Below are 288,358 nucleotides of genomic sequence, written 5' to 3'. Positions count from 1 at the left end.
GCTATTGTTGCTTCGACCATGAGTGAAGATTTTCCTACGCAAGTTCTAATATCGAAAGAACCGAATGCATTTTGACCGAACTAGCTTAACTCTTCTACTTCCAACGACCTATTGTTGCCTCGACCAAGAGTTAAGAGTTCTATATGCAAGTTCTTATTCTGAAGGAACCCGATGCATTCTGACCCAACCGTCTTAACTCCCCTACTTTCTACGGGCTATTGTGGCTTCGACAAAGAGTGAAGAGTTCTCTAAGCAAGTTCTGATCCTAAAGGAACCCGACGCATTCTGACCTAACCGATTTAACTCTCCTACTTTCTACGGGCTATTGTGGGTTTAGTCGAGAGTGAAGAGTTGTTGATGAAAGTACTGATCTCGAGGGAACTAGATGCATTTTAACCTATTCGGCTTAACTCTCCTACTTTCTATGGTCTATTGTGGCTTCAACCGAGGGTGAAAAGTTCCCAACACAAGTTCTGATCTGGAAGGAGCCCGACGCATTTTAGCCTATTTTGCTTAGCTCTCATACTTTCTATGGGCTATTGTGGCTTCAGCTAAGAGGGAAGAGTTCCTGACACAAGTTATGATACCAAAGGAACTCGATGCATTCTAACCTAACCAGCTTAACTCTATTACTTTCTACGAGCTATTATTGCTTTCACCATGAGTGAAGATTTTCCTATGCAAGTTCTGATATCGAAAGAACCAATTGCATTCTGACCCAACTGGCTTAACTTTTCTTCTTCCAACGAGCTATTGTTGCTTCGGCCAATAGTAAAGAGTTCCCTACGAAAATTCTGATTTCAAAGGAACTCGATGCATTCTGACCTAACCGTCTTAATTCTCTTACTTTCTACAGGCTATTTTTGCTTCCACCAAGAGTTAAGAGTTCCCTACGAAAGTATTGGTCCGATGGAACCCAATGAATTATGATTTAACCACTTTAACTCTCCTACTTTCTATAGTATTGCTTCGGCCAAGAGGGAAGAGTTCCCTATGGAAATTCTGATATTGAAGGAACCTGACACATTTTGACCTAACCAGCTTAACTCTCCTACTTTCTACAAGTTATTGTTGCTTCGGCCAAGAAAGCATTCCCTACGCAAATTTTGATCTTGAAGGAACCCGACGCATTCCGACCTAACCGGCTTAACTCTCAACCTTTTTATGGGCTATTGTTGCTTCGACCAAGAGTTAAGAGTTCCTATGCAAGTTCTAATATCGAAGGAACCAAATGCATTTTGACCTAACTGGCTTAACTCTCCTACTTTCTACGAGCTATTGTGGCTTCAATCGAGAGTGAAGAGTTCCCGACACAAGTTCTGATCCCAAAGAAAGCCAACACATTCTGACCTAACCAGCTTAACTCTCCTACTTTCTACAGGTTATTGTTGCTTCGACCATGAGTGAAGATTTCCCTGTGCAAGTTCGGATATCTAAAGAACCAAACATGCATTCTGACCTAACTGGCTTAACTCTTCTACTTTCAACCGGCCATTGTTGCTTCGACCAAGAGTGAAGAGTTCCCTACGAAAATTTTGAACCCGAAGGAACTCGACACATTCTAAACTAATTGGCTTAAATCTTCGACTTTCTACGGGCTATTTTTGCTTCCACCAAGAGTTAAGAGTTCCCTACGCAAGTATTGATCCCGAAGGAACCCATCGCATTATGATCTAATCGCTTCAACTCACCTTCTTTCTACAGGAAATTGTTGCTTTCACCAAGAGTGAAGAGTTCCCTACGCAAATACTAATACGGAAGGAACCCAACGCATTTTGACCTGACCAACTTATCTTTCCTACTTTCTACAAGTTATTGTGGCTTCGGTGAGAGTGAAGAGTTTCCTACGAAAGTTTGATCCTGAAAGAACCCAATGCATTATGACTTAATAGGCTTACCTCTCCTACTTTCTACCAGCTATTGTAGCTTCGACCGTGAGTGAAGAGTTCTGATGCAAGTTTTGATCCCAAACGAACCCGACGCATTCTAACCTAACAAGCTTAACTCTCCTACTTTCTACGGGCTATTGTAGCTTCAGGCAAGAGTGAAAAGTTCTCTACTTTCTATGGGCTTTTTATTATAAGTGTAAAGAAATAGGTGTATGAATTGGATTGGTGAACATATTTTTGAATTTTTTTAAGCTTAAAAGGATATTTATGGAACTTTCAATAATTCATCAATATTTTTTAAACAGAACTTTTCAATAGTTGATGATTATTTTTTAAACAAAACTTTAGCGACTTTCATCTAAAACCAAAGACAATGGTATTTTTGAACCGTTTTCGAAAGTTTAAGGGCATCTTTCAACTTTTAAAAGGAGACTTTTTTGACACAAACCACTAGGGGTATTCTAACACTGACAACACTAACAACCCAGACTACCCATCCCAAATTTCGAGTATTATTACAAAATATGTTTTTTAACTTATGGATATGTTGAATTTTGATATTATGAAATTTTAGTAATTGATATGTGTGGTAAAAAAATTTAAGTGTTTAAGTTAATCAAGAATACACTCCATTTACAAAGAGTACAATGAGTCCAAGTAGATATTAGTTGTGTTTGAAAAATTATGAAAAAAATGTCCTATTTTAAAAAAAAGTACAATCAAGTGAAATGTTACATAAACTTCACAACATAGTTAATAAGATAACACAATATTACAAGATTTTGTTTACACGTATACATACATTCTCACCTAACTGGCTTAACTCTTTTACTTCCAACGGGTTATTGAAGATTCAGCCAAGAGTGAAGAGTTCCCTACGAAAATTTTGATCCTGAAGGAAATCGACGCATTTCTGACCTAATTGGCTTAACTATCCGACTTTGTACAGGCTCTTTTTGCTTCAGCCAAGAGTTAAGGGTTCCTTAAGCAAGTATGGATCCCGAAGGAACCCGACACATTCTGATCTAACCGCTTTAACTCTCCTACTTTCTATATGAAATTATTTCTTTGGCCAGGAGGGAAGAGTTCCCTACGAAAATTTTGATACCAAGTGAACCCGACGCATTCCGACCTAACCAGCTTAACTCTCCTACTTTCTACGGGCTATTGTTGCTTCAGCCAAAAGTGAAGAGTTCCCTAAGCAAATTTTGATTCCGAAGAAACCGATGCATACCGACCTAACCGGCTTAACTCCCCGACTTTCTATGCGTTATTGTTGCTTTGACTAAGAGTTAAGAGTTTCCTACGCAAGTTCTGATTCTCGAGGAACCCAATGCATTCTAACATAAATGGCTTAACTCCCGTACTTTCTACGGGCTATTGTGGCTTCGGCCGAGAGTGAAGAGTTGTCGAAGAAGTTATGATCCCAAAGAACCCGATGCATTTTAACCTAACCGGCTTAATTCTCCTACTTTCTACGAGCTATTGTGGCTTCAATCGAGAGTCAAGAGTTCCCGACACAAGTTCTGATCCCAAAGATTTCCTTGTGCAAGTTCGGATATCTAAAGAACCAAACATGCATTCTGACCTAACTGGCTTAACTCTTCTACTTTCAACCGGCCATTGTTGCTTCGACCAAGAGTGAAGAGTTCCCTACAAAAATTTTGAACCCGAAGGAACTTGACACATTCTAAACTAATTGGCTTAAATCTTCGACTTTCTACGGGCTATTTTTGCTTCCACCAAGAGTTAAGAGTTCCCTACGCAAGTATTGATCCCGAAGGAACCCATCGCATTATGATTTAGTCGCTTCAACTCACCTTCTTTCTATAGGAAATTGTTGCTTTCACCAAGAGTGAAGAGTTCCCTACGCAAATACTAATACAGAAGGAACCCAACGCATTTCGACCTGACCAACTTATCTTTCCTACTTTCTACAAGTTATTGTGGCTTCGGTCGAGAGTGAAGAGTTTCCTACGAAAGTTTGATCCTGAAAGAACCCAATGCATTATGACTTAATAGGCTTACCTCTCCTACTTTCTACCAGCTATTGTAGCTTCGACCGTGAGTGAAGAGTTCTGATGCAAGTTTTGATCCCAAACGAACCGACGCATTCTAACCTAACAAGCTTAACTCTCCTACTTTCTACGGGCTATTGTAGCTTCAGGCAAAGTGAAAAGTTCTCTACACAAGTTCTCTACTTTCTATGGGCTTTTTATTATAAGTGTAAAGAAATAGGTGTATGAATTGGATTGATGAACATTTTTTTGAATTTTTTTTAAGCTTAAAAGGATATTTATGGAACTTTCAATAATTCATCAATATTTTTTAAACAGAACTTTTCAATAGTTGATGATTATTTTTTAAACAAAACTTTAGCGACTTTCATCTAAAACCAAAGACAATGGTATTTTTGAACCGTTTTCGAAAGTTTAAGGGCATCTTTCAACTTTTAAAAGGAGACATTTTTGACACAAACCACTAGGGGTATTCTAACACTGACAACACTAACAACACTAACAACCCAGACTACCCATCCCAAATTTCGAGTATTATTACAAAATATGTTTTTTAACTTATGGATATGTTGAATTTTGATATTATGAAATTTTAGTAATTGATATGTGTGGTAAAAAAATTTAAGTGTTTAAGTTAATCAAGAATACACTCCGTTTACAAGGAGTACAAGGAGTCCAAGTAGATATTAGTTGTGTTTGAAAAATTATGAAAAAAAAGTCCTATTTTAAAAAAAAGTACAATCAAGTGAAATGTTACATAAACTTCACAACATAGTTAATAAGATAACACAATATTACAAGATTTTGTTTACACGTATACATATATATACCTCATTTTTCCCTCCTCCCAAAATACATCATGGAAAGAATAAAACAAACACAAAATCAATAACATGAGGCAAACCACAGTTTGAACCATGCACAATGCTCTCTCTTTCTAGACTTTTAATGCACGGTCATTCTGTTTTCCGGCACTGGTTGTAAAGCAGTTCTCACTTTCACGCCACCTCCAACAACTTTTGTGTTGATGTTATTATTTTCCATCTTCTTATGGTTAAGTTGGAGTTTTTCCTTGAACAACTTCCTCAGCTGCCTTAGGCTAGTATTATCATTCTCTCACCACTAACTGAATGAACTTTGCTTTGTTCTGTTCTTTTTCAGCTTCTTCTTCCTCAGCATCTGGGTTGTCCATTAGCAAACTAATGGTTTGTTCTTCAACGGGAGATTTGGCTTCTATTGTTGGCCTAGGGAATTGGTTTGCCAATGATTGAACTGCATTGTTGTTGGAGGATGTGATAGTGATTTCCACCAAAGCTTCCTCACATTGAACAATGGCATTTGGGATTTCTGGTTGTGAGTCGATAGCTTCGACAATTATGTCTTTAGGAAGAGTTTCTTCTTCCATTTTCCATTGGATCTTGACATCAACCAAATCATCAGAAACATTCTCGAGGAACTCCTCCGTGGACTTATTGATAATTGTATCATCTTCTTCAGCTTGAACGAACTTTTCTCCATTTTTGTTTCCTTCTTGTCTCCTTCAATGTCAGCATCTGATGCTACATTTCCGGTTGTGGGATCTGATCATTTTCATCTTGATCGTCTTTCACTTCCAAAGATTCTTCATCACTGCTCAAGGCATCATCTCCATCAACTTCAGTTTCTTCTTCCACATTTTCGTGGGGAAGAGACAGTTCTTCAGCAGAGTTATTCACGTGTGTTTTCTTCTTCAACATCTTCTTCAATTTTATGTTCCAATTCACAGGTAGACTCATTTTGTTGAGATTCAAATTCCATACCAAATTCTTCTGCAATGCTCGATTTGTGAACTTCAGTAACATCCAAGTCTTCAGTAGGCAGAGAAGATTTGTCAGATTCATTGATTTCCTCAGCAGAAATCTCCACAAAATCATCATCTTTCGAAACTTCATTTACTTTTTCATCTTCAGAGAAGCATTGCACATCCGAGTTAGCATGAGGTGCCTCTGTTTTAGAATCATCAACGCTCTTTGCACTAATTACATTTTCATCAAAAGATTTTAACAGATCATCAAGAACCATTTCTGGTTCCTTCTCTGAGAGTGCAGTAAGTGTATTGTTAGCAATGTAGTAGGCATAAGGTAGGAACATGATGCATTTTGTGTTTTATCCATCTAAGTTTTTGGTTTATGCAACAAAACCTTAGCTTGAATTACAACTTCATATCATTTTTCCTACTGCATTCAGGACATAATCAGAAGATACACTGAATGTTCTTGCATTGGGAAGAAGCATGCTGCTTTGGCTTGTTCTTTGGGTTCCTTCACATGGGAAAAGCCTTCACATTCAGAGTTTGAGCAATTAGCAAGGCTATTATTCTCCCATGACTCTGAAACTTATGTTATTTAGTTCACCATATTATCGTCGATAATGAACCAAATTTCATTTCTGAATTGCGATTTGACCAAGAATTTGAAAACAAAAATGCATATTGTTTTCTTTTTTATTCTTTTCTATTGCGTATCATTTTCTATTGGTCATTTGTTGTGCAATGTCTTCTTCTTAAGTCATTGGTTACTTTGTAAAGAGAAAAACAAAGTGATTTATTTCATCGTTCTACTCTTTCTACAACATTTCCGTACAAAAACAAGAACACTGCTAACAGGTAGATCAAACTTCGCTAAAATTCGTTTCCCTTCTTGGAAGATATTCGTCCATGCCTAAACCTGCAGCTGGAAACTGATTGTTCTCGATCATGTCCAGTGTTGAACCCCCAAATGGATTGGAAGGATCAAGGGTGAAGGTTTATTTTCTTCTTATCGTTGGTTAGAGTTTTTCTTTCGTTTTCTTCTGCTTTGAGTCAATTCCATTGTTATTTAAGAATTTAAAGTTATGGGTGTGATGATCCTTTGTTAGGAACGTTTTGGCAAGACTGGAGACTGCTTATCTGAGTCGGAATCCCACTGCAAAATCATTTTGGAGCTTATTTGATCAGTTCATGTTGATACAAATTTCTCTTGATCGTAATGCATTTGGAACTTTTGGAGTATTTTTCTTCCTTCCGTTTATTTTCAACTTTCAATTTCATTTTCAATTTCTGCGTATTTTTTATTCTTTCTTATGTATATTGTTTTCTAATGGTCATTTGTGGTGCAAATTTTTCCTTTTAAGTCAATGGTTATTTTGTAAATAGAAAAAACAAAGTGAACCATGTCATCGTTCTACTCTTTCTACAACATTTCCATAAAGAAGCAAGAAAACAATAGTCTTTTGTGATTTAACATTTTGCCATTCGTGGCGATACCCTTAAATCTCCTCACAATCTCTTTGTTCTTCCAACAATCATCATTAAGAAAAATCCCTCGAATCTGAACCCCATGTCTTTTCTTTTCTCCTCACCAGCTAGAATTTTGCCCACTCTCCAAACAAAATCTTTTCAACCTTATTTTTCTTTACTACCCATTTCCAAAAATTTGATTTCCCTCCTCGAAAAATCATCGTCCATGCAGAAACCTGCGGCTGGGAGCTGATTGTTCTCGATCAAGTCCAGTGCTGAACCCCCAAATGGATTGCAAGGATCAAAGGTTAAGGTTTATTTTTTTGTTATCGTTGGTTAGAGTTTTTGTCTTTTTTTTTCTGCTTTGAGTTAATTTCATTGTTTTTGAAGAATTTAAAGTTGTGGGTTGTGCTGATTCTTTCTTAGGAACGTTTTGGAAAACCTGGAGACTGCAAATCTGAGACGAAATTCTACTCAAAATCCGTTTTGGAGCTTGTTCTATCTGTTCATGGTGAATCAAGTCCGTTTTGTTCTGCTTGCACTTTCATTTTGAATTTTTGCATATTTTTTATTCTTTTCGATGTATATTGTTTTCTAATGGGCATTTAGTGTGCAATGTCTTTCTTTTAAGTCATTGGTTACTTTGTAAAGAGAAAAAAAAGTGAATTATGTCCTTGTTCTACTCTTTCTACAACATTTACATAAAAAAGCAAAAAAACTGCTAAAACAGGCAAATCAAACTTCCTTAAGCATTCAATTGGCCATTTAGTCTTTTGGGATTTAACATTCTTCCATTCTTTTTGTTACCCTTAAATCTCTTTGTTCTTCCAACAATCATTAAGAAAAATCATTGTAAACCGAACCCCATGTGTTTCATTTTTCTCCTCATCGGCCAGGATTTTGTTTGGGGAGTTGACAAAATTCTGGCCGATGAGGAGAAAAATGAAACACATGGGGTTCGGTTTACAATTTTGTCAACTCCCCAAACAAAATTCTTTCAACCTTATTTTTCTTCACTACCAATTTCCAAAATCTTCATTTCCCTCGGAGAATCTTTGTCGATGCCGAAACTTGCGGCTGGGAACCAATAGTCTCAATCATGTCCAAATGTTGAACCTCCCATTGGACGACAATGATTAAGGGTTAAGGTGGATTTTTTTGTTATCGTTGGTTAGAATTCTTGTTGTGTTTTTTTCTGCCTTGATTTAATTCCATTGCTTTTGAAGAATTTAAAGTTATAGGTTTGTGATGCATGTTGATGGGAAGCTGAATCCTTTGTTCGGAAAGTTTTGGTCAACATGGATGCAATTTGTTGGAGTCAGAATCCCATTGCAAAATCTGTTTTGGGGATTGTTCAATTTGTTCATGATGATACAACTTGTTATGTTCACATTGCATTTATAACTGTTGGGGTATTTTTCTTCCTTCCATTTTTTTTCTACTTCCAATTTCATTTTCAATTTCTGGATTGAGCATTCAATTTCAAGAAACCCATTGCATATTTGTCAAAAGAAAATTTCAGTTGGCAAGTGTTTTGGAACATCAGGAAAAAATAATTGTATAGTTTATAAGTTCGGGTAATTTTGAGGTAGTTGTCCGGTAATGAATTTTTCTAAATTACCTTGACTCTACCTTAATATAGGACGTGTGTGTCTTCTAATTTCACTTTAGTTGGGCCTTTCTTTTTACTGGATCTTATTTTGTATTGGTCATTCGTTGTGCAAGCCTGGAGCCGGCTTCTATGAGTCGGAATCCCACTACAAAATTCGTTATAGAGCTTGTTCGATTTGTTCACAGTGAGACATGTTTGTTATGATCGTATTGCATTTAGAACTTTTGGGGTATTTTTCTTCCTTCCATTTTTTTCCTACTTCCAATTATATTTTTAATTTCTGCATTTTTTTTATTGTTTCTTGAGTATATTGTTTTCTATTGGTCATTTGTTGTTCAATGTCTTTCTTTTAAGTCATTGGTTACTTTGTAAAGAGAGAAACAAAGTGAACCATGTCATCGTTCTACTCTTTGTACAACATATCCATAAAGAAGCAAGAAAATTGCATATAGCCATACCAAACGTACAATTCAATTCCCATTCCTCTGTCTTTTCCCTAGCTTGAAAGAGAATTTCTTTCTTCCTTCTTCCTCTCAATTGGCCATTTAGTCTTTTCGGGGATTTAACATTCTGCCATTGTCGTTGCCGTTAAACCTTCTCACAATCTCTTTGTTCTTCCAACAATCATTAAGAAAAATCTGTGTAAACTAAACCCCATTTCTTCCATTCTCTTTCCACTGGCTAGAGTTTTTCCCACTCACCAAACAAAATCCTCTCAACCTTATTTTTCTTCACTACCCATTTCCAAAATTTTCATTTACTTGGAAATTCATTGTCGATGTCGAAACCTGCAGCTCGGAATCGATTGTTCTCGATCATGTCCCGTTCTGAACCTCCCAATGGACTGCAAGGATCAAGGCTTAAGGTTTATTTTTTTGTTATTGTTGGTTAGATTTCTTGTTTTGTTTTGTTCTGCTTTAAGTTAATTGCATTGTGTTTGAAGAACTTAAAGTTATGGTGAGATGATCCTTTCTTAGGAACGTTTTGGTATGGATTGATGTGGCAATATGGATTGATGTATCTTTTTCAAGTAAAAAATAATTAAAAGCGGATAAATACACAACATAAATTAATTACAACGTAGAAACAAAATAATTACAGTTGAAGAATGTGGATATTTTGGTATTTTATAAAATACCGTGCACGTGCAAAAAATACTATTTGCTAAAATTCAAAAGAAAAAGTAGTTTGTCATTTTTCAAAATGATCCATAAAAATGTTGTTATATCTCTTATGACAAAGAGTGTGAATCTACTAGTCCATATTCGACTTGTTTTTTTGTTGGTAAAATTGGATAAGACCGCATTATATTGAAATAAATACACTAATGACATTTTAAAACCAATAGTGATAGAAATTATAATTTAATTAATGTTCTTAAGTCAAATAAACATGGTTTAAAAGTCTTTATAAACACAATTAGTGTAATTGTTTTTAATTTTAATTCATTTACACATCTTTGTGCGTGTGTGAGTTTGTGTGGGTGCGTGCGCATGCGCATGTGCGTGTATGTGTGTGCGTTTGTGCGTATGTTCGTGTGTGGCTGTCGCGCGTGTGTACGTGTGTGTACACGTGCGTACATGTGTGTGTGCACATGTGTGTGTGCACATGTGTGCGTACATGTTTGCGTGTATGCACATTTTGTGCGTGTGCATGTGTGGGTGGGTGTGCACATGTGCTTGTGTGCAAACAAGTTGATATTTTTTAATGTAGACTTTCTCCTAGTTTTAAAATAATAATTTAGTTATCTTTATATTCAAACTATTAATGTTATTTTGAGATAAAGATGGTGAACAAGTTGATACTTTTTAGTTTTGAAATTCAATTAAGATTATTTCAATACAAAATCTATCGTTGCGATTTTAAAATTCTGAAAAATAATAATTTTGTTATTTTGAAATTCAATTTGGTTATTTTAAAATTCAAATTCAATTAGGTTATTTTGAAAATAGTAAGATTGTATAAAGTTATAAAAACTTGAACCAATTAGTTGAGTCTCGAGATATTAAGAAAAAAGTTATGACATGGGTTGATGTATCTTTTTCAGGTAAAAAATAATTAAAAGCTGATAAATGCATAACATAAATATATTACAACGTAGAAACGGAATAATTACAGTTGGAGAAAGTGGATATTTTGATATTTTATAAAATACCATGCACGTGCAATAAGGCTATATGTTAAAATTTAAAAAAAAAATAGTTTTGCCATTTTTTAAATTGACCCATAAAAACGTTGTTATATCTCTTATGAATAGTGTGAATCTACTAGTCCATATTCGACTTGTTTTTTTTTTTTTTTGTAAAATTGGATAAAATCGCATTAAATTGAAATAATCACACTAATGACACTTTTCAACCAATATTGATAAAAATTATAATTTAATTAATGTTATTAAGTCAAATGAACATGGTTTAAAAGTCTTTTTAAACACAAGTAATGTAATTGTTTCTTATCTTTAATTCATTTACGCAGTTTTGTGCATTTGTGCGTGTGTGTATGTGCGTGCGTGTCGGTGTGTGGGTATGCGTGTGGGTGTGAGTGTGCGTTCGTGCGTGTGTGTATGCGTGCGAGTGTGTGTGCGTGCAAGTGTACGTTTGTGCACATTTGTGCATGTGGGTGGGTGTGTGTATGCGTGTGTGCATTCGTGTTTGTGTGCTGATGTGCACACGTGTGTGTGTGTGCTTATGTGTGTCTGTGTGTGTGCGGACGCGTATGTGCTTGTGCGCGTGGGTGTGTCGGTGTGTGTGCACTCATACGTGCGTGTGTACGTGTGTGCGCGTTTGCCCGTGTCCGTGTGTGCTTGTGTGTGAACAAGTTGATATATTTTAATGTTGAGTTTCTCTCAAATTTAAAATAATAATTTTATTATCTTGATATTCAAGTCATTAATGTTATTTTGAGATAAAAGATAGCGAACAAGTTGATATTTTTTAATTTTGAAATTCAATTTAGGTTATTTTAATACAAAATCTATCTGAAATTTTGAAATTTTGAAAAATAATAATTCTGTTATTTTGAAATTCAATTTGGTTGTTTTGAAATTTCAATTCCATTAGGTTATTTTGAAAATTGTAAGATTGAGTAAATTTATGAAAATCTTGAATCAATTACTTGAGTCTCGAGATATTAAGAAAAAATTTATGATATAGGTTTATGTATCTTTTTCAGATAAAAAAATAATTAAAAGTTGATAAATGCATAACATAAACTAATTACAAAGTAGAAACAAAATAATTACAGTTGGAGAAGATGAATATTTTGGTATTTTAGAAAATACCATGCACGTGATAGAATGCTATTTGCTAAAATTCAAAAGAAAAAGTAGTTTTGTCATTTTTAAAATGACCCATAAAAACGTTGCTATATCTCTTATGACAAAGAGTGTGGATCTACGGGTCCATATTCGACTTGTTTTTTGTTGTTAAAATTGGATAAAACTCCATTATATTAAAATAATTACACTAATGACACTTTTCAACCAATATTGATAAAAATTGTTATTTAATTAATGTTATTAAGTCAAATGAATATGGTTTAAAAGTTTTTCTATGCTTTATGTGTGCGTTCGTGCGTGTGTGCGTGTGCGAACATGTTGACATTTTTTAGTGATGAGATTCTTCCAATTTTAAAATAATAATTTCGTTATCTTGATGTTTAAGCCATTAATGTTATTTTGAGATAAAAATAGCGAACAAGTTGATATTTTTTAATTTTGAATTCAATTAAGGTTATTTTGATACAAAATCTATGTTGAGATTCTCAAATTCTGAAAAATAATAATTTTGTTATTTTGAAATTCAAATTCAATTGGGTTATTTTGAAATTAGTAAGATTGAATAAAGTTATTAAAATATTGAATCAATTAGTTGAGTCCCAAGATATTAAAAAAAAAGTTGCAATATGGATTGATGTATATTTTTCAAGTAAAAATTAATTAAAAGCTGATAAATGACATAAATTAATTACAACGTAGAAACTAAATAATTACAGTTGGGAAGGTGGATATTTTGTAAAATACCATGCACGTGCAAAAAATGTTATTTGCTAAAATTCAAAAGAAAAAATAGTTTTTCCATTTTTAAAATAACCCATAGAAAAGTTGTTATATCTCTTAGGACAAAGAGTGTGGATCTACAGGTCCATATTCGACTTATTTTTTGTTGGTAAAATTGCATAAAACCGCATTATATTGAAATAATGACACTCTTAAACCAATATTGATAGAAATTATAATTTAATTAATGTTTTTAAGTCAAATGAACATGATTTTTACTCCTAAACATAATTATTGTAATTGTTTTTTAATCTTAATTCATTTACACATCTTTGTGCATATGTGTGCGTGCGCGTGGGCGTGTGGGTGAGTGTGCGTGTACGCTAGCGTGTCCGTGTGTGCGCATGTGCACGTGTGTGTGAGACGTGTGTGCTCGTGTGCGCGTGTGCTTGTGGGTGTTCGTGTGTGCGAACAAGTTGATATTTTTTAATGTTGAGATTCTCTCAATTTTAAAATAATAATTTAGTTTTCTTGATATTCAAGCCATTAATATTATTTTGAGATAAAGATATCGAACAAGTTGATATTTTTTACTTTTGAAATTCAATTAAGGTTATTTTGATACAAAATCTATCGTTGAGATTCTCAAATACTATTAAATTATAATTTTGTTATTTTGAAATTCAAATTCAATTTGGTTATTTTGAAGTTAGTAAGATTGAATAAAATTATTAAAATGTTGATTCTCAAATTATATAAATTTGGTTACACTAGAAGAAATTTGCCATTCAATATCGGTTTAAAATCGACATTAATGATATTTGGTGTCAGTTCGGAACGACATTAATGATCTTTGGTGTCAGTTCGGAACTGACATCTATGCTAACGTTATTAAAGGCCTTTAATGTCGTTTTTGCTTTGATGTCGGTTTAAAAACGATATCAAATGCATCAGTAATGTCGGTATGGTCATTGATGTTGGTTTAAAACCGACATTTTTTATGGTGCTATTTTTGACCTTTAGTGTCAGTTTGCCTTTGATATCGTTTTTAAACCGACATTAAAGTCTTGTTTTTGGATCTATTTTTACAAAAAAATATATAATTATTGCATTATTGTTCATTTTTTATAAACTGACATTAGATACGTGTAAATAAATATTTTTTTCTCACACCAACAAATCAATAAAATTAATATTATTTTAGGAACTACAATATTTTTCTTTTACATTTGTATATAGAAAATGAAATCTTAATATTGCGTTTGTATATACATTCTATAATAATACATGAAACTAGATCCTAATACAAGACTTAAATAAGAAATCTTAAACGCTTTCACAATCTTCAACTTCAACAATTGCTTCCATCTACTTAGCTTAGCTTGGCTGGCTATCTAAGACCAAAATATACTTTACAACCTGGGGAAGATTAAATCTAGAATTTGCAAAATTAGTACATATTATTTAAAATCAAACTAAACAGACTGCAATCTAAATGTGGAAAATTAAAAATTACCACAAAGTTTCAGTAGAGTAAATAATGTAGCAGCAACAAAGAAGACAATTGAAATGGCAACCCAAAAGTGCTGCAAAAATAAAGAAGAAAATAAGCTTTGATAAAACAACTCATTAAGAAGAAGAAAATAACCTAATTTGGTTCTTCAAAGATCTATAAGAAAAAGAGGAATACAACTAAAGAATAATTATACCATCCTCGACTCTTACTTCAAAGCAAATTTTGAATGTTCAATTTAGCAATGCTAGTCTATAGGCTTCTTACTCTTAATTGTATAAATTTACCCATCAATAGCAACATTGTTTTTATAGAGAAAGTTAAACAATGGAGATGATAAATAATCTTACAAACTCCTATTGGATCGTTTTTCTTTTCAAATGAAAATAGTTAATTTATTTCATTTATGGAAGGTGAAAATCTCAAATATATAGTAAAAGAACATGGAATATAAGGAAGCCCATAAAAAGAAGAGACTCCACTAGCTAGGTATTGATCAAAGATAAATATATGGATAAATAGATGCAACCTACAAATATATCAAAACAGACTAATACTCAAACTAAACTAAAGAAAACAAAAACATTTACTACTAAAAGATAAAATAAAACACAATTCAAAACAATTAATTACCAAGATTGATCTCAATCGAAAACCAAAACGCATCACATTATGAAGATATTGTGCTTCACATAACACTCCAAATAGCTATACCAAAATTACTTACTCTACATTTTCCATTTTGGCAAATCCACCTACAAGAATGCTAGTTACCAAGCTCATTTCTATGTCTTCTCTTCTTTCATTTTTCTAACAAAAGATAGTATGAATAAGGCTGCACATTTGAAAAAATAAAGACAATTAATAATCAATAATGCTACCTAGCAGTCACAAGTTAACAATCAAATGAAGAAACCCAAGGATTTTTGCGGCGGAAGCACGATGAAGATTGGTTGCCGTTCGCGATCTAGGGTCACAGATTGAGAAGAGAACAAAATTAGAAACCAACTTGGAGAGAAATAAAAGAAAAATTGATAGGGAAAGAGTAGAGTAAGAAAGAGAAAAGTAAGAAAGAGAGGAAAAATTTACTTTTTAAAACCTAACAATTTTTTAAAAAGAAATTAAAAATGGGGGCCATTAATGTCAGTTTTTACAAAATACAAAAAATTAAAAAAAAAATAAAACTGGCTGATCATTAATGTCGATTTAAAAACGACATTAAACCCTTATCATTAATGTCGGTTTGATCCACCTTTTCAAAAACGACAATAAAGACAATTTTTCATTTTTTTCACCTGACACTACAACCCAGATTTGTTGTAGTGTTATTATGGGTTGATGTATCTTTTTCAGATAAAAAATGCTATTTGCTAAAATTCAAAAGAAAAAGTTGTTTTGTCATTTTTTAAAATGACCCATAAAAACGTTATTATATCTCTTATGACAAAGAGTGTGGATTTACTAGTCCATATTTGACTTGTTTTTTGTTGGTAAAATTGGATAAGATCGCATTATATTGATATAATTACACTAATGACACTCTTAAATCAATATTAATAGAAATTATAATTTAATTAATGTTATTAAGTTAAATGAATATAGTTTAAAATTATAATTGATTTTGTAATATTGAAGCACAAACCAATTCAATAATTACAAATCGAAAGCATCCATTCATTCTTTGGATACACAAGCGTAAAAAAAACTTTTTCAAAATCTTAAAGATAATACAAATAAATAAAAATACGGATTTAATTTTCAAGGAGTATGAATCATTACCTCTCCTTACCCTTCTTTAAGAATCACTTAAGCAACTTCTTCCTAGCAATTGGAAGATATGTTAGAAAACAATACAAATTAGCATAGAACATCACAGTAAACAAAAGCGTTCAGAGTAACGTACACAAAAGTATAAGAGTTTATCTTTTTTAAAGCTACAAACTAATGGGTTCACCAGATATCTCATCAAATAGGTTCACCGGTGACTGCTGAAACGTGTGGGTTGTGACTGTTGAATCAGAATCAGTCCGATTTTAGGTGGGTATCTAACCGAATGGGTTCAGAGTTGGAGATTTGTGGGTGGTGAATGCTGAATCTGGCTATCTCACAAACACGATTCACTGGAGAGAAAAATATTTTGATGGTGGTCGTGAGAGCTGGGCACAAACGTAGATGAAGGTGGATGAAGGAAATGATTGATTTCAATATAACATCCCAAAACTAGTAAGTTAACTTTAATGTGTGTTATATTGAAATTTTTTAGGTGTTATGTGTGAAATTATTTGATTTGTGGAAGTTAAGTACGTTGGAGTGATATGTGGTTAATTCTGAAATTTGAAATCCTATTGTTAAAGTGGTGATTTTTGGATTGATTGGTTGGTAAATTAAATTTGTAAAGTTTGAAGTATTATGAGTAATTATTGTTTATCAGTATAAGCAAAGTTATAGAGGAATAAGAATAATTATATTATGGGATAATATAATTATTCATAATATAATTATTCATAATATAATTATTCATAATATAATTATTATGGAAAAGAGAGAAGTTATTGATGATATATTGAGTCGGTAATGAAGAAAGAGAAAAATTATTTGAAATAGAAAAAAATGAGTTCGTTGGGGAAATTAAATAATGATAATAATGATACCATGGGCACGAGATTGGACTCCAGTACAACTTTTCATCCTCAGACTGATGGTCAGATAGAGCGTTTGAATTAGATTCTGGAGGATATGTTGCGAGCTTGTGTGTTGGAGTTCTTAGGGAGTTGGGACTCCCACTTGAACTTGATGGAGTTCGCCTATAATAGCTACCATTGGCATGGCACCGTTTGAAGCTTTGTATGGTAAAAGTTGTAGATCCCCGTTTGTTGGGGTGAGGTTGGTGAGTAGAGAATGTTAGGCCTTGAACTAGTTCAGCCCACCAACGAAGCCACACAGAAAATTAGAGCTCGCATATTGACAACACAGAGCAGACAGAGGAACTATGCTGATGAACGACGTAGGGATCTTGAGTTTGACGTAGGAGACATGATTTTTCTGAAGGTAGCACCTATAAAGGGTGTTCTAAGATTCGAGAAGAAAGGGAAGTTGAGTCCACGTTTTGTAGGGTCGTTTGAGATTCTTGAAAGGATTGGCCCTGTAGCTTATCATTTGGCCTTGCCTCCGCAATTATCTGCAGTTCATGATGTGTTTCATGTCTCCATGCTGAGGAAGTATGTGGCAGATCCCTCACATATAGTCGACTACAAACCGTTGCAAATTAACGACAACTTAAGCTATGAGGAGCGGCCAGTTGAGATTTTGGCTAAGGAAGTTAAACTGCTTTGTAACAGCGGAATTACATTGGTCAAGGTTTTGTGGCGAAACCACGAGGTTGAGGAAGCTACTTGAGAGAAAGAGGACAACATGAGTTATATTTTCATAGGTTTATTTCAGAACTCTGGTTCAATTACTTTAAGTATTTCTTCTATTTTTGGGCCCAAACTGGTATTTTGATCAGTTATTTTAACTACTTATTATTTAAAGTTTTTCCTCAAATTTTAATTTATTTTCTTGTATATTAAAAAAATCTATATTTACTTAAATAGTAATGACCTCAACCTTCTAGAAAAGTTGGGGCGTTACAATTAAAACTAAGTTACCTAGGTCATCCTAATGAATAGAAACCTGACTAGTAAACAGAGTTTCATCTAGTAGTTATTATTTTGCCGTCTGATCTTATGTAAACTTATTGCATAAGATACCGTCACTCGTATGTCAACTACACAAACGCGTTGAATCATTGTGTTTGTATCAAATACAAAGTGAGCCATATTCATAGTGTTACCAGGATTAGGTATTCAGCCTTATCCTTGTACTATAGAACCTTTAAGCTGATCTTGAACCTTTATCCCTGTATGTCTCTACATACTGTTTAAGATTCATTAAACAACTTAGGATGTTAGTTTGTTTGATTTGAGTTATTAAGACAACTAATATTATAACCAATAACAATTATTACAATAATAACATGTTATTAACAACGATTAATGGATTATATTTACAATCTACGAGTTTTAGGACATAAATCCCAACATAAACGATCTTTTATTTAGTCTAAACAATATTGTACCAAATCTAAACGATCCATTAGTAACAGTGGTCTATGTCTGTTTATCTGGGATAGACAACTGATGATTTAGATATTGATACATTATCATTTAAATCATGTACTAATATCATTTAGATCTTGTACCAAGAAGCAAAAAAAAAGATGAGAGATGAAGAAGGAAGAAATTTTGAAAAAGGAAATGAAGAAATCAAAGACAAGAAGAAGTGAGAATATGAAAGAGAAGTAATAATATGAAGAAATTAATAATACGAAGAAGAGAAGAATAAATTGCAAAGAAGAAGAAAAGAAGTGAAGTGAAGAATGGTTTCACAATGCGCAAAAATAATGACAAAGGGAAAATCTGAAATTTATAAAAAAAATAATGGTGGCTTCATGTGCTTTAATTTTTTGTTACATGCGACGTAAATATTTTTGGGTTTTGCTACATTTATGTGTATTATTCATGATTTAATTTAATTAATTACTTTTCCAATTAATTAATTACTAAGTTAAGCATCACATATTTAACTTAATCTAGAATTTGAATTATCTTCAATTGTATCTCGTGTACGATCGGTATGGGAATCCTCAAGAGGGTGAATAGGATTTTACAAATTAATGAAACAAGTGGGCCAAATTAAATAAATTAACAAACTTTTTGCTAATAAATAATGTAATCAATAATCTCATACAAATGCATGCACATCAAAATAACTTATAAGGTGACGTTAACAAATTCAAACATCCATTTTAATGTTTATAACAAGAAAATTGGTAACACAAATATGCAAAGATAAACTTAAACCAACCTAAATAGAGAAGTGAGCAATTAATCTCAAGAACAAAAGTTGCAATTAATTTCAAACACTAAAATTTGATAACAAATTAATTGCAAAATTAAATAGTTGAGAGATAAAGAAATTAACATCGGGAATTTTATAGTGGCTCGGCACAACCGACCTACATCCACTTTTCAAGCTCCTCTTGGTTATTTCACTCAAAGTTGACTCTTTCGATGGCTTAGAGTAGATCCATACAACGTTCCTTTTTTCAAGTGTAAGAACAAGCTCAATCATTTCCATGGTTTAGGATCAAACCATTACGACCACTCTTTTTAGAGATCAAGATAAATCCTTTAAAATGAATTAGAAATGAAGCACGATATGAGAAAATCCTCTAAATTAGTAGATTTACAAATTTGTAGTACTCAACAATTAAATCCCCAATACAATAAACTAGGACATCCCCATACCCATTACACATCTCCCACTTGTCCTAGATTACCTAATGTACAAAACTCGCAGATCTAGACTCTCTAGATGAGCCTCGAACACTTTAGCCGTGAGAGTCTTTGTAAATGGATCAGCAATGTTATGCTCCAAAGCAATCTTGGTGACGATCACTTCACTTCGTTGCACAATCTCTTGTATCAGATGATATTTTCTCTCTATATGTTTTCCTCATTTGTGGCTTTGAGGTTCCTTATAATTGGTCACTGCCCAATTGATATCAAAATATAAAGTGATGGGCATGTTCATATTTGGAACAACTTCCAAATCTTGCAGAAACTTCCTTAGCCAAATTGCTTCTATTGTTGCTTCACAAGCAACGACGTACTCAACCTTTATAGTAGAGTCTACAATGCATCCTTGCTTGATGCTATGACATGCTACTGTTCTCCCGTTTAGGGTGAACACTAATCCCACTAGATTTCCTAGAATCCTTATCTGTTTAGAAATCGGATTAAATCCCTAGCTTCATACACAAGCATGTAGTTTCTCATTCTCCTAAGATACTTAAGAATAATTTTAACCGTCGTCTAGTGGTCTAACCCTAAGTTGGACTGATATCTACTGACTATTCCCACTACATAATAAATGTCTAACCTAGTGCAGAACATAACATAAATTAAGCTACCCACAACTAAGGCATATGGAATATGTCTCATATCTTCTCAACTTCTTGAGGTGTCTTAGGACATTGTTCCTTAGACAAGTAAACCTCGTGCTTGAAAGGTAATAAATCCTTCTTAGAGTTTGCATCGAATATCGAACCAATATTTTGTCGATATAGGTTGCCTGAGACAGTGCTAGCATTTTGTTCTTACGATCCCTTATGATTTGGATCCCAAGAACAAATTGTGCCTCTCCCAAATCTTTCATTTAGAATTGGACTGGTAGCCAAGTTTTAACGTTAGTTAGGTATCCTACATCATTTCCAGTGAGAAGGATATCGTCCACATAAAGTACTAAGAAAGCTACTTTATCTTTGTTGATTTTCTTGTATACACAAGGCTCATCAACATTTTGGTCAAAACCGTAAGATTTGATCGCAATATCAAATCTAATGTTCCAAGATCTAGATGTTTATTTCAACCCATAAATGGATCGATTCAGCTTGTAAACTTTTTGTTTCTAACCTTGGGTTATGAACCCCTTAGGCTGAGACATAAAGATACTCTCTTCAAGATTGCCACTTAGAAAAGCAGTATTAACATCCATTTGTCATATTTCATAATCATAAAAAGTGACTATGGACAAGAGAATCCTTATAGACTTTAACATAGCAACAGAGAAAAAGTTTCCTCGTAGTCAATCCCTTCCCTTTGGGTATACCCATTTGCTAAGAGTCTAGCTTTGAAGGTTTGTACCTTCCCAGCTGAATCTCTCTTTCTCTTATAGATCCATTTGCACCCTATGGGTTTCACCCCTTCAGGTAGATCTACAAGCTCTCATACTGAATTGAAGTACATAGATTCCATGGTTTTAACCTATTAGTCCTTGTCTACATCAGTCATTGCCTATTTATAGAACAATGGATCCTCAACGACATCATCTGGTATGACAACCTGAGTTTCAGTTAAACCGAAGTAACGATTAGGTTGTGATATAACTCTCCCACTGCATCGAGGCATTCTCAACAATTGAGAAGGATGAGACTAATCGGATGTGTTGGTTTCCTCAACTCTTGATGAGGGACCAACTTCATCAACAACCCTTGTTGATTCATTAGTAGCTTCACTTAATTTTGATTTGCTTCATGGTTTATGATCTCTCATGTTGTTTTCTTCCAAGAAAGTAGCCTTTGTCAATATAAACACTTTGTTTTCTTGTGGATCGAAGAATAGACCACCTCTCGTTTCTTTAGGATAACAAAAAATTGACATAACCTTGAACGAGAGTCCAACTTCTTAGAATTTGACACTAAAACGTGTGCTGGACAACCCCAAATTATGGAGTGACTTAACTAGGTTTACATCCTCTACATAACTCGAAAGTGTAACGACCCAACTCTTTATACTAAGTTGAGGTCATTACTACTAAAACAAATAAAGACTTTTTATTTAAATCAAAGAAAATACTAAGTTTTAAAACAAACACTTCAAATATTTATTCATAAAATATAAGTAAAGTATGTAAAGAAAACAATAAATAAAATATTAGTTTGGGCCCTATTTAAAATAAAAATATATATCTAAAAGTAAATATGGGTTCTGAAATAAGTTTATGAAAATTTAATATTGAAAATATAAATGCTAAATAAAACATAAATTGTCCCCTATGGAGAACCATGGTCACTTCTTGTCATTCGCCAACTTGCCTTTACCTCTATCTTTGCCTGAAAAATTAAATCTAGAAAGGAGTTAGTTTAAATTTATACTTAGTAAGGGATCCACTATTAGTCCCACTACGTGTTTGTTAATTTTACGTTAAAGTCCTCCTATAAGAAAGTACCGCATATCTATTATTCTACTGAAATCACCCTATCCAGTGATCTCGTAGGGACATATATGGGCTCTTGGTGAAGCAGAAGGAATCACCCTAAAGAAGAGTCAAGTTGTAAGTGATCTTGTCGAATCACACATCAAACCTAACCACAAATACATAAATAGGTGGTGATCCGAGGGACACCTACATGGTACGACTCTAACAAGTAAAGCTAACAGAACATCATAGCATATACATATAGCATAACATAAATATCATATCTTAATCGTAATATATCTCAACCATAGTATATCTCATTCATAACATATCATGGTCATCACATATCTCAGTCATACATAACGATTTTCTATGTTGCTATCATTATCTAACATCCTTAACAGTCACATCACATGCATCATAACTATGTTAATGCATACTAAGGTAAAACATAATGTAAGAGGCTAGTAGTAGAATCTTTTACCTGGAGATTAATTAGTTGAAAATATAGTGAAAATATAGTCCCTTCCTGACAGTCAATTCTCAATTAAGTCAGGCCTAAACATAAACAAAATTAAAATTGTTAATTTTGTCAACCATCATCCAACTATTTAATTAAGCATCCAAACTTACCCCAAGACTAAGGTTGAATCCAACACAACCTTGAATGAAAAAATTTGCAGTTTCAAATCCTCAAATTAACACTTGAACCTTCGAGCAAAAGTAATTCAACTCATTCTCTTGTAAACTTATTTAAGATCCAAAGAATATTCATTTGGACGTACCAAACCCAACACAAATTCACCCAAAAGGCTCAAGAGATACCAAAAAGTAACTTGGCTTGGACTAAGGTAGAAATGGCTCACACAACTTGACAGAAGGAGAATCGGCTCGACGGTTAGCTTGGGCGCACTACTCGCAAAGAGAGGAAAAATCAGCAGAGTTGAGGGCAACTTGTGAAGAAGTGGAGAATCGGCTCGGTGATGCACATATCGGCTTGGTCAGGCAAAAGGTTCGTTCGACTGCTGCCTGCGATGAGATTTTGGTGGCACGAGACAGAACTTGCCGACAATGAGGCTTGACAAAAACGTGCGAAAAATAAATAAAAAGAGAGAGACACCTCAACTTCACCTGTACGCGAACAGAGGAGGAATGATAGTGTCCACAAACGACGAGTGATGATCCTTGCAATGGGTTTAGTGACGACTAGGGTTTGTGAAGAAGGAAGAAGATGATGAATAGTTCTCTCTTTTCTTTGCACGTTTCACGAGGGTTAATTATATATAATAATAATGATGATACTTATTATTATTATCATTATTCCTTTTCCATTTCCAATTAACAAGTTAACTCAATTAAATTATACTCTGTCTCCTCATCAAACCAAACTTTTTATTTTTTCCAAGAATACAATATCTTTCAAAATAATTATATTTTCCACAATATAATTATTTTCTCGCTCAAAAATATCTTTCCTAAAAAAGTCAATAATAAATTATTCTTACCCTTCCATGACTTAGTTTATTATATTTACTTATATAATTAGCCAATAATCTTAAATCTCACCAAAATTTCCAATAATACAATTAATTAAATAATCTTCCATTGAACATTTAATTAATCACAATTTCCACAAAACAAACAATTCTAAAAAATTATAACACTAGACTAAATCCATCATAAATTAAATTAAATTAAGATAATTTAAAAATAAGATTACGTCCCTCCTTTGAGAAACTTTCGTCCTTGAAAGTTCTAATCCTTGTATAGCTCGGGATAATGAGCTCTCATGTTGTCCTCTCTCTCCCAAGTAGCTTTTTCAACCTCGTGGTTTTGATAAAGAACATTAATTAATTCCCCTGTTATGAAGCAACTTAACTTCTTTTGCCAAAATCTCAACTGGTTGCTCCTCATAGCTCAAGTTCTCATTGATTTGCAATGACTCATAATCAACTATATGTGTTGGATCTGTTACACACTTCCTCAGCATGGATACATCGTATACATCATGAACTGCAGACAATGACAGAGGCAATGCCAAATGATGAGTTACGAAACGTGGACTCAGGTTTCCCTTCTTCTCAAACCTCATAACACCCTTCATAGGTGCTACCTTTACAAAAACCATGTCCCCTACATCGAACTCAAGATCCCTACGTTGTTCATTGGCGTAACTCTTCTGTATGCTCTGCGCTGTCAACATGCGGGCTCTAATCTTCTGTATGGCCTCATTGGTGGTCTGAACTAGCTTGGGACATAACATCCTATGCTCAGTCAACATGCGGGCTCTAATCTTCTGTATGGCCTCATTGGTGGTCTGAACTAGCTTTGGACATAACATCCTCTGCACCAACCTCACCCCAACATACAGAGAATCTACAACACTTACCATGCAGAGCTTCAAATGATGCCATGTCAATGGTAGCCTGCTAACTGTTATTATAAGCGAACTCCATCAAATGCAAATAGGAGTCCCAACTTCCTGAAAACTCTAGCACACATGTTCGGAACATATCCTCCAAAATTTGGCTCAAACACTCTGTCTAACCATCAGTCTGAGGGTGAACAGTTATACTAAAGTCCAATCTCGTGCCCATGGCAGCCTAAGTCCTTTCCAAAACTTGGAAGTAAAATAGGCATCTCTATCAGAAACAATTGACACGAGCACTCCATGCAGTCTCACTATCTCGGTCATATACAACTGTGCCCACTTACTGACAGTACAAGTGGACTTCTCTAAGATGACACTACTAGAAAAATAGGCTTTCTTGACGGTTGCTGTTTTCCTTTCTTGACGTTTTTTTCGAAAAACGTCAAGAAAGATTTCATTTTTAATAAAAAACGTCAAGAATTTTTCTGAAACATCATTCTTAACGTTTATTAAACGTCAAGAAAAAATAAATTTTTTCTTGACGTTTTTAAAACATCAAGAAATATCTATTAATTTTTGGACGTTCTTAAAACGTTAAGAAGCGTATGAATTCGACATGCTTGACGTTTCTTAAACGTCAAGAATTTAAAATTTTACTTGACGTTTTAAAAACGTCAAGAAATTTATAAAATATTCTTGACGGTTTTAAAACGTCAAGACTATTGTAAAAATTGCTTGACGTTTTTAAAACGTCAAGAAATTTATAAAAATTCTTGACGTTTTTAAAACGCCAAGAACCTCTGCTTGTAATGCCCCAAAGGTATATATATATATATTTTTTGTTTTTATTATATATATATATATATATATATATATATATATATATATATTTATTTATTATTTATATTTAATTTAAATAAAAAGAAAAGAAAAAGAAATATATATATTGTTTTTTCTTTTTTCCTTTTCTTTTCTTTTTCCTTTTTCTTTCTTTTCCCTATTTCCTTCTTCCTCCCCGTGCGTCCTTCCCCTTCTCCCAGCCGCAATCGCCGCCCCTCTTCTCCTTCCTCCCGTGCGCCGCGACGACCCACCGTCTCCTTCCCTTCTCTTCCGTTCGCAGCAGCCGTCGGCCGCCACGTCTCCCCTACTGAAGTCGAGCGCCGCGACCTCCATTCCGATCTGCTGTCTCCATCTCCGTTCGCGAAGCAAGACCGCGTCGCTGCCAGTCCAGATCTGCGTTGCAGTCGTCCCGCGCGCCGATCTGCCGTCTCCATCTCCGTTCGCGAAGCAAAACCCCGCCGCTCGCCGAACCCAACCGCGCCGCTCGCCGAACCCAACCGCCACCCTCTCTTTTCTCCTTCGGATCGAAACCGCGCGCCCATCCACCTGTAACTGCCGCAACCTTCATTCCACTGCTGCACTGCCGCGCGATTCTCCGACCACGTCTCCTTTAGCCGACCGCTGACCGACCCACACTTAGGATTTTGCTGCGAGTTCGACAGTCGTGCGTTGAGGTGTTGGGAGTAACCTTGGGCTCCCTTAAATTCACAACCAATTTGTGAATTGTTGAGGGTTCAGTTCGCCAGTATTTCGGTAAGTTGTGGAATTTACATATGGACTAATTTGAAAGGTTGAAACTATTTAGAACGATGTTGATTTTATGATTGATTATGTTTAGGATTTGATTCATTGGATTTAGTAGATTGAAGAATTTGCATAGAAATCGAGGTAAGAGATTTTCTACTGGACTCAATTGTGATTGTGAATTGTGATTGTGAACTGTATGTGTGTTGAATGTATACTGTGGGTTGACTGAAAATATATATGAATGTATATGAATTGAAGTAGACTTGATGTCGAATGTATATCGTGATTGTCATGGAATCTATATATAAATGTGTGTATGTGGACAAGACGGAGATTGTAGATGGTGTTTGTATGAGATGCAGATGTGAATCTTGTGATTTTCGTTTAGATTGGGTGTGAGAGAATAAATGCTTCTTAGTACTTTCTTTATTATTCTTATTTATGGGTTTTCTAATTTTAGGCTATAAAAAGCTTTCATTGTATAGTGGATTTTGTTTTGGGATTTGGGAATATAAAGTCAAGTCCTCTTCCTGTTGCTTCCCAAAACCCTCCCCTACTCTCTCCCTTTTACTTCCTTTTCTTTTCTTTCTTCCTATGCCATGTTGCTTTCACATGTGAACTTCAATTATCTCAATTTTGGGTATGTATCCATTTAAATGTTTTATTATGTTTTACTTCCACGGTCATAAAATTTAAATTGATGCATACATAAAAAGTTAAATTGATGCTATCCAAAGTTCGGAGGTATAAATCGATATTTGTCCTTTTTTTTATTTCAACTTCTATTGGTTGAGTCTCTTTTATAATATAAAATGTTGTTGATTAATAAACAATAACTTTATTTCTCATTAGATTTACAATGATGGATAAATCTTGGATGCACAAGAGTAGATTGTCTAAAGATTATGAGTTGGGTGTGGAAAACTTCATCAAATTTGGATTTTCTAATACAAGTAACTCCTATATTCGTTGTCCTTGTTTGAAATGTGGGAATTGTGAAATTTGTTGCTTTTATATAGTGTCCACTACATCAAAGGATTACTTTGTTATTCAAATTTGTTGCTTTTATATAGTGTCCACTACAAGTCGGGAGTACTGAGTGTGGATACTACGTCATGAGGTATTTGAGAGAAATTGTGACTAGGGGAAGCATTGTCATATCCGATGCGGTATGTTATATATCAAACTATATTAATTTTGTGAGTTAATTGGTTTATTTGTATAGTCAGTTAATTCATTTAATTTATTTTGCATGTTTATATATAGATTGATACACGAAGATCATACTCACAGGCAGAACTAGACGAGGTGCGAGTTGAGTTAGCTGACTTTTTGGGTTCTTACATATGACTATGACTAATATTTTGTGATTCTGATCAGTGTTTGACGGTTTGTTTTTTTGTTAAAGTTTAAGGTCATAAACTTACATGAAGTAGGAAGTTTTTTGTTGTGCCGCTTCTTTATGACCTTAAACTTTATGTATAGAGGGGGGGGGGGGGGTTGTTCATTCGTATATACTTTTGATTATTGTTGTAGCTGGCATGTTTTGTGACTTTGTAAGTTGATTTGAATTCATGCCAATGTAATGCCATATGAAATCTAATGTAAAGCCTATTTCATTATGTATATGTAAAGTCTTGGAATTGAATATTATATATGGTGAATGGTTTTATTTATATATTTTTGAGATTTGAAACTATATTGGATGAATATCAAATATCTATGAAACTGTTTCTGGACAATTACAGGACAATTACAGGACAATCATCGTTCCATTACAGCATAATTCAATTACAAATTATTTTTTTAAAAAAAAAAAAAAATGCTTGACGGTTTTAAAATGTCATGAACAATTGCAAGCTTGACGATTTTAAACTATCATGAACAATTGCATTTTTGACGGTTTACAAATGTCAAGAACAATTACATTCTTGACAGTTTTAAAATGTCATGAATATTAAAATTCTTGACGGTTTTAAAATGTCATAAATCAGTTCATCCTTGACGGTTTTAAAATGTCATAAATAATACCATTCTTGACGGTTCTAAAACGTCATGAACATAAGTATACTTGACGTTTCTAAAACGTCAACGTTCACTATTCTTGACGTTTAATCAACCGTCAAGAACTTTGCCTTTCTTGACGCTGGCTTCAACGACGGTTTTAAAAACGGTCAAGAAAGCCTTCTCTGACAGTTTAAAAACGTCAAGAGAGCCTGTTTTTGTAGTAGTGTGAAATGGGCTGACTTCGTGAGCTTGTCAACAATAAACCAAATTACTTTATAACCCTTCAGAGACCTTGGCAGTTCTAAAATGAAATCTATCACTAGAAGAAAACTACCCTACAATGACAGTTATATATCTCAAAAAATGAATGGAAGAAAAAAAAACTGTCACGAAATATAAAATTTCGCGTTTTTGGCGGGAAAAGACGGAATTTTTTGGAAAACACTTTCGTGACAGTTATTAACTGTCATGTTAGGGTTAAAATTTTTTTCTTTTTTCCTTTTCTTTTCTTTTTCCTTTTTTTTCTTTTCCCTATTTCCTTCTTCCTCCCCGTGCGTCCTTCCCCTTCTCCCAGCCGCAACCGCCGCGCCTCTTCTCCTTCCTCCCGTATGTCGCGCGACGACTCCACCGTCTCCTTCTCCTTTCCTTCTCTTTTCTCTTTTCCTTCCGCGCGTTCCCTTCCGTCTTTCTTTCCGCCGCAGCCCAGCCGCCCCATCCTTCCCTTCTCTCCGTTCGCGAAGCAAAACCGCCACCGCTCCGCCGGTAAGCTTCTCTTCCTTATCTCTTTCTCTCTCTCTCTCTCTATGAAGTTCTTCATTGTCTCCATTGGATTGTTTCTTGATTTCAGTTTATCCCAATTTCATTGGATTGTTTCGCCGGTAAGATCTTATCCTCATTTCCAAAAGAGATGTCATGGCTAGTGTCGATTTCTTTGCAATCTTTAAAATTATTTTCTTTGTTTTCAAGAATTTGTGTAGGTTGGTGATGAAACATTTTGGTAGCTTACAATGTGTTTGATGAAATGCCTCAATGAAGCATTTGGTTGATTTTTGATTGATTTTTGTTCGTTCGAATTAGGAAATCAAGGCCAAAGGATAACAACTATATAAACTTTTGTTTGTTGTCTAATAATTAAGTTGTGGCATTGTGAATCTATCGAATGTGCTTTTTGAAGTTTATATCTAAAGTGATTTTAAATTTTAAATTTTGTTATGTCAAGAACGTATACGATATATATATCTTGTTTGTAGTTTGTAGTCATGAAAGTACCACCTTATTTTGTCAAAGGTGTCTATATATATATCTTGTTATATTTTTTGCTAGTGTACATAAGGAGAAAAAAAAAGAAAACGAAAAAGGATGGTAGTTAGTTTGGTGAAGGCTTGTGAAGGCTTGTGGAGGAAGAAAGTGTTTGGGTAAAGAAAGCTTTCCAAAATTTTGTTCTCGGCTTTAAATTCCATAGTGTATTTTGCTATGACTTTATTGGTGTTTTTTTTTCATCCAGAGGATGTAATTCTTTGAATTTGTGATCATGGATGTTTTAAATTTGAACATGATTGTGGGTTTGAAGAGATCTATCATTTGAATGGTGTGAAATTTGTTTTAAATTCTTTGGTTTATGATTTAGGCCAAAGAGATTGGAACGGTATAAATGAATCTCAACGGCCTAGGTATTGAGAAGGTTAGATCTCTTTCAACTCTTGATTTAGTACGCTTTCTCAATTTACTTGCTGCAACTTTGTTTCTTCGTTCTTTTATTCTTCATCTTCATTTCAAATAGGGGACGTCCCGGCTTTACCTTTTTACCTTAGATGAATGCTTGTGAATTCTTCTTTTCTTTATACACATATGTGCAGAACCTTCATCGTATGAATATGTAAAAACAATAGTTATGAGTTGGTCTTATGGTAAATAGAGAGTATGGCATTGTTTTGTCTCATAATTTTATTGAATTGTGTTTTCTAACTTCGTTCTTTTAACTTTATAATTTTAAATGCAATGTTGATAATTTGTGATTTCAGAGAAGGCTTGATGACATATACACCATTTATTGCAAGAACTTGAAGAAGATGAGATATTGGTTGTTGAAGTTGAGAGCATGTATGTTGATCTTTTTAGTTATGTGGAACTTCATTTTTTATTTTAGATATCAAGAATACAAGTCAAAGTATATTACAACACATAAACAAGCCTTTTCTCACAAGGATGAAGAATGGTACTTCTTGTTTTTTACTTCCAGATTTTCTTTCCTTTTGTTATTCCCCTAATTCAATCTCTTTTGCCTAATTAGGTTGGGAGACAAATATGATCCAACCAAGGGTTGCACAGTTATAGTTGTTTGATTTTGTAGGAATGTAATTTCTGGATGTAACTTCATACTTAGAACCGATTGATTCTTACAATTTAGTATTTTTTTTTCTCCATATTTATGTTATGAAATTTATTGGTTGTGGTATAGAGAGTTAAGTAGTAGTTCCCCAATATTTTGGGTTTCTACTTTGAGTTGGCTAGTTTATGGTCCTAGATCCTAGTAAAAATTTTATCTTTCTTTTGCCTTTATAAAAACATGTTTATATTTGTATAGATACTACTTTATTTTGTAATTTGGAATTGATATAGAGTATAGTTAGATTTTGGTTTGTTAATGGAGGAAGAAAATAAAGAATTAAAAGCTTGGAACTTCATGCATCTTTTTCTCTCACTCTTTTCTTGGTGAATGTATTCAAGTCTTGAAGATTATGTAGCAGAGTACTACCAGCAGCAGGTAGAAAGGCTTGTTCCGTACTTGTATGTTTTTTTATGATTAAGACATTCTTCACTGCTCAAACCCAAAATTTGTTTTCTTCTCTATCACTAAAAGCAATTTTGTTTTCGGTCTAAAGCGAAATATGTTTTCTTTTTGCTTAGCAATATTAATTCTAGGCAAGTTGAGAATACATATTTTGATCTTGATTTCTGTTATACTGTGAAAAAGTTTCTATAATGCTTGTTGATTTCTTCAATTTGATCTGAGTAACTTTATTTTTTTAAGAACAAACGATCAGAGTTCACCACATGGTTGGTTGAAATAAATAAAAAGGTAAATTAACATTGGTAAATGTGTGAAATAGTTTTATGCAATGCTTGAATTTCCTTCATTTTTTACACATTTCATGCTTTCATTACGATGGAGCCTAGGAATGGAAGAAGAAAAAGAGACTTCAAGTTTCTATTTTGTTTCTATTTCAAGGACATGATTCCTAGACTTAAAAGTTAAAGTTCTTAGTTTTAATGTTATTCTCATTTTGTTTGTAGATTTTAAAGAGTTGAAGATAACAATCGATGAGACATTGAGCTTTGAGTTATGTGAGAGTTCTTTTTTAACTGAGGTAACTCTCTCTCCCTTGTTTCTTAATTCTCTCCCTTTGCTTTCCAAATTGCCTCCCAGGCCATCTTGCCATTGTGAAATACTATTGGAATGTGAGTGAGTTTATTGGAAGTTTAATAGGTAACTGCTTAGATTCTTCTGCTAAAGTTCAAAATGTCCACACCTCCCAAGGAATAACTCACGGTAACACTCTTATCTCCATTTCTATATATGAATCTTTGACCCTTTTCTTTTCTTCTCTTATCATTTATGTTTTTCCTCTCTTTTGGCCTTATGGTTTCTGAGTTTTCCTTGGATTTTTCATTGCTTTGATCTTCTGCTTGGTTTGGTTATTTGGAATTGTTGGTTGATCCTACTGTTTTCTGTTGTTTTCTTTTTCCCCTCTTTTGTTTCTGGTTTTAGCAAATTTGAACTCAGGCTGCTAGTTTTTATGATGTGTATCGGTTGAAGTTTCAAGTTGTTTATTCTGTTTGGAAATAAAAAAAAGATCTAGAGAATGGACGTTCTTCTTCTCCTTGATCTCTTTCTCCTCTTCTTAGGAACTTCATTTTCATTATCAGATTTGAAGAGGGACCACCATGAGTGGGGTAGTAAAATGAATAGAGAATGGGAGAGTGAGCTGGGTATGTTTTTGGTATGTGTATTCTAGAGAGAAAGAGTAGCAGTATGTTTTTGTTTACTGTGTTTGCCTAATATAGTCCTCATGGTCTTCTCTTTTCATTTCATGGAATCAAGTGTTGAAGTTCTTGTTTGTGTTCTGTATTTTGTTGAGACGTTGATTTAGTTATTCATTGACTGTACGTATGTGTTATGGATTCTTTGTAGGTTCAACTGGAGTCGACAAGTTCATGAGTTTTGTTTCAAATATCATTTCCAGAAACGAACATTCTCGGTTGGTCCAGTCAAATATATTCGAATGTTATTTAAGATATTTTTTGATTAAGGGCTAGTATTTCGTACATGTGGATTACTGAAACTTGTATTAAGATGTACAAATATTATAAATCGTATTATAGTGTATATATATTAAAGTGTTGGCTATTTTCTTGTACATTGGTGTGAAACTTGTATAATTTCAAATTTGTCATTCTCAGCTACATTATTGTCATTCTAATGGTTCGTGTAATGGTGGAGCTGCATGGAGAACAGGATAAAACTATAGGAAATTGAGAAATGTGATAGTTAATAGTTGTTGTAAATTCGCTAATGATGACAGTTATTTAATGAAATAAATTGTCACGATTGCTCTATATGTGACAGGAATAACATGTCGTCATAAGATAAACAATGACAATTTTTTTTCAAAAAAAACTGTCACGATTACATTATATTTGACTGGAAAAAAATGTCGTCAATGACAAAACAATGACATTTAATGTTATCGAAAAACTGTCACGATTGCACAATCGTTGACTGGAAAAAAATGTCGTCAATAACTAAACAATGACATTTTTACAAAAAAAAACTGTCGCGAAAAAAATATTCATGACAATTAATACATGTCACGATAATAGAATTCGTGACAATTATTTAACTGTCGTTAATAAAGAAATGATGATAGTTATTGAATGTCATAAAATAAATTATGACAGTTATTGAATGTCATTGAATGTTGATTAACGACATTTATTTCATGTCATAAAATAACCTATTGCGACAGTTTTCAAAAACTGTCGTCGAAGGCCTTTCCATGACTCCCGCTTCTATGACTGAAAATAACTGTCGCGAAATCCGTTCGCGACAGTAAATAACTGTCGTCGTAGACCACTTTTGTACTAGTGTATAGACACATTCTCCCACTTCCATTCTGGCACACTCAAGGGTTGCAAAAAACCTGTTGGCTTCTGTTTTAGTGTCTTCACCTGTTAGCAAACTAGAGACTTATTGACAAAGTCTGGCACTTCTCTCTTCATATTTTTCCACCAGTAAACTTGTTTTAAATATTTATACATCTTTGTACTATTTGGATGCATAGAAAGGGAGAATTATGGGCCTCAACCAACAACTCTGTCTTAACTACACTGTCTGTTGGCACACATAACCGTCTCTCGAACATGAGTCCATCATCAGAGGATAAAGAGAACTCCTCAGCTTACCCTACTTCTGTTAAGCATCGCTTATCAACCAAATAAGGATCAGTGAGCTGAGCAATAATAATTCTCTGCCTCAAAGTTGGTTGTACTGACACCTGAGCTAACTGTGAGGTGACTTCTCCTACTAAAAATGCAATCTTAGCTTCTCAAGATCTATGTGCAAAGGAACCTGACTAGTAACGAGTGCTACAGAGTATGATACCTTCCTACTAACTCACGATCTCATGATCGTAGTCCTTGACCAACTCGAGCCATCCGCGCTATCTCATATTTATCTCATATTTAAGTCCTTAACCAATTCAAGCTCTTATGGTCAATGAAGATCTGAATCTTCTCACCATATAAATAATGTCCAAATCTTAAGTGCAAAACCTATTGCTGCCAAATTCTAAATCATGTGTAGGGTAGTTCTGCTCATGGCTCTTCAACTGAGGAGAGGCATAAACAACCACCTTACCTTATTGCAGCAATACACAACTCAATCCTTTCTAGAGGCATCGCTGTAAATCACATAACTCCCAGATCCATCTGGCACTATAAGGACTGGTGTAGTAACAAGTTTCTGTTTAAGATCCTGGAAACTGCTCTCACATGCTGGGCTCCAAACAAAAGGATTCCCCTTCCTGGTTAGCTAGGTCAAAGGACTAGCTATACGAGAGAAGCCTTCCACGAACCTTCTGTAATAACCTATTAAACCCAAAAAACTTTAAACTTCACTGACTGTACAAGGTCGAGGCCAAATGGTAACAACTTTAATCTTTGCTGGGTCTATAATAACTCCTTCACTGGACACTACATGGCCAAGGAACAAAACTTGCTTCAGTCAAAACTCACACTTGGAAAACTTGGCATATAGCCTATTGGCTCGAAGAGTCTCTAATACCTTATGCAAATACTCCTCATGCTCAGCCTCTGTCTTGGAGTAAACCAAGATGTGATCAATAAAAAATATCACAGAAGTGTCTAAGAAATCCTTAAGCACCACCTTATTCATCAAATCCATAAATACACCAGGAGCATTTGTCGAGCCAAAGGACATCACAATAAACTCGTAATGTCCATATCTGGAAAGGCAGTCTTGGAATATCACTGTCTCTAATCCTCAACTGGTGATATCCTGATCGTAAATTGATCTTAGAGAACACAGTGGCTCCTAAAACTGATCAAACAAGCCATCAATCCTGGGCAATGAATATTTGTTCTTGACTATCACCTATTAAGCTTTTTATAGTAAATGCAAAGACACATCAACCCATCTTTCTTCTTCACAAATAATTGTGGTGCTCCCCAAGGTGACATACTAGATCGAATAAAGCCCTTGTCCTATAATTCTAGCAACTAGACCTTCAACTCTTCAGCTCAGCTGGAGCCATTCTGTATGGAGCTCTCGATATGGGACCAGTGCCTGGTTTCAGTTCAATAGCAAAATCAACCTCTTTGTGAGGAGAAAGTCTTGAAAGCTCTTCTAAAAAACATCGGGGTATTTCCTTACCATTCATTCAGATGATAAGGATACATCGGGCTCTCTGGTATCTACAACACTAGCCAAGATACTCTAAGTACCTTGGTTGAACAACTTACTGGCCTTCATGGTTGAGATAACTTTGGGTAGGCCACAGTCCCCGCCCCCTTATACTTTAAAACTAGTCGCCTCATGAGGGTTAAAAACTACCTCCTTGCGAGAATAATCTATGTTTGCATGGTTAGCAGATAGCCAATTCATGCCCCATATTACATCAAAGTCTTGCATGTGTAATACTAATAAAGTTACATCTAAAACATGATATGCTATTTCTATTTAACATGTTTTTATCTTTCCTTTCGACAACATAATTTCTCCAGATGGAGTAGAGACAAATAACATATAACTCAAGGGTTCTACTTGTAAACTCATATGTTGAACAAAAATTGGCGATATAAAAGAATGAGAGGACCCCGAGTCAAATAATAATAAAGCAAAGTGCTCCAAGATTAGGAGTGTACCTATCACCACTGTGTAAGCTTTCTCAGCTCCTGTTGATTAGTGGCAAAACTCACCCCTATCGAGATGTAGAAGTCTAGTTCGAGATAGGTTCAAACTATTTCTGAGGGTAATTATCAGCTATATATATGTCAGGTTGCCTACACTTGTAGCATATACTACTTCCTATTAGGCAATGACCTGAATGAGACCTTTCACAATTAGAACACATGTATACTTCCTTCAAGGTTTTGCCTGCCTCAACAACCTACTGTCTAAGCTGCTGGAACAAACCACCTAATCTCAAATTCCTTTGTGGTGCTACTGTAGGCTACTGCTAAGCCTTCCTTTTCTACCTACAATTGGACCATTCTCTACAGCCTTGGCCATCTTTATCCTCTCATGCAAACTCAAATCCACTGTCATGTGTACTGCATCATCTTAGGTAGCTAGTCTAAAGACTCTAACGAAACCTGGATCTCCTACTTAATGCCTTTGACAAACTTGTCAACTCTCTCAGTCTCAGTTCTCACTAACTCAGGTGCAAATCGGGATAACACATCGAATTCTTGATCATACTCCTCTATGGCCATATTGCCTTGCTCCAACTTTAAGAACTCTTGACACGAAGAAGAATTTGGCATGAAAATTCTCCTTAAACTACTTTTAGGTGATCTGACTCATATCTCCACCCAACATCCTCTATGTGGACTTCCACTAGCCTCTGTCTCTATCAGTCAGTAAGAACATGACGCACTAAACTTTCTGGTCATTGGAGCACTTCATGTAACAAAAGATAGTCTTCACCGAACTCAACCACATCTGCGCCTTGGTGGAGTTTGCCAAGGATCCATCGAAAGTCCGAGGGTTATACTTCCTGAAATCCCTCAGGTGTTTGGCTTCTGCTGAAAGCATATCAAGTAGGTTATATGCTACAATTGGGGCCTAAACTCCCGCAACTGGGATCTAAACACTTGCAGCCGGTGTCCGTACATGAGTTGTTTGGATATCCTAGGTAGGTTGTCACTGTGCCAATACTTTGAACAATAAGTCTATGTACATTTGCTCCATGGCAGCAAGGTATGCATGAGTGACAGGTGCAGTAGGGTCGATAACTTGTACAACATGCTGTCCTTAAGGCTGGTTACGTCTAAAAATTATTTAAATTCAAAAACTGTAACACCCAAAAATGAAGGTAATTTTATTTTTTTTAATTATCTTAGTTTAATTTAATTTATGATGGATTTAATTGGGTGTTATAATTTTTTTAGTATTGTGGAAATTGTGATTAATTGAATGTTCAGTGGAAGATTATTTAATTAATTATACTATTGAAAATTTTGGTGAGATTTAAGTTTATTGGTTAATTATATATGTATATAATTAATTAAGTTATGGAAGGGTAGAATAATATATTATTGATTTTTTTTAGGAAAGATATTTTTTAGAGAGAAAATAATTATATTGTGGAAAATCTAATTATTTGGAAAGATATTGTATTTTTGGGGAAAGTAAAAAGTTTGGTTTGATGGGTATTTAACGAGGAGAGAAAGTATGATTTGATTTTGGTTAATTTGTTAATTAGCAAAAGAAAAGGAATAATGATAATAATAATAAATATCATTATTATTATTATATATAATTAACCCTTGTGAAACGTGCAAAAAAGGGAACTTCATCATCTTCTTAATTCTTCACAAACCCCAGCCGCCATCGTGCTCTGTTGCAAGGATCACCGCTCGTCGTTTGTTGACACCGTCATTCCTCCTTTGTTCCTTAGTGACGAAGTCGCACAAGCCGACTATGCACCCCCACCTCCTACGTTTGCATGTAGGTGAAGCCGAGGAATCTCTCTCTTTTCATTTCATCAATCATCTAGTTTTTGAACGTTTTCATTAAGCCATACCGTCGTTAAGTTCTGTCTCGTGCCACCCAGATCTCATTGCCGGCAATCGTTAAACGAACCCTTGCTTGAGCAAGTCGATCTGTGCATCACAGAGCCACTTATCTACTCCTTCGTAAATCGCGCTTGTCACAGCCGATTTCTTTCTCCTTTTATGAGTTGTGCACCCGAGCTGACTGCCAAGTCGATTCTCCTCCTGCAGAGCCGCGTGGGCCATTTCTGCCTTAGTTTAAGCCAAGTTGCTTTTTGGTATCTCTTGAGCTGTGTTGGTTTAGTATGCCCAAATGAATATTTTTTGGATCTTAAATAAGTTTACAATGGAATGAGTTAAATTATTTTTGTTTGAAGGTTCAAGTGTTAATTTGAGGATTTGAGACTCCGAAATTTTCCATTCAAGGTTTTGTTTGATTCAACCTTAATCTTGGGGGTCAGTTTGGATGCTTAATTAAATAGTTGGAAGTTTTGATGCTTAATTAAATAGTTGGGTGATGGTTGACAAAATTAATAATTTTAATTTTGTTTATGTTTATGACTGAATTAGTTGATAATTAATCTCCAGGTAAGAAGTTTTATTATTAGATCCTTACATTATGTTTTCCCTTAGAATGCATTAACGTAGCCATGATGCATGTGATGTGACTGTGAAGAATGTTAGATAATGATAGCTACATAAAAAATCGTTATGTATGTCTAAGATATGTGATGACCACGATATGTTATGAATGAGATATACTATGGTTGAGATACATCATGTTTGAGATATGTTATTTATGTTATGTTATATGTATAGACTATGATGTTGTGTTAGCTTTACCTGTTAGAGTCGTATCATATGGGTGTCCCTCGGGATCACCACCTATTTATGTTTGTGTGGCTTAGCTTTTATATGTGAATCAATAGGATCACTTACACTTCTTTAGGGTGACTCCTTCGGGTTCACCAAGAGTCTAGATGTGTTCCTACAAGATCACTGGATAGCGTACGTTTGGGAGCACAATAGATATTCGATATTTCCTTACAGGACTATAACGAGAGGTTAACAGACACGTAGCAGGAGTAGTAGTGGGTCTCTTACTTAGTATAAATTTATACTCACCCTTTTCTATGTTTAATTTTTCAGGTAAAGGAGCAGGTAAAGGCAAGCTCGCGAATGGCAAGAAGTGACCGTGGATCGTCATAGGGAACATCTTATGTTTTCTTCCATTTGTTTTGAGTATTAAATTTATTTCAGAACCCATGTTTACTTTTAGATATATTTTTTTTATTTTTAAATAGGTTCCGAACTAATATTTTATTATATACTTTACTTATATTTTATGAGTGTTTCTTTTTAAAACTTAGTATTTTCTTTGATTTAAAAAAAAAGTCTTTATTTGTTTTAGTGGTAATGATCTCACCTTAGTATAAAGTGTTGGATCGTTACAGAAAGGTATTTTAGAAACACTTTTCGAGGAACATTGTTCAATCTGCATACCCCCAAAACGAGCAAGGCAATTGAGCATGACTCATCATTAAACGAACCATGTCTAACAAGGTTTTATTTCTCATTTCTAATATACCATTTTGTTGAGGTGTACCAGGTGCTGAAAGTTGTAATTAGATTCCATGTTCTATCATCTCAAATCCATATACTCTCCACCTCGATCAGATAAAAGTATTTTAATTTTTTTACTTGATAGATTTTTAACTTCAGCCTTATACTTCTTGAACTTTCCAAGAGCTTCAGACTTACGTTTCATCAAGTATAAATAATCATACCTTGAATAATCATCTATAAAAGAGATGAAGTATTCAAAACCTTCTCTAGCTTTTACATTCATTGGACCATAGTAGTTTGAATGTATAAGTTCTATGGGCTCTTTGGCTCCATAGCATTTTCTAGTAAAAGGTCTCTTTAGTCAACTTTTCTTCAACACAAGATTCACATGGAGGCAATGAATCATCTTCTAACTCATTTAGAAGTCCATTCTTTACCAATCTCCCGATCCTATCGAGATTAATATGACCTAATCTTGAATGCCAAAGATAGGTATTATTTTGAGTATTAGCAGTTTTAAACATCTCATGATTTAAAATTGCTTTCGCTTTGTTAGGTCTTAATACATACAAAAGTTGTCTTCAAGCTTAGCTGAACAAATGTGTACACCATTCTTAGAAATGAACACTTCATTTAAAGAAAAATGTTACATTATATGATTGTTCAATAAGACAAGAAATAAATATAAGATTCCTTTTAATCTTAGGAACTATATACAAGTTTTTTAAAAACAAGAATCTATTTTAAAAATAAAATTTAACATCTCCCATTACACGAGCTGAAATGGCATCTCTCGTTTTAACTTTGAGTGTATCTCATCCTCCTCGAGCTGCTTAAAGGAACTAGTTTTATGTAAAGAAGAGCAAACATGACTAGTGGCTCCTAAATCAAGTATCTAGACATTTTGGTCATTTTCCACTAAACATGTTTCTAAGGCAAGTAAATTATATTTACTTTCTTTTTAATTCTTCTTAAATATCTCTTGAAGCGAATCCTTGATCTGACGTCTAATGACCATGGTTTTGTGTTTCTTGCTTAGTATGTCAGACATACTAGACAAGAGATACACACAGGCCTTGTCATTGGCCTTTGTCCAATGATTATATGCATCCCTAAAATTTTTAGATGCATTTCGAGCAGAGGAAGTAGCAAAATGGTGTAGTTGAAAGGAAAAATCGTACTTTGCAAGAATTTGCTAGATCAATGTTGAATGAGTATGGTTTACCTAAATATTTTTGGACGGAAGCCGTTCACACCGCTTGCTATGTTTCAAATAGAGTTTTAGTTAGACCCTCTTTAGATAAAACTCCTTATGAACTTTGGCATGGTAAAATTCCAAATATTGGGTATTTCAAAGTTTTCGGTTGTAAATGTTTTATTTTGAATAACAAATTGGAAAATTTGATTCTAAGACGGATGTTGGTATTTTTCTAGGATATTCCTCTACTAGTAAAGCTTGACAAAGATGAAAAAGGTAAGTGTGTGGATATAAAGACTTATCGAGGTATGATCGGATCTTTACTTTATTTGACCGCTAGTAGACCCGATATCATGTTTAGTATATGTCTTTGTGCTAGATTTCAATCTTGTCCTAAAGAATCACATTTCCAAGTCGTTAAAAGGATACTTAAATATTTGCTTGGAACTATTGATGTTGGATTATGGTATCCTAGAAATGTTGAGTTTAATTTGGTAGGATATTCCGATGCGGACTTTGCCGGTAGTTTACTTGACCGTAAAAGTACTAGTGGGACTTGTCAATTTCTTGGTAGTTCCTTAGTATCTTGGTTTAGTAAAAAGCAAAATTCGGTTGCCTTATCCACTACCGAAGCGGAATATATTGCAGTTGCTAGTTGTTGTGCACAAATTCTTTGGATGAAACAAGCTCTTTGTGATTTTGGATTAAAATTTGATAATGTGCCTATATTTTGTGATAATACTAGTGCCATAAATTTGACTAAAAATCCTATTCATCATTCTAGAACTAAGCATATAGATATTAGGCATCACTTTATTAGAGAGCATGTACAAAATGGTCATATTACTCTTGAGTTTGTAAGCTCCAATAATCAATTAGCGGATATATTTACCAAGCCTTTGAGTGAAGAAAGCTTTTGTAAAAATAGGCTTGAGCTTGGAATTATTCGTTGGGATGCATCTTGATAATAGAATTACTTGTTGATCATGTGTGTTTCAAGTTATTTTTCTTCAATGATTTGTCATCATCAAAAAGGGGGAGATTGTTGGCTTTTTGGCCCTTAATCTCAAATTTATTTATTTTAATTATTCAATTAATTTATGTTTTGATGATAACAAATCTAAATTTTTTATTGACAATTTTATTAATTTGAATAGCCATATCGTAGAGCTTGGAAAAATGATTCTAACGCCTCTTGAATCACCCAAATCGAAGTTCAAATGAAGAAAATATTGCTAAAAGAAGGTTAACAAAAAAATACCCGAGATGGTGACGTGGCGACCAAGCATTCAATTTGAACCAATTAGAGAAAGCCACTTGGAGCAATGAAGGAGTAACAAATGTGGCTTTTTGTTATGTTTTATTGGCTTTTATAAGGAAAATGAATTTAAAAAGAAAATGATTTTAATATTATTATTTTTTCTTGTGTCTAACGGCTAGTTGTTTTAAAAGATGGTGAAGTTGCTTTATTGATTTCTTTTTAAACAAAGTATTTTGAAAAGACATATTATTATATTATTATTTGTATTGTGTCTAACGACTAATTAAGTTTAAATCTCAACCATTCATTTTTCTTTTACTTATATCTAATGACCCAAACGATTTTGAATTTATCTTTCCTCTCTTTTTAAATACTTCACATTTACACAAGATCACAACATCTTTACAATCCTCAAGCAAAAAGCCAACATTGTTATTCTCTCTAAAGCTTCCAATTTTTATTCTTTTCATCTTATTCTTGAGAGCTTCTTATTGTATTGTGAGGATTAAATTTGTGAGCTTCAAATTATATACTCACTCTTTTAGAGAGTTTTCTTTTGTATGATTTAAAAACTTCAACATATTGTAACGGTTGGATCCTAACCCGTGGAAAGGATCGGGTTTGCTCTTGAACCCGAAAAAGGAGCAAGAATCGGTTCGGCTCAAATCCGTGGAAAGAGTCCAAAGAAGATTTTCAATCAAAATCCCAAGAGGTGCTTGGGAAAGTGGATGTAGGTTGAGTTTAACCGAACCACTATAAAATTACGGTGTCTTCTTCTCTAACTCTTTTCTAATTATTTTTTAATTTAATTTTAGTTACATACTCTTATTGGTTGAGTTTGATTGCATACTTCCATTCATATATTTTTATCAATCTTGTTATTTAACAAAGTTTACAAAGTTCTTTATTTAAATTTAAAAAGTATCTAATTAGTTGATTTTACTTTTTTTGTCAAAAAAGTTTTATTTAAACCCTATTCACCCCCCTCTAGGGTTGCCATACCGATCCAAAAATTGGTATCAGAGCAAGGTTGCTCATCTCGAAATTTTAATTTCTTGATAAACTTTATTGTTAGAGCATTATGGCAAACCTATTGGCAAATGGTATTGTTGAAGGTCAATCTACTTGTTGCTCATCACTGTAGCATGATAATTGAAATGACCTTAGGGTGGGGATTGAAATCAAGAGCTACAACAAACATCCCTGTGGAGGAAGAACTACAAAAAACATCGTTGAAGAAGCAGTCCATTCTCTTCTTCTATGTAATCCATAAGCATGAATCATATGTGTCCACATAATCCCTTTTTATTCATTGAAAAGGATATGTTAGAGTGAGTAGGCCCAAATATCATTGGGAATAGGAGTAGACCATCCAAAGGAGAAGACAGTACACCATGAATCTGTACAAAGGAATATATTCCTCCCATTACCAAGCTTAAACTTTGCAACTTGAAATGCTGATCCATGGACTTTTCAAACCTAAACCAAGCTTACCCGAAGTGCACCAAAGATTTGGATCAACTCCATGAATACTTCTAACAATTTTGCACCATAAAGAGTCCTGCTCCTTAAGGATTCTCCAACTCCATTTAAACAATAAAGCTGTATTTCTGTTTTCATTTCCAATCCCTAGACCACCATCTTTTAGAGCTTTCGAAGCTAACTCCTGTTTAACCAAAGGATTCAGCTTGTTGTCTTTTTGACCTTCCCAAAAGAAGTTACATAAAAGTCTCCAATTCTTGTATCACCAAGAAAGGCATTTGGAATAAGGACATATTATAAGTTGGTAGGTTGGCCAAAACTGAATTACATAAAGTTTAACGGGTCATTGATTCCTCTGCTTCTTTTACTGTTAAATCCCTAATTGATGATTTAACTTGTTCAATAGGTCCTCTACCAGAAATCTTTATTCTATTATTCGGTCTGATCACTACCCAAAGAAAATTAAATTATTCTGGGAACTTAGTCACGGTGCCATTAATACTGCTGATTGCCTCCAACGCCAAATGTCGTATATGTCTTTTTCTCCTACTTGGTATGTTGTGTGTCAAACTGCTGCGGAATCTGCCTCTCACCAATTTGCGCACCGTTCCTTTGCTACTCAGTTTTGGCACATCATCTGGGATGCTTTTTGGTTGGTCGATCTCTCTTTCCAATAAAAACTTCTTGGTGGGTCACCTTTTTGTGGGATGTAAAAAGACAATTTGGTTGGCTATTGTTCGTGCCTTCTCCTAGACTTTATGGACTGAGCACAATAGGAGGCTGTTTCAGGACTCTACTGCCTCTTGTACTTCTTTTTTGGACACCATTTTATCTACTGCTTTTTATTGGTACAAAAATGGGCACCCTTTTAAGAACTATAGTCTCTCCTTTCTCTTTTCTAATTGGCTATATTTTTTTAATCACCTTTAGGAGTTTGGGTTTCCCCTGTTTCATTTTATCAATGAAATGTTTCTTATCTTAAAAAAAAAAAAAGTTAAACGGCCCCTCTGGACAAGTTATACCCTTTTCCATTTATCGAGTTTCAAATGGACTTTATCTATAACAGGCTGCCAAAAAGACTGCTGTTTAGAATAACCACCAAGAGGTAAGCCAAGATATATAAAGGCAATTACCAGCCTCCCAATTCAGCCTTGAAGAAGTAGAGATCAATGTAGCCTCATCAATATTGCCTCCATATAATGCTTACTTCTCCCAATTAACTTGCTGCCCTGAGCACAATTCGAAGAGAATATCTAACATGGCTTCTATTTTTTATTCTAAAATCTTTCAATCCTGCAATCATAGACGATACCTTTCTTTTTGTAAATAAGGATAAGTAGGACGTGGGGAGTTTGAAAGGGTTGCTTGTAGAAGAGTTAGATGAACCCCCCCCCCTCCCCCGAGTGGTTCCATGATTGTAAACATCTCTCAACTTTCACAATCATAGGAGTTCAAAAGGATAACATACGAGGCTTGTACTTTTTGTGAGATTGTGGAGTGCATAATGAATCTAAAGAATATTTAAGGTAACAGATAGCCTCCTAACAATGAAATGCATTGAAAGAAAATGTTGCACTAAGAAAAATAAATAACGAATTCTGCTCAATATAATAAAAATCAAACAAATCAACATAATGGACTTACTGTATTGCCTTTCTCTATGTACCAATGAAGCCTATCAACAATCTGCATTGCAGAAGACATTTTAGTATTTACAAGGACTATGAAATGGAAAAAATAATGAGAGCGAGAAAAAATTAAACAGGAAAAATAATGGAGAAAACACGTCCATATGTCTGGACAGCAAAAAAGACCGGCTGCTAACAATTTCCATCACACTCACACATTGATGTTTTATAAGAGACATCATCAGACAAAAGCGAAGTAGAAACAGCTTAGGGACGGTGAAAAGTGAACCCCATCCCAAAAAAACTAATTGCAGAAAATTTGACCAATTGTTGTGATGCAAAGAAATTGGATAATTGCAAAAGAATTGGCTATAACTATGAGCCCACCACAAGGAGATGAGTTGTAAATTTCCACCAAAAGAAGTTATATCAGAAAGTTTAAAGTTACTTTCAAGCCAACGCAACTAAAGGAATGCCCCGACAGCATACCCCAAAGGACTTCAACTTCACTTGAGAAAGCCAGTCATCAATATGATTAGAATTAGAAAGACAAGCGGAAATCTGAAGGTACTAAGCAGAAAGCTTCTTCCCTTGGAAGCAAAGAAGCAATGAGGAAAAAGGTGATAAATATTGTCCTCCTTTTCCATATACAAACTGCATATGAACAGGCAAAAAGGTTAAACCTCATCAAATTCTGAAGCCTATCCTGATTATTAAGACTCTTATAATCTCAGGACCATATAAACACTTCCATGTTCTTTGCGATCTGAAAATTCAATACACTTTTAATAAGTCAGGACATCAAAGAAGTATTCACTTTAGAAATATTCATAAATGCCTCCTCCCACTTTGTGAAGAGGGATAATGTGAAGAAACTAATTTTGCAAGGGGGTTCGGGTGATACCCAGTACAGAAGAGAAGTCCAATTGTAAAAAAAACATTTCATTTATAAATGAAATCTGGGGAAAACCCCAAACACCTAAAGGAACTTATAGAAGAGAAGGATGTCCAATTGTTAACTAAAATAGATTATCTATAGAGAGAGGGGGGCTTAGCTTTACACCAAGGAAAAGAAATAGACAGAACAAATTCCATAAAATATTTGAACAAGGAAGAAGAATCATGAAAAAGCCACTTATTCCTTTCACCCCACAGATACCAAAAGAACGCCGCATGTCAACCAAAGTGTCATCTTTGTACCACCAAAGGGTTGACCCACCAGAAGAGAAGCCAATGTGTCCAAAATGTTATTAAGACACGTATAAGACCATCAAAAAGCCTAAAAAGAATATCCCAAAAATTGGCAGCAAGAGGAAAATGGAAAAACAAATGGATCGAAGATTCAGCGTAGCAGCAACACATGTGACACCAAGAAGGAGAAATAGACATATAAAGCATGCAACGTGGAAGACAATCAGCAGTATTGATGGCACCCCAACTAAGATCTTAAAGAAAAATTTTCATCGTTTTAGGAAAATCTATCTTTCCAAATCACAGAACAAAAATCAGACAATAATGGATCAACCGTGCCCACTAAGTCAGCTATAAGGGATCTAACAGTAAAACCAGAAGTAGGATCAAGAGGCCACAACCAAGAATCCAAATAGCAGTGCAAGCTAACAGCAGCCAGGTGGAGAGATACTAAGGCCCTTTTGACCAAGTGGATTCAAAGATATTACAAGCAAAAGTTCTCTGTTGGGTGGAAGGTGCTCACAGCTTATTATAGCTCCTCACATTTCCAACCAAAAGCCTATTCTCAGTGTCAAGTCTTCCTCATATATCCCACGGAAAAGGATTATAAGCTACTGCCTATTGTCATCTTCCTTTTTCCCATATTTCTTTCAAGATTGGAATGGGTCAATACTTTGTTTTCAATCCACTTGGAGATCAAAAGGAACTGGATGGATCTTTCTTGAAGCTCATGGAAAATCAGGAAGAATGTTAACCAAGTGAGATGAAAGTAAATTTTCTTTTATTGAAGTATTGAAAGGGGCCACTCACTGTCAGTTAAATGCAGAACAATGTGCAATAAGTTGTGTTGGGTAACCAATATTTATGGACCTACTGATTACAGAGAGAAAATTCATTTGGTCAGAGCTGCTCTCCCTCATTGGTTATTGTATAGAAGCTTGGTGTTTGGGAGGGGATTTTAATATGACCAAATCAAAGGGGAGCGATTTCCAGCAAGTAGAATGACTTGTGGCATGAATGAGGAAATTCAATAAATTCATTGAAGAATGGAAACTCATTGAAGTTATTTTACTGAACAGAAAATTAACATGGTCAAGAGAAGGAAGAGTAGTTTTGAGATCATTGCTTGACAGATTTTTAGTTACTTTTGACCGGGACAAGGCTTTTGCGAACACACGTGTAACTCGTCAAGTAAGGATCTCCTCAAACCACTTCCCTTTTTATTAGAAGCAGGGGCATTCGAGTGGGAGCCTTCCCCTTTTCGATTTTGCAACAGCTGGTTGCTAGACAAGCATTGCTGCCAATTTATTGAAAATTCATTAACCACAAGCACTCCTCCGGGCTGGATGGGCTTTGCCTTATCAACTCAACTCCAAAACATTAAGGGTCAACTCAAATCATGGCATTCAGATTATGAAAGAAAACAGAAAAGTCATGAAGAAACCTTATTAAAAGCCATCGCACTAGAAGAGAAAAAATATGATCAACCGGATACGTGCACAGTGGATCACTTATTGTTAATAAGAGAGTGGATCTTCTAGCTCTTTGTAGAAGGGAGGAAAGAGATATAATCCAGAAAACTAAGTTGACTTGGCTGAAATTGGGGAACAAAAATATGAGTTTCTTCCATCGTTCTCATCGGGGGAAAAAAAAAAAAAAGAAGTCTAATTCCGAAGCTTGTTAATAATCAAGGAAACCCAACCACTTTATTCTTTGAAATTGAGCATTTAATACTTGATTTCTACAGCACCCTCTATGAGAAATCTCCTCACACCTCCGTTTTTTATTGGTCTGTAGTTTCAGCAGATCAAAATAAAAGGCTTATTTCAAAATTTAGTTTGGTGGAGATCAGGGCAGCATTAAAATCAATGGGAAGAAACAGAGGCTCCAGGTCCGGATAGCTTCACAGTAGAATTCTTCATCAAATTTTGGGATCTCCTCAAGGAAAATCTTTGTAAATTATTCAATGAGTTCTATGGGACTGGGAAACTAAATGCATGTAAAGGAGAAATTTATTTGCTTGATCAAGAAAAAGGAAGATGCAGTAAAGGTAATTGATTTCCGGCCCATAAGTTTCACTACTTTGCTGTACAAATTGATTGCAAAAGTGCTTGCTGAAAGAATGAAGATAATTATGCCCAGTATTAGAGCTCTCACTCAAAGTGCCTTTTTGGATGGCCGCCAAATTCTGGATCCTGTACTTATTGCAAATAAAGTTGTGGAGTATTATAGGTCCAAAAAAAGCAAGGATGGATTACAAACTGGACCTTGGAGAGGCATTTGATCGAGTTGATTGGGGTTTCTTGGAAAGAATTTTGAAGCAGAAAAATTTCAATCATTGATGGATCATCTCTTCGATCATGGATTGTGTTGTTTTTTTTTTAAGAGACACAAGGCAAACTCTATTATAGAAATAATATAAAAACTGAAATAATATACCCCAACACCTCTGTTTCAATTTAGGCATTAACAGTTCTAATTATGCACTATTTTAAGGCTGTTGAAGAAGAAATATGTAAGTTTCAAATTAGAACTTGCCCAGGTACCAACAAGCTACAAAATCTTTTGGCATGTCACTTGTTTAAGTCAGAAAAGTAAAAATCCTCCATCTCATGAACTCCCCCAAATCAAAAGTCAAGTCTCCCAACAACAGTAGCTTACGCTTCATAGCTCATTGCAAGACCAACAACTGAAATGAGTTTCTAAAACCCATTCTCTTTTTCTATTACTGCATTCCACACCTGTCCGACCACGGTGCTGCCATGATTGATCCAAATTTTCCCAAGTAACTGAATGCCTTTGCATTGCAATTACTCATCCCCCCATGTTGATATTCCGTCCATTCCAATTTCAACTATTGGGGATATTTGTAACCTTCCAACTCGATCTTGGCTTTTAGATTCCTTTCTATTAGCTGAAAATGATGCCAAGTTAGGCTTTAAATTCATCTCCTCTACTTCTTTCTCACCAACCTTTTGGAGAACAGCATCCATGTCTTCAATAAGATCATCTCCGAAAAGCTGTTCAAATGGCACTTCAGCGTCGTCAATAACACCAATCTGCCTTTCCCCTTCCTTCTTTGCTTTCTTCTTATGGTTTTCAATCTTGGTAAGTGTCTCCTTGTGTATTGGCAAAGATGGCTCCTTATTGCTTTTTGTTCTTTTCTGCTTTGAAGTCTTCTTTTCCTTATCAATATCATTGGTACCGAGATTTATCTTATTGTCAAGAGATGGAATTACTTTCTCCTCCCTGGTGACCTTATCCATCTTACGTTTTTTGCGTTCCAACTTCCTGTCCACATCAGCACCATTAGTATGATCAAGTTTGCCATCAGTGCCTTGAACAGACGGGTGTGTTTCAACATTCCCATTCAGTTTTCTATCCTTTTTCTCTTTTTGACGATCTAGGCTCCTGATTGGAGTGTCGTCTTCTTTATCACTCCCATTATCATTCTCATTCTGAATGCATTTATCAATTGATCTCGCATTCAATACACGCAAGCCTGGAACCAGTCGACAAATCTTTTTATCTAACTTAGCACTTTCAGCAATAGGATTCCCTCGAACATAAATATTCCTCAGATAGCCTAATGAACTCAATACCTTTAAATCTGACCATCTCATGATGACATTATTTCCCAAATCCAAATTCAACAACTTCTTGTTATGAGCCAAAGCATTGGGGAGCATCCTGATTTCATTGTGAGCAAGTCTAAGCTCTTTAAGTTCGATACAAAACTTGAGGGATTCAATAGATTGATGTTTGCAGTTAGAAAGGGATAGCTTTTTCATTGAATTCACTTTCAACAGAGAATCTCCAATACTGTGGATTGGATTTCTAGAAAGAACCAGAGTATTCAGGTTCTTCATCTGATCAAGCTTGCAAATAGAAGCAATCTCATTGTCATTCAAAATCAAAGCACAAAAGCCAACAAGGGGTCTAATTTCGTCCATTGACCGAAGCTTATTCTTTCCCGCATTTAATACATTAAGTCTAGAAAGCCCTTCAATTCCTTTTAAGTTATCAAGTTTGTTTTGTACAACTGAGAGCCACTTCAAATTGGTGCATGACTCCAACCCCTGAAGCGATGTGAGATTGTTGAATGTCAAATCAAGCTTCTCCAAGTTTTTGAAAAGGGACAAACCATTTATATCAGAAAGAGCCTTTTGATTGAGCTTGAGAGTAGTGATGGTGAGTGGGTCTTTGGTTTTGTAATCATTGAGAACTTGCTGTATATCCAAGCAAGACATAGTCGTGAAAACCCTAGTTTTCTCTGTTAGGAACAGACACTGCCTCCGAAAACGCCTTCAAACTCCGCTGTCTCTGCTGCTTGTGTGCTGGATTGATCATGGATTGTGTTAAAAACCCTAAGTATTCAGAATTCGTCAATGGGAGGCCCAGAGGAAGAATTCAAGCCTCAAGAGGGTTAAAGCAAGGGGATCCCCTTTCCCTCTTTCTTTTCTTCTGGTTAGCGAAGTGCTTAGTAGTTTCATCTCAAATCTACACTTGAACGGTTTGTATGAAGGTTTCATGGTAGGAAAGAACAATGTTCATGTTCCCCTCCTTCAATTTGCAGACAACACCTTAATATTTTCCAAGTTTGATGAAGTTATTCATGAAAACGTTAAAAAGACGCTTGAAATATTTTAGTGTTATGGGCAAAAGATAAATTGGGAAAAGTCATCTATATGCGGAATTAATATTGGGGAAAGTAAGATCTCCTTAGCGGCATCCATGAGGAATTGCTAAACATTCCTCATGCCAAAAAAATCTCTAATTCCATTGAAAGAACCATGGAGGAACTTCTTTTGAGAAGGGAACAACGGTAGCAAGTTGAACCACCTAGTGAAATGGGAATTAGTTTCCAAACCCCAAGGAGATGGGGGCCTTGGGCTGGACAAGCTGAAATTTAGAAACATTACTCTTCTTGCCAAGTGGAGGTGGAGGTTCATGGCAGAACAAAACTCTCTATGGTATAAGGTGGTTTGTAGTATTCACGGGAGTAGCCTCTTCCAGTGGCACACAAGTGGCAAAGAAAATTCAAGTTTAAGAAGCCCTTGGATAAATATTTCTAGATAGTGTGGCAGCTTTTAAAGTTGGAAAGGGTGACAAAATTTTGTTTTGGTTGGATCCATGAATGGATAGAATTGCTTTGAAGACCACACTCCCAAGCTGTACAGAATTGCCCTTAATCCAAAAGGCTCGGTTGTAGAACATTGGAACGCCTCCACTTCCTCTGGGTTTCTTGATTTCAGAAGATTGTTAGGAGCTTGAAATCTCTAATTTTCAACTTCTCCTGGGCTCCTTGGAAAGGACAAGATTATCCAATATTGAGAATAAAAGAATCTGGTTAATGGAAACTAATGGGGTTTTTTCAGTAAAGTCATTATCGAAGCACTTGTCTCCTGCCACTCCGATGGACCTACAGTTGGAAAAAAGCCTTCAGAAATCTAAAAGCCCGAGGGTAAGTATAACTCTATCGATTATGTTGTTCAGGAGTTCAATTTGTGCATCCATTATGCAAAAGAAGTTACCCACTCATTATATTTCGCCACATATATGCCCATTCTATCTCAAATTTCATGCGGAACTCCAGCACTTGTTTGAATGTGTATATGCTGCCAAGTGTAGGAGTAAACTCTTTCACACCTTTAATCTCAGCTGAGACCTTGATAAAGAATGCAAGAATAATGTTAGACAGTTACTTCTTGGTCCGGTTATGATGAAAAAATGCCTCCTTGCTTTGGTGCAATACCGTCAAGGAAATTTTGTTGGAACTGTGGTTTGAGAGAAATCTGCGAGTCTTCCACAATAAAGCCTCCTCTTGGTTCAATAGATACGAGTGCGCACGTCTGAATGCCTCTTTGTGATGCTCTCTACGAAAACAATTTAAAGACTTCTCTATGCAATATATCTTACTAAACTGGCAGCCTTTTAACTTTCCTCCTTGTTGATGATTCAGATTTGGCTCACAGCCTCTGGTGTTTCCAACCGTTTCAGAATCTTTCTTTGTCTGGCTGTATTTTTAATTCCTAGTCTGGTTAGAAGTTGTTTCTTATGTCCTTTTTGAGTTGTATTGGTTGTGGTTAGTCCTGCACTTGGACGTTATTAGTTGTTCTATCTTTTTATTATGTAGGATATGATAAGGATACTAAGAGGGTGTCAACTTAGCTGGGATGCTCAAATGCACATCCTTATCCTTGGTTTGAATGCTCATCGTATAATCCTCTTATACTATAAGATTTAGTTTCATTGTTCATTATTAATAAATGAGGTTTGTTTCCTTTTCAAAAAAATCTAAAGGATCAACTTGATCCAATCTCTTTAAATCATATCGACGAGAGTAATGAATGGTTGGTCGAAACATTGGAGAAGAAAATGATGAAGCTGAAGTTGACAATGAGCTAGTTTTTTATGACAACGACCTCACATAGGGAGATGTAGCTCGTGCTAGCGGCGTTAGAGAACCCTCATGTACACTAGATCAAAAGGAAAGTCAACTACCTCTCCCTCCACTTCTAGAGTTCAAAGCAAGCACCAATTATACAAGTAGTTAGTAATGAAGATGAGGACGACGATGAAGAGGAATTAGACATCAAGGAGAACAATGGCGAGGAGCAATGGACGAAACCATAGAGTTAGATGGGGATGTTGATGATTTGATATTTGATGGTGTTTTAAACTTGTACTTACAGAGTTCTGTTCATTTTTATTTTTTATTTTTTGAAATGGAGACAAACTTCTTTATTAAATAGAACTCAAACTGAAAGTACAAGAGAATTATACAATCGATTTTGTTCATTTTTCTTGATTACAGAACTATTATTAATCTTTGAGGCTTTGACATTTGTCTATAAACTTATGTTCTACCTCATATATTATTTATTTATTTATTCATTCATTGCACCTCGCTTCGCTCAGGCATTGCCTTTATGTCGCCTCTCACCTTGAGGTGCCCTTGCGCTTTGAAAACACTGCTGAGAGAGAGCAGTTTCATGTTTTTTTGAAACGAGACAAAACTTCTTTATTAATAAGAACCCTAAGTACAAGAAAATTATACAAAGAGAGCAAATAAAGAAGAAATAGAAAGGGACATATCAACTAGGTCGACACCCCACAGCGTCAATCATCTATCCCGAAAAAGTGATGATAGACACCAATTATTTTACAATATAGCAGGAGGAAAAAGGAGGCAGTTGCACGTGAACAAGAGAAGGGAAATGGAGAAAGAAGTGGAAACCACCTTGGTGGGGACCATGGTTAATTACATGGGAGAGAGTTAAAAGGGAAAGAAGGAAGGGAAGAGAGGGGTGGTTAGTCAGTTTCTGGAAGTGGAGGGCTGTATTTCCTGGAGAGCAGGGAATGCAGAAAGTGTTCAGTTTCTGTAGTCTGTAGCAAGTTATTTCCATTATCGTGAACTCCTTTACTGTTTGTTGTTTTATGTTGAACTTTGTATTAGTTCTTGTGTTGTACTTTGTTTTCAAGACTCTGTGTTAGTTCTGTTTTCTGTAAAAGTTTGGCTGATAAATAAACTAGTAGAACACACTACTTGGTGTTCTATCACGTAAATATCAAAGCAAAACAAAACAAACAAACAGCCAATTACCAGTCCAGAAAAAAAAACAGAAAATTAAAAGAAACCCCAAAAAACAATTACAATCTCAAAATAAAATTAAACAAGGTCAAGACTTCAAAGCTTCAAACTTCAGACAGTAAGAACTGCAAATGGAGAGAAAATGAACCGGCAATGGTTAGGCTCGATTAAGAAAGGCATTCCAATTGAGGTAAATATCTTGAATGGAAAAATTAGCAGATTCATTTTCTAATGAACACAAGCTGCAACACTAAGATCTACTGCACACATAATTTCTGCTCTTTGACTTTGCTTTATCATGGAAGAAATGTTGATTCCGCTCAAACCATAATTCTGAAAATAAAGCTTTTAACAAAGTTATCCAAATGATGCGAGATTTTTGGGAAAAATCAGACTCGACAGCAGCTGAACCACATTAGCGCCTAGAGAGCGATCAAAAGTCAAACTAAATTGAACAAGGACAAAATCCTTTCCTAGCCAAAATAAGAGACGGGACAAAACAAAAAAAATGTGATAAAAGGGTCTCACTAGAAAGAAAATCCTTTCCCAGCAAGAAATGTGACAAGAATGGCGCAACAGATGTTCTAGCCTAACCTTGGACCTCCACAGTGATTTTATGAAAACAGAATACAAACTATCTTTTAGACTCTTGAATCATGAACACATCTGGATTGCAGATTATGATGAATTTTTTAGTGCTGCACATTAAGAGGAATCATTTAAGCCCCTAGTGACCCATGAGACAATCTTCATTATGGCGGAGAGAAGGATAGGGATGGCTGCACTTCTAAATTAGACCAGAATAATTCCACAATCACTGACTATTGACATCAACTCTTTAGGCAAATCTGGAGGAAAATTATTTGTGACAAAACCCTCCTCATTAAACAAAACATTTAAGTCCGTCCCTTCAATTTTTTAATCTAATTTAGGGTCAACTTCACTAAGAGCAACTTATTCTTCACTACTAACACTGATAGGTGAGAAAATTTTCGGCTGGTCTTTAGGAGTTAATTCAGCTTTGCATGGGGAGCCTTGCTGACAAGATGTTTTTGCAGTGGAGGTGGAGGAATTTGAAATGTTGAGACACTTTGAAGGAGAAGTGCTATTTACTGACCTGTAAAAACTCTCAGGGACCTGGATTTTAAAGCTGTAAACTTCCAAAAGATCTGGGTTATTGGCAGAAACTGAATGCTTGATGGTGTATATTCCGAAAACGGATAGAGAGATGCTTCTGCCGGTTCTACATCTTCATGATGAAGCAACAATCTCCTTCATGTCAAATGCAATAGTGTGACTGGTCAATTTCCAGCTAACCACCTCCATGTGATCTCTGAGACTTAACAGAGAGGACTGCTTAAAAAACCTGGCTGTCGGAGAGGGGAGATCGGAAGGAGGGGTGGAGGAGGGGAGAGGAGAGGAGGAAGAAGAGAACTTAGAGCAGTTTATGTTTATTTAATGAACTACATAAAGAGAGAAGTTTGGATTTCTCATATGTCTTAAATCTCAAGTTCAATTAAGGTTGTACTACTTGAATTCTGGCTTATCGTTGGGAGTCCGATGTGCAGTAGTACACATCATGCTTCGACAATGGATTTTTGATACTTTGCCCCAATACAATCTTGTTGTCACCAAACAAGTTCCTTGAAGTACCCAGTATAAACATATCATGACCATGCTTCCATAATTAAAAAGATAAGACAACCAAAGTACTCTTAAATCGAAGAAAACATTGCTGCAAAAACAAGTATACCTCCACAAGTTTCTCAACTTTTGTAAAATGACGACCAAAGGAGGAGTAGTGCATGCCATACAGAAATGGTGCAAGATATACTCTGAGTTTGTTCTACAGTAAAGGAATTCACAAAGTCAGTTAAAAGTGATTGTTCAAAGAAAACAAAGAATTCAACAATGCTAACACATTTAATTCAAATACACAAAAATTCATTGAAGACCAAGAAAAAAGAACAAGACTTACATTGAGAAAAAAATAATTATATAAGGAAAGACCAAAAAAATCAAAGCTCACACAAGTGAATCCAATTAAAGAAAGAAACTCCAGTCAAATAAATTACAACCTAGAGGACAGATGAAGAAGAAACTCCTCAATCATCTCCGTGATCTCTGTGTCTAATGTTTTTCAATGCTCAAGGCATAATAAAGCACAAATAGTCTTTTAGGGCTTAAGTGCAAGGCGGAAAAAAAATGTGGGTTTTTTTTTTAAGGTGCAGTCTCTCTATATTAATACAAGATAATATAAAAATACAAGATAAAAAAGAGGATAGTTGAATTGGGAATATAAAAGAAAAAAAATAAAAGTAACCATAGGAAAAAAAATATTCCATTTAGGCCAAGCAAATTTTATTATTTATAATTAATATGGAAGGAAAAAACCCTAATAATTACTTTTTTAAAATAATGAAAAAAAACCCAATGCCTAGGACATTGGGCCGTAGGGCTTCACTGAAAGCACCACATCTGATGCACTTGTGTGCAAGGCGAGGCACTATGCATGCGCCTAGGAGGCTTTCTAAAACACAGGATATGTCTAGCAAAAGGAAAGTCAAACACCTCATAGAAACAACTCCAAACTAACCAAACAAAGTCATGATTCAAAAAGATATGATTGAAGTCTTTTTTCTGCCCACCAATACAGAATGTGAAAAAGCAGCCCTACAAAAAGGATCATCTTTCTAAAAACCAATCTAATCTGTAAAAGTCTTCCTCTTTTCAGCCTCCTCATAGTGTTCTTCTCCTATGATCTCGAGTTTGTCTTGGTGCAAGTTTTTGGTCGCCTTTTATCTAGAAGGATGTTTAGTCTTGTATTTGTATTTGTATTTCCCTGTACTTCTTTTGTGTTTGTTTTGCCTTTAGCCATTACTCCTTTATTACGGTTTTAGCTTGGTTGGATATGATGAGGGTGTTAAGGGGGTGTCAACCTAGTTGAGATGTCCAGGTGCACCCCCGATCCATGCTTACATGCTCATTGTATAATTCTTTTTGTATTATGAGCTTTTGTCTCATTATTATTATATTAATATTTGTTGGAATTCTTTCCTTTTTTTCTAGGCTTTTTCCTTGTTAGAATCCTAGAATAATTATGGAAAGATTATGGGAATGTATTCCTTATTTTCCTAAATCTTTTCCTTTTTTATTCCATTGTGTACTCTATTTATTCTCCTTGTACCTATTTCTTTATTCATTAGAAAATAATAACAACACAAACAATCGTGGTTTTTCTCCCGGTACTCGGGTTTCCACGTAAATTGGTGTGAACTCGTTGTCTCTCTTTTCAATATGGTATCAGAGCGGGACAATGAAAACACCCTAGAAACCCAACAAAACCAAACCACTTATGAAAATCAAACAGAAGGGACAACCATCAATTTTAGTGCTGCCGTAGCTGCTGCCATTGATGCTCGGATGAGTGCTGCCATGGACGAATTATTAAGCCGGCTACAGAAAACGTCCGAAATAATTTTTCGTCATTACCGCAGTCGTCCGCGCCGTCACCGGACCACCACGCGCCGTCACCGGACCACCACGCGCCGCCACCAGAACACCACGCGCCGCCGCCGGACCACCACGCGCCGCCGCCGGACCACCACGCGCCTGGTTTTCTTCCTCAGACGGCGCCGACCATCCCATCTGTCCAACCCTTTTCTTCGTCCGCGGCCTATATTGCTCCCCACGCCCCGATTTATGTTCTGCCATCTAATTCCAATCGGCTACCACCGCTTCTGTCGTCAAATCTGTATGGCCAGCCACCCAATGATCCTAGCTACCATCCCGATGTTAAAAACTCTCAAATTCACTCAACATTTGAGGTTGGTGAATCTTCGGCATATTCCAACCGTAACGTGCAAGCTTCCTCGGGAATAGTTCATCAACAATTGGAAGGGCTTCGACAACAGATAGCAGCACTTGAGGCTACCTTAGGGACGACATCCACTCTACCGATGTATTCTGAGAATCCGGTAAACTCGTTCCCTAATGTATCCTCTCCTTATGTGACTAATACGGTGACTCAGTCTTCCATGTATCATCTTTCAGGAGAAAATTTGAATAGCAACAACTATTTCTCATGGTCTCAGTCAGTAAAGATGGTCCTCGAAGGACGACAAAAATTTAGTTTTCTGACAGTGGAAATACCTCGCCCCCTACCGGGCGACCCACATGAACGATATTGCAAGGCAGAAGACTCTATTCTTCGATCCATATTGATCAATAGTATGGAACCTCAAATTGGCAAGCCGTTATTGTTTGCTGCAACAGCCAAGGATATTTGGACACAGCTCAGACACTTTACTCAAAACGTCAGAATGCCTCTCGTCTATACACGCTGAGAAAGCAAGTTCATGAATGCAAGCAAGGAACCATGGATGTCACATCCTTTTTCAATAAGCTTTCTCTTATATGGCAAGAAATGGACCTATGCAGAGAACTAGTCTGGCGTGATCCCACTGATGGTGTACAGTACTCGAGAATTGAAGAGAATGACAGGATTTATGACTTTCTTGCTGGTCTTAATCCTAAGTTTGATGTAGTTCGAGGGCGTATACTAGGTCAAAGACCGATTCCCTCCCTGATGGAAGTTTGCTCTGAAATCCGCCTCGAGGAAGATCGCACAAGTGCTATGAATATTTCCGCAACCCCTACTATTGACTCTGCTGCTTTTAGTGCAAGATCTTCTAACAGTAGCAGTGACAAGCATAATGGAAAACCAATTCCTGTCTGCGATCATTGCAAAAAACAATGGCATACCAAAGAACAATGTTGGAAGTTACATGGTCGTCCCCCAGGAAGTAAGAAACGCCCTTCCAACGACAAACAGAACACAGGGCGGGCGTATGTGAGTGAGTCTGCTGAACCTCCTCAACAATCCGAACCACACAAAAACCAAACTGATCTCAGTCTTGCCACTTTAGGTGCCATTGTCCAATCACAGGTATACCTCATTCCTTCGGTCTTGTTAGTATTGATGGGAAGAACCCCTGGATTCTAGATTCTGGTGCCACAGATCATTTGACTGGGTCCTCTGAACATTTTGTATCTTACATTCCTTGTGCTGGGAACGAGACAATTAGAATTGCAGATGGCTCCTTGGCCCCCATTGCTGGAAAGGGAAGGTTTCTCCTTGTGCAAGGCTCTCCTTACATAATGTTTTGCATGTGCCCAAACTATCTTATAATTTGCTTTCGATAAGCAAGATCACTCATGAGTTAAACTGCAAAGCAATATTTTTACCTGATTCTGTCTCTTTTCAGGACTTGAGCTCGGGGAGGATGATTGGCACTGCCCGGCATAGTAGGGGACTCTACCTCCTTGATGACGATACCTCTTCTAGTAGCATTCCTAGGACTAGTCTCTTATCTTCCTATTTCACTACTTCTGAACAAGATTGCATGTTGTGGCATTTTCGTTTAGGCCACCCTAATTTTCAATATATGAAACATTTATTTCCACATCTCTTCTCTAAAGTTGAGATGACTACCTTATCTTGTGATGTGTGTATTCAGGCCAAACAACATCGAGTCTCTTTTCCCTCACAACCATACAAACCAACCCAACCCTTCACTCTTGTTCATAGTGATGTCTGGGGACCATCCAAGATAACAACCTCATCTGGAAAACGGTGGTTCGTAACCTTCATTGATGATCATACCCGTCTTACCTGGGTCTACCTTATCACTGATAAATCTGAGGTTTCCTCTATGTTTCAAAATTTCTATCACACCATTGAAACACAATTCCATCAAAAAATTGTTATTCTTCGAAGTGATAATGGTCGGGAATTCCAAAACCATAACCTTAGTGAATTTCTTGCTTCAAAGGGGATTGTTCATCAAAACTCGTGCGCCTACACTCCTCAACAAAATGGAGTGGCCGAGCGAAAAAACCGTCACCTTCTGGAAGTAGCCCGTTCCCTTATGCTTTCTACTTCCCTTCCTTCATACTTGTGGGGAGATGCTATTCTTACAGCAGCTCATTTAATCAATAGAATGCCTTCTCGTATTCTTCATCTTCAAACTCCCTTAGATTGTCTTAAGGAGTCCTACCCATCGACTAGTCATGTTTCTGAGGTTCCTCTTCGTGTGTTTGGGTGTACCGCTTATGTCCATAATTTTGGCCCTAATCAAACCAAATTTACCCCTCGGGCTCAGGCATGTGTGTTTGTTGGGTATCCCCCTCACTAGCGTGGTTATAAATGTTTTCACCCACCATCCAGAAAATACTTTGTCACTATGGATGTTACTTTCTGTGAGGATCGACCCTACTTTCCCGTTAGCCATCTTCAGGGGAGAGTGTGAGTGAAGAGTCTAACAACACCTTTGAATTCATCGAACCCACTCCTAGTGTTGTGTCTAACATCATTCCTCATTCCATAGTCCTACCCACAAACCAAGTCCCCTGGAAAACGTACTACAGGAGGAATCACAAAAAGGAAGTCGGTTCCCCTACTAGTCAGCCACCGGCTCCAGTCCAAGACTCTGAACCTCCTCGAGATCAAGGTATGGAAAACCCTACTGAACCCTGTACTAAGAATATGATAAGTGAGAATGACAGGTCTAATGTTGTTGTTCTTGAAAACGTTGAAGAAAAGGACAGTGATGATGAGATTGAGGTCAGAATAGAAACCCGTAATAATGAAGCGGAACAGGGTCATACAGGAAAATCAGATGAGTATGATTCCTCTCTTGACATTCCCATTGCTCTGAGAAAAGGCACCAGGTCTTGTACTAAACACCCCATTTGCAATTATGTTTCCTACGATAGTCTCTCTCCTCAGTTCAGAGCTTTTACAGCAAGCCTTGACTCTACCATAATACCAAAAGATATCTACATTGCTTTAAAGTATCCTGAATGGAAGAATGCTGTCATGAAAGAGATGAAAGCTCTTGAAAAGAATAGTACTTGGGACATTTGTACTCTACCTAAGGACACAAAACTGTGGGATGCAAATGGGTGTTCTCTCTGAAATACAAAGCTGATGGTACTCTTGACAGACACAAGGCAAGGTTAGTTGCGAAGGGATTTACTCAAACCTATGGTATTGACTATTCAGAAACTTTTTCTCCAGTTGCTAAGTTGAATACTATTAGAGTTCTGTTATCTGTTGCTGTGAACAAAGATTGGCCTTTATATCAGCTGGATGTTAAGAATGCCTTTTTTAATGGAGCCCTCGTAGAGGAAGTCTACATGAGCCATCCGCCTGATTTGAAGCTCAGTTTGGTCAGCATGTGTGTAAACTCCAGAAATCTATATATGGTCTGAAACAGTCTCCCAGAGCATGGTTTGACAGAATCACTACCTTTGTCAAGTCCCAAGGGTACAGGCAGGGACACTCTGATCATACTTTATTTACAAAGGTTTCCAAAACAGGAAAGATTGCTGTTCTAATAGTTTATGTGGATGACATTGTTTTGACTGGAGATGATCAGGCAGAAATCAGTCAACTAAAGCAGAGAATGGGCGATGAATTTGAAATCAAGGATTGGGAAATTTGAAATATTTCCTTGGAATGGAGGTGGCCAGATCTAAAGAAGGTATCTCTGTATCTCAAAGAAAATACATCCTTGATTTGTTAACCGAGACAGGTATGTTAGGATCGTCCCACTGACACTCCTATTGAATTCAACTGCAAACTAGGAAACTCTGATAATCAAGTTCCAGTTGATAAAGAACAATATCAACGCCTCGTGGGTAAATTAATTTACTTATCTCATACTCGTCCTGATATTTCCTTTGCTGTGAGTGTTGTCAGCCAGTTTATGCAGACCCCTAATGAGGAACACATGAAAGCTGTCAACAGAATCTTGAGATACTTAAAATCAACACCTGGTAAAGGGCTGATGTTTAGAAAAACAGACAGAAAGACCATTGAGGCATACACTGACTCGGATTGGGCAGGATCTGTTGTTGACAGAAAATCTACCTCTGGTTATTGTACCTTTGTTTGGGCAATCTTGTAACTTGGAGGAGTAAAAAGCAAAGTGTTGTGGCCAGGAGCAGCGCTGAGGCTGAATATAGAGTTATGAGTTTAGGAATATGTGAGGAAATTTGGCTTCAGAAAGTTTTGACAGATCTTCATCAGGAATGTGAGACACCATTGAAGCTTTTCTGTGATAATAAAGCCGCTATTAGTATTGCTAACAACCCTGTTCAACATGATAGAACTAAACATGTTGAGATTGACCGACATTTTATCAAAGAAAAACTTGACAGTGGGAGCATATGCATTCCGTACATCCCTTCGAGTCAACAGGTTGCTGATGTTCTTACCAAAGGGCTTCTCAGACCAAACTTCGACTTCTGCGTTAGCAAGTTGGGCCTCATTGATATTTACGTCCCAACTTAAGGGGAGTGTTGGAATTCTTTCCTTTTTTTCTAGGCTTTTTTCTTGTTAGAATCCTAGAATAATTATGGAAAGATTATGGGAATGTATTCCTTATTTTCCTAAATCTTTTCCTTTTTTGTTCCATTGTGTACTCTATTTATTCTCCCTTGTACCTATTGCTTTATTCATTAGAAAATAATAACAACACAAACAATCGTGGTTTTTCTCCCGGTACTCGGGTTTCCACGTAAATTGGTGTGAACTCGTTGTCTCTCTTTTCAATAATATTAATAAAGAGGCTGTCTCCTTTTTAAAAGAAATATCTGTAGAAGTCTTCCATGATTGACTTACCACAAACAGAAGTGCTAAGTCTTCTAGAAAAATTTTACAAAATCTCTAAAGAGGGAACTACATTCTTAAAATTTTCACAAAAGCTCCAAAAGAGGGAACTACAAGAAATACTTTTAGAAGGATTCAAGCTCCAAAGAGAAACAATCCTTCTCCTTCGTATTAATATCAAATGTCTCGTTCGAGGATACAAGAGCCACTATGTCAGTTGCTTCTCTATCAAACAACAAATGACAGAATCCCAACAATATCCTAGAGCTACTAAAACGAGAAAAGGCATCTGCCACCAAATGATTCAGCATAAGGAAAAAGATGTAAACAGGAAAATAGAGAGCAGGGGCCGAATGTCTAAGATGAAAGCACAAAATAGTTCAAAACTTCGAAAACACAAAATATTAGTCAGTATAAGACCATGCTTTGTCAAAAATTTCGTCAAAGCAGCTGAGCAAATAAAAGCCTAAGAAATTTCTTTAGAACAGTGCAATAAGAAATTGTAAGCACCTTCCACTTAAATATGTGGTTAAGAACTTCAGGCTCACAAACAGCTTCTGCATCCTCAATGCAACATCCTTCCTCAAGCTTGCGCAGAGCAGCTCGAACAGCCTAACAACCAAAACAGTAGACCATTAAGGGATAAGAAACCACGAGATCACTTTAAGGATACAAAAGTTAATAATTTTCTTACCACAACTGACCCTTCCAACTTCCCCATCTTAATTGTCTTGTCCACTACATGTTTTAAAGAATATGCATGAGTAGATGGGACTTTGTGCTTCTTAATTACGTCTTCCAAAGTAATTGACGATGCAACATTTTTCATCATGTCCATTAACCTAGGTTAAAAGAAAGAATATTTTAGAAACAAATCCACTTTACCAAACATGCAAGCGTGCACTTTAGGGAAGTTTATAACTGTTGTCATTCCTTAATTCATTTTTTAAGGGTGAGGGCATCAAAACCAAATGTGAAGTACAAATGGCAGTTACCTCCTCTCCGAATTGGCATCTAATAGGAGCATCCCACTTCTATCCTCCTTGTAAATCTTACTTGGATCAAATCTCTTGGTTGGTATGGCAGACTTGCCAACTAAGGAGGATTTTTTCACTTTGATCGTCTTATCAATGTCCATGAGGACAGATTCTCCTTTTTGATTCAAAGAGTTTCTTGAAATGTTACCCAATTTCACATTTTTAGACTCAGAACTCCACAATGATTTCGCAGTCACTTTACCAAGAAGCTTCCCATCAGATGAGGACCTCTCAAATGATTTGGATACTTTTGCAGCAGATTTTCCCTGAAGGTCATCTGGCATAGATCCCTTCTTTGATACAACATTCTCCCTACTCCCACGAAAAACTATCGTCTTCCCTCGTCTTGTATCACTGATAGGAAGTTTCCTTTTCTGAATGGGAAGCCTACTCTCTTCAAGACCAGGAAATTTTATATGGTCTCTAGCAGGAGTCTCAATTTCTTCATCAATCTCGTGGTCCCTGGTCAAATTAAATGAAAAAAAAACATTAATAGGCCAATACTGATTAAAGGAAATAGTAGTAACAGCTGACACAGCAATCTTACAAGCAATATATCAAAATGCGATTAGGTAATAGCTTTTCCCATGCCCTGGTCGGGGTTTCACCATCCTCAGAACCTTCAAAAGTGATTTTCCTAACAAAAACAATGCATTCTTTAACCAATTAAGCACCAGAACTTAAAAAATTACACTCTGATTCACTATATAGAAATTCAAAGGATACCTTGGTAAGCATTTCCTGTGGTATGATTTTGGACACCGTCGACAAACAGCAAACTGTAGTTCCCATATTTTCTTATTTTCGCCGAGCGCACAAACAGAGCACTTATGCACAGGGCATGAGAAAGATTCTCCAGATGCAATCTTCTTCTCAAGGTCTCCAGCGGCAACTTTATTCTCCGGATGAAGCAATCTTGAAATACATTTAGGATGATAAAAATAACCACAAGTTGCATTTACGCATTGGAAGACCTAAAGAGCAATAGTAACTCATATTAGGTAATAATCAGAGACTGATGTCTAAAATCATAAGTAAATCTCTTTTTCTAATAAGAAAAGCATATGTATATTCAACAAAAAAAGCCAAGAAGGACCATCTAAGAGGAAAGGGTTGAGGAAACCCCACCCACAAAACTAATAAAGAAGAGCCTAGCAATTATTAATACTCATTAAAAGATCTAATTACAAAGGGAGATATGAGCTATTGGCAAAATTAACAATGTGTTAGAAAGTTGCTAACAAGAACAAGATATTAATTTATTATAATGAACTATAAGAAAATACAAGATAAACCCAAGTATAAGGCACTTGGAACCTCCCTCTTGAGTACTCTCACCCAAGCCCTAAATCACTCCACATAATAACCTCTCTCTCTCACTTACCCTCCCTCCATTTATAACAAGATGTAACCACCCTAGTAACCACACATAATAGCTACTAGTAACCACACTTACACAATAACTACTAGTAACTTCCTAAGTATCTAATTACCCTTATACCCCTAACCCTATACTAATCTAATTACCCTTATACAATATAAACCCATGTATACAAATGTAGGTATCTAACACAATGCTAATAAATAAATTACATTAAAACTACAAAGATTCCAAACCTACAAACAAGAAACTAGCAAAAAAAGTCAAACAACTCAAACCCAATCAAAGGGTCGACAAAATTATGAACCAAAAGATTGTGAAAAAACTCTAGTGTAAATGTAAAGATGGAAAGATATTAGGGTTCACCTAAGTTCATTATGATTATAATAAACAAAAACAAATTAATAAAACAAAAAAAAAAAGGAGCCAATGTCTATATTGCGCAGGATTCATATAGTAAATATTCATACAATACGTGAAGGATAGCCATTTTAGTAGTGAAGTGTATGGTCAATCGATTTTATACCTACAATGAGTTATTTTTAGAGGAGTTTCATTGAATCTTTAACAACTTTCCAAATATAAGCAGAGTACAAATAAACTTGACTTTGTATTACTCTCTTTGTATAACTCTCTTGTACTTTGAGTGCATATTAATAAAAAAGATTTGTCTCCGTTTCAAAATAAATAAATAAACTTGACTTTGAGGGTGAGTATTTTTTGTTTATATGATGATAAAACCAATTTCAATGAGGAAAAAAAAAGAGAGAATAGGAGGCTAACCAAAAGCCAGCCCACTAAAAGGAAGGGAACCCTCTAGAAAAAGGGACCCAACTATGCAAAATAACACCTATAGAATAATTACAAAATTCCTTCGAATTCAAGGCCCACAAAGAAACATGATAACGTACAAGGGACCAAATCTCACTGGGGACCCTCTCCCCACCCCTAAAAACCCCATTGTTCTGCTCACCCCACACCACCCATAAAATAGAACACACCCCATGACCCAAAGGAAGTGCCCTTCTCACTGGTCAGGGTTGAGAAGGAACTCCTCAAGCAACGCACACACATCTCTATGTCAAGTCCCCCCTAACGCCAAATGTCTAAAACAAAGAGTTCCAAACCAAGCTGGAAAACTCACAATGCCCAGAATGTGGTCCAGATCTCCCTCCCTTTTCTACAAAGAATGCAACAAGAAAGGACCTACAAGCGAGAGCATCTTCCTCTTAAGCCTATCCATCCTGTTTTTTTTTCTTTTTACGGTCGTGTAAAACTTGCCAACTAAAGAACTTAACTTTCCTAGGAATCTCAATCCTCCACAGCACAAGAAAACAGATAGACCTAGGGGAGAACCACTTCACCCACGTCTAAACGAGTGGCCCTCAAGTACCTCTATTGTTTCCCTATAGGAAAAAGCACAACAGAACCCAAAAGAGAGGGAATACGAGCTCCTAGACCACACGAGAATATCAGCAACAAAACAGTGTTTGTGATCAAGAAAATGATACGAAAGAGGGAATAAGAAACAGAGAGGTCTCTCCCCCATCCAATGGTCTTCCCAAAAGTAAGTATCTCTCCCCCATCCAATGGTCTTCCCAAAAGGAAGTATCTCTCCCCTTCCCCACCACACAATGAATGAATTGAACAAAAGCAAGGAGATCTTTCTAGAAAATCTACGAGAATTCTTCGAACAAAAGATAATTCAGTATTTGTCCATACATGAGGGGAAGACTTCCACTTATAGAGTTTTAATACAAGTGGTGGTAAAAAATGGAATTAACCTAAGACTATGACCCAGCTAACCACATTCTTCTTACATCACCACTTTCCCCTTCTCCCTCCTGATTCAATTGATGCAATCAAGCTCTCTTTCAACCCTAACATCATTTCCAATTAAATCAACTCAGTTGACATCAATTTCATGAGGATCGAGCTCGTGCCATTTCTTCGAACTCAAAGAAAAGCCTCATGGGTTGGCAAACCACCATCTGAAGTGATTCTTTAGACTCTATCACTTTTGAGTTGGTAGCAAAAACATATTCAGGGGAATTGATGTAGAGTGTAGAATAATGGGGGCCAAGGCTTCTGCTGATTATTCAAGTCAAGATATTAGTTTAAACTGGAGTGCTCTCATCTCCATGTAATTGTTGATGGCAACCGTGGATAAGATGGCTCTCTTCCTCTACTACACTTCATAGTCTTGTTTTGCTATTTTTGAATATTCTTGGCGATGGAACAAAGATCAAGAACTTTTCTATTGATGTAGTGAGAAGAAACAACAAATGTTCAAATGAAACAGAAAATCTGGAAGTTGCTAAAAGGTAAGTTCTCTTTGTTATCCCTCCTCCCCCCTCCCTCCTGCTCCCTTTTCGGTTCTCTCTTTTTCCAGTAGCCTCACAACGACTACTTTTCAGTCTAACAACGTTAGCCTCCTGGTGAAGTCTACCCACAGACCAATCACTAAAGGTCTGGTGGTTGAGTTTCGTTTTAATTGCACAGGGAAGCTTAGAAGTGAGACTGCAATGGAAGTGGTAAGTTACGAAGTTCTTCAATCGTATTATCGCATTTGGTCAGAAGACGATAGCTTCCTTGTCAAAGATGTGAGCTGGTGCCTGAAAGCATTATCAGTGTTATTAAGAGGCCCAGCAGATTGTTTCTTCCAGAAATGGGGGAGTTAAACCAAGGAAGGTTGAAGTTGTCAAAGTTCAAGGCAAAAAAGGGTTGGGTGTTATGTTGTGTGACCTATGGCCATTTTCAGGTGGACACTCCTTCATTCGAGTGTGTTAGGGAGAAGACAAACAGGGGTGGGTGGCATTTCACAAAATGCTGGAGAATTTCCTTTTCAAAACCAGAGTATATAAGTTGGTATTCACATAAAATTGCCACATCTTTTAATCCAGCCCAGGCTAAGAGTACAAGCTTCACAGATAAAGTTAAATCGGATGGTAACTTAACCCATGATGAAAAGAAAAAAAAGAGAGTGCCATTAAAGTTGATTATCAGGCTGTGACCAAAGATGAAGGAGAAAGCTCTCAAGTTTCCTCTATTTTGAAGAGAGCAAAACAGAGTCAGGGGGTGACAAATAACTCGGAAGTTATTCAAACAAAGTTTGAAAATGATGTAAGAAGACTAAGAGTTAATTGGGTAATTAGGTAATATTCTAGATTAATTCCCTTTTTAGCCCCATTTGTAATAGAAGTCTTCTCCTCTTGTATGAAGCACATTATTCATTCTAATAAAAGATTCTCAATCTTGGTTCTTGGAGGATTTCTCCTTGAGATTACTTAGGCTACATCAGAATAGTTGTGGATAGTTACAATACTCTTTGCGTTGATTATTGGAGAGAAATTCGAAAACTGCTGGAAATCTTTTTCCAAACAAGAATTATCATCAACCCACTATTGGATGAAAATGCTCTTATTAGTTTGGATCAAGGCCTGGTTGAAGATTTCATCAATGAACCTGAGAGATGGCAGGAGATGGGGCCATTTCACCTAAAGTTCGAAAAATGGGATAGATTAAAAAACAGCCAGCCGTTGGTAATGAAAGGCTGCAGCAGATGGTTAAGAATTGGAAACCTTCCTCTGGACTACTAGTGTAGAAAAACCTTCGAAGCCACCAGAGAGAATTTTGAGGGTTTAGAAAGCATTGCCACAGAAACGCTTAATCTAACCAATTGCAACGAAGCAAGAATTCAAGTTAAACCGAATTTATGTGGTATTATACCTACTACCACTGAAATTACAGACTTTAATAGAAGTAATTTTTTCTTGAATTTTGATGATATTGAGCCTATGGATCCCCCATGTATTTTCAAGGGAAGTCTTATTGTTAAGGATTTTCAAAAACCCTATTGATTAACTAAGGGTTAGGCAAGCTTTGGAAGATGAAGATGTTAATGTTTTGTTCTTCCCTCAAGAACTTGATGTGTTTAAATCCACTAAAACAGCTCCCTCCTTTTCAAGAAATCCATTAGAAGCTTTGAATCAAATTCATGTTTCCTCACCGGCGCCGGAGGCCGACAATCTGATTGGAAATGAAATATGTCCGTTAGAAATTAATAGGCTGTATCCAAGGAAGAGAGAGAATTCAGCAGAAGATATCTATGCATTTAATTCATTGGGCTTTGGTCTAACCTCAAATGGTGGAAAGCTCAAATGGGGCTACTTTCCAGCCTAGTATGAACACGAAAAAAGCTTTAACAAGGAAAGAGAATGTGAATGGAAATGATTCTCTGCAAAGTAATTGTTCTGCTTCCATCCGTAAGGGCACGAAAAAGAAATTTAAAAGAGAGCCTGTTGTAGTTCCTCCGTTATTCCTCCCAAAAGACAGCTCAGCAGCATTAACTAATCACTCAAGAACCCTTCCACCTTCCAGCCGTGTTCTCATATCTTCCTCTGCCTTGGAATCCAACTCTTCCTTGCCTTTTTCCAACCAATCAAACAGTACAGTGAATATAGCATTCCAATTGTCCAAGGATAACTCGAATAATGATCTTCTTCAGTCTCCATCTCACAATACGAGTGAGTTCGAAATACCTCAGAAATTTCCGGCTAACATTTGCTTGCATCAACGAATGAAGAGAAACAAGAAGTGCAAGATTCCTAAAATGTCTCAAGGAAGTTCTTATTTGGTTAAGCCTTTCCGAAAACACTTGACCAAGAAAAGGACTTCTTTTAGCAATTCTTGGACAAAAATCACAAACCCTGACTTGCTTGAGGCTGTTGTGTCAAGATCCAAGTCCCTGGCCTAAATCAAAACAGGTCAGCTTCTTTACCTTTTTTGAATAAACCTGGTTCCCATTTCGGATGTAATTCCCAAGAGTCTTTCAATCCTCCTTCTGTGCGAGGATTACATAGCAATTTTCAGACTTCTCATAAAGGTACGAAAGACTTTGATGAAGAGTCATTGGCAAGTGTAAGCAGTGAAGAACAGGAAAGAGGACAATGAGGAGATAGAAATTACAATAAAATGCCAGTTGATATGAACAAGGCTTTAAGTATTTTATTCCAATCTGAAGAGGTTCAATTACTTTCCATTAAGAAAAGCTTTCCTTTACTCCACTGTAAAAGAAAAATACATACCTAAAAATTGCATTCCATAGTGGATACCTGTGAAATCTCTTTAGCCTAATCCAAAGGAAAACAGGTCATTCGGTGGATATCCTCAGGGTTGAAAATTGAAGATTAGCTATTGAATTGCATGATGATTTGGACAAAAACATGGTGGCTGATTCTTAGAAGTTTTCAAAAGAAATTAGTCCAGACATACTACTAATTCAAGATTCTAGAATGGACAGCTTCGTTAAAGAAGTCATAGAAAGCATATAGAGCTCAAAAGATGTCGGCCAGATTTTAGTTGGAAGCTTTAAAGATTTTCAGGGACTTTCTTACAAGGTGGGTTGAAGGTTTTTTCAGAAAACTGACATTGCTAAAGCTGACTTCTCTTTGATAACTGGAGTAATGAGTTGAAGGCAGTGCTGGCAAGTTTATGTGGATTGGAAGAAGACTACTTCCAGATCCTCTGGACTTTGGATTGTGTTGGCAAGTTAGCTTTGAGGCAGCTGTTTGCATCTTCTTGGCTTTCATTTTCTCCTATCATCTTGAAGATTTGGATGTGCAGTACTTTTTATACGAGTGGAGTGGGCTAATTTTGAGAGAGTGTTTAAGTATTGCTTTTTACTTAGCTTTCTACTGATGTACTGTATTGTGTGGCTTTGATTAGCTCGTTTATTTTCTGATTCGGACTCGTATTTAAGTTTCCATCATATTTATGTTGCCCGATTATAGTCTTTGTTTATGTTTTAGCTTGTTTTTTCCCTTAGTTCTTTTGGTTTTGGTATAATACTCTTGTACTTTGAGCTTTAGTCTCATTATCCTTCATAAAGAGGCTTATTTTCGTTTCAAAAAAAAAATCTTGGCAATGATTGTAATTTTTAAGTTATTAAGTTATTTGCAAGTTTCTTTTCAAGGTGTTGATGGTACTAATGGGGTGTCAACCTAGTTGAGATGCCCGGGTGCACCTCCTGATCCACAGCTTTATGCTTGTTGTTTCCATTGTACTTTGAGCATAGTCTCATATCATTATTTTAATGAAAAAGCTTGTTTCTTGTCAAAAAAGGGTGCTGGTGCTGGTGCTGGTGGTTTCAAAGGGTACATAATGGTGTACAAGTTCGATGCCCTCTCACTGATGAAGGCAAGGCGAGGGCTTTTTTTCTCAAAGAAGAAAGGAGTGGGGAGTGGGGTGTGGGTTTTTTTTGCTTATGAAGCATGAATACTCCATGTGAAGCAAAAAATCGTATCAAATACGTATCAAATATCAATACTCCTAAATACTTCCCATATACATATCGGATAAGTGATTTGACATATTTGCTTTTAATAAAAAACAAATATCAAATGCACTTCTGAAGTGGACACGTTGGACCTTCTAAAAAGAAGGCATCTAATCTTTCCCAATCCAAACTAGGTAGCATATTTAAAAAGCCCATTGCCCCCACCCAAAACTAAAAGGAAAAATATTTAAAAAGACCAAACTAGAATCATCTAATCTTCATCCATCCCGCCTAAGTCACACAAAATAACCCACTTAAATATCTTTAACAATTCAATGAAGAAGTTTTTCATTTATCCTCGTACTTCTCTCTCTAATCTTCTTCTCCTCTGTCATTCTAACTCTGGTGCGCCAACCTTTTCTATTCTATTCCATTGCAATTGTATTTCAATATTTTTTAAGAGAAATTGTATTTCAATACCTTTGATAGTACTTCTGGTAAAGTATTTTGTAGTATTGTCATCAACTAGACCAGTGTTTTAAAAAGCGCACTAAGCCGCGCGCCTAGGCTCAAGGCGCCCACTTGGAGCTTATTTGTGAGGAAGTGCGGAGAATTCTAAAAAGCCCAGATTAGGCGCGCGCCTCAAAGGCGCAAGTCGAATTAGGAGTGGGCTATTTTTATAACTTATGGGCTGGGCTTTAATTATAAAAAACTATTATTATCTAAATTTTTTAAACCTATTACGTGAAAGTGAAGAAACAACCCTTCACCCTTCTCCTCCCGCGCATGAATTTTCTTCAACACGACTCTTCATCTACTTTTTCGGTTCTTCCGTTCTGCTTCTACTTCAAAACTTTTTGCTTCCTTTTCCACCCTTCTTCTTCACACAAAACGTCAACAAATCTATTTGGTGCTGCGGCTGCCATTACTCTGTTTTTTGGTGCAAAAACAGAGGAAAAGAGAAGACAATAATATTCTGCTTCAGTTTTCACCTCCTCCATTTCAGCTTTATCGCGGGTGAGTATCTCAATCGTACGTTGTAAACTTTTTGCCTCCTCTTGGATTAGATTTAAATTCACATCAAGTGAATCTCTTTGTTCAGTTAACATCTGCATTGCTTTCTCCTTCTTCTGTAACTCTTTGACAAGAACATCAAACTCCATCAGCATCCCACTTTCTTTCACCACAGCTTATTCAATTCTCATTTGAAGCTCAGAAATTCTCTTCCCGTTCTCTTCCTTTTCCTGTTTGAAACAGAATGTACTCTGTTTTAATTGAGCAACTTCCTTCTCTAACTTCTCAAATCTCAACCTCCATTTCCAGCCCATTTTTTTCCTTTTCAATCTCACCTTTCTCCTTCATTTTCACATCCACTTTCCTCTCTAAATCTTCAATTACCCTGCCTGATTCCTCCAACAACTTCTTAATCAATTCATTGTCTTTCGTCAGATTCACATTCAAAATCTCACATTCCTTTTTTTCACTCAACAACTTCTTCCATTTCGTACATGCTTTTCAAAGGATTATTAGTTTTTATCCTTTTACTTTCATTTAACATATTGATTGCTCAGAATGGTGAAAAGAACAAATATGGATGAACGAACTTGAAATGTTTTCTATCTATTGCATCTTTTGGCTCTATTGTCATTTCCTCTAATTTGGTTGCTAAGAGAATGGAAGGTGGATCCTCTCTTTCATTTTCGAGAACTAAGTTTCCACCTACAATTCCAATGAAACTCGAGAGGAATGAGATGAAATATAGCAGAGGATTGAGATAACTACAATCAAGTTTTGACCAAAAGTCTATATTTCATGCTAAGCATAGTGGGCTATTTTTTTAGATGTCGAATTCTGAGTATCTCTCCTTTGTTGATTTGACATCTTGCATTAAATTTCATACTCTACTGTGACACTTTGTTGTGTCACAGATTCATTTGGTTCTAGTATGTTTTGGTCTAAGTTAGCTATCAATTTGCTGATTTGACGGCTACGAACTACATATGTCGTTTTGTGTTTTCATAGCGTGGTATACCCATTGAGTGACTATTGGTTTTGTCTCTTGACTTATTTATTGTGTGCAAGTTTTGGACATCTTCTTCTTCTTATACTTCTCGACCACAACTTCCTTCAATAACCCATCAAACTCAACCTTCATCCCATCCCTCTCACAACACACTCCCCTCCAATCCTCCATTTATAACAGCTTCATCCCATCCATAGATAGCTTCTGTTTTTTTATCTTTTTATAACAGCTTCTGTTTTAAATAGCTTCTGTTTTTTTTTTTTTTTTATAACTTAGATCATAGATGGCTGATAAAAGTTCAAAAAAATCCGGCATGGAAATATGGTCAATTGCAAAATGACCAAGATAAAAATACGTTTGTCTGTGGATTTTGTTCGAAAGTAACAAAAGGAGGGGTATATAGAATGAAACAACACCTCGCTGGTGGTTACAGAAATGTCACCGCCTGTACAAAATGTTCGGATCACGTGAAGGAAGAAATTAAAGAGTACATGTCCAAAAAAAAAGAGATTAAAGAACAAAGAAATCTGATTGTGGACATTGATGTAGAAGATTACGGTATCGAGGATGAAGATGAAGGGAGTGTTAGTGTAAACAACATAACAACACCAAGGGGCCCGAGCTTGAAGAAGCCAAGGCAAAAGGGTCCAATGGATGCATTTTTTACTCCTAACCCAGAAACTGTGGTTCAAAATAGAAAGGACAAAGGAAAACAAACTTCATTGAATGGGGCATACAAGAAGGAAATGAGAGAGCACACCATCCAAAGAATTGCTCGATGGTTTTATGATGCAGGAGTGCCTCTGAATGCCTGCACATATGATAGTTTTGCCCCTATGATTGAGTCAATTGGGCAATTCGGTCCTAGATTGAAACCACCATCTTATCATGAGTTAAGAGTTCCATGTTTGAAAAAGGAATTAGAAGCAACAAATGAGTTGATGAGTAACCATATGGCAGAGTGGGCCAAGGTTGGATGCACTGTTATGGCTGATGGATGGACCGATAGAAGAAATAGGACATTAATTAACTTTTTAGTTAACAGTCCTAAAGGCACCATGTTTATTGAGTCCATCGATGCTTCATCTTATGTGAAAGATGGAAAGAAGATGTTCGAGTTATTTGATAATTTTGTAGACCGAATTGGAGAAGCGAATGTTGGACAAGTAGTTACCGATAGTGCCTCAGCAAATGTGATGGCAGGTAAGAATGTAGACTACTTACAAGTTATAACTTTAATTTGTTAGATTTAGTTGAGTTCTACGTTAAATGTGTACTTATTTTCTTTGTTAATAGGGAGATTGTTAGAAGCAAAGCGCCCACAGTTAATATGGTCTCCGTGTACCGCTCATTGCTTAGATTTGATGTTGGAGGATGTATACAAGATCTCGAATATTCGAAAAGCATTGAAAAGAGGCATGGAGATTAGCAATTTCATATATGTTCATCCTGGATTGTTAAACATGATGCGATGTTTTACTAACCAAAAGGAGTTAGTTAGACTAGCTAAGACTCGTTTTGCTACTGCCTGCATTACATTATCGAGTATACATCGTCAAAAGAATAATCTGAGGAAGATGTTTACTTCAGATGAATGGAAGAATAGCAAATGGAGTAAGGAGCAACAAGCGAAACGAGTAGTTCAGACTATTTTGTTGGCTAGTTTTTGGACTACAATTGTTTTCACTCTTAAAGTATCTGGCCCACTAGTCCGAGTTCTTAGATTGGTTGATGGCGAGAAGAAGCCACCTAGGATATATTTATGAGGCCATGGATAGAGCTAAGAAGCTATTGCTAAATCCTTTAATAATAATGAAGAAAAATACAAGGACATTTTCACCATAATTGATAAAAGATGGGAGCTTCAGTTGCATCGTCCCCTGCATGCAGCGGGGTATTATTTAAACCTGTCATTCTATTATCTGAATCCTAATATCCAGAAGGATGATGAAATAGTTAATGGACTCTCTCCTTTTCACCATAATTGATAAAAGATGGGAGCTTCAGTTGCATCGTCCCCTGCATGCAGCGGGGTATTATTTAAACCTGTCATTCTATTATCTGAATCCTAATATCCAGAAGGATGATGAAATAGTTAATGGACTCTACTCATGCATAACAAAAATGGTTGCTTCATTGGAAGTACAAGACAAAATACTTGCAGAACTAAGCAAGTATAAAGAGCTGAAGCATTATTCGGACAACCTTTAGCAATCAGACAAAGGGACAAAATATCTCCAGGTAAATTTCAACTAAACGATTACTCAACGATACTAGCAACAAGTTCTTCTATTAATATATATTTTTTTGTTTGTGCCTATAGTGGAATGGTGGGATAATTTTGGACAATCAACTCCAAGCTTGCAAAAGTTTGATGTGAGAATTTTAGGTCTTACTTGTAGCGCTTCTGGATGCGAGCGTAATTGGAGTGTGTTTGAACAAGTTACCTTTTCTCTCCTTAAGTACATTGAGAATGAGAATCAAAATTTGTTGATTCACTGATAATGAAACTTTCTAATTTTTCAGCTTCATAGCAAGAAACGAAATAGGCTTGCTCAAAGTCGTTTGAATGATCTAGTGTTCATCAAATACAACACAGCATTAAAACGTCGATACAACCTACAAGATATTGTCGATCCCATCTCCTTAAAAGATATTGATGATAGTAACGAATGGTTGATTGGAAGATTGGATGACGATTCTGAGGAGGATGATGAGTTGGTATTTGACGATGATTCTTTAACGTGGGGTGATGTTTCTAGAGCTGTCGGAGCAAAAGAACCATCATTCTATTCTAGAGCTAGTACCTCTAGAGCAAAGACTAATGTTTCATGTTCATCCTCGTCTACCACGCAACGCAAACAAGTAAATTTAGATGACTTCGATTTGGAAGAAGAAGATACTGATGGCAATAAGTCTAACGAAGGAGTGAATGAAGACGAGGATCAATTTAGTGATGATGAGTTTGATCTTTAGGGATGAACTTTTATTTTGATTGTTGACTTGTTGTTGAATACTGGGTAGTTTTCTGTTGTGTTTTGTTGTTTAGGCTACTTATATTGGGTACTTATATTTTATACATTGTTGCTCTGCTACGAGTGTGTATATATATATTTTCTTTTCTTTTTATATATAGTGCGTCTTATCAAAAAAAGCTCACGCCTTTTTTTGCGCCTTGTGCCTAGGCTCCAGAGGACCAATGCGCCTTAGTGCGCCTTGAGCCTTTAAAAACACTGAACTTGACACTTCATGTCTATTAGTGCATTACATTTAGCATCTTTATGTTAAATCTGCATATATTTGATATTCTCTTAATTAAAATAATATATCTTCAACGTATCCATATCCTAGTTTTTCAAAAATTGGCATATCATTTGTATCCTATTGAATTATCCTATATTTGTATTTGTGTTCATATTTCCTACATTTTTTGTTGGAAGAGGAAGAAAAAGGGAGCTGGTGGGCTTTTCCTTTAATAGCAACAACGGTGAGCGGCACAACAATGATGGAGAGGGGTTGAAGGAGGAGAGGAGAGAGAGAATTCAATAAAATTAAAATTAGTATTTTATTCAACTTATTTATATTAATTAATAATATTTTTATTCATAGTAATTACCACATGTAGATCCTGTTAATAAAGGGAGCAAAATCAAGCATTTTTCAAATGTAGGAGACTCGATTGTTCAATTTTCAAACTTAGACAACAATTCAAAACAAACCTCAAGGATCAAAAGTGTAATTTTCACTTTGATATCTTGTTCAAATTGGATTTATGACCCATTTTATTCCCGCAAAGACACCTTCCTCTCTCATTCGTGTTTCTCTCTAAGAAAAACATACCCCGCAAAAACAGTGTATATTGAAAGTAAAAAAAATCAAAAACATCCAGTAAACATTATTAATCCCATACCTCAGCACCAGAAGACTGATCAGATGAACCTAAATTCCCGCAAGCATAGCACTGGTGCTGTTTGTACTCGCAATTCTTGCAAATAAAGGTTTCAATTGCCTGCCAGCAAGCCCATAGATATTGAAGAAAATTAACAAAGGGAGTTTGCAAGCATAGAAAACATACATGAATATTATCATACATCTACTTCTTCTTTAGAGAGACCGAGCGAGAAACAATCACCATCCTCTTCAGTTGCATGAAAGGACCTCATGCACCTCCCATCACAGCTATAAGAAAATCAAAATAGCTTATTAGGCTTAGCTTGATGCTTCTACTTGGGAGAAAATTTCCAATGACTTCTGTAATTATTCATTAGATCATATTATTTTGAACTAGAAACACTTTTGTGTGTGATTTCCTGGTCGAGCTGTCATTTCTATGTCATTCTGAGAAGAAGGCTAAAGGGAAGGAAATTCCATCGAACTATGATTTTAAGAAACAAACAATTTTGCAAAGCCAGTAACCAACCTCGATAATTTAAAGTAGGGGAAAAAAACAATATGTGTATTGTGAAAAAAAGGCAGAAGGTATATTAAAAAATAACAGGAGAACAGGTATTGGCAGTTGAGATATGAAATATACTCTCTCCACAAGAAAAAAAAACCTTATCATTTAGTTAAAATCGGACACAAGATCCATAAAATGAATTATCAAATATCAATGGATCACTTTAAACAAAACAGAAAGGAATGCACTACAGAAAATGAATACTTCAACATTTCATCAAAAATAATGAAATATACAAAAAGGAAACCCTAAAACCAAAGAAGATACTGAAAACTATAGAGAGAGAATAGGTACAAAAAATTTAGAAAGAACACTCCAAGATGATGCTACAAAACTATGTACCACCATGTATTTTCTTGGCCTTTTCTCTAACAGGATGCCATCTAAATGAGAGAGAAGAGAACTTCCATGACTACTGGAATAACTGTGTGAATTTGAAAGATGATGATTCTATGTTTTTAACCACCTCAAAAATTCACAAAACATATATTTCAAAAGTTTTGTTTTTTTATAGGGATAGTTGCAAATTTAGCAATTAAATTCAAAATAATTAAGTATATAGCAACATTTTTAAAAAATTGCAAATATAGCAAAATGTGTCAAATTCTATCAATGATAGAATCTATCACTGATAGACCATGTTATAAAAATTGGTCTATCACCGATAAATCATACGAGTCTATCAGTGATACAAGTCTATCAGCGATAGTTTTGCTATATTTGCAATTTTTTTAAAATGTTGCTATATCCTTAATTACTATTCCTCAAATGGTCATCCATTACGATTACCCTTTTTTATATTTATGAGTGTCCAAGCTAACCTACGTGCACCTCAACTTATTTCACAAGGAAACCATATGGGCTCACAACCTTCTTTTGTCAAAATTTTGTAGGATTAGATATGGTAGGCAGCATACATGAGGGTTTGAACATATTCGTCATAGCACCTTTTAACTTTTTTCGCAGGTCCCAATAACCACGCCCAATGTTGTTTACAAGTATTTCAAAATATGAACCTAGAATCGATGTTCCAAAAAGCTATTGAGGCTCACACCTTGAGGCTCATCCTGAGGCAAAATTCTAAGTTTTAGCCTTGAGATTTACGACGACCATAAGAGGCTTACACCTCTCATAGAAGAAGCTAACAGCTTTGTAAAAATGCATCAAGGCTTAAAATCTATGTGCCTCATCTAGTGATAAAAAAAATAGTCATTTGCCTAGCTTCTTCAAAAATATCAAGGTTTAAGTTGTGTCAATATGAATTAGGATTACTTTTGTTGTTGTGACTTTAAAAACACTGAAGGCAAAATTTATACTATAAATCAATCCTATTACATATTAGTAGTTGTAGTAATGATAAAGATATCCTTTAGAATTTTTTGATCAAGTGAAAATTGCAGGGGTGAATTTTCTCTTAGCACTTTTACATGACAATCATGTTTAGCACTACTTGGCTATTTATACCAATTTAGGATTTTCAAGATGTTTTTATTCACTTTTTGAGGCTTACTCCTCGGCCTCTCCAAGAGGAAAAGCCTCAAGGCCACCTCCAGCATTTTAAAGCATTACCAAAATGTTCATCTGATAACAAGGAACAGAAACAAATACCATATAATGTTGCCACCATTATCACAAAATGCACAGACAGAATCAAAGACATCATCATCACTTTCCTCTTCAACAGCATCATCACTTTCCTCTTCAACAGCATCATCAACCATGTCTTCATCATCTGAATCATCAACTATAAAACTTGGCTGCATATTACGTTGAGCATCCTGAAAGAACAACTGTCCAAGCTGAAAATGAGAAAACAGGAGAGTCCTTGTAGGCATGCACTTGACAGCAAAAATGAATTACCTCATGACATGACATTCTCTTAACAGGCTTCTCTTCAAGGAATGCAAGTAAGAACTGTTCAGATTACAAACCATCAAGGTAAGAAGATCATCTAATTCAGTACAAAAGAATTCTATTAAAATATGGCTCAAGAAAAATTGACTCATGCCACTGTAGACTGCTTTATTATATTGAAAAGTTTTCATTGAGAACACTCTATTGTCAAAAGGTCTTTGAAACCAAAGCCCAAAGAGAAACACAGAACCTCACCAAGGACCAAACCGCACAAGGGTCTCCATTCGCACCTCGAAACACTCTACTGTACCTCTCCCACAACCAAACACACACCTACGAATCACAAAAAAACAGCCTCACTTTAAAAGACAAATGGAGGAGGAACTCCCCAATCATTGAACGAATATCCCTCTGGCGAGCAATCGCAATATCAAACTCCTAAAAGAAAAACAATTCACGCTGATCTCACAAACTGACACCCTCGGAGAATGTGGTCCATGTTTTCCTCCACCTTTCGACAAAGGATACAATAGAAAGGACCCATTAACGAAGGCATTTACAACATATAAGCAGCAGTGATGTGGGGGAAGGTTGGGGATCCAAAAGCCAAACCCTCCAAATGGAGTTTTCAAATAGGTCATCTATTTAGCAAAATCTGGTTCTTTAGCACAATGTTAATTGAAGATACCCAAAATTTAAAAGAATTCCTACTTAAAGGTTTTATTCATCTATCTCCTGCCCATTATAAGCTTAAATATTTCTTTCCAAACATAACTCCATACAAATTGCAAAATGAAGCACATCCGTAGATAATCTTCCCTATCCTTTGACTATAAGCCTAAAAGATTGGAAATCCAATGTTGACAACAAAGAGCAATCCTTCAATCATCTCTTACACCCCTTACTTTTGTGGCCCTGGTAGAACATTGTTTCTCCTTACACAGTTACAGCCAGTTGGATAACTTTTTTGTAACCTCCTTCAGCATCGGGCTTGCTTTCCTCCCCCCTCTTCTACAATATTATCATCTATGAAAGTGTTTCTAATTCAAACAAAATGACAAAGTATACCACTGAAATAACTATCATTTGAACAGTAACTATACTTTTTCCAAAATTATTCAAATTATAATAAATGCATGTTCCACATGCAAAATTTCCTTGTTACTATCTCTTGAATTAACAAGTGGCAAAGACTCGTATTCTGTAGAATTAATTCAATTCAATAGCCCAGCGACTAAGTTGTGCAAAACCAGATCTCTTCTTTGTTGACATTTTTCTAAGTACCTCAACTAGTTAAACATTGTACCCTCTACCACTATTTTCAAGATTTTAAGGTCATCTAAAGTCCCAAACGTAACAGAATCTTCATTAGAGTTTTTGGAGTCTTTGTACTCTTTTATGCCATGAAATCAACACTTGTGAGATGATATGAAACATATATCCTACTTGGCTACTGCACTCTGTGCTTGCAAGCTGACCGCAAGGAGATTAACCGTGTGTACTTTCACAATCATTACCCACAGAAAATCAGGGCCTTGCATTCCACCAACTGATCAGGACAGCTCCCTCTAAAATTGAGGACTTGGATCTCAGATTGTATGTGTTATGAAAGATGCAAAGCAGAAGAAGGATTGGCTTCGTGATGATGCCCGTTTATATCTTCAGATCAAGAATTCAATTGAGAGTGAGATAATTGGATTGGTTGATCACTGTGAGTCTGTTAAAGAACTTTTGGAATTTTTGGATTTTCTATACTCAGGTAAAGAGCAAGTGCATAGAATGTTTGAAGTTTGTATGCAATTTTTCGTGCGGAACAGAAAGCTGAGTCTGTCACCAGCTACTTTATGCGGCTTAAGAAGATCATTGCCGAGCTTGGCTTGTTGTTACCTTTAGTCCTGATGTAAAGTTCAACAAGTTCAACGAGAGAAGATGGCTGTTATGATTTTTCTGAATGGACTCTTACCTGAATTGGAATGGCAAAGACACAGATTCTCTCTGACTCCAAGATTCCATCATTAGATGATGCCTTCACTCGAGTCCTTCGCATTGAAAGCTCTCCGACTAGTGTGTCTATTCCCTCAACCCAGTAGTGCTCTCTTTAGCAAGAACAATAACCCTCGGGCACCTCAGAGGAATAGTACTGATCATCGAAAACCAGAGTCTGTAGAGATTGTTTGTAACTACTGTCGTAAGCCAGGCCATATGAAACGTGATTGTCGGAAATTGCTATATAAGAATAGTCAACGATCTCAACATGCTCAGATAGCCTCCACATGCGATATACCAGAGGCGTCAGTTACTATTTCTGCAGATGAGTTTGCTAAGTTTCAGAATTACCAAGAGTCATTACAAGCGTCATCTTCCTCTACTCGATTGCATCCACTGTTGCCCCAGGTAATATAAAGTGTCTTCTTACATCATCTACCAAATGGGTCATAGACTCTGGTGCCACAGCTCATATGACAGGTAATTCTCACCTATTTTCTAGACCGTTGTCCCCTGCCCCTTTCCCATCTGTTACATTGGCCGATGGCCCACATCTTCTGTTCTTGGCTCTGGCACTATTCACCTTACCCCATCCTTTTCTCTCTCTTCTGTGTTACATTTGCCTAACTTATCCTTTAATTTAATTTCTACTAGTCAACTTACTCATGACCTAAATTGTGTTGTCATGTTCTTTTCTGGTTATTGCTTGTTTCAGGATCGTGTGACGAAGAAGATTATTGGTAGAGGATATGAGTCAGGAGGCCTTTATCTCTTTGATCATCAAGTATCGCAAGCTGTGGCGTGTCCTGTCGTTCCCTCTCCTTTTGAAGTCCATTGTCGTTTAGGTCATCCATCTTTGTTGTGTTGAAGAAACTTTATCCAGAATTTAGGTCTTTGTCCTCTTTAAATTGTGATTCGTGTCAATTTGCGAAATTTCATCGTCTTAGTTCGAGTCCTCGAGTCGATAAACGAGCAATTGCTCCATTTGAGTTAGTTCATTCTGATATTTGGGGTCCGTGTCCAGTTGTATCTCAAACAGGCTTTCGTTATTTTGTTACTTTGTTTGACGATCATTCTCGTCAACTTGGTTATATTAATGAAAAATCGTTCTGAGTTATTATCTCATTTTTGTGCCTTTCATACTGAAATAAAAAACCAATTTAATGTCTCTATCAAAACTTTGCGTACTGATAATGCGGATTATGCGTGAATATTTTTTCTCATTCTCTTGGTTCTTACTTGTGTGAAAATGGCATTATTCATCAATCTTCCTGTGCTGACACTCCATCTCAAAATGGTGTTGCCAGAGCGAAAAAATAGGCATTTACTTGAAACTGCCAGTGCTTTATCGTTTCAAATGCATGTTTCAAAAAATCTTTTGGCTGATGCTGTTTCTACAGCTTGTTTTTTGATTAATAGAATGCCTTCCTCTGTTCTTAATGGTGAGATTCCCTATCGTGTTCTTTTCCTACAAGCATTTGTTTCCTATTGCTCCTAAGATATTTGTGTTGTGTCTGTTTTGTTCGTGACGTTCGTCCTCATCATACTAAGTTAGATCCCAAATCCTTGAAGTGTATCTTCTTGGGTTATTCACGTGTTCAAAAGGGTTATCGTTGTTATTGTCCTACCCTTAAAAGGTATCTGGTTTCGCCTGATGTTTGTCTTTTTTGAAGATACACCCTTTACTTCATCACCATCGAGTTTTGTGTCAGGGGGAGGATGACAATCTTTTATATATGAGGTTACCTCTCCCACACCATCCTTGTCTACTGATGCCGCTCCTTCCCGCCCGTTGATTTCTCAAGTCTACTCCCGACGACCTCCACCACAACCTTCAGACTCATGTCCTCCATCAATGCTTCCTTCATCATGTGATCCAGCGCCAAGTGATGATCTTCCCATTGCTCTTCGCAAAGGTAAACGCAAGTGTACTTACCCCGTTTCTTCCTTTATTTCCTATCACCAGTTATCTCCCTCCACATATGCGTTTATTACGTCTCTTGAATCCACATCTATTCCTAACTCTTTCATGAAGCTTTGTCTCATCCTGGCGGCAAAATGCAAATGATTGAGGAGATGACTGCTTTAGATGATAATGGTACTTGGATTTGGTATCTCGTCCTGCCAGGAAAGAAGGCCATTGGTTGTAAATGGGTGTTTGCTGTCAAGATGAATCCTGAGAACAGTGGCTCGCTTAAAGGCTCGCCTTGTTGCCAAAGGTTATGCTCAAATCTATGGCACTGATTATTCAGATACATTCTCTCCGGTTTGCCAAGTTAACTTCCATTCGCCTATTTCTTTCCATGGCTGCTACCAATAAATGGTCGTTGCATCAACTTGACATTAAGAATGCTTTTCTTCACGGCTGATCTTCAAGAGGAAGTTTATATGGAACAACCACCAGGTTTGTTGCTCAGGGGAGAGTGATAAAGTATGTCGCCTTCGAAAATCTCTGTATGGTTTGAAACAGAGTCCTCTCGTGCGTGGTTTGGTAATTTAGTCAAGCCCTTGTATGCTTTGGTATGAAGAAGAGTACATCTGATCATTCAGTTTTCTATCGCCGATCTGAGAAGGTATAGTTCTACTAGTTGTATATGTTGATGATATTGTTATACTGGAAATGATGCATTGGTATTTCGTCTCTCAAAACTTTCCTTCAGGGTCAGTTTTATACAAAAGATTTGGGCCAATTGAAATATTTTTTGGCATTGAAGTGATGAGAAGCAAGAAAGGTATTATTTGTCTCAACGAAAATATGTACTTGATTGTTGTCTGAAACAGAAAATTAGGCGCCAAACAAGTGGCACTCCAATGATGCCAAATCAGCAACTTGTTAAAGAAGGAGAATTATGTAAAGATCCTGAGAGATATAGGAGATTAGTTGAAAGTTGAACTACTTAACAGTGACTCGACCAGACATTGCATATTCTGTAAGTGTTGTAAGTCAATTCATGTCTTCCCTACAGTGGATCATTGGTTTGCAGTAGAGCAGATTTTGTGTTATCTAAAAGCTGCTCCTGGAACGTGGGATCCTATACAAAGATCATGGACATACGAGAGTTGAATGTTTTTCTGATGCTGATTGGGCGGGGTCTCGTGAGGATAGGAGATCGACTTCTGGATATTGTGTTTTTGTAGGTGGAAAATTAGTTTCATGGAAGAGTAAGAAACAAAATGTTGTTTCTCGTCGGTGCTGAGTCAGAATATAGAGCTATGGCACAATCTGTGTGTGAAATAGTATGGATTACCAAACTTATTAATCTGAGATAGGCTTTAGTATTACCGTGCCAGCTAAATTATGGTGTGATAATCAAGCTGCACTTCATATTGCATTAATCCAGTATTTCATGAAAGAACTAAACATATTGAGGTGATTGTCACTTCATTCGTGAGAAAATCAAGATGGGTTGGTGTCCACAGGATATGTGAAGACCGGAGAACAATTGGAGATATTCTAACTAAAGCTTTAAATGGAACAAGAATAAGCTATCTGTGCAACAAGCTGGGCATGATCGACATATTTGCTCCAGCTTGAGGGGAGTTGTTATGATTATATATATATAATATGTTTTATTGTAATTTTACATAGTCTCTAGGGTTTAGTTTATTCTCTTTATAAATATGTAACATTGCTTTGACTCAAGAGGAATAAGACATACGTTTCTGAATTCTAGATTACAGTATGGGAATATCTTTATAGAAAATGAAAAGCCTACGGGGATAAATATGGTTCCAGAAGTCCTGTAGGAAATTTCTGAAAAGAGGGTATAAAAAATATTTTGAGGATGGAAGTCAACATAACCTAGAACTGTGGAATGGTTGAGTCAAAAATTTTATTTATCTTGCACTAATTGAAACTCTATTGCCTGTGGGCGTGGCTTTGAGACTTAGGAATGTATCACGAACTCCTTCTCCCTCCCCCTGCCCTTTTGTTTCTTCTTCACATCCATATAAAAAATTTATTCAACAAAACAAATGAACATAATCTTTTCATTGTCTGCACAAGAATGAAAGAGAACCTGGGACTTGGCCAATATATCATCCCTTTTAACTGCTTCTCCGATTAATGACATGTGATCCACCAAATCATTCTGGGAAGGCCTCACTTCATACAAGCTGCAAAAATGAATGGCTTAAAAACAACAAATACAAAAGCATGAAAGTAAAAGATGAAATGAATTCATGTTACCTAAAGGTTTTAGCTAATAGATCCCACAAAGATTTGCTAGATGTATCTGGATTCCTCTTCAAAGCATGAAGGCAGTGCACTGTGATCAAGATGGTTCTAAATGGTATCCTCAAAGCTCTTTCTAGCTTCTGAAGTGTAATCCACACATTCTCTTTGGAAAGCACCGATATCTCTGGCTTTGAACCAGAAATATTAAATCTCCATGCGGTAACCTGTTTATAAACCTTTTGAAGTCCATTATCAACTGTACCATGGAGGAAAACAGGTTCTTGACTGCCCTCCAATCTCTCCCCTTCATCCATTTAATCGGCAAAATAGAGAATGAAATAGGTTCTTCCTTGTGATCCACAAAGTGATAATTTGAGACAGGTGGTACTGGTAAGGTCTCAGCCTCATCATCTGAAGACGCCATTACTCTATTGTAGTTCCAGTCCTGCTACTTAAAACTAAATTCAATGAGTGGAATAACAAAATAAAAAATGACTAAAAATCCGACCTACAATGAAAGAGAATAATTTGAGACAGGTGGTACTGGTAAGGTCTCAGCCTCATCATCTGAAGACGCCATTACTCTATTGTAGTTCCAGTCCTGCTACTTAACAACTAAATTCAATGAGTGGAATAACAAAATAAAAAATGACTAAAAATCCGACCTACAATGAAAGAGAATACTTCACTTTCCTTAAGACTAGAACAAACACCCGTTCTTGAAACAGGAATAGGATTGATCATAGTGACATATCCATACGAAGTACTCCCTAAAATGCAAATACAAAAAGGGTAATTGAGAGGGACGAAGAAGGTACCTGAATGGCCTTCGGTTGAGAGCCAATCCCTACAAGAAGCTATTCAAACTCGGGAAATGGCAATACCGAACAATTTCAACAATGTTAGCAGCGAAGATAGCAAAGGAAGAATGGGAACAGATTGTAAACAAGAATCGGATACCAAGCCCTACGGAAGAAAGTCAGGCAGAAGTTGGGGAGGTGAAAATTAGTTGCGACGGAACCGCGAAGAAGAGAGCAATATTCTTTGGGGAAAAAAGTTACCAAAAAATTGTGAAAACTGAAAGCCACATAATCGGTAAATTATAAAAAAGATACGAAGAGGATGTTTTGGAGGCAAGAGGGAGGGGATGTTCGGGGTAAGGGTAGAATAGAGATACTACGGGTCGTTTTGGACTAAAATTATGGCCCTTATTTGTAAACATTATTTCAATAAAAGCAGTACTCTAAACACTTAAGTAAAATAAACTAGAATAATCATCACGGTTGGGTTGGATTAAATTAGGAAAAAAAAATACTGATCTGGTTCACCAACCCTATTATGCATATAATATATATAATTGAATGTAAGAAGGGGTAGAATTCAAAAACAAAACTTTGTAACTCACGTTCTACTATTAAAATTACCATTTTATTCATCATTTTCTTCCCAACACTTGAAGTTGCATCATTTCTTTCATCTTTATTATTTCTTCTCTATTTGTGTTCTTTATGTACTCTTTGCTCTAAAAGACCATATTCAATTTTCTTTAACATCTCAAGTTATTGGTATTCAAAATTTTAGGGACATACATTAGACAGGTTGATATAATGACCCCTCATGGACACCCATTATGTCCATTTTTTCTAAGCTTTTCTCTTTGTTTATGTTGTCCTTTTTAAGCTTAAGGAAGTCTTTGTGCTAGGGTTGCTGCATATATCTTGATTTCTCTTTACCATTTGGGCTAAGAAGAGTCGATATTCAAAGGATTCATTCCTATGTGCGTGTGGCTGTTGTTCGTGTGAATGCTTGGCTAAAGATTAATTTGAAACCAATCTAATGACATTGCTTTAGGAGATCCTAAAGTTGGCTCTATCGAGAAGGGAGATCTCATCAACTTAGGGGGAGTCTAAGTTTATTCGTGAAGGGAGTTCACAAGTAAAGAGGAATGATTAATCAAGAATTTCTATTATTTAGGGGAGTTTGAGTAGTTATTCACTAATAGTAGCATACTTAAGGGGAGCCTAAGTATTAAAGAGAATGTTTCCCAAGTGTCCAGTGAATTAGTTCTACGATTGTCTTTGTGAGCGGAAGAGTGTTTATATAAGTACAACTTTATAATTGCTTGACTTATTGATTTCCGTGGATTAACTTTCCCGGACACAATTCTCGTGTGTTTTTTCGTTTACTTCTTGTTGTTTTGTTATTATCTCTCATCTTGGTTATTGTTTGACAATATATTTCGTAGTAAAGAACAGTCATTACAGTTTTTCATGTTTACAAGTTTATGTTTCTATTGTTGAGAAAAGTAAAACATGTGTAATTTTGTCTCATAATTTTTTCAATTAATTGTAAATAATTAACGTTAATGAAATATAAAATAAAGAAGTAAACACATTCTTTAAAGGAATCTAAAGAGTTGGAATGTAAAAGAATTTCTCATTTCGTATTCTCAAAAAGTTTAACAATTTTGTTTTAATAATAATCAGCTTATCTTTCCATTTAAAAAAAATATGAAAAGTTTAGTATTTCAAAACACAAAAGGAAAGAAAAGCACAGTCCAAAGCGAATTAAGGAGAATATTAGTAGACTACTTCGTCCATATAAAAATAAAATAAAAGTTCATGCCATTGTTATTTTTTCACAAGTTCCATGATTTCGTGGTTGGTTTTGAATTTTTTTGGACGAGTATTGAATTCCGACATATCTTCCTCATATTCTCACTTCTTCTTGTTTGCGATTTCTTCATCTCTTGTTCCATAATTTCTTCCTTGTACGTCATCTTTCATCTTCTTTATTTTTCTTCTTCTTTTTTACTAAATGACTGTGTTCCAAAATCTAAACAATCAGTCATCTATCTCATATAGATCACTATCACTATCTATCCTAAATAGATAAGTAATAGATTCAAACGGATCACTTACCAACATCTAAACGATTGTGTACCAATATCTAAACGATATTTTGGACTATATTATACAACGTTTAAATTAGAAGCTTTTTTTTTGTATGTTTGTGGTCAATTAATTCCGAGTATTTTTTTATTTTACGTTATGGACTTGTGGGCTCTTTCTTTTTTCAAAATTGTTCTATACGGTGTAAATAATTTTGCATTTTGTTCTACTTTTGGGGAAAAAAACCAACAAATTATCTTAAATTTATCTGACGTTGTTTTATACTTTAAAGACAAACTTAAATTATCCTTATTAATTTATTTTACATAAATGATAATTCAAAGAAAAAAACACCCATTATGTTTGTTATGGATTTTAATACTATAAAATAAGAATAAAGAAAATACGTCGTAACAATGAAACAACACAAAAGAGATAATAGAGAGGGAGAAAACATGGAAAGCAATTGAACTCAATTGTGGTATATCTAAGAAAGACATCACATACCTCTATTTATAAGACATGTCATGTCATGGTACAAATTACAATATGAATCTTAGTAGGATGAATGTTACAACATGGAATTGAATGAGAGTTATATGACAATTGATAACCTATGTAGGTTATGGATAGATGTACATTTACAATATATAACTATATTTGCAATACTCTCTTTTAGATTTCTATCTATAGTATATATAAAAGCTTGAATGAGAAGAAAATTTTTTCTTCCATTTTTGACTTTCCTTTAGAAGTAGCTTCTATAATTAGGTAGATGACAATGTTGTCCTTTTCTATTTTTATGTTAATTGAAAAAAAAAAGCGGTCCTCAATAGTTGGCCAACAACGGACATTGATACTTGCCAGCAACAGTCATAAAAAACAGTTGACAAAAGTTTACCGACAATGGTTGAGGAAAGTTAACCAGTAATGGGTCATCGAAAATGGTCGACGAAAGCTGGCCGACAATGCTAGTCGATCAACAATAAACAAAAGTTGTCTAGCAATAGTCGCTGAAAAATGGTCGACGATTTCAGAGGTTGACCAGCAGCGATTACGGGAAAAAATGGTACAAGGAAGTTACTGCCAGTGATAAAAAAAAAATAGTTGCCATAAAAAAGTTCATCAGAAGTTGATCGACGATGGTTGTTAGAAAAAGATTGTCGGGTTCGATCAACAATGGTTGTCAAAAAAACAGTAGATGAAAGTTGACCGTCGAAGGTTGCTAAAAAATAGTAGCCAGAAAAGCAGTAACCACAGGTTCGCCGACGACTGTTAATGGTGGTCAATATTTTCTTGTGACTATTGCCATAAAACAAGCATTCAAAGTTTGATCAACTACAATTGTCAAAAAGTAGTCATCGGAGGTTGGTCGGAAGCGATTAATGGTGGTCAACTTACTCTAACTCGATAACACTTATACTCAAATGAACTCCCTTTTTTCAACAATGCTCTTTTTCAATAGGACTTACCTTTTGGATCTAGGTCTTATATACATACGTACACACACACACACACACATATATATATATTTATATTATTAGTTTAGTAAATGGAAAAGAAGTAGCTCACTTCACATCACTCTCCTTATCTCTCTGACTCACTCTCTCCCTCTCGTTTGGATCTCTCATCTCTAGTGTTCACAATCTCCAACGTTCGCCATCTTCTTCTCAACTCGACAACCCAACCCAACTTAATCCATAATTTAAGGGTTTGATTGGGTTGGTTAAAAATACTATTTGGGTTATTCATATTGTCAATCCAACCAACCTAAAAATATGGGTTGGGTTAGGAATGTCCTCCAACCCAACTCAATCCGTTTACAGTCCTCCACTCTTTCATGTAGTTGTTATGATATAATGTACACCCTTTCTAACTTTTCTTTCATCCAATTCGTAAAAATGGTAAATATGATGAAGATTTGGTAAATTGTGAAGCCTTAAATTTGTGACACACTTTCAAGTAATATGTCAATATGTCTTTTTTGATTTCAAATTGAATCATTCGAAAATATCTCCAATCATAATGAAGTTCGAATTCACTTTCTATTTCTTTGTCTTCTATGTAGTGACCAATTGAATAGTTTTTTTTTTTCTATTGATAAAATCATTGTAATATCGTGTCAATTACAATAAAAAACAATAAAAACAATAAAAAAAAACAAATTATTTAAACTTCATAAAAACAAACTATTAAAAGACAAAAATAAAATCAATTACAGTTTCTTTTCTATGAAATACAAAAATTTTGTATGAAAATGTAAATATTTTATTGAGGGTAAATTGTTTACTCTTTTTGAAAATTCTCCATTTTCTATATGTGTGTGTATATATTTATAAAGGGGCTGTGGGAGAAACATCATCTGCCCTTTTAGTGAATGATTATAGGGATATTTTACCTAATTTCACCTTTAAAAAAAATTTAAAATCTCACCTACTTTTCAAAGTAAAATTTCTTTTTTAAAAAATAGATTTTATCCTTAAAATCTAAAATTCACCCTAAAAGAAGGAAGAAAAAATCTTCCATATTTTTGTGCATATACACGTTTAAAGTTGATTTTTTTTTTAAAAAAAATGAAATCTCTCCTATTTTGTGGATACAACTATAAAAAGAATCGGTGATCTCTAAAGTTTTATTTATCATTAAACAAAAACTAAAATTTTATTAAAAAATAGTATTCACTTAAAAAATTAAAATTATGAGTAGTTTAAAATTTGGTTTATTTTAATACATGATTTAAGACCCAAATTTAACCGTAAAAATAATTGACTAAGTGTCAAAGGTTTAAGGACAAAGCGTTTAGAGGTTATAGGGTGATGTGTAGGCAGCCAAAAGAAGGAAATATAACCTCTAAAGTGGTTATTTAGGCGTTTGGACAAGGTAGGTAGCTAAGCTTGAGTGTGTGTTTGGCTAGGCGACAAGGCTTGTCCGTAGAGGTTATTGGGTGGTGAAGAGTGTCCCTAGGCGATTGAGAGCAAAAGAGGTTAGCAAGGCTATGCGAGAAAGATTTTTAGGGCGAGGAAAGCTTGTCATTTAGAGGTTATTAAGCGTTAAGATGCTAGGCGAGAAAGCTAGACAACATGATGTTGGGCGAGTAGACTTGCACGCGAGGAAGGAGTGCTTGCGGCCATGTTTGAAGTTAGTTAGGTGTTTATCTTGATGTTCCACACTTACGTGTTTTGGTTAGACAAGATAATGAAGAGGTGGAGTCCATGGGTACTTTACAAGTGTTCTCTACATACTTAAGTTAAATTTCGGCAAGTAGGTCGTGTCAATAAAGGCTCATGTAAGACTCAATATAAATAGGAAACTTTAGAATGACATTTCTCCTATCATACTTGTGCGTTTTGGTTGAAATTACTCTCAATAGTTCACAAATTGACTCTAGTTTCTAGAGTAGGGCTACCGGATAAATTTGAGTAAAGGAGGTCTGAGTTTGAGTCGACGAAAGGGAGAATTATCAGCTTTCAGAGGAATCTGACACTAGAAGAAATTTACCATTTAATGTCGGTTTTTAAACGACATTAATGACCTTTGGTGTCGTTCGGAACGACATCTATGCTAGCCTTATTAAAGGCCTTTAATGTCGTTTTTACTTTGATATCGATTTAAAAACGACATCAAAGACATCATTAATGTCGGTTTAAAGCGACATTAATGACCATTGATGTCAGTTTTAAACTGACAATTTTTATGGTGTTATTGTTGACCTTTCGTGTCGGTTTGCCTTTTATGTCGTTTTTAAACTGACATTAAAATCTTGTTTTTGGATCTATTTTTATAAAATTTATTTTTATTAATTGTTGCATTGTTGTCTATTTTTATAAACTGACATTAGATACGTGTAAATAAATATTTTTTGCTCACTCCAACAAATCAATAAAATTAATATTATTTTAGAAACTAGAATATTTTTCTTTTACATTTGTATACAGAAAATGAAATCTTAATATTGCGTTTGTATATACATTCTACAATAATACATGAAACTAGATCCTAATACAAGACTTAAATAAGAAATCTTAAACGCCTTCACAATCTTCAACTTTCAAATCGCTTCCATCTACACTTAGCTTAGCTTAGTGGCTGGCTATCTAAGACCAAAATATACTTTACAACCTGAGGAAGATTAAATCTAGAATCTGCAAAATTAGTACATATTATTTAAAATCAAACTAAACAGACTGCAATCTAAATGTGGAAAATTAAAAATTACTACAAAGTTTTCGTAAAGTAAATAATGTAGCAACAACAAAGAAGACGATTGAAATGACAACCCAAAAGTACTGCAGAAAATAAAGAAGAAAATTAGCTTTTATCAAACAACTCGTTAACCTGATTTGGTTCTTCAAAGATCAACAACAAAAAGAGGAATACAACTAAAGAATAATTATACTATCCTCGACTCTGACTTCAAAGCAAATTTTAAATGTTCAATTTAGCAATGTTAGTCTACAGGCTTCTTACTCTTAATTGTATAAATTTACCCATCAATAACAACATTGTTTTTATAGAGAAAGTTGAATAATGGAGATGATAAATAATCTTACAAACTCCTATTGGATCGTTTTTCCTTTCAAATGAAAATAGTTAATGAATTTCATATATCGAAGGTGAAAATCCCAAATAGTAAAAGAACATGGAATATAAGGAAGTCCATACTCCACTAGCTAGGTATTGATCAAAGATAAATATATGGAAAAATAGATGCAACCTACAAATATATCAAAACAGACTAATACTCAAACTAAACTAAAGAAAACAAAAACATTACTACTAAAATTAACTAAAAGATAAAATAAAACACAATTGAAAACAATTAATTACCAAGACTAATCTCAATCGAAAACCAAAACGCATCACATTCTAAAGATATTTTGCTTCACATAACACTCCAAATAGCTATACCAAAAAAAAAAAAAAACATAAATATCTACAAAATAAATTTGATCCTAGCATAAAAAGCATCATATGCATCAATTTACAAGTAATAGGATGTGCGAGTTAGAAATTAATATATGATGAGCATTGACAGATAGCATGTGAAATGAAGTGCTACATCTTTATTAAAAGGAACAAGATTTCAATAATTAATATATGATGAGCATTGACAGATAGCATGTGAAGTGAAGTGCTACATCTTTATTAAAAGGAACAAGATTTCAATAAAATCGAATCTTTAATGCATCACCATTCTCATAAAATGCTAAACAAATCTTCATAATCGCTTAGCTTGGCTGGCTATGTAAGACCAAAATATATACTTTACAACATGAGGAAGATTAAATCCATAATCTACAAAATTATGTTGACAGAGGCCAACATTTGCTCCATCCACAATAGCATCACAATGATTATGTACTTCTATGAGTGCAACACGCCCGTGGCCATATTTTATAACGTTATATATGCAAAAGAAATATATGTATATATATAACGAAAATTTTATGAACCTACGCATGCACACATTTAATAATAATTACTTACTCTGCATTTTTCATTTTGGCAAATCCACCAACAAGAATGGTGTAAGTTACCAAGCTCATTTCTATGCCTCCTTCTCTTCTTTCATTTTCTAACAAAAGATGGTATGAATAATGTTGCACATCATTAAAGCTTACTATTATCGCAAAACGACACACTTGAAAAATATTTAGATTGAATTAATATAGTAAATATACTTTTGCAACGACATATCTACCATCAAATATATATTTCAAGCATAAAATACTTAATTGGCCTTCTATACAAATCAATCAAACTTTAACCATATTCAAAACTAGAATGGTGACCTTTATGTCAATAAATGAAGCAAAAATATTAAGCTAACGTTGAGATCAAATTAACATATGACGAAAGAAAGGGAGAAAATAGGAGTAGTTATTACTTTGTGTAGACATGAGACCATGGTTCTATTTCCCTAGCTCGCATATTTTCAAAGATTTCACGTGCACCGTTCATATCACCTCTCCTTGTGTAGTAATTCACCATCAAACCATACTCTTTCCTAGAAGGATTAATGATAATAGATTTCATCCTAAAAAAAAAAAAAAGATCAAACCAATTAATATGAAAATGCTCAAATTTAGGCTTTTCACTTTTTATGTATAAAATTCAGCAAAAGGTGAATGTGAGATGTCTCAAAGCTTGCTTACATTCATGCTCATGAACAGATCATTGTTGGTGCAAGTTTGAATGAATGAACTCGAACACGCACGATCAAAGCAATACAATTGAGATTCTTACCTTGTTGTATGATGTTGCACAGTTATATTACATTGTCCAGTAGATACGTCCCAAATTTTGATTTGCTTATCAAGAATTTGAAATAAAATAACTCCAAGATGCAAGTGGGTCAACAATTTTAAGTGAAATGATTAAAATGGGAAATTGAATGAGCCTTAACAAGAAAACTAGCAGCTTACAATTCTACACAATAACAAAGACTATATTCAAACTTCTTAAAGAAACCACAGTGCTTCTAAGTCCACAAAGGAAGATGTAGTTATCAATTTACTAAAAATACAATATCTGGTCTTGTATTATTAACAAGATACATAAGTGTAACAATTGCACTAAGATATGGTACTTATAGGTCAAGAAGTTCTTCATTATCAACTCGGGGTTGAAATATATATTGCTTTACATCTAGTAAACGAACTTGCATTGGAATGTTCAATGGATGTGCTTTATCCATATAAAGTCTTTTAAAAAAATTTCCAATATAAGTTGATTGATAAACAAATATCTCATATGCCAAATGCTCAAATTGCAAACTGAGGCAAAAATTTGTATTTCCGAGGTCTTTCATCTTGAATTCTTTCTTAAGATATTTTATTGTCTTTGAAAGCTCTTCAAGAGTTCAGACTATATTTAAATCATCAACATATAGAGTTATAATAGCAAATCTTGGCTATGATTTATTTATAAAAATGCATGGACATATTTGAATATTTTGATATCCTTCTTTCAACAAATATTCACTCAGATGATTATATACCACATTAGTATTGATTGTTTTAATCCATATAATGATCTCTGTAACTTTATTGAATATAGTTCTCGAAAACTTGATTTATATATTTCAAGTATCTTAAATCCTTCTAGAACTTTTATTTAAATATCATTATCAAGAGATCCATATAAATATGTTATGACTACATCCATAAGATGCATGTCCAAATTTTTATACACAACCAAGCCAATAAAAAATCTTAATGTGATTTCATCCACCATCAGAGAATATGTCTCCTCATGGTCAATACCAGGTCTTTGTGAAAAACCTTGTGCAACTAATCTTCCTTCATCTCTTGTAATCTCATTATCTTCATTTCTTTTTCTCACAAATATCCATTTATATTCCACAGGTTTGACACCTTTTGCTGTTTGGACTACTGATTCAAAAACTTGACATTTTGAAAGTGAATTTAATTTTGCCTCAATTGATTCTTTCCACAAAGACCAATCTTTTCTCTGTCGACATTCTTCAACGAATTTTGGTTATGGATCTTCATTTTTTAATATAGTATCAAGTGCAAACTATTATCAACAACTGCATTAATTATATTCCATCTCTTTCCTGTCTTAGTTGTTTTATCTTCTTCGATATTTTGTGTCATAGGATTTCTTCTGGAACATCCATATCCTTAATCGAGTTATTGACTCAATTTCTATTTCAAGGATTTTTATCTTTAATGACAAGTTGTTATGTTGGGATATCAATTTTTTATGAGACATTTGCAACTCTCATATGTGTTTTAGTTACTTTCTTTGCATCTACAAATGCATCTAGTAACTGATTTGCTATATATATTTTGCAAATGAATTATTTTATGAACTTCAAGTTCACATTGATCTGTACGAGGATCCAAATGAGACAATAATGATACATTTCATGTAATTTCTTTTTCCAATTTTTTAATTTCTCCTTATAACGTTGAAAATTTGTCTAATTAAAATGATAATCAATAAATCATGTAGACCCGTAAGAGGTTCAAGATTTCAAGATATTTAATAATTTATGGAGATCGAATCCAACATATATTTCTAGCCTTCTTTGAGGATCCATCTTAGTACGTTGTAATAGAGCAATTGGAACATATATGACACATCCAAAAATTCTCAAATCCCTAGAAGAAATTTTGCCTTTAATGTCAGTTGTCAACTGACGTCTTTGCAAGCATTATAAAAGGCCTTTAATGTCGATTTGACTTTAATGTTGGTTTAGAAACGACATTAAAGGCCTCTTTAATGTCGGTTTAAAACCGACATCAAAGGCCTTTAATGTCAATTTAAAATCAATATCTTTGATGGTTTTATTGAAGGTCTTGAATGTCCTTGGCCTTTGATTTTGATTTTAAACCGACATTAAAGAGGCCTTTGATGTCATTTCTAAACTGACATTAAAGACACCTTTAATGTCATGTTTAAAACGACATCAAAACCTTGTTTTTGGCCCATTTTTAAATTTATTTTTATTATATTGTTGCATTATTGTCCATTTTTATGACATCAAAACCGATATTATTTGTCTCGAATTATGAGAGGAAATGTTCATCATCGTATATTGTGAAAAATGTAAAAAAATTGTTGGCACGCTTGCTAGCTATAGAATGCTAGAGCTACTACTCCATGGCAAACCTTATACACATCAAATACACTTTTCCACACTTCTTCCATATAGAATTAAACAAATACATATAATCCAACACCTATATATATTCACATATCAAATAAATGCATGTTGTCCTCTATGACAAACCAATAGGATTCCTATTTCACCGCAATGAATAAGATCCAACACATAATATACCACACACTTTTTCACACTTCCATAAAGTACTACAACAAATACACATCATCCAACACACACACACACACACACACATATATATATTCACATATCAAATAAACACACTATATCCGATGACTATAAGTGAAAACTCAAAATCTAAAAATAATAACATCACGAAAGGGGCGTACATTTGCATAAGAGAGTTCTTTCCTAAACAAGGAACAATCATTTCTACATTTATGTATCTTCTCGTACTTCATTCCAAGAGTACACAAAATCTTTTTGCTTCATAAGTAGAAGTAGGGATTTCATTAGGAGTAGGTAAGATGTCACCAATTAATTTTAACAACTCCGTGATACTCTTTTCACTCCATCCAAATTTAACTTTCAAATTATATAATTTTATCAATGTAGATATTTTGGTAAAAATTTTACAATTAGGATATAATGGTTTCTTGGCATCATCTAGTAGTTTCTCAAAATTTTCTAACTTGGTCATTAAAATAATTGTGTGCACCCTCAAACATCCCAATTATGTCACCAACATCAAACATCCCAATTATGTCATCAACATCATCCACGTTAATTTCTTCTCTTGCACTACTAAAGACACTTTCATTGTTTCTCTTCATTGGTAGTGATTCACCATGAAAATTCATACTTGATAACTCTTATCGATGCCGTTAAAAAATAATAAGTGATCTCTAATTGTATTCACATGTAAAGTCTTTGCATTTACGCACTTTAAACGAGAACAAGTCATGATGTTCGATGTCTTCGAATGTTTCAACCCATTTTTAATAAACATCTCAACCAACAACATAATCAGTTAACATTCTATTATTTTTCATCCATGGCTTATCCATATATATAGGATGCAATTTAATCTACAAAAAAATGTCAAAAAAACAATAAGGAATATTTAAGTAATCTTACACTTGTGAACTCAACTATAATCGACAATAATACCTAAAAAGTTCAAGACTAAATATAATTAATGTAAATTTCTATATACACCCAACAACCAAACAATTAGATTCTTATCCACATTCCAAAAACGTACTAACAAGTTCTATATAAACCCAAACAACCAAAAAGTTCTATATACACTCAAACAACTACAAAACTCGTAATCGTATCACTCAATCAACTAACAAGCAAATCTCAAATTAAAACCATCGACGAAGACCAAACACAAACTTCTAACCATCATTATGACATTATAATTCCAAATGAATGGAAGTAATTAGTTTGATTTTCTTTTACTAACAATTTGAGGTGTGTTAAAAAGCCCTCCGACACGCTTAAATACTGACAACATATACCAAGTACCAAATATATCTACAAAAGACCGATGAGCAACTTAAAAAAAAAGAAGAGAAACTTCAATTAAATACAAAAAGTGCATGTGCACTCGTGTGCATGAGTATATTATCATCGCACAATCAATTAAAATATACATGCATGCATGCTCCAAGATTTTGTAATATTGAAGCACAAACCAATTCAATAATTACAAATCGAAAGCATCCATTCATTCTTTGGATACACAAGCGTAAAAAAAACTTTTCAAAATCTTAAAGATAATACAAATAAATAAAAATACGGATTTAATTTTCAAGGAGTATGAATCATTACCTCTCCTTACCCTTCTTTAAGAATCACTTAAGCAACTTCTTCCTAGCAATTGGAAGATATGTTAGAAAACAATACAAATTAGCATAGAACATCACAGTAAACAAAAGCGTTCAGAGTAACGTACACAAAAGTATAAGAGTTTATCTTTTTTAAAGCTACAAACTAATGGGTTCACCAGATATCTCATCAAATAGGTTCACCGGTGACTGCTGAAACGTGTGGGTTGTGACTGCTGAATCAGAATCAGTCCGATTTTAGGTGGGTATCTAACCGAATGGGTTCAGAGTTGGAGATTTGTGGGTGGTGAATGCTGAATCTGGCTATCTCACAAACACGATTCACTGGAGAGAAAAATATTTTGATGGTGGTCGTGAGAGCTGGGCACAAACGTAGATGAAGGTGGATGAAGGAAATGATTGATTTCAATATAACACCCCAAAACTAGTAAGTTAACTTTAATGTGTGTTATATTGAAATTTTTTAGGTGTTATGTGTGAAATTATTTGATTTGTGGAAGTTAAGTACGTTGGAGTGATATGTGGTTAATTCTGAAATTTGAAATCCTATTGTTAAAGTGGTGATTTTTGGATTGATTGGTTGGTAAATTAAATTTGTAAAGTTTGAAGTATTATGAGTAATTATTGTTTATCAGTATAAGCAAAGTTATAGAGGAATAAGAATAATATTATGGGATAATATAATTATTCATAATATAATTATTATGGAAAAGAGAGAAGTTATTGATGATATATTGAGTCGGTAATGAAGAAAGAGAAAAATTATTTGAAATAGAAAAAAATGAGTTCGTTGGGGAAATTAAATAATGATAATAAAGATAATGACAATAGTAATGATAATAATACTGTATTATTATTATTATTGTATATATTAAATAAGCCTCTTTCATTTTTCATGTCCATCTTCTCCACCCCTCTTTCTTCTTCACCATTCAACCCTAGAGCAGTCGCCGCCCCACTTCAGCCATCGTCGCGCACAACACTCCAGTGAGAGAGTCCTCGTCACGGTCGCATAGTCGAAGCATCACGGTCACGAAGCACAACCGTTCGTTTCTCTCCAGCCGTGTCGACTCGTGTTGCATCGGACAGTCGAACGACCCCTATCTTCCGCCGTGCGCTCCTCCTTCGCGTCGTCGATCGTAACCCTCTCTTTTGTCGAAACCATCATCGGTCGTAGCCTCCACTTGCACAGCACCGCCGGACATCATCGCGCTTGACAGTCAAGGATGCAAGCCATGACAATTTTCTTTTCGCAAGCCACACGTCCAAGCCGCGTCAGTTCAAGCCGTGTCCCTTCACCGAGCCGCGTGAGTCATCTCTGTTGATCCAAGCCGTTCCATGTAAGTCGTACGCGAGCCATACACAACTGAGTCGATCCTGTGTGAGCCGTATGCGAGCCGTGAGTCTCAAGACCCGAGCCGAAGCCTTGCTAGCCGAGCCACCTTCAGTTTTAGCCGTCTGCAACATATTTAAGCCCTTGGTGAGTTTTTGCTTAGTTCTTGTTGGGTTTGGTACGCCCAAATAATTATTGTTTTGGGTCTTAAATAAGTTAGCACTGGAATGAGTTGTATTATGTTTTTTGAAGGTTAAGGTGTGGTTGAGGAATTGAATTGTGCAAATTTCAATTTAAGGTTGTATTGAGATCAACTTTAAATCTTTGGGGTAAGTTTGATTGAATTGGTTGCCTAATTAAACAGTAAAGTGATAGATTGACAAAATTATTAAGTTTAATTTTGTTCATGTTTAGGACTGAGTTTATTGTGAGGATTTGACTCTCAATCAGAGGAGTACTATTTCTTTTGTGAATCTCCAGGTAAGAGATTTTTCGTACTAAACCCTACTTGGAAGTTGCATGTATGTTATGTATTGTTTAGTAGTGTAAGTAAGAGATGTATAATATGTCTATTTGAGATGGCCGTATAAATAGTTACTTAGTAAACCATATTATGATTTAGATATAATATTCTTTGTTGAGGCATGCTATGATCAAATATGTGACTTTTGAGTTATGTGTAACTGAGCTAAGATGTTGATGCTATGATAAGCATGTATAGGCTATAGTGTTCTGTTAGTTTTGCCTGTTAGAGTCATACCATATGAGGGTCCCTCGGGTTCACCACCTATGTATGCCTATGTGGCTGGTTTGAGATGTGATTCGATGGGATCACTTACAACCCGACTCTTCTATAGGGTTATTCCTTCGGGTTCACCAAGAGCCCAAATGTGTCCCTACGGGACCATTGGATAGTATGCATTCGGAGCGCAATAGTATGCAGTACCATGTTACATGACTCTAGGTTAACAGACACATACTGAGACCAATATGGGTCTCTTACTAAGTATAAATTTATACTCACTCTTTTAAATGTTTAGTTTTCAGGTAAGGGTAGAGGCAAGGGAAAACTGGCGAATGATAAGAAGTGACCGTGGATCGCCATAGGGAACCGTTCAGTTTTCTTTCACATTTATATTTCAGTAGTTATATTTTCATAGATTTATTTCAGAACTCCAGTTCAATTACTTTAAGTATATTTCCTCTATTTTTGGGCCGAAAGTAGTATTTAGATTAGTTATTTTAACTATTTATTTATTTTTATTATTTAAAGTTTTTCCTCAAATTTTAATTTATTTTCTTGTATATTAAAAAAAAAATCTATATTTACTTAAATAGTAATGACCTAAACCTTCTAGAAAAGTTGGGCGTTACAGTTGGTATCAGAGTCAAAGTTTTAGATTTTGTAGACTGACTTACGATGTAAGTCTTTGATTTTATCCCTATGGTTAATACGGTCTTTCGTCACTCGCCAGGTACATTTTTATGATATAATTTAAGATTGTGCATATGACCTTGCATGAATTAAACTAGATAAGTAAGCATGTTATGAATGAACTCGTAGTAAAAGACTTTTAATGGTGGAAATTAGGAAAAAAATGCTGCCATGTAGAAGTGTTCATAGAGGTGGTATTGGAGGTAGAGGAGCTGGACGTAACCATCTGCGGGACAACCTGAAGCACAACCTGGAGGACAGCCCGGGGAACAACCAACTGTACAAGCTGTCAACCCTACTGCACCTGTTACTCAAGCAGACCTTGCTGCTATGGAGCAAAGGTACAGAGACTTATTGTTTGAAGTGATGGCACAACGACAGCCTGCCTCACAGACCTAGACAGCTCTTGTTCAGGCATCGGCTGTAGGTGATCAGATTCCAGCTACAGGAGTTCAGGCCCCAATTGTAGCCCAACACTTACCAGGCATGCTTTTAGCCGAAGCCAAGCACTTGAGGGACTTGAGGAAGTATAACCCTTAAACTTTTGATGGATCTTTAGCAGATCCCACCAAAGCACAAATGTGGTTGAGTTTGGTGGAGACCATCTTTCGTTATATGAAGTGCCCTAATGACCAGAAGATTCAGTACGCTGTGTACTTACTGATTGATAGAAGCAGAGGTTGGTGGGAGTCCACAGAGAGGATGTTGAGTGGAGATATAAGTAAGATCACCTGGGAGCCGCTCAAGGAGAACTTTTATGCCAAATTCTTCTCTGCCACAGTGAGAGAGGCCAAGTGCCAGAGTTCCTAAAACTAGAGCAAGGTAACATGACCATGGAAGAGTATGATCAGAAGTTCGATGTGTTATCCCAGTTTGCACCCGATTTAGTGAGAACCGAGGTTGAGAGAGCTAACAAGTTCGTCAAAGGTCTCAAGTCAGAGATCTAGGGTTTCGTTCGCGTCCTTAGACCAACCACCCAAGCTGATGCGCTGCGCATGGCAGTAGACCTGAGTTTGTATGAGAGGACGATGTTGGCCAAGGCTGTAGAGAAGGGGCCAACTTCGGGACATAAACGGAAGACTGAGCAGCAGCCTATAGTAGCACCACAAAGGAATTTGAGATCAATGGTTTGTTCCAACGGCACTGACAACAAGCTACTCAGACAGGCCAAACCTTGAAGGTACTATTCATGACTCTTAATTATGGAAGACCTCACTCGGGTCGTTACCTAGCAGGAAGTGGAGTATGTTACAAATGCAGACAACTTAGGCATCTAGCTGATAAGTGCCCTCAGAAGTCATTCGGAGTTGTTGCGAACAGACTTCCCCACCCCCATCAAGGGAGAGTTTTTGTCACTAATAGGCAGGAGGCCGAGAAGTTGGGCACAATGGTGACAGGTACACTCCAATCTTGGAACACCTGCTTTAGTATTATTTGACTCGGGGTCCTCTCATTCTTTTATATCCTCTGTGTTTGTATAGCATATGAATTTAGAAGTAGAACCCCTGAGTTACCTGTTGTCTGTTTCTACTCCATCTGGAGAAATTATGTTGTCGAGAGAAAAGATAAAAGCATGTTAGATAAAAGTAGCAGAGCATGTTTTAGATGTAACTTTATTAGTATTGGACATGCAAGATTTTGATGTAATATTAGGCATGGATTGGCTATCCGCTAACCATGCAAACATAGATTGTTCCCGCAAGGAGGTAGTTTTTAACCCTCTTGAGGTAACTAGTTTTAAGTATAAGGGGGCAGGGACTGTGGTTCTACCTAAAGTTATCTCAGCCATGAAGGTTAGTAAGCTGCTCGACCAGGGTACTTGGAGTATCTTGGCTAGTGTTATGGACACTAGAGGGCCTAAAGTATCTTTATCATCTGAGCTAGTGGTAGGGAAATATCTCGATATTTTTCCAGAGGAGCTTCTAGGACTTCCGCCGCCGCAAGAGGTTGACTTCGCCATAGAGCTCGAACCAGGTACTGGTCTCATATCGAGAGCCTCATACAGAATGACGCCAGCAGAACTGAAGGAGCTGAAGGTCGAGTTGCAGGAATTGCTGGACAAGGGTTTTATTCGACCTAGTGTGTTACCTTGGAGAGCACCAATGTTGTTTGTGAAGAAGAAAGATGGGTCGATGCGTCTTTGCATTGACTATAGAGAGCTTAATAAGGTGACAATCAAGAACAAATATCCATTGCCTAGAAATGAGGAGCTATTTGATCAGCTACAGAGAGCCACGATGTTCTCTATAAGATCGGTTTACGTTTGGGATATCACCAGTTGAGGATTAGGCACAATGATATCTAAGACGACCTTTCGTTCTCGTTATGGACATTATGAGTTTATTGTAATGTCCTTTGGCTTGACAAATGCTCTTGCTGCATTTATGGAATTGATGAACATGGTGTTTAAGGATTTCTTAGACATTTATGCGATAGTTTTTATTGATGACATCTTGGTTTACTCCAAGGCAGAGGCTGAGCATGAGGAGCATTTGCATCAGGTGTTCGAGACCCTTCGAGCCAATAGGTTGTATGCCAAGTTTTCCAAGTGCGAGTTCTGGATGAAGCAGGTGTCATTCCTTGGTCATGTAGTATCCAGTGAGGGACTTTCTGTGGACCCAGCAAAGATCGAAGTCGTTACCAATTGGCCTCGACCTTCTACAATTAGTGAAGTTCGAAGTTTTCTAGGTTTAGTAGGTTATTACAGGAGGTTTGTGGAAGGGTTCTCTCATATAGCTAGTCCTTTGACCCAACTAAGCAGGAAGGGGACTCCTTTTGTTTGGAGTCCAGCGTGTGAGAGCAGTTTCTAGAATCTCAAGCAAAAACTCGTTACTGCATCGGTCCTTACATGCCTAATGGATCTGGTAATTATGTGATATACAATGATGCCTCTAAGAAAGGACTGGGTTGCTTTTTGATGCAACAAGATATGATGGTTACTTATGCTTCTCGTCAGTTGAAAAGTCATGAGCAAAACTATCCTACACATGATTTAGAGTTGGCTGCAGTAGTTTTTTGCACTAAAGATTTGGAGGCACTATTTATACGGTGAGAAGATTCAGATCTTCACCGACCATAAGAGCTTGAAGTACTTCTTCACTCAGAAGGAGTTGAATTTGAGGCAGCGAAGATGGCTCGAGTAGGTTAAAGACTATGACTATGAGATTTTATACCACCCAGGTAAGGCGGATGTGGTAGTTGATGCTCTTAGTAGGAAGATATCACATTCTGCAGCACTCATTATTAGGCAGGTTCATTTGCATAGAGACCTTGAGAGAGCTGAGCTTGTAATTTTAGTAGGGGAAGTTACCTCACAGTTAGCTCAATTGTCAGTACAGCCAACTTTGAGGCAGAGAATTATTATTGCCCAGCTCACTAACCCTTATTTGGTGGATAAGCGCCGCTTAGTAGAAGGAGGGCAAGTTGAGGAGTTCTCTATATCCACTGATGAGGGACTCGTGTTTGACAAACGATTATGTGTGCCAGCAGACAATACAGTTAAGACCGAGTTGTTGACTGAGGCCCATAGTTCCCCATTTTCTATGCATCCAGGCAGTACAAAGATGTACTAGGATTTGAAGCGAGTTTACTAGTGGAGAAATATGAAGAGAGAGGTGGCAGATTTTGTTAGTAAATGTCTGGTGTGCCAGAAGGTGAAGGCACCAAGACAAAAGCCAGCAGGGTTGTTACAACCCTTGGGTGTGCCAGAGTGGAAGTGGAAGAATGTATCTATGGACTTCATTTCTGGACTACCTAGGACCCTGAAGAGTTATACAGTGATATGGGTTGTTGTTGACAGACTCACGAAGTCAGCACACTTCATTCCAGGGAAGTCCACTTATACTGCCAGTAAGTGGGCACAAGTTCTGGGTTTGAGTCCCGGGCAACCCATATAATTGTATATAACTGAAGTAGTGAGGTTGCATAGGGTATCGGTATCCATTGTTTTTGATAGAGATGCCCGTTTTACTTTCAAGTTCTGGAAAGGACTTCAGGCTACCATGGGCACGAGATTGGACTTCAGTACAACTTTTCATCCTCAGACTGATGGTCAGATAGAGCGTTTGAATTAGATTCTGGAGGATATGTTGCGAGCTTGTGTGTTGGAGTTCTTAGGGAGTTGGGACTCCCACTTGAACTTGATGGAGTTCGCCTATAATAGCTACCATTGGCATGGCACCGTTTGAAGCTTTGTATGGTAAAAGTTGTAGATCCCCGGTTTGTTGGGGTGAGGTTGGTGAGCAGAGAATGTTAGGCCTTGAACTAGTTCAGCCCACCAACGAAGCCACACAGAAAATTAGAGCTCGCATATTGACAACATAGAGCAGACAGAGGAACTATGCTGATGAACGACGTAGGGATCTTGAGTTTGACGTAGGAGACATGATTTTTCTGAAGGTAGGGTGTTCTAAGATTCGAGAAGAAAGGGAAGTTGAGTCCACGTTTTGTAGGGTCGTTTGAGATTCTTGAAAGGATTGGCCCTGTAGCTTATCATTTGGCCTTGCCTCCGCAATTATTTGCAGTTCATGATGTGTTTCATGTCTCCATGCTGAGGAAGTATGTGGCAGATCCCTCACATATAGTCGACTACAAACCGTTGCAAATTAACGACAACTTAAGCTATGAGGAGCGGCCAGTTGAGATTTTGGCTAAGGAAGTTAAACTGCTTTGTAACAGAGGAATTACATTGGTCAAGGTTTTGTGGCGAAACCACGAGGTTGAGGAAGCTACTTGAGAGAAAGAGGACAACATGAGAGCGCATTATCCCGAGCTATTCGAGGATTAGATCTTTCAAGGACGAAAGTTTCTCAAAGGAGGAAAGATTACAACACCCCAAAACTAGTAAGTTAACTTTAATGTGGGTTATATTAAAAAAAATTGGGTGTTATGTGTGAAATTATTTGATTTGTGGAAGTTAAGTGCGTTGGAATGATATGTGGTTAATTCTGAATTTGAAATCATTTTGTTAAAGTGGTCATTTTTGGATTGATTGGTTGGTAAATTAAATTTGTAAAGTTGAAAGTATTATGAGTAATTATTGTTTATGGGTATAAGCAAAGTTATAGACGAATAAGAATAATTATATTATGGATAATATAATTATTAAGGAAACGAGAGAAGTTATTGATGATGGATTGAGTTAGTAATGAAGAAAGAGAAAAATTAATTGAAATAGAAAAAAATGAGTTCGTTGGGGAAATTAAATAATGATAATAAAGATAATGACAATAATAATAATAATACTTATTATTATTGTATATATTAAATAAGTCTCTCGTATTTCGTGCTCATCTTCTCCACCCACTCTTTCTTCTTCACCATATAACCCTAAGTAGCTGTCGCCCGCTCCTCCAGCCATCATCGAATGCAGCACTCCGGTGAGAGAGTCCCTGTCAAAGTCGCATAGTCGAAGCGTCACGGTCACGAAGCACAACCGTTCATTTCTCTCCAGCCGTGTCGACGCGTGTTGCATCGAACCGTCGAACGACCCCTGTCTTCCTCTGTACGTTCCTCCTACACATCATCGGTCAGAACCCTCTCTTCCGTCGAAACCATCATCCGTCGTTGCCTCCACTCGCACAGCACCGCCGGACATCATCGTGCTTGACAGTGAAGGATGCAAGCTGTGAAAGTTTTCTTTTTGCGAGCCACATGTCCAAGTCGTGTTAGTTCGAGTCGTATTCCTTCACCGAGCCTCGTGAGTCATCTCTGTGGATCCGAGCCGTTTCGTGTAAGCCATACGTGAGCCACGCGCAACGAGCCATTCCTGTGTGAGTCGTATGCCAGCGTGAGTCTCAAGGCTCGAGCTGAAGCGTTGTTAGTCGAGCCACCTTCAGTTTTAGCCGTCTGCAACATATTTAAGCCCTTGGTGAGTTTTTGCTTAATTCTCGTTGGGTTTGGTACACCCAAATAATTATTGTTTTGGGTCTAAAATGAGTTAGCACTGGAATGAGTTGAATTATGTTGTTTGAGATGGTCGTATAAATAGTTACTTTGAAAACCATATTATGATTTAGATATAGTATTATTTGTTGAGGCATGCTATAATCAAATATGTTACTTTTGAGTTATGTGTAATTGAGCTAAGATGTTGATCTTATGATAAACATGTATAGGCTATAGTGTTCTGTTAGTTTTGCCTATTAGAGTTGTACCGTATGGGGGTCCATCAGGGTCACCACCTATGTATGCATGTGTGACTTGTTTGAGATGTGATTCGACGGGATCACTTACAGCCTGACTCTCCTATAGGATGATTCCTTCGGGTTCACCGAGAGCCTAGATGTGTCCCTATGGAACCACTTGATAGTATGCGTTCGGGAGCGCAATAGTATGCGGTACATGTTACAGGACTCTAACGAAAGGTTAACAGACACATAGTGAGACCACTATGGGTCTCTTACTAAGTATAAATTTATACTCACTCTTTTAAATGTTTAATTTCAGGTAAGGGTAGAGGCAAGGGCATAATAGCGAATGATAAGAAGTGATCATAGATCGCCATAGGGAACAATTCAGTTTTCTTCCGCATTTATATTTCAATAGTTATATTTTCATAGGTTTATTTCAGAACTCTGGTTCAATTACTTTAAGTATTTCTTTTATTTTTGGGCCCAAACTGGTATTTTGATCAGTTATTTTAACTACTTATTATTTAAAGTTTTTCCTCAAATTTTAATTTATTTTCTTGTATATTAAAAAAAATATATATTTACTTAAATAGTAATGACCTCAACCTTCTAGAAAAGTTGGGGCGTTACAATTAAAACTAAGTTACCTAGGTCATCCTAATGAATAGAAACCTGACTAGTAACAGAGTTTCATTTAGTAGTTATTATTTTGCCGTCTGATCTTATGTAAACTTATTGCATAAGATACCGTCACTCGTATGTCAACTACACAAACGCGTTGAATCATTGTGTTTGTATCAAATACAAAGTGAGCCATATTCATAGTGTTACCAGGATTAGGTATTCAGCCTTATCCTTGTACTATAGAACCTTTAAGCTGATCTTGAACCTTTATCCCTATATGTCTCTACATACTGTTTAAGATTCATTAAACAACTTAGGATGTTAGTTTGTTTGATTTGAGTTATTAAGACAACTAATATTATAACCAATAACAATTATTACAATAATAACATGTTATTAACAACGATTAATAGATTATATTTACAATCTACGAGTTTTAGGACATAAATCCAACATAAACGATCTTTTATTTAGTCTAAACAATATTGTACCAAATCTAAACGATCCATTAGTAACAGTGGTCTATGTCTGTTTATCTGGGATAGACAACTGGTGATTTAGATATTGATACATTATCATTTAAATCATGTACTAATATCATTTAGATCTTGTACCAAGAAGCAAAAAAAGAAGATGAGAGATGAAGAAGGAAGAAATTTTGAAAAAGGAAATGAAGAAATCACAGACAAGAAGAAGTGAGAATATGAAAGAGAAGTAATAATATGAAGAAATTAATAATACGAAGAAGAAAAGAATAAATTGCAAAGAAGAAGAAAAAGAAGTGAAGTGAAGAATGGTTTCACAATGCACAAAAATAATGACAAAGGGAAAATCTGAAATTTATAAAAAAGAATAATGGTGGCTTCATGTGCTTTAATTTTTTGTTACATGCGACGTAAATATTTTTGGGTTTTGCTACATTTATGTGTATTATTCATGATTTAATTTAATTAATTACTTTTCCAATTAATTAATTACTAGGTTGCCTGAGAGGATGTGTTGGTTTCCTCAACTCTTGATGAGGGACCAACTTCATCAACAACCCTTGTTGATTCATTAGTAGCTTCACTTAATTTTGATTTGCTTCATGGTTTATGATCTCTCATGTTGTTTTCTTCCAAGAAAGTAGCCTTTGTCAATATAAACACTTTGTTTTCTTGTGGATCGAAGAATAGACCACCTCTCGTTTCTTTAGGATAACCAAAAAATTGACATAACCTTGAACGAGAGTCCAACTTCTTAGAATTTGACACTAAAACGTGTGCTGGACAACCCCAAATTATGGAGTGACTTAACTAGGTTTACATCCTCTACATAACTCGAAAGTGTAACGACCCAACTCTTTATACTAAGTTGAGGTCATTACTACTAAAACAATAAAGACTTTTTATTTAAATCAAAGAAAATACTAAGTTTTAAAACAAACACTTCAAATATTTATTCATAAAATATAAGTAAAGTATGTAAAGAAAACAATAAATAAAATATTAGTTTGGGCCCTATTTAAAATAAAAATATATATCTAAAAGTAAATATGGGTTCTGAAATAAGTTTATGAAAATTTAATATTGAAAATATAAATGCTAAATAAAACATAAATTGTCCCCTATGGAGAACCATGGTCACTTCTTGTTATTCGCCAACTTGCCTTTACCTCTATCTTTGCCTGAAAAATTAAATCTAGAAAGGAGTTAGTCTAAATTTATACTTAGTAAGGGATCCACTATTAGTCCCACTACGTGTTTGTTAATTTTACGTTAAAGTCCTCCTATAAGAAAGTACCGCATATCTATTATTCTACTGAATCACCCTATCCAGTGATCTCGTAGGGACATATATGGGCTCTTGGTGAAGCAGAAGGAATCACCTAAAGAAGAGTCAAGTTGTAAGTGATCTTGTCGAATCACACATCAAACCTAACCACAAATACATAAATAGGTGGTGATCCCGATGGACACCTACATGGTACGACTCTAACAAGTAAAGCTAACAGAACATCATAGCATATACATATAGCATAACATAAATATCATATCTTAATCGTAATATATCTCAACCATAGTATATCTCATTCATAACATATCATGGTCATCACATATCTCAGTCATACATAACGATTTTCTATGTTGCTATCATTATCTAACATCCTTAACAGTCACATCACATGCATCATAACTATGTTAATGCATACTAAGGTAAAACATAATGTAAAGGCTAGTAGTAGAATCTTTTACCTGGAGATTAATTAGTTGAAAATATAGTGAAAATATAGTCCCTTCCTGATAGTCAATTCTCAATTAAGTCAGGCCTAAACATAAACAAAATTAAAATTGTTAATTTTGTCAACCATCATCCAACTATTTAATTAAGCATCCAAACTCACCCCAAGACTAAGGTTGAATCCAACACAACCTTGAATGAAAAAATTTGCAGTTTCAAATCCTCAAATTAACACTTGAACCTTCGAGCAAAAGTAATTCAACTCATTCTCTTGTAAACTTATTTAAGATCCAAAGAATATTCATTTGGACGTACCAAACCCAACACAAATTCACCCAAAAGGCTCAAGAGATACAAAAAGTAACTTGGCTTGGACTAAGGTAGAAATGGCTCACACAACTTGACAGAAGGAAATCGGCTCGACGGTTAGCTTGGGCGCACTACTCGCAAAGAGAGGAAAAATCAGCAGAGTTGAGGGCAACTTGTGAAGAAGTGGAGAATCGGCTCGGTGATGTATATCGGCTTGGTCAGGCAAAAGGTTCGTTCGACCGCTGCTGCGATGAGATTTTGGTGGCACGAGACAGAACTTGCCGACAATGAGGCTTGACAAAAACGTGCGAAAAATAAATAAAAAGAGAGAGACACCTCAACTTCACCTGTACACGAACGGAGGAGGAATGACAGTGTCCACAAACGACGAGTAATGATCCTTGCAATGGGTTCAGTGTCGACTAGGGTTTGTGAAGAAGGAAGAAGATGATGAATAGTTCTCTCTTTTCTTTGCACGTTTCACGAGGGTTAATTATATATAATAATAATGATGATATTTATTATTATTATCATTATTCCTTTTCCATTTCCAATTAACAAGTTAACTCAATTAAATTATACTCTGTCTCCTCATCAAACCAAACTTTTTTATTTTTCCCAAGAATACAATATCTTTCAAAATAATTATATTTTCCACAATATAATTATTTTCTCTCGCTCAAAAATATCTTTCCTAAAAAAGTCAATAATAAATTACTCTTACCCTTCCATGACTTAGTTTATTATATTTACTTTATATAATTAGCCAATAATCTTAAATCTCACCAAAATTTCCAATAATACAATTAATTAAATAATCTTCCATTGAACATTTAATTAATCACATTTCCACAAAACAAACAATTCTAAAAATTATAACACTAGACTAAATCCATCATAAATTAAATTAAATTAAGATACTTTAAAAATAAGATTACGTCCCTCTTCATATTTTTCCACCAGTAAACTTGTCTTCACCTGTTAGCAAACTAGAGACTTATTGACAAAGTCTGGCACTTCCCTCTTCATATTTTTCCACCAGTAAACTTGTTTTAAATATTTATACATCTTTGTACTATTTGGATGCATAGAAAGTGGAGAATTATGGGCCTCAACCAACAACTCTGTCTTAACTACACTGTCTGCTGGCACACATAACCGTCTCTCGAACATGAGTCCATCATCAGAGGATAAAGAGAACTCCTCAGCTTACCCTACTTCTGTTAAGCATCGCTTATCAACCAAATAAGGATCAGTGAGCTGAGCAATAATAATTCTCTGCCTCAAAGTTGGTTGTACTGACACCTGAGCTAACTGTGAGGTGACTTCTCCTACTAAAAATGCAATCTTAGCTCTCTCAAGATCTCTGTGCAAAGGAACCTGACTAGTAATGAGTGCTACAGAGTATGATACCTTCCTACTAACTCACGATCTCATGATCGTAGTCCTTGACAACTCGAGCCATCCGCGCTATCTCATATTTATCTCATATTTAAGTCCTTGACCAATTCAAGCTCTTATGGTCAATGAAGATCTGAATCTTCTCACCATATAAATAATGCCTCCAAATCTTAAGTGCAAAAACTATTGCTGCCAAACTCTAAATCATGTGTAGGGTAGTTCTGCTCATGGCTCTTCAACTGAGGAGAGGCATAAACAACCACCTTACCTTATTGCATCAATACACAACTCAATCCTTTCTAAGAGGCATCGCTGTAAATCACATAACTCCCAGATCCATCTGGCACTATAAGGACTGGTGTAGTAACAAGTTTCTGTTTAAGATCCTGGAAACTGCTCTCACATGCTGGGCTCCAAACAAAAGGATTCCCCTTCCTGGTTAGCTAGGTCAAAGGACTAGCTATACGAGAGAAGCCTTCCACAACCTTCTGTAATAACCTATTAAACCCAAAAAACTTTAAACTTCACTGACTGTACAAGGTCGAGGCCAAATGGTAACAACTTTAATCTTTGCTGGGTCTATAATAACTCCTTCACTGGACACTACATGGCCAAGGAACAAAACTTGCTTCAGTCAAAACTCACACTTGGAAAACTTGGCATATAGCCTATTGGCTCGAAGAGTCTCTAATACCTTATGCAAATACTCCTCATGCTCAGCCTCTGTCTTGGAGTAAACCAAGATGTGATCAATAAAAAATATCACAGAAGTGTCTAAGAAATCCTTAAGCACCTTATTCATCAAATCCATAAATACACCAGGAGCATTTGTCGAGCCAAAGGACATCACAATAAACTCGTAATGTCCATATCTGGAAAGGCAGTCTTGGAATATCACTGTCTCTAATCCTCAACTGGTGATATCCTGATCGTAAATTGATCTTAGAGAACACAGTGGCTCCCTAAAACTGATCAAACAAGCCATCAATCCTGGGCAATGAATATTTGTTCTTGACTATCACCTTATTAAGCTTTTTATAGTAAATGCAAAGACACATCAACCCATCTTTCTTCTTCACAAATAATGCGGTGCTCCCCAAGGTGACATACTAGATCGAATAAAGCCCTTGTCCTATAATTCTTGCAACTAGACCTTCAACTCCTTCAGCTCAGCTGGAGCCATTCTGTATGGAGCTCTCGATATGGGACCAGTGCCTGGTTTCAGTTCAATAGCAAAATCAACCTCTTTGTGAGGAGAAAGTCTTGAAAGCTCTTCTAAAAAAACATCGGGGTATTTCCTTACCATTCATTCAGATGATAAGGATACATCGGGCTCTCTGGTATCTACAACACTAGCCAAGATACTCTAAGTACCTTGGTTGAACAACTTACTGGCCTTCATGGTTGAGATAACTTTGGGTAGGCCACAGTCCCCGCCCCCTTATACTTTAAACTAGTCGCCTCATGAGGGTTAAAAACTACCTCCTTGCGAGAATAATCTATGTTTGCATGGTTAGCAGATAGCCAATTCATGCCCGATATTACATCAAAGTCTTGCATGTGTAATACTAATAAAGTTACATCTAAAACATGATATGCTATTTCTATTTAACATGTTTTTATCTTTCCTTTCGACAACATAATTTCTCCAGATGGAGTAGAGACAAATAACATATAACTCAAGGGTTCTACTTGTAAACTCATATGTTGAACAAAAATTGGCGATATAAAAGAATGAGAGGACCCCGAGTCAAATAATAATAAAGCAAAGTGCTCCAAGATTAGGAGTGTACCTATCACCACTGTGTAAGCTTTCTCAGCCTCCTGTTGATTAGTGGCAAAAACTCACCCCTATCGAGATGTAGAAGTCTAGTTCGAGATAGGTTCAAACTATTTCTGAGGGTAATTATCAGCTATATATATGTCAGGTTGCCTACACTTGTAGCATATACTACTTCCTATTAGGCAATGACCTGAATGAGACCTTTCACAATTAGAACACATGTATACTTCCTTCAAGGTTTTGCCTGCCTCAACAACCTACTGTCTAAGCTGCTGGAACAAACCACCTAATCTCAAATTCCTTTGTGGTGCTACTGTAGGCTACTGCTAAGCCTTCCTTTTCTACCCTACAATTGGACCATTCTCTACAGCCTTGGCCATCTTTATCCTCTCATGCAAACTCAAATCCACTGTCATGTGTAGTGCATCATCTTAGGTAGCTAGTCTAAAGACTCTAACGAAACCCTGGATCTCCTACTTAATGCCTTTGACAAACTTGTCAACTCTCTCAGTCTCAGTTCTCACTAACTCAGGTGCAAATCGGGATAACACATCGAATTCTTGATCATACTCCTCTATGGCCATATTGCCTTGCTCCAACTTTAAGAACTCTTGACACGAAGAAGAATTTGGCATGAAAATTCTCCTTAAACTACTTTTAGGTGATCTGACTCATATCTCCACCCAACATCCTCTATGTGGACTTCCACTAGCCTCTGTCTCTATCAGTCAGTAAGAACATGACGCACTAAACTTTCTGGTCATTGGAGCACTTCATGTAACGAAAGATAGTCTTCACCGAACTCAACCACATCTGCGCCTTGGTGGAGTTTGCCAAGGATCCATCGAAAGTCCGAGGGTTATACTTCCTGAAATCCCTCAGGTGTTTGGCTTCTGCTGAAAGCATATCAAGTAGGTTATATGCTACAATTGGGGCCTAAACTCCCGCAACTGGGATCTAAACACTTGCAGCCGGTGTCCGTACATGAGTTGTTTGGATATCCTAGGTAGGTTGTCACTGTGCCAATACTTTGAACAATAAGTCTATGTACATTTGCTCCATGGCAGCAAGGTATGCATGAGTGACAGGTGCAGTAGGGTCGATAACTTGTACAACATGCTGTCCTTAAGGCTGGTTACGTCTAAAAATTATTTAAATTCAAAAAACTGTAACACCCAAAAATTAAGGTAATTTTATTTTTTAATTATCTTAGTTTAATTTAATTTATGATGGATTTAATTGGGTGTTATAATTTTTTTAGTATTGTGGAAATTGTGATTAATTGAATGTTCAGTGGAAGATTATTTAATTAATTATACTATTGAAAATTTTGGTGAGATTTAAGTTTATTGGTTAATTATATATGTATATAATTAATTAAGTTATGGAAGGGTAGAATAATATATTATTGATTTTTTTTAGGAAAGATATTTTTTAGAGAGAAAATAATTATATTGTAAAATCTAATTATTTGGAAAGATATTGTATTTTTGGGGAAAGTAAAAAGTTTGGTTTGATGGGTATTTAACGAGGAGAGAAAGTATGATTTGATTTTGGTTAATTTGTTAATTAGCAAAAGAAAAGGAATAATGATAATAATAATAAATATCATTATTATTATTATATATAATTAACCCTTGTGAAACGTGCAAAAAAGGGAACTATTCATCATCTTCTTAATTCTTCACAAACCCCAGCCGCCATCGTGCTCCGTTGCAAGGATCACCGCTCGTCGTTTGTTGACACCGTCATTCCTCCTTTGTTCCTTAGTGACGAAGTCGTACAAGCCGACTATGCACCCCACCTCCTACGTTTGCATGTAGGTGAAGCCGAGGAATCTCTCTCTTTTCATTTCATCAATCATCTAGTTTTTGAACGTTTTCGTTAAGCCTTACCGTCGTTAAGTTTTGTCTCGTGCCACCCAGATCTCATTGCCGGCAATTGTTAAACGAACCCTTGCTTGAGCAAGTCGATCTGTGCATCACAGAGCACTTATCTACTCCTTCGAATCGCGCTTGTCACAGCCGATTCTTTCTCCTTTTGTGAGTTGTGCACCGAGCTGACTGCCAAGTCGATTCTCCTGCCCCAGAGCCGCGTGCCATTTCTACCTTAGTTTAAGCCACAGTTTGCTTTTTGGTATCTCTTGACTGTGTTGGTTTGGTATGCCCAAATGAATATTTTTTGGATCTAAATAAGTTTACAATGGAATGAGTTAAATTATTTTTGTTTGAAGGTTCAAGTGTTAATTTGAGGATTGAGACTCCGAAATTTTCCATTCAAGGTTTTGTTGATTCAACCTTAATCTTGGGGGTCCGTTTGGATGCTTAATTTAATTTCTTTGGTTTTTGTGTGATTCAACTTTATGCAACCCTCATGTATCCTCTTTTTGTGATGAAGTTCTTATTTTTCACAAAGAGAAGAATCAAACTTGTATACGTTCCTGTTGCCTGGTATTTTCTGTGAATGTGAATTTTCTGTGAACTACTATGGTCAAATTCACAGAAAATACCAGGCAATAGGAACGTATACAAGTTTGATTCTTCTCTTTTGTGAAAAATAAGAACTTTCATCAACAAAAAGAGAGATACATGAGGGTTGCATAAAGTTGAATCACACAAAAACCAAAGAAATTAAATAGGAATATAGGTAAATAGACAATTCAAGAGGTCTATAACGATGAATATAAATACAAACGAGCTGATTATTGTTTGGGCATCATAGCTACAAAGGACACAGTTCAGTGTCACTTCTTACATATCTTTAAAGAAAAAAATGGTCATAGGATAAAGAAACTTTTTATAGCACATATTTGTACCATTATATTTGGATGTACCCAATGGAGAGATGACACTTTTTAAGGTTTCAAACAAGTAGGATTTTTCTAACAAGAAACCATTTTACCCAGAGTAGAAAATGTTGTACAGATTTTATTTATCAATGAAATGTTTCTTATCTTAAAAAAAAAAAAAAGTTAAACGGCCCCTCTGGACAAGTTATACCCTTTTCCATTTATCGAGTTTCAAATGGACTTTATCTATAACAGGCTGCCAAAAAGACTGCTGTTTAGAATAACCACCAGAGGTAAGCCAAGATATATAAAGGCAATTACCAGCCTCCCAATTCAGCCTTGAAGAAGTAGAGATCAATGTAGCCTCATCAATATTGCCTCCATATAATGCTTACTTCTCCCAATTAACTTGCTGCCCTGAGCACAATTCGAAGAGAATATCTAACATGGCTTCTATTTTTTATTCTAAAATCTTTCAATCCTGCAATCATAGACGATACCTTTCTTTTTGTAAATAAGGATAAGTAGGACGTGGGGAGTTTGAAAGGGTTGCTTGTAGAAGAGTTAGATGAACCCCCCCCCCCCCCCCTCCCCGAGTGGTTCCATGATTGTAAACATCTCTCAACTTTCACAATCATAGGAGTTCAAAAGGATAACATACGAGGCTTGTACTTTTTGTGAGATTGTGGAGTGCATAATGAATCTAAAGAATATTTAAGGTAACAGATAGCCTCCTAACAATGAAATGCATTGAAAGAAAATGTTGCACTAAGAAAAATAAATAACGAATTCTGCTCAATATAATAAAAATCAAACAAATCAACATAATGGACTTACTGTATTGCCTTTCTCTATGTACCAATGAAGCCTATCAACAATCTGCATTGCAGAAGACATTTTAGTATTTACAAGGACTATGAAATGGAAAAAATAATGAGAGCGAGAAAAAATTAAACAGGAAAAATAATGGAGAAAACACGTCCATATGTCTGGACAGCAAAAAAGACCGGCTGCTAACAATTTCCTTCTGCTATCACACATTGATGTTTTATAAGAGACATCATCAGACAAAAGCGAAGTAGAAACAGCTTAGGGACGGTGAAAAGTGAACCCCATCCCAAAAAAACTAATTGCAGAAAATTTGACCAATTGTTGTGATGCAAAGAAATTGGATAATTGCAAAAGAATTGGCTATAACTATGAGCCCACCACAAGGAGATGAGTTGTAAATTTCCACCAAAAGAAGTTATATCAGAAGACTTAGCTTCAAAAAGTTTAAAGTTACTTTCAAGCCAACGCAACTAAAGGAATGCCCCGACAGCATACCCCAAAGGACTTCAACTTCACTTGAGAAAGCCAGTCATCAATATGATTAGAATTAGAAAGACAAGCGGAAATCTGAAGGTACTAAGCAGAAAGCTTCTTCCCTTGGAAGCAAAGAAGCAATGAGGAAAAAGGTGATAAATATTGTCCTCCTTTTCCATATACAAACTGCATATGAACAGGCAAAAAGGTTAAACCTCATCAAATTCTGAAGCCTATCCTGATTATTAAGACTCTTATAATCTCAGGACCATATAAACACTTCCATGTTCTTTGCGATCTGAAAATTCAATACACTTTTAATAAGTCAGGACATCAAAGAAGTATTCACTTTAAAAATATTCATAAATGCCTCCTCCCACTTTGTGAAGAGGGATAATGTGAAGAAACTAATTTTGCAAGGGGGTTCGGGTGATACCCAGTACAGAAGAGAAGTCCAATTGTAAAAAAAACCATTTCATTTATAAATGAAATCTGGGGAAAACCCCAAACACCTAAAGGAACTTATAGAAGAGAAGGATGTCCAATTGTTAACTAAAATAGATTATCTATAGAGAGAGGGGGGCTTAGCTTTACACCAAGGAAAAGAAATAGACAGAACAAATTCCATAAAATATTTGAACAAGAAGAATCATGAAAAAGCCACTTATTCCTTTCACCCCACAGATACCAAAAGAACGCCGCATGTCAACCAAAGTGTCATCTTTGTACCACCAAAGGGTTGACCCACCAGAAGAGAAGCCAATGTGTCCAAAATGTTATTAAGACACGTATAAGACCATCAAAAAGCCTAAAAAGAATATCCCAAAAATTGGCAGCAAGAGGAAAATGGAAAAACAAATGGATCGAAGATTCAGCGTAGCAGCAACACATGTGACACCAAGAAGGAGAAATAGACATATAAAGCATGCAACGTGGAAGACAATCAGCAGTATTGATGGCACCCCAACTAAGATCTTAAAGAAAAATTTTCATCGTTTTAGGAAAATCTATCTTTCCAAATCACAGAACAAAAATCAGACAATAATGGATCAACCGTGCCCACTAAGTCAGCTATAAGGGATCTAACAGTAAAACCAGAAGTAGGATCAAGAGGCCACAACCAAGAATCCAAATAGCAGTGCAAGCTAACAGCAGCCAGGTGGAGAGATACTAAGGCCCTTTTGACCAAGTGGATTCAAAGATATTACAAGCAAAAGTTTTCTGTTGGGTGGAAGGTGCTCACAGCTTATTATAGCTCCTCACATTTCCAACCAAAAGCCTATTCTCAGTGTCAAGTCTTCCTCATATATCCCACGGAAAAGGATTATAAGCTACTGCCTATTGTCATCTTCCTTTTTCCCATATTTCTTTCAAGATTGGAATGGGTCAATACTTTGTTTTCAATCCACTTGGAGATCAAAAAACTGGAATCTTTCTTGAAGCTCATGGAAAATCAGGAAGAATGTTAACCAAGTGAGATGAAAGTAAATTTTCTTTTATTGAAGTATTGAAAGGGGCCACTCACTGTCAGTTAAATGCAGAACAATGTGCAATAAGTTGTGTTGGGTAACCAATATTTATGGACCTACTGATTACAGAGGGAAAATTCATTTGGTCAGAGCTGCTCTCCCTCATTGGTTATTGTATAGAAGCTTGGTGTTTGGGGGGGATTTTAATATGACCAAATCAAAGGGAGCGATTTCCAGCAAGTAGAATGACTTGTGGCATGAATGAGGAAATTCAATAAATTCATTGAAGAATGGAAACTCATTGAAGTTATTTTACTGAACAGAAAATTAACATGGTCAAGAGAAGGAAGAGTAGTTTTGAGATCATTGCTTGACAGATTTTTAGTTACTTTTGACCGGGACAAGGCTTTTGCGAACACACGTGTAACTCGTCAAGTAAGGATCTCCTTAAACCACTTCCCTTTTTTATTAGAAGCAGGGGCATTCGAGTGGGAGCCTTCCCCTTTTCGATTTTGCAACAGCTGGTTGCTAGACAAGCATTGCTGCCAATTTATTGAAAATTCATTAACCACAAGCACTCCTCCGGGCTGGATGGGCTTTGCCTTATCAACTCAACTCCAAAACATTAAGGGTCAACTCAAATCATGGCATTCAGATTATGAAAGAAAACAGAAAAGTCATGAAGAAACCTTATTAAAAGCCATCGCACTAGAAGAGAAAAAATATGATCAACCGGATACGTGCACAGGGGATCACTTATTGTTAATAAGAGAGTGGATCTTCTAGCTCTTTGTAGAAGGGAGGAAAGAGATATAATCCAGAAAACTAAGTTGACTTGGCTGAAATTGGGGAACAAAAATATGAGTTTCTTCCATCGTTCTCATGGTGGAAAAAAAAAAAAAAAAAAGAAGTCTAATTCCGAAGCTTGTTAATAATCAAGGAAACCCAACCACTTTATTCTTTGAAATTGAACATTTAATACTTGATTTCTACAGCACCCTCTATGAGAAATCTCCTCACACCTCCTTTTTTATTGGTTTGTAGTTTCGCAGATCAAAATAAAAGGCTTATTTCAAAATTTAGTTTGGTGGAGATCAGGGCAGCATTAAAATCAATGGGAAGAAACAGAGGCTCCAGGTCCGGATAGCTTCACAGTAGAATTCTTCATCAAATTTTGGGATCTCCTCAAGGACAATCTTTGTAAATTATTCAATGAGTTCTATGGGACTGGGAAACTAAATGCATGTAAAGGAGAAATTTATTTGCTTGATCAAGAAAAAGGAAGATGCAGTAAAGGTAATTAATTTCCGGCCCATAAGTTTCACTACTTTGCTGTACAAATTGATTGCAAAAGTGCTTGCTGAAAAATGAAGATAATTATGCCCAGTATTAGAGCTCTCACTCAAAGTGCCTTTTTGGATGGCCGCCAAATTCTGGATCCTGTACTTATTGCAAATAAAGTTGTGGAGTATTATAGGTCCAAAAAAGCAAGGATGGATTACAAACTGGACCTTGGAGAGGCATTTGATCGAGTTGATTGGGGTTTCTTGGAAAGAATTTTGAAGCAGAAAAATTTCAATCATTGATGGATCATCTCTTCGATCATGGATTGTTGTTGTTTTTTTTTTAAGAGACACAAGGCAAACTCTATTATAGAAATAATATAAAAACTGAAATAATATACCCCCAAACACCTCTGTTTCAATTTAGGCATTAACAGTTCTAATTATGCACTATTTTAAGGCTGTGAAGAAGAAATATGTAAGTTTCAAATTAGAACTTGCTCAGGTACCAACAAGCTACAAAATCTTTTGGCATGTCACTTGTTTAAGTCAGAAAAGTAAAAATCCTCCATCTCATGAACTCCCCCAAATCAAAAGTCAAGTCTCCCAACAACAGTAGCTTACGCTTCATAGCTCATTGCAAGACAAACAACTGAAATGAGTTTCTAAAACCCATTCTCTTTTTCTATTACTGCATTCCACACCTGTCCGACCACGGTGCTGCCATGATTGATCCAAATTTTCCCAAGTAACTGAATGCCTTTGCATTGCAATTACTCATCCCCCCATGTTGATATTCCGTCCATTCCAATTTCAACTATTGGGGATATTTGTAACCTTCCAACTCGATCTTGGCTTTTAGATTCCTTTCTATTAGCTGAAAATGATGCCAAGTTAGGCTTTAAAATCATCTCCTCTACTTCTTTCTCACCAACCTTTTGGAGAACAGCATCCATGTCTTCAATAAGATCATCTCCGAAAAGCTGTTCAAATGGCACTTCAGCGTCGTCAATAACACCAATCTGCCTTTCCCTTCCTTCTTTGCTTTCTTCTTATGGTTTTCAATCTTGGTAAGTGTCTCCTTGTGTATTGGCAAAGATGGCTCCTTATTGCTTTTTGTTCTTTTCTGCTTTGAAGTCTTCTTTTCCTTATCAATATCATTGGTACCGAGATTTATCTTATTGTCAAGAGATGGAATTACTTTCTCCTCCCTGGTGACCTTATCCATCTTACGTTTTTTGCGTTCCAACTGTCCACATCAGCACCATTAGTATGATCAAGTTTGCCATCAGTGCCTTGAACAGACGGGTGTGTTTCAACATTCCCATTCAGTTTTCTATCCTTTTTCTTTTTTGACGATCTAGGCTCCTGATTGGAGTGTCGTCTTCTTTATCACTCCCATTATCATTCTCATTCTTAATGCATTTATCAATTGATCTCGCATTCAATACACGCAAGCCTGGAACCAGTCGACAAATCTTTTTATCCAATAGGATTCCCTCGAACATAAATATTCCTCAGATAGCCTAATGAACTCAATACCTTTAAATCTGACCATCTCATGATGACATTATTTCCCAAATCCAAATTCAACAACTTCTTGTTATGAGCCAAAGCATTGGGAGCATCCTGATTTCATTGTGAGCAAGTCTAAGCTCTTTAAGTTCGATACAAAACTTGAGGATTCAATAGATTGATGTTTGCAGTTAGAAAGGGATAGCTTTTTCATTGATTTCACTTTCAACAGAGAATCTCCAATACTGTGGATTGGATTTCTAGAAAGAACCAGAGTATTCAGGTTCTTCATCTGATCAAGCTTGCAAATAGAAGCAATCTCATTGTCATTCAAAATCAAAGCACAAAAGCCAACAAGGGGTCTAATTTCGTCCATTGACCGAAGCTTATTCTTTCCCGCATTTAATACATTAAGTCTAGAAAGCCCTTCAATTCCTTTTAAGTTATCAAGTTTGTTTTGTACAACTGAGAGCCACTTCAAATTGGTGCATGACTCCAACCCCTGAAGCGATGTGAGATTGTTGAATGTCAAATCAAGCTTCTCCAAGTTTTTGAAAAGGGACAAACCATTTATATCAGAAAGAGCCTTTTGATTGAGCTTGAGAGTAGTGATGGTGAGTGGGTCTTTGGTTTTGTAATCATTGAGAACTTGCTGTATATCCAAGCAAGACATAGTCGTGAAAACCCTAGTTTTCTCTGTTAGGAACAGACACTGCCTCCGAAAACGCCTTCAAACTCCGCTGTCTCTGCTGCTTGTGTGCTGGATTGATCATGGATTGTGTTAAAAACCCTAAGTATTCAGAATTCGTCAATGGGAGGCCCAGAGGAAGAATTCAAGCCTCAAGAGGGTTAAAGCAAGGGGATCCCCTTTCCCTCTTTCTTTTCTTCTGGTTAGCGAAGTGCTTAGTAGTTTCATCTCAAATCTACACTTGAACGGTTTGTATGAAGGTTTCATGGTAGGAAAGAACAATGTTCATGTTCCCCTCCTTCAATTTGCAGACAACACCTTAATATTTTCCAAGTTTGATGAAGTTATTCATGAAAACGTTAAAAAGACGCTTGAAATATTTTAGTGTTATGGGCAAAAGATAAATTGGGAAAAGTCATCTATATGCGGAATTAATATTGGGGAAAGTAAGATCTCCTTAGCGGCATCCATGAGGAATTGCTAAACATTCCTCATGCCAAAAAATCTCTAATTCCATTGAAAGAACCATGGAGGAACTTCTTTTGAGAAGGGAACAACGGTAGCAAGTTGAACCACCTAGTGAAATGGGAATTAGTTTCCAAACCCCAAGGAGATGGGGGCCTTGGGCTGGACAAGCTGAAATTTAGAAACATTACTCTTCTTGCCAAGTGGAGGTGGAGGTTCATGGCAGAACAAAACTCTCTATGGTATAAGGTGGTTTGTAGTATTCACGGGAGTAGCCTCTTCCAGTGGCACACAAGTGGCAAAGAAAATTCAAGTTTAAGAAGCCCTTGGATAAATATTTCTAGATAGTGTGGCAGCTTTTAAAGTTGGAAAGGGTGACAAAATTTTGTTTTGGTTGGATCCATGAATGGATAGAATTGCTTTGAAGACCACACTCCCAAGCTGTACAGAATTGCCCTTAAACCAAAAGGCTCGGTTGTAGAACATTGGAACGCCTCCACTTCCTCTGGGTTTCTTGATTTCAGAAGATTGTTAGGAGCTTGAAATCTCTAATTTTCAACTTCTCCTGGGCTCCTTGGAAAGGACAAGATTATCCAATATTGAGAATAAAAGAATCTGGTTAATGGAAACTAATGGGGTTTTTTCAGTAAAGTCATTATCGAAGCACTTGTCTCTTGCCACTCCGATGGACCTACAGTTGGAAAAAAGCCTTCAGAAATCTAAAAGCCCGAGGTAAGTATAACTCTATCGATTATGTTGTTCAGGAGTTCAATTTGTGCATCCATTATGCAAAGAAGTTACCCACTCATTATATTTCGCCACATATATGCCCATTCTATCTCAAATTTCATGCGGAACTCCAGCACTTGTTTGAATGTGTATATGCTGCCAAGTGTAGGAGTAAACTCTTTCACACCTTTAATCTCAGCTGAGACCTTGATAAAGAATGCAAGAATAATGTTAGACAGTTACTTCTTGGTCCGGTTATGATGAAAAAATGCCTCCTTGCTTTGGTGCAATACCGTCAAGGAAATTTTGTTGGAACTGTGGTTTGAGAGAAATCTGCGAGTCTTCCACAATAAAGCCTCCTCTTGGTTCAATAGATACGAGTGCGCACGTCTGAGTGCCTCTTTGTGATGCTCTCTACGAAAACAATTTAAAGACTTCTCTATGCAATATATCTTACTAAACTGGCAGGCCTTTTAACTTTCCTCCTTGTTGATGATTCAGATTTGGCTCACAGCCTCTGGTGTTTCCAACCGTTTCAGAATCTTTCTTTGTCTGGCTGTATTTTTAATTCCTAGTCTGGTTAGAAGTTGTTTCTTATGTCCTTTTTGAGTTGTATTGGTTGTGGTTAGTCCTGCACTTGGACGTTATTAGTTGTTCTATCTTTTTATTATGTAGGATATGATAAGGATACTAAGAGGGTGTCAACTTAGCTGGGATGCTCAAATGCACATCCTTATCCTTGGTTTGAATGCTCATCGTATAATCCTCTTATACTATAAGATTTAGTTTCATTGTTCATTTATTAATAAATGAGGTTGTTTCCTTTTCAAAAAAAATCTAAAGGATCAACTTGTTTTTCAATCTAAAAAAGAAAAATCAAAGCTCACACAAGTGAATCCAATTAAAAAGAAACTCCAGTCAAATAAATTACAACCTAGAGGACAGATGAAGAAGAAACTCCTCAATCATCTCCGTGATCTCTGTGTCTAATGTTTTTCAATGCTCAAGGCATAATAAAGCACAATAGTCTTTTAGGGCTTAAGTGCAAGGCGTTAAAAAAATGTGGGTTTTTTTTTTAAGGTGCAGTCTCTCTATATATAATACAAGATAATATAAAAATACAAGATAAAAAAGAGGATAGTTGAATTGGGAATATAAAAGAAAAAAATAAAAGTAACCATAGGAAAAAAAATATTCCATTTAGGCCAAGCAAATTTTATTATTTATAATTAATATGGAAGGAAAAAACCCTAATAATTACTTTTTTAAAATAATGAAAAAAAAAACCCAATGCCTAGGACTTTGGGCCGTAGGGCTTCACTGAAAGCACCACATCTGATGCACTTGTGTGCAAGGCGAGGCACTATGCATGCGCCTAGGAGGCTTTCTAAAACACAGCATGTGTCTAGCAAAAGGAAAGTCAAACACCTCATAGAAACAACTCCAAACTAACCAAACAAAGTCATGATTCAAAAAGATATGATTGAAGTCTTTTTTCTGCCCACCAATACAGAATGTGAAAAAGCAGCCCTACAAAAAGGATCATCTTTCTAAAAACCAATCTAATCTGTAAAAGTCTTCCTCTTTTCAGCCTCCTCATAGTGTTCTTCCTCCTATGATCTCGAGTTTGTCTTGGTGCAAGTTTTTGGTCGCCTTTTATTTAGAAGGATGTTTAGTCTTGTATTTGTATTTGTATTTCCCTGTACTTCTTTTGTGTTTGTTTTGCCTTTAGCCATTACTCCTTTGTTACGGGTTTTAGCTTGGTTGGATATGATGAGGGTGTTAAGGGGGTGTCAACCTAGTTGAGATGTCCAGGTGCACCCCCGATCCATGCTTACATGCTCATTGTATAATTCTTTTGTATTATGAGCTTTTGTCTCATTATTATTATATTAATATTAATAAAGAGGCTGTCTCCTTTTTAAAAGAAATATCTGTAGAAGTCTTCCATGATTGACTTACCACAAACAGAAGTGCTAAGTCTTCTAGAAAAATTTTACAAAATCTCTAAAAGAGGGAACTACATTCTTAAAATTTTCACAAAAGCTCCAAAAGAGGGAACTACAAGAAATACTTTTAGAAGGATTCAAGCTCCAAAAAAAACAATCCTTCTCCTTCGTATTAATATCAAATGTCTTGTTCGAGGATACAAGAGCCACTATGTCAGTTGCTTCTCTATCAAACAACAAATGACAGAATCCCAACAATATCCTAGAGCTACTAAAACGAGAAAAGGCATCTGCCACCAAATGATTCAGCATAAGGAAAAAGATGTAAACAGGAAAATAGAGAGCAGGGGCCGAATGTCTAAGATGAAAGCACAAAATAGTTCAAAACTTCGAAAACACAAAATATTAGTCAGTATAAGACCATGCTTTGTCAAAAATTTCGTCAAAGCAGCTGAGCAAATAAAAGCCTAAGAAATTTCTTTAGAACAGTGCAATAAGAAATTGTAAGCACCTTCCACTTAAATATGTGGTTAAGAACTTCAGGCTCACAAACAGCTTCTGCATCCTCAATGCAACATCCTTCCTCAAGCTTGCGCAGAGCAGCTCGAAAACCTAACAACCAAAACAGTAGACCATTAAGGGATAAGAAACCACGAGATCACTTTAAGGATACAAAAGTTAATAATTTTCTTACCACAACTGACCCTTCCAACTTCCCCATCTTAATTGTCTTGTCCACTACATGTTTTAAAGAATATGCATGAGTAGATGGGACTTTGTGCTTCTTAATTACGTCTTCCAAAGTAATTGACGATGCAACATTTTTCATCATGTCCATTAACCTAGGTTAAAAGAAAGAATATTTTAGAAACAAATCCACTTTACCAAACATGCAAGCGTGCACTTTAGGGAAGTTTATAACTGTTGTCATTCCTTAATTCATTTTTTAAGGGTGAGGGCATCAAAACCAAATGTGAAGTACAAATGGCAGTTACCTCCTCTCCGAATTGGCATCTAATAGGAGCATCCCACTTCTATCCTCCTTGTAAATCTTACTTGGATCAAATCTCTTGGTTGGTATGGCAGACTTGCCAACTAAGGAGGATTTTTTCACTTTGATCGTCTTATCAATGTCCATGAGGACAGATTCTCCTTTTTGATTCAAAGAGTTTCTTGAAATGTTACCCAATTTCACATTTTTAGACTCAGAACTCCACAATGATTTCGCAGTCACTTTACCAAGAAGCTTCCCATCAGATGAGGACCTCTCAAATGATTTGGATACTTTTGCAGCAGATTTTCCCTGAAGGTCATCTGGCATAGATCCCTTCTTTGATACAACATTCTCCCTACTCCCACGAAAAACTATCGTCTTCCCTCGTCTTGTATCACTGATAGGAAGTTTCCTTTTCTGAATGGGAAGCCTACTCTCTTCAAGACCAGGAAATTTTATATGGTCTCTAGCAGGAGTCTCAATTTCTTCATCAATCTGGTCCCTGGTCAAATTAAATGAAAAAAAAACATTAATAGGCCAATACTGATTAAAGGAAATAGTAGTAACAGCTGACACAGCAATCTTACAAGCAATATATCAAAATGCGATTAGGTAATAGCTTTTCCCATGCCCTGGTCGGGGTTTCACCATCCTCAGAACCTTCAAAAGTGATTTTCCTAACAAAAACAATGCATTCTTTAACCAATTAAGCACCAGAACTTAAAAAATTACACTCTGATTCACTATATAGAAATTCAAAGGATACCTTGGTAAGCATTTCCTGTGGTATGATTTTGGACACCGTCGACAAACAGCAAACTGTAGTTCCCATATTTTCTTATTTTCGCCGAGCGCACAAACAGAGCACTTATGCACAGGGCATGAGAAAGATTCTCCAGATGCAATCTTCTTCTCAAGGTCTCCAGCGGCAACTTTATTCTCCGGATGAAGCAATCTTGAAATACATTTAGGATGATAAAAATAACCACAAGTTGCATTTACGCATTGGAAGACCTAAAGAGCAATAGTAACTCATATTAGGTAATAATCAGAGACTGATGTCTAAAATCATAAGTAAATCTCTTTTTCTAATAAGAAAAGCATATGTATATTCAACAAAAAAAGCCAAGAAGGACCATCTAAGAGGAAAGGGTTGAGGAAACCCCCACCCACAAAACTAATAAAGAAGAGCCTAGCAATTATTAATACTCATTAAAAGATCTAATTACAAAGGGAGATATGAGCTATTGGCAAAATTAACAATGTGTTAGAAAGTTGCTAACAAGAACAAGATATTAATTTATTATAATGAACTATAAGAAAATACAAGATAAACCCAAGTATAAGGCACTTGGAACCTCCCTCTTGAGTACTCTCACCCAAGCCCTAAATCACTCCACATAATAACCTCTCTCTCTCACTTACCCTCCCTCCATTTATAACAAGATGTAACCACCCTAGTAACCACACATAATAGCTACTAGTAACCACACTTACACAATAACTACTAGTAACTTCCTAAGTATCTAATTACCCTTATACCCCTAACCCTATACTAATCTAATTACCCTTATACAATATAAACCCATGTATACAAATGTAGGTATCTAACACAATGCTAATAAATAAATTACATTAAAACTACAAAGATTCCAAACCTACAAACAAGAAACTAGCAAAAAAAGTCAAACAACTCAAACCCAATCAAAGGGTCGACAAAATTATGAACCAAAAGATTGTGAAAAAACTCTAGTGTAAATGTAAAGATGGAAAGTATTAGGGTTCACCTAAGTTCATTATGATTATAATAAACAAAAACAAATTAATAAAACAAAAAAAAAGGAGCCAATGTCTATATTGCGCAGGATTCATATAGTAAATATTCATACAATACGTGAAGGATAGCCATTTTAGTAGTGAAGTGTATGGTCAATCGATTTTATACCTACAATGAGTTATTTTTAGAGGAGTTTCATTGAATCTTTAACAACTTTCCAAATATAAGCAGAGTACAAATAAACTTGACTTTGTATTACTCTCTTTGTATAACTCTCTTGTACTTTGAGTGCATATTAATAAAAAAGATTTGTCTCCGTTTCAAAATAAATAAATAAACTTGACTTTGAGGGTGAGTATTTTTTGTTTATATGATGATAAAACCAATTTCAATGAGGAAAAAAAAAGAGAGAATAGGAGGCTAACCAAAAGCCAGCCCACTAAAAGGAAGGGAACCCTCTAGAAAAAGGGACCCAACTATGCAAAATAACACCTATAGAATAATTACAAAATTCCTTCGAATTCAAGGCCCACAAAGAAACATGATAACGTACAAGGGACCAAATCTCACTGGGGACCCTCTCCCCACCCCTAAAAACCCCATTGTTCTGCTCACCCACACCACCCATAAAATAGAACACACCCCCATGACCCAAAGGAAGTGCCCTTCTCACTGGTCAGGGTTGAGAAGGAACTCCTCAAGCAACGCACACACATCTCTATGTCAAGTCCCCCCTAACGCCAAATGTCTAAAACAAAGAGTTCCAAACCAAGCTGGAAAACTCACAATGCCCAGAATGTGGTCCAGATCTCCCTCCCTTTTCTACAAAGAATGCAACAAGAAAGGACCTACAAGCGAGAGCATCTTCCTCTTAAGCCTATCCATCCTGTTTTTTTTCTTTTTACGGTCGTGTAAAACTTGCCAACTAAAGAACTTAACTTTCCTAGGAATCTCAATCCTCCACAGCACAAGAAAACAGATAGACCTAGGGGAGAACCACTTCACCCACGTCTAAACGAGTGGCCCTCAAGTACCTCTATTGTTTCCCTATAGGAAAAAGCACAACAGAACCCAAAAGAGAGGGAATACGAGCTCCTAGACCACACGAGAATATCAGCAACAAAACAGTGTTTGTGATCAAGAAAATGATACGAAAGAGGGAATAAGAAACAGAGAGGTCTCTCCCCCATCCAATGGTCTTCCCAAAAGTAAGTATCTCTCCCCCATCCAATGGTCTTCCCAAAAGGAAGTATCTCTCCCCTTCCCCACCACACAATGAATGAATTGAACAAAAGCAAGGAGATCTTTCTAGAAAATCTACGAGAATTTTCGAACAAAAGATAATTCAGTATTTGTCCATACATGAGGGGAAGACTTCCACTTATAGAGTTTTAATACAAGTGGTGGTAAAAAATGGAATTAACCTAAGACTATGACCCAGCTAACCACATTCTTCTTACATCACCACTTTCCCCTTCTCCCTCCTGATTCAATTGATGCAATCAAGCTCTCTTTCAACCCTAACATCATTTCCAATTAAATCAACTCAGTTGACATCAATTTCATGAGGATCGAGCTCGTGCCATTTCTTCGAACTCAAAGAAAAGCCTCATGGGTTGGCAAACCACCATCTGAAGTGATTCTTTAGACTCTATCACTTTTGAGTTGGTAGCAAAAACATATTCAGGGGAATTGATGTAGAGTGTAGAATAATGGGGGCCAAGGCTTCTGCTGATTATTCAAGTCAAGATATTAGTTTAAACTGGAGTGCTCTCATCTCCATGTAATTGTTGATGGCAACCGTGGATAAGATGGCTCTCTTCCTCTACTACACTTCATAGTCTTGTTTTGCTATTTTTGAATATTCTTGGCGATGGAACAAAGATCAAGAACTTTTCTATTGATGTAGTGAGAAGAAACAACAAATGTTCAAATGAAACAGAAAATCTGGAAGTTGCTAAAAGGTAAGTTCTCTTTGTTATCCCTCCTCCCCCTCCCTCCTGCTCCCTTTTCGGTTCTCTCTTTTTCCAGTAGCCTCACAACGACTACTTTTCAGTCTAACAACGTTAGCCTCCTGGTGAAGTCTACCCACAGACCAATCACTAAAGGTCTGGTGGTTGAGTTTCGTTTTAATTGCACAGGGAAGCTTAGAAGTGAGACTGCAATGGAAGTGGTAAGTTACGAAGTTCTTCAATCGTATTATCGCATTTGGTCAGAAGACGATAGCTTCCTTGTCAAAGATGTGAGCTGGTGCCTGAAAGCATTATCAGTGTTATTAAGAGGCCCAGCAGATTGTTTCTTCCAGAAATGGGGGAGTTAAACCAAGGAAGGTTGAAGTTGTCAAAGTTCAAGGCAAAAAAGGGTTGGGTGTTATGTTGTGTGACCTATGGCCATTTTCAGGTGGACACTCCTTCATTCGAGTGTGTTAGGGAGAAGACAAACAGGGGTGGGTGGCATTTCACAAAATGCTGGAGAATTTCCTTTTCAAAACCAGAGTATATAAGTTGGTATTCACATAAAATTGCCACATCTTTTAATCCAGCCCAGGCTAAGAGTACAAGCTTCACAGATAAAGTTAAATCGGATGGTAACTTAACCCATGATGAAAAGAAAAAAAAGAGAGTGCCATTAAAGTTGATTATCAGGCTGTGACCAAAGATGAAGGAGAAAGCTCTCAAGTTTCCTCTATTTTGAAGAGAGCAAAACAGAGTCAGGGGGTGACAAATAACTCGGAAGTTATTCAAACAAAGTTTGAAAATGATGTAAGAAGACTAAGAGTTAATTGGGTAATTAGGTAATATTCTAGATTAATTCCCTTTTTAGCCCCATTTGTAATAGAAGTCTTCTCCTCTTGTATGAAGCACATTATTCATTCTAATAAAAGATTCTCAATCTTGGTTCTTGGAGGATTTCTCCTTGAGATTACTTAGGCTACATCAGAATAGTTGTGGATAGTTACAATACTCTTTGCGTTGATTATTGGAGAGAAATTCGAAAACTGCTGGAAATCTTTTTCCAAACAAGAATTATCATCAACCCACTATTGGATGAAAATGCTCTTATTAGTTTGGATCAAGGCCTGGTTGAAGATTTCATCAATGAACCTGAGAGATGGCAGGAGATGGGGCCATTTCACCTAAAGTTCGAAAAATGGGATAGATTAAAAAACAGCCAGCCGTTGGTAATGAAAGGCTGCAGCAGATGGTTAAGAATTGGAAACCTTCCTCTGGACTACTAGTGTAGAAAAACCTTCGAAGCCACCAGAGAGAATTTTGAGGGTTTAGAAAGCATTGCCACAGAAACGCTTAATCTAACCAATTGCAACGAAGCAAGAATTCAAGTTAAACCGAATTTATGTGGTATTATACCTACTACCACTGAAATTACAGACTTTAATAGAAGTAATTTTTTCTTGAATTTTGATGATATTGAGCCTATGGATCCCCCATGTATTATCAAGGGAAGTCTTATTGTTAAGGATTTTCAAAAACCCTATTGATTAACTAAGGGTTAGGCAAGCTTTGGAAGATGAAGATGTTAATGTTTTGTTCTTCCCTCAAGAACTTGATGTGTTTAAATCCACTAAAACAGCTCCCTCCTTTTCAAGAAATCCATTAGAAGCTTTGAATCAAATTCATGTTTCCTCACCGGCGCCGGAGGCCGACAATCTGATTGGAAATGAAATATGTCCGTTAGAAATTAATAGGCTGTATCCAAGGAAGAGAGAGAATTCAGCAGAAGATATCTATGCATTTAATTCATTGGGCTTTGGTCTAACCTCAAATGGTGGAAAGCTCAAATGGGGCTACTTTCCAGCCTAGTATGAACACGAAAAAAGCTTTAACAAGGAAAGAGAATGTGAATGGAAATGATTCTCTGCAAAGTAATTGTTCTGCTTCCATCCGTAAGGGCACGAAAAAGAAATTTAAAAGAGAGCCTGTTGTAGTTCCTCCGTTATTCCTCCCAAAAGACAGCTCAGCAGCATTAACTAATCACTCAAGAACCCTTCCACCTTCCAGCCGTGTTCTCATATCTTCCTCTGCCTTGGAATCCAACTCTTCCTTGCCTTTTTCCAACCAATCAAACAGTACAGTGAATATAGCATTCCAATTGTCCAAGGATAACTCGAATAATGATCTTCTTCAGTCTCCATCTCACAATACGAGTGAGTTCGAAATACCTCAGAAATTTCCGGCTAACATTTGCTTGCATCAACGAATGAAGAGAAACAAGAAGTGCAAGATTCCTAAAATGTCTCAAGGAAGTTCTTATTTGGTTAAGCCTTTCCGAAAACACTTGACCAAGAAAAGGACTTCTTTTAGCAATTCTTGGACAAAAATCACAAACCCTGACTTGCTTGAGGCTGTTGTGTCAAGATCCAAGTCCCTGGCCTAAATCAAAACAGGTCAGCTTCTTTACCTTTTTTGAATAAACCTGGTTCCCATTTCGGATGTAATTCCCAAGAGTCTTTCAATCCTCCTTCTGTGCGAGGATTACATAGCAATTTTCAGACTTCTCATAAAGGTACGAAAGACTTTGATGAAGAGTCATTGGCAAGTGTAAGCAGTGAAGAACAGGAAAGAGGACAATGAGGAGATAGAAATTACAATAAAATGCCAGTTGATATGAACAAGGCTTTAAGTATTTTATTCCAATCTGAAGAGGTTCAATTACTTTCCATTAAGAAAAGCTTTCCTTTACTCCACTGTAAAAGAAAAATACATACCTAAAAATTGCATTCCATAGTGGATACCTGTGAAATCTCTTTAGCCTAATCCAAAGGAAAACAGGTCATTCGGTGGATATCCTCAGGGTTGAAAATTGAAGATTAGCTATTGAATTGCATGATGATTTGGACAAAAACATGGTGGCTGATTCTTAGAAGTTTTCAAAAGAAATTAGTCCAGACATACTACTAATTCAAGATTCTAGAATGGACAGCTTCGTTAAAGAAGTCATAGAAAGCATATAGAGCTCAAAAGATGTCGGCCAGATTTTAGTTGGAAGCTTTAAAGATTTTCAGGGACTTTCTTACAAGGTGGGTTGAAGGTTTTTTCAGAAAACTGACATTGCTAAAGCTGACTTCTCTTTGATAACTGGAGTAATGAGTTGAAGGCAGTGCTGGCAAGTTTATGTGGATTGGAAGAAGACTACTTCCAGATCCTCTGGACTTTGGATTGTGTTGGCAAGTTAGCTTTGAGGCAGCTGTTTGCATCTTCTTGGCTTTCATTTTCTCCTATCATCTTGAAGATTTGGATGTGCAGTACTTTTTATACGAGTGGAGTGGGCTAATTTTGAGAGAGTGTTTAAGTATTGCTTTTTACTTAGCTTTCTACTGATGTACTGTATTGTGTGGCTTTGATTAGCTCGTTTATTTTCTGATTCGGACTCGTATTTAAGTTTCCATCATATTTATGTTGCCCGATTATAGTCTTTGTTTATGTTTTAGCTTGTTTTTTCCCTTAGTTCTTTTGGTTTTGGTATAATACTCTTGTACTTTGAGCTTTAGTCTCATTATCCTTCATAAAGAGGCTTATTTTCGTTTCAAAAAAAAAAAATCTTGGCAATGATTGTAATTTTTAAGTTATTAAGTTATTTGCAAGTTTCTTTTCAAGGTGTTGATGGTACTAATGGGGTGTCAACCTAGTTGAGATGCCCGGGTGCACCTCCTGATCCACAGCTTTATGCTTGTTGTTTCCATTGTACTTTGAGCATAGTCTCATATCATTATTTTAATGAAAAAGCTTGTTTCTTGTCAAAAAAGGGTGCTGGTGCTGGTGCTGGTGGTTTCAAAGGGTACATAATGGTGTACAAGTTCGATGCCCTCTCACTGATGAAGGCAAGGCGAGGGCTTTTTTTCTCAAAGAAGAAAGGAGTGGGGAGTGGGGTGTGGGTTTTTTTTGCTTATGAAGCATGAATACTCCATGTGAAGCAAAAAATCGTATCAAATACGTATCAAATATCAATACTCCTAAATACTTCCCATATACATATCGGATAAGTGATTTGACATATTTGCTTTTAATAAAAAACAAATATCAAATGCACTTCTGAAGTGGACACGTTGGACCTTCTAAAAAGAAGGCATCTAATCTTTCCCAATCCAAACTAGGTAGCATATTTAAAAAGCCCATTGCCCCCACCCAAAACTAAAAGGAAAAATATTTAAAAAGACCAAACTAGAATCATCTAATCTTCATCCATCCCGCCTAAGTCACACAAAATAACCCACTTAAATATCTTTAACAATTCAATGAAGAAGTTTTTCATTTATCCTCGTACTTCTCTCTCTAATCTTCTTCTCCTCTGTCATTCTAACTCTGGTGCGCCAACCTTTTCTATTCTATTCCATTGCAATTGTATTTCAATATTTTTTAAGAGAAATTGTATTTCAATACCTTTGATAGTACTTCTGGTAAAGTATTTTGTAGTATTGTCATCAACTAGACCAGTGTTTTAAAAAGCGCACTAAGCCGCGCGCCTAGGTGCGCCTAGGCTCAAGGCGCCCACTTGGAGCTTATTTGTGAGGAAGTGCGGAGAATTCTAAAAAGCCCAGATTAGGCGCGCGCCTCAAAGGCGCAAGTCGAATTAGGAGTGGGCTATTTTTATAACTTATGGGCTGGGCTTTAATTATAAAAAACTATTATTATCTAAATTTTTTAAACCTATTACGTGAAAGTGAAGAAACAACCCTTCACCCTTCTCCTCCCGCGCATGAATTTTCTTCAACACGACTCTTCATCTACTTTTTCGGTTCTTCCGTTCTGCTTCTACTTCAAAACTTTTTGCTTCCTTTTCCACCCTTCTTCTTCACACAAAACGTCAACAAATCTATTTGGTGCTGCGGCTGCCATTACTCTGTTTTTTGGTGCAAAAACAGAGGAAAAGAGAAGACAATAATATTCTGCTTCAGTTTTCACCTCCTCCATTTCAGCTTTATCGCGGGTGAGTATCTCAATCGTACGTTGTAAACTTTTTGCCTCCTCTTGGATTAGATTTAAATTCACATCAAGTGAATCTCTTTGTTCAGTTAACATCTGCATTGCTTTCTCCTTCTTCTGTAACTCTTTGACAAGAACATCAAACTCCATCAGCATCCCACTTTCTTTCACCACAGCTTATTCAATTCTCATTTGAAGCTCAGAAATTCTCTTCCCGTTCTCTTCCTTTTCCTGTTTGAAACAGAATGTACTCTGTTTTAATTGAGCAACTTCCTTCTCTAACTTCTCAAATCTCAACCTCCATTTCCAGCCCATTTTTTTCCTTTTCAATCTCACCTTTCTCCTTCATTTTCACATCCACTTTCCTCTCTAAATCTTCAATTACCCTGCCTGATTCCTCCAACAACTTCTTAATCAATTCATTGTCTTTCGTCAGATTCACATTCAAAATCTCACATTCCTTTTTTTCACTCAACAACTTCTTCCATTTCGTACATGCTTTTCAAAGGATTATTAGTTTTTATCCTTTTACTTTCATTTAACATATTGATTGCTCAGAATGGTGAAAAGAACAAATATGGATGAACGAACTTGAAATGTTTTCTATCTATTGCATCTTTTGGCTCTATTGTCATTTCCTCTAATTTGGTTGCTAAGAGAATGGAAGGTGGATCCTCTCTTTCATTTTCGAGAACTAAGTTTCCACCTACAATTCCAATGAAACTCGAGAGGAATGAGATGAAATATAGCAGAGGATTGAGATAACTACAATCAAGTTTTGACCAAAAGTCTATATTTCATGCTAAGCATAGTGGGCTATTTTTTTAGATGTCGAATTCTGAGTATCTCTCCTTTGTTGATTTGACATCTTGCATTAAATTTCATACTCTACTGTGACACTTTGTTGTGTCACAGATTCATTTGGTTCTAGTATGTTTTGGTCTAAGTTAGCTATCAATTTGCTGATTTGACGGCTACGAACTACATATGTCGTTTTGTGTTTTCATAGCGTGGTATACCCATTGAGTGACTATTGGTTTTGTCTCTTGACTTATTTATTGTGTGCAAGTTTTGGACATCTTCTTCTTCTTATACTTCTCGACCACAACTTCCTTCAATAACCCATCAAACTCAACCTTCATCCCATCCCTCTCACAACACACTCCCCTCCAATCCTCCATTTATAACAGCTTCATCCCATCCATAGATAGCTTCTGTTTTTTTATCTTTTTATAACAGCTTCTGTTTTAAATAGCTTCTGTTTTTTTTTTTTTTTATAACTTAGATCATAGATGGCTGATAAAAGTTCAAGAAAAAATCCGGCATGGAAATATGGTCAATTGCAAAATGACCAAGATAAAAATACGTTTGTCTGTGGATTTTGTTCGAAAGTAACAAAAGGAGGGGTATATAGAATGAAACAACCTCGCTGGTGGTTACAGAAATGTCACCGCCTGTACAAAATGTTCGGATCACGTGAAGGAAGAAATTAAAGAGTACATGTCCAAAAAAAAAGAGATTAAAGAACAAAGAAATCTGATTGTGGACATTGATGTAGAAGATTACGGTATCGAGGATGAAGATGAAGGGAGTGTTAGTGTAAACAACATAACAACACCAAGGGGCCCGAGCTTGAAGAAGCCAAGGCAAAAGGGTCCAATGGATGCATTTTTTACTCCTAACCCAGAAACTGTGGTTCAAAATAGAAAGGACAAAGGAAAACAAACTTCATTGAATGGGGCATACAAGAAGGAAATGAGAGAGCACACCATCCAAAGAATTGCTCGATGGTTTTATGATGCAGGAGTGCCTCTGAATGCCTGCACATATGATAGTTTTGCCCCTATGATTGAGTCAATTGGGCAATTCGGTCCTAGATTGAAACCACCATCTTATCATGAGTTAAGAGTTCCATGTTTGAAAAAGGAATTAGAAGCAACAAATGAGTTGATGAGTAACCATATGGCAGAGTGGGCCAAGGTTGGATGCACTGTTATGGCTGATGGATGGACCGATAGAAGAAATAGGACATTAATTAACTTTTTAGTTAACAGTCCTAAAGGCACCATGTTTATTGAGTCCATCGATGCTTCATCTTATGTGAAAGATGGAAAGAAGATGTTCGAGTTATTTGATAATTTTGTAGACCGAATTGGAGAAGCGAATGTTGGACAAGTAGTTACCGATAGTGCCTCAGCAAATGTGATGGCAGGTAAGAATGTAGACTACTTACAAGTTATAACTTTAATTTGTTAGATTTAGTTGAGTTCTACGTTAAATGTGTACTTATTTTCTTTGTTAATAGGGAGATTGTTAGAAGCAAAGCGACCACAGTTAATATGGTCTCCGTGTACCGCTCATTGCTTAGATTTGATGTTGGAGGATGTATACAAGATCTCGAATATTCGAAAAGCATTGAAAAGAGGCATGGAGATTAGCAATTTCATATATGTTCATCCTGGATTGTTAAACATGATGCGATGTTTTACTAACCAAAAGGACTTAGTTAGACTAGCTAAGACTCGTTTTGCTACTGCCTGCATTACATTATCGAGTATACATCGTCAAAAGAATAATCTGAGGAAGATGTTTACTTCAGATGAATGGAAGAATAGCAAATGGAGTAAGGAGCAACAAGCGAAACGAGTAGTTCAGACTATTTTGTTGGCTAGTTTTTGGACTACAATTGTTTTCACTCTTAAAGTATCTGGCCCAGTCCGAGTTCTTAGATTGGTTGATGGCGAGAAGAAGCCACCTAGGATATATTTATGAGGCCATGGATAGAGCTAAGGAAGCTATTGCTAAATCCTTTAATAATAATGAAGAAAAATACAAGGACATTTTCACCATAATTGATAAAAGATGGGAGCTTCAGTTGCATCGTCCCCTGCATGCAGCGGGGTATTATTTAAACCTGTCATTCTATTATCTGAATCCTAATATCCAGAAGGATGATGAAATAGTTAATGGACTCTACTCATGCATAACAAAAATGGTTGCTTCATTGGAAGTACAAGACAAAATACTTGCAGAACTAAGCAAGTATAAGAGAGCTGAAGCATTATTCGGACAACCTTTAGCAATCAGACAAAGGGACAAAATATCTCCAGGTAAATTTCAACTAAACGATTACTCAACGATACTAGCAACAAGTTCTTCTATTAATATATATTTTTTTGTTTGTGCCTATAGTGGAATGGTGGGATAATTTTGGACAATCAACTCCAAGCTTGCAAAAGTTTGATGTGAGAATTTTAGGTCTTACTTGTAGCGCTTCTGGATGCGAGCGTAATTGGAGTGTGTTTGAACAAGTTACCTTTTCTCTCCTTAAGTACATTGAGAATGAGAATCAAAATTTGTTGATTCACTGATAATGAAACTTTCTAATTTTTCAGCTTCATAGCAAGAAACGAAATAGGCTTGCTCAAAGTCGTTTGAATGATCTAGTGTTCATCAAATACAACACAGCATTAAAACGTCGATACAACCTACAAGATATTGTCGATCCCATGTCCTTAAAAGACATTGATGATAGTAACGAATGGTTGATTGGAAGATTGGATGACGATTCTGAGGAGGATGATGAGTTGGTATTTGACGATGATTCTTTAACGTGGGGTGATGTTTCTAGAGCTGTCGGAGCAAAAGAACCATCATTCTATTCTAGAGCTAGTACCTCTAGAGCAAAGACTAATGTTTCATGTTCATCCTCGTCTACCACGCAACGCAAACAAGTAAATTTAGATGACTTCGATTTGGAAGAAGAAGATACTGATGGCAATAAGTCTAACGAAGGAGTGAATGAAGACGAGGATCAATTTAGTGATGATGAGTTTGATCTTTAGGGATGAACTTTTATTTTGATTGTTGACTTGTTGAATACTGGGTAGTTTTCTGTTGTGTTTTGTTGTTTAGGCTACTTATATTGGGGTACTTATATTTTATACATTGTTGCTCTGCTACGAGTGTGTATATATATATTTTCTTTTCTTTTTATATATAGTGCGTCTTATCAAAAAAAGCTCACGCCTTTTTTTGCGCCTTGTGCCTAGGCTCCAGAGGACCAATGCGCCTTAGTGCGCCTTGAGCCTTTAAAAACACTGAACTTGACACTTCATGTCTATTAGTGCATTACATTTAGCATCTTTATGTTAAATCTGCATATATTTGATATTCTCTTAATTAAAATAATGTATCTTCAACGTATCCATATCCTAGTTTTTCAAAAATTGGCATATCATTTGTATCCTATTGAATTATCCTATATTTGTATTTGTGTTCATATTTCCTACATTTTTTGTTGGAAGAGGAAGAAAAAGGGAGCTGGTGGGCTTTTCCTTTAATAGCAACAACGGTGAGCGGCACAACAATGATGGAGAGGGGTTGAAGGAGGAGAGGAGAGAGAGAATTCAATAAAATTAAAATTAGTATTTTATTCAACTTATTTATATTAATTAATAATATTTTTATTCATAGTAATTACCACATGTAGATCCTGTTAATAAAGGGAGCAAAATCAAGCATTTTTCAAATGTAGGAGACTCGATTGTTCAATTTTCAAACTTAGACAACAATTCAAAACAAACCTCAAGGATCAAAAGTGTAATTTTCCCTTTGATATCTTGTTCAAATTGGATTTATGACCCATTTTATTCCCGCAAAGACACCTTCCTCTCTCTCATTCGTGTTTCTCTCTAAGAAAAACATACCCGCAAAAACAGTGTATATTGAAAGTAAAAAAAATCAAAAACATCCAGTAAACATTATTAATCCCATACCTCAGCACCAGAAGACTGATCAGATGAACCTAAATTCCCGCAAGCATAGCACTGGTGCTGTTTGTACTCGCAATTCTTGCAAATAAAGGTTTCAATTGCCTGCCAGCAAGCCCATAGATATTGAAGAAAATTAACAAAGGGAGTTTGCAAGCATAGAAAACATACATGAATATTATCATACATCTACTTCTTCTTTAGAGAGACCGAGCGAGAAACAATCACCATCCTCTTCAGTTGCATGAAAGGACCTCATGCACCTCCCATCACAGCTATAAGAAAATCAAAATAGCTTATTAGGCTTAGCTTGATGCTTCTACTTGGAAGAAAATTTCCAGTGACTTCTGTAATTATTCATTAGATCATATTATTTTGAACTAGAAACACTTTTGTGTGTGATTTCCTGGTCGAGCTGTCATTTCTATGTCATTTTGAGAAGAAGGCTAAAAGGGAAGGAAATTCCATCGAACTATGATTTTAAGAAACAAACAATTTTGCAAAGCCAGTAACCAACCTCGATAATTTAAAGTAGGGGAAAAAAACAATATGTGTATTGTGAAAAAAAGGCAGAAGGTATATTAAAAAATAACAGGAGAACAGGTATTGGCAGTTGAGATATGAAATATTACTCTCTCCATAAGAAAAAAAAACCTTATCATTTAGTTAAAATCGGACACAAGATCCATAAAATGAATTATCAAATATCAATGGATCACTTTAAACAAAACAGAAAGGAATGCACTACAGAAAATGAATACTTCAACATTTCATCAAAAATAATGAAATATACAAAAAGGAAACCCTAAAACCAAAGAAGATACTGAAAACTATAGAGAGAGAATAGGTACAAAAAATTTAGAAAGAACACTCCAAGATGATGCTCCAAAACTATGTACCACCATGTATTTTCTTGGCCTTTTCTCTAACAGGATGCCATCTAAATGAGAGAGAAGAGAACTTCCATGACTACTGGAATAACTGTGTGAATTTGAAAGATGATGATTCTATGTTTTTAACCACCTCAAAAATTCACAAAACATATATTTCAAAAGTTTTGTTTTTTTATAGGGATAGTTGCAAATTTAGCAATTAAATTCAAAATAGTTAAGTATATAGCAACATTTTTAAAAAATTGCAAATATAGCAAAATGTGTCAAATTCTATCAATGATAGAATCTATCACTGATAGACCATGTTATAAAAATTGGTCTATCACCGATAAATCATACGAGTCTATCAATGATACAAGTCTATCAGCGATAGTTTTGCTATATTTGCAATTTTTTTAAAATGTTGCTATATCCTTAATTATTATTCCTCAAATGGTCATCCATTACGATTACCCTTTTTTATATTTATGAGTGTCCAAGCTAACCTACGTGCTCCTCAACTTATTTCACAAGGAAACCATATGGGCTCACAACCTTCTTTTGTCAAAATTTTGTAGGATTAGATATGGTAGGCAGCATACATGAGGGTTTGAACATATTCGTCATAGCACCTTTTAACTTTTTTCGCAGGTCCCAATAACCACGCCCAATGTTGTTTACAAGTATTTCAAAATATGAACCTAGAATCGATGTTCCAAAAAGCTATTGAGGCTCACACCTTGAGGCTCATCCTGAGGCAAAATTCTAAGTTTTAGCCTTGAGATTTACGACAACCATAAGAGGCTTACACCTCTCATAGAAGAAGCTAACAGCTTTGTAAAAATGCATCAAGGCTTAAAATCTATGTGCCTCATCTAGTGATAAAAAAAATAGTCATTTGCCTAGCTTCTTCAAAAATATCAAGGTTTAAGTTGTGTCAATATGAATTAGGATTACTTTTGTTGTTGTGACTTTAAAAACACTGAAGGCAAAATTTATACTATAAATCAATCCTATTACATATTAGTAGTTGTAGTAATGATAAAGATATCCTTTAGAATTTTTTGATCAAGTGAAAATTGCAGGGGTGAATTTTCTCTTAGCACTTTTACATGACAATCATGTTTAGCACTACTTGGCTATTTATACCAATTTAGGATTTTCAAGATGTTTTTATTCACTTTTTGAGGCTTACTCCTCGGCCTCTCCAAGAGGAAAAGCCTCAAGGCCACCTCCAGCATTTTAAAGCATTACCCAAAATGTTCATCTGATAACAAGGAACAGAAAACAAATACCATATAATGTTGCCACCATTATCACAAAATGCACAGACAGAATCAAAGACATCATCATCACTTTCCTCTTCAACAGCATCATCATCACTTTCCTCTTCAACAGCATCATCAACCATGTCTTCATCATCTGAATCATCAACTATAAAACTTGGCTGCATATTACGTTGAGCATCCTGAAAGAACAACTGTCCAAGCTGAAAATGAGAAAACAGGAGAGTCCTTGTAGGCATGCACTTGACAGCAAAAATGAATTACCTCATGACATGACATTCTCTTAACAGGCTTCTCTTCAAGGAATGCAAGTAAGAACTGTTCAGATTACAAACCATCAAGGTAAGAAGATCATCTAATTCAGTACAAAAGAATTCTATTAAAATATGGCTCAAGAAAAATTGACTCATGCCACTGTAGACTGCTTTATTATATTGAAAAGTTTTCATTGAGAACACTCTATTGTCAAAAGGTCTTTGAAACCAAAGCCCAAAGAGAAACACAGAACCTCACCAAGGACCAAACCGCACAAGGGTCTCCATTCGCACCTCGAAACACTCTACTGTACCTCTCCCACAACCAAACACACACCCTACGAATCACAAAAAAACAGCCTCACTTTAAAAGACAAATGGGGGAGGAACTCCCCAATCATTGAACAAATATCCCTCTGGCGAGCAATCGCAATATCAAACTCCTAAAAGAAAAACAATTCCACGCTGATCTCACAAACTGACACCCTCGGAGAATGTGGTCCATGTTTTCCTCCACCTTTCGACAAAGGATACAATAGAAAGGACCCATTAACGAAGGCATTTACAACATATAAGCAGCAGTGATGTGGGGGAAGGTTGGGGATCCAAAAGCCAAACCCTCCAAATGGAGTATTCAAATAGGTCATCTATTTAGCAAAATCTGGTTCTTTAGCACAATGTTAATTGAAGATACCCAAAATTTAAAAGAATTCCTACTTAAAGGTTTTATTCATCTATCTCCTGCCCATTATAAGCTTAAATATTTCTTTCCAAACATAACTCCATACAAATTGCAAAATGAAGCACATCCGTAGATAATCTTCCCTATCCTTTGACTATGATGCAATTATAAACAGTGCAAACATACAGTCATTAACTATCTTACTATTGGCTGTTATTTCCGTTTTAACCACTCTTTGTTAGTAGCTGTTTTGTCTGTTAGTAGCTGTTATTCCTGTTTTCAACTGTTGTTGTTAGTAGCTGTTTCTTCTGTTAATAAGCTGTTGGCAGCTGTTATTGCCAAACTAATCAGTTACAACAACTGATTAGTTACACTCAACCAACACTCACAGCTATAAATTATCATTCTCCTATTGAGAATGATACAACAGAATTCTTGAATAAAAAAGAGAGATTAATTCCAGCTTTGAATTACATCAAAGTGGTATCAGAGCAGCCCCGATTCTTGGACGGATGGCTGGCCGAAGAGGAAACAACCCAGCCACGGGGGACAACCGTGTGCAAGAAGAGGCGGAAGACACCGCCGCCCTCTCACCAAGGACATCAACGGTTCGCTTGCTGGCCGTCGAGGACTCCTTGGGAGACTTACACCGAAAGATAGACAGAGTAATGGATAACTTTGAACTTTTGGCAAGAAGGATGGACGAGTTACGGGCACCACCGCAGCTCGAAGCAGAAATGGCAGACGATGGGGAGTTCAACAACAGACGAAGGCAACGTGGACGGGGAAATTTCAGAAACCTCCACAATCCACGATACGCTAATCGAGGAAGGGCTGATCTCAACCCACCACCACAATTCTACGCCGACGTCCATAATGAGCAAGAAGACGAATCTTCGAGCAGTGACGACCAGAACAACCCCTGGGACGCCTTAGATGAAACACAGAGAGGACAACACGGCAGGAGATTCGGCACGCGGGCAGAAACTCATCATGACTTCAAGATGAAGGTTGACTTACCTTCATATAGTGGCAAGAGAGATATCGAATCCTTTTTGGATTGGCTAAAAAGTACTGAGAACTTTTTCAGTTACATGGACACCCCTGAACAGAAAAAGGTACGTCTCGTGGCCTTGAAACTCAAAGGGGGCGCATCAGCATGGTGGGAGCAACTGGAAGCCAACAGGCAAAGATACAACAAACGACCCGTACGCTCTTGGGAAAAAATGAAGAAACTATTAAAAGAACGATTCCTGCCCCCGAATTATGAGCAGACTTTATACAACCAATATCAGAATTGTCGTCAAGGTACCAGGACAGTCACCGAATACATAGAAGAGTTCCACCGATTAAGTGCCAGGACAAATCTAAGTGAGAACGAGCAGCATCAAATAGCCAGATTTGTGGGGGGTCTGCGTTTTGATATTAAAGAAAAAGTAAGATTACAGCCTCTTCGTTTCCTATCTGAAGCAATTTCATTGGCCGAAACAGTAGAAGAGATGATAGCTCTAAAGACCAACACCATGAATCGAAGAACATGGGAACCAACATCAAACAAGAAGACAAACTATGCGAACAAGTCGAATGATCAGCCGATGGCACCAGCTTATGGAAAAGGAAAAGAAACCGACTCTCAGACTGCAACATATGAGAAGAAGGCAGAGATGATCAACAGAAGCAAGAACCAAAATAATTACACTCGCCCATCATTGGGCAAGTGCTTCAGATGCGGACAACCAGGTCACTTATCAAATTCTTGCCCTCAAAGAAAAACAATTGCCTTAGCTGATGAAGAAGATAACTTACCTGGCGAGGGTGAGTCAGAACCAGAGGAGGAAACGGAAGAAATTGAAGCCGATGAAGGAGATAGGATCTCTTGTGTTATCCATAGAGTACTCATTGCTCCCAAGGAAGAAAAGAACCCACAACGCCACAGTCTTTTCAAGACAAGGTGCACCATTAATGGGAAGGTATGCGATGTTATTATCGATGGAGGTAGCAGTGAAAACTTTATAACCAAGAAGATAGTCTCCAACCTGAACTTGAAGGTGGCATCCAAACCCCTACAAGATAGGATGGGTCAAGAAAGGGAATGAATCCACAGTTAACGAGGTATGTACGGTTCCCCTTTCTATCGGCAACAGCTACAAGGATCAGATCGTATGCGATGTAATCGACATGGATGTATGCCATGTCCTCCTAGGCAGACCGTGGCAACACGACACTCAAACCTTACATAAGGGGAGAGAAAACACATACGAATTCCACTGGATGGGTAAACGGATAACTCTACTGCCCTTGACCAAAAAGAACGAGGAGAACAGTAAGACAAGGGGGCAGCTATTCACAACGTGCAGTGGCAAAACCCTTTTAAAAGAAAGAAAGCAAGATATTTTAGCCCTTGTGATGACAGGCAGCCCCAATGAAGAACAGGCTGGAGAGTTGGAACCACAATTACAACAACTTTTCGAGGAGTTCCCACACCTCAAGAAAGAACCTGACGGACTGCCACCTCTTCGAGACATTCAGCACCATATAGATCTGATCCCCGGAGCATCACTGCCGAACCTGGCTCATTACAGAATGACCCCTAAAGAGTATGCAGCGCTCCATGAACATATCGAAGATCTACTCAAGAAAGGGCATATTAAGCCAAGCCTCAGCCCTTGTGCTGTCCCAGCTCTCCTCACACCCAAGAAGGATGGAAGTTGGAGAATGTGTGTAGATAGCCGAGCCATTAACCGAATCACAGTAAAATACAGATTCCCTATCCCAAGAGTTGGAGACCTCTTGGATCAACTCGGCAAGGCCACCATCTTCTCGAAAATTGACCTAAGGAGTGGATACCATCAAATACGTATCCGACCCGGTGATGAATGGAAGACTGCCTTCAAGACGAATGAAAGGCTGTTTGAATGGATGGTAATGCCCTTCGGCCTATCCAATGCTCCCAGTACCTTCATGAGGCTAATGAATCAGGTACTGCACCCCTTCCTCAACAAATTCATTGTGGTTTATTTCGATGATATATTGGTGTACAGCAGTGGGAACGACGAACACTTGCTCCACCTTAAGAAGTTGTTTCAAGTATTGACAGAAAAGGAGCTATACATCAATCAAAAGAAGTGTGAGTTCTTGAAGTCTGAAATTACATTTCTTGGTTTTATAATCAAGAAAGGAGAAGTAAGCATGGAACCAAGAAAGGTTGAAGCAATACGAGAGTGGTTGGCTCCAACCACTGTCAAAGAAGTTCAAGCCTTCCTAGGACTGGCTTCTTTCTACAGAAAGTTTATAAAGAACTTCAGCTCCATCTGCGCACCACTGACCGACTGCTTAAAGAAGGGAAACTTTAAGTGGACTTCATTCCAACAAGAGAGCTTCGAAGAAATAAAGAAAAGGTTAGCTTCCAGCCCTGTTCTGCAGCTGCCAGATTTCTCTTCTCCTTTCGAAGTAGCAGTAGACGCCTGTGGCACGGGAATTGGGGCAGTCTTATCCCAACGAGGTCACCCGATTGAATACCTCAGTGAGAAATTGAGCACCGCACGACAAACATGGAGCACGTACGAGCAGGAATTATATGCCTTAGTTCGAGCTCTCAAGCAGTGGGAACATTACTTGCTCTCCAAAGAATTTGTTCTCTTAACAGATCATTTCTCCCTGAAATATCTTCAATCTCAAAAGAATATCAGCCGGATGCATGCCCGTTGGATATCTTATCTACAGAGATTCGATTTTGTTATCAAACACCAGGCTGGAAAAGAGAACAAGGTGGCTGACGCGCTGAGTAGAAAAGGCTCCCTGCTCACACTTCTCTCCTCAGAAATAATTGCTTTCGAGCACCTGCCAGAACTATACGAAAGAGATGCTGACTTCGCAGACATCTGGCATAAATGCTCCAATCACCTAAGGGCTGAAGGATACCACATCCTAGAAGGATTCCTCTTCAAGGGAGACCAATTATGCATACCACACACTTCTCTGCGGGAAGCCTTAATAAAGGAAGCTCATTCCAACGGATTAGCCGGACATTTCGGGCAAGACAAGACCTTTGACACGATCTCCATACGGTACTACTGGCCACAGCTAAGAAAAGACTCTAATAACTTTGTGAAGAGATGTTCCGTTTGTCAACGGGCCAAGGGCTCCCGAACTAATGCAGGGTTATATACCCCGCTGCCGATTCCACAATCAATCTGGGAAGATCTCTCAATTGACTTTGTACTCGGACTCCCAAGACTCAAAGAAACCATGATTCAGTCATGGTGGTTGTTGACCGATTCAGCAAAATGGCTCACTTCATCGCTTGCAAGAGAACAAATGATGCTGTATACATAGCTAACCTATTCTTCAAGGAGATCACCCGATTACATGGAGTACCTAAGACCATAGTCTCTGATAGGGATGTTAAGTTCCTAAGCCATTTCTGGAAGACACTGTGGAGAAAATTTGATACAACGCTGAAGTATAGCACAACAGCTCACCCTCAGACCGACGGACAGACTGAGGTAACAAACAGAACACTGGGTAACTTGATACGCTGCCTCAGTGGCTCTAAACCTAAACAGTGGGATTTGTCCCTCGCACAAGCAGAGTTTGCCTTCAACAACATGAAGAACCGATCGACTGACAAATGCCCCTTTGAAGTCGTGTACACTAGACGACCGAGGTTGACATTTGACCTCGCATCCCTCCCTGTTACTGTAGAAAGTCACAAAGAGGCCGAAACCATGGCAGAGGATATCGAGAAACTGCACAAGGAAGTTCATGACCACCTTGTCCAATCCACTAATTCCTATAAGAAAGCAGCAGACAAAAAGAGGAGGCAAACTGTTTTCTCCAAAGGGGACTTAGTAATGGTACACCTAAGAAAAAACAGATTCCCCACTGGAACGTACAACAAACTGAAGGATAGACAGATCGGCCCATTTCGCATTACAGAAAAATATGGAGATAATGCTTTTAAGGTCGAACTTCCCCCGGACATGCACATCCATTCGGTATTCAATATTGCAGACTTGAAACCCTATCATGCCCCAGACGACTTCCAGCTTGCTGACTAATGTACTCGTGGTCGAGTACAGTCTCGGGAGGATGGAATGATGCAATTATAAACAGTGCAAACATACAGTCATTAACTATCTTACTATTGGCTGTTATTTCCGTTTTAACCACTCTTTGTTAGTAGCTGTTTTGTCTGTTAGTAGCTGTTATTCCTGTTTTCAACTGTTGTTGTTAGTAGCTGTTTCTTCTGTTAATAAGCTGTTGGCAGCTGTTATTGCCAATAACTGATTAGTTACACTCAACCAACACTCACAGCTATAAATTATCATTCTCCTATTGAGAATGATACAACAGAATTCTTGAATAAAAAAGAGAGATTAATTCCAGCTTTGAATTACATCAGACTATAAGCCTAAAAGATTGGAAATCCAATGTTGACAACAAAGAGCAATCCTTCAATCATCTCTTACACCCCTTACTTTTGTGGCCCTCGTAGAACATTGTTTCTCCTTACACAGTTACAGCCAGTTGGATAACTTTTTTGTAACCTCCTTCAGCATCGGGCTTGCTTTCCTCCCCCCTCTTCTACAATATTATCATCTATGAAAGTGTTTCTAATTCAAACAAAATGACAAAGTATACCACTGAAATAACTATCATTTGAACAGTAACTATACTTTTTCCAAAATTATTCAAATTATAATAAATGCATGTTCCACATGCAAAATTTCCTTGTTACTATCTCTTGAATTAACAAGTGGCAAAGACTCGTATTCTGTAGAATTAATTCAATTCAATAGCCCAGCGACTAAGTTGTGCAAAACCAGATCTCTTCTTTGTTGACATTTTTCTAAGTACCTCAACTAGTTAAACATTGTACCCTCTACCACTATTTTCAAGATTTTAAGGTCATCTAAAGTCCCAAACGTAACAGAATCTTCATTAGAGTTTTTGGAGTCTTTGTACTCTTTTATGCCATGAAATCAACACTTGTGAGATGATATGAAACATATATCCTACTTGGCTACTGCACTCTGTGCTTGCAAGCTGACCGCAAGGAGATTAACCGTGTGTACTTTCACAATCATTACCCACAGAAAATCAGGGCCTTGCATTCCACCAACTGATCAGGACAGCTCCCTCTAAAATTGAGGACTTGGATCTCAGATTGTATGGGAATTATCTTTATAGAAAATGAAAAGCCTACGGGGATAAATATGGTTCCAGAAGTCCTGTAGGAAATTTCTGAAAAGAGGGTATAAAAAATATTTTGAGGATGGAAGTCAACATAACCTAGAACTGTGGAATGGTTGAGTCAAAAATTTTATTTATCTTGCACTAATTGAAACTCTATTGCCTGTGGGCGTGGCTTTGAGACTTAGGAATGTATCACAAACTCTTTCCTCCCTCCCCCCTGCCCTTTTGTTTCTTCTTCACATCCATATAAAAAACTTTATTCAACAAAACAAATGAACATAATCTTTTCATTGTCTGCACAAGAATGAAAGAGAACCTGGGACTTGGCCAATATATCATCCCTTTTAACTGCTTCTCCGATTAATGACATGTGATCCACCAAATCATTCTGGGAAGGCCTCACTTTATACAAGCTGCAAAAATGAATGGCTTAAAAACAACAAATACAAAAGCATGAAAGTAAAAGATGAAATGAATTCATGTTACCTAAAGGTTTTAGCTAATAGATCCCACAAAGATTTGCTAGATGTATCTGGATTCCTCTTCAAAGCATGAAGGCAGTGCACTGTGATCAAGATGGTTCTAATGGTATCCTCAAAGCTCTTTCTAGGCTTCTGAAGTGTAATCCACACATTCTCTTTGGAAAGCACCGATATCTCTGGCTTTGAACCAGAAATATTAAATCTCCATGCGGTAACCTGTTTATAAACCTTTTGAAGTCCATTATCAACTGTACCATGGAGGAAAACAGGTTCTTGACTGCCCTCCAATCTCTCCCCTTCATCCCATTTAATCGGCAAAATAGAGAATGAAATAGGTTCTTCCTTGTGATCCACAAAGTGATAATTTGAGACAGGTGGTACTGGTAAGGTCTCAGCCTCATCATCTGAAGACGCCATTACTCTATTGTAGTTCCAGTCCTGCTACTTAACAACTAAATTCAATGAGTGGAATAACAAAATAAAAAATGACTAAAAATCCGACCTACAATGAAAGAGAATACTTCACTTTCCCTTAAGACTAGAACAAACACCCGTTCTTGAAACAGGAATAGGATTGATCATAGTGACATATCCATACGAAGTACTCCCTAAAATGCAAATACAAAAAGGGTAATTGAGAGGGACGAAGAAGGTACCTGAATGGCCTTCGGTTGAGAGCCAATCCCTACAAGAAGCTATTCAAACTCGGGAAATGGCAATACCGAACAATTTCAACAATGTTAGCAGCGAAGATAGCAAAGGAAGAATGGGAACAGATTGTAAACAAGAATCGGATACCAGCAGCCCTACGGAAGAAAGTCAGGCAGAAGTTGGGGAGGTGAAAATTAGTTGCGACGGAACCCGCGAAGAAGAGAGCAATATTCTTTGGGGAAAAGAAGTTATGGACTAAAATAGAGATACTACGGGTCGTTTTGGACTAAAATTATGGCCCTTATTTGTAAACATTATTTCAATAAAAGCAGTTACTCTAAACACTTAAGTAAAATAAACTAGAATAATCATCACGGTTGGGTTGGATTAAATTAGAGGAAAAAAATACTGATCTGGTTCACTCAACCCTATTATGCATATAATATATATAATGAATGTAAGAAGGGGTAGAATTCAAAAAAAACTTTGTAACTCACGTTCTACTATTAAAATTACCATTTTATTCATTCCCAACACTTGAAGTTGCATCATTTCTTTCATCTTTATTATTTCTTCTCTATTTGTGTTCTTTATGTACTCTTTGCTCTAAAAGACAATAATCAATTTTCTTTAACATCTCAAGTTATTGGTATTCAAAATTTTAGGGACATACATTAGACAGGTTGATATAATGACCCCTCGTGGACACCCATTATGTCCATTTTTTCTAAGCTTTTCTCTTTGTTTATGTTGTCCTTTTTAAGCTTAAGGAAGTCTTTGTGCCAGGGTTGCTGCATATATCTTGATTTCTCTTTACCATTTGGGCTAAGAAGAGTCGATATTCAAAGGATTCATTCCTATGTGCGTGTGGCTGTTGTTCGTGTGAATGCTTGGCTAAAGATTAATTTGAAACCAATCTAATGACATTGCTTTAGGAGATCCTAAAGTTGGCTCTATCGAGAAGGGAGATCTCATCAACTTAGGGGGAGTCTAAGTTTATTCGTGAAGGGAGTTCACAAGTAAAGAGGAATGATTAATCAAGAATTTCTATTATTTAGGGGAGTTTGAGTAGTTATTCACTAATAGTAGCATACTTAAGGGGAGCCTAAGTATTAAAGAGAATGTTTCCCAAGTGTCCAGTGAATTAGTTCTACGATTGTCTTTGTGAGCGGAAGAGTGTTTATAAGTACAACTTTATAATTGCTTGACTCATTGATTTCAGTGGATTAACTTTCCCGGACACAATTCTCGTGTGTTTTTTCGTTTACTTCTTGTTGTTTTGTTATTATCTCTTATCTTGGTTATTGTTTGACAATATATTTCGTAGTAAAGAACAGTCATTACAGTTTTTCATTTTTACAAGTTTATGTTTCTATTGTTGAGAAAAGTAAAACATGTGTAATTTTGTCTCATAATTTTTTCAATTAATTGTAAATAATTAACGTAAATTCAATAATGAAATATAAAATAAAGAAGTAAACACATTCTTTAAAGGAATCTAAAGAGTTGGAATGTAAAAGAATTTCTCGTTTCGTATTCTCAAAAAGTTTAACAATTTTGTTTAATAATAATCAGCTTAATTTAAAAAAATATGAAAAGTTTAGTATTTCAAACACAAAAGGAAAGAAAAGCACAGTCCAAAGCGGATTAAGGGAGAATATTACTAGGCTACTTCGTCACGGAACAAATTTGGTTAATTTATATATATAAAACAACAATCAAAAGTATTTATCGTCCATATAAAAATAAAATAAAAGTTCATGAAGCCATTGTTATTTTTTCACAAGTTCCATGATTTCGTGGTTGGTTTCGAATTTTTTTGGATGAGTATTGAATTCCGACATATCTTCCTCATATTCTCACTTCTTCTTCTTTGCGATTTCTTCATCTCTTGTTCCATAATTTCTTCCTTGTACGTCATCTTTCATCTTGTTTATTTTTCTTCTTCTTTTTTACTAAATGACTGTGTTCCAAAATCTAAACAATCAGTCATCTATCTCATATAGATCACTATCACTATCTATCCTAAATAGATAAGTAATAGATTCAAACGGATCACTTACCAACATCTAAACGATTGTGTATCAATATCTAAACGATATTTTAGACTATATTATACTATCGTTTAAATTAGAAGCTTTTTTTTGTGTATGTTTGTGGTCAATTAATTCCGAGGTATTTTTGTTATTTTACGTTATGGACTTGTGGGCTCTTTCTTTTTTCAAAATTGTTCTATACGGTGTAAATAATTTTGCATTTTGTTCTACTTTTGGGGAAAAAAACCAACAAATTATCTTAAATTTATCTGACGTTGTTTTATACTTTAAAGACAAACTTAAATTATCCTTATTAATTTATTTTACATAAATGATAATTCAAAGAAAAAAACACCCATTATGTTTGTTATGGATTTTAATACTATAAAATAAGAATAAAGAAAATACGTCATAACAATGAAACAACACAAAAGAGAATAATAGAGAGGGAGAAAACATGGAAAGCAATTGAACTCAATTGTGGTATATCTAAGAAAGACATCACATACCTCTATTTATAAGACATGTCATGTCATGGTACAAATTACAATATGAATCTTAGTAGGATGAATGTTACAACATGGAATTGAATGAGAGTTATATGACAATTGATAACCTAGGTTATGGATAGATGTACATTTACAATATATAACTATATTTGCAATACTCTCTTTTAGATTTCTATCTATAGTATATATAAAAGCTTGAATGAGAAGAAAATTTTTTCTTCCATTTTTGACTTTCCTTTAGAAGTAGCTTCTATAATTAGGTAGATGACAATGTTGTCCTTTTCTATTTTTATGTTAATTGAAAAAAAAAAAGCGGTCCTCAATAGTTGGCCAACAACGGACATTGATACTTGCCAGTAACAGTCATAAAAAACAGCCGACAAAAGTTTACCGACAATGGTTGAGGAAAGTTAACCAGTAATGGGTCATCGAAAATGGTCAACGAAAGCTGGCCAACAATGCTAGTCGATCAACAATAAACAAAAGTTGTCTAGCAATAGTCGCTGAAAAATGGTCGACGAATTCAGAGGTTGACCAGCAGCGATTACGGGAAAAATGGTACAAGGAAGTTACTGCCAGTGATAAAAAAAAATAGTTGCCATAAAAAAGTTCATCAGAAGTTGATCGACGATGGTTGTTAGAAAAAGATTGTCGGGTTCGATCAACAATGGTTGTGAAAAAACAGTAGATGAAAGTTGACCGTCGAAGGTTGCTAAAAAATAGTAGCCAGAAAAGCAGTAACCACAGGTTCGCCGACGACTATTAATGGTGGTCAATAATTTTCTTGTGACTATTGCCATAAAACAAGCATTCGAAGTTTGGTCAACTACAATTGTCAAAAAGTAGTCATCAGAGGTTGGTCGGAAGCGATTAATGGTGGTCAACTTACTCTAACTCGATAACACTTATACTCAAATGAACTCCCTTTTTTCAACAAGGCTCTTTTTCAATAGGACTTACCTTTTGGATCTAGGTCTTACATACATACATATATATATATATATATTTATTTATTTATATTATTAGTTTAGTAAATGGAAAAGAAGTAGCTCAGAGACTTACTCCTCATCCTCACTTCATTCAACTTCAGTCTTCATCACTCCTTATCTCTCTGACTCACTCTCTCCCTCTCGTTTGGATCTCTCATCTCTAGTGTTCACAATCTCCGACGTTCGCCATCTTCTTCTCAACTCGACAACCCAACCCAACTTATTCCATAATTTAAGGGTTTGATTGGGTTGGTTAAAAATACTATTTGGGTTATTCATATTGTCAATCCAACCAACCTAAAAATATGGGTTGGGTTAGGAATGTCGTCCAACCCAACTCAATCCGTTTACACTCCTCCACTCTTTCATGTAGTTGTTATGATATAATGCACACCCTTTCTAACTTTTCTTTCACCCAGTTCGTAAAAATGGTAAATATGATGAAGATTTGGTAAATTGTGAAGCCTTAAATCTATGACACACTTTCAAGTAATATGTCAATATGTCTTTTTTGATTTCAAATTGAATCATTTGTGAAATCTCCAATCTTATAATGAAGTTCAAATTCACTTTTTATTTCTTTGTCTTCTGTAGTGACCAATTGAATAGTTTTTTTTTCTGTTGATAAAATCATTGTAATATCATGTCAATTACAATAAAAAACAATAAAAAAACAAATTATTTAAACTATATAAAAATAAACTATTGAAAGACAAAAATAAAATCAATTACAGTTTCTTTTCTATGAAATACAAAAATTTGTATGAAAATGTAAATATTTTATTGAGGGTAAATTGTTTACTCTTTTTGAAAATTCCCCATTTTCTATATGTGTGTGTATGTGTGTATATATTTATAAAGGGGCTGTGGGAGAAACATCATCTGCCCCTTTTAGTGAATGATTATAGGGATATTTTACCTAATTTCACCTTTAAAAAAAATTTAAAATCTCACCTACTTTTCAAAGTAAAATTTCTTTTTTAAAAAATAGATTTTATCCTTAAAATCTAAAATTCACCCTAAAAGAAGGAAGAAAAAATCTTCCATATTTTTGTGCATATACACGTTTAAAGTTGATTTTTTTTTAAAAAAAAATGAAATCTCTCCTATTTTGTGGATACAACTATAAAAAGAATCCGGTGATCTCTAAAGTTTTATTTATCATTAAACAAAAACTAAAATTTTATTAAAAAATAGTATTCACTTAAAAAATTAAAATTATGAGTAGTTTAAAATTTGGTTTATTTTAATACATGATTTAAGACCCAAATTTAACCGTAAAAATAATTGACTAAGTGTCAAAGGTTTAAGGACAAAGCGTTTAGAGGTTATAGGGTGATGTGTAGGCAGCCAAAAGAAGGAAATATAACCTCTAAAGTGGTTATTTAGGCGTTTGGACAAGGTAGGTAGCTAAGCTTGAGTGTGTGTTTGGCTAGGCGACAAGGCTTGTCCGTAGAGGTTATTGGGTGTGAAGAGTGTCCCTAGGCGATTGAGAGCAAAAGAGGTTAGCAAGGCTATGCGAGAAAGATTTTTAGGGCGAGGAAAGCTTGTCATTTTGGTTATTAAGCGTTAAGATGCTAGGCGAGAAAGCTAGACAACATGATCTTGGGCGAGTAGACTTGCACGCGAGGAAGGAGTGCTTGCGACCATGTTTGAAGTTAGTTAGGTGTTTATCTTGATGTTCCACACTTACGTGTTTTGGTTAGACAAGATAATGAAGAGGTGGAGTCCATGGGTACTTTACAAGTGTTCTCTACATACTTAAGTTAAATTTCGGCAAGTAGGTCGTGTCAATAAAGGCTCATGTAACACTCAATATAAATAGGAAACTTTAGAATGACATTTCTCCTATCATACTTGTGCGTTTTGGTTGAAATTACTCTTAATAGTTCACAAATTGATTCTAGTTTCTAGAGTAGGGCTACCGGATAAATTTGAGTAAAGGAGGTCTGAGTTTGAGTCGACGAAAGGGAGAATTATCAGCTTTCAGAGAAATCTGACACTAGAAGAAATTTACCATTTAATGTCGGTTTTAAACCGACATTAATGATCTTTGGTGTCGGTTCGGAACCGACATCTATGCTAGTCTTATTAAAGGCCTTTAATGTCGTTTTTACTTTGATATCGATTTAAAAACAACATCAAAGACATCATTAATGTCGGTTTAAAAGCGACATTAATGACCATTGATGTCAGTTTTAAACTGACAATTTTTATGGTGTTATTGTTGACCTTTAGTGTCGGTTTGCCTTTTATGTCGTTTTTAAACTGACATTAAAATCTTGTTTTTGGATCTATTTTTACAAAATTTATTTTTTTATTTAATTGTTGCATTGTTGTCTATTTTTTATAAACTGACATTAGATTCGTGTAAATAAATATTTTTTGCTCACTCCAACAAATCAATAAAATTAATATTATTTTAGAAACTAGAATATTTTTCTTTTACATTTGTATACAGAAAATGAAATCTTAATATTGCGTTTGTATATACATTCTACAATAATACATGAAACTAGATCCTAATACAAGACTTAAATAAGAAATCTTAAACGCCTTCACAATCTTCAACTTTCAACGATCGCTTCCATCTACACAATCGCTTAGCTTAGCTTGGCTGGCTATCTAAGACCAAAATATACTTTACAACATGAGGAAGATTAAATCTAGAATCTGCAAAATTAGTACATATTATTTAAAATCAAACTAAACAGACTGCAATCTAAATGTGGAAAATTAAAAATTACTACAAAGTTTTCGTAAAGTAAATAATGTAGCAACAACAAAGAAGACGATTGAAATGACAACCCAAAAGTACTGCAGAAATAAAGAAGAAAATTAGCTTTTATCAAACAACTCGTTAACCTGATTTGGTTCTTCAAAGATCAACAACAAAAAGAGGAATACAACTAAAGAATAATTATACTATCCTCGACTCTGACTTCAAAGCAAATTTTAAATGTTCAATTTAGCAATGTTAGTCTACAGGCTTCTTACTCTTAATTGTATAAATTTACCCATCAATAACAACATTGTTTTATAGAGAAAGTTGAATAATGGAGATGATAAATAATCTTACAAACTCCTATTGGATCGTTTTTTCTTTCAAATGAAAATAGTTAATGAATTTCATATATCCAAGGTGAAAATCCCAAATAGTAAAAGAACATGGAATATAAGGAAGTCCATACTCCACTAGCTAGGTATTGATCAAAGATAAATATATGGAAAAATAGATGCAACCTACAAATATATCAAAACAGACTAATAGATGAGCATTGACAGATAGCATGTGAAATGAAGTGCTACATCTTTATTAAAAGAAACAAGATTTCAATAATTAATATATGATGAGCATTGACAGATAGCATGTGAAATGAAGTGCTACATCTTTATTAAAAGGAACAAGATTTCAATAAAATCGAATCTTTAATGCATCACCATTCTCATAAAATGCTAAACAAATCTTCATAATCGCTTAGCTTGGCTGGCTATGTAAGACCAAAATATATACTTTACAACATGAGGAAGATTAAATCCATAATCTACAAAATTATGTTGACAGAGGCCAACATTTGCTCCATCCACAATAGCATCACAATGATTATGTACTTCTATGAGTGCAACACGCCCGTGGCCATATTTTATAACGTTATATATGCAAAAGAAATATATGTATATATATAACGAAAATTTTATGAACCTACGCATGCACACATTTAATAATAATTACTTACTCTGCATTTTTCATTTTGGCAAATCCACCAACAAGAATGGTGTAAGTTACCAAGCTCATTTCTATGCCTCCTTCTCTTCTTTCATTTTTCTAACAAAAGATGGTATGAATAATGTTGCACATCATTAAAGCTTACTATTATCGCAAAACGACACACTTGAAAAATATTTAGATTGAATTAATATAGTAAATATACTTTTGCAACGACATATCTACCATCAAAATATATATTTCAAGCATAAAATACTTAATTGGCCTTCTATACAAATCAATCAAACTTTAACCATATTCAAAACTAGAATGGTGACCTTTATGTCAATAAATGAAGCAAAAATATTAAGCTAACATTGAGATCAAATTAACATATGACGAAAGAAAGGGAGAAAATAGGAGTAGTTATTACTTTGTGTAGACATGAGACCATGGTTCTATTTCCCTAGCTCGCATATTTTCAAAGATTTCACGTGCACCGTTCATATCACCTCTCCTTGTGTAGTAATTCACCATCAAACCATACTCTTTCCTAGAAGGATTAATGATAATAGATTTCATCCTAAAAAAAAAAAAAGATCAAACCAATTAATATGAAAATGCTCAAATTTAGACTTTTCACTTTTTATGTATAAAATTCAGCAAAAGGTGAATGTGAGATGTCTCAAAGCTTGCTTACATTCATGCTCATGAACAGATCATTGTTGGTGCAAGTTTGAATGAATGAACTCGAACACACACGATCAAAGCAATACAATTGAGATTCTTACCTTGTTTGTATGATGTTGCACAGTTATATTACATTGTCCAGTAGATACATCCCAAATTTTGATTTGCTTATCAAGAATTTGAAATAAAATAACTCCAAGATGCAAGTGGGTCAACAATTTTAAGTGAAATGATTAAAATGGTAAATTGAATGAGCCTTAACAAGAAAACTAGCAGCTTACAATTCTACACAATAACAAAGACTATATTCAAACTTCTTAAAGAAACCACAGTGCTTCTAAGTCCACAAAGGAAGATGTAGTTATCAATTTACTAAAAATACAATATCTGGTCTTGTATTATTAACAAGATACATAAGTGTAACAATTGCACTAAGATATGGTACTTATAGGTCAAGAAGTTCTTCATTATCAACTCGGGGTTGAAATATATATTGCTTTACATCTAGTAAACGAACTTGCATTGGAATGTTCAATGGATGTGCTTTATCCATATAAAGTCTTTTAAAAAAATTTCCAATATAAGTTGATTGATAAACAAATATCTCATATGCCAAATGCTCAAATTGCAAACTGAGGCAAAAATTTGTATTTCCGAGGTCTTTCATCTTGAATTCTTTCTTAAGATATTTTATTGTCTTTGAAAGCTCTTCAAGAGTTCAGACTATATTTAAATCATCAACATATAGAGTTATAATAACAAATCTTGGCTATGATTTATTTATAAAAATGCATGGACATATTTGAATATTTTGATATCCTTCTTTCAACAAATATTCACTCAGATGATTATATACCACATTAGTATTGATTGTTTTAATCCATATAATGATCTCTGTAACTTTATTGAATATAGTTCTCGAAAACTTGATTTATATATTTCAAGTATCTTAAATCCTTCTAGAACTTTTATTTAAATATCATTATCAAGAGATCCATATAAATATGTTATGACTACATCCATAAGATGCATGTCCAAATTTTTATACACAACCAAGCCAATAAAAAATCTTAATGTGATTTCATCCACCATCAGAGAATATGTCTCCTCATGGTCAATACCAGGTCTTTGTGAAAAACCTTGTGCAACTAATCTTCCTTCATCTCTTGTAATCTCATTATCTTCATTTCTTTTTCTCACAAATATCCATTTATATTCCACAGGTTTGACACCTTTTGCTGTTTGGACTACTGATTCAAAAACTTGACATTTTGAAAGTGAATTTAATTTTGCCTCAATTGATTCTTTCCACAAAGACCAATCTTTTCTCTGTCGACATTCTTCAACGAATTTGGTTATGGATCTTCATTTTTTAATATAGTATCAAGTGCAAACTATTATCAACAACTGCATTAATTATATTCCATCTCTTTCCTGTCTTAGTTGTTTTATCTCTCGATATTTTGTGTCATAGGATTTCTTCTGGAACATCCATATCCTTAATCGAGTTATTGACCAATTTCTATTTCAAGGATTTTTATCTTTAATCAAGTTTGTTATGGGATATCAATTTTTTATGAGACATTTGCAACTCTCATATGTGTTTTAGTTACTTTCTTTGCATCTACAAATGCATCTAGTAACTGATTTGCTATATATATTTTGCAAATAAATTATTTTATGAACTTCAAGTTCACATTGATCTGTACGAGGATCCAAATGAGACAATAATGATACATTTCATGTAATTTCTTTTCCAATTTTTTTAATTTCTCCTTATAACGTTGAAAAATTTGTCTAATTAAAATGATAATCAATAAATCATGTAGACCCGTAAGAGGTTCAAGATTTCAAGATATTTAATAATTTATGGAGAATCGAATCCAACATATATTTCTAGCCTTCTTTGAGGATCCATCTTAGTACGTTGTAATAGAGCAATTGGAACATATATGACACATCCAAAAATTCTCAAATCCCTAGAAGAAATTTTGCCTTTAATGTCAGTTGTCACACTGACGTCTTTGCAAGCATTATAAAAGCCTTTAATGTCGATTTGACTTTAATGTTGGTTTAGAAACGACATTAAAGGCCTCTTTAATGTCGGTTTAAAACCGACATCAAAGGCCTTTAATGTCAATTTAAAATCAATATCTTTGATGGTTTATTGAAGGTCTTGAATGTCCTTGGCTTTTGATTTTGATTTTAAACCGACATTAAAGAGGCCTTTGATGTCATTTCTAAACTGACATTAAAGACACCTTTAATGTCATTTTTAAAACGACATCAAAACCTTGTTTCTGGCCCATTTTTAAATTTATTTTTTTATATTGTTGCATTATTGTCCATTTTTTATGACATCAAAACCGATATTATTTGTCTCGAATTATGAGAGGAAATGTTCATCATCGTATATTGTGAAAAATGTAAAAAAAATTGTTGGCACGCTGCTAGCTATAGAATGCTAGAGCTACTACTCCATGGCAAACCTTATACACATCAAATACACTTTCCACACTTCTTCATATAGATTAAACAAATACATATAATCCAACACCTATATATATTCACATATCAAATAAATGCATTTCCTCTATGACAAACCAATAGGATTCCTATTTCACCCGCAATGAATAAGATCCAACACATAATATACCAGCACACTTTTTCACACTTCCATAAAGTACTACAACAAATACACATCATCTAACACATACACACACACACACACATATATATTCACATATCAAATAAACACACTATATCCGATGACTATAAGTGAAAACTCAAAATCTAAAAATAATAACATCACGAAAGGGGCGTACATTTGCATAAGAGAGTTCTTTCCTAAACAAGAACAATCATTTCTACATTTATGTATCTTCTCGTACTTCATTCCAAGAGTACACAAAATCTTTTTGCTTCATAAGTAGAAGTAGGGATTTCATTAGGAGTAGTAAGATGTCACCAATTAATTTTAACAACTCCGTGATACTCTTTTCACTCCATCCAAATTTAACTTTCAAATTATATAATTTTATCAAGGTAGATATTTTGGTAAAAATTTTACAATTAGGATATAATGGTTTCTTGGCATCATCTAGTAGTTTCTCAAAATTTTCTAACTTGGTCATTAAAAAGTTGAAGACTAAATATAATTAATGTAAATTTCTATATACACCCAACAACCAAACAATTAGAATAAAGCAAGACTATCAAATAAGCACATATGAAAAAGAAATTAAATTCTTATCCACATTCCAAAAACGTACTAACAAGTTCTATATAAACCCAAACAACCAAAAAGTTCTATATACACTCAAACAACTACAAAACTCGTAATCGTATCACTCAATCAACTAACAAGCAAATCTCAAATTAAAACCATCGACGAAGACCAAACACAAACTTCTAACCATCATTATGACATTATAATTCCAAATGAATGGAAGTAATTAGTTTGATTTTCTTTTACTAACAATTTGAGGTGTGTTAAAAAGCCCTCCGACACGCTTAAATACTGACAACATATACCAAGTACCAAATATATCTACAAAAGACCGATGAGCAACTTAAAAAAAAAGAAGAGAAACTTCAATTAAATACAAAAAGTGCATGTGCACTCGTGTGCATGAGTATATTATCATCGCACAATCAATTAAAATATACATGCATGCATGCTCCAAGATTTTGTAATATTGAAGCACAAACCAATTCAATAATTACAAATCGAAAGCATCCATTCATTCTTTGGATACACAAGCGTAAAAAAAACTTTTCAAAATCTTAAAGATAATACAAATAAATAAAAATACAGATTTAATTTTCAAGGAGTATGAATCATTACCTCTCCTTACCCTTCTTTAAGAATCACTTAAGCAACTTCTTCCTAGCAATTGGAAGATATGTTAGAAAACAATACAAATTAGCATAGAACATCACAGTAAACAAAAGCGTTCAGAGTAACGTACACAAAAGTATAAGAGTTTATCTTTTTTAAAGCTACAAACTAATGGGTTCACCAGATATCTCATCAAATAGGTTCACCGGTGACTGCTGAAACGTGTGGGTTGTGACTGCTGAATCAGAATCAGTCCGATTTTAGGTGGGTATCTAACCGAATGGGTTCAGAGTTGGAGATTTGTGGGTGGTGAATGCTGAATCTGGCTATCTCACAAACACGATTCACTGGAGAGAAAAATATTTTGATGGTGGTCGTGAGAGCTGGGCACAAACGTAGATGAAGGTGGATGAAGGAAATGATTGATTTCAATATAACACCCCAAAACTAGTAAGTTAACTTTAATGTGTGTTATATTGAAATTTTTTAGGTGTTATGTGTGAAATTATTTGATTTGTGGAAGTTAAGTACGTTGGAGTGATATGTGGTTAATTCTGAAATTTGAAATCCTATTGTTAAAGTGGTGATTTTTGGATTGATTGGTTGGTAAATTAAATTTGTAAAGTTTGAAGTATTATGAGTAATTATTGTTTATCAGTATAAGCAAAGTTATAGAGGAATAAGAATAATTATATTATGGGATAATATAATTATTCATAATATAATTATTATGGAAAAGAGAGAAGTTATTGATGATATATTGAGTCGGTAATGAAGAAAGAGAAAAATTATTTGAAATAGAAAAAAATGAGTTCGTTGGGGAAATTAAATAATGATAATAAAGATAATGACAATAGTAATGATAATAATACTGTATTATTATTATTGTATATATTAAATAAGCCTCTTTCATTTTTCATGTCCATCTTCTCCACCCCTCTTTCTTCTTCACCATTCAACCCTAGAGCAGTCGCCGCCCCACTTCAGCCATCGTCGCGCACAACACTCCAGTGAGAGAGTCCTCGTCACGGTCGCATAGTCGAAGCATCACGGTCACGAAGCACAACCGTTCGTTTCTCTCCAGCCGTGTCGACTCGTGTTGCATCGGACAGTCGAACGACCCCTATCTTCCGCCGTGCGCTCCTCCTTCGCGTCGTCGATCGTAACCCTCTCTTTTGTCGAAACCATCATCGGTCGTAGCCTCCACTTGCACAGCACCGCCGGACATCATCGCGCTTGACAGTCAAGGATGCAAGCCATGACAATTTTCTTTTCGCGAGCCACACGTCCAAGCCGCGTCAGTTCAAGCCGTGTCCCTTCACCGAGCCGCGTGAGTCATCTCTTTGATCCAAGCCGTTCCATGTAAGCCGTACGCGAGCCATACACAACTGAGTCGATCCTGTGTGAGCCGTATGCGAGCCGTGAGTCTCAAGACCCGAGCCGAAGCCTTGCTAGCCGAGCCACCTTCAGTTTTAGCCGTCTGCAACATATTTAAGCCCTTGGTGAGTTTTTGCTTAGTTCTTGTTGGGTTTGGTACGCCCAAATAATTATTGTTTTGGGTCTTAAATAAGTTAGCACTGGAATGAGTTGTATTATGTTTTTTGAAGGTTAAGGTGTGGTTGAGGAATTGAATTGTGCAAATTTCAATTTAAGGTTGTATTGAGATCAACTTTAAATCTTTGGGGTAAGTTTGATTGAATTGGTTGCCTAATTAAACAGTAAAGTGATAGATTGACAAAATTATTAAGTTTAATTTTGTTCATGTTTAGGACTGAGTTTATTGTGAGGATTTGACTCTCAATCAGAGGAGTACTATTTCTTTTGTGAATCTCCAGGTAAGAGATTTTTCGTACTAAACCCTACTTGGAAGTTGCATGTATGTTATGTATTGTTTAGTAGTGTAAGTAAGAGATGTATAATATGTCTATTTGAGATGGCCGTATAAATAGTTACTTAGTAAACCATATTATGATTTAGATATAATATTCTTTGTTGAGGCATGCTATGATCAAATATGTGACTTTTGAGTTATGTGTAACTGAGCTAAGATGTTGATGCTATGATAAGCATGTATAGGCTATAGTGTTCTGTTAGTTTTGCCTGTTAGAGTCATACCATATGAGGGTCCCTCGGGTTCACCACCTATGTATGCCTATGTGGCTGGTTTGAGATGTGATTCGATGGGATCACTTACAACCCGACTCTCCTATAGGGTTATTCCTTCGGGTTCACCGAGAGCCCAAATGTGTCCCTACGGGACCATTGGATAGTATGCATTCGAGCGCAATAGTATGCAGTACCATGTTACATGACTCTAGGTTAACAGACACATACTGAGACCAATATGGGTCTCTTACTAAGTATAAATTTATACTCACTCTTTTAAATGTTTAGTTTTCAGGTAAGGGTAGAGGCAAGGGCAAACTGGCGAATGATAAGAAGTGACCGTGGATCGCCATAGGGAACCGTTCAGTTTTCTTTCACATTTATATTTCAGTAGTTATATTTTCATAGATTTATTTCAGAACTCCAGTTCAATTACTTTAAGTATATTTCCTCTTTTTGGGCCGAAAGTAGTATTTAGATTAGTTATTTTAACTATTTATTTATTTTTATTATTTAAAGTTTTTCCTCAAATTTTAATTTATTTTCTTGTATATTAAAAAAAAAATCTATATTTACTTAAATAGTAATGACCTAAACCTTCTAGAAAAGTTGGGCGTTACAGTTGGTATCAGAGTCAAAGTTTTAGATTTTGTAGACTGACTTACGATGTAAGTCTTTGATTTTATCCCTATGGTTAATACGGTCTTTCGTCACTCGCCAGGTACATTTTTATGATATAATTTAAGATTGTGCATATGACCTTGCATGAATTAAACTAGATAAGTAAGCATGTTATGAATGAACTCGTAGTAAAAGACTTTTAATGGTGGAAATTAGGAAAAAAATGCTGCCATGTAGAAGTGTTCATAGAGGTGGTATTGGAGGTAGAGGAGCTGGACGTAACCATCCTGCGGGACAACCTGAAGCACAACCTGGAGGACAGCCCGGGGAACAACCAACTGTACAAGCTGTCAACCCTACTGCACCTGTTACTCAAGCAGACCTTTGCTATGGAGCAAAGGTACAGAGACTTATTGTTTGAAGTGATGGCACAACGACAGCCTGCCTCACAGACCTAGACAGCTTTGTTCAGGCATCGGCTGTAGGTGATCAGATTCCAGCTACAGGAGTTCAGGCTCCAATTGTAGCCCAACACTTACCAGGCATGCTTTTAGCCGAAGCCAAGCACTTGAGGGACTTGAGGACGTATAACCCTTAAACTTTTGATGGATCTTTAGCAGATCCCACCAAAGCACAAATGTGGTTGAGTTTGGTGGAGACCATCTTTCGTTATATGAAGTGCCTAATGACCAGAAGATTCAGTACGCTGGTACTTACTGATTGATAGAAGCAGAGGTTGGTGGGAGTCCATAGAGAGGATGTTGAGTGGAGATATAAGTAAGATCACCTGGGAGCCGCTCAAGGAGAACTTTTATGCCAAATTCTTCTCTGCCACAGTGAGAGAGGCCAAGTGCGAGAGTTCCTAAAACTAGAGCAAGGTAACATGACCATGGAAGAGTATGATCAGAAGTTCGATGTGTTATCAGTTTGCACCCGATTTAGTGAGAACTGAGGTTGAGAGAGCTAACAAGTTCGTCAAAGTCTCAAGTCAGAGATCTAGGGTTTCGTTCGCGTCCTTGACCAACCACCCAAGTTGATGCGCTGTGCATGGCAGTAGACCTGAGTTTGTATGAGAGGACGATTGGCAAGGCTGTAGAGAAGGGGCCAACTTCGGGACATACGGAAGACTGAGCAGCAGCCTATAGTAGCACCACAAAGGAATTTGAGATCAATGGTTTGTTCCAACGGCACTGACAAAGACTACTCAGACAGGCCAAACCTTGAAGGTACTATTCATGACTCTTAATTATGGAAGACCTCACTCGGGTCGTTACCTAGCAGGAAGTGGAGTATGTTACAAATGCAGACATAGAGGTTGACTTCGCCATAGAGCTTCTAGGGCTTCCGCGCTGCAGAGAGGTTGACTTCGCCATAGAGCTCGAACCAGGTATTGGTCTCATATCGAGAGCCTCATACAGAATGACGCGAGCAGAACTGAAGGAGCTGAAGGTCTAGTTGCAGGAATTGCTGGACAAGGGTTTTATTCGACCTAGTGTGTTACCTTGGAGAGCACCAATGTTGTTTGTGAAGAAGAAAGATGGGTCGATGCGTCTTTGCATTGACTATAGAGAGCTTAATAAGGTGACAATCAAGAACAAATATCCATTGCCTAGAAATGAGGAGCTATTTGATCAGCTACAGAGAGCCACGATGTTCTCTAAGATCGGTTTACGTTTGGGATATCACCAGTTGAGGATTAGGCACAATGATATCTAAGACGACCTTTCGTTCTCGTTATGGACATTATGAGTTTATTGTAATGTCCTTTGGCTTGACAAATGCTCTTGCTGCATTTATGGAATTGATGAACATGGTGTTTAAGGATTTCTTAGACATTTATGCGATAGTTTTTATTGATGACATCTTGGTTTACTCCAAGGCAGAGGCTGAGCATGAGGAGCATTTGCATCAGGTGTTCGAGACCCTTCGAGCCAATAGGTTGTATGCCAAGTTTTCCAAGTGCGAGTTCTGGATGAAGCAGGTGTCATTCCTTGGTCATGTAGTATCCAGTGAGGGACTTTCTGTGGACCCAGCAAAGATCGAAGTCGTTACCAATTGGCCTCGACCTTCTACAATTAGTGAAGTTCGAAGTTTTCTAGGTTTAGTAGGTTATTACAGGAGGTTTGTGGAAGGGTTCTCTCATATAGCTAGTCCTTTGACCCAACTAAGCAGGAAGGGGACTCCTTTTGTTTGGAGTCCAGCGTGTGAGAGCAGTTTCTAGAATCTCAAGCAAAAACTCGTTACTGCATCGGTCCTTACAGTGCCTAATGGATCTGGTAATTATGTGATATACAATGATGCCTCTAAGAAAGGACTGGGTTGCTTTTTGATGCAACAAGATATGATGGTTACTTATGCTTCTCGTCAGTTGAAAAGTCATGAGCAAAACTATCCTACACATGATTTAGAGTTGGCTGCAGTAGTTTTTTGCACTAAAGATTTGGAGGCACTATTTATACGGTGAGAAGATTCAGATCTTCACCGACCATAAGAGCTTGAAGTACTTCTTCACTCAGAAGGAGTTGAATTTGAGGCAGCGAAGATGGCTCGAGTAGGTTAAAGACTATGACTATGAGATTTTATACCACCCAGGTAAGGCGGATGTGGTAGTTGATGCTCTTAGTAGGAAGATATCACATTCTGCAGCACTCATTATTAGGCAGGTTCATTTGCATAGAGACCTTGAGAGAGCTGAGCTTGTAATTTTAGTAGGGGAAGTTACCTCACAGTTAGCTCAATTGTCAGTACAGCCAACTTTGAGGCAGAGAATTATTATTGCCCAGCTCACTAACCCTTATTTGGTGGATAAGCGCCGCTTAGTAGAAGGAGGGCAAGTTGAGGAGTTCTCTATATCCACTGATGAGGGACTCGTGTTTGACAAACGATTATGTGTGCCAGCAGACAATACAGTTAAGACCGAGTTGTTGACTGAGGCCCATAGTTCCCCATTTTCTATGCATCCAGGCAGTACAAAGATGTACTAGGATTTGAAGCGAGTTTACTAGTGGAGAAATATGAAGAGAGAGGTGGCAGATTTTGTTAGTAAATGTCTGGTGTGCCAGAAGGTGAAGGCACCAAGACAAAAGCCAGCAGGGTTGTTACAACCCTTGGGTGTGCCAGAGTGGAAGTGGAAGAATGTATCTATGGACTTCATTTCTGGACTACCTAGGACCCTGAAGAGTTATACAGTGATATGGGTTGTTGTTGACAGACTCACGAAGTCAGCACACTTCATTCCAGGGAAGTCCACTTATACTGCCAGTAAGTGGGCACAAGTTCTGGGTTTGAGTCCCGGGCAACCCATATAATTGTATATAACTGAAGTAGTGAGGTTGCATAGGGTATCGGTATCCATTGTTTTTGATAGAGATGCCCGTTTTACTTTCAAGTTCTGGAAAGGACTTCAGGCTACCATGGGCACGAGATTGGACTTCAGTACAACTTTTCATCCTCAGACTGATGGTCAGATAGAGCGTTTGAATTAGATTCTGGAGGATATGTTGCGAGCTTGTGTGTTGGAGTTCTTAGGGAGTTGGGACTCCCACTTGAACTTGATGGAGTTCGCCTATAATAGCTACCATTGGCATGGCACCGTTTGAAGCTTTGTATGGTAAAAGTTGTAGATCCCCGGTTTGTTGGGGTGAGGTTGGTGAGCAGAGAATGTTAGGCCTTGAACTAGTTCAGCCCACCAACGAAGCCACACAGAAAATTAGAGCTCGCATATTGACAAACAGAGCAGACAGAGGAACTATGCTGATGAACGACGTAGGGATCTTGAGTTTGACGTAGGAGACATGATTTTTCTGAAGGTAGCACCTATAAAGGGTGTTCTAAGATTCGAGAAGAAAGGGAAGTTGAGTCCACGTTTTGTAGGGTCGTTTGAGATTCTTGAAAGGATTGGCCCTGTAGCTTATCATTTGGCCTTGCCTCCGCAATTATCTGCAGTTCATGATGTGTTTCATGTCTCCATGCTGAGGAAGTATGTGGCAGATCCCTCACATATAGTCGACTACAAACCGTTGCAAATTAACGACAACTTAAGCTATGAGGAGCGGCCAGTTGAGATTTTGGCTAAGGAAGTTAAACTGCTTTGTAACAGAGGAATTACATTGGTCAAGGTTTTGTGGCGAAACCACGAGGTTGAGGAAGCTACTTGAGAGAAAGAGGACAACATGAGAGCGCATTATCCCGAGCTATTCGAGGATTAGATCTTTCAAGGACGAAAGTTTCTCAAAGGAGGAAAGATTACAACACCCCAAAACTAGTAAGTTAACTTTAATGTGGGTTATATTAAAAAAAATTGGGTGTTATGTGTGAAATTATTTGATTTGTGGAAGTTAAGTGCGTTGGAATGATATGTGGTTAATTCTGAAATTTGAAATCATTTTGTTAAAGTGGTAATTTTTGGATTGATTGGTTGGTAAATTAAATTTGTAAAGTTGAAAGTATTATGAGTAATTATTGTTTATGGGTATAAGCAAAGTTATAGACGAATAAGAATAATTATATTATGGGATAATATAATTATTAAGGAAACGAGAGAAGTTATTGATGATGGATTGAGTTAGTAATGAAGAAAGAGAAAAATTAATTGAAATAGAAAAAAATGAGTTCGTTGGGGAAATTAAATAATGATAATAAAGATAATGACAATAATAATAATAATACTTATTATTATTGTATATATTAAATAAGTCTCTCTCGTATTTCGTGCTCATCTTCTCCACCCCACTCTTTCTTCTTCACCATTTAACCCTAGAGTAGCTGTCGCCCCGCTCCTCCAGCCATCATCGAATGCAGCACTCCGGTGAGAGAGTCCCTGTCACAGTCGCATAGTCGAAGCGTCACGGTCACGAAGCACAACCGTTCGTTTCTCTCCAGCCGTGTCGACGCGTGTTGCATCGAACCGTCGAACGACCCCTGTCTTCCTCTGTGCGTTCCTCCTCCACATCATCGGTCAGAACCCTCTCTTCCGTCGAAACCATCACCCGTCGTTGCCTCCACTCGCACAGCACCGCCGGACATCATCGTGCTTGACAGTGAAGGATGCAAGCTGTGAAAGTTTTCTTTTTGCGAGCCACATGTCAAGTCGTGTTAGTTCGAGTCGTATTCCTTCACCGAGCCTCGTGAGTCATCTCTGTGGATCCGAGCCGTTTCGTGTAAGCCATACGCGAGCCACGCGCAACCGAGCCATTCCTGTGTGAGTCGTATGCCAGCCGTGAGTCTCAAGACTCGAGCTGAAGCGTTGTTAGTCGAGCCACCTTCAGTTTTAGCCGTCTGCAACATATTTAAGCCCTTGGTGAGTTTTTGCTTAATTCTCGTTGGGTTTGGTACACCCAAATAATTATTGTTTTGGGTCTAAAATGAGTTAGCACTGGAATGAGTTGAATTATGTTGTTTGAGATGGTCGTATAAATAGTTACTTTGAAAACCATATTATGATTTAGATATAGTATTATTTGTTGAGGCATGCTATAATCAAATATGTTACTTTTGAGTTATGTGTAATTGAGCTAAGATGTTGATCTTATGATAAACATGTATAGGCTATAGTGTTCTGTTAGTTTTGCCTATTAGAGTTGTACCGTATGGGGGTCCATCAGGGTCACCACCTATGTATGCATGTGTGACTTGTTTGAGATGTGATTCGACGGGATCACTTACAGTCTGACTCTCCTATAGGATGATTCCTTCGGGTTCACCGAGAGCCTAGATGTGTCCCTACGGAACCACTTGATAGTATGCGTTCGGGAGCGCAATAGTATGCGGTACCATGTTACAGGACTCTAACGAAAGGTTAACAGACACATAGTGAGACCACTATGGGTCTCTTACTAAGTATAAATTTATACTCACTCTTTTAAATGTTTAATTTCAGGTAAGGGTAGAGGCAAGGGCATAATAGCGAATGATAAGAAGTGATCATAGATCGCCATAGGGAACAATTCAGTTTTCTTCCGCATTTATATTTCAATAGTTATATTTTCATAGGTTTATTTCAGAACTCTGGTTCAATTACTTTAAGTATTTCTTCTATTTTTGGGCCCAAACTGGTATTTTGATCAGTTATTTTAACTACTTATTATTTAAAGTTTTTCCTCAAATTTTAATTTATTTTCTTGTATATTAAAAAAAATATATATTTACTTAAATAGTAATGACCTCAACCTTCTAGAAAAGTTGGGGCGTTACAATTAAAACTAAGTTACCTAGGTCATCCTAATGAATAAAAACCTGACTAGTAAACAGAGTTTCATCTAGTAGTTATTATTTTGCCGTCTGATCTTATGTAAACTTATTGCATAAGATACCGTCACTCGTATGTCAACTACACAAACGCGTTGAATCATTGTGTTTGTATCAAATACAAAGTGAGCCATATTCATAGTGTTACCAGGATTAGGTATTCAGCCTTATCCTTGTACTATAGAACCTTTAAGCTGATCTTGAACCTTTATCCCTGTATGTCTCTACATACTGTTTAAGATTCATTAAACAACTTAGGATGTTAGTTTGTTTGATTTGAGTTATTAAGACAACTAATATTATAACCAATAATAATTATTACAATAATAACATGTTATTAAACAACGATTAATGGATTATATTTACAATCTACGAGTTTTAGGACATAAATCCCAACATAAACGATCTTTTTATTTAGTCTAAACAATATTGTACCAAATCTAAACGATCCATTAGTAACAGTGGTCTATGTCTGTTTATCTGGGATAGACAACTGATGATTTAGATATTGATACATTATCATTTAAATCATGTACTAATATCATTTAGATCTTGTACCAAGAAGCAAAAAAAGAAGATGAGAGATGAAGAAGAAAGAAATTTTGAAAAAGGAAATGAAGAAATCACAGACAAGAAGAAGTGAGAATATGAAAGAGAAGTAATAATATGAAGAAATTAATAATACGAAGAAGAAAAGAATAAATTGCAAAGAAGAAGAAAAAGAAGTGAAGTGAAGAATGGTTTCACAATGCGCAAAAATAATGACAAAGGGAAAATCTGAAATTTATAAAAAAAAATAATGGTGCTTCATGTGCTTTAATTTTTGTTACATGCGACGTAAATATTTTTGGGTTTTGCTACATTTATGTGTATATTCATGATTTAATTTAATTAATTACTTTTCCAATTAATTAATTACTAGGTTGCCTGAGACAGTGCTAGCATTTTGTTCTTACGATCCCTTATGATTTGGATCCCAAGAACAAATTGTGCCTCTCCCTTTCATTTAGAATTGGACTGGTAGCCAAGTTTATAACGTTAGTTAGGTATCCTACATCATTTCCAGTGAGAAGAATATCGTCCACATAAAGTACTAAGAAAGCTACTTTATCTTTGTTGATTTTCTTGTATACACAAGGCTCATCAACATTTTGGTCAAAACCGTAAGATTTGATCGCAATATCAAATCTAATGTTCAAACTAGATGTTTATTTCAACCCATAAATGGATCGATTCAGCTTGTAAACTTTTTGTTTCTAACCTTGGGTTATGAACCCCTCAGGCTGAGACATAAAGATACTTTCTTCAAGATTGCCACTTAGAAAAGCAGTATTAACATCCATTTGTCATATTTCATAATCATAAAAAGTGACTATCAACCAAATAAGGATCAGTGAGCTGAGCAATAATAATTCTCTGCCTCAAAGTTGGTTGTACTGACAGCGGAGCTAACTGTGAGGTGACTTCTCCTACTAAAAATGCAATCTTAGCTCTCTCAAGATCTCTGTGCAAAGGAACCTGACTAGTAATGAGTGCTACAGAGTATGATACCTTCCTACTAACTCACGATCTCATGATCGTAGTCCTTGACCAACTCGAGCCATCCGCGCTATCTCATATTTATCTCATATTTAAGTCCTTGACCAATTCAAGCTCTTATGGTCAATGAAGATCTGAATCTTCTCACCATATAAATAATGCCTCCAAATCTTAAGTGCAAAAATATTGCTGCCAAACTCTAAATCATGTGTAGGGTAGTTCTGCTCATGGCTCTTCAACTGAGGAGAGGCATAAACAACCACCTTACCTTATTGCATCAATACACAACTCAATCCTTTCTAAGAGGCATCGCTGTAAATCACATAACTCCCAGATCCATCTGGCACTATAAGGACTGGTGTAGTAACAAGTTTCTGTTTAAGATCCTGGAAACTGCTCTCACATGCTGGGCTCCAAACAAAAGGATTCCCCTTCCTGGTTAGCTAGGTCAAAGGACTAGCTATACGAGAGAAGCCTTCCACGAACCTTCTGTAATAACCTATTAAACCCAAAAAACTTTAAACTTCACTGACTGTACAAGGTCGAGGCCAAATGGTAACAACTTTAATCTTTGCTGGGTCTATAATAACTCCTTCACTGGACACTACATGGCCAAGGAACAAAACTTGCTTCAGTCAAAACTCACACTTGGAAAACTTGGCATATAGCCTATTGGCTCGAAGAGTCTCTAATACCTTATGCAAATACTCCTCATGCTCAGCCTCTGTCTTGGAGTAAACCAAGATGTGATCAATAAAAAATATCACAGAAGTGTCTAAGAAATCCTTAAGCACCACCTTATTCATCAAATCCATAAATACACCAGGAGCATTTGTCGAGCCAAAGGACATCACAATAAACTCGTAATGTCCATATCTGGAAAGGCAGTCTTGGGAATATCACTGTCTCTAATCCTCAACTGGTGATATCCTGATCGTAAATTGATCTTAGAGAACACAGTGGCTCCCTAAAACTGATCAAACAAGCCATCAATCCTGGGCAATGAATATTTGTTCTTGACTATCACCTTATTAAGCTTTTTATAGTAAATGCAAAGACACATCAACCCATCTTTCTTCTTCACAAATAATGTGGTGCTCCCCAAGGTGACATACTAGATCGAATAAAGCCCTTGTCCTATAATTCTTGCAACTAGACCTTCAACTCCTTCAGCTCAGCTGGAGCCATTCTGTATGGAGCTCTCGATATGGGACCAGTGCCTGGTTTCAGTTCAATAGCAAAATCAACCTCTTTGTGAGGAGAAAGTCTTGAAAGCTCTTCTAAAAAAACATCGGGGTATTTCCTTACCATTCATTCAGATGATAAGGATACATCGGGCTCTCTGGTATCTACAACACTAGCCAAGATACTCTAAGTACCTTGGTTGAACAACTTACTGGCCTTCATGGTTGAGATAACTTTGGGTAGGCCACAGTCCCCGCCCCCTTATACTTTAAACTAGTCGCCTCATGAGGGTTAAAAACTACCTCCTTGCGAGAATAATCTATGTTTGCATGGTTAGCAGATAGCCAATTCATGCCCGATATTACATCAAAGTCTTGCATGTGTAATACTAATAAAGTTACATCTAAAACATGATATGCTATTTCTATTTAACATGTTTTTATCTTTCCTTTCGACAACATAATTTCTCCAGATGGAGTAGAGACAAATAACATATAACTCAAGGGTTCTACTTGTAAACTCATATGTTGAACAAAAATTGGCGATATAAAAGAATGAGAGGACCCCGAGTCAAATAATAATAAAGCAAAGTGCTCCAAGATTAGGAGTGTACCTATCACCACTGTGTAAGCTTTCTCAGCCTCCTGTTGATTAGTGGCAAAAACTCACCCCTATCGAGATGTAGAAGTCTAGTTCGAGATAGGTTCAAACTATTTCTGAGGGTAATTATCAGCTATATATATGTCAGGTTGCCTACACTTGTAGCATATACTACTTCCTATTAGGCAATGACCTGAATGAGACCTTTCACAATTAGAACACATGTATACTTCCTTCAAGGTTTTGCCTGCCTCAACAACCTACTGTCTAAGCTGCTGGAACAAACCACCTAATCTCAAATTCCTTTGTGGTGCTACTGTAGGCTACTGCTAAGCCTTCCTTTTCTACCCTACAATTGGACCATTCTCTACAGCCTTGGCCATCTTTATCCTCTCATGCAAACTCAAATCCACTGTCATGTGTAGTGCATCATCTTAGGTAGCTAGTCTAAAGACTCTAACGAAACCCTGGATCTCCTACTTAATGCCTTTGACAAACTTGTCAACTCTCTCAGTCTCAGTTCTCACTAACTCAGGTGCAAATCGGGATAACACATCGAATTCTTGATCATACTCCTCTATGGCCATATTGCCTTGCTCCAACTTTAAGAACTCTTGACACGAAGAAGAATTTGGCATGAAAATTCTCCTTAAACTACTTTTAGGTGATCTGACTCATATCTCCACCCAACATCCTCTATGTGGACTTCCACTAGCCTCTGTCTCTATCAGTCAGTAAGAACACGACGCACTAAACTTTCTGGTCATTGGAGCACTTCATGTAACGAAAGATAGTCTTCACCGAACTCAACCACATCTGCGCCTTGGTGGAGTTTGCCAAGGATCCATCGAAAGTCCGAGGGTTATACTTCCTGAAATCCCTCAGGTGTTTGGCTTCTGCTGAAAGCATATCAAGTAGGTTATATGCTACAATTGGGGCCTAAACTCCCGCAACTGGGATCTAAACACTTGCAGCCGGTGTCCGTACATGAGTTGTTTGGATATCCTAGGTAGGTTGTCACTGTGCCAATACTTTGAACAATAAGTCTATGTACATTTGCTCCATGGCAGCAAGGTATGCATGAGTGACAGGTGCAGTAGGGTCGATAACTTGTACAACATGCTGTCCTTAAGGCTGGTTACGTCTAAAAATTATTTAAATTCAAAAACTGTAACACCCAAAAATTAAGGTAATTTTATTTTTTTAATTATCTTAGTTTAATTTAATTTATGATGGATTTAATTGGGTGTTATAATTTTTTTAGTATTGTGGAAATTGTGATTAATTGAATGTTCAGTGGAAGATTATTTAATTAATTATACTATTGAAAATTTTGGTGAGATTTAAGTTTATTGGTTAATTATATATGTATATAATTAATTAAGTTATGGAAGGGTAGAATAATATATTATTGATTTTTTTTAGGAAAGATATTTTTTAGAGAGAAAATAATTATATTGTGGAAAATCTAATTATTTGGAAAGATATTGTATTTTTGGGGAAAGTAAAAAGTTTGGTTTGATGGGTATTTAACGAGGAGAGAAAGTATGATTTGATTTTGGTTAATTTGTTAATTAGCAAAAGAAAAGGAATAATGATAATAATAATAAATATCATTATTATTATTATATATAATTAACCCTTGTGAAACGTGCAAAAAAGGGAACTATTCATCATCTTCTTAATTCTTCACAAACCCCAGCCGCCATCGTGCTCCGTTGCAAGGATCACCGCTCGTCGTTTGTTGACACCGTCATTCCTCTTTGTTCCTTAGTGACGAAGTCGCACAAGCCGACTATGCACCCCCCACCTCCTACGTTTGCATGTAGGTGAAGCCGAGGAATCTCTCTCTTTTCATTTCATCAATCATCTAGTTTTTGAACGTTTTCATTAAGCCTTACCGTCGTTAAGTTCTGTCTCGTGCCACCCAGATCTCATTGCCGGCAATCGTTAAACGAACCCTTGCTTGAGCAAGTCGATCTGTGCATCACAGAGCCACTTATCTACTCCTTCGTAAATCGCGCTTGTCACAGCCGATTTCTTTCTCCTTTTGTGAGTTGTGCACCCGAGCTGACTGCCAAGTCGATTCTCCTCCTGCAGAGCCGCGTGGGCCATTTCTGCCTTAGTTTAAGCCAAGTTGCTTTTTGGTATCTCTTGAGCTGTGTTGGTTTGGTATGCCCAAATGAATATTTTTTGGATCTTAAATAAGTTTACAATGGAATGAGTTAAATTATTTTTGTTTGAAGGTTCAAGTGTTAATTTGAGGATTTGAGACTCCGAAATTTTCCATTCAAGGTTTTGTTTGATTCAACCTTAATCTTGGGGGTCAGTTTGGATGCTTAATTAAATAGTTGGAAGTTTGGATGCTTAATTAAATAGTTGGGTGATGGTTGACAAAATTAATAATTTTAATTTTGTTTATGTTTATGACTGAATTAGTTGATAATTAATCTCCAGGTAAGAAGTTTTATTATTAGATCCTTACATTATGTTTTCCCTTAGTATGCATTAACGTAGCCATGATGCATGTGATGTGACTGTGAAGAATGTTAGATAATGATAGCTACATAAAAAATCGTTATGTATGACTAAGATATGTGATGACCACGATATGTTATGAATGAGATATACTATGGTTGAGATACATCATGTTTGAGATATGTTATTTATGTTATGTTATATGTATAGACTATGATGTTGTGTTAGCTTTACCTGTTAGAGTCGTATCATATGGGTGTCCCTCGGGATCACCACCTATTTATGTTTGTGTGGCTTAGCTTTTATATGTGAATCAATAGGATCACTTACACTTCTTTAGGGTGACTCCTTCGGGTTCACCAAGAGTCTAGATGTGTTCCTACAAGATCACTGGATAGCGTACGTTTGGGAGCACAATAGATATTCGATATTTTCTTACAGGACTATAACGAGAGGTTAACAGACACGTAGCAGGAGTAGTAGTGGGTCTCTTACTTAGTATAAATTTATACTCACCCTTTTCTATGTTTAATTTTTCAGGTAAAGGAGCAGGTAAAGGCAAGCTCGCGAATGGCAAGAAGTGACCGTGGATCGTCATAGGGAACATCTTATGTTTTCTTCCACATTTATGTTTTGAGTATTAAATTTATTTCAGAACCCATGTTTACTTTTAGATATATTTTTTTTATTTTAAATAGGTTCCGAACTAATATTTTATTATATACTTTACTTATATTTTATGAGTGTTTCTTTTTAAAACTTAGTATTTTCTTTGATTTAAATAAAAAGTCTTTATTTGTTTTAGTGGTAATGATCTCACCTTAGTATAAAGTGTTGGATCGTTACAGAAAGGTATTTTAGAAACACTTTTCGAGGAACATTGTTCAATCTGCATACCCCCAAAACGAGCAAGGCAATTGAGCATGACTCATCATTAAACGAACCATGTCTAACAAGGTTTTATTTCTCATTTCTAATATACCATTTTGTTGAGGTGTACCAGGTGCTGAAAGTTGTAATTGGATTCCATGTTCTATCATATAGTCCTGGAATCTCAAATCCATATACTCTCCACCTCGATCAGATAAAAGTATTTTAATTTTTTTACTTGATAGATTTTTAACTTCAGCCTTATACTTCTTGAACTTTCCAAGAGCTTCAGACTTACGTTTCATTAAGTATAAATAATCATACCTTGAATAATCATCTATAAAAGAGATGAAGTATTCAAAACCTTCTCTAGCTTTTACATTCATTGGACCATAGTGGTCTGAATGTATAAGTTCTATGGGCTCTTTGGCTCCATAGCATTTTCTAGTAAAAGGTCTCTTTAGTCAACTTTTCTTCAAGACAAGATTCACATGGAGGCAATGAATCATCTTCTAACTCATTTAGAAGTCCATTCTTTACCAATCTCCCGATCCTATCGAGATTAATATGACCTAATCTTGAATGCCAAAGATAGGTATTATTTTGAGTATTAGCAGTTTTAAACATCTCATGATTTAAAATTGCTTTCGCTTTGTTAGGTCTTAATACATACAAAAGTTGTCTTCAAGCTTAGGCTGAACAAATGTGTACACCATTCTTAGAAATGAACACTTCATTTAAAGAAAATGTTACATTATATGATTGTTCAATAAGACAAGAAATAAATATAAGATTCCTTTTTAATCTTAGGAACTATATCAAGTTTTTTAGAAACAAGAATCTATTTTAAAAGAAAATTTAACATCTCCCATTACACGAGCTGAAATGGCATCTCTCGTTTTTAACTTTGAGTGTATCTCATCTCCTCGAGCTGCTTAAAGGAACTAGTTTTATGTAAAGAAGAGCAAAGATGACTAGTGGCTCTAAATCAAGTATCTAGAGACATTTTGGTCATTTTCCACTAAACATGTTTCTAAGGCAAGTAAATTATATTTACTTTCTTTTTAATTCTTCTTAAATATATCTTGAAGCGAATCCTTGATCTGACGTCTAATGACCATGGTTTTTGTGTTTCTTGCTTAGTATGTCAGACATACTAGACAAGAGATACACACAGGCCTTGTCATTGGCATTTGTCCAATGATTATATGCATCCCTAAAAATTTTTAGATGCATTTCGAGCAGAGGAAGTAGCAAAATGGTGTAGTTGAAAGGAAAATCGTACTTTGGCAAGAATTTGCTAGATCAATGTTGAATGAGTATGGTTTACCTAAATATTTTTGGGGCGGAAGCCGTTAAACCAGCTTGCTATGTTTCAAATAGAGTTTTAGTTAGACCCTCTTTAGATAAAACTCCTTATGAACTTGGCATGGTAAAATTCCAAATATTGGGTATTTCAAAGTTTTCGGTTGTAAATGTTTTATTTTGAATAACAAAGAAAAACTTGGAAAATTTGATTCTAAGACGGATGTTGGTATTTTTTTAGGATATTCCTCTACTAGTAAAGCTTATAGAGTTTTCAATAAGAAAACTTTAGTTATTGAGGAATCTATTCATGTTATATTTGATGAATCTTGAATAATGTTTCTAATGAGTCTATTGTAGTGATGATTTAGAAAAAGATTTTGGAGATTTACTTGTTAATGACAAAGGCAAAGAAATTGTTCCAAGTATGCAAGATGTGAACATCATAGAAAAGAAAGAAATGGGTTCTTTATCCTTGCCTAAAGAGTGGAGATATGCTCTATTCCATCCCAAGGATCTAATTCTTGGCAATCCCGAACAAGGTGTCAAAACTCGTTCTTCTCTTAATTTATTTAGTAATCTTGCTTTTGTGTCTCAAATTGAACCTAGAAGTTTACGTAGAACAACCTCCGGGCTTTGAAAGTTTTGATTTACCTAATCATGTTTATAAATTGAAAAAGGCTCTTTATGGCTTAAAACAAGCTCCAAGAGCTTGGTATGATAGACTTAGCAAGTTTTTACTTGAGAATGACTTTAAGATGGGAAAAATTGATAATACTCTATTTATTAAAGTTAAAAATAATGACATGCTTATAGTACAAATTTATGTGGATGATATTATATTTGGTTCTACTAATTCATCTTTGTGTGAAGAATTTTCCAAGTGTATGCATAATGAGTTTGAGATGAGTATGATGGGAGAACTTAGTTTCTTCCTTGGTCTTCAAATCAAACAACTCAAGGATGGCATCTTCATAAGTCAAGAAAAATACACAAGGGATTTGCTCAAGAAATTCAAATTAAATGAAGGTAAAGTTGCAAAAACTCCTATGAGCACTACCACTAAGCTTGACAAAGATGAAAAAGGTAAGTGTGTGGATATAAAGACTTATCGAGGTATGATCGGATCTTTACTTTATTTGACCGCTAGTAGACCCGATATCATGTTTAGTGTATGTCTTTGTGCTAGATTTCAATCTTGTCCTAAAGAATCACATTTCCATGCCGTTAAAAGGATACTTAAATATTTGCTTGGAACTATTGATGTTGGATTATGGTATCCTAGAAATGTTGAGTTTAATTTGGTAGGATATTCCGATGCGGACTTTGCCGGTAGTTTACTTGACCGTAAAAGTACTAGTGGGACTTGTCAATTTCTTGGTAGTTCCTTAGTATCTTGGTTTAGTAAAAAGCAAAATTCGGTTGCCTTATCCACTACCGAAGCGGAATATATTGCGGTTGCTAGTTGTTGTGCACAAATTCTTTGGATGAAACAAACTCTTTGTGATTTTGGATTAAAATTTGATAATGTGCCTATATTTTGTGATAATACTAGTGCCATAAATTTGACTAAGAATCCTATTCATCATTCTAGAACTAAGCATATAGATATTAGGCATCACTTTATTAGAGAGCATGTACAAAATGGTCATATTACTCTTGAGTTTGTAAGTCCAATAATCAATTAGCGGATATATTTACCAAGCCTTTGAGTGAAGAAAGCTTTTGTAAAAATAGGCTTGAGCTTGGAATTATTCGTTGGATGCATCTTGATTTTATATCTTACTTGATATTGTTACCGTAATGCATATTGATAGGGGGAATTAGACATTTTGTATGTGTTCATGTTTTTTGGGAGAGCTAACTTCATTGGTATTGTTTTTGATGATTCCAAAGGGGGAGAAGTATAAGAAAAATATGTTTTTATCAATTTGTTGCATAATTGTTTCTATTGAATAATGCATATTTTTTTAGAGAAAAAAATTAATTAAGGACAAAGAAGGTTCTCTTATCAATTGTTTTCAAGTATGTTCTTTGTGGTGAAATATATACATGAGCTTTATGGTTATACATCTTGATAATAGAATTACTTGTTGATCATGTGTGTTTCAAGTTATTTTTCTTCAATGATTTGTCATCATCAAAAAGGGGGAGATTGTTGGCTTTTTGGCCCTTAATCTCAAATTTTTTATTTTAATTATTCAATTAATTTATGTTTTGATGATAACAAATCTGATTTTTTTATTGACAATTTTATTAATTTGAATAGACCATATCGTAGAGCTTGGAAAAATGATTCTAACGCCTCTTGAATCACCCAAATCGAAGTTCAAATGAAGAAAATATTGCTAAAAGAAGCTTAACGAAAAATACCCGAGATGGTGACGTGGCGACCAAGCATTCAATTTGAACCAATTAGAGAAAGCCACTTGGAGCAATGAAGGAGTAACAAATGTGGCTTTTTGTTATGTTTTATTGGCTTTTATAAAGAAAATGAATTTAAAAGAAAATGATTTTAATATTATTATTTTTCTTGTGTCTAACGGCTAGTTTTTTAAAAGATGGTGAAGTTGCTTTATTGATTTCTTTTTAAACAAAGTATTTTGAAAAGACATATTATTATATTATTATTTGTATTGTGTCTAACGGCTAATTAAGTTTAAATCTCAACCATTCATTTTTCTTTTACTTATATCTAATGACCCAAATGATTTTGAATTTATCTTTCCTCTCTTTTTAAATACTTCACATTTACACAAGATCACAAATCTTTACAATCCTCAAGCAAAAAGCCAACATTGTTATTCTCTCTAAAGCTTCCAATTTTTATTCTTTTCATCTTATTCTTGAGAGCTTCTTATTGTATTGTGAGGATTAAATTTGTGAGCTTCAAATTGTATACTCACTCTTTTAGAGAGTTTTCTTTTGTGTGATTTAAAAACTTCAACATATTGTAACGGTTGGATCCTAACCCGTGGAAAGGATCGGGTTTGCTCTTGAACCCGAAAAAGGAGCAAGAATCGGTTCGGCTCAAATCCGTGGAAAGAGTCCAAAGAAGATTTTCAATCAAAATCCCAAGAGGTGCTTGGGAAAGTGGATGTAGGTTGAGTTTAACCGAACCACTATAAAATTACGGTGTCTTCTTCTCTAACTCTTTTCTAATTATTTTTTAATTTAATTTTAGTTACATACTCTTATTGGTTGAGTTTGATTGCATACTTCCATTCATATATTTTTATCAATCTTGTTATTTAACAAAGTTTACAAAGTTCTTTATTTAAATTTAAAAAGTATCTAATTAGTTGATTTTACTTTTTATTTGTCAAAAAAGTTTATTTAAACCCTATTCACCCCCCTCTAGGGTTGCCATACCGATCCAACAATTAATTATAAGATCCTATTTTTGCATGCAACTCTTTACTATAGGTCGACGGTTTCTAATTATCAAAATTTTATAATATCCATACAATTGTGTCGGGAGATCCATCTCTGACGCACCACAAGCGTGCGTCGGAAGTTCATATCTTCCGACGTAGTTTTTAGCGATGTCCCTTATTTTGCCGGTTTACCTCTTGGGATCCACCGACGTTTTCCTTGTGATGGAAGACGGTGCGTCGGTAAATGGTCCCCCGACACAGTGCATATGCATCAGAAACTGTCCTTTATCCCGATGCATGTGCTGCATCGGAAATATCATTTAATTTTTTAAAATTATTATTAATAATAATAATATTACTATTATTATACTTTATTTATACATTCATACATACATTAACAAACTTACAATTACATTAACATTTATTTACATTAATCAAACACCCAATTCACACAATTGGATTTCTAAAATAGAAATATGCAAGATTGATTCCTTAATCAAACACCCAATTCATAAATTTCGAACTAAAACATAATTCAAAATCCAAATCCTAAAATAAAAACTAATTCAAAATCCTATTTTCTTAGGTAAATCAAACAAAAATCACGTCAAAGAAGGTATACTGATATGCAATGACGACGACAACGACAATGGGGACGACAACGACGACGAGCGCCCTCTTCTTCACGATCTCCCTCTCAGTTTGCCTCTCCTTCTCTCGGTTTTCTTTCTCTTTTCTGTTTTCATTCTGTAAAGAATGGAGTTAAAAAAAGACGGAGACCTCGACGCATAATGAAAACGTTGGGTATTGCACCATATTCCCGACACAATGAGTGACACGTTGGAAATCTCTAAACCCTATTTCCGATGCTGTAAGTGACACGTCGAGAATCCCTAAACTATTCCCGACGTTGCTGACACATCGTCGGAGAAAGGCGTAACGTACAATTAATGATCTGCCCTTCATCTAACACAACACTATAGACGTCGGAAATAGTGGCTCATTGCCCGACGCACCTTTCACCACGTCAAAGGAAGGCCAAATGGTGCATTTAATTGTCTACCATCTTCCGACGCGACACGACACATGTCGGAAATAGGGGCCCATTGTCTGACGTACCTAGCACCATGTTAGAGGAACCCTAAACCATTTCGGCCATTTCTGACGCTCATGTTCCTGCGTCGGAGCAAAGGCCTTCCCCTGACATGGACCAAGCTGCTTAAGAAAACATTGACTTCTACCGGCGACATGTTTTCCAATGATTTTTCTTGCGTCGAAAAACTCCCGATTTCTTGTAGTGTAGAAAAAAAATTTACTTGTTTGACGTCTCTAAATCTACGAAAATAAATTTTCAAATTGAGACACCACCTATCCTATGGGATGAGATTGGTTTGTGGAAATCAATTGAAATGGAAAAAAGTTAGATATTTTAGAGAAACTCTTTTCCAGAAAAACAAATTATTAGTTTTTTTTCTTATTTCAATTGCTAAAGAAAAATATTTTCTTTTAGATATTTATAACACTCTTTCCTTAAAAAGGGAGTAGGAGTACGAGAGAATCACGAGATTCTATTAATTTAAAAAATATTAAATTAATAAAAATTTCAAATATACTAATTAATTAACCATTAATCAATTAGTTAAAAACTAATTAAATCATATTTATTTAATATTTAATTTAAATCTTATTTAATGAATATCTCTCTAATATTTTATAGTTTTATATTGATTTAATTAAATCAAATATAATTAAATTTTAATTAAATTAAATAAAGGGGCATTTTTAAAAATAGCAAAATAAATCAAAATATTTACAAGTTATAGCAAAATTTTGAATTTTATCATATCACTATAACATATCAATAACTATCGGTGATAGAATTTGCTATAGGTGATAAATATTTTGTAAACTTAGCTATTTTTTAAAATTCCTCTTAAATCAAACTAAAATATTAATTAATTCTCCAATTAATTAATTGCTAAATTAAATATCTTATATTTAACTTAAATTAAATTTGAATCATATTCAAATATAAGTTTCTCTCCTACCCAATAATTTTAATATGAATCCAATTCACATTAAATTAATACTTGAACTCATTCAAATATTTTATCTCTCATAAATTAATTTTGAATCATATCCAAAATTAAATTTATACAATAAAGTTTATCAAACTTTATATTATAATTAATGTATCACTATGAATTAAACTAATTCTCAAAGTAATTTTGAACATTTCAAGTTACAACCAATATAAATAAACTTCATTGCCCTTTACGAGCTACGAAGGGACCTAATGGACCTATAGATCAGAAGTTACAATGATATGAGATTAATTGGCTAAACTCATTAACCACATTAATCAATATTCGTTAACTGTGTGTATATTCCACTAAAAACTCACAGCTAAATTCTTCTCATTCTAGATATATTTATGTGTCCATAGATATAGACCAATAATAGTAAATTAGTCATTCACGAGTGTTCATAACACCAGCTGAGTTGAATTACCATTTTACCCCTGAATTACCTCTAATCCTTAAATACAGTGCTCCTCTAATGAACTTGTTTATGGTCCAACCAATAAACAAAAACCTCTCTTATGCCATAGAGAGGGTATGACCCTTTGTTTAAGTTCTAGAGACACCATTTAAGATAACACTCATCTACTTACTGTAAAGTAGGGAATGAGTGAATTCCATCTTGTGTAATTATGTTCCCCAAAATGATAAGTTTATTGACGGCAATCTGGTCATTCTCACTCATAAAAATCAATGGAAAATTCATCGTGAATAGGAGTTCATAACACACTCAGAATTAAGACTAAGTTACCTAGGTCATCCTAATGAAATAAAAACCTAACTAGTTAACGGAGTTACATCTAGTGGTTACTATTTCATGATTTGACCTTATGCAAACTCATTGTATAGGATACCTTTGCTTGTATGTCAACTACACGAACATGTTGGATCATTGTGTTTGTATTAAATACAAAGTGAGTTGTATCCAAGCCTTATCCCTATACTATAGACCCTTTAAGTTGATCTCAAACATTGATTCTTGTATGTCTCTATATATTGTTCAAGACTCATCAAACAATTTAGGATGTTGGTTTGTAGGATTTTGGTTATTTAATTTATTGGATTTGGGTTATTAAGACAAAACTAATAATATAATCAATAACATTTATTGAAATTATAAAAATAACGGTTTGTTAATAACTCTCAATGGATTATATTTATAATCTATGAGTTTTAGGACATAAATCTCAACGTCTTGTATGTCTCTACATACAATTCAATATTAATAAAGCATCTTAGGAAGTTAGTTTATTGGATTTAAGTTATTAAGACAAAACTAATAAAATAATCAACGATTGAAATTACAATAATTACACTTTATCAATAAGATCAATGGATTATATTTATTATCTACGATGTTTAAAACATAAAATCTAACCATTTAAGCGTTGTTGTTGAAATTAAAACTTTTATCGAAATCAAAATTAAAAGTATTTTTTCTATTAATGCCCATTTTGTCTTTACCTTCTTGAGACCAACCTCACATTGTTGTGTCCAATTAGTGATTCAATGTTTAATTTCATGTTTAAGCTATCATTTGTGATGTTTGACATATGTTAAATCTACAAAACCATTTATCATAAATTTAAAGTCAAAGTCCTTCTAATTTGTGAATTCTTAAAGATTTCAACATACCAAATGTCACCGTTAAAAATTTGGTTAACCATCTTGAATAAAAATCCATCCATCTCATCGTGATTAAAAAAATGTATCCTAACTACCATCGAATCCTCCCTTTTTCCATAAAAAAAAACTAACCCTAAAACATAAATGGTAGAAATGCTAACCAAGTGACACCCTTATACACTAATAAAGGAGGAAAACCATTTGTATGAGAGGTTTCCACTCTCACTGTCCATTGGCGAATTCAGAAATTTTGTTGGAGGAAGCTTTATAGTATAGTAAAAATAATCTAGAAAAATGTTAGAAGTGAGACTTAATTTAGAAGGGGCTAAGAAACATTTTTTTACCATTAAGCTACTTTTGGTATGGTTAATTTTCTAGCCTTTTTCTATATGTATTATATATAAGAACCAAAAGTTGAAGAGCCCCTTAAACCTATGGTGTCACTATGTATGGTTATTAACTCTTTGCTTTTGTCTTCTTCTGATGGCAGTTTTGCATAAAAGAGTAAGAGTAGGATGAAATGAAGTTGACTTATACTCATTATTTAAGCCAAGTAGTTGGTGAAACTTAGACTAAAAGATACCAAATCCATAACTTAGTAACCCCCTGCATTATACATCTAACAATTAAACAACTATAGAAACTAAATAACAGAAATAAAAGTGGTAACATTTGTGAGATATTTTTGAACTCACAATCACACATCCATCATGATTTGAAAGTAGAGTAGTCTTGGAAAAAGCTAATAAATTCCAAAACCTTTGAAAGATGTACACAAAATTCAAACATAAGAATACACATAGGATGGGATAGGGCAAGACAAGACACATTGGATAAATGAATACACAATACAATAATAAAAGAAAAAAGAAACGAAGATGGAAGTGAAAACCCCAAAAGCAAAGAGGAGAGAGTAAACGTGGCAAAAAGGGATTGGTCTGTCACCTCACCCACATCCACCCACCGAGCCCCTTGCGGTTACTCACAAAATCCATTTTCTTCATGAATGGACCGCTTTGTCATTTTGTCTTTCTACTCTCACAGAAAGAGAGAGAAAGGAAGAAGCAGAGAGACATAAAGGGAGAGAGAAAGAGAAGACAGAGAGAGTTCTTGAGAGAGAGAGAGAGAGAGAAGGACCGTTAATTTCCGTTAATATATGAAGCAATTTTGAGAGCTACAAGAAGCTAAAATGGTTACAGACCAAGAGCTTTCTCAAGCTATACAATGTCTTCTTCGCGACTCTGCTTCTCCTACAAACCCTAACCCTTTTTCTTCTTTAAACGCTGTTGTTCAGGAGTTGCAGACCAAGCTTGGTCTTGACCTCTCTCATAAACTCGATTTCATCCATGCCCAGATCCAATTTATCCTTCGTTCTCATCCTCAACAACCCCATCATCACCAACATCACCACCACCACCACCATCAGCAGCAGCAGCAACAACAACTACCCTCTTCGCAGAAAGACCTCTTTGCCCTTCATCAAAGCCCTAATTTTCAATCTGCGCCTTCCCCCACTTCCTCTGCGTTTCACACTTTCTCTGCTCAGCCTCCGCCGGCTAAGCCGGATTCCGTCGTTGCTCCCACTGTTCCGGGCTCTGACCCGCCAAAGGAAAGGTGGGGTTCTTTTGGTTTTTTCAATTTTGGGGTTTTGGGTTTCTTTTATTTTTTTTAGTTGCCCTCTTTGATTTACTTATTGTTCGTCTTGGGTGTGTATGTTTGTGTAAATCTGTTTCAATTCTGGAGTGAAGTTGATTTCGTTCTGTTTTGATTGCAATTCTACAGAATTAGTGGAATGGCTTCTCGATTTCTTTGCTTATTCCTTTTCCTTTTTGCAACGGTTACTTCATTCGTTCAGAATTAGGTCGGAAAAGGCAGTGAAGTTGTTCGTTTACTTGCTGTGGACTTTGTTTGGAGGATTTTGGAGTGTAGAGTTCACTGATTAGTGGCATTTGGGTTGGTCTTAGTTTTACTCGAGGGTTTATTGTTAATTTTCCCTTGAGTGTTGACTAGGTTCTGCTTCGTTTTCCTCTGGGTTGAGAAGTTTATTCAGGATTTCTGGTCAGAAATGTGACTTTCTGCTTTTGTCGTGGCTGTTGGAAAAGTAAATTTTCTCTTAATGATGCCTTGTCAAATGTGTGTGCATAGGTATCTACTACGAGCATGCTGAGTTTTCATTTATTTTCTGGTTGTTTCCTTTAATTCGTATTATTTTTGCATTCTTGGTTCTAGTCTGGTCAGCACAGCCAGATACCATATGCGGAAAAAAAAATCTTGGGAATTTGTAACTTTGGATTTGTCCATCAGCATGGTAGTGGATTGGTAGGGAGTTAATAAAATGAGAGATGGAAGCTACCCTAGTTTACTGGAAATGGATATTAATGTATGGCATCTACATGTGAGGAGTCTTTATCGTATGCATACATTTTTCTATAAATATCACTGTAGCTTTGACCTCTCAGCACACTTTTGAAAGTGAACGGCTAGCTCCTTCCCAGTCTGGGCTTACTTTTATTTTGCAATCTAGTAATGTATGTAGCTTCGAGCTTGTAATCTCATGATTTCAATGGCCTTACTAGTGATACCTTTTTAAGTATCGATTACCAGCTGGTAGCCATAAGTATGGAACACTTTGTTGTGTACTATAGAGCTACGAAGTAGAATCTTTCAATTAGTTTTCATTCCATGGAAGGGTGAAATGTTTCATTTACTGTTTTATTCAAAGATTAAAATAATACACGTCTCTCTAGTTCTTAGATCCCAAAGATATATGTTTCGACTGATAAAAGCTCACCTTTAAAACTTGAAAGCAGTACCCAAACCAAAACTAAGAGAAGAGGAGGCCCCGGGGGTCTAAACAAGCTTTGTGGTGTTTCTCCTGAACTTCAGGCTATTGTTGGCCAGCCAGAATTACCGCGAACTGAGGTTTCTATCTCTTTCTTATTTCGTAGTTGTTTGATTCTCAATTTTAGCACTTTATGAGGTTCATATGATGCATCTGTGTTTGTTTCAGATAGTGAAACAGCTATGGGCATACATCAGAAAAAACAACCTACAGGATCCAAGTAACAAGAGGAAAATAATATGCAATGATGAGCTGCGGTTGGTATTTGAAACAGACTGCACTGACATGTTCAAAATGAATAAGTTGCTGGCCAAACACATCATTCCTCTTGAACCTACAAGTAAGTATTCAGTTTGATGCTTCCCTGTCCCCCTAGTTCTGGAAGAAACCAATAGTTTATTTTCTAATCCTGTCAGAACCATCAAGTTCTAAGAAGGCACGAGTGGAGAATGAATCCGCAGTTAGTGTTAAAAGTGCAGAACCCAGTATTTGTCCTTCTGTGATTATATCTGAAGCACTAGCAAATTTTTTTGGCGTTGATGGTAGGGAGATGCTCCAATCAGAAGTTCTGAGACGCATCTGGGAATACATAAAAGTGAATCATCTTGAGGTTGGCAAATAAACTCTGGAAACTTTCACTTTGTTGCATGCTAGCCATTCACTATTAATACCATCTTTTCAACTTGAGAGATCATTTCTTTGTAAAAATTATGCATACAGGACCCTCTGTAATGGATCTTAAAACATGGGGCATTGTTCTCATATGTCAGATTAACTGTTTTTTCTTCATTAAAATGATCTTGTACTCACATGTCTTGGATCTTAAAAACAGGACCCTCTGAACCCGATGGCGGTGTTGTGCGATGCAAAACTTCGAGAACTGTTTGGTTGTGAAAGCATTTCTGCACTGGGAATCCCAGAAGTTTTAGGCCGCCACCATATATTTAGGAGATCGTGATAGCTATTCTTCTAGGATGGTTAGTGCATTCTAACTTTCTTATATGTTAAAACTGATGTTAGAGTTGAAGGGTAATTTTGAGTTTCCCCATTGTTGCAATTTGACCTCCTTGCCGGCTTCATCATCATGCACGTTTTCCAAAAACATATTATTTGATTGATTGAAATTTCTTCTAGTGTTGGAGGCTGCTGATTGATAACCTGTTATCACTTGTCCTAGTTGGAAATTTATGATGCAGTATGCAGGATAGTTATAAGAAAATTATTGATATCTTCTTAGGATTAAATATATGAGAGTTTTGGGGATTTTGTCTTAGTTTTATGATGGGTCTGTGGGAACCTTCAATTGGATTCTGTTCTTGTACCATTTGCTGGGATTGATGGCAGGATAAAGAAAAAATGAAAGGAAAAACTGTCGAATTGATTATTACCTCATTTAAATTCACCCAGGACTCTGAAGTTGAAACAAACACAAGCCCTGAAATGGAAAATGTTTACTTGAAACTGATTATTTTGTTTTTGTGCCATATGGAAAGGATAAAAAACCTAAGGTAATAAACTAGGACTTGGAAATTCAGTTAGAAATAGAAAGTCAAGTCAAAGATTAGTGATTTGGAGGTCTCTTATTTATTTTGGTCTCCACAAATCAAATCTGAAAATTTAGTATATGGAATGTATTCTTGTACAAAGTTTTCTTTTTGAGTTCATAGATGCCTTATTTGATTATCTGTAAATGAAGACACAATGATTTGAAGCTTTATTTTGTGCAATCATAGCTTTTCACCCTTGAGGCCCCGTTTAATAATAATTTGGTCCTTCAAAATTAAGTTTATGAATTAAGCTTTTAAATGTTATTCCCACCAATGAGTTCCATTATTTTGTTATATACTTCTCCAAATATTTTCAAATCCAAGCCAAATTTTACAAAACTTGATTTTGTTTTTAGAATTTGATCTTTAGAATCTAATTATTTGTTTAAGAGAGATAAAGTCCAATTTTCAAAATCCAAAAACTAAAACTAAAATTATAATCAAATGGGCCCTTGGTTATTTGAATTTCAATTGACGGTTGTTTTCTTTTTTTCCTTTTCTTCAAACAAAAAAAAAAAAAAAAAAAAAAAAAAAAAGAAAAAGAACCGAAGGGATTACCTTCTTTCTGACCGCTTTTTCCAGCAGTGCCAGCTGTGCTCCATACTTGCTTTACCTTTGGTTGAAGAATTTGTTTCATTTTCTTTTTCTTTTTCAAAAGCATCAAAGAATGGAATAGCCAGGACAAAACTAATGAGTGCTGATCCTTGATTGCAGTTGCAGATCGAATGGTGTTAGCGACTTACATATTGGGACAGTGTTTGGAAAAGTCTATATGGTTTTTTCTCCCCCTTCTCTTAATGTTGTAATCAGTGATGATAATATTTTACTTTTGGATCTTATGCTAAGGTAAGGTGTGAACTTGGGGATGTAAGAATGGGGGCTTATGGCAGAGTTTATTTTGTAATTGTCTGCCAAGTCCTTGGGTTTTCATTTGTCTGACTTGGTGTTTAGGTTTAGAGTAACCCCTGGGAGTTTCTAACATCCATCATACACTACAGATGATGATGGGTAAAGTAAAATTATGTTATCTACTCACTAGTTTGTTAAATATATCTATCTATATATATTATATATATATGTATGATGTTTTTATTTAGTAAAAAGTTTAGCCTTCTTTACTTCCATTTAATCATTTCTTCATATTCTTGGTTACAGTTTATTTGATTCATTTCTTTTCAGTGTTAGTGTTTGGGATACTGTGTTCAGTTTTGTTTTTGCTTTTCATGAATCTTTTCAGATTGCCTGTTTCTCACCATCTAATTATATCTTGAAGATGTGATTGTTCTTAACTGGTTTGTAAAACAAGGTTTAATGTGTTATTTGGCTTCTAAATTTTATGGTTTATTCATATATAGAATCTGCACATTCAAAATAATTTGAAAATATAACAAAATTTGAATTTTGTTTTTGGTTTTTCCATTTTCTTTATTTTGAAGAGTTGGTCTATTCCCAATCATCTTCTAGATTAAAAGTTATGTTTACTTTACTACTTTTGGAGTAGGTTGTAATATTTATTTTAAAACTCCAGCAAAATTTGAAAGGCTAGAAATGGAGCTTTTTCTTTATTATTATTCTTATTATTGTTGTTGTTGTTTTGTCAATTAACACAATATCTGAGCATTTAACACTATGGAATAAAATTGAAATGAAATGGTGCAATGTCCATTGATTGATTGACTATGAAGGGCAGTAGGAGATAGATTCTCTCTTCCTTTTCCTCTTTTTCCCATTCTCTTAATTGAAATTCTTTTAACAAATTAAACTAAAATGCATTTTAGTGATTCGAGCAAATAATCACTAATATGTTTATTGTCTTTTACACGACAGACTAATAATGGAAAAAAAAACGATAAATTACTATTTCAAGAGGTCGGGATTTGTTTTCCAAGGGATTCGTTTGGGAAGTTAGAATATAATCAAGATTTTTGAGAGTAGGAGGGTGTTGGAATGAGTGAAAAATTGTAGGAACAAAATGAGTTTGGTATTTTAATTAAAAAACTTATTTAAAATATGAGATTTGAATTGCATTACAACAATTTACTTTATGGATGTACAAAGGCCTTTAGTATTTATAAACATTTTTTTTTCACTTATAAACACTATAGAAAGTCAATCAAAATATGTGGCTATGATTACAAAATATTTAGACCAATTACAAATTGCCACGTCATTTACTAAATTAATGATGAAAAATATAAATAGTTGAATTTGGGACTAATTAAAAATGAATGTGTTCCAAATTAAAATTAAATTGGTCAATTCTGTTAATGATATATATTTTCATCCTAACTGTTGGATCAAGTTATTTATTTTGGTTCAATTAAATATTATTTACGACTAAGTTCAATTATAAAAAAAAAACTTAATTGAGCCTAAATGCTAAGTATGACCCAAATTCATGTAGTTGATTTTGTGGGTCTGGTCCATGGACCAATCAATCTCAAGTTCATAAACACTAGAAGAGAACTCTCTAAATAAAAGTGTTTTTATTTGTAAGTGTTGAAATTTTTTTACTATAGAATGTGTAGAAAGAATTCTCCAAAGAGCTAGAAAGCTTCCTAACTTTTTGAGGTCGATCGCCCTCCTAACTTCTGAGGTCGATCGCCCTCAAATATTGAAACTCTTTTAAAGATACAAACTTTCTTCCAAGACTCCAACTTTTCTCGATGATTGAAGTTTCTTTGAAGATACAAATTTTCTTCTAAAACTTCAACTTCAAGAACATCACGTGCTCCGTTTACTCAAATCAAACATAAGCATTAAATCGAGAAAAAATCAAAGAATAAAATTCTAGAGATCGAATCACATTGTATCAAATCAATAAAAATACAACATCAACTAAAGTTTAACTCTACGAATCAAATTTCTCCGAAAATCTTGTGCGAATAGTGGTGTACTAGTTATTATTTTATTTATTTATTTTTTTAGAGAAAGCTAAAAAATTTCCGTTTAGTATTACTAAATTCAAGGATTCTATAGGGAATGTATAGACAAAATTATGGCATAGAAAGTTTAGAAAAACAAAAGTTTGATTTACAACCATAAATAATCAATTAAGAAACTATGGAATGAGTTGTTCTCATTCCATGCAAATTCACAACCTGAGAAGTATGAATATTCGAAGTAAAATGGATGATTTAAAAAGGAGAAAGAACTTCAATTTGAATGGTTTGTGTACTTTTGGCCTTGTCCTTTTTTTTTTTTTTTTCTCTTTTAATAAAGAAAAAATTCTTAAACTTGGCTCATGCACATAATTTGTTGTACTTTTTTAAATGGATATCAGACATATATCTCAACTGTGAAACCTAATTAAGTTGTTGATTTGTTTATGCATACTTTTAAGTGAGTATAGACCAACTAAAATATATATGCATAACTGATATGTATGATTCAAATTCTACTACTTATTACATCAAACAAAAGAGATTAGTGAATCTTTTTAAAATTAAAAGAAATTGTGTGAGCTCCTCATATTTATCGCGATTGAATTTGTATTTAACATTTTACTAAAAAAATGAAATTCAATATTTGATTCAAATAAATTGAAATACTAGGTGCATGAAAGTTGAATTAACATACTAACGAAAGTGGATCGAACAAAAATACTAAATTTTATGAATTTAGGATTAAACATATTAGCGAAATTGAGGGGAAATGAAAATTTAGACACATATGATTGTAGCTCAAAATTCTTTGTATATATAGTTGATGAAATTTAATGAAATCAAGTTATAAATAATCCTCGGGTCCTTTCCTACTATTCTCAACGCTTAGAACTTGATGGTGGGATCAAATTTAGGATGAATAGAATGAGATTTGTGGTTTAAGTTAAAGAACAGAGCTTCATGGTTGAAGCAGCTTGTTCATCCTTTGCACTAGAAGTTGGAAAAAATCCACTAACCCATAAAGTCAACAGTTTTGACATCATAAAAATGAATTTCCAAACACAAAACTATTTGACATTCTAAGATTTATTTATTTAATTAAATAATTATATTAATTAATATTATATTATTATTTTCCACTGTGAATTTTGATCCATCCCATTGATTTAGTTCAAATCCCTACTCGAATTTCGGATATTTCAATCCTTATTTAAACACAATTTCTCTAGCAATCCTTAATTATATCAATTATTACCAAGGAGATATATTTTTTAACTAATTTGAACAATTCAAACGTCTTAATCACACTATTCTAAGTTTATTTCCGTAGTGAATTGGTAGGGTGACTTAATGAACCTACATATCAAGAGGCTCAGATTCGAGATCAATTGACTAAATTCTTTTAACTGAGTTAACCAACATTTGTTAACTAATTAAGACTGTCCACTATAGCCTGTAGTTGTACTCTCTCACTGTAGATATATTTGTGTCCACCTGATATAATCATGATGAGTAAATCAATTCTTTACAGGTTATTCATAATCTCGGTTGGGTCAATTTATCGTTTTACCTTTAAAATTACAATCTATTCCTTAAACGTTCATTGATCCTCTAATAAACAATTGATTTATAGTCCTACAATTAAATTGAATCCATCTGGGCCAATGAGACGGTGAACCCATTTGTTCAAGAATTGGAGTAAGGACTTAAAGGAACAATCTATCTTCTAACTCTAAAAGGGAGGCTAGGGTGAATTTTGTCTAGCACCCTAAGCGTCCTCAACTATCCATATGATCTTACCTCTAAAATGGAAGGTTTATTGGGTCAATGTTGATGATCTGCCCTCACCTATATGTAAATCTAAGAAGAATCTAGTGTGAACAAAAGTTCATAGTTAGCTCAGAATTAAGGTTGAGTAACTTTGGTCATCAGAAAGTAGAAAATAGGTAGTCTTAAACAGTAAACGATGTTATATAAAGTAAAAGTGAATATTTCATGGTTTGGTCTTATACAATCTCATTCTATAGAATGTCTGCACTCACATGTTTCTACCTGAGCATCTTGAGATCACTTCGCTTGTACTAAATACAAATTAGTGAGCTACCACTAGTAGAAAAGTGGTCTACGACGACAGTTATTTACTGTCGTAAACAAATTTCACGACAGTTATTTTCAGTCATAGAAGCGGGAGTCATGGAAAGTCCTTCGACGACAGTTTTTAAAAACTGTCGCAATAGGTTATTTTATGACATGAAATAAATGTCGTTAATCAACATTCAACGACTTCAAATAACTGTCATATTTTATTTTATGACAACAAATAACTATCATCATTTGTGTATTAACGACGGTTAAATAAATGTCACGAATTCATTTATTGTGACATTTTTTAATTGTCATGAATATGTTATTCGCAACAGTTTTTTTTTTTTAAAAATGTCATTGTTTTGCTATTGACGACATTTTTTTGCAGTCAAATATATTGCAATCGTGACAGTTCTTTTAAAAAAAAATTGTCATTGTTTATCTATTGACGACATTTTATTCTGTCACATATAGGGCAATCGTGACAATTTATTTTGTTAAATATCATCGTTCTCCAATTTACAACAAGTAATAACTGTCACAAATTCATTTATTACGTCATTTATTTCATGTTGCACATTTCTCAATTTACTACGTTTTTTCCTGTTGTCCTTGCCGCTCCACCATTACACGAACCATTTGAATGACAATAATGTAGCTGAGAATGACAATTTTGAATTATAATATTGACACCCATGTAGAAAAAAATAGCCAACACTTTAATATATATACACTATAATACAATTTATAATATTTGTACATCTCCATACAAGTTTCAACAATCCACATGTACGGAATCCTAGCCCTTAATCAAAAAATATTTTAAATAGCATTAGAATACATCTAACAAGATTTTATGCAGAAGCATAAACGACCAACCGAGAATGTTCGTCTCTGGAAATGTTCTTTGAAAGAAAACTCATGAAGTTGTCGACTCCAGTTGAACCTACAAAGACAACATGAATATAAGCATCCATGATAGGACAAGAGAGTACAACTCTTATAGAAAATTTCAACATTGAGCATTACCTATCATTGCAATTCAATAGTTTGTTTTAGTATATATAACCACTAAAATTGATTAATAACAAATCATCAAAGAGTGAAAAATGGAAAGCCAATATCACAAATATATCCTTATTCCTAGTCCTTACAACAAAAAAGCTATGACAATTCCTAGTCCTTAAAGCTCAAGAGTTTGTATTAGACAATCATCACAAATCTATGAACTATGAATAATTATGCACCAATTCTCTCGGATTATTAAAACAGAGAGTAAGATTATAGCAAGTACTCAGGTTCATGACAAAAAAAAGGCCTGAAATGCAGTTAGCCAAATTGCACTTCAATCAGAGTTTTGCGCAACTACGATAATCAAGGAATAGCTTTTCCTAACAAGCAATGAATAAGAATATATACCAGTTTGTGGAATGCAGATGATTGGGCAACTGAAGGGGTTCGTGTCAAAACATACATATATCAATGTACCATTCATTGCTGGCTTGCAACAATTTAGGGCTAGAGCTTGTTACTAGAATGAAGTGCCCAACATTATCCTATGTGGCACGTGACAAAGAATACCCTTGTAAGATTCTCCATTTGTTCAATACAAATTGAAAGGAATAGAAGAAAAAGTTGTATAGTTTTTGCATCATCAACAAGTAAGGAAGTCAACTGACTAATTACTCAATTCTTAAGTTACATGTGAGACTCCTAAAGAGACATAAATAATTAAATGCTTCATTAGCTTCCTGAAGTACACTATAATATAGGTATCCTAAATTTTGTATATGGATAACTAAGTATTATGAGAAATTCGTGCAGAGTCTTGTAACTTAACTCAATCCATTTACCTGACTTGAGTGGTGGAAATGAAACAAACAATTTTTTAAAAGTGAGAGGCTAAAAGAAATAAGCAAAACATTACAACCATTAAAGCCATCAAATTAACAAAACAAATTAAAGCCACTAAACTAAATCAAACAAATTAAAGACTTCACTCACACACAACCAACAAAATTATTACTTCATTTACATGGAGAAGTTCATCAGAGAGTTCATCAAGATCTGCTAGAAAGGAATCAACCAAAGTAGCCTACAAACCCCAAGAAAAGAAATTGGAAATTAACAAACAAGATAAATGACATCTACCTAATGTTGTAATTTCATGGACATGGAAGTCCCAAATGAGCTTCCATAAGTTACCTCTTGAAATTTCTTTTCCTTTCTATTTTGCTGCATTTTTTTTTCAATATGGTCTTAGCACAATGCAATAATTAAGTGTGTAGTTTTTGCATCAGAATATTACGAGTTGAGTACATTGGCAAGAATTTCCAAAGAAAATGAAGATGGAAAAGACAATTTGATTGAATAAAGCATAAACTACCTTAATAAGTTCATCAGATGCAACATATCTTATCACTTCTTCAAGACTCATCTCTGCATTTAAGTTTAAAATTAGATGTTATTGTGAGTAATCATACTTAGGAAAAGCTAATAAAGTTTTTCAACCTACTCGTGTCCTGACGTTCTAGAGCTGAATTCTACATCTTGGATACCGAATTCACAATACACTAAAATATATACAATTGGAACTCAATGTAGAAATAACATACAAGTCGAGGTGGAGATAGCTTCACATTTTCATCTTTGCAAGCAGAACGAATATTGGTAAGTTTTCTTTAGTTCTTACAAGATTAACCTGGAAAAAAGAAAACTGCTTACGATGTAAATCAAGTAGAAACACCATTACGAAAACACCAGAACATCCATTCTCCAGTTGGCTAAAGGAGGGGAAAATGTCTCATTCTTAATTTCTAGGTTTTCAAACTTGTTGGTGACTCATTAATTAGCAGTAAGCAATTGAAACTTACAAGAGCGAGGATATGTTATCTGGCGGAGGTAAAGACTTATCCACATAGGAGGTAGTCGCTGAAACTGATACCACCTCACATCCAACAAGTTGTTTACAAATACAAGAAACTAGCATTTCCAAATTAAGAATATCATATCAAGGATGGTGCCATCGGGGAGGGAACATAAATGCCATGCATGACTAAAGGTGGTTTTTTCTTCTTCCACAAATCAGAGCCTTTGCGACAGTCACGCTTGTAATTCATCACCACCTCATCTTATGTACTTGAGACTTGTACTGGTTTTATAGGTTTTGTCAATTTTGAGATTATAAACATTTTGGACTTAAAGAAGAGCAGAAACAGTAATGGTTAATCAGTGGGCAAGTGATAGCCATTAGGATAGAACTCAAATATTTTTCTCACAGGAAAAAAGTTTCAAAGGCAGTTACCATCCGTAATCCAGCAATGAAGTGTACGCCCATATCCAGAATGAAACCCCTCTGACACAAGACATATGTTGTCAATGAAAGATAAAATTTAAGAATACATCATCGGGATAAAAAGAACAAAAAGAGAGAGAGAGATAACATAGATATAAATGTAGAGGTCTTGTTATTGGGCATTCCATTATACAATAGTTCCATCTATAATAAGAACAACATATTCTTCCATGAAAAAGTGTAAAAGTGGCAATCATGAATCATGATTTGATGGGAAAAATGAAAACAGCATAGATAATATTTAAAAATTGTGTTGTGGTTGTTTACTAGAAGAACACTTACAACGAAGTCCCGTCGCCAAGAGCTTGAGAAGTAGGGGTTCAAACTATTCATTGATCCTTCAACAATCACTTGGACGCTCATCATATCCCCAACGTCAGCAATTAAGTTTTTGCACTGCAAAACAATAACGAGCATTTTGCCGAAGTACTAGAAAGAATAAAAAAACAAGAATAAAAAATAATCTAAAAAAAGTACCTCAACAAATGCATATTCCAACTCGCTTGTGGCTGCATTACAACCATATTGCCAATTTAGAAATTGCTCTTTGTAATATCTTCAACTTAGACCCAAGCCATTTTGAATGCAACTTTTTCAGTGTACGTAAAATGACTTTATGGGGTTCATGGTTGATGATATTGATTTGGGTTTTTCTTTCCTTTTTTTCCTTTGCTAAAAAAGGTTAAGATAAGAGAGCCACTACCTTCAACTTAATATAACTTATAAGATGAAATAATTTTTCTCTGTGATCTATAAAGTTGCATTATTTATATCCTATGTCTCAACTGGTCCATTAGAACTTTCATTGTCATATCAGTTTCATAAATAGTGGTAATAGGAAGACAACATCTAGTCTCGATAAAAGTGATATACATTGGGATCTATACTATGGGCAATTAGAATTTATACTTCCAGATCAATATTCTCATTTCTCAAGAGAGAGACTATTGGGATCATAAAATAATACTAACAGAAAATCTCGCACTTGGCATGCATCTTTGGGAAAAATATATTAGGTAATGAACCACCAGGAACAATGCTTGACACCGCTAAGTGATCCATGTTGGGGGAGAACCATAAAGAGGATCTCAATTGAAAAGAATTGTGTCAAATATGTGAATCTAACCTTTTACAAATGGATCTTTTCAAAAGAGTTTACAACAAACTTTACCTTTAAAAGGAGTTTGATAAAGGACTTCAAGCCTGAAAGTCCAAAATCACAAACCTAAATAAAATACCACCAGATATGTACCACATTAATTGATCAAAGCAAACACACACACTAGAGAGAGGGAGTAGGGAAATGGGAAGGAACTAGCACAATCACTAAGAACATGATTTAAGTATCAACAAAAAGTCAATATTCTCCAAGAAAAAACATGATAACTAATCATAAAGAATTATGATTATGTTTTAACTAATCAAAATTTTATTCAAAGGGTCTTATCCCCACTAATAAAATTAGAACCATTAAAATAATATCTAGTTCACCAGGATTCCACTATAATAACATTCTAAAATGATTTCCTCCTATGTACATTCAATAATCAAGATTTCCTCCCATGGGCATTTCATCAAACAATTGGTGGGCAACACAAAAGAAAGAATATTCATTTACTTAGTGGCAGCCAGAAATCTAGAAAAATTAAGGAATAAATACAAAAATTTGTGAAGAACATATCTTAGATGCAATGTTGAGAATTGAGTTTCAAGTTTAATTGAAAAAATCGGCAGGAGCAAGAACTCGATTCTTCTTAAATTTCGACCATGGGATTTTGTATCCAGAAACCACTTTGCAATCTAGCAAATAGCCTAAAGCTTTATTCAAATGCAATCTAGCAAATAGCCTAAAGCTTTATTCAAGTAATAATAAGGGATGAAGAAATTACAATTGCCTTTTGGAAATGAGGATAAGAGGTGGAACGAATCTGAGAAAGGCGAGATTTGGAGGCTTCAATGGTAGACTCCAAAGAGTGGTCGTAGCCCGTTCGTCGTGTAGTAGAAGAGGTACAGGCGGCGTTGGAGTGGGGAGATGGCCACGAGGGGGCAGTGCCGATGATGGACCTCGTCGTCGTCTGGAGAAGGGAGTTCAAGGAGTTCGAAGATTGGGAGGCGAAAGGGAAGAAATCTGAAAGGGGAGGCGAAAGGGGAGAAAGCAGAAAGGGGAGGCAAAAGGGGAGAAAGACGAAAGAAAGGGGAAAGGGGAGAAGGGAATAAGTTAAAAATCCCTAAAAAAGTTATTATTTTTTTATATTAAATATATTATTTTATTATTATTTTAATTCTATTTTATGACATCAAATAACTGTCGCGAAAAATATTTTCCGAAAATTTCCGTCTTTTCCCGCCAAAAACGCGTTTTTTTCCCTTTCGTGACATTTTTTTTTCCTCCCTCTATTTTGTGATATAAATAAATGGCATAGTAGAGGGTTTTTCTTCTAGTGTACATCCACAGTGTTCCCATAATAGAATGAGGCATCCAACCTTATCCTATAGTATAGACCATTTAAACTATTACTCAAATTAAACTCTAAACCCTATAGTATGTGAGGCGCCTTAAACAGTAAACAATATTGTTATATAAAGTAAACGTGAATATTTTATGTTTTGGTCTTATACAATCTCATTCTATAAGATGTGCCCCCACTCGTATGTTTTTATATGAGCATTTCGAGATCACTTCACTTGCATATGAAACTGAGCTGCATTTGAAATTCAGTATTTAAATACAAATTTGATACGAATACTTTAGTACCTCAATGAAGTATTTGTGTTTGGTAGCACAACTTTGCAGTTGTTTATTTAAATACGGGACCAAAATAGACAGATTTTCAAAGAGGGTAGAAATCCAATCCCAACCCGTGACCCCAAAAACGGACACCTAGGGAAAGTTAATAATTATAATAAGAACAAACCTCAAAAGTCTAAACTTTTCCCTTCGAAGTCCCTACCTATAAAAACCCTTCCTGATCCATACCATCCCAACTCACCACCCTTTGATCATAACTTATCAAACTTACACAAGTTCATTCCTTTTTAAAATTTTTGTTTTCCAAACAATGGCGATGATATTGACAAACAACAAGTCTTCGGTGGCGTTATTTTTAAGATTATTATTCTTAGTCATGGTTTTAGCGGAGACTACCGCCACTCTTTTGTGTAAGGTTGACACGAAGGAGCTGTGTGTGTGCCGACCAGCAGTGGCTCCTTTGCATGGAAAACCGCTGCAACCGCCAACAGAACGTTGTTGTTCAGTTCTTCGTTCTGCCGACCTCAAGTGTTTGTGCAACCTCAAATCCATCCTCCCATCCGCTGGGATTAATGCAACCATTGCTTTGGCTCTGCCTTCCAAATGTGGCATCCCAAGTCCCCCAGAGTGCCGCGGTTAGTAATATTATAACCTTCAGGTCCATGAAGGCTCGTGGATTGGAAACTAAATTTATTGGAGTAATATATCTTTGAAGTGGGCATGTGTTTTTAGGAGATGGGTTTATTTTATTTTGAGTTTTTCTTTAGTGCATTTTACCATGTTTTGTGTGTTTAGAGAGAGCGCAAGAAAGAAGACAATAAGAATGGTCTGTCTCATGTGGTAGACTTATTATCAAGAAATCTAGATGATTGAACGAACATGAGTGTAATGTAAGATGTACTAGACTATTTTTATCCTTTTAATTTTATTATTTACGTATTTATTTATGATAATTTATATTATATTAGTTTATTAAAATGTTAGTAACCAATAGATCATACATATATACATATATATTACAAATTGAAAGTGCGAGTTTTGAACACGAAATCTCTTGTCCTATATACATATATATTACAAATTGAAAGTGCGAGTTTTGAACACGAAAGCTCTTATCCTTAGTACTTACGAGTGTTATGAATATGTTACCTTTCAAGCTTAGTCTTTAGATTTTAAATTAGTGGCTACTAGTCTCTAAATTTTAATTTTGTATATTATATTCATTTAAGTATTGATTAATTATGTAATTAATGATAAGAAGGTTTAAATTTTATTTTACTTTTTAAATTTTGTATCTTGTTGTATTTTGGACCTTTAAAAACATATATATTTTAGTCCTAAACTCTTATAAAGTGCATGTTTTAGTCCTTGCCTTCAAGATTTCATTAATTCTAACGTAATAATGAAGCAGTTTATATATTTGACGACTAAACTGTCAAATAAAATAAATTGAATGTTTTATCAGATAATTCAAAAGTTATTCTCGATAAAAGTTGACGTACTGAAGACTCATTCATAGCTATTTCATATTAGTGTGTTGGCTGATCAATGTGGGATCAATGACTAAAAGTGGTAATTCTTAGGCATTGGTTTTTCTATTGCTTATTATATTATGATTGGAAATTTGTGTTATTCAGTGTTATTATATATATAGAGTGAGTGAATTTTTCTACGATCTTCTAAATTGGAGTGGTAAATCAACCGTCCTTTTTGTTTTAACGCTAAAAAACTACTACTTCGTTGGTGCATATGAATTGGGATGATGCTTGTGATAGCTTTATTTGATGGTGTATTGGTGTGTGAAGATCTAATTTGAATTGTTTCAATTAAAGAACAATTTTGTCTTTGTCTATTATTTAAGGTTTTATAATGTAATAAGCAATCTGATCTTAAAAACATTTGGTTGCAAAGTTTTCTCTCTCTCGAGTTTTATAGTTTCTGAAATGTGTTGTAGAAGTCTACCATAGGATTTCATTTATTATGACAAGGTTTTGTCTTTGAATAATGTTCGCATTTGCTGAGAAAGGATGAGTATATATGATTGATCTGATTTTTTATCTTATTGTCTTGATATCTTGGCTTGAAATCTATAAAATGGATGTGTATTATTTATATTTCAATGGTTGTTGCGAATTAATTTTATTATGAATTTATTCTAGAACGATTTGTTGACTAAGTCATCCAACTTAGGGGCATGATCCAAGAGACTTGGAAAGAAAACTCAAATGAGTAAATTGATGAACTAAATTTAAGTTGTTTGTCATTTACATGATAGAGAGTCTAAATTCTGCCGATTTACATGACTGTGATAAATGTATTTTGGTTTTAGTGGCTTTGTTACACAAATGGTTCCAATGTGGAAAATCATGATTTGATTGATGGGTTTTAATTTTTACATATGGTAGGAGAATTTAGCTAGTTTATTTTTATGCTACATTTGAGGATGATATTTTCTATGTATATTTGCTAAGTATATACCATAATATTTCGTATAGTTTGACAAATTTATGTTATATTAATGAATGCTATTGTGATGAATTCAAATTTGTCCATGCATTGTGAGATGAAAATAATTAAACAAGAGATCTTGAATACCTTATAATAGAGTTTGTGAACTAAATGGATTTGTTCATGAAATTTATTTCCCTCAACAAAATGGTATAGTTGAACTTTGGATATGTTATGCACCTAAATATTTAAAAATGTGGGGGTGTCTAACTAAGGTAGCATATCTTATGTTCAAGAAATCTATGGTATGATAATTGAAAACCTTTGACTATATATTTATTGATTATACTGATAATAGTGTTGCATATAGATTTATATATTTAAATTAGTTTGTGAATATTTAGAAGCTATTCTGATCTACTTAAGCATGTTACTATGAGTAGAGATATATGTCATATTCGACAGAGTTATGCATGACTTATATCATGAATTGTCGCATGATTTGGTTACTAATTTTCATGAAGTTGAAAGTATATATTACTATTACTTTTAATCAAGTTTGGTTGAACAACATTATTGGCATATTACTAAAGATTGCTAACAATATGAAAATATCCAAACTCATTATTTGTGAAGCTTATGGAATTTTATGGAAGTTTAAGATATTATCAAAACTTATGAGACTTATACCCTAAGTTGTCTCTAAAAGTGGTATTAGAGTCATGTCATCCTTGGTTTAATTTAGCCTTGTTGATATAATCCTAGGTCGAACAAAGGTGCAGTGGAACCTTAAAAATAGTCACGATATTATCCATGGTTTAGCTCTATTGAATAGGCAATATGCTCTAGAGAAGAGTTAGCCTAAATAAGAGTTAAAATGGATGGATATCTATTTTAGAAGAAGTTCAATTGGAACTTTATTTGATGGGAGGATCGTTGGGAATGCGACCAAAGTCCCACATTAGCTAAGGAAACTGATCATAAGTACATAGGTGCAACTTATGGAAAATAAATTTGAATAAAAAACGTGGAATTTAGAATGTTTTTATTCTTGTTCTAAAAAATATTTTGAATCAAATGTGAAATTTAGAATGTTTTGATTCTTGTTCTCATATGACTACATTAGCGACTATAGAAGCTTAAAAGCGTTTGTAGTTGTATGTGATCTTCTAATACATCAAGTGTATGTAAATATGATATTCCTCCAAGGTAACTTGAAAGAGTTAAATTTTTTTATGGTCTTTAACTAGTTCCTGAAAGTTTTATTAGGAAAAATTTTAACAATTGTTGTAATGCACTTTTAGTATTATTGAGAATGTTTTGATTTATGTCAATCACACATTGAATACTATTAAAGAGATTTGATAGTTTAATGATGCTCTTGTAAGAACACCTTATGATGCTAGTATGACCCTTAAGGAAAATAAATGAGATAGTGTTTCTCAATTTGAATATGCAAAGATTATAGGAAGTATTATATTTTTTTATAATTAAACTGTACAAGGCTTGTTGTTGCATATGTTGTAAGAAGATTGAGTCTATATACACACATAACCTTATTAAGATTATTTTATTATTCTTCATCATTTACTAAGATATTTTAAGTTTACAATAGATGTTTGTTTGCATTTCAATAGTTTTTCTACCATACTAGAGAGATAGTGTATGCAAACTAGGTAACATAGAGTGATGAAGTAAGCTTTACTAGTGGATATGTGTTCTTAACAAGAAATATACCATTGTATGGGGACATTAGTATGAATGACATAGAAGTCTAATGGAAGATGTACTATTGTGGAAGGCCTCTATACCAATATATCTTTATTGAGACTCATACATTGTCATGGGTATTGCCAAGAATAGTGTGTTATGACAAAAGAAGGCATATTCGCCTTAAACATGAAGTTGTGAAATGATAGTTGAATGAAAGAATTATCTTCTTGAAGTATGTGAGGTATGAGAGGAATTTTGTAGATCATCTCTCCAAAAGGCCTAACAAGGAGAGTAATTCTAGGATTTTCAATAATTATGGAACTCAAACATTTGGTCCATAGCTATCAAAGCAATTTATTCCATGGGAATTAAAATAGAGCGGTTAGCTCTAAGAAGAAATTGGAAATGTTTGAGGGTTTAGGGTTTAGGGTTTAGAGCAGATGCATTAAGTAGGAAGTCAAGACTTCCGAAGAGTGCCTTGTGTGGTATTCAAGTAGTTTTGTTGAGTGAGTTAAGAGGTTCCAAGGCAGTAGTGACTGAGGAGGATTCAGGAAGTCTCTTAGCTCAATTTCAGGTCTGGTCTTCTCTAGTAGCTGAGATTGTGAGAAGACAGCCAGAAGACAGTAATTTATAGAAAAAGCTTGGAAAATCCAAGAAAGGCTTAGAGTTGGAGTTTGAACTGAGAACAGATGGAGTCATGGTTAAACAGGAAAGATGATGTGTTTCGAATATTAGTGAGCTTAAGGATGTTATTCTAGAAGAAGCTCACAGTTCAGCTTACGCTATGCATCCAGGTAGCACCAAGATGTACAGAACTTTAAAGAAGACTTATTGGTGGCCTGGAATGAAGCAAAAGGTAGCTAAATATGTTGATAGATGTTTGATTTGTCAACAGCTTAAACCAGTGAGACAGAGGCCAGGAGGACTTCTTAATCCTTTGTCAGTGCCAGAGTGGAAATGGAAACATATTACTATGGATTTTCTATTTGGATTACCTCGTACATCCAGTGGACATGATGGTATATGGGTAATAGTAGACAAACTCACCAAGAAGACATGGTTTATATCGGTTAAAGTGACGTCTACGTTAGATCAACTAGCTAGATTATATGTCGATAAGATTGTGAGTCAGTATGGTGTACCAGTGTCCATAGTTTCAGATAGGAATCCGAGGTTTACTTCTAAATTTTGGCCTAGTTTGCAGAAACCAATGGGAACAGAGCTAAAGTTTAGTACATCATTTCATCCTCAGACAGATGGTCAATCTGAGAGGACCATCCAAACTTTAGAGGACATGTTGAGAGCATGTGTCCTTCAATTTAAGGGAATTTGGGATACCCACTTGCCACTTATGGAGTTTGCTTATAATAATAGTTATCAATCTAGTATCGATATGGCACCATATGAGGCCTTATACGGCAGACCATGCAGAACTCTTGTGTGCGAGAATGAAGTGGGAGAGCGGAAGCTAGTAGGTCCCGAGTTGGTTTAGATTACAACAAACAATATTAAGCTAATCAGAGAAAACTTGAGAATAGCCCATGATCGACAACAAAGTTATGCAGATAGGTGATGTTGGAGATCAAGTTTTCTTTAAGTGTTTGTGTGTGTATGTGCGTGTGTATGCATGTGCGTGCGTGCATGCGTGCGTGTGTGTGTGTGAAAAGAACCTCAATTTTAGAGAACCTCAAAATGAAGATTTGGACGTAAAGAAATCTCATTTTGGTTAAGTAGTGGAAGAGTTATGATCATTTGAATTGTGTGCTGCGAATCTTGAAAATTTTGAGAAATGTGTAGAATATGGATTATGATTTTTAAGGATAGACTTCTTTAGCAATATCCTTAGTGAGCTATGTCAAGCATAATATTTAAAGATTATAATATTTAGGTTTCTAATACTTTGTTCTGGTTGTTTGACAGGCCAAGAGGAAATAGGTCGAATTTACACATAGGGAAACTAGTCTTAGACTGTGAGTGACCAAAACCAGTTTTGAATTTTTTTTTTTCTCCTAATTATTAAGTATGATTGACTGATTTGCACGTTTATTTGCAAGCTTTGAAAATCATTTGAATCCCATGATTATTTTCAAGTATGAGTTTTGAGACTAGATTTCTTAATGAAGATTTATGCTAGCACATGATTAACGAAGGTCTGGAAAGTATTTGAACCATTGTGTTTCAAACAAAGCATGAGTTACCAAGTTTTGTTTTAAGAACTACTGCTTTTCACGAACAATCTAAGTAAGCTTGAGCTTTACGAAAGATAAAGATAGCAGGCATGTTTTAATGTTTTTGTATGATTTTTCGGATGTTCCTATTAACTACATGACTGAGGTGTTAAGCCCGAGGCTATATGGTACCGTGTGCACACAGGTTAGATTTCGTTGTTGACGTTGAGTGTACTCCATAACAACGATGATGTTGTAAGTGTTGGGCGGGCCCCACTACGACAAAGACGATGGGAGTGCTGGGTGGGTCCCACTACATCGTAGAGCTTGTAAACGTTGTTGTACTAGTGTGCTCTACACAACGTAGATTTGTCATGTTAGTTAAAATAATTGATATACTTGATATGTCTTGCTACATTTCACTGATGTATATATTAAGTATTTGAGGAAGTTATTTTTACTATTATATGTCTATGTTTACAACTGGTATAAACAATTTGTGTAAGCTTTCATATGCTCTTACCTTTAAATTTCTAGCTTTAAACTGAGTCACTCACTGAGCTTTATAGCTTGCCCCTTCCAAAATGTTTTACCTACTTTCCAGGTAAAGTTCGAGTTCCCGATGCCTGATAAACTGTCTTAGTCTGCTGAAGCTTCAATATCGATTGCCAGTACATGGTTAGAGTTGTGTATAGAGTATGTTGTGTTATGATGTATATATCTTAGTTTGATTTAGATACTCTACATTTTGTGTGAGCTTTAGGAGCTGCGGTTGTATAAACATTTGTTGGTTATGTTTTGGTTAAGGTGACTCCAGGCTTACTCGTGAAATCAGTTAATTTTGGGCTACACTTCATGTATGTATATGTTTAGTCTAGGATCCGCTGTGTTTTGTTGCATGTACAATAGTTTATATACTAGATTAGCAAGTTTATCACGTTAAAGATTTCAGCAGAGTCGACAGATACAGATAGAGAAAAGCATTGTCTGTTGGCTTCACGCCATCTTTCGATCTAAGTTAGCAGGTAGTCCGGGAGGGGGTGTGACAATAGCCCTCTATTTGGGTGGTCTATTGCGATAGACTTGATCCATAGCTCTTTTTTGGGTGGTCTATTGTGGTAGACTTGATGGTCCATAGCCAGGTGTGTAGATAGTTCTTAAATGAATTTGATGGATGAAACTAAAACATTAAAAAATTTCATATCTCATCATTGGGTGCATGGTTCTAGTATAGACTTGATGGATAACTATAAAACCTTCCTAACATAGTTTTGAGTGGTTTGTCTTTGACAGGCTTGACGAAGTTAGTCTTGTATGGACTAGATGTGAAGTCTCCATAGCTCAGTTTTGAGTGGTCTATTGTGATAGACTTGATGAAGCAATAAACGATCACACCTGCCTTCTATGAAAAAGTTTAAGGATCTTTTTCTAGAGGTTTCACGTTGTCCTGAGGTTCTATATGCATGTCCTTAAATAGTACAATTTTGAATGGTCGATTTGTGATAGACTTTATTACGAAATCAATGGAAATTTAAGATGTAAAGTGTGTTGTAGGGGTCTCAATCGTAGTTATCGAAAGATCAAAGGTAACTTACTTTCGATAATTAGATTGTTGCCCTACCTCACTATGCATTAACTCAAATGGAAAGATATTGATGTTTAAGTTTATACTTCTTTCTTTACTTAGAGAAAATGCTTTATTGCTATTTTAACTAGAATGCAATGGTATCGTGGGGGACTGTTGGGAATTACTATCATTTTACTAATGTATAATTAAAGTTCAATTGGAAATTAATAATAATAATTATTATTATTCTTTATATATACATATATTTTTTCTTAAGAAAAAAAGTTTTTGGAAAAATAGAGTTTTGACGTGGTGGAGTTCTTCTTTCCAAAGAAAAAAAATTAATTTTCTTTCTTTGAGCAAAAGTTTTTCTTTGATTCCATTTCTAACTCCCGCGAGTGCACGCTTGAGTAGGAAAGTTGAGTTAATCTTGGGGAGCAACTAGCATATGCAATTTAGCACCAAACACTACAACAAAAATGGTCTATGACGACAGTTATTTTATGTCGCAAATAAAATTTGTGATAGTTAATTACACTCATAGTATCGCCTGTTGTGGGAAGTTCTTCTATGACAGTTTTAAAAAATTGTCACAATAAGTGTTTTCATGACAGAAAATAAATGTCATTATTATATATTTTATGACAACAAATAATTGTCATCTTTTATTTTATGACAACAAATAACTATCATTATTTGCATATTGACGACAGTTATAAAATGTCATAAATTCGTATAATATGACATTTTTTCTCTATTAAGAATATACAAATCGTGACAATTTTTATAAAATAAAATGTCATTGTTTCGATATTGACAACAGTTACAAAATGTCATGATTCGTATATTATGACATTTTTTTCCTATCAAGGACATGTCAATCGTGACAGTTTTTATAAAATTAAATATCATTGTTTCAATATTGACGACAGTTACAAAATGTCATGAATTCGTATATTATGACGTTTTTTATGTCGTATATTCCTCAATTATTACATTTTTTTTTACAATAAAATGCATGTCTTGTTCTTCTTGTCACTCTGACATTACACTAACCAGTTCAATCACAAAGTTATTATAATAAATCCTAAATATATATACGTTATCATATGAAAACAAATAGTCAACACTTTAATATATACACGTTATGATACACTTTGTAATATATGTACACTAGGATTGACTAATAACCATTTTTTTTATTAAAGGTAGTTTAAATACAAAAAAAAATAATAATAAACATTGACATCTTTAGCTACCAACAAGCCTAAAATAAGTACATTGGAACCAAGATTTTGCTACCAACCATACAAAAAATCTTATAACAATCAATTGCTCCAAGTTCACTTAATTCACTACTCCAATGGATTCTTCCAAACCTAGTAAGAAAACAAAATCTCATTTTAGAGTATGACTAAAGAACATTACCTAAAAGAAGATTCTATTTAAAGCTAGTTAAGGCCCACCTGACTTGATAATTACTCACCACAAAAGTAAAGAAAAATTTAGGATTTGAATCGAATACCGCTATACATCACTTGTGCTAAATCAAATTAATTTGAATGAAAAAGAATTTAACATCACAAGATGGTATACCTCTTAGCTTATGATATTTAGCTGATTCATTGTTGTCACTTGTCTTAAGTTCTACATGGCATTGAGATACATAATGCTTGAGCTGTAAACAAAGAACAAATTATACCTTTATCCAGGATTCAATACTCTTATGCAAATCTAAGAAGTAGTTTAAGAACACAAAATTGACATCCAATCCTTTTAAGTTGGATATTTATAGTTAATGTGATTATGCCAAACATGTCAAAATAGCAAAATTAATGAAAGTTTGAAGTGGCTCCCTTAACCAGGTACATAAATAAATTCTAGACCAACCATAGTTACCCCAAATGCTGAGTTTCATTAATTACAGAAGATCTTAAAAAGAATTGTTTAATCTAATTCATAAAGCAGAAGCTTTCCAAACATACATACCACCATGTTAGACCCTTAGTCGAAGTTGTCAATTTTGAGCAGGTTAATTAATATCGTCTGCAACTTGGAAACGTCCTACTGTTTGTGTGAAGAACATCATTGGTTGTTCCAGGGTAAACATATTTTTTGCCTGTATTAAATACACAATCTTAGCATTCTATCCCTCAACGCCAAAACTTAGAAGTATCACTTACAAGATGCAGTAGGATGTACCTTGCGGAAACCATGTTGTTCTCCTTCATACTCAACTAATGCAACAGGCAAGCCACACAAACAAAAGAATTTGTCTTATGGGTATTGATCCAAATTAAATTTCACACCATTATAAACGTCCAACCATTAATCTATCCAATTGAATAAAATTTTAATGAATACCTAAGACATTACAAAAGAAAAAAAAACAGACAGTTCCTGTTTTTGCAATAAACCATTTTCATTCAAGAATCAAGATGTTTTTGTACCTAATGCATCTTCAAAATATACTGTCTTTTTAGCCTTAACAGAGAGGAGGAAAATATAAGAGAATAATATTCTTTTAAGATGTGTGAAGCATAATGCAAAATGCATCTTCAAAAATCTACTCATTCCTTGACCTTTCTTTCTCAAATTTGGTCTACAACCACCATAACTATCAACGAATGGGAGGAAAGATGCGAGAATAAGGGGATAAAACAGATTCTTTCACATACTTGTTGGAGTTAATGCTGCCTGGAACCCAATGGATCTCACTCATATTTGGTGTCTCTACAAACACCATCTTGAACTCTCCTACCTTCTCAATCTTCACTTTGTTCTGGGCTGCTGGCACCGAATCCTTGAGAGGTATCATCATTTATCTGCCTATTTCAACTCACTCAAACAAATAACCAAATAGTATTCAATAAAAAACTGGACTTGATGATGCAATTTGCAAATGTCATATGTGATCTCAACACATGGGACATTGATCTTTCAAGTGAAAAATCATTATCAAAATATACCAAATGGTTTTTTCTAATTAAGTTTAGGACTTGTTTGTGTTGGAAGCGTATGATTAACACCCCAAATAGATAATTACCAAATATAATATTTAAAAGGAAAAACAAACTTTATTGGAAGACTCGTAACTTTTTTATGTGTATTCTACTCACACTTGGATAATTTAGATTACAACATTTCAATCCTATTTATAGGATTGTCAGGAGCATAACTCATACCACGGGTTAAACACAACAATTTAAAACCTACACTTAATTAATATGAAAACTCATACTAATTAAATTAACTCTAAACATTTTAACTCACATCCTTTAACTTTTTCTAACTCACAAATCAATTCACATATAACTTATTTATTTAAAGCAGGTTTAATTTTCAACTGTTTGAACATTTGGTTTTTGAAAATTAAGGTTATATACCTTAGTTTCACACATTTATTTATTTTGCTAACTACTTTTAAAAACGATTTAAAAATTCAGGCCAGAAAATTAAAAAGTAACTTTTTAGTTGAAATTTAGCTGGAAATTCAAATGTTTTTATAGTAAAAACAAAAATTATGGAAAATATCAATGGTAAGAAAACAAGACCAACTTTCAAAATTCAAATGGTTATCGAATGAGTTCTTTGTCTACATATATAAACATTTGAATTCTTTGTCAAATTTCAACTACTGTGTAAATGATTTGATAGGATTATATGTATTGTTTTGAATTTTTAGAAACATAATTGGAAGGATGATTGAATAAAACAGTCTAAAACTAAAGCAAACATACATGGAAGGTTCAAAAACTTCACTCAGTCATTTTGACAAACAGGTAGAGGACGCTTATAATTCCTTACTTTGATAGAACTTTTCCCAGACAAAATGGAAATTAATAATGAAGTTCCTTGAGAAGATGGGAAAATGGAGAAAGCAACGTTGAGGAGGTGGGAAGTGATCAGATTTTCGAATAAGGAGATCATGTTGATTTTTTATCATGGCCTCTCATGTGTAATAGTCTCTAAGTTTCACTACCTTTATTGTTCTCACTAAATCAGGAACAATACAATGAAACAAAAAAAATAGATAGAAACACATATAACAATATCAAACAATCATCAAGTTTTACATTCAATTCAATTAAAAAACTTTAGCAGTTTCCATACACAATATCACAATCAAACTAAAACCCAGCAGGCAAAGAGAGGTTAAAAAGTGAATGGTTGATTCAATTCTAACTTTGATTAGAAAACACAAGGAAGTTAATACGGATGATCATACAACTTTTTCAAAATAAATGGATACGGAAGAAAAAGGTAGAGCTAAACCTTGAATCTTACTTGCCCAAAGAGCACAAATGTAAAAATTGAGAGGAGATTTATACGAACTAAATTATTATTATTATTATTATTATTATTATTATTGTTGTTGTTATTGTTATTATTATTATTATTATCTTTATTATTATTATTATCTTTATTATGAATATTATGGTGCCCGTATACCCTGTACCATTTTTTTCTTTTTTCTTTCCTTATTTTATTTTATTTTATTGTTATTATGTTTCCTTTCTTTTACTTATTCACATTACTATAATAATTATTGGTACTTAAATGTAATTGTTTGTATTTAAATTTTTTAATGTTTTAAAATTCTTCCAATTTAAAATTCTTTATGTTTTAAAATAAAGACATTTTAAAAAAAATAATTTAGCAAATTTTATGTTTTTTTCAAAACCTTCAAAATTTAATATATGATTTCATATGGTTTCCTAAACCAGTCTTTTTAAAAATCTTATATCATTTTTCTTAAACAAAATCCTACGACGAAATCTAGAAAATTTGGGAGTTTGATTTTCTAGATTTTTTGAGGTGAGGGATCAATAACTTTGGGAGTCCAAGATTTGATCACAAGAAAAATTGAATTTAATCCATGTTTAAAGAAATATTTATTTAAATACTAGTCTATGATAGACTTTGAAAATTTGTAATAATTTCTCATTTTCTTAAGGTGAGAAGTTTCCTTCAATATATAGTCTAATTAATTGAATATTATTTTCACTTATTTTATGAGATCATTGCTTCAAATATTGGAGTAATTGACGGTAAAATAAGACATTAGTTTTAAAATAAATTAAAAAATATTTTCAATTCGAGATTTGAAATTTGGCCACCGTTTTTCTAAATGGGTGTTGTGGGGTGCTAATACCTTCCCTACACACAAATGACTCTCGAACTCAACTCTATTTTTCATAGACTATTTTTTAAAAATTATTTACTTTATTTTGGTGTCCAATCACATCGTAAAAAAGATTGATCGCGACTCCTATTTTCTTTTAAAATTAACTCTTTTGAGTACGTCAGCCGCTTCGCGTCGTCTCGAGCACGTGGCAACAGTTGGTTTACAACGGTAGTAGATGGGTGGCCTAATCTATTGTGCCAAAGAGTTTGAGTGCATGAATTGAGAGGAAAATGATATGTGGAGACTACTAGAGCATGTGGTTTCTCAAGTTGAGATTGATGAGAGGTGACTGACTCTGAATAGAGATGAGCTTTCACTAGTGAGAAACGATATAGTCCTTCATGAAGTCGTCCTTGGAGTAAAATTTTACCAGTTTCCTGACACTTAACAAAACAAATTGTTGGATGGAATTCAAAGAAACAATTATTATCTTTTGTAAATTGACTTACACTTAGGAGATTTTTCTTTATGTGAGGAACATGAAGAAGATTTGGTATGGGGAGAATAGGACAATGATTATTAGAAGAAATTGAAATATCAAAAGGTATAAAGAAAGAATGACCAGAGTTTAGGATTTTTAAACCTGTTCCATTACTAACATGAACTTGTTCTACTCCGTTGTAGTTTGTGTTGTAATTGAGGTTAGCAAGATCATTTGTGATGTGATTAGTTGCACCAGTGTCCAGATACCATCCATTGTTATTGTTGTCTTGTGAAGTTGAAATCATATAAGCTTGATGGGAATTATTTTCGAACCGATTCTGATTATTGAACCTTGGCATTCCAGGTGGAGTATTACCAATGAACTGTTTTTGAAAGTTCGGGTCATATAAAGAATAGCATCTCATGGCTGTGTGGCCAGATCTTCCACAAATTTGGCATTGTGGTTTGGAGTTGTTCCAAGGTTTTCTTCCTCTTTCTCGATTTCCACCATTATTATTATTTTGTCCTCCTCGTTGCTATTTTTCCATTGGTTCCATTGACTTTGCGCCTGATCTCTTTGCTCTTGGCTTTGTCCTTATTTCTTATCAACATTTCCAGAAACAAGATTTGCAGTAGGTTGAGTACCATCAGTATTTATCAATGAGTTTCTTTGAATTCTACTCTCATGACCCATTAGAAGTGAAGATAATTTCTTGAAGAGGTTTCGATTTGGATTTTGTAGATATTGCAGAGACTATAGGATCATATTCTGACCCTAATCCTGAAAGAATATATATTATTTGTTCTTGTAGAGAGATAAGACAGCCTACCTCATTTAAAGCTGAAACAAGATTCTTCACCTTTGTTGTATAGTCTCTAATTGACTGGTTTCCCTTTTTCAGATTCTGCAATTGTCCCTTTAGTTGCATAATTTTGGTTGTGTTTGATGAGAAATAGGTTTGTTCAAGAGTTAACCAGATTTCTCTTGTTGTGTTGCACCCAATCATTTGAGTTACTGTGTCTTCATTCATCGAACCCATCAACCAAGAACAGATCAAACGATCTTGCCTCATCCAACTGATGTACTCAGGATTATCTATTAAATCTTCTCTGTTTGTGTTTCTTTTGGAATCAGTCTCTGTATTTTCAGTGTTTCTTTCAACTTCAACACTGGTCAATCTTATCTTTTCTGGTTTGGAATCACTGAGGATGTGATTTTCCAAGGAATGCCCATATATGGTGTTCGAAATCTACAGCTTCCAGGTGAGATAACTGTTGTATGTGAGTTTAATCATTATGAGATGATGCCCTAGGTTGATTATTAGTGAATTGTTTCTTGAGGAAGAGGAGGTTCCATGATTTAGGGTTGAACTTGAAGAAGTCATTTGTTGTGAAGCTGAGGCTCTGATACCATAAAGAAAGAGTAGTAGAAAATCTAGAGAGTAAATGTTTGAATTTATTTTTTTGAACTGAATTATTTGGATACAATGCATTTCCTTTTATAAAGGAAAATGTACCAAAAAAAAACTGTATAACAACTAAACTAAAATTGAAACAACTAAACTGTTTAATAACAGTAAACAACCAAACTGATTAATAACAGTAAATAACCAAACTGTTTAGTAACAGTTTTAAAATGTTTGTTAGTGGACAGCCTTGATACGACTATATGATGAAAACACAATAATCTAAACAATTGTGTAGATGATCAACGTTTGGAGATGAACTACGTTTTTCCATGGTGGATGACAATTGACGGTGAACAACGTTTGGAGATGATGGGGGCGTTAAAAAATGAGACGAGATGGTCAGATTGGAGATGGTCGGAGTGGCGTGATGGTTTAGAAAATTAGTTTGCTTAAACGTTTTAGAATTGGGGGGAAATCTTATTTATTAAACTTCTCATTTAAAATTAATTTTATTTTAATAAATTGAATAAATTATTTTCTATATCTCTTTTTATGACACCAAAATAATTGTCGCGAAAAGTGAAATCCGAAAAATTCTGTCTTTTTTCGTCAAAACACGTATTTTTACCTTTTGTGACAATTTTTTCTTCTTCTTTCAACTTTGGGATGTACACAACTGTCGTAATAGATACTTTGCTTTTAAAGAAGTGGTTTGACACAACACTACATGATCAAAACACTTGTTTTTTCAACAACTCTCGACGCATCACTAATGGTATCGGGAGTTATGAACCATCTCCTGACACATTACTAGTGGCATTGACGGAAGTTAGTGAGTAACTCCCGACGACTTTGTAAAGGCGTTGGGAGTTCTTGTATCTCCCTACGCACTATCTATTTGACGAATCTTTCACTCGTCAGGAGACGATCCTCTTTTTCTTGTAGTGATAAGGCACCTAGCTTAAAACAACATACTATTATTCTTTTAGATTAATCCTTCAAACTTGATCCACTCACATGAGCACTAGATACTTTCAAGTCTCCTAAAATAAATTGGATTGTTTCCATAAAAGATAACTAATTAGTGTTAAATATGATGAATAGGGCTTTTAAGTAAAGAGAAAAGCAAATGTGATTGGATTTGAAAAGGGCCATCCACCCATGTTTGGTTTCTAAAAATATAATCAAACTCATCTCTCTCTCCCCCACACACTATTATGTAGATTCGTCTCTACTCTTTTAAATAATACCTTAGTTGACATGTAAGAGTAATAAAATGCATGAAAAATGAAAAAAAAAAAAAAAAAAGTCAAAAAGTCAAAGAGATCGATAATCTAAAACACATGAAATACCAATTATCATCTTAAACTTAAACTTAAATGATTTAATTCTTCGGTCTACAATTTTTTAATAAAAATGAATTAAGAAATACAACGTGGTTATATTTTTAAAGGATTTTTCAAAAATATAACAAATCGATAAAACATTTACATTGTACAAAACAATTTCGAAAATGGAAAAAATTCAATCCATAATGTAAAATATCAAAAATGTTCCAATCAAAACAAGATTAATTTACCACTCGGGAGCATAATATATTTGGTACACGATCTTGTACAAAATCATGTACCAATATCTCATTAAAAAATGGTACATAAAAATTCTTTTATATTTAGTACATGATCGTTTACATTTGACTACAAGATCGTTTAGATTTAGCTAACCAAATCTAGTAGTTAAATCTAAACGATCATGAACCAATATCTATGAAAAGAAAAATTGGAGAACAAGAAGAGAAGAAAGAAGATGGAAAGGAAAGGAAAAACCTATAATATTTTTTAAAAATGGTCACCTTCATGAGTTTTATGATCTTGTTACGTAGATAGTAAATATTATGGCGTTTTGTTATATTTATTAAAATTAATTTGTTTAGTTTTCAAAATTTAATTTGTTTGAAAACATTAATAAAAAGTAAATAACAAATCAAAAAATTTAGAGATAGAATAGATAATGAGAAATTGCCTAAGATGACAGCTATCCGCTTATAAATTTCCTATTTGTGTAATTTAGAAAATGTAGTGACATGCGTAAAAAAAAATTTACTATTTTTTTGTAAGCATCATAGATGTTTATAAGCTTAATTACCGGGAAAAAAAAAACAAGTATGAACATCAAACATCGACTAAATTAGACATAATCATTCTAAATTTAAATTGTCACATAAGGGTGTACAAATGTAGGTTGAACCTGAATAATCCGGACTACCCAACTCATATTTTAACTTTAACTCAATCCAACCCAATCCAACCCGATTTCACCCCTACTGTCACATATGGTAATTTAATCACTTTTAGTCCGTAGACGGAGGAAACCTGGAATGTGGAACTAAAAGAAAACTTTGGCAATCACATCAAAAGTTGGATACAAATCAAACCCTATCAAAAGGAGAAAAAAAGACAAAAGAATAACAATTATTTTGCTACTCATCATTATATCCACATTATTATTATTATATATTTATACACATGCATACATAGAGAGAAACATTCAACCTCGACCCGTGACTCTCAACAACACAGCTCTCACAAGATTATATTTCTTCTTAATTCACGTGAAACATCTAAATCTTCACAAAAACACAAAAATCCAAGCTTTTCCCCTCTTATAAATCACCCCTTCACCCCTTTACCATCTTCACACAACTTCTCAAACCAAATTTACCTTCAAACATTTAATTTCCAATTGCATTCAATGGCCCCCAGCAAGCTTCATCTCCTCTTGCCCCTCCTTGTTCTTCTTCTACCTGCCGCTGTTACCGCTTATCCACTCTGTAAGATTGACACCTCTGATCTCAAGCTTTGCCGCTCGGCTGTGACCCCACCGGACCATGGCCAGCCTTTGCCACTCCCCACTGAAGACTGCTGTTCAGTGGTTCGTCATGCTGACCTTAAGTGCCTTTGCAATCTCAAGTCCGTCCTCCCCTCCATGGGGATTGACACTGCCAATGCCTTGGCTTTGCCATCCAAATGTAACGTAGCATCCCCACCCGAGTGCCATTCCTAAACCTTGTTTGGTAAATATTCTTCTTTCATTTATTTACATTGTATACACAAATTTGAAATCATCATCCTTTATGAGCCTACACATTAACTCTCTCTTTCTCTCTTCTAAATGGCAGATTTTATGAATGGGTAGGTCTTGTGTTGGAAAAATCAAGTGCACGGAGTCGATGTTTTGATATGGGCATATTGTGTGTAATGTATTGATTTTAGGAAGTGTGTAGTAAGTTTTTATTTCGAGTACTCTCTTTTAATTTTTGTAATGTATTATGCCCATACATTTGTTCTGAGAGTGATAATATATATTTACTCTTTCCCCTTTGGTTGCTTGAACATTAAAAGCCCAAAGTCTTTTAAATGCGTTTATGTTTATGTGTATGCTTTAATTTTAGTCTCTTTGTGAAGATTGAAGAATCTTTTTGTACCTCTAATAATATTCTATATCAGTTTTGCTTTTTACTTGTTAAATGGGATTCAGATTACACATGCATGTTATATAACATTCAATTTCGGTGTAAAATAATACTTTTATTATACCATATAAAAATTCATGCCAATGATGTTAATTTGACAAACTATTGCATATCTATTCATTTACATTTTTTTAACTTTTTTATTTTACTAATTTTTTTTATAAATATTCTTCTAGACAATAATATTTTGTCAGACTTTTCATCCATATTTATGTAAAATTAAGACTACAACATTTGTAGAAACCTTGTCTTTAAAGTTAAAAGCCCCTTCACAACTCAAAAACCTTTTTTTCTTACACAAAACTAAAGATTGAAATTGAAATGTATTTCAATATACCTAAAAAAATCAGACTAATGTAATAACTTTTATTCATACACAGAAAATTAGAGGGGAAAACAAATCACCTAATAATTTTTATATAAATCTGAATATTAATTACAAGATCTCTAGATTTCTAGAAGTGAAAAACAACTTAATAATTAGTAACTTTTGTAAATATTTTTATAGAGATATTCTAAAATTGAAATTTCCAATGCTGATATTTTAATCCTTTACTGTTTATGAAGTCTAGAATTTAAAAAACAACCACTTAATTAATCTTCAATTACTATTTCGAACTTGAAATAATAAGAAATTAAACATTAAGTCGGTGATTATATATGTAAGGTGAGAGAGTTCTTTTATGAAGAAATTGTATAAAAAAATGATTTGGGGCAAATAGTAATGTTGTTTAACACAATTTATTAAATATTTAGGTTTTGTTTTGTAAATTCACTACAAAAATTAAAAGGTAATGTTTTAAATGAGAAAACCATTTAAAATATTTTCAATAACAAACAATAAAATAAGTCTATTATCATTTGTGTACTCAACTATATATATAGATACAATATATAGCTACAATGAATTGCAAAAAAATTTAAAAATGAAAATTACTAGCAAGTATATCAACTAAATAACAAAGATGATATAAGTACATCTCCTAAGATGGACTCGGACTGATTCTCAGAGGCGTCTTGAAACTCATTCTACGTCAACAACTGTCTTTTTCAACCTCGACTGCAATAGACCCAGGTCGATCCATCCGACCCAAAGCCTAGATCTACCGACTCCTATCCCTCTCCGGGGCCGCGGTCTACTATTGGGCGTTCAGTTTGAGATAAAGAAAAAGAAGACAGAAATTCTTGTCCACTCCCAAATTAAAGAAAGAATTGAGATCTAGAACGTAAAGCCAAAACAAAACCGACGTAGAAAAATAAAACAAAATCATTTAAAATTAGATTCAACTCTACAATTCACTTGTAAGAGCAATTATAGATAATTAAATTTCTCAAATCAACGACCCCAATTAATGTATTAATGATATCCTAAAATCAAGATTAATACAATAGAAGGAGAGAAAACTCGTGGAACCTAACAGCAGTACATCCACTTCAAAAGAAGAAGAAAGTTGCAATTTTTCATATTTCTCTTCACTTTCCTTCGTTGTTTTTCTTTTCATTTGTCTTCCACCATTTTTCTACAACGCCACTTGTGAACTAATTTCTTAATTAAAGAAATCAATTTTGTGAACCAATACCCTAACGGTAACCGTTCATTGCACAACTTCAATTTTTTTCTTTCTTTTGTTAAAACTAACGTTGTCTTGCAAAAATTTGAACGGAACGGAGGTCTCATGAGTCACATATCCTTACCCTTAAAACGATGGTATAGCATGAACTCAAATTCACTTCAGAGAAATTTAAAATAATTTCAAATTCATTGGGAAAGAATTAGTTTATTGATCATTTTTGTTAAGTGATTAATTGAAAATCAGTCCCAAAATAACTATCTACATGATGTGTCCCGTTAATCTATTAACAAATTAAATAATTATATATATTTTGAAGTTTCTTCCCATATGGATTATAATATTCACCTTGCTTACCATGATTATTTAGTTATATAATAATTTTATAAAAATAGAAAATGCAATTTTAAGTAATAAGATAACTCTCAATTCAGTTTTGAAAACAAACATAAAACACAATTCTTTGTGAGAAATACTTTTAAGATTTTTTTGAGGAAATGTAAATTTGATTACTTATATCTAAATCTCTTTTTCTAAACTTACTAAGCCAACTATCAATTTCGAACAATAAAAAAATTGTCAAGAATATATTTAAACCAACTGAAGCATTACCATATATAGAAACTAAACACTTTAGAACATCCAACATCCAAATTCAGTTATTTGAAGTCTATCCAAATTAACTTTCTACGTAATTTAACACTAATTTAAACAATTAAAAGGATGATTTATGTAAAAGGTAACCCAAACATGTTTCTATTTATGTATTTATAAGGACACTTGCTTAATTGCTAATTGCTAGGTTTATCCTCAATAACAAATGTAACCCAGAAAACGTTTAATGGGAAAAGTCCAATATTAAGAGGATAGAAGTGGAATGATGTGTCAAAAGGCTTCACTCAAATACAAAGCTTTCCACGTAATAAAAGAATTTTAAGGATTTTCTGTCCTCATCTGAGGAGGGAAAGATTCTCACATTAGCTTGTGGCTAGGAATTAAAGAGAAAGAGAGACCAAATAAGACCACAAGTTCATTTTCCATGGTAATCTAACATTCACAAAAATTGGCAGTATTTTGAGACCTTTTCCACTTTTAGATAATGTCAAGTTGTCATCTTACTCTTCCTATTTTAAAACACAAGAGCTTGTGGGCAAGGAAAATAGATGAATGTTCATTTCTATTGTATTTTAACTGAGACCATGAATGTAATTTTACATCTATGTTTATTTCATATCACATCCGTAGAGGGAAAAAAAAGAAGGAAAAAGATGAATAAAACGCCATTCTTATAAAAACCTGCAAAAGAGCATCTGATCTGAATCTGGAAACAGGAAAGCCAGCCTACCTAATGGGTCGTTGATCAGTACTACTGACATGTAAACAAGACAATGTTATGTCAATTAGCAAGACAAGTTCCTTGATCCCAACAAAAACATACGCTATTTACATGTGAGTCCAAGTTTTGTCAACTAAATAAAGCAACAATGTGGTCAGAAAGAGCACATCCAATCCAATCAGTTCCCACAACCAATAATTGCACCACAGTTTACACTATATGCTCCTTTCCACTACCAAAATGACCACATCATTTATGCTTCCAACATTCCAAGGTTCTGAACATCAAGTTTCCAGCTCCGTATTTAGTGATCAATGAGAATTGGAATATTTCTACTGAAACAGATTGTATATATACAGAGAGAGAGCGAGAGAGGGGAGAGTTCTTAACCATTCAAAGTTGCTCTTCCTGCAGTTATGTGTTAACAACCAGATCCGCCCGGTCGTTGGTTGTGGCGAGACCCTCCAAATAAAGGTCTCATGTAGGAATCATCAAATTTCCTCCAAAAGTAATGTATGGTGTAAACAGGCCTCTCTATTAACATCGACAAACTATCCTTGGCACGGAGGACATTAGTCGTAGCAGACTCTTCCATGGAAAGCAAAGGGAGAGTTATATCCTCTTCAGTGAACTTTGGTCTTGAGTTGCTTGTACTGCTACTTGCTTGGTTGGGAGGAAGTAGACACCTTATGAGTGGCTTCGTTAGAAATCCAAATACCTGAATTTGATAAAATTATATTTGTTAATATATCAAAAGAAGAAATACCGATAAACGTAAAAAGTAGAAAAATGTGTTAGCTATGTCCACAAACAAAGAGAGAGAGATCGACTTTCTCGCTAGAGAAAAAATAAGATACTACATATCTAGATGGGTCATATACGGCACTCCTCTAGACCCATAGCCAAAATCGTAAATAACATAAATAGTATAAACACAAGAACAAAATAGTATAAACACAAGTACAAATTAGGTTTTTCAGGGTCAGATAACAAATTCAAATCATCCCAACAATGATGCTATAGTAGACATTTGAGGACACATTGCTACTCTTCCCAAGTAGTCATATTTGTAGATCACAAATCATAATAATAAATGCTGATGAAACCTTTGCATAAAATAATTAGGAAAGAATATATCAAGAAAATCAAACACTTACCACTGTCGTGAAGAGTACAACAATTGTGGTGTTGGTAATCATTGTTGCATGGGTTGGATCCACTGTAACCCCGGAATATGTGAACTTCAAAATAGATAATCATTTCCACATTCAATAGGCAAAATGCCTCGTGAATTATATATATAGAAAACAATATTCTCCAAGTGTTATTTTCATCTATGAATGGCTCTAATCAGAGAGAAAAGGTTCACCTGTTTAAAAGCCAGAGCAATGGATACAGCTCCTCTCATCAATCCAGCCCACCATATAATGATCTGTACAATTTTAGGTCAGTGTAATTCCCACAATACCATGCTTAAAAATAGTGGCACTCATGAAGAGATACCAACCTGTTGTTTAAATGAGATCATAGAAGGCGATGACGATCTATCTTCACGTTTAATGAAGTAATTAGATATGGCAGATAGAGGAAATACAAAGGCCGCACGACCAACCAATACCAAAAGAACTATGATGGTGCAGGTGCCAAGCAACTTCCACAAGCTGCCAAGATTAGAGAAACAAAAGCTCTTAGGATCAAGTGATATATTTCTAGCATCCACATCAAACATTACCAGTTTTACAGTTGATGCGATCAATATGGTGCTAAAGTAACTGTTGTTTTCCCAATATTGGAAATATCACACACTACGAATATATGGAAGTCATAATTATGTTAAAAAATTTAAACTTCCCTATGTCTTCTACGTATGATCTGCATAAAAAGGAATACTATTTTTCATGCTCACGGAATAGTTAATGTTATGTAAGGTTAAATAGATATATGTCATGAACCATATTTTTTGCCTATATACTGTCTTTTAAACTTTTAGAAGTATCTAATAGGTCTCTGAATTCTCGATTTTGTGTGTATCCATAAAATTTCAGTTTTGTATTAGCCTTCTTCATTGAGTTCAGATAGAATTTTGCATATTCCCGTCTTTGTTTTTCCTCTCTTTAATCATGATTCACTTTTGGGATTCAAATATGTGAAAGCTCCCAAAGGAAGGGTAAAAAGCCTAATATGTAAAAGTAACTTGACTAAATTCCATAACTTGGTTTGCTTTAATTTATTTTACATCTAACTATTAGTCTAGATCCTTTTTATTTGTTTGGAACACATTATTGTAGATTGATCACCTAGATTAGTATAAAACATTAAAAGGGTTAAATAAAATTTTATTTTTAAAAGCAATTTTGAAAAAGATATGAGAAATAAGACTTCGTTCTTTTACCCTAAACATAGGATGAAACTTTGTAAACGGATTGTATTTTAATTGCCTAGGTTCACATTAGTCAACGACAGATAGATTTAATGGTTTAGCAACAACTAGCTTAAGACATGATCAGCGCCCTAGCTGAATGTCTATTCCTCACTAATAAGCCAGATTCCAAGAAATGACCTTAAAACACAGTAAAAAGAAGAAGATAGAGATTAAGAGAACGGGACCATCTTCATGAGATCATTATCAAGTTATCAGCTTCATGGAAGCAGATGCCACTAACAATCTAATCATCCTTCTAAAATTTATTAGATAACTTCCCAGAACATAAAAAAGAAAGAACAGTGAACTAATACCTTAATTTAGTTATCTTCCACTTCTCAATGTCAAGAGCATCCATTCCCACATAAAGAAATATTGCAGTTTCAGCAACGAACGACATCATTGCAAATACATGCCTGAAGTTAATAATTCATAAGACGGATGATTACAAAAACTAGAGAAACATAAGACATTGTTACCTTCAGCATGCATCTAGAAGTTGTGTCTGTACTTGCCTGGTGGTAATTCTTGAACTATCAGTCACATTATGCCATGCATAGTGCGACATGATAATCCCACAAAAGAAAACTGTGAGTATTCCACTCAACTCCAGTAACTGTAAAATGAAACAGATACTCAGTTACTAGTGAAATTTTAATCTTGCCTTAACAAAATTGAAATTTTAATCCTTTTTCAATAATTAACGCAAATAGCACCATTTGCAAAAAGTGGACATTATACAATGACCATACAGTGTTTAAGCAGTTTTAAAAGAAGATATGACACTTCTCATTAAGAAAATGGAAAAAAAAAAAAAAAAAAAAAAAAAGCAATGCACAAGGATACAAAATTCCAAAAGGAGAGGTAGAAAGGTTAAATATTTGTTTCTGATAATTAGATAATAGGATAAACAGGTTAGAGACTTTTGTTAGGAATATGGGTAAGAAAATATTAGGAAGGGCACATTCATCCTTACCTAACGAGTTCTCAACACAACAGATGATAAATACCAAGAGGTGAAAAGTAGGCAGGCAGACTTTGTTACTTTTAGAAGAACCCAAGCCTCTTGGCAAGATTATTATTTTCCTTTCTTTAGTATTATTTTCTAATAACCTCACTTTCAGTAACGATCCCTATCAATTTTCTATTCATCTAGCAAGTCATTGCCACGCAGAAGTGATTTTCAGTAATATTCTACTAAAAGGTAACATTTTTTATTCGAACTGCAGCATATATCGTGTTTGGAGGTGGATAATGAGAATCACACAGACCAATGCACTGTGCATGACTAATTCTGAACTGTAACTATTGTTTAATCAAACATACATTTAGAACTTTTTATAGAGGATTACTCTGAACTTGCCAAAAGAAGCTCCTCTTAAGAGTGATATTGGCAACAAGAAGGGGAAAAATGTTTACTTTATCTTCCACTATAAGCCTGTATAAAAAGGTGTAAACATATTTACCTCTGCTAGCATGTACGATAGGTAGGCCATTAAAACCATTATCGCAAGCTCACGCACACTTGAATGTCTGTAAATTTAACAGTTCAGATTTTCACAGGATTCAGGCTGTCTTAACCAACTTTGAATATGTTTCACAACTACTACGTAAAAGACACAAACTAAAGGAAAAGAAACTAACCTCCCAAAATATAAGGTTTTCAGGATATATGATGTTAGAAGCCCAGTCTGCAGAAATTTAAAAAGAAATATAATCATTTAATGAAAACATTCTCCAGACATTATTACAATGAGACAGAAACTAGTGGGTTCATTCTAGACGTCTACTAATCATTATCAAAGAAGTCTATAGAGTGGAATAAAGCAGTACAAAGAAGAAGAAGAAATAATGCTATGAAGGAAACCTTTGCATGCTTCAGTTACCTTTTGGGAGGCCTGCACCTAAAGCTGGCTGAGCCAAAGATTTAACTGGTCTGGCTGAGCATGCTTATGCTGGCAGGAGGTACAACTAGAGTAATATAGAATAGGTAAAGATCATCTATATTCCTCTCAAAACAAATCTCTCTCAAATTTCATCTGATATCTCTAGTCAGGGGAACCTTGAGTCTTCTTGGTAAGATCGTGATGACCACAAAACAAACAAAAAGGTGATCGAAAAAAGACCCAGGGAAAACCATAGACAAACCAAAGGCATTGAGAAACTTACTCCAGAAACTAAAAGGAAGAAGTCAACAGTTTTTTTCTGTTCCTAGAAAAACAACACCCAAATGGAAGAAAGAGAGGAACGTCCGGATTCCTAACCGAAACACTGTCTTAGGTCTTGAGATCGCTCAGCAGAAGGTTCAAAACAAAAACCTTAACAACCTTTAGGCATTTAAGATTCTAGATGAAGAGGTAGGAAGGAATAGAAGTCTTGTCTACAGCTAAATTGAATAACGGGATTTAGATTTGGATGAGAAAGTCCTTAACTTATCACATACACAGGTTCTAGCATCTTGTCCTTTAGCAAAGGGAAAGTGACCAACCTTGTCTATCATTTGCAGTTTCATATACAGAACTTAAAAATTGATTCTATAAAAAACAATTCTGACAGGAAACAAATCCTTCACTTTATTTGGACAGTTTCAATACCTTACATCAGAAACAGAGCAGCGCATTTAAAAAATAAGAAAGCCCCAAATGAATGCATTAAAAAGTAGATCCATGAATTTTAAAGAAGTGTCTGCAATTTAATCAGGAGCATATAGTATTCAAATTGCATCTAGATTAGCACATGGACATAATTTTATGGATAACAATTTATAAAGACAAATCAAGCTTACGGTCAATCCAAGGACGGTGCTAGTTGAAAATAAGTAACAAAAATCTCCCAAAAGATGGAGGGCTGTCTTGCTGTTAAGCCTACTGATATCAATCTTCTGGACTGCATTGAAGAGAACAACTGATGTTGCATCATTCACTACTCCTTCCCCAAAGACTAGGCTGTAGAGTAAAGGTGTTTCCTCTTGGTGCAATACCTAAATGAGGACCATCAGTAATGTCCCAGAAATAAAGCATGCAAGTGTGAGAACATGGAATTTGATATTGATGATTATAGAAAAGAGAGCAGTTGGAGAGGAAGCTAACCTGCAGGGTGCATACTGTGTCTGTGGAAGAAAAAATAGCGCCTATAGCTGAATCAAGAAAACAAAACAAAACAAAACTTCATTCATCTACCCTTATAACTACATCGGTGTAATCAACATAAATCAGCATATGGATGAAAATTAGCTTTTCAAAATTTAATCTCACCAACATAGTCCCGTGCTGACAGACCATGGAAGCCCATTCTGGGAAACAGCCACTGGCTGCCTAATCAATGCATAAAGAACCAGTTCACGTGAATTAAAATTTGCCCAAACAATGATATATGGGCAATGTTACAATGCTGAATTAAGAATTATTTCGGAAGAGATTTGGCTTATACCAGCGGTTATAATAGATGCAGATATAAAAACACCAATCACCCCAAACAGCATAATGGTCAAGAAGTTATGGAAGAACTGCTTCTTTTTAACTTGAAATCTGCTAACATGAAGATAAGTCAGTGAATCATGGATTCAATAAGCATATGCAGAGCTACAAAAAGACATGACCAGAAACCTGTACGAACCCAGCATTGAAAATTATTGGTGGAAGAAGATATATGAAAAAAACTTCTTCATTAAAAGTTAGGATATGAGAATTTTTCCCCTTGCTGCAGACCAATATGATCGTTCCAGTAACAACTCCCTGTTTAAACAGAAAGCTTGGAATAAGATAACATACACCAGTATGCTATAACCATAACTACATAAGGAAGTTGAAAAACTCTGTTGCGAATGTTCAGTAAGCAGGAAGTAACATTTAATATAGTTGTAAATATATAGACATATGAGAAGCCAGTATAATTAATTTTTTTTTTTACATTTTACTAGTTGTGAATAGAGACGTTTTATCTAATCCCTTCCCTTCAGATATGATACACTAAAACAAGAGAACTGATAAGGCAAGAATGGAGCTGGGTGAGATAACGCGTTAACTGACATTTTCAAATCTCAATGGAGTTAAATAGCTGCTCTATTATTACAGTAACTACCAAAAACTACTGGATTCTTAGATGCACATTTGGTTTTGAAACTAACAAAATTTCTTGGAACCCTCAGAACGGAAAATGATCTTCAATAAAATCCTCACTTCCATACTAAAAGTATTCTCATCTCCAATAACAACCCATCTCAGCTGCAGATGACGTCCACTTCGAAAAGTTTCTATGCAAGAAACATGGTCCTTCTTACACATGCGAATAATTATGGTTGAAGATGCATAGCCAATAACATTGAAGCAGAGAAGATCAAGAACATCATCTCCACACAACTGTTACTATGAAGCTCTTTAGCACCCAAATGTAAAACCATGCGGACTTTTAGACTAAAACCAATGCAGTTGACACCCAAGAGAGACAATACGGTGCTATTATATTAGTGAAGATAAGGCGAGTATGTGTAGTTCTTGCACTATGAAACCAAACAAAAAAAACAACAAAACATATCATTCCCATTCATTAAACTAAGTGTGCAAAATCCTCAACGGAAAAAAAGAAATGCATATTATCTCCAACAAGTCAATTCAAAACTATGATAAAACATTATGAACAAATATCCACCACAAGCCAGCAGTTGGGCGCAAAGAACTTTCTTGATTACTCTATATAATGTTAAAACACCAAATTTACCATAACCCATCCGCTAAAAGATTTGAGTTAGAGGTACAAGAGAATGACATCTGGTGTTCTAAACTCCACTCCTTGACCTTGGAACTTCTTGTGCTCTTCCAATATTCAAACTGTTCTAACATCATTTCCTTCCCAACTAATTTCGTCCCCGTTAAAATTGACAACCGCTCTAGTTTGGAGCTTCCTGTGCTGTAACTCCTCCAATATCATTTCATTTGTAATTTTTGCCAAACTGAGGCTATGTAACATATTATACATACCCTTGACCTAGGATAGCAATCCCTGGTCCCAAATAAAATATCGGTAAACAAATGTATGTTAGGCTTTAAACGAATTTCGAAATCGGGGAGAGGAAGGGAGTGATAATAAAACATGAAACGTAGAAAGTTAGTAGGAGAAAGGAAGAGAATGCAATGAAGCAGAAAGGAAAGGTAAATGAAGAAGAGAGAATATACGATGATAATGGCGGTGATTGATTCATTGACCCATCGATTTTCTTCAAGCAAGTGGCCAATAACCAGACAGAAACAGAGAACGGCGACGAAGAGCGTCAAGGGGATGACCTGAGCATGATCGCTGCCGATGTTTTTCACCGTTTGGAAAAATTCCATTTGCTGTGTTTGTCGCTTGAAATCTTATTATTCTGGGCGGAGTGAGTTAGTGAATGGCATTTACAGGCAATGGCATATACATTTTGCCGCGCAATGGGAATGAAGGCTGTGTTCGTTACGTAAACTCTCAACTGACACGTGTGCAATTATTCTTACGTGGCAGCACACGTGTTTCCTACTCCACTTTCATGCCAAACACAGCATTCAAATCCAAATTAAATTTAAAATTTCACTCCTCCTAACAACTAAACTATTTAAATGATAGAATCTACAACTTTCATACAAACTCTAAATACTTTGTTTTTTACTATTTTAAAATTGAAGTTAAAATGTTAAATTTAATGCTCGCAAACTAAATTGAAATCAAAATGTAAAATTTTAAATTTTTAAAATTTATAGACTAAATAATAAAGAGTTTTTTAAAAAATAGAAAATTTTGACCAATTATTTTTAAAAGAAATAACAAAATTTATTAGGGGTGTAAATGTTTTACATTTATTTTTGACAAATTTCTAAATAAAAATTAAATATAAAATTTAGGATTAATTCAACAACCTAAACGATAAAAAGTAAAATAGAAGGAACATAAAAAAATGTTTAAAAGAAAAAAAAAAAAAGAATTGTTCAGAAGGAATTAAAGAAAGAGAGAGAAAGAAGTATCGTGAACGGAAAGTTAAGCATTGGAGTGAAAATAATAAAAGTAAGGGTGGTGCGTCCATTCTGTAGAGACGCATCACATATAAGACAAAAAATCCACCCTACATTCCTAATTTGTTTTCAATCAAAATTCCTTTTTCAATTTTTTCTTTTAAATTGTCCTTCAAATTAAATTTAAACAACAATGTTCAAATACGTCAATATCTAAAACATCAATATCCACCTATATTTGTAAAAAATGATATAAACACATTAACTTAAAAAAATACTTATTTAAATAAATAAATACATATTCTATGCTTTTCAAAATAAGTTTAAATGTTTAGGGTTTATAATAAACTCACGTTAACATGTTTTTATTTTGACAAAATATAGCAAAAATAAATAAAAATATTTGTATATTTATAATAATTTATCTTTTCTGTTTTTTCCCACGCCAAGCCCACTGAAACATTGTACAAAGCCAGGATAATATATATTGGGCTGAAAGCTCAATGACCGGCCCAAATCATCTTCTTCCTTTACTTTTCTACGTTAAGTAAATATAGCATTACATTGGAAATAATTAGATGTATAACAATATTGTTAAAAAATTAAAAATAGAATAGAATATGTCAAATATTAATCTATCATCACTTTATTGATAAACTTTGTTATATACTTTGTGCAAAGAATTAGCCATTATAAAAGCTATATTCTAAATTACACTAAGAACTTAAATGAACCCTTTCTTCTAGAGTAACCTTATATGTTACAGTAATACATAAAAATGAAGCTCAAATGTCCTTAATACTCTTAATTAATCTCTTAACATTGTATTAGAAAAATTAAAAATACACAAATATGAAGAAAAAAATATATGGAAATCATGTGTCTTAAAAGAAAATTTTTCATTTGGATTAATTTTAGGAGATTTTATTTATTTCTTAAATTATTTTACAATTTTCAAATTTGAAGCATTGCATGTTAATACATAATTATAGGACTAAATATTGGTTTTCATCCATGTTTTATTTTATACATACATACTAGGTTTATTTCAAATATATACAATTTTGATTCTATTAGACCTATTTCAAATATATACAACTTCTATTGTAAATATGTTTAGAATAATTATAGATTTAAGGTTGTTTATTTTTTATGATTTACTTTAACATCAATTTGGTCCATAATTTTAACAGTTTTGATTTTATATAATATTGTTTTTAGGTTAAAATACAAGGTTGACCTTGGAATTTAGAATCCAAGTTTATTCTTCATTTTTTAATTGGTAAAACACCTACAAATATTTTTAAGAATAGCAAAATTCTATTGAATAAGAAATTTTAGGACCAATCACAAATTGCCACATCATTTATTAAGTTAATGATGAAAAATACAAATAATTAAATTTGAAACTAATTAAAATTGACATTTGCCCCAAATTAAAAAATTGAAAAAAAAAACATAAATTGACAATTCTAATAATGTCACATGTTTTCATCTTAATCGTTGGATTAAGTTAATCATTTTGGTTCAATTAAATATTATTTACTTGGACTAAGTTCAATTAAGCTAAAAAAATAAGCTTAATTGAGCCCAAAGACTAAATATAACTTAAATTCATATGGTTAAGCTCATGGGTCTGGTTCATGGACCAACCAGGTTTAAGCCTATAAAGCCCACAAACGAACTCTATAAATAGAGGAATTCTCCTCATTTGCAGGGGTTGGAAAAGAATTCTTCCAAGAGCTAGAAGACTCCTTAACTCCTCAAACCAAGCGTAAGCATTTAACCAACTTGAAGAACATCACGTGCTCCGCTTCTCCAAATCAAGTGTAGACGTTCAACAAATTTCAAAAACATCACGAGCGTAAGCATTTAACCAACTTGAAGAGCATCACGTGCTCCGCTTCCCTAAATCAAGCGTAGACGTTCAAGAAACTTCAAGAACATCGCGTGCTCCGCTTCCTCCAAATCAAGCGTAGGCATTCAGTCAAGAGAGAATTAGAGGATCAAATTGTAGAGATAGAACTACATCGCATCAAATCAACAAAAATACAACATCAACACAAAGTTTAAATCCACTAATCAAATTTCTCCAGAAATCACGTGCGAACATTGTCATTTTGGTATATTTTTAGATAATTAGTTAGCAATTTTGTTACCTATTAACATTTTCACCATAATTTTTAAAAAATGTATGCATATATTTTCTTTTTTCTTTTTTCTTTTTTGGTTCGAATTTATTATCATCATTGTGCCAATTCCTATAAAAAAAATGGAGGATTAAATTTAAGATTTATTGAAAACATAAAGACATTAGAAGCTAATCATAACGCTGATATTATAAAAATCATATTTCTTTTAAACTAGAAAACGAATCTATAATCTTAACGTTGACATTATAAGCTTAAGGCTAATAAATTAATGCTCATTTTGGATGTTTCAATTGATTTTATAATTTGCATAAATGTTCTAAAATTATTAAAAGGAATTATTGTACTTCACACAAATATCAACGTATACTTTTAATTTTTTTGAGTTGGATAAGCTAATATATCTCAGCTAGTAATTGAATCAATTTAAACTATGACTTTCATGACAAAATTGTTTTATAAACTACATTATGCTTCATTTGGATTAATATCGTGTGAGAGCTATATTTTTTATCAATTAAACATATATTTTACATGCATCAATTTCTTTTACTAATATATAATTCATTTTTGTTAATCAAACATTTAAAAGATTATACGCATATAAGATTTAATAGATTAATAACTTTTAAAAATAAATTAAATGTGAATTGTAATGATTATAGGTTCATATGATTTTGTTGAATGAAATTATCTGAATAAAGGTTATAGAGTAATACATTAATGTGGATTGATTTTATTTCATTTACAGTAGTTTCGACATATTTTTATATAGCTTCTTCGATTATTTGTCACATCATCCATTTTCTATTTAAAAAATAAAAAAAGGATGAAATCTACGATATTTCTATAGAATGATTAAGAGTGCGTTGAGAAGTGATTCTGAGATAGTCAAAATTACTTTTTCTCTTGTTAAAATCATATTTAGGATGGTGATTGATGAAAGTAAAATTAATTTTACAAAATTAATTACATAAAATCTCTTATTTTGAAATCACCCCTTGAGTATGAAGGGAGATTTTACTTGAGGAGGGTTTGAATTGTAATTTACTGTGTGGAAGCACTTTTGAAGATTTTGAAAGTGGGATTTATGAGTTTTCTTTCTCACCACCTTGGACATATAGGTGATGACAAAAATTGCACAAATAAATGAACAGGACAATTATTTACTCAAATAAATTTTTGCTTCCAATTATTTTATTGCATTACTGGTATGTGCAATTAAGTTGGTTTATGTTCAATTTTATAATATTGGTACTCAATTTGTTTTGTTGAAGTAATTTTAATTTACAAATATATCAATAAAAATATAACTGCTCATAAATATTTTTTTTTAAATATAAAAACAAATAATTCAAGAAAAATTAAATTGATATCAAACATATAGAAACCTATCCTTTATGTTTCCTCAAATTGCTTTATATTTTTAATTGTATGTATAATATATTCCTAACAGTTTATTTTTGTTATCAATTAAATAATTAACTCATTTAACAATTCTTAAAAATATTTCCAAACATAATCTATGCAAAATTAAAAGTTTTAAGTGTTATTAAATGTAAATTTCATTTTATATTTTATATATAAATAAATATATCGTGGGCTACCCACCTAAAATTGGAAAAAAAATGTTACACGTGCTTCAATATTTAAAAAAATTAAGAAAAGAAGTTCAAATAGTTGTTCTTTTTTTTTCTTAACAAAAAAATTCTAAGAACGGGTTAGAAAATGTTTTCAAATATAACTATCAATAATAAATCGATAGAAATGAATAGATATATATTTAGTATTAGTAACCCAAATTTAAAATCCTAAACCTTTAACTTAAGTACTAAAGTTCTAATTTAGGTTAGATAAAAATTTAAATGAAATTAGAGTATGGGAAGAAAAATAAGTAGGAGACTGAAAGTAAAAGTATGTGGTGGATGAACAAATATTCAGCACAAAGTTTTCCACCAAAATCAAATCTTCAATGATTGATTTTGGTTGGTTGGTTTGGCTTTTTATTCTCTGAAAGAGTCCTACATATTTGTATGAATGTTTATATATTGTTTCCTCCACTAAACTCAAATCTTAAATTCTAAACCATGATGGGTAGACTTAAAATTTACATATCCTTCCATATCTATTACATTTTTTTAGGAAAAATTTAAAGATCTTGAAAGCTATTATTTAGGTTTCAAATTTCGGGTTAACACCTTCATAAATTTCGGATAAAAAAGAGAAGAGTCAGAGATGCAAGTAGTGTTTATAGACTTAATTTTAAAAAACAAATGATGCATTAGTTATTTATTTTTTAAAAGTTGATCATAAGTTTGTTTGGGTAATTACAAGTGAGTAGGGATTTTAGGGATAATAATTAAGTGTGAATAGCAACATTTTAAAATAAAATTGCAAATATAGCAAAAACGAGCTAGATTTTTATTGATGATAGACTCTAAAAAATTGTAAATATATCAAATTTTAAAAGCAATAAACTTTTGTGTTCTATTGCTGATAGACTCTTATAGTCTATTACTGATAAACTAATATTTGCAATAAGATATGTCATAGACTTTAACAAAATTTTGTTGTATTTGTAATTTTTTAAAATGTTGTCATATATATAAATATTTTAAATTTAATTGTTATATTTGCAACACTTCCTTTTTATTTATCAATCTATATCTTTAAATATGTTTTCTGTTATCAATATTATCATCACAACAAACAAAAACTCATATATGTATTATAGATCTCAGTCCAACAAATTCACTTTTGTCTCCTTAAGACAAATTTACTCATTTTAATGCTTGAGTTTTGAGAGTAATTATCTTCTAGAATAGAACATATGATTTTTCTTTTAAGAGTAGCACCTTGTCTAAAAAGATCAAAGGACGAAACTTTGTAGATCAACCAAACGTCAAGATTGTGGATAATGAAAAAGATGTGTTTTTTTAACCAAATAGAAAATGGCTTATTTATAGACTTATTCGTAGCCATTTGAAAAGTGATGCCTTTTTCTATAATTTAGTTATTAATTTTCATGAAAGATGATGCATCCTTCACGACCAAACACAAACATTTATCATTTATTCAAACAATCCCCTGATAAATAGTAAGTTGGCAAATGGAAAAAATATGTGTTCAGTATTTTTCAATGGATAATCTGCATGAGGATAAGTAGTATAAACTTTGAACTTTCTATAGTGAACATCAATCGAGTTTACTTGGTTAATCAGTGGACATGATGTCTGGAACTGTCAACCGTTCTAGAGTAAACTAAAACAATAGATATCACACATCTTCTTGTTATAACAAATTTTGTTCTTATGATTGTATTCGTTCTGGCCTTGAACACCGTCTGGTCTCATGAGTGTTTTAGAGAATTTGCTTTCAAATTCTCATAGAAGCGGCCCTTTCACACTCACATAGGTGATTTCTGTACATAACATCGTATATGCTCTTTTTTTATTATTAACAATTACCACTTACATAAATCATTAGAAGCATAATGCTTACCCTAAAACCATACCAGCACTACCTCATCATTCGTAGAATGAGTGAAAGATTTCAATGTAGTACTCATTATGTTATCTAGAGATCTATTTTTCCGTTGAACCTAGATCTTGGAATCTCTAGTCAATTAAGTTGGGTTGCCTCTCTAAGTAACTTCATATTATAGGATATAATCCCATTCTTTTTTTATGAAATTTCAACCAACTCCCTAGTGAGGCCTTTAGTAAGTGAATCCGCAATATTATCTCTTGACCTCACAAAGTCAATTGTGGTAATTCCACTAGAGAGTGTTGCATGATTTTATGTCTCCGTCGTATATGTCGAGACTTACCATTATACATAATATTTTGTGTCTTTCCAATAGTTGCCTAGCTATCACTATGTATACATATTGCAGGCACCGATTTAGACTAATTGGAAACATCTTCTAAGAAATTTCAAAGTCATTTTGCTTCTTCTTTAGCCTTGTTGAGTGTCATAAATTCATATTTCATCACAAATTTGGAGTCATTCTTTTAAAAGATCATAAAATTTTCAATCATAAACTTAATTGTTAGGGCATATTGTTCCGTATGTGTGTGTATATATATTACACACTAATGATTCCCATTTAATTTTTTGTCAAATCCACCACTATAATCATTATATAATGTGTTTTCTAGTCCACTCCATGTATGATTGTTGCATACATATTTTGTATATATTTTTATGCCTCAAGTGCATTTAACTTTGGTTTGTTGGCTTCTCTTTCATCATTGCAATAACATAAATTTCCGATAGTTGCCCAAAGCCAAAGAATAACACTTCTTATGGCCATCAATATTGAAATTGTTGCTATTAAATTTTTCATATAAACTCCATCATTTCCACCAATAATATGTGGTACAACAATATTAAATTGTTAATGACATTTATGTGAAATTAATCACCAAACTTTTGTGAAACAAAGTAAATAATTTTACCGAACAAGTTCTCACAAAATAAAATCAAATAAAGTAACAAATAAAACTGAAAACTTTATTCCATTAGGTTTGAAATGTAAAATGGCACGAGAACATTAGGCTTAATGTCCAATATGCGTACACAATATATACAAAAATAAGCCAATAATAACAAAAGTAATACAATACTGATGACTTATTATCAATATACACTTGTATTAATACAAAACTAGTGCAGAACATCAAGCAATAATCCAATGCACATATTCCAAATGGTAAACTCATGCAAAAATTATATAAGTGGCAATTTTATTATTATTATTATTATTAAAATCTTACCAAAGAAAAAATCTGAAATGTCATTTGTCCAAGAGTTTTATACACTGATTAAAGTTCATAACAACTCACTACATTTTAGAATCAAATACAAATGTTAGTTAAATGAAAACTAACAATAATTTTCATGATTTGCACACAAAACACCTTTGTAGAATAATATACATATCTATGAGATTTTAAAACAAAATCAACATGATCCAACAATCAAACCATATATGGATATATGGTTTAATTAATATCATCAATTAATTATTAATGAATGAATTAAATCACCATTCTCCAACAACAACCTGCTTTTAATTACCTTCATCCTCATTTCAAATTTAAATATAATAATAATAATAATAATAATAATAATAATAATAATAATAATAATAATAATAATAATAATGGCTGAGGTGGACCAATCAGTGATTTTGCACTTATTTTGTTTTTTTTTTTTTTTTTTTTGTCTTAAAGAAAATCAAAGAAAAATGGCACATGGGGTGTGACCCGCCTTCTCAACTCCCACCCTAATAACTCCATATAATGCCATTTCCTTATACACCCAGATTATTTATTAATCTTTCTTTCCAATTCTCATTTTTAATACCATTTTCCTTCAAACCCTCTCTTCTTTTTTTCCCCTTCCTTTCACTTCCAAACACATCTCACCTTAACTATATTAATTCTCAAACTAATTTAAATTATAATCAATATATATTAACTTCGTTATCTTTTAGGAGCTAGGAAGGAACCTAATTGACCTATAGATAAGAAGCTACAATGATATGAGATTAATTAGTCAAAATGATTGACCACATTAATCTCCACTAAAGACTTACCACTAAAATCTTCTCACTCTAAATATATTTATGTGTCCACGAACATACACTCATAACAGTAAGTTAGTTTTTCACAAAGTATATGTAACACCAACTGTGTCAAATTACCGGTTTACCACAATTACTTCTATTTTTTAAATATTAGTGCTTCTTTAAATAACATGTTTATGGTCTAACCAATAATGAGAGGGTAGGGCCCTTTGTTTAAGTCTCATAAACATCATTTAAGTGAACACTCATCTATTTTATCTAAAGTCAAGAATGAGTGAATTTTGTATTGTGTGATTATATTCCCCGCTTCTTGTTTGGCCTTGTCCTCAAAATAATAAACATATTGAGTTAGCAATTTGAACAGTTTCACCCCGTACAAATCAAAGAACAATCACTCGCGAACAGAAATTCATAATACACTCAAAATTAAGACTAGGTTACCTAGGTTATTTTAATGAAATAGAAACCTAACTAGTTCACATAGTTACACCTAGTGATTACTATTTCGTGGTCCAGTCTTATGCATAGGATACTCTCACTCACATGTCACCAATATAAACACGTTGAATTATTGCATTTGTATCAAATACAAAATGAGTTGTATTCATAGTATTTCCAGGATAAGGTACTCAACATTATCCCTACATATATTATAGACCTTTTAAATTGTATCTCGAATATTGATTCATGTATGTCAAACAATTTAAAATGTTAGTTTATCGAATTTAGGTTATTAAGATAAAACTAATAATCAATAGTACTTTATTGAAATTACAATAATAACACTTTCTTAATAACAGATGATAGAATACATTTAGTATCTACAAGTTTTAGATCATAAATCTACATTAGATTTATAACTTGACTAAATATATATTTTATTTAACTGTTTTGAAGATATGTTTGATCGACTTTATTATTATATTTTAACCTATTTGGGGTGGTTTTTTTTTGAGTTTTCTCATATATATTCTTTTAACATATGGTACAAACATTATTAATTCTTGCAAAATATTTTCTTTCTTTATCTAGAAATTTCCTATAGATGTATTAAGTCTAATATTTATAATTTTCCTTAAATGAGGCACCTCTTACTTTTTTGACATGGAGCTTTGTTTTCTTTGTTGGACTCGTTTATTAAAGAAAAATTATGATAGTTTTTTTTTAGGGTTGTCGCTTTTTGATTATTTGTACGAAAGTATTTTTGTTCTCGGTGGCCGAATTGTGCAACATTGTTTAATTGATATGGTCAAAATAACAAAATTGAATGCTCTTTCATTGTGTAATTGGTCTATGTTCACGGTATGATTTATGGTTGTTTAAGGTTTACTTTGTAATTTCTGTTTGATTGTCACGTGATTACTTTTTAATTGTCATTTGGTTTGTATTAGATATTTTGAAGTCAATCTGATGAGTAACTAACTGTCGAAAATAAAAGGCTTTCATAAATTACTATATATTATACTAAAAATCAAGCACGACGAATCTTTTTTTTTATTTTTTAGTTAGCAAACATGAAGCTTTGATATTTAAAATGTCCAAAATTTCAAGTCAAGCCTTGAGAATGATGATTTGGCATTCGACCATGGTAAAAGAAAACTGAAGCCACATGAAGTTAAAGAACTGTAAATAAATATATGATATATATATCAAAGAGCGATCAAACAACCATTAAATAACAAATAAATTTGCTAGAAATTAGATAGCAATCTTAAATAGCAATTTGACGTATCAAATAATAGAAGTTAGTCAAAGGAAAATCAAACAATATAGATGACAACTAGCAATCAAAATGACTATTACAGAATTGAAAAAAAAAAAAAAAGCTAATTAAAGGACAATTAAAATAGTAATGAAATGAATTATCTTAGAAGATTAACTAAATTTTGCTTTCTTCCAAATATTCCATTCACGATTATTAAAGGATTTGTGTCAATTAACACAAACATAGTTTAACTAACATCTAATTTATAACTTCAAATCTCTCATCCATACATTAATTTTAATTCTCACCTCTACCTTACATTATTGAATTAGAGAAGAAAATGACTAAAAACCAGAAAGATAATTTATCTCCTTGATTATCATCTTATTGTTAAAAGTAATCTAGAATAATTTTGAAAAATAATGTTAAAAGTGCACAATCAAATAATCAATATATGATAAAATAAATGTTTATTGGTCAAACAAAGTAAAGACAGTGTTATTTCAATCTTCATATTTTAGTTTTTTATTTAGTTTTTTTTTTCTTTTGGTAGTTATTGTAGTCTAAAAGTAAAAATGCATTTAATAGTATGGACCCTATGGACTTCAATTATATGAATTAAAGAAGTGTGACAAGATCAAATTGTTTTAAATGCATAGGATTTTTGCTACTTGGAAACTAACTTCTCCCAATTCTAATTTCTCTGTCTTAATATTCATTTTATTTCTTCACATACTTTTTGAAATTAAAGATTGATTAGGAAAGAAAGGGTTAGACCTACTTTCTTTGATTCAAGTTTTAATTACCGTGGTTTTGCTTCAATTTCATTTTATTCCATTTTTATTCATTGTATCCAATTTTATTTTATTCATATTTTCCCTATTTTTCATATATTTATTCCAATGTTTGTTTTGAAATTCTAGACAAAGTTTGAACATCAACATTGCCATTGTTTAATGATATGATATGTATCCTTTTAAAATAGTTTTTTATACAATATTACTACAAGTTGATTTTCTAATGTTTTCAATTAAAAAATAATAATTTGAAAGATGTATTCTTTATGTTCACATAGTTTTAAAAATATGATTAAATCAAGGCATATGTCTAAAACACAGTCAACAATTGTTGGTGCTAAAATCGGGATAGAAAAAGCACACATAAATTTAATAAATTTGTTGAAGAGAGGAGAAATATCATATGCAAAAGAGGCGTGCATATCAAGCTAATGCATGCCACATACACCCTACGCTTAAGTCAAAGAGTGAATGAATGTGAAAGTTAGGGAGTTTGAGGGGTAGAATTTCATTAAAATCATATGAAACTATAGTGATGTATTTATAGAGGAGGTTGATCTAGGTCTTTTCCTGTTTCCTTTTGAAATTTAGTTATCTAATAACCTAATTGAATCGTAAGTGGGATTCTTGAGCCTGGGGTCTACTTTATCGAAAGTTAGGTTTCTCAGCCTTGGAGATCGAGGTTGAGGTTGAGGCCAATTGAAGGTTGAGCCTTTAAGATCCAATTTCCTTTCCTTAATTTGTCAAGACCCTATCTTGATTTCGATCTCGTTCTTTTATTATTATTATTGATTGGACTTATCTTTATGGTTTACAATTACTCCTAATAATAATGATAAACAAGAAAGTGGAAGACAATCAAAAACTATTTTAAAATTTTTTAATTTCTAAGAAATACTATAAAATATACCTTAGCCTGTCAAACTATGCATAGTTTGAAAATAAAGAAAAATCATAGTGAGAGACAACTTGTAAAGAAACCTTACATTTTTCAAGTTTTTATTCCGCAACTATATAAATAAACATGTTTGCCATTTGGAGCTATAATGCATGTTATAATGATTGAATTGTTTACTCATTTTAAGATGGCTATGGGTTGAATAGATTATACATATTAAAATCTAATATTTTGTAGACAAAAACTATATATATTAACTCATAAACAAACCCCATATAAGTCATTATTAAAATGCAAAGGAACAAACTTTTGCCCCCCTTCATTTTTTATGGCATAAAGCCAAAGCTCAAAAGAAAGAAAAAGAAAAAAAGAAGATATTATTCCTTAATCTTTTATAGCAAAAGTTTAAAGAGTTGACATTTTTTTATTTATAAAGAGAGAAAGAGAGAAAGAGAGAAAGAGAAATTTGGTTGATTTTTTCTGTTTTAGGTCACTGATGACACCACCAATACCATTGTTCCAAAAGCCTCTTTCTATCTGCCTTCCAAAGCTTATATATTTTTAAACCCCCCATCTCATTTTGAAAGATGGGATCTAATATATTTATTTAGTTTGTATTTCCGGACAACAAAAGCACTTGTAAATGGAAAGATTTCCAATGGTTAAATTTTGTTTAAAATTCTGTTAAAGGAGAACATAAGAAATGAAGACACATATTTATTATTATAGTTTTGGTGAGAAAAAATGAAAGGGAAAGTATTTGAAGCATTCAAATTTGAACAAACAGTGACAACTTATTTGAAGATGTCAATTTTAGAAGTTGGTTGTAAATATTTAGTTGATCAAAATTTGAGTGTTGCTACTACATGAGTTTGCAATAAATAAATAATAAGTAATAACGAGTGGTGAGAATGGAGGTAGAAAGAGTAGTTTCATAGTTTAGGATGATGATGAGGGCGAAAGCGTGCAAGGCTCCACAAGGTGGTAATTAGAATGGAGGTAAGGAAGGGAGGAAGAGGGTCAGAGGTGAAGAAGGAAAGTGAGGTATGATTAATAATGAAGCTGCGAGAGGGCCCGCCCAGGGAGGAAGGGGAAAATTGAAATGCGCGTTTTTGAGCTGACTCCTTCTTCTAAAATTAAAAAACACCAATGATAGGTGGCCACGTAATCAATTTGCCAGTTTGTTTGATTGATGCTCTACTTGTGGTCCCCCCCCATCCCATTGTATAGCTGTCTCCCACGTCTAATCGATGAATCAAAACCCACCACCTCCGGCTCGGCTTTTTCTCCCTATTCTTTCACTCTTTCTTTCTTTTTAAATTAAACCTTCATTTTTTTTACTTTTACTTTCTCATGCTCCATCCTACAAATATTTATATTTATATTTATCATTCAATATTTTTAATTTATATATACATTTCAACTGCACACCCCTCTTATTCTAACCAAACCTAAAATAATCTCTACTTTAAACTAAAATTATTATTATTATTCAACCATACTTTATTTACCAAATCTCATTAACCATATTTACTTATTTCTCCTTAAATTTAAAATCTTTCATATTTTTTTATTATCAATATTTATGTATATAAATATGTGTATCCATGTCTTTTAGGTGTATCAAATGTATATAACCTGTTTTAGTGTATCGAGTATATATTAGGTGTACCAAGTGTATGTCAAAATCACAACTACACGCAACAAAATAGGAAAAGTATGTGACAAACTTGTAATTGCATAAATTCAAATGGTCACCCTTTACAGTTTCTCTATTTGGAAATTGTAGATACTAAGGTGAAACAAATTTGAAAATATAATCATTTATAACAAACATTTAAAACTAGAATGGCCAAAGTGAATCAAAATCACAACTACATGGATCAAAATAAAATTTAACAAAACATCTAATAGGTTTTGAAACTTTGAAAATTAGACTATTAAAATATTGAACCATTTTGTTAATCAAAATATTTTACCACACTATTTAAACATAAGTTAATAGATATATATCTTACTTGTCACGTTAAACTTTTAAAAGAAATTGAATGTCAAGGTCAATACATAATTAAAAGTTTTATAGTTTATGATGATGATGGATGATAGTAGTCTATTACTGTTTATCAACATCTATCAATGATATTTTGTTATTTTGTGTTATATAAACCATAAACAACAATGAGGAGTAACTTAAAGAAAATAAGAGGATACAAACATACATATATCCAATGAATAACGCATGTAATCAAATAAGAAGTAAATTATGATTGCCACTGAAAAGATAACCTCGAAAAACCTTGACATGCCAAAGAATCTGAAATTTTATTCTATTATTGAGAAAAAAAATGAATGTATCGAAGAAACAAAAGAAGCGACACACTAAATATTTTCTGGAATATATCCAAGATCTCAATCAATGGTGGACCTCCTTGTTTAGCATATCAATAACAATAGATGAATTGGGCAAAACTACGAGAGACAAAAAAAAAAAAAAAAAAAAAAAACTTAAAGTTAACTTTAATCTCATCTCACAACATGATGCATGTCATGCCCTGTCCCAAAGTCACTCAATGCGACCAAGAGGAGATGTGACCGTTTAGATATTCTATGCGAGTCTCTTTGAGAGATAACACACATAACATCTAGTAAGCAAAATTCAACCAACAAACTTAGATGTGAAATATGAACTTATGAAATAAGAAGATTTTATTGATATTTCAATAACAAAGTATATTCAACACTTAGAACAAAGTTGTCATGTCTCATCTCAAATGCCACTTCCTACAACCAGATGGAAGTCTGCTGTCACACTCTCTCTCGAATCACCTGCTTGGACTCGAGAGGTGGCATGGTGTCAGCTGAAGCCATTCACCTCTGGAACAACATCAACTGACCCTTAACTTGAAAACTTGAAACATTTCCCAGCATAAGTCTTAAAGCTTTGAAATACTTTAAAATCGTAGTGTGACTCATTGGAAATGATAGTTATTAAATATCAAGTAAAATTAAAACATGGAAGTATAAACTTTTAATAAAACATAACGATACTTCTACTAAAACGTATTCTTTCATGACTGGAAATTACTTGGCTTGGCAACAGTACGTTCAGCATGTAGAGTTTCACAATATTCACCTAGAAAAAGGGAAAACATTTAAAAATTGGGAGCTAAATAGCCCAGTGAGTGACGATTTTCTAAAACATACTTTAAAACAAATACACTTAAATCTTTTACATAAATCATTCATAAAACTTATCATGAGTACAAAATCTTTAAAACACCTTTATACTAAATTCTTTTTTTCATTCAAATACTCATTTATCTCTATATATTCTATATCCATGAAACTCGGACACAATAGTAAGTAGCTCGACCTATCGTGTCTGATTTAATTATATCGGTCAAGATAGCAAAGCACATTTGGTCTTACTATCATGCCAAATTCCAGTCAAGATAGCAAAACACCTTTGGTCTTACTATCTTGTCAAATCTCGATAGTAGATGGCTAAGTGGTCAGCAAAGCCCCGCACTCTAGACTGTGCACATTGACCGTCAAGAACTCGGTATATAGAATACAATTGATTTCTCTTTAAAATCTTTCTCATTAAACTCATACTTTTCAATTATCTTTCTAAAATAGCAAAACAATCTTATATCAGAAACTCAAGCTTGCTCATAAATCATTGCTTGCAAAGTCTCATCAATAAATACATGCTTTGTTAAAACATTTCTAAACTCATGCTTTGGAATATTTTCTAAAAAACATACTTCAATACTTTTCATAAACATGATGGTAAATAGAGATAAGGTTCAACACAACTCAATAATTATTTCAAAGCATATTTAAATGGTAGCTTGCAAATCATATTTAGAATCGTCTTTAGTCGGATGTTTCCTTCACAATCTTCTTGTCCTAAAATAACGGAAAATAATTCAATGTAGTTCCCTTTAATCATAATAATATCAAAATTCTGCTTAAAATTCCCCAAAACACAAAAAACAACCAATAAATACATATTTAACATGGCTAGCGTGCAGGGGTGAACGACAAGGTTGTCATGTGCGCGCAAGGTTTGGGCAGGCCTTGCTACATGCTAACCTCACAAGAGGGGGCATACCACGCACCTTGCATCTCGCATGGCCCTTCTTGCGTGCAAGACTTTCCATGTGCTTGCTTGGTCGTGCGCGCCTTGCATGTTGCTTGCCTTGTGTGCAAGTTGTACGTTGAATACAAGTGCAACACACACACTAATTTCTTTTAATCCAAAATGTACGCCCATCTCACCTAGCAACCACCCACATTTGGCCAACCACCAAACTCCCAAAATACTAATTTTCAACGATAACCTTAACTTCACTTTAGAGCTTAATATCTTAAAATAGAAAATTCAAATGAAAATATTTCCTTCTATAAAGTTGCTGAAAAATCTCTTAAATTTCTTATTTTAAAATTTTAGCTTCAAATTCGAAAGGATGAGCTGTGCAACCCTTTGAAAGTTCACCTTGGATAGATTCACTTGAAATCTAATATTTTTTCCTTTTTTTCAACTCAAACTCAATCCTCCCTTGTTTAAAATCGTCTGGCAACCCCAGTCCAAAAGCTAGACTCAAATTTGGATCTTTTGGGAGTAATTTTAGCCAAAATGAACGAATATTTTGAGAGAAATGTTCATATGAAGTGACCTATTTATATGGAGCTTGAATGAATCTTTATTGACACCACCTACTAGCCGAAAATTAAATTAAGCATGCAAGGACATCTGTAAAGCTCTTCATCGACTCCATCTCTTCATCATTTTGCTCAAACAAAACGTCCAATGTCTCTTAACAAGTCCAAACACCTAGTGTTAACGCATTGCTAACCTCCAAGCATTTCTCTTAACCAATGTATAACTTTGCTCCTGCCCACAATTCCAAGCCTTCAAAAAAACATATAAAACTTTGTCTTTCTCAGACATAACACGTATGTTCAATATCTCAACATTTTGAGGAAGAACTGAGAATGTAAATTTTGTTTCAGTCTATACCACATGTCGATTGTGCATTGACCCTCTTAGATATCCACAAATGGAACCTCCATCATAATTTGGCATCCTCTAACGAGTGCATTGTTGCCAAAGTGACCTTTGGATCTTCAATAACTGTATTTGTGGTTATGAAGTACCCATGTGAAAAATGAAAATTTCAAGAGTTTTTGCACCACGAGCCCCATAGAAGGACTTAGGCTCGATTATCTTTATCCTGTTGACTTGAACTGCCTCTACAGTTAGCACTTAATGTCCATTTCTCTCATGGTAAGATTTAATTACCTTTACACTCACATCAGCGATCTTAGCTCTAATAACTTTGAGAGTTGCTTGAAAATCTTTGAACAAATCATTTGTCATTTGCATGAGTAACTTTTGGGAGTTATATATCCAACATTTTCACTTGTTGTTCCATATGAGCAACAAAGCCTCTCGAGCTGTCTCCACGCTCGAGGTTACTAGATGTTTTGATTTTCGCTTTGAGAGTGTCAACTCTCGTCATCAACTCTTGTAATTCATTTAGGCAACCAACTACTGCGTTGATACAATCAACTTTCTTAGAAATCTCTTGAACACAAGTTTTCAAGAAGCCAATGTTGTTAGGGACTTTCATCTGGTAGAGCATTTTCTCTTCTTTCTCGACCAACTGGTTGACGTGGGTCTTGCACAATTATTTCGTGATGAACACGATTGTAGATTTCAACTTCACGAGCCAACCTGGCTCTGATACCAATTGCCACGGTCGCAGTTTCGTAAGCGTCTTAGAGCGATCTTGCAATAGTTGTTCCCACACTAAAACAAGTTGGCCAACCTAAATCCAAATAACTGATGACACAATTGATGTTTTTCGAAACCTCCACCCTTGTTCTTGAGAAAATGTTGTAGAAAATGGGTTCAAAAGAAAAGATTTTTGCAAATGTTTGAAAACATGTTTGAGAAAAGAAAGTTCATTATAAAGGTATAGGCCATAAGCAATGAGGGACAACATCTTTATATCTTATAACTCATGGGTAAGTGGCAAGGGATCATACAATATGAAAATTGCACACAAAACAAACAAACAAAATGAAATGCATAGGATGAAAGCATGATAAAATGAGGTGGGAGTGGGCATGTGGCCACGAACAAGAGGCTTGGACAAGCATAACTCATGCACCACCCCTTATGATGTATGGTTGATGGTTGGTAAAGGCATATATATCATCAACCAAGTGGTATATTTGGAATTTTTCACTTCAAAATTTTGATAAAATAAAATGTGGATTTGAATATATATATGAAAAGAAAGAATTGAAAAAGAAAAAAAGGAAAGATGAATTTAGGTAGAAAAAAGGAATTGATATGAGTTGAGTTGAGTCATTTGGCTTGGCTACATTGTAGGGAAGGGCTTAGAAGGAGCCGAGGTGAGTTAGATTAATATATATTTCTTTTCCGGTTTCGACGTGGGAACTATCAATCAAAAAACAAGCACCGGCTTCTACTTATTATAATTATATATACTTAAATCACCACCAAAAATATAAATTATAAATTGCCAGCTCCAAACACCTTCTCTCCTGAAACTTCTCTCTCTAATTTTGACAATACCTATAGCTAATCCGTTGATCTCCACCTATCTTCCTCCGATCAACAGCTGTGGATTTCCCGGCCCTGGCTTCCTGAACTTCCCAATCAGTTGCTGGAACTGTTTTCCGGCAATGTCTTCTTCTTCCCGCTCTCTCCTTCTTTTCTTCTCTCTGTTTCTTCACTCCTTCCTCCCCCTGGTATCAGCTCAGGGATCTAACACTCCACCTCTATGGCAAACTCTGAGTGGTCAGTTTACTTGTTTCTCTCTCTCTCTTCAAACTTCAATGTTTTTCGTTTATCCTCTTCTCTTCTCTTGTTTTTGCTCTGTGAATCGCCTTTCGAGATGGAAGCCTAATTCACTTTACTTGATGTCTTGGAAGAAGTTGTAAATGTAGTCGGAATTAAGTAGGATATGTCTTGGTGAACTTTATTTTAACTTGTTCACTGTTCTGCAAATGACTTCGAATTTGACACTGGAGGATTCTGAGATTTTTGTTTTCTACTGCCTTTCAGAAGGTTATTGGCTTCTGTTAGGTGTCGGAGATTGAATTTAGGTTTTGTTTTGCTTTTGCAGGAGATGCTCCATTTGTCGTGGCTCGCGGTGGATTTTCAGGGCTGTTTCCAGATTCAAGTGGAGTTGCCTACAATTTTGCAGCTATTGTTAGTGTTCCTGATGTGATCTTATGGTGCGATGTGCAATTAACCAAAGATGGAGTTGGAATATGTCTCCCGGATCTGAGGCTTGACAATGCAACTGATGCTTCGGTTATTCTGGGGACAACACGCACCCGTTCCTATTCTGTTAATGGTGTCTCTATGAGTGGATTGTTTACCGTTGATTATGATTTCAAAGAACTGGAAAATGTTTCTGGTAAGTTCATGTAATAAACATCACTTTCCCCATTCTTCTCTCTTTCTCTACATGTATCTCATCATTTATTGTGGTCTAGCTGTTATTTGCTGAACAGCTAAGGAAATTTGTTCGAGTCAAGCCTGGTCATCCGTTGTTATTTTATGATCTTCCCATTTCAGTTTTTCTTAGTTCATCATCAAGTTGACCCAGGATAACCAAATATTTATGCAAAATTGCCTGACAAGTGTATTTAACTGGGCAGTTGTTCAAGGTATCTATACTCGATCTACGAAGTTCGATGGCAATCAGTTTATTATTCTTACTCCTGAAGATGTGGCTAATCAGTTCAAGCCACGAGGATTTTGGCTTAATATTCAGGTAATTGTTTCGAATTTACTTGCCCAAGCATTAAATGTTTATTAAATTCTCCACAATTTATAGGTTTTACTTTCTATAGTCATCACTCATCTCCTTTTATTCTTTTTGCAGCATGATGTGTTCTTCACGCAGCATAACGTGAGCATGAGAAACTTTGTACTTTCTGTGATCAGAACTAGAAGCACCATTGTTAACTATATATCATCACCAGAGGTGGGATTTCTTAGAAGTATAGCTGCACGAGTTCCCCGCACAACAAAGTTAATCCTTCGGTTCTTAGGACCAACTGATAGAGAGATTACCACCAATCAGACTTACGACTCGCTCAAACAAAATCTCACATTTATCAAGACATTTGCTTCTGGAATTCTTGTTCCCAAGACTTATATATGGCCTACTGAAGATAGTTATTTACAGGCTCAAACCTCTCTTGTTTCTGATGCTCATAAAGCACAGCTGGAAGTTTTTGCATCAGATTTCTATAGTGACCTTCCACTACCCTACAACTACAGTTATGATCCCGTTGCTGAATACCTGTCTTACTTTGACAATGGTAAATTTTCAGTTGATGGTGTGCTCAGTGATTTCCCTATTACTCCATCGTCAGCTATTGGTAAGCCATCATATTCCAGCTCTTATATATGATGTTCGCGAGTGATAACTTAATCATATCTAATATAGGGATCAGTATAATCAAATCAAGTTGATCGATTACCCTGAACTTATGAATTTTTACAATTAAACACCTTAAATGTTTTCAAATGTACCCACCATTTCTTCACTACAGGTGTTACAGTTTAACCCCCAAATTATAGGAATGTTACAATTTTGGACCAAATCCTTTTTAACTATATAATCTAAACTATTAAAAAATTTGGTTCAACCACACATTTCTTTTACTAAAAAAAAAAATCTATTAAAAAAATTTCCAATTGAAGTTGAGTTGTCATTTCGATTTAAGAAAAAAAAAGTAAGGAATTTTGCCTTTTGATTGAATACTCCGACAGTTTGATTGGAACATGGTTTATTAAAGATCTCATACTATTTTATTTTTAATCCGTAAGGTTAGAATTGATTCCCATTTTCATATCGTTGTGGGAGGAAAGAAATGGTTGAAATTAACTAAAAAATTTATTTCGTACACTCCAGGGGGCCTTTTTAATAATTATTATTGTTAGTGATGGGAGTTATCAGTTTTGGGTTATATAGTTCTAGTTAGCCAATGTTTGATTTTATAACTGGAGACTATCAATCAAACTCCACAGTAGTCTTTTCTCCCATTTTTCACTTTATATGGATTTATAACCAGTTAATCATACTTAACAACTTAAGACAACATGACTATTTCAGCAAAGCATAATAACACAATAGGTGATTTTCTGCTTCATTTGATTAATGTTGAAATTTCATCTTATTGACGATCTTTTCTCTGATGGTCCAGCCTGTTTTGCTCATCTGGGTAAGAATGCCAAAAGTCAAGGTAAGCCGGAGTTACAATGGTAGCTTTCCCTGACATTCTCAAAATTAATTTCATGCTAGGCTAGGCTGAATGATTGTTTAACTGAAGATCTCCGAACAATAATTTTAATATATCTTCTTCTTTTCCAGACAAGCCTTTAGTTATTTCAAAATTTGGAGCTAGTGGAGACTTTCCTGCTTGTACAGATTTGGCGTATACGAATGCTATTTCAGATGGAGTTGAAGTGCTCGACTGTCCTGTTCAAATATCAAAAGATGGAATACCATTTTGCATGAGCTCAATTAATCTCATTGACAGCACAACAATATCTCAATCGCCATTCATAAACCGTTCAACAAATATTCCTGAAATTAGTCCTAACGATGGAGTCTTTGCTTTTGACTTAACATGGGAAGAGATTAAAAGCCTGACCCGTAAGTGGAGTTGGTTTTTCAATTTTAGATACTTGTTTCTAACTAAGCATGTCTACATTTTTCATTCCTCGGCTTATTTTATTAGTCAATATGATTGGTATTAAACTGGACTAGACAAGAATTATACGGTCATGGTTTTTCCTTACATTTGAAATAAAATAGAATATTGAATTTCAAGTTAGAAGAGATTTGTTAATGCTAAATTTCCAAAAATTCTTTAAGCTTAGTTGAACATCTCTAGCTAACATAGTCGAGTATTTGTTACTATATACTCTGTTATGGAATTGCTTTCATCATATGATCATTCAATGCAATTGAGCGGTAGAGGAAGGCTAGAATTTTTCAAGGGCTTGAGATATCTTTGAGTAAAGTTTTAATCATTGTCAGATTCCAGTGGCCTTGTGGGCTCTAGTAACGAAGCTGTTTTGTAATTATCTGAGAGGTTTTATTTCTCTTGGTTAGAGTTCCTTTTAGCAGTTTGCCTCCCTCTTTTTTCAGGCTCTATTTTTGTCTGTCATTGTATTTTTTCATTTCTTTTTAATAAAAGCTTCGTTATTCAATATAGAAGGGAAAAAAAACAGTTGAATGCAATTATGATTTATTTAATTTATGATTTAGAGAATGATAACTTGGTTATTAGAGAGAGTAGGATATCCTTTCTATGCAATAGAACATATCCGCAATTCCATTTGTAGTCTGTACATGACTATATTGTTTTATGTTTTGCTTATCTCATAGGATTTGAGTGTAGATCATCTGATAACTTTTGTAGAAGCAATGGTGCAAGTTTAAGCTTAAAATGCTTATGTCTAGCAAAAACTAATATGAAAATGCTAATTTTCTTGCCATTTTATTCTCAACTGCAGCGTCAATATTGAACCCTTATTCGGCGAAGTACACGTTGTTCCGAAACCCAAGGTTCAGAAACAGTGGGGAATTCAGAACACTACCTGATTTCTTGGCCTTGGCAAAGAATGCAAGCACTCTTTCTGGTGTCTTGATCCAAATTGAGGTTAGAGTTGTTTTTGTCAAAATTAAATACGATCTATTTAAGATTCTTGGTATCTGAATGTGAAATCATTTGCTATTGATAACAACCTGATCCTTACACTAAATCTTGCTTTGATAAAATGATTTGATAGCGGGGAAATAAAATAGATTATGCTGAGGGTGGGAATTTTAATATATGGGATGACTAGATTATGCCAAGAAACGAACACTACACTGTGAGGTGAAATGTGGGAAAACTTACCGTTTGGATGGCTTCCTAAACCCTAAGAAATATCACGATCCATATTATCTACAAGTCCAATATTGTGCTCCAACTCTTAGCCTTCAGGAGAACATCAATTGGAAAACACTGTTGGTCAGAGTTATTTGAGATAGCGATGCCATGCCTCAGACTTTCATCTCACAAGTAGACGGATTGTTAACGATCTTTTCTTTGTTGTTTAAAGCTGATGTCAAAGATGCATAACTCAACCCTCTTGATTGTTAAGAATGACGTCCTTTCGTCAGAGTGAATATCTCATACGATGAGAATCAATTAATTATTTGATCTAAAACACCATGCCAGGAAAAAAAAAACCCATATTTCTACTGGGATCCGTAGTTCCTTTTCCCTTGATCCAAATGATTCCCATTATCATAGGTCTTGTGGAGTACTAATTCTTATGAGAGGGAGAAACAGAAAGTTGCACAAAAAGGGAAATTACACTGATCGGTCTAGAGTGCAAGCGTTGAGTCTGAGTAGTTAGATCTAGTGGAAACATAGTTTCTGAAAATGAAAAAAAACTGAGTTTTTTAGTCAATTGAATGACAATGTAAATTGTTAGATTTGTCCTCTTTGCAGATATACGAGCTCCCCTACATGTAAATGTAAATTGTTGAGAATTTTTTTATCTGGCCAAAGTTATAACGAACTAATTTCAATAGTAAAATATCCAACCAGGAAACTAAATTTTACATCTTCTCTCCTTAATGATCAAAGTTACCAGCATGCTGTTTCTAGTGGTAGAATGGTTAATTTAGAGCTTGTTTGGAAGTGATTTTGAAATAGTTAAGATGACTTTTTTCATGTTCAATATGACTATAAAATATACCTTTAATATTCACAATCAATTTTGATGGTATAAAATCCGGTTTAAAAGTGTAAAATCAAATATTAAAATGGTTTTGAGTGATTAAAGATATTTATGGTGTTCAAATTCACTCCCATGACATACCTTGCTACCATATTATAATTTGCTTCTAGCTGTGGAGAAACATTCTCAGATCTCTGCTTTGTCAATCAACATTTACAGAAGAAGATGCCTTTGATATTACTGCTTCCATTACATAATTTTGGTTAGCACTCAGATACAGTGTTTATAGTCTGCTCAGCATATCTTTAACTAGGATATGGCTTTTACAAGCTTAGCTATCAAAAACATGGAAATTGTGCTGTTTATTTCTACTGATGATATTCTGTCTGATTTGTTTATCAGAATGCAGCCTACCTTGCTAAGCATGGTTTTAGTGTAACTGATGCGGTCTTGTCTTCCTTGAGCGAAGCTGGTTATGATAATCAGACAGCCGTTAAAGTATTGATTCAATCTCCAGATAGCGCTGTTCTAATAAAATTTAAACAGGAAAATAAAAACTACGAGCTTGTTTACAAAGTTGACGAACCAATTAGTGATGTGCTCAATACAACTGTTGAGGACATTAAGAGTTTTGCCGACTCTGTAACTATCACCAAGAGCTCTGTCTTCCCTGTCAATCAGTTCTTTCTCACTGGAGCTACAGATGTCGTGAAGAAGCTGAAAGCACTCAATCTCTCTGTATATGTGGAATCCTTCAGCAATGAATTTGTCTCTCAAGCATGGGATTTCTTCTCGGATGCAACAGTAGAGATCAACTCATTTGTTTTGGGAGCCGAAATTGATGGAGTCATCACCGACTTTCCCAAGACATCTGCTAGATATAAAAGTAAGCATCTTTCTTCCAATTGTCTGGATTACATGCTTTTATCAACTCTGGACTAATTTTAAGAATCCTTCTTTTTGTAACTTCTAAAGTTGTGGTTCGTTTTTGCAAATAAGGAAGCATTTAGAGCGTTGAGTCGATTATTATAGTAATTAGGGATAATATTTTTTAGCATAGGTGCAGACTATATTGAGTATTATAGTTCTCAAGGTGCAAACTATTTTAATTTAAGTTTATTAGTTTCTGTTTGGAGTGCAGATTTTTTTAGCCTAGATAGAAAATAAGAGAGAAAGAGAGAATGAATAGTAAATAGTAATACTTGTAAATTACAATTGGAAACACTAACTATTAATTATTATATTTGGAGCCCAAGATGTCCTGAGCTAGTCTATAATAGCCTACTCCACCAACTTAAAGTTGGGGGACCTAACACATATTCAAAGAGTTTTTTTTAGTACAATCATGACATTAATTACTAAATATTGATAACCTACAGTCGTTTCTTTCTTGGCTTTATTTGTTACACTGTCGTTGGAGTTGGCTCTGGTCACTGATATGCTTATCCCAAACTAAATGCAGAGAACCGATGTTTAACAATGAAAGAAACACCTACTTACATGAGCCCTGTCCAGCCTGGTAGCTTGTTGCAACTTATTACTCAGCCCTACTTGCCTCCGAAAACACCTCCGAGCCCGGTTCTAGATGACAAAGATGTAGCTGAGCCACCATTGCCTCCGGTTTCAGCCAAAGCCCCTCCACCTGCTGGGGAAGGTGGCTCGACAGCAGCACCTCCAACTTCTAAACCCAATGGACAACCTAAGCTTGGAGCTGGAGCAGGCTTATTGCTCTTGAACCTCGCCATACTTTTCATCGCTCTTCTTCCATTCTGAGAATGATGGCAGCATGTTCTCTGATTCTTGCTCGTTTCGACTGTAAATTTCGTATCTTTATTGTATTCTAGCACCGAGCTTTGTTAGTTCAAATTCTTTTTCGTGATTCGGTATTTAATTCTTTGCACTTTCCTGCCTGTAGGTATCTTTAGGTCCTTCCCCATGCTAAAAAACATCAATTCTTGAGAGGGTACATTCATGATGATGGATTGATTATATTTGTAACCAATCTTCCACTATTTTGCTCTTTTTGCCTTTTGTAACTTGTAACTTGTAAGTTATGATTGTGGTTATTTTCTCACTTTTGATGTATTTATCTAAAATGTTTCAAATTCTCACTTTTGCTCTGAACCAAAGAACATCGAAGTATGTAGCCAAATGTATTTAAGGGTTGGGCATAAAATGTTTTCATGTTTGGCTAACTTTTATTAAAGGGATCTGTGTATAATGAAGATGTATCACAACCTTCTTGTGCTACAAAACTGGTGTTGAGACTTAAAACAGCCGCCCAACTCGGATAGTGGTGTATCCAGAACTTTACCATTATTGGGCAAAAGTGTGTACAAAGTTTGGAATTTGGCCCATCAACTTTCTAGATTTGGGTCTAGGTTCCTGAAATCTCAATTTTGCTTATAATAAATTTTCATATATAACCTATCAAAAATTATCATTTTCCATTTATATAATTTGAAATTTTGCTATATTTTATAAATATTATTGTTTATTTTACTATATTTAAAAATAATCCTAAAAATTATATGTTGTATTATACCTTATATTTAAATTATATGTCGTACTCGTTAATAGTGCTATTGCATATTTTTAAAAAAACGAATATATCTATTAATTTTAGAATAAAAAATTTAGGTCCATAAAAATATTTTGTGCCTAATGAAACAGTTAATTGTGAAATTTAGGCCGTTGAAACTAAATTGTCTCCGTTATTCAAACAATCATTGTCTTAAATTCAAGAGTACGTTGGGATGCATGTCCTAAAACCTTGAAGTTATATGTTATTTGAAATAATAGTTGACTGTTTTTTATATGCTATCCATTAAAGAAAGATTCAAGGTTATTTTATGCAACTCAAACATGTATGTGGTTGACATACAGGTTAATCGTGCTAAAGTAATAATATCTAAATGGTCTGTAGTATATAGATAAAGTCAGGCTATATCTTGGTGATGCTATGATATAACCCACTTGGTAATTGTAACAAGAGTTGTAAGGGTTATAAACGATTTGATCACAATCGAAGACATGTACTTGTTTCATTATGAGCAATGAGTTCCGTATTATCTTGGATATAGAATTCAGGTTCTAAATATGCAACTAGACTAGACCACTAAGCTAGGTTCTTATGATAAGAGGGGTTGACGCCTACTTACGCGTTGCTTATGTCTAAGGATTTGTCATTTACGTACAAGTTTTTCTCTCTCTTGTTCAAGTGTAAGCGAAAATGTGGGTTTCCTAGATAAGTTAGGGTCGAATGCAAGAAATCTAGGCTACTTAAGGTTAAAACACGTGAGTTAGTCATGTGGTGACTGTAATAGTATAAATATATTCATAGTATTAACCATTCTAAGTCAAACTATACTATGTGCGAGAAAAACAAGATGGAAGTGAATGTGGTGGTTATGCGTGATATAAACTCAGTTTTATTTTGGCGAGATAGAGGAAAAAATATCTATGCAATTTGATGCGTTACAAGGATAATTAATTAATTGAGGCAACACCAATCATTTGTTGATTTCAAATTTAAGGCCGGTCTCCTCTTGTTCCCTTTGCCATACTTGCTCGCCTTTCAAGATGCAAACACTTGAAATTACTATATGATTTATACCTAATCTATTTAATCGAATTATTTATAACTCATCTCTTATTAACGCGAGCAACTTTTCGGCGCCTTATCGTCACACACACTCGCATTTATGATATGTATGTTAAGGAGGAATTCAGTGACAATGTTATATCTTTACGATCTTTTCACCGTCTGTTTAGTGAGGTCCAGTCCATTACTCTTTCGAGTGACAACACCCAATACTTCATTTTTTCTTTTGAAAATAATGATGTATTGAGTACAACACCTAACTAAGCAAGGTAGATAATACCAACATTCAGATTCTCTACTGACTAATTATGTCTTGCCTTTTATCATGATTACAAAGAACTAATATGATGGAAAGATAAAGGGATGGGTGAGTGAAAGACGCATTATATAGCTTATCTTTGGTCCTGCATTAACTGCTCAAATCCTTATTCCGATGGCATCACACTCAATTTCAATCATTGATAAGTTCATTAAGTGGTGCAACTATGGAACTAAAGTTTCTATTGAATCTTCTATAGAAGCCAGTAAAGCCATGAAAACTTCTAATTTCACTAGCATTCTTAGGTATAGGTCACTCCCGGATTGTTTTAACCTTCTCATAATCAACTTTCACTCCATGCTTAGAAACTACAAAACCTAGAAGTTTACATTTTCTATGCAAAAACAACACTTTTTTAGATTAGCATAAAGCTTTTCCCTTCTAAATGCATCTAGAACACACCTAACATGCAAAACATGATCCTCAAGGGTGTTTTTGTTTAATAAAAAAAAAATAGCAAGTTCTACTTTATGTGAAAATAGTGATTTTGTTTCAATAGATTGCAGTGGAATGACCTTGTTTAGAAACTAGGGTGTGTTTGAATTTTGGTTTGCATTTTAAAGTCTAGAAACTTAGATTAGTTGACTTAAATATTTTGTTTGGGTCGTGAATTATTTAGTCTCCTTTCTCCTTTCTAGTTTTATTGATTTTCTTCCAATTTTAATATTACATTCTAGATGTCACCAAAACTTATGATAGTTTGGACAACATTGGAAGAACAGATACAATTTTATGTTATTGTTTCTATTTGTGCACTGAGACTTATTTGTATTAAATGATATAAACTTAATTTTGATCATTTTCTTTTTTATGTTTAATGTAGGACATATATTTTTGTTTAATGTTGAATTGAATTAGATGTCACTCGACATATGTTTAATGTAGGACATTATTAAGAAAACAAGAAAGAGGAAACATGAAACAAGAAACGGTTATCAAACATGTTTCCGTTTCTTTTTCTTAAGAAATAAGAAATAGAAACAACTATCAAACCAATTCTTGTTGCTTGTTCTAAAAAAAAACAGGGATTTGAAGGAATGGAATTCCAATAGTGGAAGCGTGTGGACGTCGTGCAAAAGGAATTCAATTTGAAATACACACAAAATTGAGAGAAAACATCTAAACATGCTTCTGTAATTTAGTTTGGTGAAAAGGAAAATATTTTAAAGAGATTTATTTTCTTCTTTTAGAAATAGAGAGCTAGTAATAATGCAGATCATAAAGATCACACACATTATTTTGTATCTTTTAACCCGTTTTTAAAGAGAAATAGAGGGGAAAGTTATCAAATAACTTCCTCCCTCTCCCTCGTGTAACTCCCTTCAGTGTTATTTTTTTAACTAAAATTATATTAATAAAATAACATTAATATAAATTTAATTCATATTATACATCATATAATCTGAACTTTATATTATATCATATACATATAACCAATGGTTTAGATTTCTCATATGATCTGTGAGAGATATAAAGTTCTAATATGAATCAAATTCATATTAATTTTAACATATAGTTCATTTATAAATCTTGTTCATATTATTATTATTTAAATCATATTCAAATATTAGCTTCTCTCATAAAAAATTTATATTATAATGTATTAAATACATTATATTAATTGTATCATATACGTCAATTTATTTACTTTAATCAATTTGAATAATTCAAATTAAACCAAAATAAATTTGATTATCATTTATCTTTATTGAGCTAACATGAGGATCTTATGGATCTACAAATTGAAACTCCAATGATATGAGATTAATTAATTAAACTTTTAATTAAATTAATCTCTATTCATTAACTAACTATCAGTCATTCCACTAAAGACTAATAGTTGCAATCTTCTTACTATAGATAAACTTTTATGTCCATTAGATATAACCAATCAACAGTGCAATGATCATTCATAAATTGCTTGTAAGTATAGCAAGACCAAAAATTATCGTTTTGTCCCTGTAGTTACATCTAACTTCTTAAGTACCATTGATTCCTCTAGTGAATGAAAATTATAGTCCCACTATAACTGAACACCTCCGGGCCAAGAGAAGGTGTGGTGCCACATTGTTCAAGCTTTGGAATCAGCCCTTAAGAGAGCAATTTCTCTACTTTCTCTATTTATAGAGAATGAGTGAATTCCTTCTTGTGTAGCTGTGTTTCCAGCTCCCTAATTAGACGAATCCCTAAAATGGTAGGCATATTGAGTCAGCGACATAGGCCACTCTCACCCATATGAAAATCAAAAGATTGCCTTCATAGACATGAGTTCACAATTCACTTAAGATTCAGGTCAAGTCACTTATGGTCATCCTAATGAAATGTAGTCTCAACTAGTAACGGTGTTGGTAAGAGAGACTATTCATTTCATGGTTCGATTGTATACAAACTCATTTGTATAGAATATCCCTGCTCTAATGTCTCGACATGAATGATTAAGATCAATTCAATTGTAACATTTTAGAACAATTGTGACAACTATAAAGCATACAATTTTTATAGTGTCACCAGAATAAGGTTCTCCATCTACTACAAGACCACAAGATTTAGGGCCATCTACTACAAAGCAGACAGATCAGTCTTATCCATCTACTACAGACCATTTAGGTTATCACTTAAACATGATCCACTTGTATATCTCCACATACATGTTTAAGTTACAGAAGATAACTTTGGATAATTAGTTTATTGGTTTTGTGGGTTAATGCAACTAAATGTTAAATAAAATAAAACACTTTATTTTATTAAATAAATAAAATATTTGTATAATATATACAATTACAAACTACAAGATCACGAGATTTAGGGCATCAACCCCAATAGGAACAAGAAACAAGAAATGAAAAACAGGAAACAGGAATGTTACCAAACAGGTCTTAAGTGTCTTAGAATATATTAGGATGTAATGAAATAAAACAAGAAACGCTCCTGAAATTAATTCACGCAGTATATTGTTTATAAGTCTCGTAAAAGTACTAGATGCATTAGTTAAGTCAAAAGGCATAACCAACCATTTTAAGGGGTAATGAGCTCTTGAAGTGAAGAAGGTTACTATCTCTATTACACATTTTAAGGGGTGCATCAAACATGGTGGGATAGTTCTGCCTCATGTTCTCATTGGAAATAGTCTTCAGGATTAGATATACCATGAAATTTTGAAATTTTAACTTTAATGTTTCCAAAACCTTGACCTCTATGGTTGTTTTCTCTTCTACCTTGCGATCTCTTATTGTGAAAGTCTCCCCTTCCTTTCAGGCCATATCGTTCCCTCTCCTTGGCTCATATATAATATGGTTAGAGTTAAATAATTCATTTTGCTTTTAAATCTTCTTCCTCCACAAGATCTACCACAATCGGTCTTCTTCCTTCAGGTTTCTCCCTAGCTTGTAGTAGCCTTTGTTCAAATATGTCTAACCTTGCATTAATTAAAGTCTCAAAGCATTCCATAACTTCCTCATTAAGTCCTTACTGCAATGATCCATGTGGAGCACCTGCATTGCCTGTCGTTGCTGCAAAACAAAAAACAAGTGATAGAAAAGTTTGACCTTACAATTCACTCATTTACGTGTTTCTCTCGATACGATAGGGTGATAGCCAACATTTTGCAACAAAATTCAAAACAACAAGTCAACAACAAACCAAGCAAGAATGGTTGTATAGTGCCAAGCTCAAGCGAAGAACCAGTTGAATGCAAGAAAAACATGAAAACTAGAAGTCAAGAATCTAATGTTCGAGATTCAACAAACTAGACAAGAAAGAACAAAAAATATGATATCTAGAATTAAGAATCTATTGGGAAAAAAATTGGCTAACTAAATCTAGCCATGTCATTCAGCAAAAATTGTGATAATTATAATTTGATCGAGTTTGGGTAACTAAGTTTTCTCATATCTAACCTAATTCAAAACCCAGATAGAAATATTGGGGCAAAGAAATAATGGGCCCAAGTCCAAGCCCAGTAAGAAAATAAGCCTAAGTCCACCTAAAGCCCATGAAAATTCTCTATAAATAGCAACCTTGCCATTCATTTTAGAGATATTTGGTTGAAGGAAGAATTGAAGTCATGAAGAATTATAGATTCAAACATCTAAAAGCTCCAAAGACATGAAAGTTCTTATCAACCCGAGATTATCATATTCTAAAAGATTTTTGAAGATTCAAACCTCTAAAAGACGTGAAAGTTCTTATCAACATGAGATTACCATCTGCTAAAAGGTTGAAGATTTGGAAGATTAAACTTTCCTTAAATTTTAGAAGATTGAAGCACAAACTGATTTGCAACCACAACTTCTTGAAGATCGAAGAGCAAGAAGTTTAATTTGTATTCAAGAGAAAGCATAAAAAATGAGTAAGTATTAGAAATTATATATATTAATATAAATTCTTCAATTTAGGCTTAATCACATTTGTTACCTTATTTATGTCGTATAGGTTGTTTATTTACCACTGGTTATTCTAATGTAAAATACGCAATATATCTTAATCAATAAAATATTGATTCACATGGCATCAGAGCCTTTAACCTAGGGTTACTATACAACTGTCGCCCCGTTCTCCCTCTAACGTGAAAATTGACGGCCGTGAAACCCACCGACGACAAAGTCCTCCATTCGTCGTTCTTCGTTCGGGCATCGTTCAGATCCATTCATGCATCTTCTTCTCTGTACATCGTCAGCCTCTAATTCACACAAGATCTCTGTGTTTCATTGTCCAAATCTAACCGTCCAGCCGACCATGAAACCCCTTGTTCTCCGTTGCACGTTGCAGCTCTGTGTGTTTCATTGTGCATATCTGACCGTCCAGTCAACCGCAAAACCCCTTGTTCTCCGTTGCACTTTACAGCTTTCGATTTTGTCGTCTTTGTTCATCGGCTTCTATCGTCTTCGTCCGCATCCGATGAGATTCATACGTTGCCGACACTCAGACTCGCTGACCCACAGAACTCAGATTCGTCGTATAGTTTTTGTTGTTGTACGCTCATATTTGTCTTTGTTCATTTAAGTTTATTCAGCGATTCACCAATCTAAAACTTGCCTCTGTCTGTTTATGACTACCAGTGTTGAACCGTCATCGCCTGTTCACACATTTGCTCCCTGATTTCCTTCTATCACTCGTACTCAATTGCTCATACGTCCCTTAAAATTCAGCTTCAATGGAGAAAGATCATGTTATACAATCAATTAGAAAACTCTTGATGGAACAAATTACCTCACATGGGCAAACCAAATGAAAAGTTTTCTAATTGGCCGAAAACTATGGCACATTGTCACCGGCTACATTACCAAACCAATCAAACAGAACAAAGAGAAGGATAATAAATTTATCGAACGCCTCGAAGATTGGGATAGTAAGAATCATAAGATTATCACCTGGTTTGTTAACACTTCTATACCTGCTATACATGCACAATTGATGCTTTTGATGATTATAAAGAGTTCTGGGTTTTTTTTGTCTACACGCTTTAAATCTATCGGATTAGCTCATTACTATCAACTGCAGAGTACACTTGTCAATCTTCATCAAGATATTGGTCAGTCTGTTAATGAATATTTGGCAATTCTCCAACACATCTGGACTCAGCTTGATCAAGCTAAAATTAGCAATGATCATCTTCGACTTATTAAGGTCCTTATGAGATTACGTCCAAAATATGAATCTGTTAGGGCTGCCTTACTACACCTCAGTCCCCTACCCTCATTGGATGCAACTATCCAAGAAATTTTGTTTGAAGAGAAGTGTCTTGACATCAATCCCGCTAAACATTCTAACGTTGTTCTTCCGAGCACTTATCCACCTAATAAAGCATCAAACATATTTTGTAAGAACTGTAAGCTCTCTGGTCATAAATTTATTGATTATCCTAAAATAAAGTGCAGGTACTGTCATAAGCGTGGTCATATTCTAGATAATTGTCCTACAACACCACCTCGACCCACTGGTTCTTCTACAAAAGATAAGAACTTTACTAAATTGGGGACCTTCTCTATCGTTGCTGCTACTTCAGACGATTCCACCTTCCCCCTTCAGATAAGTGATCTTCAGAGCCTATTGAATAAGTTAATTTCATCATCTTCTGCTCTTGTTGTCCACCAGGTAACCGATGGCTTCTTGGCTCTGCCTGTTGTAACCATATGACCTCTGATTTTTTTCTTATGTCTACTTCTAGTCTTGCAAAATTCTTACCTTCTATTTATGCTGCTGATGGTAACCATATGAACATCTATCATATTGGTACCATTGACACTCCTAGTCTGCATCTTTCTCATACTTATTATGTCACAAACTTGACATTTAATCTCGTGTCTGTTTGTCAATTATGTGACCTTGGCTTAACTATTTCTTTTTCTTCCAATGGTTGTTAGGTTTAGGATCTGCAGACGGGACGAACGATTGGTACGGGTCGCAAAGTGGAAAGATTGTTTGAGCTCATATCACTTCAGCTTCCTTCTCATTCCTCTATTTCTGCTTCTGTCACTGAATCTGACACATATCAATGGCATCTTCGTCTTGGTCATGCTTCTTCTGAAAAACTTTGTCATTTAATTTATGTTAACAATTTGAATAATCTTACTAAGTTTGTTCCTTTCAATTGTTTAAATTGCAAACTTGCTAATAAACCTGCTTTGTCTTTTTCTCAATCAACTTCTATATGTGATAAACCATTTGATTTAGTTCATTCCGACATTTAGGGTCCTGCCCTTACCACTATTGTTAATGGTTATCACTATTATGTTTTATTCGTTAATGACTACTCTCAATTTACATGATTTTCTTAAACATCTTTATGAATTATCACGCACATATATTGAGTTTGCTAACCTGATTCGCAATCAATTCTCTTGTCCTATCAAAACTCTTCGCACTGATAATGCTTTGGAGTATAAAGAACATAAAAGTTTGCACATATATTGAGTTTGCTGACATGATTCGCCCGCCTATGTTGCTTTCTTGGCTATGGCATCGAACATAAAGGTTTCCATTGTTGGGATCCTCTTTCTAAAAGACTTTGTATATATAGACATGTCACCTTTTGGGAACACACTATGTTCTTTTGTTTGTCCTTCTTTCACACCTCTTTCACAGGTCCTCGTCATTTCTTTATTGATACATCTGTTGAACTTTTTTCTTTTTCTAAATTCAATCTAGATACTGAGCATGCTCAATCTACACCTGCTCCTGCAAACTCAAACTGGTCATCTGTCTCCAATGATGTTTCTGAACTTACTCTAGATACTCCTCTTCGTCGCTCTACTCGGGTAAGAGAACCTCCCACTCATCTCACTAATTATCACTGTTTTTTCACCATTGTTTTCCTTGTTGAACCCACCTTTTACCAAGAGGCCAGCACTGACCCTTTATGAAAAATATCAATGAATGATGAATTACAGGCTCTTGAAAAGACACACTTGGAATTATGTTGATTTACCTCCTTGTAAAAGATCCATTGGATGCAAGTAGATTTACAAAATCAAAACTCACTCTGATGACACTATTGAGCGTTATAAGACTCGTGTTGTTGCAAAAGGATACTTGCAAGAATATGAGATTGATTATGAAGAAACATTTGCTCATGTGGCTCGAATGACATCTGTTCGGAGTCTGTTAGCTGTTGTTGCTGCTAAGCAATGGCCTCTTCTTCATATGGATGTCAAGAATGTCTTTCTTAATGGGACCATTTATGAAGAAGTTTATATGAAGCCACCACCTGGTACATCTCCTCCTCCTAACAATGTATTATATGATCTATAACAAGCTCCACGAGCATGGTTTGCCACATTTAGCTTCACTATTACTCAACTTGGCTTTACCTCCAGCTCTCATGACACTGCACTCTTTACGCAACAGATACCACATGGTATTGTTCTCCTTCTTCTTTATGTTGGTGATATGATTATTACTGGTAATGATCTACAGACCATATCCGACCTACAATATTATCTAATTAGAATCTACTCAATCAATGAAGCAATTTAACATATTTCCAATCTATAGTCTAAGCTTTGATACAAAATTATATGAAAAACTAGAATAAGATTTAATAATTAGAAACCTAATTGGTGAACCCTTTAATACCAAATTCAATTTGACAACTCAAGTGAGGAGATTAGAATTTGGATTACCCTTTGATCAAAAACCAAGAGATAAGGAGAACTAGTTTCTCAATTTACTTGAATGTTCTTGACATGCAACCCTAAATCAAGAATTCCAAAAAAAAGGTAGTGATGAGTCTCTATCTTCCACAAAATTTTGAAAAGCCTTCAAACTTCAATTGTCAAAAACTAACTTGAAACAAACTAAAAGAGTTTGCCTTGTGATAAAAACCCTAGTATTGTGAAAAGACTAAATTAACCTACCTAAATGTTATTTAAAAAAAGGATAAAACTAGAGAATACTAAAGTTACATCAAATGATTAAATATAACTTAATTAATAATTCGATGTCTCCACCGTTCATATCACAGTAATGAGGAAATATTTATCCTCATATACAACCATACTAACAAACTAATCAATAGAAAAATGTACATTTCGGTTAACTAAAGAAACATATGGATTAAACGATAAGTTAATAAAAGCTAAATGATAGGATAATAATTATTCTAAATAAAGTCTAAACGATTTGTTAGACTAGACTGAGCGAAATTCCAATTTCTAATAATTGAAAATGATACTTCACATTTTTTACTACACCATATCCAATATATAGGAAAATTGTCGATATATATATATATGATTTTTAAGAAAAAAGTTTAATGATATTGTTCTGCTATCAATAAAATCAGAATTTTTACTAGTTTTTAATAATTCTTTTTTTATATATATGAGATATAAATAATTTGTGAATATCTTTTAATCCCTAATATATATTTGGTGATTGTCTAGTAAGTGCTTGCTGTAGACGATTGCCTACTCTATATCAAGTGAGGGTTTAGTACAAAATCAAAATCAATTTTTTTAAAAAAATAATGTGAATATAGAAACTAATATTAAAAAGAGGATTGCCATTATTTTTTAGAGTAGTTTTGGATCCCTACCTTGTGGACTCACCCTTTTTCTTTATTTTATTATTTATATGTATTAAAACCCAAAAAAATCCTATCTATGTTTTTAAATGAGAATTTTGGTTCTGCCGAGAAATAAAAATGACATATCACGCCAAAAAGGATCACTACAATATAAGCTTACTATCGTGAATTTTTGGATTAGTTGGTGACTTTCTAAACTTACTAATTTTTGTAAAAAAAATAACTGGTTTAAAACAACATACACCGTAGCAAAACATGATGAGACTCTCTCTGGGAAAATCCCACCCATAATAAATTAAAGCCATTCCACAACCCATGTTGCAAGAAAAACAACTTTTTGCAGGGAAAATATTTGTTCATAAAAACATATCCAATTAGCTCGAAAACTCAACCTTACAATACTAAACGATTCTACGTCAGAATGGAAGATTGAACAAGTTCGTATATTGGCGTCAACAACGCCATGCAAACAAATGTGCAGTGAAAACCTACCATTTACATTCTGTTTTATCACAACTTCTAAATACAACCATAAACGCATCATATGAAAGAGGGGTGGGTTATGTGAAAAATCGAGACCTCCAACCATGTCTATATACAGCTTCATGATCGTACAAATCAGCAGCAAATGAGTGAAATCGATACAACGTGCTACCTAATCTGCACAATCCATTTGAAATTTCACACTAACTGTACATAGTCTCGTGCAGCTTGCGCTAGATATGGTCAACACAAAATATAGGTCAACAAGAGAGTTCAATTTGGTGGAAAAGAGTATGAGAAATCAAATAAATCTATGAAAACGGAAAAAAAACAATACAAAAACAGAAGCAGGAATTTAAAAACACGAGTTTCTAATATGGAATAAACTTAGTTGATAAACAGCAAAATATGGATCCCCAGCCAAATCCATGTCACTCGTATAAATGTAGAAGGAATTTGGCTTCGCAACATCTCAGTAATTTGGACATTGTCATCCGTCTCCAAATTATACATTTATTTCTTACGATACAAAAACAATTTTTTGTCCTACCTGAAACCTCAGTCAAATCCACGTAACTCATAAAAATGTTATTCCACCAAGTAGGTTCTCCCTGAAGCAGGGTCTTGGCTTCACAACATCTCAGTAAGTTAGATAATATCATCAAGGGTCTCAGATGATTTAGAAATTTATTCCTTACGATGCAAAAATATTTTTTTGTCCTACCTGAAACCTCAGTCAAATCCACGTAACTCATAAAAATGTTATTCCACCAAGTAGGTTCTCCCTGAAGCAGGGTCTTGGCTTCACAACATCTCAGCAAGTTGGATAAAATCATCAAGGGTCTCAAAGAATTTAGAAATTTATTTCTTACACTAAGAAAATAGAAATTACATTTGTTCTACCTGAATCATATCGTAATAATAAAGTGTAAAAACGAAAAACTAGTCATGGAAACATTGACAGACATTGAAGGCTCAGATTACTGTAACAGCTTTATCAATCATCAAATTCTGAAGCAGAACTGGCATTATAAGCTGAAGTTCAATCCTCACAGCCAGACTTGGTAAAACACAAGAAAAGACCCAACATCTAACAAAACATGATAGAAAAAAAAAACTGGCTCATACTAAGAAATTCAACCATTTATTTAATCTTGCTTCATTGTTTAACCTCGGAAGCGCGGATAAATGTATAATCATAGCCAACAATTCTTCAAATCAGTGCAAAACCCAAAATTCAGATCAAACATAATATAATTTTGTAAAAGAATATTGAACTGATAGGCCCCCACGAGAACACCGTGGATCCATTTACATAAGCTTAACTCTGCAGAAAACAAGGTAAAGGGGTAGTGAGTAAGTAACCACAAACAAAGTGGAAGATGAAAATTGTTGAATAGCTATGTAAGCATGATAGAGGAATGTAGCCGTTATTTTGACACAGATGAGGCGTGGAAAAGAGTAAAAGCTAATCTGCAACACTAAACGGCGACAATCTAGCGCGAGCAATGGGGCTATCATCGTCATGGAGATAATAAGAGTAGCCCGGGGTGCATCGCGCATGGGAATAGGAGGAAAGAAATAGAAAATAATGAAAAGAAAAGAAAAGAAAAGAAAAGAAAGGGTTTGAAGAAACCCTAAGCCATGATCGCAGTGGAGGCAAGCTTGGTTTGAGAAAGAATGAAGGGAAAGGGAGGTTGTGGTGCTATTAAAAACCCTAGCAAGTGGGTGTGGGATGTGTGTCTCCAATGTTCACTTGGGCCAAGGCCCATAACCCATTCTTCATTGAGATAACCGTTATCAAAATTATATTAACCCAAATTTTCTAAATTTTTCATAAATCTCCTAAATTCACGTATATTTTATTTAAATATAAGGTCAAATAATCAATTATCCCTCTTTATTATTAATAAATATATTAAAAAATATAAAACTAAAAAAGGGAGAGTGGATCATTTATTACATATCCTACTTATTAATTATATTGTGATAATATTATAATAAAAAAATTCCTTAATTATTTTTTATTTTGGTGATTTTGTTCAAAAAAATCTTTTCTCTCCATCTTTCTCTCACTTTCCAATATCTTTCCGTCCATTCTTTATTTCGTTTTGTATTGTTCTTATATCAATTTGTTTATAAAAGGTGGACCGACAATGAGAGAAATTAGAGACGTGGGTTACAGTTTAGAATTTTTTTTTTAAAAAGGTAAAAGTTTCCTTCTTCGATATGTTGAATATTGATTTCATTTTCTTCACAAAAGATGTCGTATAATAGAAGATTGGGGGAAGTATAGGCGGTGAAGAAGAATAACATCGATGGTCGATTGGTACAGTGATCTTTCGAAAAACAATTGGCAAAAATCTAAGGTTAGTAAGAATTTATATTTCGTATTCGAAATACATTATGGTATATTGAAGATAATGTCATTTATGTATCATTGAATATATGAAGTAGTATATATATAACAAGTTAAAGAAAATATATGTATTATGCAGTAGTACATAGTAAGAATTCAAAAATAAAAATAGATACATAATCTGTATATATAGTGATATATAGATGCAGTAAGAAAAAAATCACAAAACATGACAAAAAAACATATGTATTTATTATTGAATATATGTAGTAGTATATATGTAACAAATCACAAAACATAAATGAATTATTCAGTAACATATATGTAATAAATAAATAAAAAAATAATAATGTATAGATATATAATATGTGTATATATTGGTATATATACGCAATAAGAAAAAAATCATAGAACATAAAAATGAATATGTGTATGTATTATTGAATATATGCAGTAGTATATATGTGACAAATCATAAAATATAAATTTATTATTCAATGGTATACCATATTATATACGAATGACGGGACATTTAATAAAAATTCTATGTCGAACATGACAGGAAGATGAACTGAATAATAAAAAATTAAACAAAATAGAAGGAACGTGACCAGAAAATATGCTACGAAACAGAAGAAGAAAAGTTTTTTTAGGAAAAAAAATATGCTGCGAAACGAAAAAAGAAAGAATATACGAAACGAAAAATGAAAGGAAAAAAAGACTAACGGTCTATTATGTAGAAAATCGAAAGAGAATAAGAAAGCAATTTTCTGAAATACAAACCGGAGAAGAAAGCCAACACCGGAATTGATGATCGTGAGAAAAAAATTGCTGGTTTGGAGATGAAAATGAAAATAATTATTTTGAAGTATGATTAAAAAATATTATTACCATATAAGATATTAATTTATATCATATTTAAATTATTGCAAATGTAATAAATGTTTCATTAATAAATATAAATATATATGTATTAATAATAAATATGGTATTTGATAATTAAGAAAAATATTATTTAACATTTTCAAAAATTATTATTATTGAATAATTATATGAAAGTTAAAATTATCATAAAATACCACGATTTCTTATTTAAAATAATAATAAAAATTTTACGATGTTTGTGAATATCGGAAGGAAAGAAGGTGATTTCTATTAAGCTTTCAAATTATAACAAACTCAAAAATAGCAAACCTAAAAACTAATAAGATTTTTTTCAAAACCAACTAATCTAGATTTTTTGAAATTCTTTTACGTTTATACATCTTTATGTATAATAATACATTTTTTTTATCAATACAGTGTATTTGCATGATGTAAATGATTAAATGGAATATTCATAAATATGCCTATAATTCATAACACATTTTCAAATTTTTGTAGTTTTTAATTTAAACTAATTAACATTTATTAATTTAATTCATAAGACTTATTTTATTATGATTTCCCCTCAAAATGACTAAGAGATTTTTTATCATTAATCACTATATTTCATAATATTTTCAATTCAAATATTTCATCATACCCTAAAATAATGGCACACACTAACTCACTAATTTTGTATTGTTTATATTTTAAATTAATTTTAAAAAATCTTATTAGATAATTTGGATTTGAGAGTTCCCGCGTTTCATGAGTCATTATATTTCATCTTATTTTGATTTCAAATTTTACGTCATATCCCTAAAATAATGACAAACATAAACTAAGCATTTTCATATTATTTATATTTTAAGTTATTTTAAAAAATTATCAGATAATACATAGTACGTAAGGTTAATAATAATTTTAAAATAAAATTTTATTGTGCCCTAGAATCGTACTAATTATGATTATACACTTATTTTGGTTTATTTTTATTTTAAAAATTATATTTTACTTTTTGCCAACTGTATAGAATAATTATATTGAGACGTTAATATTCACGTTTATTTTCATTAGACAATTTTTTGTTTTTTGTGTTACAACTTTCTTCAAAGGCTTACTTTATTGCACATCCTTTAGCATTATTGAGTATAAAATTTTGGCCAATTAAATTTTGTCACATAATCACAACAAATATCGTGGTAATTATCTTTTTTATTGAACTTTGGATAATTAAGTTTATTCAATCAAACCTAATTCAGGTCCAATAAACAAATGAGCTCAAACCAAAGTCTAACAAGCAAATGGACTCAAGCCCAAGTCTAATAGGCAAATGTGCCCAAGCCCAACAAGCAAATGGGCACAAACCCAAGTCTAATAAGCAAATGAACTCAAGCTCACCTAAAGCCCATGAAATTTCTCTGTAAATAGAGACCTTTGTCATTTATTTAAGGGGTCTTTTGGTTGAAGGAAGAATTGAAACTCTAAAGTATTGAAGCTCTAAAGTATTGAAGATTCAAACTTCTACAAGCTATCAAGATGTGCAAGTTTGTATCAACCTCGAGATCAACAACTTCTGAAAGATTGAAAACTTGAAAGATTAAACTTTTTTTGGATTCCAGAAGATCGAAGTTCAAATCTACTTGCAACTACAACATTCTGAAGATCGAAAATTAAGAAGTTCTAAGTTTTAACTTGTATTCGAGAGAAAGCATCAAATGAGTAAATACTATAGATTGTATCCGCTATATTCATAAATATACAAAGTTCAATTCAACGAAATACATTTCTTCGAAATCTCGTGTGGATAGTGATGGCTTTACAACGAGTAAAGACTGGGTGGGATGGTAGATGGATTGAATCTTTTTGATATATTGATTACCGTGTAGTTGATGTATACATTCAGTTTGTCAATATCGTAATTGAAATTCACATCAGTATGTTTAGTTTGTCAAATACAATATAATTTACATACACATTACTTATCTCATCAATAAAGTACTCAACCCATAAATTATATAGAATTTAAATACACAATTATTAGAAAATACTAGTCACTGATGCTAATAAGCAGATTCAATGTTTTAACAACAAAAATATATACATATCGTTGATGATAATAGAACCTATTCCACGCAGTCAGTTTTACAAATTAAATACCTTGTAATTGTAATCCACAATTCTTAAAATCTCATTCATTATAACAAACATATTTCAATCATTCGTACTATATCCTTTTCGTCTGATCTTCTTCTTTTTTCTTTATCTCATCATATATAAATTTTTAGTTGATTTACCTTATCAACATGTTTATTTCCTTCTTAATGTCTTCCGTGCCCTATTGCAATTATGTACACATGTTAGTTTTTAAGATATATTCTAAACATTTTGAACATGTTGTACTATATTCAATTTTTCTCTTTACCTTATACGGTGAACAATGTCCATATTGTCCTTGTATATATTTTAGTATTTCTCAAGGATTAGTTACCAATATTATAAGAACATTTGTTGTATGTATTCATACACAACTATTCACATCGTTATAAGGAATGAGTAGTCAAACTTCAAGTCCAACAATTGTCGAGAGGTTTCTTCGTGCAACGTAATCGAAATGTTGATCGACATCTAGGTGGTCTCCGGAGCTTGAAGATGGTTTAACATCAAAAGTATTTCACCTAAAATCGTCTAATGATAGGTGTTAATTGTGCGTTGGAAGTTTGATTTAAATTATATAGTATTTGTGGTTTCTTGAATAATTGTATTTAAGATTCCATTTTTTTAGTTAGGTAGGGACATTTTTCTACATTTTTTTTGTTTTTTTCTATTTTATCAATTTAAATAAAAAGTTGTCATTTATTCAAAGTAAATATTCTATTTTGTTATTCTTCTTGTTAGCCCTTCTTAATTCTCGTATTTAACAAGTTACAACACATTATTTTCTACTAACTATATATTAGAAAATGTCGCACCAACTAGATTTTTGTATTTTAAAATACTAACATTTTTCAATTGAATTTTCTCTTATCCATTGATCTAAGTAGATATTAGGAGTGTTAAAAAAAAAAGTTGAAAACTGAATCAATTGACAAATCAAATTGCAACCAAACTGAAACTGAATGCATGCATCAAATTGAAACTAAATGCAACTGAATGCATGCGCCAAATTGAAACTAAATGCATGAGATTTGACTCAGTTTGTGTTAAATTGAAACGGATCCTTATTCAGTTCGATTCAGTTTAAGACATTAAACCGATTCTAAGATCGAACCGAATCGCTTTATTTTAACAAAATCATTATATATATATATATATGAATTATTTGATGGACTTTCAAACTTCAATGTTTTGTACTCAATTACTATTCAAATTTAAATTATGTTTGTAACTTGCCGGACATTTATTCATGTATAATGTTCATAAACGATTTCGATTATAATATTTATGCATAAGCAGTTAGGTTTCGATTCAATTTAATTTATGCATAAATAGTTCAGTTTCTATTCGATTTGACATACATGAGTGGTTTACTTCGGTTTTGGATGAGATTTTTTTTGGTATTTTCCAGTCAGGTGCAGTTTTAGCTTCAAACTGAACTGTGAACATCCCTAGTAGATATTACCTACGTTCTAATCATTTTTCATCCTCCTACATATTAACTAAACTTTTTATCTTCGGAAAATTTGAAGATTTGACTAAAGTCAATATTCTATGAAAACGATTAGGTTGATCTCGGTTCATTCCAAATAAAATTTTAGAAGAAAGTCCAAAATTATCAACTTTTATAATTTTTTTTGGTTTAATCGGTACAATGAAGTCCGAATGAACCAAGATTCATAATTTCTTTTTTCAAATATCAGTTATCTGAATCATATTTGATTAGTGTAATTTTAAAATTTTGAAAAGATAATGAAAATTTGTTCATAGTTAGGTGTAGGATTTGGAAAATTTGAAAAATTGTTGACTGCCCATCTAATATCTACTGAGATGTAAGCTCAATTTTAAAAAAGAAAATGGTTACAAAACCGAATCCAAATGATTAGCAAACATACCTTATTTATTAAAAAGATATATCAAATACATCACTAATGTTCATAATCTAAATTCAATTAACTTTATTTTATTTTCATGAATACTATAATTCTTTTAAAAAATATTTATCACATAGACCTTTCCAAACTTTTTTTAGAGACTTAGGTGTAAAAATTTGAATAACAGACTTACCAGTCAACGGCGTATTCACTGAGGGGTCAGGAACCATGTGCCCCTTTACATTATCAGAGTTTACATTTTAATATTAATTTTGAAATTTAGCTTCATTTTGCCTAATTTCTGCTTCTGTCGCAGTGGTTGTGCCCCTCCTGCACAACCTTGGTTGTGAGTTTATATTTCACATACTACAATTATTTTTACGAAATAATTTTTATTTTAAATATCAATAATTTTCTTTCCTCAAATATCAAATTTCTTCATAAATTGTCACGAAATAATTTTAAATTTCTTTCTAAGTTTGAATGATTTTCTAAAAGAAAGATAATTTGATTTTCTAAAAGAAAGGTAACTTGACTTATTTCTTAGCCCTTATTTGTTATCTAACCAAAAATTTTAAAAAATGAACAAAGTCGTGATCCAAACTTCCACTCTCTTAACAACATTTCGGACAAAAGGTATTAATCTTCATTTTTTTTTATGATAATTTTAAATTCACATATTTACATTATAAAAAACATATGAAAATAAATACCGTACAAAAATCATATAAAATTGATGGATCCGGTTATCTGTTAACCACTCAAATTTTTGCAACATTTTGAGTCTTACTTATTGGGCAATATGAGAGTCTTATATATCATTATCGCTTTTCAACTTCTTTTATAAGAAACACTCGAAAAAAGCAAACACAAAATTCAAAACTCATTCAATACTAATAAAAGAAATTGAACCTTTTGAATAATAATAATAAAAAAACCAATATTCTAAGCAAAAAAAACAATTCCACACTACACCTCATCACAACGCCAAGATGACGTTCTTACAAACAGTAAACAAATGGAAGAGAGAGAGAGAGAGAGAGTCCCATAAGCCAAATAAAAACCCCAAATTACAAAAATCTCTCATCAAATTCAGCCCTTTCATATCATATTTTAACCCATGCGAGTCTTATTTGGCAACCCACTTCTTCCTCTTTCCTTTTTTCCCCCTCTTTGACTTCCCATTTTCTTCCATTCCCTCTTCTCCTCAATTTCTTATAAATTCATTTCATCTTCCCCTAATCTTGCATTCCAAGTTTCCAAGTTCAACAAGAAAAAACAAATGCCTGAGAAAGAGATTCACAATGTTGTTATACACCCTCGTCTTGTTGTTAGAAAGTTTCTGGCTAGGCCTCAGCATGAAGGCTTGGGCGCCATTGTTAGAAGGAGCATTGGAAGGTAAGGAAATGTTGACAAATCTTTTAAGGGTTTTGAGTTTTTTGTAATTTGAATCATGGGTCTCTCTCTATTTCTAGTTTTTTTGTTGTGTTTTCTACCTCCTGTTGAATGTATAATTTGGATTAGTTTGTGGAGGTTAGAGAAGGGAAATTGATGGGTTTAGAATTTTTTTTTCCGGTCTAAATCATGGGTCTCTCTCTGTTTTAATTACCATTTGAATGTAGCATTTGAGTTGGTGAATGGAGAGGATCGTCTTGGCTTATGGTTTAGTTTAATACTTCAATTGTGTTTTTGACAGGTTTGAGCTGAAATACTTTGACCCTTTTCTGGTTTTGGATGAATTTTCAGGTGGGTCTCTCTCTATTTTTCTTCTTAGTTTTTGTATTGAATTTGAATGGAGTTGTTGGCAATGACACATATGTATAACCCTTGTGATATTTACTTGAACTTTTGCAGTTACTGCCCCAGCTGGGTTCCCAGATCATCCACATAGAGGTTTGGAATTTGGATGTTTGATTTATGGTGTTCTGATTGTTTTTTTTGATTAGTTGTTTGAGATCAATACATTATACTAACTTTGTTATAATTCTTTTGAGTTGGAACAGGATTTGAGACTGTGACCTACATGCTGCAGGTATGGCCAATTGATAATCTTACCACAAAACAAAGTTTCTTGGGCCTATTTGATGAATGACTTTTTCATATTTTGGATTTCATTTATAGAACTGTTGTTAGAAAATATTGTGCTAAAAACAGAAATGCTAATTTTCTTCAACATAAGTAGACTAAAAAGAAAGGAAGAAACAAGAAACCAAGTGGCCAGATATCTCTTTCTAAAACTTTAGCCAAAATGCCCTTTGATCCACAATGGAGAAACAATGAGAGATTGTTGTTTTCTAAATAGTTCATAAATCTATGATCTTGGGCTTAAAAGGAACGAACCCAAGTAATAGTAGTCACCTACTTAGGATTTAATGTCTTACAAAATATCTCGACAACCAAAGGTAGTAGAGTCAGGTAATCGCCCATCAGAGTAGTCAGAGTCTGCATAAGCTGATTCAAACACTGGAAATAAAGAAGAGCTAAGATTCTTGTTAAGTTGAAAAGGACTCTTCACAAATGTGTGGTTTAGTATTAGACGTGCCAACAACTTCTAATGAAAAAGCAGTTGGTTACGCGGTTCAAAGAAATAATCGTTGAAACAAATGTTAAGGTCGTGAAGAACACATTTGATTTGATGCCATACAATTCATTTGTTCACTTGTATGTTAAAAAACAAATCACAGATTTGGTCTTTCTAAAGTATTTTAGTTGTGGGGTCTTGAAAATAGACAAAACCCATTGATTGTTACTTGTTTGGGTCCACAGGGAAGTGTGACACATGAAGATTTTGAAGGTCACAAGGGAACAATTGGTGCAGGCGACTTGCAATGGATGACTGCAGGCAGAGGAATTGTACATTCAGAAATGCCTGCAGCCCAAGGTACCCAAAAGGGCCTCCAACTATGGATCAATCTATCTTCCAAGAACAAAATGTAAGAACCATCCTTCTTATGCCTTTTTTCTTTATTTTTACGACTCAGGTATGCAGGGTCCCACTCCTTGTATACTCATGGCCCACACTCAGGTTATTTCTTGTAATATCTCATTCAAGCTAAAACGACCTCCAAGTGACAATGTTAAATTTTATTGACATATTATTAATATTGCATCTTGTTGGGTCTTCTAATAACTTCTAAGTCTGCAACTGAAAGGGACCGTTGAAGTTTTGATATATTATTAATCTTACTTCTACCCATTGATTTTAAGTTTTTGAGTTAATTAGTAATTTAAAGAGACAACAAAAGTTTTAAGTAATCAAATTTGTTGGGTCTTCTACTAACTTCCAAACCCACAACTAAGGAGGAGTGTTAAAGTATTGAGATACTATTAAGGTCAAATGATGATTTAACAAACAACAAAAGTTTTACATTAGCAAGGTTCTCCCTTGAATGGAGATTTGAATTTAGGGAATTGAAGGGTATTTCCGAACATTATTCCAAGTCCTTCCTGCCAAATGGTTTATACTTTTCCACAAACATCCATCATGATATCTCATGATTGATACTTTTCTTGTAAAGGTGCTTTTGAGTGAAGCACACTTTGTATGTGGGTAGATCAGCTTCAACAACAACCTCTTTTCTTTTGCTTGTGAATGAATCTTGTAAAATATTTGCTGTGTTGTGCTGTCTTATCAGTTATCACATTTTTGTTTCTTCCCTTCATCTTGAATTTTCCTTCTAGTTCATTAATTCTTTTAGAAGTACTTTTGATCCCAGATAGAGTTAGAACTCCGTGGACCCATAAAATAGTTCATTTGTTGGATCAATTCACGGGACTGTCTTGCTGGCTGTAATTTTTTTATGCCATTGAGGCTAGACATAGATCTACTATTCGCCTTCGTTAATGTCGCAAGTAGTCGGGACTCAGGATACTCTTAATGGATTATAATGAGTGTGGACCGTGTAAATTTCAAATATCAATATCTAATTGAAATTTTCCTAACATTTCTTACCTACCTTGTAAAAAGTCTAAACATAGAGAGAGAAGGTTAGATTGTTTTGGACTTGTGTTCATTACTATGGTGTCCCACAAGTTTCTTTAACGTTTTTCTCTTACCTTTTTTTTTCTTCCAATGTTAGGATTGAGCCAAATTACCAAGAAGTTTCAAGCAAGGGAATTCCAGAAGCTTCAAAAGATGGAGTGAGAGTGAAAGTCATTGCTGGTGAGGCATTGGGAGCAAAATCACCAATCTACACAAGAACTCCAACCATGTACTTGGACTTCACTCTCAAGCCAAAAGCGTATGTCCAACAGCCAATCCCGTCGTCTTGGAATGCATTCGTGTACATTCTTGAAGGCGAAGGTGTCTTCGGAAACTCAAAGGCAACATCAACAACAGAGCATAACCTTCTTCTTCTCGGGTACGGGGATGGTTTAGAGGTCTGGAATAAGTCGGGCAAGCCTCTTAGGTTCATTTTGGTAGGAGGTGAACCATTGAGTGAGCCTGTTGTGCAATTTGGGCCATTTGTGATGAACACTCAAGAAGAAATTGACCAAACAATTGATGATTTTGATAATTATAGCAATGGGTTTGAGAAAGCAAGGCATTGGAGATCAGAAGCTGGGATTTCTCTTGGGTTCTAACTTTTTATTATTTATTATTTTGTTTTTACATAACAAAAATCAGTGTTCATAGGTTCAATCCTTTTCCCCCTTGATCAATAGTTAATGAAAATAGTTGTATTTGTCATTCAAAAGCTGCTTTTGTTTTTCTCTCAGCAAATTCAAATTTTAAGGGCATGTAAAATTAAATCAATTTTTTCAAGTTTAAAAGCATTAAGAAACATAATTTTATAGCTCAAAATTCATAGCTTTAATAGTTGAAAATTAATTTTGATTGTATTAATCAAATCTTAAGCCCTAGACCTATCATATTTTCATTGTCCGTGGTTATGTTTATAGTTCGTAAACGGATCAAAGCAAGAGTATGTACATAATTTAAATTTTTATTTTGATTGACATACGATTTCTATCGGATTGGAGTTTGATTTCTCTCGGTTGACCGATGATTTCTATACCATTGTCATTTAATTGCTTTTAGATTACTATTTTGGGCCTAATTTAATTTAAGTTATTAAATTTTTACAACATTTTGTAGTTATGATTAAACTTTCAATAGTTGTTTTCCATAGTGGTCAATAGAATGATCAACAATGTTCTATAGGTTACCAAACTCTTGGTGTTTTACTTAAAGAAGAAAGAAGTGATAAATTTTGAGTCTGGTTAAGTTGATACTTTATTGAATTTGTGTCTAACATATTGTTAAGATTCTTGATGACCAAGATATATCTTGGTTTTTTACTATGAACAATCAATTTACAAAATAGTTCACGTTGTGGATGCACTTTTAGAGGTTTAGATTTTAAAGATTCACATGTTTATAATGTCTTCTGCATTGTCTTTGAAGGAGAAAAAATTTGTTTGGTAGTAAGAAAATTCTATTGAAGTTGTTTCAGTTTATAGTTGGTAAGAACAATTTTGAATTTAGAACTATAAGGTCAAATTCAAAATCTATTGAGTTGGAATGTAGTCAAAACGACTGTCTATGGTTTCTTAGGGCATCACGTTATAAACACAGTAAATTATGGATGATTCAGAAATATACTAGTGAGCATAATTACTCTATGATGGTTCGTTCTTCTCATAAGCAGACATTCACAATTTATTAGTGATTGTATGATTGAAAGTTTTAGATATAGCTACATTCATTCCACACCAAAGGATATTGTACATCACATGTGAATGAATTAACAGGTATAAAGCTTGAAGGACTAAGGAATCCGTTATGAAGTTGGTGAAAGAAGATGCCAATTATTCTTATGACTTGATTTCTAAATTATTTTTGAAGTTGAAAGAAATGAATCCATGTTTTTTATTTTCATTTACCGTATGATGTAATTGATGAATTTTATAGTAATCCGCAAGTAATCTATTAGTAACAATTTTTTTACCATTTTTTGTAGGGACGTTTACTGAATATGACGTAGATTCAAATGGTCATTAAAAATATTGTTTCATGGCTATGGGGCCATCAATTGAAGGTTGAACATATTGTAGACCAAACATTTATGTTGATTAGACATTTTTAAAAAGTGTAACTTTGCAGGAATATTATTGATCGTATCAACAATGGACGATACAAGTAAAATTTTTTCTCTTGCCTTTGGTGTAGCAAATTCAGAAAATGATGCCCCGTGGATGTGATTTTTTAAGAAGTTAAAGATTTGTTTTAGAGCTTGAGAAGAATTAGTGTTTGTTTCTTATAGGCAAGCCTTGCAAAATCTTTTTTAAATGTGTTTCCATCGGTTTCAATATCATGTTTGTATTGAACATCTTTAAACAATTTGAAGTTTTCGTTTAAAGATTCTATGAAATACAGACTTTTTTGTTAGTGTGAAAAATCTTCTACAATAGATGATTTTAAATTGAATATGAGATAGATTGAGTCAATATACTTATCTATTAGAGAATATCTTAGGAAGAATGCTGGTATTGAGAGATGGGCTCGTGCATACTCTTAGCAAAGAAGATATCAAATGATGATGACAAATATTTATGAGCCTTTGAGTTCAGTGTTAAAAATGATAGAAATTTACCTGTTGCATCATTATTGGATGCAATTCGACACTTACTCCTAAAGTGGTTTTATGAAAGAAGTAAATCATCATCCTCTTTGAAGAGTATTATGATTAAATGGGCTGAAGGAAAGATGAGAAAGCTACTTGATATATCACAAAGCTTCATTGTAAGTGTATTTTTTCTTTTAGTTGATTGCTATCGATGTTTGTCTGATTGCTATTAGATTATTATTAAATATCACAATTTGTAATTGATTTTTGTCTGATTACTATCTTATTATTATATGTTGCTATTATTATGTTAATAGTATTTAGCTCCATCAATTATTATTATTAATTTTTTTTAGGTTTTTCCTATTCGTGAGTTTGAACATCAAATACTTGATGAAGGTAAAACCTTTTTGGTTAAGTTGAATTATCGAAGTTGTACTTGTTGTGTTTGGGATTTGGAAGAAATTCGATGTTATTTGTACTCTTGATTTAAATCCTCATTCTTTTGTATCAAAGTATTATTTTGTTAGCATATTGACATCAACTTATAATGGTGTCGTTTGTCCTATTGGTAACCATTATGAATGGAGTATCGTAATAGTGAACAATACTATATTGCTTCTAGTTGTTAAACGTCAAATAGGATGACCTCAAAAGCAAAGGATCCCTTCAATTGGTGAATTGGGAAGGTGCGCAACATCAAGTGCAAGAGGTGTATCAATTGCAAGGGTATTGGTCATAATAGAAAGACATGTCGAAATCAACCTATTTAAATGACGTTGTGGGAATTATGTACAAATCAAGACAAACTATATTAATTGAGTTGAATAGTAAGTAGGTTAATTACTGAACATTGTATATTTTTTAGGTCAATTTAAAAGACAATCACATGTCCAATCATATGATAACCAAATGTCAATTACATGACAATCACACGATAATTAGCTAGTAATCATATAATAATCATCTGTCAATTACATGACAATTGTAGGAAACATATAATTGTAGTGTGATTGGCTGGGTTTTGTCAATATTTCCAAAGCTTTCGTTGATGCTACTCTATGATTGTAATTTTATGAGTTGTAGGCACACAGAATTTAAAATATGCATTTTTCAGTTGGAAAGAGATGCGTTGCCTCTTACCAACATGCTAAGGACGGATTACAAAATATTAGTGCTTATATCAACAAACACAAAATCTAGTCGTTCTCTTTTCAATATACTAAGGGTGAATTATAAAATATTAGTGCTAATATCAACAAACATAAAAACTAGTCACTGTTAGTCTATGAAGTTCACAAATGTTTTTCTTTTGTTTCTATTGTGACAAATTCAAATTAAATGAAGGGGGATTATTTAGGACATAAATTCTAACAAACTCCCACTTGGACTAAAACTCTAGTATATATGAGATGTACATTATAAAGTAATCCTCTATCATTGAAAATGGTAAAATGTACAAGTATATTACATGAAACTTATATATACAAATACAATAAACTAGATCCTCATAACCATTAAATATTTTCCACACTACAAGAAATTGAAATTTTTCCGACACACAAAAAATGGTTAGAAAAGCGAATGTCGGTAGAAGGTGGTTTCTACCGACGCACCAACGCAGACGTCAAAGGAGATCTTGTCCCTGATACATATCAATGCATGTCAGGACTACCCAGAATAATTAATTATGTCGTTAAATTTCCTCTGATGTGACGTCAGAAACGTCGGGTAAAAAAGATATATTTCTGATGTCGTTAAGGATATGCGTTGGAAATATGCACGTTTCTCGACGTCTACAGTGTCACATCAGATGAGGGGAAAATAATTAATTGTGTGGTTTTGCCTTCCTTCGACGCGACGTCAAAAACGTCAGGAATATGGTTACCTATTCCTGACATCACGACGCATCACTAATGACGTCAGGAATAGGGTGGCTATCCCGATGTTTTCAGGTAGCGTCATGAGTTGCCCTTTCATTAAATCCTCCTCTTTTACAGAATCAAAAGATAAAAGAGAAAGAAAAACGAGAGGGAGGGAGACCGAGAAGAAGAAGAGGAGATTCATCATCGTCGGTGCCCGCTGCTCGTCGCCATTTTGTCGTCATCTTCTGCCATCGCTGTCGCATATCGATATATATTAGTTTTATGTGATTTTTTTATTTAGATTAGAAATTATGATTTAAATTAGAAATTTGGTTTTTGAATTAGTTTTTGTATTAGGAATAGGATTTTGAATTAAATTATGTTTTAGGAATAATATTATGTTTTAGGAGGGGATTAGAATCATCAAATTGATGTGTTTATGTATATCTTTAAATTGATTTAAGGTGTAAATTATACATTCCCTTCGAATTTACGTAGACTCTACATTGAAAAAAAATCTATATTATTTCACATCAACTATATTGAATTTTGTACCTGTTAAAAGAGAAATATTATTGTTGTAATTTTGGGATTGTTGGAATGAAAGTTGGTGATAATTAAGATGAACATATGAAAAAATTAAGTGAATGTATTAGGTTATTCTATGTATTCTAAATGTGTAATGTTTATTTGGTTGATAAAATTGTATTGTTGAAGTACAAAAGTACTTGTTGAGAATATTATCATGCAAATGAATATTATTGTATTTATACCATGAGAGGTACAAGAATGGTAATTCAATAATTATATATGTGTTTTAAAATAACACCATTCAAATTTTATTACATAATGGACGTGTGTATATATACTAATTAGATTTAGAAACTAATAACATATTTAAAAAAACTAAGAAAATTAAATAATCTAATGGAAATAAATACACCTCCAAACCTAAATTAACATGGTATAGTTGCAAATTTAGCAATTAAATTCAAATTAATGAAGTATATAGCACAATTTTGAAAAATTTGCAAATATAGCAAAATTTGTCAAATTCTATCAATGATATAAGTCTATCACTGATAGACTATGTTGTAAATATTGGTTTATCACTGATATACCATATGAAGTCTACCAGCGATACAAGTCTATCAGTGATAGTTTGGCTATATTTGCAATTTTTTAAAGATGTTGCTATATCCTTAATTATTATTGCTAAAATAGTCATCCATTACAATTTTCCAATTAACATCTCCTTAGGAAAGGGATTAAAAAATTTAAATTTATTATTTATTACATTAGTTGAACTAAGATCTGAGATTTTTTTTTTTAAAAAAAATGAAATTAAACTATATTAATTATTTTGTATAATGATATTCGAACATAGATTACAAATCAAATATTAGAGTATATTTTTAGAATTTAATCAAATATATATTGGACATAGATTATAAAGTTTTGGAGAAGAAAGAGAAATGGGGTAAAGAAAAATAAAGGATAACTTTTGGGGATAAAATAGTAATTTGAGTCTTATTTTTGTTTATTTTTTTTTTTCGTTTGTTATAACTACTAGGAATTTGTTGTTGATTTCTTATGACTATTGTGCTATTGATTATGACCGTCTCTTCTCTTTAGTGCAAACTTGGTTTAGAATTAATTAGATATAGTAGTGTGTTTGGTTGGTTTGTTCGGGCTATCCTGCAATTATGGTAGCATTTTGTAGTTTGAACTTAGCTTTAGTTAAAAAAGCGGAAGGATTTGACATAACTTATTCATGAAGTAATTAAGTTTAGGGTTTGATATGAGGAATATAGGACTAATGATCAAACACATTTATGGTTTAGGTCTTTAACGACGGACAAGAGTTGGATGAAAGTTAAGAATAAGTTAGCGGTTGAGTATACAGAGGGTGTGCCCCAATTTTTAGAGATTGCCAAGTTCCACGTTGATGCTTACAGACGAATAAGGTGTCAATGTAAGAGATGTATGAACTAAATTGGTACTCATTAGAGGATGTGGAGCGACATCTATTGACCATCAGAATATCCCTATCCTATACAGAATGATTGTGTTATGAAGATGCAGTGAACTTCCATAGAGGTATTGAAAGGTTTGATGAAGGAACCAGTAGTAACCCTTTTGATGACCCTTTTGATGAAAAAGATGAAATGTTTGATATGCTTAACGATTTAAGCGCTTTGATTAAACACAAACGGGAAATAAAAGCTTTGATTGGGGTAGATATAGAAGAAGAAACAATAAACATATTTCATGACTTATTGAAGCTCGTAATGAGTTATATCTCGGTTGTTCTTAATACTCTTCCCTGAAGTTTTTGATTAAGATGATGCATATAAAGATTTTAAATGGTTGGAGTAACAAGTCATTTGACATGATGTTAGACTTAACAAAAAGTGTGGTACCAATGTTCCTATTTCATTCTACGAAGCCAAACGAAAATTGCGTGACTTGGGGATGGGATATGAAACTATTCATGCTTGGAAGTACAACTATGTCCTGTATTGGAAGGAGTTTGAGGATTTACAGTTTTGTCCAACTTGTGGTGAGTCTTTATACAAGGTTAGTCCTAATAACAGAGGAAAAAAATTCCGCATAAGGTATTGCGTCACTTTCTTTTGATACCGAGATTACAACGCTTATTTGTTTTGCAAGAAGGATCCTCTAACATGAGATGACACCATGAAAATCGTGTTCAAACATATCATGTGTTGAGACATCCAGCCGATGCAGATGGATGGAATCATTTTGATTCTGAATTTCCTAATTTCACTGCAGATGCATGAAACATTCACCTGAGGTTAGCTTCAAATGGTTTTAATTCGTTTAGTCATATGAGTATCTCGTACAGTATGTGGTTTGTGGTGTTAATTCCTTACAATTTGCCACCCTGGAAATGCATGAAAGAGTCAACTTTTTTCATGACATTGCTAATTCCCGATCTAAAATCTCATGGTAGGGAAATTGATATTTACCTTAGACCCTTGATCGAGGAACTTAAACAGTTATGGACATTTGGGTGCGTACATATGATTCCCTTACCAGTAGTTTCTTTTAGTTGTACACAGCCTTGCTCTGGACGATAAATGACTTTCCAGCGTATTTTGATTTATTGGGGTGGAGTATAAAAGGGTATCAAGCATGTTCCATATGCATGAGAGATAGATCGTCCTTTGGGATAAGAGGGAAAATACATTTCAATGGGACATCATCATTATCTTTCTAAGAACCATGTTTAGCGGAGAAGTAGGTTGCACGATAGCAAGGTAGAGTGTGGAGCTACTCTAGTTGTAATGAATGGCCACGAAGTAGTAGAACAAGAAATCAATTGGAATTTTCAGTTCTGAGTAAACATCATGCATTAAAGGATAAGAAAAGAAAGAGAGCTCTTAATTGGACTAAAAAAGACATTTTCTTCGAACTTCCTTACTGGTCAAGATTATTATTACGTCACAAACTAGATGTAATGCATATTGAAAAGAACGTTTGTGACAACTTGGTTGGTACGTTGTTGAATATTGAAGGAAAAACCAAAGACACCACTAATGCACGATTGAACCTACAAGATTTGAAGATTAGAAAGGATTTACACCTCATAGAAGTTGGTAATCGATTGGTGAAGCCCCATGCGAGTTACACATTAACTAGCAGCGGGCAAGTGGAGTTTTGCAAGTTCTTGAAATCAGTGAAGTTTTCCGACGGATTCGTTTCTAATATTTCACGATGTGTGCATGAAAAAGAAGGAAAAATTTTAGGTCTCAAAACGCACGACTGTCATGTTTTGCTACATCGACTTCTACCTATTGGTGCTCGAGCTTTCTTATTACCAAAAAATGTGTATATCGCTATTACTGAACTTTGTAACTTTTTTCATGATTTGTGTGCCAGAACGAGAGTAAGTGAGTTAGATAGATTGCAGGCAGATATTATAGTCATACTTTGTAAATTGGAAAGAATATTTCCACTTGCCTTCTTTATCGTAATGGTACATCTTGCCATTCACCTACGTTACGAAATTAAGATTACTGGTCCCATTTCTTACAGTTGGATGTATTTTATTGAAAGAAGTTTACGCACATTAAAATAATATGTGCAAAACAAAGCACGTCCTGAGGAGTCTATTGCAAAAGCATATATGATGAATGAATCAGGAGCCTTTTGTTCGCGACACCTAAGTGGAATTGAGACGCGATTCACTAGAGATGATAGCATTCAGAATGATGAGGTGATGGGTGACTTCGAAGTCTTCATTTAAAAAGTAAGACCATTAGGGGCGTCAAGCGTTCGAACTCTATCACAGGAAGAGAAACACCTATTTAACTGGTACATTCTCAACAATATAGATGAAATGCAGAGTCAAATACTGGAACTTCAGTCCCAGCCTACCCTAGAGGGTTCTCAGCCACTCCCTAAGGATGATATTTGAGAGATCGTTTTAGGTAAGTGT

At 34.5% G+C, this 288,358-nt stretch overlaps 7 protein-coding genes, 13 long non-coding RNA genes, 4 other non-coding genes and 2 pseudogenes across 42 annotated transcripts; 11 read left to right on the top strand and 15 right to left on the bottom strand.

Moving 5' to 3' along the window:
• Positions 1-6,785: 6,785 nt before the first annotated feature.
• On the top strand, positions 6,786-7,947 carry LOC116405036. Its single transcript, XR_004218095.1, has 3 exons — positions 6,786-6,932; positions 7,396-7,470; positions 7,590-7,947. It is a non-coding gene; the product is annotated as an uncharacterized LOC116405036 (long non-coding RNA).
• Positions 7,948-14,020: 6,073 nt separating this feature from the next.
• LOC116405270 lies at positions 14,021-15,100 on the bottom strand. The gene is made up of 3 exons (XR_004218406.1): positions 15,013-15,100; positions 14,289-14,358; positions 14,021-14,207 (listed from the first exon to the last, which is right to left on the bottom strand). It is a non-coding gene; the product is annotated as an uncharacterized LOC116405270 (long non-coding RNA).
• A 6,735-nt stretch (positions 15,101-21,835) lies between these two features.
• LOC116405149 lies at positions 21,836-85,736 on the bottom strand (annotated as a pseudogene).
• LOC116405152 lies at positions 25,903-26,188 on the top strand. Its single transcript, XR_004218289.1, has 2 exons — positions 25,903-26,049; positions 26,135-26,188. It is a non-coding gene; the product is annotated as an uncharacterized LOC116405152 (long non-coding RNA).
• Positions 29,370-32,470, top strand: LOC116405151. Of its 5 annotated transcripts, none has more exons than XR_004218285.1 (7): positions 29,370-29,465; positions 29,678-29,731; positions 30,072-30,150; positions 30,341-30,814; positions 31,345-31,418; positions 31,538-31,600; positions 32,243-32,470. It is a non-coding gene; the product is annotated as an uncharacterized LOC116405151 (long non-coding RNA). The 5 variants fall into 5 exon arrangements; XR_004218288.1 differs by having other exon boundaries at positions 29,374-29,465; positions 30,341-30,837; XR_004218286.1 differs by lacking the exons at positions 29,370-29,465; positions 29,678-29,731; positions 30,072-30,150 and adding an exon at positions 30,248-30,265.
• LOC116405150 (leucine-rich repeat-containing protein 9-like) lies at positions 48,121-51,592 on the bottom strand. The gene has a single exon (XM_031888909.1). It carries the CDS (start codon positions 49,918-49,920, stop codon positions 48,481-48,483), a length of 1,440 nt encoding a protein of 479 aa, XP_031744769.1. The 5' UTR covers positions 49,921-51,592; the 3' UTR covers positions 48,121-48,480.
• Positions 81,343-82,015, top strand: LOC116405154. Its single transcript, XR_004218291.1, has 2 exons — positions 81,343-81,438; positions 81,674-82,015. It is a non-coding gene; the product is annotated as an uncharacterized LOC116405154 (long non-coding RNA).
• Positions 85,444-85,818, top strand: LOC116405153. The gene is made up of 2 exons (XR_004218290.1): positions 85,444-85,516; positions 85,673-85,818. It is a non-coding gene; the product is annotated as an uncharacterized LOC116405153 (long non-coding RNA).
• Positions 85,819-93,772: 7,954 nt separating this feature from the next.
• LOC116405117 lies at positions 93,773-94,272 on the bottom strand. The gene is made up of 2 exons (XR_004218216.1): positions 94,182-94,272; positions 93,773-94,063 (listed from the first exon to the last, which is right to left on the bottom strand). It is a non-coding gene; the product is annotated as an uncharacterized LOC116405117 (long non-coding RNA).
• A 12,316-nt stretch (positions 94,273-106,588) lies between these two features.
• On the bottom strand, positions 106,589-126,520 carry LOC116405116. Of its 6 annotated transcripts, none has more exons than XR_004218212.1 (5): positions 126,414-126,520; positions 117,337-117,378; positions 116,821-116,980; positions 110,233-110,306; positions 106,589-107,090 (listed from the first exon to the last, which is right to left on the bottom strand). It is a non-coding gene; the product is annotated as an uncharacterized LOC116405116 (long non-coding RNA). The 6 variants fall into 6 exon arrangements; XR_004218211.1 differs by lacking the exon at positions 106,589-107,090 and adding an exon at positions 109,501-109,678; XR_004218210.1 differs by lacking the exon at positions 106,589-107,090 and adding an exon at positions 109,501-109,664.
• On the bottom strand, positions 121,852-123,253 carry LOC116405115 (annotated as a pseudogene).
• A 40-nt stretch (positions 126,521-126,560) lies between the features above and the next one.
• LOC116405243 (protein ENHANCED DOWNY MILDEW 2-like) lies at positions 126,561-127,391 on the bottom strand. Its single transcript, XM_031889205.1, has 2 exons — positions 126,898-127,391; positions 126,561-126,744 (listed from the first exon to the last, which is right to left on the bottom strand). The coding sequence occupies exons 1-2, from the start codon at positions 127,221-127,223 to the stop codon at positions 126,561-126,563; spliced, it is 510 nt and encodes a 169-aa protein (XP_031745065.1). The 5' UTR covers positions 127,224-127,391.
• A 65-nt stretch (positions 127,392-127,456) lies between these two features.
• On the bottom strand, positions 127,457-151,075 carry LOC116405090 (protein ENHANCED DOWNY MILDEW 2-like). 4 transcript variants are annotated; one of them, XM_031888749.1, is made up of 9 exons: positions 150,817-151,075; positions 150,165-150,604; positions 149,995-150,091; positions 142,809-142,862; positions 142,554-142,738; positions 140,574-140,661; positions 140,393-140,491; positions 127,663-127,910; positions 127,457-127,573 (listed from the first exon to the last, which is right to left on the bottom strand). In XM_031888749.1, the coding sequence occupies exons 2-9, from the start codon at positions 150,575-150,577 to the stop codon at positions 127,480-127,482; spliced, it is 1,278 nt and encodes a 425-aa protein (XP_031744609.1). In that variant the 5' UTR covers positions 150,578-150,604; positions 150,817-151,075; the 3' UTR covers positions 127,457-127,479. The 4 variants fall into 4 exon arrangements, with proteins under 4 accessions (XP_031744609.1, XP_031744608.1, XP_031744607.1 ...); XM_031888748.1 differs by having other exon boundaries at positions 150,165-150,598; XM_031888747.1 differs by having other exon boundaries at positions 150,165-150,601; positions 150,817-151,074.
• Positions 151,076-158,238: 7,163 nt separating this feature from the next.
• On the bottom strand, positions 158,239-163,296 carry LOC116405004. Its single transcript, XR_004218055.1, has 2 exons — positions 162,589-163,296; positions 158,239-158,634 (listed from the first exon to the last, which is right to left on the bottom strand). It is a non-coding gene; the product is annotated as an uncharacterized LOC116405004 (long non-coding RNA).
• Positions 163,297-163,939: 643 nt separating this feature from the next.
• Positions 163,940-164,305, top strand: LOC116405014. Its single transcript, XR_004218070.1, has 2 exons — positions 163,940-164,084; positions 164,190-164,305. It is a non-coding gene; the product is annotated as an uncharacterized LOC116405014 (long non-coding RNA).
• A 6,097-nt stretch (positions 164,306-170,402) lies between these two features.
• On the top strand, positions 170,403-171,400 carry LOC116405083. Its single transcript, XR_004218162.1, has 2 exons — positions 170,403-171,077; positions 171,188-171,400. It is a non-coding gene; the product is annotated as an uncharacterized LOC116405083 (long non-coding RNA).
• A 16,236-nt stretch (positions 171,401-187,636) lies between these two features.
• On the top strand, positions 187,637-192,108 carry LOC101217066 (angiomotin). 3 transcript variants are annotated; one of them, XM_004150206.3, is made up of 6 exons: positions 187,637-188,230; positions 189,427-189,538; positions 189,627-189,798; positions 189,875-190,068; positions 190,291-190,435; positions 191,720-192,108. In XM_004150206.3, the coding sequence occupies exons 1-5, from the start codon at positions 187,806-187,808 to the stop codon at positions 190,414-190,416; spliced, it is 1,029 nt and encodes a 342-aa protein (XP_004150254.1). In that variant the 5' UTR covers positions 187,637-187,805; the 3' UTR covers positions 190,417-190,435; positions 191,720-192,108. The 3 variants fall into 3 exon arrangements, with proteins under 3 accessions (XP_004150254.1, XP_031744593.1, XP_031744592.1); XM_031888732.1 differs by having other exon boundaries at positions 187,646-188,230; positions 189,424-189,538; XM_031888733.1 differs by lacking the exons at positions 190,291-190,435; positions 191,720-192,108 and adding an exon at positions 190,179-190,205 and having other exon boundaries at positions 187,643-188,230; positions 189,424-189,538.
• A 6,096-nt stretch (positions 192,109-198,204) lies between these two features.
• Positions 198,205-198,938, bottom strand: LOC116405082. The gene is made up of 3 exons (XR_004218161.1): positions 198,849-198,938; positions 198,591-198,758; positions 198,205-198,414 (listed from the first exon to the last, which is right to left on the bottom strand). It is a non-coding gene; the product is annotated as an uncharacterized LOC116405082 (long non-coding RNA).
• Positions 198,939-211,126: 12,188 nt separating this feature from the next.
• On the bottom strand, positions 211,127-214,279 carry LOC105434968. Its single transcript, XR_004218086.1, has 3 exons — positions 211,965-214,279; positions 211,572-211,653; positions 211,127-211,354 (listed from the first exon to the last, which is right to left on the bottom strand). It is a non-coding gene; the product is annotated as an uncharacterized LOC105434968 (long non-coding RNA).
• A 5,165-nt stretch (positions 214,280-219,444) lies between these two features.
• On the top strand, positions 219,445-220,522 carry LOC101216832. Its single transcript, XR_004217988.1, has 2 exons — positions 219,445-220,068; positions 220,174-220,522. It is a non-coding gene; the product is annotated as an uncharacterized LOC101216832 (transcript).
• A 2,845-nt stretch (positions 220,523-223,367) lies between these two features.
• LOC101217775 (sodium/hydrogen exchanger 4) lies at positions 223,368-231,334 on the bottom strand. Of its 4 annotated transcripts, XM_031888420.1 has the most exons (15): positions 231,028-231,143; positions 230,573-230,854; positions 229,472-229,590; positions 229,286-229,383; positions 229,111-229,170; positions 228,946-228,992; positions 228,642-228,836; positions 227,501-227,547; positions 227,323-227,389; positions 226,372-226,472; positions 226,171-226,272; positions 224,942-225,095; positions 224,804-224,866; positions 224,592-224,675; positions 223,368-224,152 (listed from the first exon to the last, which is right to left on the bottom strand). In XM_031888420.1, the coding sequence occupies exons 2-15, from the start codon at positions 230,573-230,575 to the stop codon at positions 223,856-223,858; spliced, it is 1,437 nt and encodes a 478-aa protein (XP_031744280.1). In that variant the 5' UTR covers positions 230,576-230,854; positions 231,028-231,143; the 3' UTR covers positions 223,368-223,855. The 4 variants fall into 4 exon arrangements, with proteins under 4 accessions (XP_031744280.1, XP_004150256.1, XP_031744279.1 ...); XM_004150208.3 differs by lacking the exon at positions 230,573-230,854 and having other exon boundaries at positions 231,028-231,303; XM_031888421.1 differs by lacking the exon at positions 230,573-230,854 and having other exon boundaries at positions 224,013-224,152; positions 224,592-224,653; positions 231,028-231,334.
• An 18,172-nt stretch (positions 231,335-249,506) lies between these two features.
• Positions 249,507-256,945, top strand: LOC101216597 (glycerophosphodiester phosphodiesterase GDPDL4). Of its 2 annotated transcripts, XM_031888726.1 has the most exons (10): positions 249,507-249,812; positions 250,141-250,437; positions 250,682-250,797; positions 250,909-251,410; positions 252,239-252,277; positions 252,406-252,690; positions 253,557-253,702; positions 255,177-255,660; positions 256,237-256,589; positions 256,690-256,945. In XM_031888726.1, the coding sequence occupies exons 1-9, from the start codon at positions 249,698-249,700 to the stop codon at positions 256,545-256,547; spliced, it is 2,295 nt and encodes a 764-aa protein (XP_031744586.1). In that variant the 5' UTR covers positions 249,507-249,697; the 3' UTR covers positions 256,548-256,589; positions 256,690-256,945. The 2 variants fall into 2 exon arrangements, with proteins under 2 accessions (XP_031744586.1, XP_004150252.1); XM_004150204.3 differs by having other exon boundaries at positions 256,237-256,898.
• Positions 256,946-269,174: 12,229 nt separating this feature from the next.
• Positions 269,175-269,266, bottom strand: LOC116405328. The gene has a single exon (XR_004218531.1). It is a non-coding gene; the product is annotated as a small nucleolar RNA Z223 (small nucleolar RNA).
• A 57-nt stretch (positions 269,267-269,323) lies between these two features.
• LOC116405342 lies at positions 269,324-269,410 on the bottom strand. The gene has a single exon (XR_004218545.1). It is a non-coding gene; the product is annotated as a small nucleolar RNA U36a (small nucleolar RNA).
• A 214-nt stretch (positions 269,411-269,624) lies between these two features.
• LOC116405344 lies at positions 269,625-269,768 on the bottom strand. Its single transcript, XR_004218547.1, has one exon. It is a non-coding gene; the product is annotated as a small nucleolar RNA snoR134 (small nucleolar RNA).
• A 6,758-nt stretch (positions 269,769-276,526) lies between these two features.
• Positions 276,527-280,215, top strand: LOC101216351 (pirin-like protein). The gene is made up of 6 exons (XM_004150203.3): positions 276,527-276,857; positions 277,156-277,205; positions 277,314-277,352; positions 277,463-277,491; positions 278,226-278,392; positions 279,539-280,215. The coding sequence occupies exons 1-6, from the start codon at positions 276,742-276,744 to the stop codon at positions 280,041-280,043; spliced, it is 906 nt and encodes a 301-aa protein (XP_004150251.1). The 5' UTR covers positions 276,527-276,741; the 3' UTR covers positions 280,044-280,215.
• Positions 280,216-288,358: the final 8,143 nt, after the last annotated feature.

The sequence above is a fragment of the Cucumis sativus genome, chromosome 7 (genome assembly GCF_000004075.3).
Source record: "Cucumis sativus cultivar 9930 chromosome 7, Cucumber_9930_V3, whole genome shotgun sequence".
Lineage (NCBI taxonomy): Eukaryota > Viridiplantae > Streptophyta > Magnoliopsida > Cucurbitales > Cucurbitaceae > Cucumis > Cucumis sativus.
The sequence above is the reverse complement of the archived record's forward strand: the minus strand, read 5'-3'. Positions and strand labels throughout refer to the sequence as shown.

Excerpts from the sequence above, each read along its gene's own strand:
- LOC116405090 (XM_031888749.1), bottom strand. The coding sequence starts at position 150,577 with ATGGCGTCTTCAGATGATGAGGCTGAGACCTTACCAGTACCACCTGTC. Across the intron at positions 142,863-149,994 it reads ATATATTGGCCAAGTCCCAG|TTCTTACTTGCATTCCTTGA; the intron begins GTTCTCTTTCAT and ends TAATCTGAACAG. Across the intron at positions 127,574-127,662 it reads CACAGGAAATGCTTACCAAG|GAAAATCACTTTTGAAGGTT; the intron begins GTATCCTTTGAA and ends TGTTTTTGTTAG.
- LOC101216597 (XM_031888726.1), top strand. The coding sequence starts at position 249,698 with ATGTCTTCTTCTTCCCGCTCTCTCCTTCTTTTCTTCTCTCTGTTTCTT. Across the intron at positions 250,798-250,908 it reads GATTTTGGCTTAATATTCAG|CATGATGTGTTCTTCACGCA; the intron begins GTAATTGTTTCG and ends TTCTTTTTGCAG. Across the intron at positions 252,278-252,405 it reads TAAGAATGCCAAAAGTCAAG|ACAAGCCTTTAGTTATTTCA; the intron begins GTAAGCCGGAGT and ends CTTCTTTTCCAG.
- LOC116405243 (XM_031889205.1), bottom strand. The coding sequence starts at position 127,223 with ATGCCAGATGACCTTCAGGGAAAATCTGCTGCAAAAGTATCCAAATCA. Across the intron at positions 126,745-126,897 it reads GATGCCAATTCGGAGAGGAG|GTTAATGGACATGATGAAAA; the intron begins GTAACTGCCATT and ends CTTTTAACCTAG.
- LOC101217066 (XM_031888732.1), top strand. The coding sequence starts at position 187,806 with ATGGTTACAGACCAAGAGCTTTCTCAAGCTATACAATGTCTTCTTCGC. Across the intron at positions 189,539-189,626 it reads CAGAATTACCGCGAACTGAG|ATAGTGAAACAGCTATGGGC; the intron begins GTTTCTATCTCT and ends TGTTTGTTTCAG. Across the intron at positions 190,069-190,290 it reads TAAAAGTGAATCATCTTGAG|GACCCTCTGAACCCGATGGC; the intron begins GTTGGCAAATAA and ends TCTTAAAAACAG.
- LOC116405150 (XM_031888909.1), bottom strand. The coding sequence starts at position 49,920 with ATGTCTTGCTTGGATATACAGCAAGTTCTCAATGATTACAAAACCAAA.
- LOC101217775 (XM_004150208.3), bottom strand. The coding sequence starts at position 231,183 with ATGGAATTTTTCCAAACGGTGAAAAACATCGGCAGCGATCATGCTCAG. Across the intron at positions 226,473-227,322 it reads TATCGTACATGCTAGCAGAG|TTACTGGAGTTGAGTGGAAT; the intron begins GTAAATATGTTT and ends TTCATTTTACAG. Across the intron at positions 224,676-224,803 it reads TTGCTCTGGCTTTTAAACAG|TTCACATATTCCGGGGTTAC; the intron begins GTGAACCTTTTC and ends TCTATTTTGAAG.
- LOC101216351 (XM_004150203.3), top strand. The coding sequence starts at position 276,742 with ATGCCTGAGAAAGAGATTCACAATGTTGTTATACACCCTCGTCTTGTT. Across the intron at positions 276,858-277,155 it reads GTTAGAAGGAGCATTGGAAG|GTTTGAGCTGAAATACTTTG; the intron begins GTAAGGAAATGT and ends TGTTTTTGACAG. Across the intron at positions 278,393-279,538 it reads CTATCTTCCAAGAACAAAAT|GATTGAGCCAAATTACCAAG; the intron begins GTAAGAACCATC and ends TTCCAATGTTAG.